The sequence below is a fragment of the Leuciscus leuciscus genome (assembly GCF_965113295.1).
Source record: "Leuciscus leuciscus genome assembly, chromosome: 2".
Taxonomy (NCBI): Eukaryota; Metazoa; Chordata; class Actinopteri; order Cypriniformes; family Leuciscidae; genus Leuciscus; species Leuciscus leuciscus.
The window spans coordinates 25,823,568-26,111,925 of NC_138726.1; the positions used below are offsets into that span (position 1 = coordinate 25,823,568).

The 288,358-nt window shown below is 37.8% G+C and overlaps 11 protein-coding genes and 3 long non-coding RNA genes across 37 annotated transcripts; 7 read left to right on the plus strand and 7 right to left on the minus strand.

Annotated features, from left to right (window-relative positions):
• The first annotated feature begins 730 nt into the window (after positions 1 to 730).
• Positions 731 to 19,014, plus strand: znf280d (zinc finger protein 280D). Of its 2 annotated transcripts, none has more exons than XM_082160812.1 (18): positions 731 to 882; positions 1,497 to 1,659; positions 1,745 to 1,971; positions 3,005 to 3,107; positions 7,445 to 7,675; positions 8,086 to 8,133; positions 8,233 to 8,318; positions 9,421 to 9,647; positions 11,666 to 11,823; positions 12,440 to 12,540; positions 12,616 to 12,762; positions 13,332 to 13,466; positions 13,613 to 13,824; positions 14,215 to 14,355; positions 14,442 to 14,504; positions 14,616 to 14,734; positions 14,825 to 14,852; positions 17,794 to 19,014. In XM_082160812.1, exons 2-18 carry the CDS (start codon positions 1,497 to 1,499, stop codon positions 18,230 to 18,232), a joined length of 2,628 nt encoding a protein of 875 aa, XP_082016938.1. In that variant the 5' UTR covers positions 731 to 882; the 3' UTR covers positions 18,233 to 19,014. The 2 variants fall into 2 exon arrangements, with proteins under 2 accessions (XP_082016938.1, XP_082016939.1); XM_082160813.1 differs by having other exon boundaries at positions 7,448 to 7,675.
• Positions 4,959 to 7,437, minus strand: LOC309491358. Its single transcript, XR_014203053.1, has 2 exons — positions 7,122 to 7,437; positions 4,959 to 6,452 (listed from the first exon to the last, which is right to left on the minus strand). It is a non-coding gene; the product is annotated as an uncharacterized lncRNA (long non-coding RNA).
• A 1,905-nt stretch (positions 19,015 to 20,919) lies between the features above and the next one.
• On the plus strand, positions 20,920 to 30,845 carry mtfmt (mitochondrial methionyl-tRNA formyltransferase). The gene is made up of 9 exons (XM_082161907.1): positions 20,920 to 21,398; positions 21,488 to 21,688; positions 21,850 to 21,972; positions 22,100 to 22,202; positions 23,351 to 23,426; positions 23,567 to 23,658; positions 23,755 to 23,833; positions 24,506 to 24,582; positions 30,478 to 30,845. Exons 1-9 carry the CDS (start codon positions 21,199 to 21,201, stop codon positions 30,673 to 30,675), a joined length of 1,149 nt encoding a protein of 382 aa, XP_082018033.1. The 5' UTR covers positions 20,920 to 21,198; the 3' UTR covers positions 30,676 to 30,845.
• On the minus strand, positions 24,510 to 30,471 carry LOC309492883. Its single transcript, XR_014203742.1, has 3 exons — positions 27,578 to 30,471; positions 24,646 to 26,676; positions 24,510 to 24,609 (listed from the first exon to the last, which is right to left on the minus strand). It is a non-coding gene; the product is annotated as an uncharacterized lncRNA (long non-coding RNA).
• Positions 30,846 to 31,221: 376 nt separating the features above from the next.
• Positions 31,222 to 70,166, plus strand: ppip5k1a (diphosphoinositol pentakisphosphate kinase 1a). 14 transcript variants are annotated; one of them, XM_082161834.1, is made up of 32 exons: positions 31,223 to 31,374; positions 36,598 to 37,081; positions 37,849 to 38,044; positions 39,085 to 39,175; positions 39,292 to 39,377; positions 39,881 to 40,035; positions 41,896 to 41,997; positions 42,155 to 42,316; positions 42,447 to 42,568; positions 42,688 to 42,789; positions 42,974 to 43,060; positions 43,154 to 43,229; positions 47,835 to 47,944; positions 48,495 to 48,580; positions 48,668 to 48,793; positions 51,261 to 51,382; positions 51,475 to 51,657; positions 51,768 to 51,909; positions 52,024 to 52,247; positions 56,650 to 56,777; positions 56,873 to 56,987; positions 57,911 to 58,018; positions 58,182 to 58,295; positions 58,429 to 58,569; positions 58,729 to 58,822; positions 59,674 to 59,799; positions 60,144 to 60,173; positions 61,173 to 61,235; positions 64,641 to 64,820; positions 66,685 to 66,822; positions 66,944 to 67,057; positions 67,743 to 70,166. In XM_082161834.1, exons 2-32 carry the CDS (start codon positions 36,932 to 36,934, stop codon positions 68,330 to 68,332), a joined length of 4,263 nt encoding a protein of 1,420 aa, XP_082017960.1. In that variant the 5' UTR covers positions 31,223 to 31,374; positions 36,598 to 36,931; the 3' UTR covers positions 68,333 to 70,166. The 14 variants fall into 14 exon arrangements, 13 of the variants coding, with proteins under 13 accessions (XP_082017960.1, XP_082017953.1, XP_082017962.1 ...); XM_082161827.1 differs by having other exon boundaries at positions 48,495 to 48,793; XM_082161836.1 differs by lacking the exon at positions 60,144 to 60,173.
• Positions 70,167 to 71,706: 1,540 nt separating this feature from the next.
• map1aa (microtubule-associated protein 1Aa) lies at positions 71,707 to 101,886 on the minus strand. 3 transcript variants are annotated; one of them, XM_082161810.1, is made up of 8 exons: positions 101,285 to 101,886; positions 99,859 to 99,960; positions 84,960 to 85,042; positions 82,945 to 83,085; positions 75,825 to 82,821; positions 75,487 to 75,719; positions 75,109 to 75,282; positions 71,707 to 72,406 (listed from the first exon to the last, which is right to left on the minus strand). In XM_082161810.1, the coding sequence occupies exons 1-7, from the start codon at positions 101,466 to 101,468 to the stop codon at positions 75,127 to 75,129; spliced, it is 7,896 nt and encodes a 2,631-aa protein (XP_082017936.1). In that variant the 5' UTR covers positions 101,469 to 101,886; the 3' UTR covers positions 71,707 to 72,406; positions 75,109 to 75,126. The 3 variants fall into 3 exon arrangements, with proteins under 3 accessions (XP_082017936.1, XP_082017935.1, XP_082017937.1); XM_082161809.1 differs by having other exon boundaries at positions 75,086 to 75,282; XM_082161811.1 differs by lacking the exons at positions 71,707 to 72,406; positions 99,859 to 99,960; positions 101,285 to 101,886 and adding an exon at positions 90,545 to 90,595 and having other exon boundaries at positions 73,435 to 75,282.
• A 3,979-nt stretch (positions 101,887 to 105,865) lies between these two features.
• tp53bp1 (tumor protein p53 binding protein, 1) lies at positions 105,866 to 132,310 on the plus strand. Of its 4 annotated transcripts, none has more exons than XM_082161812.1 (29): positions 105,866 to 106,022; positions 107,390 to 107,595; positions 107,685 to 107,763; positions 107,839 to 107,926; positions 108,040 to 108,101; positions 108,548 to 108,661; positions 108,751 to 108,805; positions 109,120 to 109,280; positions 109,384 to 109,510; positions 109,719 to 109,807; positions 109,887 to 110,086; positions 110,459 to 111,746; positions 111,851 to 111,967; positions 112,116 to 112,316; positions 114,646 to 114,712; positions 114,958 to 115,041; positions 118,347 to 118,638; positions 118,740 to 118,799; positions 118,973 to 119,122; positions 120,936 to 121,156; positions 121,427 to 121,573; positions 121,863 to 122,251; positions 123,979 to 124,170; positions 124,670 to 124,852; positions 125,396 to 125,584; positions 127,522 to 127,616; positions 127,699 to 127,895; positions 129,060 to 129,196; positions 132,023 to 132,310. In XM_082161812.1, exons 2-29 carry the CDS (start codon positions 107,416 to 107,418, stop codon positions 132,202 to 132,204), a joined length of 5,346 nt encoding a protein of 1,781 aa, XP_082017938.1. In that variant the 5' UTR covers positions 105,866 to 106,022; positions 107,390 to 107,415; the 3' UTR covers positions 132,205 to 132,310. The 4 variants fall into 4 exon arrangements, with proteins under 4 accessions (XP_082017938.1, XP_082017939.1, XP_082017940.1 ...); XM_082161813.1 differs by having other exon boundaries at positions 107,845 to 107,926; XM_082161814.1 differs by lacking the exon at positions 121,427 to 121,573.
• tubgcp4 (tubulin gamma complex component 4) lies at positions 132,306 to 142,766 on the minus strand. Its single transcript, XM_082161878.1, has 18 exons — positions 142,561 to 142,766; positions 142,057 to 142,185; positions 141,843 to 141,965; positions 141,694 to 141,747; positions 140,506 to 140,562; positions 140,327 to 140,406; positions 140,029 to 140,230; positions 137,353 to 137,518; positions 137,142 to 137,266; positions 135,357 to 135,407; positions 135,171 to 135,276; positions 134,968 to 135,075; positions 134,742 to 134,886; positions 134,472 to 134,649; positions 133,422 to 133,556; positions 133,223 to 133,339; positions 132,670 to 132,809; positions 132,306 to 132,592 (listed from the first exon to the last, which is right to left on the minus strand). Exons 1-18 carry the CDS (start codon positions 142,636 to 142,638, stop codon positions 132,580 to 132,582), a joined length of 2,007 nt encoding a protein of 668 aa, XP_082018004.1. The 5' UTR covers positions 142,639 to 142,766; the 3' UTR covers positions 132,306 to 132,579.
• A 492-nt stretch (positions 142,767 to 143,258) lies between these two features.
• cdkn2aip (CDKN2A interacting protein) lies at positions 143,259 to 147,780 on the plus strand. Its single transcript, XM_082161910.1, has 3 exons — positions 143,259 to 143,641; positions 144,615 to 144,736; positions 146,613 to 147,780. Exons 1-3 carry the CDS (start codon positions 143,385 to 143,387, stop codon positions 147,170 to 147,172), a joined length of 939 nt encoding a protein of 312 aa, XP_082018036.1. The 5' UTR covers positions 143,259 to 143,384; the 3' UTR covers positions 147,173 to 147,780.
• Positions 147,781 to 150,387: 2,607 nt separating this feature from the next.
• cart3 (cocaine- and amphetamine-regulated transcript 3) lies at positions 150,388 to 151,288 on the minus strand. The gene is made up of 3 exons (XM_082160613.1): positions 151,042 to 151,288; positions 150,853 to 150,936; positions 150,388 to 150,684 (listed from the first exon to the last, which is right to left on the minus strand). Exons 1-3 carry the CDS (start codon positions 151,201 to 151,203, stop codon positions 150,577 to 150,579), a joined length of 354 nt encoding a protein of 117 aa, XP_082016739.1. The 5' UTR covers positions 151,204 to 151,288; the 3' UTR covers positions 150,388 to 150,576.
• Positions 151,289 to 168,052: 16,764 nt separating this feature from the next.
• cartl (cocaine- and amphetamine-regulated transcript-like) lies at positions 168,053 to 169,283 on the minus strand. Its single transcript, XM_082162681.1, has 3 exons — positions 168,870 to 169,283; positions 168,524 to 168,598; positions 168,053 to 168,390 (listed from the first exon to the last, which is right to left on the minus strand). Exons 1-3 carry the CDS (start codon positions 168,999 to 169,001, stop codon positions 168,283 to 168,285), a joined length of 315 nt encoding a protein of 104 aa, XP_082018807.1. The 5' UTR covers positions 169,002 to 169,283; the 3' UTR covers positions 168,053 to 168,282.
• A 1,328-nt stretch (positions 169,284 to 170,611) lies between these two features.
• Positions 170,612 to 221,700, plus strand: iqgap1 (IQ motif containing GTPase activating protein 1). Its single transcript, XM_082161816.1, has 37 exons — positions 170,612 to 170,825; positions 173,945 to 174,047; positions 194,900 to 195,056; positions 195,150 to 195,227; positions 195,399 to 195,475; positions 197,238 to 197,305; positions 197,723 to 197,836; positions 198,010 to 198,188; positions 199,422 to 199,509; positions 199,601 to 199,764; positions 201,512 to 201,596; positions 201,793 to 201,956; positions 203,140 to 203,300; positions 204,615 to 204,739; positions 204,829 to 204,992; positions 208,902 to 208,992; positions 209,094 to 209,261; positions 209,445 to 209,587; positions 209,737 to 209,907; positions 210,038 to 210,121; positions 210,344 to 210,415; positions 210,529 to 210,598; positions 211,220 to 211,584; positions 211,670 to 211,833; positions 211,983 to 212,207; positions 213,581 to 213,721; positions 214,474 to 214,558; positions 215,165 to 215,397; positions 215,485 to 215,617; positions 215,815 to 215,917; positions 216,000 to 216,135; positions 217,705 to 217,792; positions 217,876 to 218,085; positions 218,214 to 218,380; positions 218,496 to 218,618; positions 218,742 to 218,850; positions 220,111 to 221,700. Exons 1-37 carry the CDS (start codon positions 170,780 to 170,782, stop codon positions 220,222 to 220,224), a joined length of 4,968 nt encoding a protein of 1,655 aa, XP_082017942.1. The 5' UTR covers positions 170,612 to 170,779; the 3' UTR covers positions 220,225 to 221,700.
• Positions 221,701 to 223,937: 2,237 nt separating this feature from the next.
• On the plus strand, positions 223,938 to 272,894 carry crtc3 (CREB regulated transcription coactivator 3). 5 transcript variants are annotated; one of them, XM_082160276.1, is made up of 17 exons: positions 223,938 to 224,392; positions 225,277 to 225,505; positions 236,048 to 236,158; positions 236,809 to 236,937; positions 244,257 to 244,318; positions 251,064 to 251,126; positions 251,718 to 251,821; positions 259,710 to 259,748; positions 260,340 to 260,425; positions 262,868 to 262,917; positions 263,012 to 263,229; positions 263,951 to 264,216; positions 265,337 to 265,450; positions 266,031 to 266,270; positions 267,603 to 267,686; positions 267,787 to 267,982; positions 269,007 to 272,894. In XM_082160276.1, the coding sequence occupies exons 2-17, from the start codon at positions 225,374 to 225,376 to the stop codon at positions 269,210 to 269,212; spliced, it is 2,100 nt and encodes a 699-aa protein (XP_082016402.1). In that variant the 5' UTR covers positions 223,938 to 224,392; positions 225,277 to 225,373; the 3' UTR covers positions 269,213 to 272,894. The 5 variants fall into 5 exon arrangements, with proteins under 5 accessions (XP_082016402.1, XP_082016401.1, XP_082016403.1 ...); XM_082160275.1 differs by having other exon boundaries at positions 223,939 to 225,505; XM_082160277.1 differs by having other exon boundaries at positions 223,940 to 225,505; positions 265,349 to 265,450.
• Positions 239,337 to 244,250, minus strand: LOC309490974. Its single transcript, XR_014202900.1, has 2 exons — positions 239,789 to 244,250; positions 239,337 to 239,755 (listed from the first exon to the last, which is right to left on the minus strand). It is a non-coding gene; the product is annotated as an uncharacterized lncRNA (long non-coding RNA).
• Positions 272,895 to 288,358: the final 15,464 nt, after the last annotated feature.

The window sequence follows — 288,358 nt, forward strand, 5'->3', positions numbered from 1 at the left end:
TCAAGAAACTACAAAAAGAATGTCAGACCAATTGCCTATCCAGAACAAAAGGTGCACAGAGTTTGTCACTAAGCCGAAACAGCTTACAGTTGAGCTGTTTTTTTTTTGTTTTTTTTGATAAGCCATCCAAAAAACAAAAACAAAAACTCAATTTCTTCTTAACTTTCTGAATGAAAGAACGAGATGTAGCCTATCATCTGCTGGTGATGATGACATTCATTGTTTATAAAGGGCATGCGTCCTCCTAGCCCATCACAATACTCATAGTGCCACCTGTTGGTCAAAACAAACAGAAGCGAGACAAGACTATTTAACAACTATAAAAGTTGCTATAGTCAAATTGAACTCTTACATAATTATATTATCTTTATGATTCTGTTAAATCACCATTTATTTGCTTCAAACTAATGTGCACGACACTTTTCTGACGTTATTCTAACATTAGTTGTTTTTAATGTAACATCCATTCGTTTCCTTGAAATATTTCGAAACTTGATTGTTAATTTTAGCATAACGTATCACGTTGCAAGTCTTAAAATCTAAAACGTAACGTCACTCAAAGAACATGTTCATGTAGCCTAATAGCCTATACGTAGACGGCGTTTGTCTTTGTTTTGGCCTAGTTTATATTGTCTGACTCATTCATGTAGTTATTATAGGTTAATTTCTTCTCAGCACACAATAACTTAATGTTCTGTATTTTTAATCTAAGACATTTCGAAGAGTTGAAAAAAGTCTAGGTTCTGTGGGAGACGTGAGCCTCTCGGTTTCTCAACAATAGCCCCTCTGATTTCCCATGAGTCTCTGCGCTTCATGCCGCGGCGAGCGTGTCTGTCTGAATCAACACTGATGTTGTTAGTAAATATTTCGAGATTTTAAAAGGTAAGTTTGAGTTTCGTTTTCTTAATCTGCAATGTTTGCCTCTGTGTTATCATAAACCCAGTGAACATTGCCTGTGTGGCTTGCTGTTTCTCTATGCAGCCGCTTGCTATTTTTTCTTGCTTTTAGCCTGTTAGCATCCAGACAGCCGACTTGCTTGCTAACAGATTTCTGAATAATGTGCTAAGTTGAAAGTCTATGTGTGAACGTCTCTGATTTCTTAGCATTTGTGCACTTATTTCTTAACTGCATTTTGATTTTTAGTAATATCTGGGAGTGAAATTTTGGGAATCTGAATTAGCATTTTAGCCGGTCTGTGTCCGCAGGAACAGTCGATAACAATATCGTGCCTGCTAGAGGTGGATCACAGGTTTTGCACCACTATAATTGGGCGTCTAAACTTTAAATTAAATAAGTTTAGATAACTAACGTTATAGTATGTGTCCTGTGTGCAGCAAAGATAAATTGGTTTCAACTCATAGCATCTTAGTATTACTAGATTCTCAAGCATTAGCTGAGGTGTAATTGTGCTAGTATGTTATAATGTATTTTGTCGGGAGTTGATGTGATTACGTTAACCACATAACATTGCCCTGATAATCTTTGTTTCTTCTCAGATGTCTGAGCTGTTTATGGAATGTGAAGAGGAGGAGTTGGAGCCGTGGCAGAAGGCAGTACCCGAAACCAATCTAATAGATCTGGTTGATGACGAGGATGATGATGAACCAATATTTGTCGGTGAAATCTGTAGCTCCAAGCCTGCGGCCAGTACAAGACCAGGTACAGCTCCATTTTTGGCATACGGACACCTCTGATCTGGTCTTGTACTTGAGATGTTTATCATTGTGTTCCTTGTGATCTTCAGGTGCCGTAAACCAACAGAACCAGCGAAATGTCCCGGTTCAGAACCCCTCGATGGTGGCAGCATCACAAAAGACTCCCCAAACCCTGCCGAACCCTGCAATGGTGGCTACAGGTCATACACTCATGGTCAGAGGCTCAGCCCCATCAGGTGGCAACCCCATCCTCATCCCTATCAACACAACTCTAGGACCTCAAACAGCCCCTCAACCCATCATCATTAACAATCAGGTAACTCTTTGCTGATTTTTCTCAGGTAAAATCTATAATCTAAATCGATGATTTGTGCTGGACAAATGCTAAGCACAATTATAGAGTTGCTTTTATTCCATAGTAGACATAGGCTTCCGCTCACTGAAGTTAATTTTTAGCAAATATTAAAGGGATAGTTCACCCAAAAATGAAAATTCTGTCAGTAATTACTCACCCTCATGTTGTTCCAACCCCGTAAGACCTTCGTTCATCTTCGGAACACAAATTAAGATATTTTTGATGAAATCTGAGAGCTGATCACTCCTCCATAGGCTGCTAGGTGGCCCAAACTTGCTGGCCCAGAAAAGTTATTAAAGAGATCGTTAATATAGTCCAAGTGACTACAGTGGCTCAATCTTAAGTATATCAAGCGACGAGAATACTTTTTGTGTGCAAAAACAAACAAAAATAACGACTTTATTCCACTATTCATTGCCTTCTCTCTGGACCTCTAGTTGGTTCGCGTAGTGTTTTTGCGCAGCGCGTCTGTGTTACACGTCACCACGTAGGCTCACTATTGGCCGACGCTGGTCATGTGTGTGATGCGTGATGACGTATAACACAGACGCGCAGCGCAAAAGCACTACGAGGCCCAGAGAGAAGGAAATGAATGTTTTTGCACACAAAAAGTATTCTCGTCGCTTGATATACTTAAGATTGAACCACTGTAGTCACTTGGACTATATTAACGATCTCTTTAATAACTTTTCTGGGCCAGCAAGTTTGGGCCACCTAGCAGCCTATGGAGGAGTGATCAGCTCTCAGATTTCATCAAAAATATTTTTATTTGTGTCCCGAAGATGAACGAAGGTCTTACGCGGTTGGAACAACATGAGGGTGAGTAATTACTGACAGAATTTTCATTTTTGGGTGAACTAACCCTTTAATAATCATTCATGACTTAGAATTTATTGATGTGTTTTCATAGGTTGGGCTGTTTGATCAGGATACAGAATTTTTCTTTATTCATTTAAATAATTTCATTTTCATATGATCATTATCACTTTACCAGGGTTACATTGTGGCGTCACCACAGAATCTCAACAGCAACACCTCGTTCATCAGTTCTTTGGGGTCACAGTATCCACCAGGAACCACTTTCACTGTTGTGCCAGGTATAAATGTGTTTTAGTTGTTTCTTCCACACTACTAAGGTCGGGGTGGGGGGGACTTTTTTTATTTTTTATATTGAAATTGGTGATCCTATTTATAAAAATCTATTATACAATATCACAAAAAACGAATACTAGCCTAATTAACATAAAATGAGAAGAAAGAATCTAATTACAAGCATTGGGACAATTAAACTATAATAGAACAAAGACACAAATGAAATAGACCTACCTGAAAAAACTTAAAGCCCTAGATGGGCCTATATAAACCATACATAAATTATCAAATGTACAAAAAACAGTGCATAATCTTCACTGTTTAAAGTAAATGTAAATTTATTCTTAATAAAGTTAAAAAAGTGATTCAGGCAAGAGCAATGAGAGATTGTTTGATTAACATTAATGACACAGACAGCAGCAGCCTAATATTCCTGCTGCTGTCTGTCATTAATGTAATATACTGAAAAGCATGCATTTTCTTTCTCAACTGTTCACTTTGAGAAAGACTTACTCGCAAAGATGGGCATTTTGACATGTAAGTGACATGTAAGTGACATGTAAGTGACATGTAAGTGACATGTAAGTGACATGTAAGTGACATGTAAGTGACATGTAAGTGTGTGTATTTGACCTTTCAAGCCCAATAAGGTGCCAAAAAGATGGGTTAGTTCACCCAAAAGTGAAAATACTGTCATTACTCATCCTCATGTCGTTCCAAACCTGTAAGACTTTCATTTGTTTTTCGGAACACAAATTAAGATCTTTTTGATGAAAACTTAGAGATTTATGTCCCTTCATTGACAGCTACGCAGTACGGTCACTATGCAGCAACTACCACTTGGATGCTTCAAAAAGTTCATGAGGAGCAGGGCTCGAAATTAACTTTTTTTTAGTTGGTAGCACTGGTTGGTTGCACTCCCAACTTCAAAAAGTTAGGAGCACCCACTGAAAATGAAGGAGCACCACAACTAAAATGTATATTTATTAAAAGATTTATTTTATTTAAAGCTACACTGTGTAATTTTTTAAGTTGATTCTTAGCAAAAAAAACCTTTCTTTCAAAATGATATGTGCTCATTAATGTGTAATTACTTCTACCAACTAATCAATTATTCTCGCAAGCGTAGAATCTGCCATTCAGAATACATGCGAGCGAGCCGCTCGAATGGCGGCAGCCATGTTGTGCCTCCATCTTGAAAATACATTAGCCAAAGAGGGACATACCTGGAAATTCAAGCTTTGCCTTTCGCGCTTTTACACTCAGTAGCCCCGTGACGAATGCGAGGGGGAGATTACTCGCGACTGCCGGCAGATTTGAAATAATACGGCCACCGTAGGAGTTAAAACGCCCTCGGAATGGGAGGGGCTAGAAAGTAATATTCAGTTGGTAGTCATAAACAATTTCACCGCTAGATGGGCGAAAATCCTACACAGTGTAGCTTTAAAAATAACACCGCGTTTTGTAGAGAAATGAAAACGTTAGTGATGCACCAATCATGATTTTTCATGGCAGATTCAGATTTTTTTTTTACAAGCAAATTGTTCTGATATGGGTCTGATGTTATGGGTCTGATATCACATCTGATATAACATCTGTAGCCATTTGAAATTAGAGGCAACCGCTGCATTTTAATCGCGATCCAAACAAAGATGCTGCATATGTAGCATGAGCAGTTGTTTTTTATTTAAAGGTGCAATGCGCAACATTTCATGTTAAAAATACCCGTTTTTCTAACCCATACATGCTTAAACAATTGCCTGATGGGCTGAATGAGCCCTTCTCTGATCACTGCGATTGCCTCTATAATCCTGTACAGTAAAATAAATAAGAGGGATTCGGGACGGAATTTGAGACTGGGCGTGACGTCATGCGCGTTCACGCTCACCTGGCTATGTCTGGTTGCAGTTTCGCTTGTCGCCAGAGGGGGCATAGTTCTGCAAAAACTCAGAGACTTGCGCATTGCACCTTTAAATTAGATTGCATAATTGTAAGACTTAGAGCAAATGCAGAATGGTCTGACTTTACCCTTGTGAAATTGTTACATAAGACATACCTGCACAAAACAAAAACAGACGGACTAAATGAAAATGAAAATTCACTCTCTGACAGCAGGTGGCGCTATGGAAAAGAAGCGCTACAGCGTTTCTTTGGGTACTGCTGTAAACAAAGCATCTGTGCTCAAGCACTACTTTATATGTAGATAAAGAAAGTGCCATCAAAACTATTCTGAAGACAGTCAGTTCCCTTCAGAGATCTATTCATATAAACCCCCACCCCAATTTAATATTATTATTTTTCTTCCTATATTTCAAGCATTACAAACAGCGATCTTGCTGTGCCTGGTATTTTCTCTGTTGCGCGTGCGTCTGTGCTCTCTTTGTGTCCGTCTTCAGCGTGTCCCATCTCTGGCCTCAGTTAACGTCCTGTTAATAGACTTTGTAATATTTTCACACCATTTACATTTTGAGAAATGATTGCAATGCAGTTTGTGTGCAAGTCCAGAATAGAGATCAGACAAATTTTAACTAAAAACCGTCAGTATATCTCAAGAAAAAAGGTTGCACCACAACAATTATATAAATGCCCCCACATAAATTGAGGTCACACAATTCAATTTCGAGAGCATATGCAACCGAAATGGTCGCAATTTTGAGCCTTGAAGAGATTGTAAAACTAATTGATATGAATTAAGTGGTTTAGTCCAAAATTTTCTGAAGAAACTCGATCATTTTATATGATGAATAGATTTAATTTAGGCTATTTGGGTAAACTGTCACCCAAGTACTCAAGTGTATGAGCGGCAGCATAATACAAAATTAGTTCTTTTTCAGTGTTTTGTTGCGCTTGAACGGTTTAAAAACCTTGTTTTTAAATCGCAAGGCTTAAAAATGCATTCAAATGATCAGCTTTCGGCACACTACGGCAAAGTCACAGCAATTTCAATCCTTGAGCTTCTGTTTACCACAACTGATGTGTGAGTTGATGAATGTTTACATGTGAATAAAAGCCTAAATTCAATCTGTTCATCATATAAAGCGATCATGTCTCTTCAGAAATTTTGGACTAAACCGCTCAATTTATGTGATTTAGTTTTACGATCTCTTTCTGAACGTTTTGAAACGTCAAAGTGGTAGTTGCGTAGCTGTCTATGGAGGAACAGAAAGCTCATTAAAATATCTTCATTTGTATTCTGAAGATGAACAAATGTCTTACGGGTAAATTATGACATCATTTAAATTTTTGGGTGAACTAACCCTTTAATGATTTTGAAAAGGGTCTCTGACCTTAAATGTGATATTGGCCACATTTAAAAACATAATGTGAACAGCCTCACAAAGATATCAGATCTGAGCATTAAAGGGATAGTTCACTTTGAAATAAAATTTTGGAATGTTTTAGCTTACCTCAAGGGCATCCAAGATGTAGGTGTCTTTTTTTCCGCGGTAGTTTCAATTTTGATATTTTTAGGTCAAACCGTTCTTGTCCTTTCAGTCATATAATGCAGGTCTATGGTCACTATCTCAAAGAGCATGCACAGAGTCCAAATTAAACAATTCCCCATCGTAAGTACACATTGATGGCCTAAGACACGAAACGAGCGGTTTGTGTGAGAAAACGAACAGTATTTATATCGTTTTTACCTCTTGAACACAGCCACGTCCAAGTGATCTGAGGGCGCGCGCGCATCCTGCTGTGTGACGTGTGTGCAGACTGGTGCATAGATATATACACTAGATGTCGCCTTGGCTACTGCAGTTCATTGGAAAGAAACCGTAGCCAAGGCGACATCTAATGTATATATCTATGCATATATCTTAATTTGAACGATGGGGAATTGTTTTAATTTGTACTCTGTGCATGCTCTTTGAGATAGTGACCATCGACTTGCATTATATGACTGAAAGGACAAGAACGGTTTGACCTAAAAATATCAAAATTTAAACTACTGCGGAAAAAAAAGACACCTACATCTTGGATGCCCTTGAGGTAAGCTAAAATTTAATTTCAAAGTGAACTATCCCTTTAAATCAGAATTGAGCACTGAGGCTTGCTGTGTGAATGTAGCCTTATGCTCACCAAGATACGAAATACAGTAAAAACTGTAATATTGTGAAATTTGATTACAATTTAAAATCTGTTTTCTATTTGAATATATTTTGTGATGGTAATGCAGAATTTTCAGCATCATTACTCCAGTCTTCAGTGAAACATTTCTTATTCTCAATGTTGAAAACAGTTGTGCTGCTTAATATTTTTTGTGTGGAAACTGTGATACATTCAGAATGCTAATGAGGTGAATTGGTATGTGATTCTTTATTTTGTGTGTTTGTTTCCCAAGCAGCAGGTCAGCAGATAGTTTCACAGGTCAGTGCTGCACCAAAGCCAGGGGTAATTCACAGGCCTCAAGTGCAGCTCATCCAGGACAATGTGGTGACCTTGTCCAACGTACAAGCCCCAGCTAACCTTTCTTCTCAATCCCACACTACTTCAGTCTCTCAAAACACAACAGCCATCACCCCAATACTAGTTAAACAAAAAACGTTATCCCTGCAACCTATGAACAGCAGAGGTAAGTCTGTGTGTGTGTGTCTGTCTGTCTATCTGTCTGTCTGTCTGTCTGTCTGTCTGTTTGGAATACCGCTGTAAAAAGTTTTTCTAATGTCCTCTATCAGTGTTTCTAGCTTAGTGTTTTATTTACCAAAGTGAAAGGTTGTAACCAAGGTTTAGATGACCATCCACCCACCATAACTTTTGGATGATTGAGCCACTGCAATTAAAAGTAACAACAAAATGGGATTTATTTGTTATCCATGCGCTTAGCTACAATTCAATAAAAAAATTCATTAAAAATACACCCAAAACAAAGCAAATTCAGAGGCCTTTTAGTTTTTAAAGAGGAAGGTTGTGTGTAGGATGTTTTTTTTTTTTTTTGAGGATCGAAGCTTGACAGGATAGACATTTGTTTTTTATGACCCACAGATAATGGAACAAGGATAAATGACACAAACAACAGTGTGTCCAAAGGAGGTAAGCTTGACATAGATGGGTTTTTAGCCATTATGTATTACAGGTTTTCCAGAAGCAACAATCTTTTCATCTTTTAATCTTTTTTTCCTCCTTTGACAGCGGGAGAAAATGATTTTTCCTTCAGAAAGAAATGTCCCAGGTGTCAAAATATGTTTGGCTTTCAGCTTTTAAAAAGTCACATGAAGGTTGGTTTACCATCATCTTTTGTTTCCTGTATTAACAACAGCTTTGAGTTAAATCAGGCTGAGCTACATCTAAATATTAACAACCGATTATGACACAGTTCACCCCAAAATGAAAATTGTCATCACCCTCATGTCTTTCCAAATCCATAAGACGTTTGTTCATCTTTGGAACACAAATTAAGATATTTTTAATATTCTCTAAATGATTTTTTCATCCATTAAAATGCCATTTAATCAACAATTTCAATCTTCAAAAAGTTTATCATAAAAAGTAATCCATATGAATGGAGGAGTTTAATCCAAGTGTTCTGAAGAGACTTTATATAATGAAGAGATTTAATTTAGGCTTTTATTCACATATAAACATTTGATCAATGCACATAGCGCTCATCAAATATGATAAACAGAAGCTTAACCGTAGTTGCTTGACGTACAAGAACGAATAAAGCATGCATGTTTGAGCCTCTGATGACTGATTACATAGGAAAATTAAAAATGGCACCATATATCAAATGTAGAGACAGATATACTTTATTGATCCTTCAGAGGAAATGCAGTCGGTGTTGGGTAAGGTACTCTAAAAAAGTTATTAATTACTACCTTCTTTTTACGTCTTCAATTATGTAATTAGATTAATTTACTGAATACTCTCTAAAAAGTATGCATTACTTTACTAATTACTTTCTAAATCCCATATCATCCTCGACCAGTTGAACAATACAAGGATAGACATAAAACTGTTCTTAATTCTATCAAATAAATAATATAAATTGCATAGATTAGTATTGAACTCACCAAAGTTTTTCAAGGGAGGTTACTTTAAAAACATACATTTTAACATTAGACGTTAAATTTTGATGTTAAATCCATTATTATTTTACAGATAACTGTTCTATAGTCTATACAGTATTTAATGTTATTACATTTGAAGTAACTGTAAAATTACAAAAATAAGAGTAATCCCTTACTTTATTGCAAGGGAAAATGAATTAAATCACAGTAATTCATTAAAAAACGTAGTAATTGATTACAACCAACACTATATGCAGTATTGAGATGTTATGACACTCTCCTTCCCCCCCCCCCCCCCCCTTTTCTTCAGCTGTGCTGCCCTGAATTGTTGGATTCTGTGTTCCCCTCAACATCGAAGCCTGACAAACAAGCCAACTCACCGAAAGTCATTGAGACTGACAAAGGCAAAATGATCATGCTGGTTTCAGACTTCTACTATGGGAAATGTGAAGGGGATTCATCTCTGATTTCCAAGTTCAAGTCCAACACCACATTCAAGTGCAACAGCTGTTTGAAAATGCTCAAGAACAATATCAGGTATTTGTTTGAATGTTAAAATAAAATAAAAACACCCATTATAACACCATTACATGTTATTGAAGAACCGTCTGTAATCAGTCAGTGGCCAAGTCTGGTGCTGAGATGGTTGAACCTCTATAGACCTTAGTCCTGGTAGATGATATTTAATTTGTCACACATGAAAACGTTTCAAGAAATCCTACGTTTTTTTCAATCTGATTCCTTTGTATAATTGTTTTGGTCTGTGAGGGAACAATGTGACGCATACGGCTTAGAGGGAACATTGCTCATGAGAGTCATTAGCTACAGGAGCCCAGAGATGGAGCGAGCAATAGTTGGAGAGATGGGGGGAATCAGCCATTCTCAGACCCCATCACTGGATTCCCACTCAGATGGATGACATTATCAGACCCCCGTTCCCTCTAGGGGCCCCAGATGAATAATGGAAGGTAGTTTGGCTGCTATAAGAACTGTTCTTGTGATTAAATAACTTTACTCAGCCACGGCGTGAGAAAAGCCTCAGTAAGCTCCTTTTAATGGGGAGACGCGTTTGCAGCGCACCCCAAGTTCTGGCGGCGGGGGTCACAGTTCAGCCGTATAAAAATCCCTATTAGGGGAGCTGAGGTTGCAGAACGCGCTGACTGAAAAATTGGCTGCTCAACGTCAGGGCGCCAATGGCAGAGTGGATCGAGGCAGCCTGAACAACACATCATTAAATAAAGAAGCAGAGCAGTATAATTGCTAGTATTATAATGGCTATTATGCACAGTTAGAACGTGAACTTTAAGTAGAATATTTGCTCATTTGTCTCTCGAAAACCCTTGGGAGCTCAAATGCTTCTTGAGTACACACGCACAGGCCTCGCACTGTTCAAAGGTGACTTTTAATAGCGTATGTTTGTAATTTGGCTAATTATATTTAACTGTGCATGAGTTTTATTTTGTATTCCCAATGGCGCTGAACATTAGCTACTTTAACTTTGGCATTTTCCCTTCCCTTCAGACGTATTTGATGAATTACAGTTTATGATGAGTGGATAGTTCATGTACTGTTCATTTGTATCATTTAAATCCAGTGTAATCTGTAGACAAAGCTGGAATATGACCTGTTTCAAAAATAGGATGAGAACTTCGGTTGCAACATCTGAAACGGCATCTTTCTCGGAGGATGTAATGGGTCTATTTTTAGATGCTTTTTAAAAAAGCAAAAGGAAACTCCACTCCTGAGAGAGCAAACACTTTGTGGTGGTTTACCTGTTTGAATGTTGTACATCTGTTTGACATTCACTTCCTTGCACATCAAAGGCTTTCCTGTTTAGTCGTCACACCTTTGTCAACGGCGGTCCCGCTTGTCAGACTGAGTTCTCCTCAGACAGCAGCTGTTTGTGGAGCAGGGCATTTACCTTAAAGAGTGTCATTAATGTCACAGGTTGCAGGTGTACCCAATGCCTTCTCACTCTTACTGTCTCTTGAGGCATCCTGCAAGCCAATTGTGGTTGCGAGTGTCACGCCTACTGACTTGTTTTGTGTTTTTTTGGAAATCTCTGCACACACACTTAGAATAAGAATGGAAGAGAGGTGACATACTTAATTGAAACTTGAAAGAAACAAACAGTGTTGGACCGTAATAGACTGAATTGGGTTTCGTTGTTTGACTTTACTCTGTGAATGTGATTGTATATCTACAAGCTGTAGCTTCAGTTATTTTATTAGTCATTTAATGAGAGAACCATTAAACAACCACCATCCATAAACTGCATTTGCGGTATATTGCTTTGTGTTCGCTGAGCAAAACGCCAGTGTCATTGCCACTGTCAGTGATAATTTTCAATGTGTAAGAAGTTGCAGGGTCGACAGGGCCAATAATTTAGCTGGGAGTTGGTCACCCGCTGAGAGATGTGGCCCTCTGATTCTTCAACGGCTATGTAAATCAAGGCCACAGCTGAACATCAGCTAGTAGGATTCTTTTATCTGGACCTCTCTCTTTGTAATGCCATCCTTTGCTCCTTGTCATCTGTTCTTTTCCCTCTCACTCAGGTTCATGAACCACATGAAACATCACCTGGAGTTGGAGAAGCAGAACAGTGAGAGCTGGGAGAGTCACACTACATGTCAGCACTGTTACCGGCAGTATTCAACTCCCTTTCAACTACAGTGCCACATAGAGAGCGCCCACAGTCCCTTTGAGTCCACCAGTAAGTCACAACACTTTTAAGTGTTTTCCTTGTTAAGTTAGTGGTTCTTGGCCAGAATAAAGGCCAGTTCACATCATATCACCGATAAAGATAACAATAACGATAAGTATATTAGTGTCCACACACCAACGCAAAGTGATTTCAATGAGAGCAATCCTCTGTGACGTTATAGTTGTGGTGTGGATTTTCCTATTCTCATGGAATTAAGATGAATATTGAAATTTGGGAACCGGCCTTAAACCACAAAGTGTAGAGAAGTACTAGCAATATGAGAGAAGGAAGTACTAGTCCTTTAGCTAACACTTGTACTACAAAATGACTTTTCTTCATCATTCTCTGTAGCTGAATGAGAATGATAAAAACATAAAACATAAATTCCACACCAAATGTAGTCTTTTGCACTAACAAAAGAAAATATTTTTCTTTCAAAAATCACTTGAACACACATCACGTCACAATTACGATTTTAAAACTTGAGTAGGAACTTTCCTGGAGGACTTGAGGTTAGGTTAAAATAGTCATTTAATGGTGTAATTGAAATGAGAATTTCACCAGAGGGGAATACTTTGATGGTTTTGATATATTTTAAGTTTAGTGATATCTTTTCTTTCCCCAGCCAACTGTAAAATATGTGAATTGGCTTTTGAGACGGAGCAAGTGCTTCTAGAGCACATGAGGGACAATCACAAACCTGGAGAGATGCCCTATGCCTGTCAGGTAAAGCTTCTTCATTGCTCTATGCAATTTGTATTTCGAATACTTAGTTCTCACTTTGTTTTTGCTCTCTTGAAGGTTTGTAACTACAGGTCCTCCTTCTTCTCTGATGTGGATAACCATTTCCGCACAGTTCATGAAAACACTAAAGACCTGCTTTGTCCCTTTTGCCTGAAAGTCCTTCGCAGTGGTCATATGTATATGCAACACTACATGAGACATCAAGTGAGTGTATAACCTCATATGTATGCTTCTATTTGCGTTTTGTATGGATATGGAAATGGATTTATTGCCTCCTTGTTTTAAAATTTAAAGCAAAGAGTGTGTATATGAGTCTATTTGACATCATCTGTCTCTGTGTATTTGGAGCTTGAGACAATGTGCAACTCATTTGTGTGCTGCCCCATTGGCTCTCACTCTAAGGTTGGATTGATTTGGTTGTCTGCCGAACAACTTGGTGCAATATATAACAGGCTGACAGTAGCGGCCTACTCTATTCACCTTCCCTGTTTTTTTCCTTATGGGCTTCTCCCAGGCAACAGCAATCCAGATTAACCACGAGTCTTATCGGCCAAGAGCAAGATTTGTAACCAAAACAATAGTACACCAAAAAAAAGTGCAATATTTTTACATAGTGCATAACCTTCAGAAAAATCTGATATTAATTTTTTTTCAACAATTTTTTTTTTTTTTTGCAATAAATCACATCAAAATTAAATTGACAATTTAATTATTGAATGTAACTTAACACTTAACTTTTTTTATGTCCTGTGTTCTTTTATTGTATTTTCTAGAAAAAGGGGATTCAAAGATGTGGGAAGTGCAGATTAAATTTCCTCACCTACAAGGAAAAAGTGGAACACAAAACACACTTCCATAGAACCTATAGGAAGCCAAGAAACCTTGAAGGATTGCCTCCAGGAACCAAGGTCTGCTTGAAACCAAATCTTTTAAAATTGAAAGTTAAATAACTATAATATAGAATGTGTAACATAAACAACATGGGCTAATCACAAATGATCTGGGATTATACTTTTGATTTGTCCTTCTCATTAGCATTATTTTATCTTTTTAGGTGACAATTCGGGCCTCAGTTTCTGGTGCACCAATGTGTTCTGATGTTTCAAGCAAATCCTACATCATACCCACAAGTCCTGAAACGGCCAAACAACCTGTCAGAACACCAGCAAACACAACCAAACCAAACTTAAATGGAGGAAGGGCAAAGACCACAAGCCAATTCAGCTTTAACCGAACCGTCCACAATAATGAGCTTAAACGTTTGAAGTGAGGATTCTTTAGCACAAAGTATACTTCAGTTTCGACACAAGCTCTCGTCAATGCAGACAACTACAATATTGTTCAGTCTCTTCCATTTCTTATTTGAATGTGAAACAATGGTTGCCATCTTGTGGACCAACTATTTAGTGCAAAATAAAATGAAGGCACATGCAATATTGTGTGAATCGAAAAATCATGTTCATACATGCATATACTATGCTGATAATGAAATTTACGGCATGTGCACATACGCATACCCTAGCGTACTCGTAGCAACAGAAGTATACAAAGTATAATAAATGTGTTATACAAAAATAGTCACAGCCTATATGTATGTTATGTATATGTTATGTTATATGTATGTAAAGTATGTTAATGAGTATTTATTCTTCACAGACTTCCAAGAGGAGGAAATAAGTGTGTCGAGTGTCTCTCAGAGGTAATGGACCCTTACGTTCATTATCCTTTATCGCTGAGGTGCACTATATGCAAGTTTAGATCAAGTTGCCAGAAGGCCTTCAGACAGCATATGGTCAGGTAAGGGGAAAACATGGTTGGATGAATGAACAATTCCAAATGAATGTGATCAGATCTTTATCAGGTCTTTACCTTCTCAACTGCAGGTTTCACAGCATTTCTTCAAAAGTACGGTTTGGCAAAGCGAGGAAGGCTCCACGTGGGTTGCGGTAAGTTTTGATCTATTTATATCACAGTTTACTGTGATTGAGGGGTTTATTTGCATTATGAACTTGCTGAAAGTGAAAGTGTTATTTATTTATTTTTTCCTTTTGTTCAAGGAGTCTAACACTGGTGTGTCTCAAGTGTGACTTTCTGGCAGATGCCTCTGGCGCTGACCAGATGACCGAACATTTGCTCAGCAGGCCAAACCACTCCTGCCAGGTCATCATGGAGCCAGGTATGACGCTCGACCCTCAACTCGCTGCGGAAATATTCTCTTTGTGATGTCAGATTGTCTTACTTGCATACTATTTTCATTTCTTTATAGTTGCCAATGGAGGATCAGAAATAAACAGGTGAGAAAGTTGTTTGTATTATCAGCTGTTTATTGTTAAAGCTTGTCCATTCAACCTCTACAGTGCGGGTAAATCACTCGCATATGCGACCAAATCGACAAAAAAATGTCTTTGATTAGCCATTGGCTAGTAAATTGTATCATTACAGTAGCCTGTAATTGAATTAGAGGCAAAAAATAAGTTTAGTGCAAATATAATAAATATAATTTTGTCTACTGAGCTTTACGCACCGTCGCTTGGCTGAGAGTGCCCTGTCGCTTTCCCTCACACACGCGTGCTCACCATGAGAGAAAGAGAGCATATGCAGGGCTTGTTGACTGAACTGTCACTGTCCCGATCGGACCAGTGCTGCGTCATGAAAGTTTTATCATTTGCACACGTTTTTAAGCGCGCTGTGAGAATGTTTGTGTGCACAAACTGCACATCCGAAGTGTGCGCCCAGAAAGGTGCATCTTGACCGCACGTGAATACTGAATTCAGCTCTCTTTAAGGTCTCGTGCTTGAAAGGACAACTTCACACAAAATTATGTCAAAATGTCCGTATTAGTGAGTATCCTAGTAAACATAGTCGTTTATTACTTAAGTGAACGTAAACCGTCGAGAAAGTGAACGGACGAGTACAGTATCAGTTTATTGGATCTGTGCATTGTCTTCGTGACAGCAGCCTAATATTCCTGCTGCTGTCTGTTTTAATGTTAACCAAACTACAGACTCACTGCAAAAAATCACTCAATGCTCTTGACTGAATAACTTTTGTAACTTTAAGGATTCATCTATATTTAAAGGAACACTCCACTGTTTTTTGAAATAGGGCTTATTCACCTTCTTTCCTACATTTAGATAGGTGGGCAAATGCATTTTTGTCTCAGTGCATGCATTGTTTTAGTTTTACAGGGTCGGCGCTAGCTTAGCTTAGCATAATGAATGGAATCCTTTGTTGCCAGCTAGCATGTCCTAAGTAAAAGTGATAAAAAAAATTTAAAAACCCCACCTAATTACTTCTTGTGGCCTGCGTATTCACAATGAGTATAAATAGCGATGCAGATTAACACTAGGCGATTTAGCCAGCTACTATTCACGCCGGTATGTTGACGGAAGTCGTGGGATTTCATGTGTTGCGTGATATCTCTGCACCCAAGTAGCAGTGCTTCGCCTGTGCTTCCACCTAATATAGTCCCAAGTCAATATCTGCCTAGGAAATCACCTAGTTTTAATCTGCATCCCTATTTGTACTCGTTGTGAATACGCAGGCCACAAGAAGTAATTAGGTGTTTTTTTGTTTTTTTTATCACTTTTACTCAGGACATGCTAGCTGGCAACAAAGGATTCCATTCATTATGCTAAGCTAAGCTAGCGCCGACCCTGTCAAACTAAAACAATGCATGCACTGAGACAAAAATGCATTTGCCCACCTATCTAAATGTAGGAAAGAAGGTGAATAAGCCCTATTTCAAAAAACAGTGGAGTGTTCCTTTAATTTAGACAGTGAAGACTATGCAGTGTTATTTTACATTTGAATACTAACCTGAAAAGCACTGCTTTTCTAATTAGCATCTTTGTTCTATTGTTTATTTATGCTCATTAGGTCATTTGGTCTTATTTGATTACAGACTGTTTACTTGACTTTAATAGTGTTTGAAATTTCTATTTTATACTTCTATATATATTATGTAAAATTTTTACTTTCTTCTTGCATTCCATGTAAAAAGTCTGGCAACTAAAATAAAAAATATACTAGCCAATGACGACTCGAGCTTCAGTGCGTCCGTAGAGGGTTGCCGTTTTAAAAAGTTAGTGGTGTTTTTCTCAACGTTCTGATATGCTCTAATTGTTATACACATGATGTATTGGTGTACAATGACACCATATGCTTATTTGTATTTTTGTTAAATGTAGAGGTTAGAGCTGTGAAAAGAGGAGAGTAAAAATAGACTGGGAAGTGTAGCTTGCCTGATTGAGACAAATTACCTTTTCTGATGAAACGGGGGGTATGAATACAGACCCCCCTGACCTATGAATTGTTTGGAAATATCATTTATTATAAAAAACTATCTCTATTTTTTTCATTAGTGTAATTGGGATGCCTATTAAGTGGTATCTGGGTGACCTTACTTAAATTTAAATAGGAGTTTTGCTGTTAATTAAAGCTGAAGAACACATTGTTATATTCACACAGATCAATTCTTATAAGTGGCTGTGAAAGGGAAGTGGGAGAATATTTGTATTAAAAAAAATTCTGTCTCTTTCTAATGGAAAATAATCAATTTCAAAACGGAAGAATCACTTACTCATTACTTAGACATTATCCATTGGGAAAAAAAGAAATAAGTCTTTAAAACCCAGTGTAGTTTGCTAGGACTTGTGTCGGTCAGTTTAGTGTTTGACTTAATTTAATGATTTCTGTCATTAACATTTTTCCTCCCAAAATATATATATAAAAAAAGAATTTGCTTGGCCCATTTCTCATTACTGTAATGCCAAAGAAAAAAAAATTCAGTACTGTAATGCAAAGGGGAAAATAATATTTTCATGTATATTCTAGAATATTAGTGTTAAAAAATAAATATTTTTTTATTGCACTGACAGTCTAATGAGAATCACCATTGAGAATTATGGGAATTACAAATAACCTTAAAACATAAAACCCTCAAATGAATTGCAGTAATAAAAATGTAGGGGATAACTGTCATGAAAATTTCACAAAAGCTAAAAATCTTACAAATGATCCTAAAATAATTTATTGTATTAATACAAAATATATTTCTGAATTTTGTGGTGAATTATGAACTTTTTGTGGCCCTCTTTATTGTAACTAAAAAACTGATAATAATATTTTGTATCAGTGAGTCTGGTGATATTACAGCTCATAATTCTTAAGGGAGCATTGTCACTCTGTTCATGTTCCTGTGCTTTTCTGTTTTTCTTGCACCTCATAATTCAGGCCACTGGTAACCCACGATGACTCCAAACAACTCCTTCCCATTAAATCAGATACTGAGGCTATAGATGAGACCGAACCCATTGAGATCAGTGATGTACAAGCTATACCAAACGAGGACAACGTAATGGAGGATGGGTCAGAGGTTCTTGGAGCTGACAAAAGTGACCCAGATAAGGTGAAGGATGACAAAAAAGGGGCCACGCTCGATGTGTCAGAGGAGGAATCACCCAAGAGCCTTTCCCCTCACTCACCCTCTAAGGCTCCCGTCAGCCCCATTTCTGCCCTCCCAGGTGAAGGTGGCATAACTCCCACTGATTTTCTTTGTAAAACGGATGGAATTGATTCTGTTAACACAGACTCGCAACTGGAACCTCTCACTCCTTCCAAGGTCCTTGAGGACGATGCCACCGAGAACCCGCAAGTGGAAATGGATGGTTAACTGCAACAAACAAGACTGAGAATCCCCTGAAACATCGCAAGACTCTAGACGCAGCAGAGTTTCTCGCTGACTCACTCTCCATCTCCCCCTTTTTTTATATAAAATATGCATTAATAGGAACTTTTTTTTTCCTGGACCCAAAATAAGGTGAAATCAATACTGTGCTAAACCATGACTTTGAAATCATATACTGTACGAGTATAATATTTCTGTACTTGTGTAAGGATTGTAAAGAAGCGTTCTCTAGATTGAAACTGAGTTGTGAAGGCAGCAATGTGAATGTTCTTCTCTACATATGATTTTTTTTAGTCCTCCTGTCCGCAGTTGTGGTGGCCATTTGGACTCTACAGATGATCACGCAAAACGGACACATAAAACTAATGAACTTGGAGCTGATTCCCACATCTGCCTTTCCAAAGGACAAACAAGTTCAGCAATTTATCAGTATACTGTATTTAGGAATTATAAAAATGCGTCCTGATATTTTTTTCTAGATTGTGTTTAATGTATTGTTATATGTACTTGATCTGGATAGGACTCTGCATTGGGAACCATTTCTCCTATTGATTGAGACTGAAAACATTGTAGAAATTAATTTGTCTTAATCAGTATTAAACTTTTATAACATATTCACTAGAGTTCTGCTATGATTCACAGTATTATCTCAGCCTTTCTACTGGAGACAATTTCTTGTTTTCTCGTAAGGGCTTGATTTGGTGAAGAGCACCCTCTTGTGGATTCATGCTATGTAATTCAATAAACAATAGTGATGAGAAGACTCATTTATGCGAATCGGTTCTTTTGAAGTTCTTTCCAAAGAACCGGTCAAAAATAGATTCAGTGATTCTTTTATCTCGTGCGCTCTCTTCGAGTCATATCTCATATTACAGATTTTTTGTTGTTGTTGTTTGTTTTTTGTTGTTGTTTTTTACCGTCCTTGATCCTCGCTATTATTGTATATTTTCGGATATCTCTTTTTATTTAAAACTGAGAAGTAGAATGTCTGAGCTGGACGGTGTGCAGTGCTGGAGAGGCTCTCCAGAAACAGTTTGAAAACCCCTATGCATTTTGTTTCCAGAGTACGTTTTAGTAATAAGAGTGTTTATTGTTATTCCATGATTCAGCTCAATTTTTTATAAAACCTAAATATAATTTGCAGTATTGTTTAAACACATAAGCGGTTTAAGTCCCCACTGAAGTTTTGTTCCTTATATTATGATAGCTATTATTATTATGTTATCCTTTTCTATAAGTTAGTGTGCTCCAAAACAATAAATTACTAAACTCACGTTTAGAAGATACATGCATTCAATATTTACATCCTTTCACTACCACCAATACGGATAAACAATTTTGATGACATAATTCAGCGGCTCATTCTCACCCAAACTTCTTGTATCAATCAGAAATACGAGTCATGGCACAGCTTTTCGGTTGTGGCTGTGGGTGTCCCTGCGTTCAGTTCGGTTCAATTCAGTTCGATCGTTCAGACTCATCAAAAAGATCCGATATAAAAACAAAACGCATTTTCACCTCACCGTTGTTAAAAAAAAACAAGAAAAACACTCACCATTGTTGTTTTTTGGAACAAATAGAATATTGTTTACATAAATATTTTTTTTAAAGATGGTATTTAAATAACATCTATATTGTTAATCAGCTGATGTATGGATGATGGATCAGCTGAGTTTTATTCCTTTTCAGATTTTTCCAGAAAATTGTATTTTGGAGCTTTGTTAAATGAATATAATATTGTATTAATTCAATGGTACAAAAACTCTTGAAATGAGTGTAAACCTATAGTCCTATTTCTTTGTAACACTTCTATTTCAATTGAAGGTATTTTAATTACTGATGACAAATTATTCAATAACCACTTTGTTTGCAAAATTGTTAACAGAAAATCTATTCCAGCTCATCTTTCAAATGGATGGTGTCATACAAAGTTAACTGGAGTCTGAAACAAATATCTATTAACAAACAATATAAAATAAGTCACATTTAAAATATTACATAAATGCTACCCTAGTTATACTACTCATTTTAAAACATTGAAAATAAATGCACTCTGTGATGTAGAAGAGACAATTGTACATCTTTTTTTTTATGTTTGTGTTAAAGCTTTTTTTAAATCATTTGTGGCTATAGGGGAAAAAGTCATAACATGTATTAACCTTTAATATTGTTTTTCTTTATTACAACTCCAATTCTCATATTCAGTTGTTAATCTGATCATGATACTTGGCAAATTTTTTTATTAATAGTTTTTTGGGTAAGATTCAATTAGAAGTCAATTCTTGTGGTAGACTTGTGGTATTTCTATGTTTTTTCTTTAATGGGCATAAAAAACTTGAAAAATCTTTGAAAAAATCTTTTTATTTTATTTTTTTAACTTTTTTTTTCTCCTCTCGCTCTTAGTTATTTTATTATTATTGTTTTTGTGATATATGTTTTGTTTTTATTTCCTGTTATGTATTTGTTTCATTTTAATTTTTTGGGCATTAATAAAAAAAAACGCGCATCGCCAAAGAACAATAACAACTTTATAAACACAGTCTGTTTGTTTTTTTTCTTTTGAAGTACAAAAAAAAATCGTTAGTTACGCAAATGTTGTAATTAAAATAGCTTTCATAAACGCACAATATATATCTTTTTATGTGGAAAACCGTAGCGGAAATGACGTTAACGTCAACATGGCGACGCACACATACGCCTGTGTGTACATGTACCGCTTTACAGTAACCTTGTAACTGTCATCTACTGGTTTGCGAAAACGTATTAGTATTGTAAACATAATTGGGACACGTTATTGTGGGAAATGTCAAGACTTTCTCGACTGAAGTTGGCATTAAATGTTAGAATGACTCATATGACTACTGCGTGCTTATCCGTAGAGGAGTGATGGTTTCGTATTTTGCTAGCTGTTAAAGATATGCTTTGTCATTTATGAAAACTTATATCAGAGTATGTGGAGCCTAAGCTATTTAAAATTCATTGATCGGGGACGTTTGCTGTCTCAAGGACTTTGTAGCAACTGCATCACACGTCTTAGAAACGAATCTTTTGTAACTCAAATACAATCTGCTTCAAAACCACCCTGGAGAGTATTGTTTTTTGGAAGTGATGATTTTGCACTGGAATCATTGAAACGGCTTCATGTGTCTCGGTAATTTTTTAGTTTTTTTATTGCATTGCTATTTTTACTAATAACCCTATTGCATTATTTATCTTATGAGTTTACTCTTCTTTTTATAGAGATGACTCAAAAGCTGAAATCATAGATTCACTTGAGGTGGTGACGCTGTCCAGAGATACTCCTGTCAGAAAGTACGCAGAGCAGAACAGACTTCCACTTCACCAATGGCCAGATGTGGACTTCAGCGCCCAGTTTGATGTTGGTGTGGTGGTGTCATTTGGCTGTCTAATCAAGGAGAACGTCATCAACAAAATGCCACAGTAAGTAATGAGGATTCAGGGAAAGCGCATTACTTAATCGAATGGTTGGATTGTCTGTAGTCATTGTGTGCTGTTTTAAATATTTTAACAGCATGATCTAAGCTCATAATACACCATAATTTGTGTTTGTTTGTTTGTTGTTGTTGTTGTTTTCTCCTCAGTGGGATCCTGAATGTACATCCTAGTCTGTTGCCACGCTGGCGGGGACCTGCTCCAGTCTTTCATACGATTTTACATGGCGACACTGTCACAGGAGTGACTATCATGCAAATACGACCTAAGAGGTAAATGCCATGTGCAGTAATTGTTCATGGCAGGACAAATATGAAAGTTACATAAGAGGTGTATATTTCTGTATATTTCTTTTCCAAGTATCCAGTCTTTTATTTTATGGCTTTTATTTCATATCAGATTTGATGTAGGCCCAATTCTTCAGCAAGAGCTGTATGAGATTCCAAAGAACTGCACTGCGGATGAGCTTGGCGCTACTTTGGCGGTTGTGGGCTCCAGAATGGTAATTTCCACCGCTTAACGTATTTTAGTTTCTGTAATTAAAAATGTCTTGTGTTTGTAGTATACATTATAGTATATAGTAGAAGTATAATTTGTGTTCATTAAGATTAAAAATATCTTTATTCAGCAAAGTCCCAATAAATTGATCAAAAGTGACAGTAAATACAGTTATAATGCTACAAAATATTTCTTCAAAATGCTGTTCTTTTGAACTTTCTATTCATTAAACAATCCTGAAAAGAGCAAATCAGCATATTACAATGATTTTTGAAGGATCATGTCATGTGACTCTGAAGACTGGAGTAATGGCTATTAATAATGTTGCTCTGCCATCACAAAATTACATTTTACAATATATTCAAATTGCAAACATATGTGAGTGACCCTGGACCACAAAAACCAGTCACATGGGTCAATTTTCTGAAATTGAGATTTATACATCATCTGAAAGCTGAACAAATAAGCTTTCCATTGATGTATGGTCTGTTAGGATAGGACAATATTTGGCCGAGATCCAACTATTGAAAATCTGGAATCTGAGTGTGCAAAAAAAATCGAAACATTGAGAAAATCGCCTTTAAAGTTGTACATTTATGTTTGCAATTGTGATGCATTCACTCACAAAAATACATGTTTTATATATTTACGGTAGGAAATTTACAAAATATCTTCATGGAACATGATCTTTACTTAATATCCTAATGATTTTGGCATAAAAGAGAAATCAATCATTTTAACCCATACAATGTATTGTTGGCTATTGCCACAAATATACCCGTGTGACGTGACTGGTTTTTTGATCCAGGGTCACTTATTTTAAATTGTAATAATATTTCACTATATGGTCTGTTGATTACTGTATTTATGATTAATTATATTCAGCCTTGGTGAGCATACGTGACTTATTTCAGACCCAAAACTTACGTACAAGAACGGTAGTGTACATTGCATTCATATATCAGTTTTTGCATTTCCGTGGAAACAACTCTGCTAGCTTTGTGCTCTACTGTTTGAGCGGCAGGAATGATTAAATTATTTATAATTTGTCATGAGATTTGGTTATTCACTCTGCTTTTGCAACAATAACACTGTTTGGCATTGATTCACATAAATAGTTTTGAAACTTCTGTCTCATATTTAAATCAACAGTTGATGGACACTCTAAAACATCTTCCAGAAAGGATAGCAAACAGAAAGGAGCAACCTAAGGAGGGGGCATCGTTTGGTAAGTGTGTTTAAAAGGCAATGTCCAAAACAGAGCGTCAGCAAATTCTAAAGCAGTAAAGCACTTATAAGATCACTGTGTGAGAGTAATGTTAAAACAAATGAAATACATGAAACAACCATCTATATTACTGTCCTTAGCCCCCAAAATCAGCTCCAGAATGGCCTGGATAATATGGGAAGAGCACAGCTGTGACTACATTGATCGGCTGTTTCGAGCTATTGGATATCGGGTAGGATTAAAGAGGTCCTAAGAAACATATACATTACATCAGTTGCTTTAATAAACGTTAAACACAGTGTTTTTTTTTTTTTTTTTTCTCTATCAGATTCCTTTGAAAACAATGTGGATGGGCAATCCCATCAAACTTCTGGACTTTGTTGGCAAATGCAACGTGTTGTTTACAGGTAACCAGAGTTGCTTATTTGATGATTTTGTGATCTTGCCCATGACTGTGCGTTTTCACACCTGGCTCGTTTAGAGGTTTTGTTTTGGAAATATGGCACGTTTTCTCCCTTATTTCGGTTCGTTTAGGTATATGCTGTATGGACACGACAGTTGCATTCAGATACGCACTAAAATAATTTGTCCAGGATTGTCTGAATGAGTTGGTCTTGGCCAGATTGAAAACTCTGGAGTGGTTCTCTTGTGGTGAGAAAGCAATCTAACCCATCAGACCAACAAACCAAGTTGTATAATAATTACTTTTTGCAAACCAAGAACCTCTTCGTCTTAAAATGTCATTGTTCTCCTCCAAAACGGCTGTACTGTTTTTTATTTAATTTAATTTATATGTATCTTGATGGATGAACGCTATGAGCATAATTCCAGAACATGAACAAGTGCACTTGCACCAATGAGAGGTTTTACGCACATGTGACTTGCACGAACACATTTTGGGTACGCTGTTGCCTTCCAAAATCGAAATGAAACCAAGGAGATAATGAGACTGTAGCAATTTAAGTCCCTGTTTCGGAACAAAGCAAACAATCTACAGGTCTGAAAACACCATAACTAACTGTTTGTCTACTGGAAAGAGTAATGTAAGGGATCACACTTTCTTTCACCTTTCTTTGCAGCTTCTCCATGTTTATCTGCAGTACCAGGGTCTGTCCATTATCAGAAAGAATCCGATATCCTACTCGTTCGCTGCAAGGTATGCACATGGAGTTTGGAAATGTTACTACACACACACACACACACACACACACACACACACACACACACACACACACACACACACACACACACACACACACAGGTGTCCACAGGCACAGAAGAAATACACTTAAAGTGCCCCTATTATGGTTTTTTGAATATTTTTGAATGTTTGTGAATGTAAACGTTCTGCAAAGTTTTAAAGTTGAAAGTGCACAATAAATAAAGTTATTGTCTCCCAAAAGAAAGAATCGACTCTGAACTGCCAACACAAGTCGTTTTTCATTCGAATCCTACTGCTTTACGGTTCTACGTCACTAGAAGATTAATTTGCATAATGCCCTCCTATGTTGTACATTGTCCACCTGCGAACAACTTGACCAGCCCTCAAATGTCATTTTAGTTAACACACGCGGGATTCGCAAAATGTTTGCTCTAGAAAGATGGGTCAGTACCCAGTTTATTTGGACCAGCTTGCTCCTCAGAATCACAACCAAAGTTTTTTTTTAAATCTAATATATGTATTATTTCAACCCATTTCCAATTACATTGGTTTTAGCTTTAGTTAACAATAAAAACACAGAATGTACCAAATTACGTTACACTGTATTTCACTATTATATGGAAATAAAATAATGCCAAATGTTTTTGACACAAAAAAGCCAGTTGAATTGCACTACTTGAAAAAAAGGCATTTCATTAACCATGCTTGCATATTAATGCATTGTATTTTTAAGGCTTGCATTTTTATGGGCTGAAATTCATCATGGTTGAATATTTAAGCTGTGAATATTTCAATTCAAAATATTTCAAACACATTTTCATTATTGAAAATTCAATAATCCATATTCGCCTTTCATATTTCACTTCCAAAATAATCAAACTGTTTAAAAATACAACCTATAATATTCAACAGGCAATTTTCGGTCCATTTTATTTTGCTTTGCAAATTCGCTTCCACAAATTCAGTGGTTCAAATTCGACAGAAAATTCAACATTGACATCCAGGAACTGCAGGAAAAGTAGTAGATTGCCGAGCATACTCTCCATCTGCTGTTAGTCGATCTCACCAGCAGGGGGTGCAAAAGCACGTGTTGTTGACGAAGACCACCAACAGTTAGAGCAAGCCATTCATTCATAAAAACGCATTTACAGCAATTTGAGCATGCATTACGTTTTTTTGATGATTATTCTGGGTCAGTATATATGCGGAAAAGATGATAAAGACACAAAAGCTGTGTTTATGTTTCATTCAATAACTTCATTGTTCCTTTCCCTGTGTAGCCTACATGTTATCAGCTTTCTCTACCATGAACGGGATTATAATCGGTTTCCCCTTAATACCTCATCATACTCAAGGATTCCCCTTCCTTCGGGACAAAACGCTTAATGTAGCTTAATAGACTAATACTGTGATATAAAAGACCAAACTCGCACCTTATTAGAGATGTAAGGCTGTAGGCCTACTATATAGGCTACAGGTAAGCAGATGGACTCAGAATATGAACCTAACGCGCAAAGTTTCATGCTGAGCGTTTCCCAGTGATATACTGGCATAAAAAAAAAACACTTCATCAATTAATACTAACACTTTCTTTTCTCTTCTCTTATATATATATATATAGATATATATACACATGTACTGCATTAGATTAAACTGGGAAGGGTCATAGCACTTGCATATTGTAGTCCTATTGTTAGTTTAACTGTAAGTCGCTTTGGATAAAAGCGTCTGCTAAATGACTAAATGTTAGCCTGACTACGTCAGACTTCGTACTTCCGCTAGTTCGCTTCTGTACTCAGTCTGAGATAGCGACCTATCTCCCAGTTTTCCTCCGGCCTCAAAACAGCCGGCCAATCAACGAACAGAGGGCGGGCTGAGAGCCGTGACGTAGACGCTGATTGTACCGTGGATGCGTAGATTTACTTCACATAATCTGCAAAAGTCGTTCACAGCCATGTTCACTCCGGTATTTCGCTCGATGGTTTTGTTTTCGCATCATACATGTGTTTACAGTGGAAGTTCGACGAATAACACAAGTCATAACCAAACGCCATGTGATTGGCTTACAGGTAACCAATGGATTTTAAACTTCAGAAGAGCCCCCCCCCCCACGAGAAAGAAAACGCTTTTCAATTATTATGCCCTTCCAGACTCTGTCTATGAAGCAAAGCGAAGTAGCAGAGTTTGGTATTACCAGGCTAACTAAATGTTTGGTATTACCAGGCTAACTAAATGTAGCCTAAATGTAAAATTGGCTTGACATTCACACATTTAGGGACCATCTCTAAAGTTGCATACAACTTTGGCATACACATTTCTAACTTCAATAGCAAATTTCAATTTATTTGAATAATTATTAAAAATCTAAAGGGTGCGCATTATGCCTGACACTACATGAACAATTTACAGTTGGTTTTATGACTAAGTCGTTCTATTCAAATGCCATTGAAGTTAGAAACGTATATACCAATGTCGTACATAACTTTAGAGACGTCCCTAAATGTGCGAATGTCCAACGTCAAGCCAACTTTGTGCCAGTATATCACTGGGAAACGCTCAGCATTAAACTTTGCGCGTTACGTTCATATTCTGAGTCCATCTGCTTGCCTGCGAGTTTGGTCTTTTATATCACTGTATTAGTCCATTAAGCTACGTTAAGCGTTTTATATGTCCAGCAGGGGAATCCTGAAGTATTGAGGAATATTGAGTATCGCCGCAATATAAAGTTAAAGGGATACTTCAGGATTTAGCATTAAGCTTTGTATTAGTAGAAAACCTGTAGTATTTTCGAATTACCGGGCTTTCCACCCTCATATCCCCCTGAGATGAGAGATTTGATGCATTATTTGTCTGGAAAAAATCCTCCGATGACGCAAAAATCGTCATTTTGCGTCATCGGAGGATTTTCTGGCCAGAGGCTAAAGACTACAGCCAGTAAGAGAGGCTGTCCCGCATGTTTTCAGCCCACCCATAGGAGGTGGGATCTCACTCACAGAATGTACACAGTAGGTGTTTCTCAATGTCAAGGATACTTCCTTGGCAGGACTGGTCCTTCCAAGTCACTTCCTTCAGAGGCTAGGCGAGGCTCCTCTTTAGCATTCGGAGAGAACACGTTTTTCAACGGCTCTGGAACAGTCTAGCAAGTGCACGTCATTGCGTCATTACGTCAGTGAAAATGAAAAACAGAGCGTTGCTATGGACGCAGTTCTGTTCACTCAGGCAATATAATCGTTTTTAAATCAATAAACTCCTTTTTAATCATATTGATTCTTTGACTGTCAAGTGTGTTTAAACAGTGCGGATCAATTTGACCCATAACATAATGGATGCATTTTTTTTTTAAACAAATGTTTGGTAACGTAAATATACTTACATTTGAAAGCATATTGCGCCGTTAACGCTCCGACTCCGTTAACGTCCGACATTACGAATTTTTTTGAAAAAGATATCAAAGCTGCGCGCATAGGATTGTGGGTGATTTGAGAGCGCGAAGAGCGCGAAGGCTACACATATGCATCCTTTCCTGTATATGGGTATTTTTCGAACGAATGACTCAGTCCTTGGTTGAAATTCCGAGGATCCTCGACATTGGAACAGTCCTTCGACGGATGTCGATGACGTAGCATCCTCGAAATTCTGGCTTCCGAGGATCCTTCCTTGACATTGAGAAACGGCTAGTATCAGCCGTCTTTCTCAGGGGGGCAGGGTTTCATATTATTTTGAAGTAGCCCCGGGCGCCGCCATTGGCTAGCGGACCATCACCTGCTGTTAGCATCCCATTGACTCCCATTCATTTTGGCGTCACTTTGACAGCGAATAACTTTACATCTGAGGCGTTTAAAGACTCCATTTGTCCATTATTTATTTCTAAAGAAACACGAAAATGTATAAAAGGCTCCATTACCTTGTATCTTACGTTATGGCCCCGTAGAAGCAGATTTTGTAAAAATAGGCTAACGATTGCGTCATAACCACACGACTCTCTGTCGCACAGTAGAGAGATTACCGTATGGACAGGAGGAGAAGCTCATGCGCAATCGGGGGGACGTGGAGGCAAAATGACAAAGTAATTAATCAGAATACTTGGCAAAAGTTTCTCCTGCTCCTAGCTCATGGACACCTCCTACTCACACTCTCCGTCTCTGCAAGTTTCGTAAGGGAATGATTCAGATTTCTCTCGGCACAGCTACTAGTAGATAGACGGGTTGCTCACGTCACATCTATGCCGTCAAGCTCAGTTTGAGTCTGCGCAGTACGCTCGACCATCAGGAAGTTAGTGCTTCTATTTGACTTCACTTGAATCTCCGTTGAATCCAATGGGGTCGCTGTGTCCAGTTTATATACTGTCTATGGTCTTTCTTTGGAAGCTAAGCTAGCAGGCTCTTGTTCTGTGGAGAAAGCTGAGTAGTAGGAGAAAGCTGAGTAGTAGGAGAAAGCTGAGTAGTAGGGGTTACCATCCTCTTTTTCCCAGACATGTCTGGCCGTCGCTATCGTCCAAAATGTCCGGGATTCGGCTTTTGCTTTCTGCAGTCGCCATTCATTGTTTACATGCACACCTTTTGTTTCAATCTAACTGAATTCATTCCGATTGGTGAATCTGAATGTAGTGTTTACATGAACGCTAAACAAGTGATCGGTTGATGTGCGTTTTAACATTGCTAAGAAAATTCACGCTCCTCCGTGAGAGATAGGAGACCGGCGCGTCTCACTAATGATGCCACCGGCCTCGCGCCGTTCTCCCGCACCCCTCAGCCTCGTCCTGCTCGCCACAGTAAACATGATGAATGGCGACTGTAGAACGCAAAAGTCGAATCCCGGACATTTTGGGCGATCTCAATATCCCGGGCAAACTCGTCACGGAGACTCACAAGTAGCCTAACCTTGTTGTTTTCAACTGCGCTCTCTAACCGGGAGGCGTGGCCTCGTAGAGCAGCGAAGCAAGTGCATTCTGGGAGTTGTTGTCTTTCATCCACATAAGCCAAAAATACATTTTCTGGCTTTTCTCAGTCTAGAAAACTCTAAATAAAAAAAATTCTTCACATTTCTTCTACATAAATGACCTATTTTAAATACACATTCATCTTTCCAGAGGTGAAGTATCCCTTTAAGGCAACTAAACAACCAAGAGGAATATATGTCAGCCTCAAATGTAACATTTGATCTACAGTACATCCGCATCGGGGGAATAACATTATAATCTCGTTCACGGTAGAGAAAGATGTTTGTAGGCTACACAGGAAAAGTAACTGTGAAGACACTGAATTTAACAAAAAAGCTGTCATAATAATCACTGACATGAGTTTTTATGAATGACTTGCTCTAACTGTTGCTGGTCTTCGTCTACAACACGTGATTTTGCACCATCTGCTGGTGAGGTAGAGTAACAGCAGATGAAGAGTATGATCGGTAATCTACTGCTTGGAATTTTCTGTCGAATTTGAACCACTGAATTTGTGGAAGTGAATTTGCTAAGCGAAATAAAATGGAACGAATATTTTGGAAGTGAAATACCGTATGAAAGGTGAATATGGATTATTTAATTTTTAATAATGAAAATGTGTTTGAAATGTTTTGAATTGAAATATTCACAGCTTAAAAATTCAACCATGCTGAATTTCAGCCCATAAAAATGCAAGCATGGTTAATGAAATGCATTTTTTTTTTTCAAGTAGTGCAATTCAACTGGCTTTTTTTGTTTCAAGAACATTTGGCATTATTTTACTTCCTTACTATTATATTCAGTTCTAAATTGTACAATCAATCGTTATATCAAAAGAACAGTGTTCTTTTCAACCAGGCATAGGTTTGCCCACATTTACTGTAAGGTTGACATTATTTAACAATTGGCACAATGTTGTCTGTCTGTCTTTTTCTCCACATCATTTTTAGGATGGCTGGGTTGGATTCAAAGCTGTAAAGTTCAAGAAAAGGTTGTCAGCATCAGATTTTTTTAATGGATACCTACATCAGAGCGTGCTGAGGAAATCTCCCTCCTCAAACACCTGTCTGTTCCAGAGTTATAAAGACATTCGTTTGCCAGGAGGACAGGACAATAATATGCTTCTGCAGAATAACACTTCACTTTGAAGCTTGGCTTGATTGCAATCATGGAATGAATAATCGCATATAAACAACACTGTAATGTCATTGAAAACATTTTTGTCTGTTTTAAGACAATGTTGTATTTAATAATTGGCTGTATGTTTGCAGGTCGTGAACGAATGTGAATACAATAAAACTATTTTTGAGATGTTAAATTGAATGTTTGTTCTAATTGATTCATATTCACTGACCAGCTACACAAGATTTTTTTTATGATAGTTTCTTTTATCTAAAATACTAGATAGAAGATATTTTGAATAATTATCGTCACTATTGACTTCCATATAGTAGGGGAAAAAAATACTATGGAAGTCAATGGCTACCGTCAACCTTCTGGTTACCGACATTCTTCAAAATAACTTATTTTGTGTTCAACAAATGAAAGAAACTCATAGAGGTTTGGAACAACTTGAGGGTGAGTAAATGATGACAGAATGTAAAAAAACACATTGGGTGAACTATCCCTATTTAAGGCGCAGTAAAGTCCCGCTGCTGCCACGTAAGTCCCGCCCTTTTATCGCCTCACACACGTAAAGCACATAGGTCTGTTTGCAAATCCTGCTCTCTCATTGGCTGCAAAGCGTTTGTTTATTTTTGCGTCCGAAGTAAAGTTCGGTTTCATTTACAACCTGTCAAATCCGAGGACAGCTGTGAAACCATCAACACCGCCTTGCATTTCACGTAGTAAGTCATCACTGGAAAATGCCGTTTATGTCCGCATTATTGCATGAAACTAAAGAGTTTTAATGTAGCCGAAAATTAGCTTCCATTGTCATTCAATTTTCACAATAGCTGAAGAAAAGTGTCTTGTTTACGTTGAGCTAACGAATAGCCGTGTTGCTAGCTAGCGAGCCCACACATAACCTACTTAACGTTAACGTACGTCTTACATATTTATAAATGGAAACCTGTAAGCAATTATATAAAGTGTATTTTCGCCCCGTTGTTCTGTTTGGGGTCCCATTACGCTGTAATTCTGTTATGTTATGTTTGTTCGCTCATGTAATTTTAATGGGAAATTCAGTGCAATGTTCATTGGTAACCTTATAACGTTACAGCTTTGAAACCGTTATCTAGTACCTGATACGTAGACGGTGCTGTGACCGTTATACATGTGTACGTTAATACTATGTTTTCAGATATTAGCCAAACACGCTTTATGTGTAATGTGAAATTCCATAGACTTTGACCTTCCCCATAAACCGATAAACATACGTGTAACGTTAACCTTTAGTAATCAATAGTTGTAGATAGCATATAGGATGTGTTCTGTAGAAAAACAGCTTATGCAGGGCCTATGGCCAAGTTGTGTTAGAATTCCTCGAGCATTTGAACAGGTGTAACGTTAGGGGTTTTGAGCGTCTAATACGTTGCGCAGCTGATGGATAATCGTGTTAAGTATGGAACCAGCTTTACCCAAAATAAAATGTATGGCAAGAATGGATTCAAACTGGACAATCGATTCATTTGTATTTTTTTTTTTTTTTTTTTATATTCCCAAGTATCTTGATGCATGCCTTTGGAAAATTGGAAGCTTTTTCAAACTATTCTGAATCTTGTAGTCTTGAAGTGTGTTGTTATGAGGTTTCCTGCACATTTATTGTACTTATTAGATCTAGCTATGTTACAGGATTATTCAACTGTTCAGAATTGTTCAGGCTTGCTACCACCTTCATCATGTTACCTAGTTGATTCAGTTAAAAAATGTATGACTTGAAAGCATTTTAGTCAAATGAGATTGAGGTGTGGGGGTGTCTCTTTAAATAAATTTAAAGATTATTTTATATTATTCAGTGTAGATGTTTGTCAATCAGCTGATGTGAAGGGTTGATTTTGCAGTGTGGTTGGTTACAGTGGCACAAATGTATTTAAAATATCTGAGAACAGAGCTCTGTGGTTAGTCTGGACTGAAGAATCTGCTGACGTGAGGGCAGGAGCTGTAACATGATAATTAAGCAATATGACACAGGCAGAAGTGCTGTTGTTTTGAATATTTAAAAAATCCAGTTCATATATGAGTCAAAACCTGCTAATGGGTAAATGTAACCAATCAGAGAGGCGGTATTAATATTAAGTGGCGTGTCATCTTATGCACAAAAGCCATTTGCACATATGATTATACATATTGGCCGCTATGATTAGTGGCACATCCGGTTGTCATTGTCACGTGCCACTAAAACTTATGACAAGTGCCGATGGATTGCGTCATCATGTGCCACTGACATTGTTACATTGTGACATCATGTTGCAGTATGTTGTAGCACCTCCAATAACCTATAGTGACACATGTCGCTGTCTGCTGGAGCATTATGTAAATGGTGTAGCTTATGCACTTAACGGCAGAATGACATTTACTTGTTTTTGCTACGTCACATAAAGTGATCATGTCTCTACGGAAGACTTGGATTAAACCGCTATCAGGGCTGTGCAGTGCAGTGCAACATATGTCGCACATGCTACTAAACAATTGTTTTGGGCGATGAATACATTTACCACAGTTGCATGCCTGCGACACAGTTGTGTAAGACAGAGCTGCTTGTTTGTGTATGAGGTTTATCTAGGGCTGCACGATTAACCGAAATTAAACCATAAGGCAGTAATTGTTTAAATAAAGAAATATATGCACAGCGTGTTTCATGGTGAAGTGCAGCACTAGGATCAGAGCGGATCGATAAATATGCTTTATTCTTATGAAAATACCCAAAATGTCTAGAAGAACACAGATAAACCATATGTTGCCGCAATTGTATGTTTACTGTGTTCATGTATCATCTGTTAAAACGTCTCTATCTGCGTTTTATTCATCTGCTGCTGCAGCAATAGCTGGATGCCTTTGTCCATAAAAAGGATTTCCTGGAATGTCATAAGTTTTATGAGTTTATGGTCTGTGGCCGGTTGCATAAACTGCTTAGACTAGTCATAAATTAGTCATCGAATTTTTTTCTTCGAAACCCAGGTCTTAAAGGAGCCATATGTAAGATTGTGGCCAAAACTGGTACTGCAATCACTTTCAAATTACTGTAGAGCGGTGTATCCCCTCCCCCTCCCCCTCCCCCTGACTCGAGGTTGCCAGATAGGCTGCAGGATCCAGCAGGAACGTTTGTAGCTGCAGCTGTGGTAACTAGAGCAGAGCTGGCAAACCCCGATGCCGAAACACTACTGACTTCGTGATTGGTAGATAGCCGGAGGGTGGAGCTTCAGGCCAAAACACAAGATGACAGTCAACATCAACATCAGTTGAGGGCTGCAACTTCACTTTTTAAATGACAATATCCTGGCCGGACTACTGTTGTGTCAGTGATATAAGTATTTGAAATGAACATGATTTCTTAATGTCTAGTGACATATCAAGGCCATTTTATGATTAATTGAAATACATTTCTTACATACAGCTCCTTTAACTTTTTTAATTCAGTTACATAAAAAGGTAGATTGGTCTAATTTGAATCTGAAAAGTTAGACTGATTAGCCCTAATTAACTGCTTGTTCCACTCCAGCAGGGGTTCAATCTTCAGCTGGCTGGCAGGAGCTGACACTGGCATGTCACGTGACCAGCTGCCAGTCTTATTCTGGCACATCACGTGACCTGTCAGTGGCTGGCTAGTTGTCTGGCAGTCTGCCTTTGGCAAGTTTCAGAAACCATTGATTTTTAGCAGTTTTTGTGTTTTGTGTTCCTCCCTCTCTAGCTCATTTATTATGCATCTGTTGATATGATTATGTTCTTTTGCATGACTGGCGTTTTAGAGAATTTTATCCCAATTAAACCAGTCAAATGGCCGTGATCAGACTGGCAGCTTACTGACGCTTTGCTGGACGCTCAATCTAGTCACCCGCGCCTGAACTGCGAGTATAACGCGTTGTCTGTCACTCTTGCTGTAAGGAAATACATTGTTTTCTTTTTATGAATGTAATCTCATGCATTTATTCTTTTGTATGATTGATGTTTTAGAGAATTTTATCTAAATTAAACCAGTCAAATGGCCGTGATCAGACTGGCAGTTTACTGACCCTTTGCTGGACGCTCAATCCAGTCAGCGTGGCTGAACTGCGAGTATAACGCGTTGTCTGTCACTCTTGCTGTAAGAAAATGCTCAAAACAATGACAAAGATTCATGTTATTGGGATTATTCACGTTTTAATAGGCTACTCTGCATCTACATTATTACACAACTTTTTACACAACGATTAAAATCGTCACAACTCGCGGCAGTGTCAATACAAATTAGATTAATTTCCTTAGAATGAGAGGCAGGCAACAGTAACGACAGTAAGCAACCAGTCGTGATCAGGGCCATTTGACTGCTTTAATTGGGATAAAATTATCTAAAACATCAATCATACAAAATAATAGATTCGTGAGATTACATTCATAAAAAGAAAACAATGTATTTCCTTACAGCGAAAGTGACAGACAACGCGTTCTACTCGCAGTTCAGCCACGCTGACTGGATTGAGCGTCCAGCAAAGCGTCAGTAAGCTGTCAGTCTGATCACGGCCATTTGACTGGTTTAATTTGGGATAACTGACCCAAAAACATCAATAATACTAAAGAATAAATGCATGAGATTACATTCATAAAAAGAAAACTCTCTAAAACGCCAATCATGCAAAAGAACATAATCATATCAACGGATGCATAATAAATGAGCTAGAGAGGGAGGAACACAAAACACAAAAACTGCCAAAAATCAATGGTTTCTGAAAATTGCCAAAGGCAGACTGCCAGACAACTAGCCAGCCACTGACACGTCATGTGATATGCCAGAATCAGACTGGCAGCTGCCAGCCAGCCACTGACAGGTCACGTGACATGCCAGTGGCGGCTCCTGCCAGCTAGCTGAAGATTGAACCCCCCCTCGCTTGTTGGTCAGACTAGTTCTTAAGACAGTCTTAAGTGAGTGTTTATGTTTATTTATGCAACTGGCCCTGGGTTGGTTTCACAGACAGGGTTTAGATTAAACCAGGATTAGGCCTTAGTTCAAATTAGGACATCTAAGTAGCTTTTTTAAACATGCCTTTGAAAAAGAACATTAATGGTGTGCATCTTGAGACAAAACAATGGCACTGACATATTTTAAGATACATCAATGAAAGTTGATTTCAGTTCAGCCAGTTCAAACATGCATTTTAGTCTAGGACCAGCTTAAGCCTTGTCTGTGAAACCAGGCATGTGAGTCTCATTTGTGGACTTTCTGTGCGAGGGTGCCCTCCGGCTACGAGTATGAATGAAACAGGCATTACATTACTGTGTACTCACTAATTATAACAACACCTTATTTTGGGTAAAAAAAAATAGCAAAGAAAGAAATGATGTGCGAATCCATACGTTTTCTCAAATGTAGAGAAGTGTACATTGTAGTTTTTCTCTCTCGGTGGATGCATTCGATTTCCTGACAAAAATGTAGAAATGACCGTCACAGATTTTTATCATTACAGTAATTTAATATTTATAATAAAACCTTAGACCTTTCTTATAATTTATAGTTATAGGCCCCTACGTGTTAACAGGTCACTCTGTAGTTTTCTGTAAAATAAAGGTTTTCTGTGAAATATAATGATGATAATCATTATTATTATTATTATATTATATTGATTCTTAAATACTCTTTTATTTTGTAGTATTTTATCGAAATTTTTATTTTATTTTATTTTTTACTTGTGGTTGTTTTCAGAGATGGTAACAGACGTTTTATACTTGTTCTACAATTGTGCAAATTTTTTTTTTATATCAGAATAAAATTTTTCGGGTGAACTATCCCTGTAATTGAACAAGGACTACATTCAGTGACCATCATACGATCGACTTTGAGCTAATACAAACATCAGCCCTCTCACAGAGATTTTATGTGTGCACCAAATGACTGGATCACTTATTGATCAAGCCTGTTTGTTTGTTTATTTTTGTAGGAAAGAAGATGCTGTATTTCATAAGCATGGAGACACATAGAGAAAGATCCCTTCTCAAAGATCTCTGAAAAACATCAACATCAGGAAGAATGAATTTGTGTTATCAGTCCATCACTTCACATCCTTCCCTATAACTATTTACGTGCACTTTGGCAGGCCTCATTCAGCCTCCCCTCCACCTCACTAACTCACACTCACACACTCTGCCGGTGACACCACCACTGCTTCTGCAGGCTGGGTACGGAGCTGGTCTGGCCGCGCACCCCTCCAGCTCTGCGTGTTGGCGTGAGATGGCGCGGCAGGAAGCAGAGGGTCGCTGCCGCTGTGGACTGTAATGTCAGAGCCCAACAGCCCCGGCGAGAGCCAGCGCAGCGCTCCCAGATTCTTCGTGGGCTGCGCGGAGGATGAGAGCGAGGGCCTGGACGACTACGCCAGCATGAGGACAGACATGGATCTGTACGAAGACGACCTGGAGGATGATTCGGTACGGATGGTTTTCAACTGAGTGTCTGGTCTAATGGAGAGGTTTTTGCCTTCATTTACCTGGGGATTTAATAGTTTGAGAACAAAAGCATATTTTCTATGTAACATTAAAGACTTCTTTAAAGACTCCTAGCCATAGAAGCAGGAATTATGGTAGCAACACATCGGACATCAAATATTTGATCTCTGGTTCCCCATTACCAACTGAAATACAATGTAGATTAGAGTTTACTGAAAGTATCCCTTTTTTAAGATGTTACCACATGTACATTTCTGAGGACATTTTTCAGATTTTTGCCCAAAAACTTGGGTTATCTTTTTGTGTGAAGAACAATGAAAGTGTTTTTTTGTTTGTTGTTTTTTTTCCATTTCTATTCATTTCTGAAATGGAAATTAAGTTAATGCATCTTTTAGATCAAGTTAATGCTTCCTTGCTGAATAATGTTTTAATTTCTTTAAAACATTTTTTACTCCTTACTATTTTTACTGTTTAAAAAGAACAGCTTTCTTTTACCACATTAAGTATATTGCTTTAGAAGCCTAATTTCTTTCTTTTTTTATAATTGTAAACATTTTATGTTTTAGTATTTTAAATTTTTTTTATATTTCAGAGTTTTTTTGTTTTTCAGTATGTTTCAAGTAATTCCTGTAATTATTTATGAACTTTTGAAAACAATTTAGTTTTTTTCTAACGTCAGTACATATAACAAAGTATGTTTAGGTAGATGTATATCTCATTAAAATCCTTTTCTCTTTTTCTTTTTTTAGCCTCCAGAGCGTCAGATCGTGGTGGGGATTTGCTGCATGATGAAGAAATCTAAGTCCAAACCCATGACTCAGATCTTGGAACGTCTTTGCAAGTTTGAGTACATCACAGTGGTCATCTTTCCAGAGGACGTCATACTCAATGAGCCGGTGGAAAAGTGGCCACTCTGTGACTGCCTGATCTCATTTCACTCTAAAGGTATGTTTTGTGTCCGTGCCCTTTTGAGCTGGTTGTAGATAAGGTTTCTCCACTGAAGTATTAAAGGGATGGTTCGGAGTAATTTCAACCTCTAGGGTCCTTTGCACCATGACCTCGAGCCAAACACCCCCCTCCAGAAGCTTTTTTTCCCTTGGTCGAACATTATTAAAGTCAGAGCTTATTTAGAGACATCAGCAGAATGGCTTAGTGCAGGCGCTAATGGATCCAAGGTTGTATCTCGTAAATTACCCCACTAATAATGCCCGGAATGGTACCAAACTTCTACAGTAGTACAAATAGGTTCTGTACTCATAAAACAAGGAATTGCAAAGTTTGTAAGTACATCAGGAGTTCATTTAAATAACACTTGCCTGATGGCTTATGCTACCGCTACCGGGGTAATTCACGAGATACATCCTTGGATCCGTTAGCGCCTGCTCTAAGCCATTCGGCTGATATCTCTAAATAAGCTCTAACTTTAATAATGTTCGACCAAGGGAAAAAAAGCTTCTGGGGGGGTTTTTGGCTCGAGGTCATGGTGCAAAAGGACCCTAGGTTGAAATTACTCCGAACCATCCCTTTAACCACTCAATGAAGCAACTTTTTTGAAGGGGTCTCCTGTTCAGTTACCTAACGTTATTGCATCATTAGCTAATCTAATGAGGCAAAAAATGTGCGGTCACATTAGTGAATTTTTGCATACAAAAAGGTCTGTTGTCAATACAAAATATGTGCGGTCACATTAGTGAATTTTTGCTTACATAAAGGTCCGTTGTCAATAGTGTAGCAATGTGCCGTATGAAGCACAGGTCACAAAGTCAAATCTTCCGCCCTCATAAGAAATTGCATTTTTGATTCCTATTAAATTGACTGGAGTCCACCCACAAAAATCCGCAAAACATCAGAAATTCTTGTTCTTTGGTATATAAATATACCTGATAAACAGTCTACACATTTGTTTACCTGTGTTGTGTCTTTGACAAGTCATTTTTATATTAGCATGCCCATAATACCAACAGTAATATTTTCTCTTGAATTAGGCTTCCCCCTGGATAAGGCAGTGAGTTACGCAAAGCTCCGTAACCCGCTGCTCATCAATGATCTTAATATGCAGTATTACATACAGGATAGGTATAACCATATTTTTCATTAACCACAGTTTTGCATATCTCATATTTGCATACATTTCAGCATCCTGTATGATACCCGAATAAGGCTTTTTCTGTCCTTTGTTAATAATATTTTAGGAGGGAGGTGTATCGTATCCTGCAGGAGGAGGGGATAGATCTGCCACGCTATGCCGTTTTAAACCGCGACCCTGACAAACCTGATGGTCAGTCAAAGCTTTTTTCCCCCAGTATTTTTGAGGATCTAAAGTTTTGTTTTCCTGATATCTTTTTAAAGAGTTATCTTTTGTTATTTGCTTGCTTATTTCTTCATGATCCAACAGTGAAGTAGAAATATTAGCAAAGTGTCCTGCTTTGTCTCTGCACTGATTTATTTTAGTCTCCAAGTAAATATAGCCCCTCATGTAGAGCAATTTTAAGTGTTTCACAGGCCAAGGATACAAATATTGCTCTGAAGTCCATGATGTGACCATCTGGCATCCACTGAGCCGTTATGTTCTTGGCAGCTATGACAGTTCCCTGAGGACCTGAATAAATTTATTCTGCTCTAAAACAAATGATACTCAAAGTGCTATATTTACCCAGCTATAAATCCACATTACAGTCCTGTCTCAGATGATGACTGTGTTATCTGTCTATCTGCTCAGATATTGTTTCTATTCACTGGAACTCTGTTTTGACTGGCCTTTTCTTTACTGTTTTGACACAGAGTGTAACCTGGTTGAGGCAGAAGACCAAGTTGAAGTTAATGGCGAAGTCTTTCTAAAACCATTCGTAGAGAAGCCCGTTTCTGCCGAGGACCATAATGTGTACATCTACTACCCAACTTCAGCTGGGGGAGGCAGCCAACGCCTCTTCAGGAAGGTCTTTTTGCAGTGGCTGCCTATTATCTATTCCATAGAGCTTGAGCTGCATCCGCTCAGTCATACAAGCACAGCAAACGGAGAAGAGCATGCTGACATTTGTTTTAGCCTTCCCCGTCAGCTGTGTTAAAAAAAGACATAATTGCAGAGTTTATCCTACAGTCTATGTTGGGGAGCAACTAGTAATACCACTCAGTTTGTTTTAGCAGCTCATTCATTCATTCATTTAAAACAACTGATTTACCAAGCAGAGTTATAGCGTGCTACAGGAAAGTCCTAAAACCTGGAAACGAGTCAGCATTTTTTTACTTCCAGTTCCATTGTCCTGAAGTCAATGGGTTTTTGGTTAAATACCTGAATTAAAGTTTGTGGTGAACACAAGCTTGGATATTTTCACGTTTTATTTTATAACATAATATATCAGTATACAATATATATCAACTTTTGTGATTTTGTTTTTAAGCTTTTACGTATCTTGAAAAAGGCAGTTGCTAACAAGTGGCTAAATGGAATTACACATGTTGTCTGGGACATTAAATATTATCATGCTGAACAGGAAAACCCATCCACTGATTAGTCAGCTTTTACAGCCTCGTTGTGGTTATATTTGCGATCTTGCTAAATATTCTACTATAACTACTATAGCTCAAACTTTTCAACTTGTAAATTTGAAATAAATGAATAGTGATGGCTTTGAAGTTGTGTAACTGTGGTGTTATATAATTATAGCCTACCTGTAGCTTTTTACTTTTGGCAATTATATTTAGGTGTCAAAATTCATAAAAGTAATTTGTAAATAGTATCTTGATTAACAAAGCGTGTAAGAATCATAAACTTTTGTTGGTAACAGAGCTTTTTTTCTGTACTGATACTAAAGCCAATAGAACAACCCTTTTTGCTTTTTGCTTAGGGAACTGAATAATGCTAATTTATGAGTTGGCCAACAAAATTACATCATCCCTGGAGCACTCTTGCCCTGTAGTTGTCCCTGGATTTTACATATTCTTTTTTTGTTGCAAAATAAATGGTTAAAGCTTAAGTGTTTAACTACTTAACCATCCCAGTTAAATACGCTGGGATATTTATAAGCAAGCCATCTGTATGTTAACTCCCTGAAAAGTTTTACAGTGGGGCTCTATCAAAACCTCACTCTGTTTTTTGAGCATCTCGACCAGCCTGACACAGTAACACTGGCCCAGCTAATGCCGTGAGTTTGGGACAGAACAATCTGTTTTTTCAACCAATACCAGATGGGGGAATGTTCATGAAACTTATTGAAAAGCAACTACTACATTTGGTATCACTAGTGTCACAAAAATTGCACTTTACTTCAGCTTTAAATTCAGATGTTTATTTGGTTGGTAAATTAAAACAAAAACGCCCCTCAAAATAGCTTAAAGGTGCAATGCCGGGTCTCTGAGTTTTTGCAGAACTATGCCCCCTCTGGCGACAAGCGAAACTGCAACCAGAGGTGTGCACGCTCATTCCGTCCCGAATCCCTCTTATTTATTTTACTGTACAGGATTATAGAGGCAATCGCAGTGATCAGAGAAGGGCTCATTCAGCCCATCAGGCAATTTTTTAAGCATGTATGGGTTAGAAAAACAGGTAAATGTTGCGCATTGCACCTTTAAATACTAGTTATTGTTTTGTAACTTGTAGTGTATAGTTTTGTAACTTTTCTAGAGTTTATTTACTTAGAATTATGAGCAACTTTGTTAGTTATGTTCAAAGTAGCTTTCCTAGAACTGCCTACATTGATATGAACTATAGTTTAATAGAAAAACTGTGTACAAAACTGTTAATATGTTGCATGATGGCAAAATCGTAACATTTGTGTGTGAATGTGTCTCTGTTTCAGATTGGGAGCAGAAGTAGTGTTTACTCTCCAGAGAGCAGTGTGAGGAAAACTGGCTCCTATATCTATGAAGAGTTCATGCCAACCGATGGAACAGATGTGAAGGTACTAAATAATTTACCTTATTTTCTACTCTGTGATTGCATTACCCTGTTGCTCTTGATCTATATAGAGCAAAGTTCTGCTTTCTTACGTGTTTGTTTCATTTGTAAATTTTTAGAGAAGCAGCAACATTCTTTTGTGCGTGTTTGTTTTGTTACAGGTGTACACAGTTGGGCCAGATTACGCTCACGCAGAAGCTCGTAAGTCCCCTGCACTTGACGGGAAAGTTGAGCGAGACAGTGAAGGCAAAGAAATCCGCTACCCAGTCATGCTCACTGCCATGGAGAAGCTTGTGGCTCGTAAAGTGTGTTTGGCATTCAAGGTCAGCTGCTCGTTTCTTGGTTTTAAGAATGAAATTATGAATGTACAAGAAAGAATTTGCAGACTGAAAATGTTTCAAGGGTTTAACCTGTTCATGCTGATTTTGTTCTCAAATACTTTTTACACTGTAGCAAACAGTGTGTGGATTCGACCTCCTCCGAGCCAACGGCCACTCGTTTGTGTGTGATGTCAACGGATTTAGCTTTGTGAAGAATTCCATGAAATACTATGACGACTGTGCTAAGATCCTGGGGTAAAGCCTAATGATCATCAGAAAATCTTTGTATTTCAAACATATTAACATTTTGCAAATTGCAACATAAGTTGCAAAATTGCACATCAGGATGAGTTTGGCTTGTTCTTTCTTTTCAGAAATATTGTGATGAGGGAGCTGGCTCCTCAGTTCCAGATCCCGTGGTCCATACCTACAGAGGCAGAGGACATTCCTATTGTACCCACTACATCAGGCACCATGTACGTATCACATGCTACACTTATATCTTGCCATTTGACTTGATAGTAAAATTCATCTTTCCACTTGATTTAAAAAATAAAAATGTATTGTCTAATGCAACAACATTCATATATTTTTAAGGTGTCCGCTCTTAAGTGACCTATTATGATATTGCATCAGAATTACTTTTTTTTTCTTCGCTAGGATGGAGCTGCGCTGTGTAATAGCTGTGATCCGTCATGGAGATCGTACACCAAAGCAGAAGATGAAGATGGAAGTGCGGAATCCCATGTGTGTTCTTGCCACCTGCTTAATAGACTTAATCACTTAAAGCATTACTGATATCCAAATAGCAAAAATATGGTGCTTTTTCCTTTCTTCTAGGTTTTTTGAGCTTTTTGAAAAATATGGTGGATATAAAACGGGCAAGCTGAAGCTAAAGAAACCCAAACAACTCCAGGTAACAATTTTCATTTATTCATTAAAAAAAAACAAAAAAACATTTATTAAACATGTTCCAACTTAAATCTGGCCCAATCTGTAAATCATGTAACATGTAGTTCTGTAGTATCATGTAAATCTGGCCCAACTGCCTGAGGCAGCTGACAGGTACCGGCAGGCCAAGCGAACTGCAGCCCGGGTGGTTGTGGAGGCAAAAACTCGGGCCTGGGAGGAGTTCGGTGAGGCCATGGAGAAGGACTATCGGCTGGCCTCGAAGAGATTCTGGCAAACCGTCCGGCGCCTCAGGAGAGGGAAGAAGTGCCCTACCAACGCTGTCTACAGTAGAGGTGGGGAGCTGTTGACCTCAACTGGGGATGTCGTTGGACGGTGGAAGGAATACTTCGAGGATCTCCTCAATCCCGTCGTCACGTCTTCCATTGAGGATGCAGAGGCTGAGAGCTCAGAGGTGGACTCGTCCATCACCCAAGCTGAAGTCACAGAGGTAGTCAAGAAACTCCTCGGTGGCAAGGCACCGGGGGTGGATGAGATCCGCCCTGAGTACCTCAAGTCTCTGGATGCTGTGGGGCTGTCTTGGCTGACACGCCTCTGCAGCATCGCGTGGCGGTCGGGGACAGTGCCTCTGGGATGGCAGACCGGGGTGGTGGTCCCTCTTTTTAAGAAGGGGGACCGGAGGGTGTGTTCCAACTACAGGGGGATCACACTTCTCAGCCTCCCAGGGAAAGTATATGCCAGGGTACTGGAGAGGAGAATACGGCCGATAGTAGAACCTCGGATTCAGGAGGAACAGTGTGGTTTTCGTCCAGGCCGTGGAACACTGGACCAGCTCTATACCCTCTACAGGGTGCTGGAGGGTTCATGGGAGTTTACCCAACCAATCCACATGTGCTTTGTGGATTTGGAGAAGGCATTCGACTGTGTCCCTCGCGGCGGCCTGTGGAGGGTGCTCCGGGAGTATGGGGTCCGAGGTCCTTTAAGGGCTGTCCGGTCCCTGTACGACCGAAGCAGGAGCTTGGTTCGCATTGCCGGCAGTAAGTCAGACTTGTTCCCGCTGCATGTTGGACTCCGGCAGGGCTGCCCTTTGTCGCCGGTTCTGTTCATAATTTTTATGGACAGAATTTCTAGGCGCAGCCAGGGGCCGGAGGGTGTCAGGTTTGGTGACAACACGATTTCGTCTCTGCTCTTTGCGGATGATGTTGTCGTGTTGGCCTCATCAAACCAGGACCTTCAGCATGCACTGGGACGGTTTACAGCCGATTGTGAAGCGGCTGGGATGAGAATCAGCACCTCCAAATCCGAGGCCATGGTCCTCAGTCGGAAAAGGGTGGCTTGCCCACTTCAGGTTGGTGGAGAGTTCCTGCCTCAAATGGAGGAGTTTAAGTATCTTGGGGTTTTGTTCACGAGTGAGGGAAGGATGGAACGGGAGATTGACAGACGGATCGGTGCAGCTTCTGCAGTAATGCGGTCGATGCACCGGTCTGTCGTGGTGAAGAAAGAGCTGAGCCGCAAGGCGAAGCTCTCGATTTACCGGTCAATCTATGTTCCTACTCTCACCTATGGTCATGAGCTTTGGGTCATGACCGAAAGGACAAGATCCCAGATACAGGCGGCCGAAATGAGCTTTCTCCGCAGGGTGGCTGGGCGATCCCTTAGAGATAGGGTGAGAAGCTCGGTCACTCGGGAGGAGCTCAGAGTAGAGCCGCTGCTCCTCCACATCGAGAGGGGTCAGCTGAGGTGGCTCGGGCATCTGTTCCGGATGCTTCCTGGACGCCTTCCCGGGAAGGTGTTCCGGGCGCGTCCCACTGGGAGGAGACCCCGGGGAAGACCTAGGACACGCTGGAGAGACTATATCTCCCGGCTGGCCTGGGAACGCCTCGGTGTCCCCCCGGAAGAGCTGGAGGAAGTGTCTAGGGAGAGGGAAGTCTGGGCATCTCTGCTTAGACTGCTGCCCCCGCGACCCGGCCCCGGATAAGCGGAAGAAGATGGATGGATGGATGGATGGATGGATGTTCCAACTTTAAAACAGAAACACACACAAAAAAAATCAATCACAATAAAAAAATTAAAAAAACAGTCTGCTGAAGTAATAATGAGCACATTTATCCTAGGTCACTAAAAGAGTAAAAAATTAATAAATAAGATAATGAAGTAAAAATAAATAAACACACTAAATACATAACTGCAGTGCAATACAAGTTTAAAACCATTATGTACTCACTTGGGGCACATTAATGGGAAAACCCTTCTGCAGAATAGTTGACACTATAAAACTGGACTGGCTGACCATTAACTAGACAAATTGAATATTCCAGCGGAATTAATTCCATCAACATCTTGTGCCATCCCGATACAGTCAGAGTCTTGTCACTTATCCAAATATGTTTTTCCTAGCTGCAAAAGATTTTATAGTCTTTTTTTTATTTTGATAAAATCAAAGCTTTATTAGGCAAACCAAGAATCAAAAATAGAGGCTCCAATACCAACTCCTCAAATATATTACTCATTTCAGAAACTATCTTGGCCCAATATATCCCAGGTAACAATTTTGTAAATTCTTTTATTATAGATTTAATTTTTTATATTTTGGTTGAATTTAAACCATTGGTTCGCAACCTTATTGACCCCCTAGAAATTATTAATTTATGGGCACTAGAATTTATCGTAATTTATGGGCACTGCTGTTTTCTGTAAATTAAAAAAATAAACTAAAATAATCATAATTAAAAAATAAAATAATTGCATTGTCAAAATTCTAAGAATTCATAATTTTACTCTCATTCCTAAACTTAAGAATAAGTGTGATTCATAAAGGTTCCTAAGTGTCAAGAGGTCTCAGCTCCTAAATTATTTAAGAGTGCTGGAGAGGTATCCTAACCTAATTAGGAGTAACAAGATGGCAGCAGAGAGGAGGAGGCCACGTACTTTTCAACAAAAATATGATGTATTGGAGTTAAATGATGAGAGTTGATCATCAAGATATTCTTTTTTGTAACTTACCTTTAAGAAATTTTATAGCAATGAAATTAAATTAAATGAAAGTAATAATTACATTTTTGGCGACTGGAAAAATGCAGCAGAGCAGATGACTCTGAGCTCATCATTCCACAGTAAGCAGGGTCTGAAATAGCACTATTGTGAAACTGACCACACCAAACATACAGTAGTGGCCAAAAGTGATGTGCTTTTACAATACAGATCGTTTTAAATCAGATTTACATTGATTACAAGAAAAGTTAGTTTTGGCTGTACAGCAGCTCTAGAAGAAAATAGTGTCATTGTCCAGCTTAAGTGTTGATTCATTTCCATTGTAAAAATCATCAGTTATCTATTTTATTTATTTATTTCTATTCATTCGCTCTGGAGAAAACAGTCATGTCATCGTCCAGCTCAGTTCAGTTCTCAGACAATGGTGTCAGTGCAGGCAGATCAATAATATAGTTGAATATTAAGTGACAAAAAAGGGCAAACTACTGCCACAGGTTTTAGGTTTTTAACTAAAAAGCTCATAGTCAGTTATTAATATTTCATTGTCCTCTCTTGTTTTTTCATGTGTTCATAATTTCTTTGTATGATAGCCTGGCTAAAACATATTTCTACAGTTTGGCATGTTTCATTGTGTTATCAAAAATAAACAATTGACTCCAAGCACAACTACACAATACGCTTACAAAATCTTTAACACATTTTTAATACTATTTGAATAAAGGGTGAATCTGTCAATTTTCCTTTGCCTCACTTTTGGCCACTACTGTTTGGCAGTTCATTGACTTTCCAACTGATCTTCAAATCTTGCAGCAAAATCAAGCCACTTTTATGAGGATTGCAAGCTTCCCTGAGTTGTTGGATCCACTGAGGGAACTCATGTTTGCATCATTGCTCCAACTGTAAATGAGGAGACATCTATCAATAGAAAAGGATTCCACAGCATCAATACTAATTTGTGATAATTTTGCACAATGCAAATTGCAAAGCAATTTAAAAAAAAATTAATTAAAATATTAAAGTTTCAGTATCTTAATTAAATTATTTTATTATAATTACATTAAATGATTGGTGTCATGCTGCGGTGACCTCACCCTTGCAGGCTCACTATTGGCTTATTCAGTGGTTGAGGGCAGCCATTTTGGGTTGACATCATTGTAGTCCTTAGTTCACAGCACTTAAGTGCCGCTTCAGTCAGCACTTCGAGAAGTCCTACTTTTTACTAAGAATTTTTTGACACTTAAGTCAAAGCTTAAGACTATTCTTAAGAGCATTTCTTAGAAGTTTTATACATAAGGGCCCAGATCTACAATCAAACTTGTAAAGTTAGGCTTCCTCGTATATTGAGGTTTTCCAAGACTCTGGGAATCCTGGTGCTTCAAAGGGGAAAAAAAAAGGTTGTTGAGGGGATATATTAAAATAAACACCTTGATTTTGGTTAATTTGAAACTTATTTCAATTCCTGTTGTGTCTTATTTTACATAATTTTAAGTCATCTTGAGGCCCCCTTGGAAGTTTGCTGAGCCCTCATAGTGGGCCCCTGGCCCACTGTTTGAGAAAACCTCATTTAAACCTTGAATTTATTGTTAAAATCTGCTGTGCTACTCCATATCTGTTTCCACAGGAAGTTCTGGACATTACCAGGACACTCTTGGCAGATATTGGACAGCATACTGACTGTGAAGTTGAGGAGAAGAAGTCCAAGCTTGAACAACTGAAGACCGTTCTAGAAATGTACGTTAATGTAAGATGTTAACTGGGCCATGCTAACTGGCACACTTGCAGTCTTCCTTGGTGGCTTCCTTTTAAGTCTTTTGACACGACATATTTTCCAGACACAAGCTTTACTAGCTCGGGTGTTATATAAAACAATACGTTAATTTCCGTCATATTCTTAACAGATGCTTTCTTTCAGAAAAATACATTAATGTTTCTAGTGTATCTAAGGAGATATATGTAACATGTCTTAAAGGAGATTCAGTTGAAGGATGTTGTAAATGAACACTATGTTCAGTGATATTCCCAACATGCAGTATTTTTAGAATCTCAGTATTAAGTTTTGTCCTATGACACAATGAAATCGCAGTGTCCCCTTTCACAACTCTTGACAAGCATCACTCATAGATGCACTGGATGGATTTCTGAGCAGCTGTTCTGGCAGGTGCTTCTGGCTATGTTAATATAGATGTCAGTCAAGAACAGGGAAGTGGAAAGTAAACTTCTTTGAGGCCTGTAGATACCCTAATTACATTATTGTCCCTATTCTGTTCTATTCTTTTTTCAGGTATGGTCATTTCTCTGGAATCAATAGGAAAGTGCAGCTAACCTACCTTCCTCATGGACAGCCCAAAACATCCAGTGAGGAGGAAGGTACGAGGATTGTTGATCAAGAAACTCAGTCGTGTTTGGCTTTAATCATGTCATGCATTATGGTGCTGCTGTTTGTGTTTTGTGCAGATACCAGTAAGGAAGGAGCCTCTATACTGCTGGTGCTGAAGTGGGGGGGGGAGCTGACTCCAGCGGGCAGAGTTCAGGCTGAAGAACTCGGCAGGGCTTTCCGCTGCATGTATCCTGGAGGTCAAGGTAAAAAAAAAAAAAAAAAAAAAAAAAAACTCCAGTTTGTCTGTCACTAAGGGGCAATTTTATTCAGATAAAGTACCTCGTACCTGCATACAGATCTGCATTTTGAGGTAATCATTCCTCATAGTAACACAGCTTGTTATATTAAGGTAGGAGTTATATATACTATTAAAGTGTAAGAATTAAACTGCGCAAGTCAATAAAAGCATGCAGCGCGACCACTACGCATCACGTACACACAAGTTGCAGCTTGTTCCGTTGTACATAGTCAATGCTATACATTCAGTATAGATATTCAGTATTGAGTCCTTATTAAATATTCCACACACATCGAAATGAATGTGTTGCATTGTGGTAACACCGTTCATGTGTACCTGGTCACTTCATGTGTTTTTTCTGATTGGATAGCTCCCATTAATTAAAAGACCGAAAGAGAGAATTTTTTTTCGTATTCCAGATGAAACTGGACAAACTGCATCTGGTTGTTGAAGCTACAAATGTAAATTTTACTCATCCTAAAATGGCAAAAACTAAACATGCGAGAGCGTTTTATAACGGCTCCCGGTATCCAGATATGACAGCACTGCAGCAGCATCGCCGCAGAGAAGTAGCTGAGCATCTTTTCAGCAAGCCGACGCGCAAACTGCCACAAATGAAACAAAGTTTAAATGACAATTGTTTTTACTTTAGACCAGGTTTCAGTTGCCTCAAAATAGCAACGTACCAACAATGCGCCTGAACACACCTCGTTTTCAGACCAGCACACAAATGGGCGCAAATGCATTTGCTATTTAAACAACGTGGTGCAGGACATGAAAATTATAACTGCGTCGGCTGAAACTAGCAAAAGACACAACGCCTGGCACTGCGTTGGTGTGTTTGATTAGGGTTGGAGTAAAACTGTTGACCGAGGACCAGAGTTGAGTGTTATTTTTCTAGAGTCCACAAATCTCATGCTTTCAGCACCTTATTACACCTTTCTAATCCAACATTGTACCTAAATCTAACTGATTAACATTCATATTAATGACGGTGACTCAATATCGGATGACATTTTAATAATGTTCATTATTCAGTCATCTACAAACATTATATAATGCTTAATAAATCAGTAATTGGTGAACTTTCAAATATGAATATATTAACCATAGTTAAATAACTGACTTACAGTTGAGTAATGACTAATTAAACAAAAATGTAATGCACATAGAGTGCTGCAAAGTCCTAAAACCAGGAAATGAGCATTTATTCACTTTAGGAACTTTAGGAACTTTCATTGTCCAGAAGTCAATGGACTTTTTTCAATGAGGTTTTGGTTAAATGCCTGTGGTTAACACAAGCTCAGGATTTGTTTCACGTTTTATTCTATGACATAAAAATACTACATCAGTTATACCCCACTCGTGAATTCTTCTAGCTTTTACGTATCTTGAAAAAGGGCATTTGGTGACGTTGATGTCATGCAACTGTGGTTGCAACTAAAAGTTCTTTATAGCTTAACTTCAGCTGCTGCAGATTGTATTTAAGCTTCAATATTCATAAACATGTTCATTTGTGAAGATTATCTTGATTAACAAAATGTGTAAGAATTATAAACTTTTGTCACAGAGCTTATTTTCTGCAATAATCCAAAAGCTAATGGATGTTGAGGAAACCAGAGTGATGCAAACCTCTGGGTTGGCCTACAAAAATATACCATCCCTGCAGCACTCTATTAACCAAAGATCTGTGAAGCATTATAAGAACCTTGAAGTTTATAAAATATAAGGTATTATTAAGTGTTACCCAATTTTGGGATAAAACCCAGTGCCTCATCAGCAGTCTTCGTATTATATGCTTCCCATTTTCCTGTTTGTTCTTAGCTATAATTTCTGCTTTTTATTCTGTGCAGCAGTATTTTTTATTTTCTTTCACACCATAGAAGTGTCACAAAACCATATTGTTCATATGACTATATTGTGCGCTGTAAGTCTTCTGATACTTTTGTTTGAGGAACAGACTTACATTTTAACCATTGTTCACTGATAATCTTTCATTCTTCCTTATCTTGCAAATTAGATTTGCATTTACGTTTTGCTTACTGATTGGTTGTGTATATGGAACAACCAATGGTGTTTACTTTCAGTGACATCAAACTTGGTTCAATGTGTCTGAGGTTGCCAAATTTGAGTGAATGAGATTTTACAGCAAAATAACCTTTTGGACATGTTAACTTTGACATGTTAACCTTCAGACTTAATAATAGTAGTGTTTAACCCTGTTCTTAGAGACCCACTATCCTGCAGTTTCATTCCAGCCTTCTCCAACACCCATGCCTCTTAATTGTCAGTTAAGACCTTGATTATGGTTGGAGATAAACCCCGGAAAGACAGTGGGTTTTCAGGAACAGGGTTTATTACCCTTGTCCTATATGTCTATTTAGTCTCACCAAGTTTTTCTCTGTGAATGTTATGTTCTTGACTACTTATAGGGGATTACGCTGGCTTTCCAGGCTGTGGCCTGCTCAGGCTACACAGCACCTACCGGCATGACCTCAAGATCTATGCCTCGGATGAGGGCAGGGTGCAAATGACTGCTGCTGCGTTTGCAAAGGTCCTCAGCCACAACAAATACAGGTCTTCTAAGGTTTAGAGATATAAAGTTATCAGAGGATGTTAACCTGGAGTTGGTTGTTTGCCTCGCAGGGTCTCTTGGCACTGGAAGGGGAACTGACACCCATCCTGGTCCAGATGGTAAAGAGTGCAAATATGAACGGCCTGCTGGATAACGATATTGACTCCCTCAGCGGCTGTCAGCAGAGGGTTAAGGCCAGACTTCATGAGATCATGCAGAAAGATCAAATCTTCACAGAAGAAGACTTTGACAGGGTAAATCAGAGCGTCAAACATCTTTTGAACTATGGGGTGTATTTCAGTCCCTCCGCTGACTTGATATGAAAAGCACATCTGTGTCCACTTCATCTCTTTTGTTTCTCCAGCTGGCTCCAACATGCAGCAGCTCTTTGGTGAACTCTATGAAGGCTGTGGAGAATCCAGTGAGTATGTGTGATCAAGTCTACACCCTTGTCCAGAGCCTCACCTCACAGATCCGCAAAAGACTTGAAGACCCCAAATCAGCAGGTGAATGCTCTGTGCTCACATAAAAAAAAGACTGAAAAGAAAAGCGCACTTTAAAAGGCTGTACAGATAAACTTGATACAACCTGAGTAAATGAGTTTGAGTTGCCTCTCTCAGATTTACAGCTGTACCACAGCGAGACACTGGAGATGATGCTGCAGCGCTGGTCTAAGTTGGAACGGGACTTCCGCATGAAGAGCGGCCGCTACGACATCAGCAAGATTCCTGACATTTATGACTGTGTTAAGTATGACGTGCAGCACAACAGCTCCCTGGGCCTGGAGGACACAGGGGAACTCTTCAAGCTCTCTCGAGCTCTAGCCGACATTGTCATACCTCAGGTGTGTGAGGAAATCTGTATGTCTTGCCCTTAGCTAAAGTTTATTTTTCTTCAGTTGCTTATGTGAATAGGGCTTTTCAGAATACAAGTATTTCACTAGATATTTTCACTAGCATTAGCTATTACTTGCTTCAAGTAAAAAAAAAGTAAAAAAAAAAATTTTATTCACATATCACCCAGCCCTCGATACCACAACAAAAAGTTAACAAAAAGTAAAACTAAATCTAAAAAATTATTGTTAAACCCTTATAAGTACTTCTTGACAATTTTTGACTAACAGCCAGTGCAATTTTAGTATCATTGTTTTTTAAATATTTTGAATTAGAATTTAGATTTGTAATTTCTATTTTCATTTGAATTTTCGTTAAAGTTTTAGTTTAAATACGTTATTGTATTTTTAAATAGGTCTATATAGGTTTTATTTAGTTTTAGTTTTAGTTATTTTAGTACTTTAACGTAAATGTATATGGAAGTAGAATAATGTCAAATGTTTTTGAAATAAAAAGCCTGTTGAATTGCACTACTTGAAAAAAAATAGGCATTGCATTAACCATGCTTGCATTTTAATGCATTGTATTTTTAGTGCTTACATTTTTATGGGCTGAAATTCAACATGGTTGAATATTTAAGCTGTGAATATTTCAATTAAAAACATTTCAAACACCTTTTCATTATTAAAAATTCAATAATCCATATTCACCTTTCATATTTCACTTCCAAAATATTCAAACTGTTTAAAAATACAACCAATAATATTCAACAGGCAATTTTCGGTCCATTTTATTTCGCTTTGCAAATTCGCTTCCACAAATTCAGTGGTTCAAATTCGACAGTAAATTCAACGTTGACGTCCAGGAACTGCAGGAAAAGCAGTAGATTGCCGAGCATACTCTCCATCTGCTGTTAGTCGACCTCACCAGCAGATGGTGCAAAAGCGCGTGTTGAAGACCAGCAAGTTAGAACAAGTCATTCATTCATAAAACTCATTTACAGCAATGTAAGTGTATTTGTGATTATTATGACGGCTGTTTTATGTTAAATTCAGTGTCTTCACGGTTACTTTTCCTGTGTAGCCTACATGCATCTTTCTCTACCGTGAACGAGATTATAATGTTATTCCCCGATGCGGATATACAGATCCAAGGTTAAATTTTTGAGGTTGACATATATTTCTCTTGGTTGTTTAGTTGCCTTAACTTTATATTGTGGCGATGTGCTGCATGCAGGCTATTAGGGTTTCCCTCAATACTTAAGGATTCCCCTGCTGGACACAAGGCTTAACGTAGCTTAATGGACTACAGTGATGTAAAAGACCAAAATCGCAGGCAAGCAGATGGACTCAGAATAACGCGCAAAGCTTAATGCTGAGCGTTTCCCAGTGATAGACTGGCATACAGATGGCTTGATGTTGGACATTCGCACATTTAGGGACCGTCTCTAAAGTGTATACGACTTTGGTATACACGTTTCTAACTCCGATAGCATTTGAATAGAACGACTTACAGTCATAAAACCAACTGTAAAGTGTTCATTTAGTGTCAGGCATACTGCGCACCCTTTGGATTTTTAATATTTATTCAAATAAATTTAAGTTTGCTATTGAAGTTAGAAACGTGTATGCCAATGTTGTATGCAACTTTAGAGACGGTCCCTAAATGTGCTAATGTCCAATGTCAAGCCAATTTTTACATTGTCATTTAGCAGACGCTTTTATCCAAAGCGATTTACAGTTAAACTAACAATAGGAGGACAATATGCAAGTGCTGTGACAGTTTAAGCTAATGCAATATACGTATGCATACTATATGTATGTATGTGTTGATTTTATGCCAGTATATCACGAAACGCTCAGCATGAAACTTTGCGCGTTAAGTTCATATTCTGAGTCCATCTTCTTGCCTGTAGCCTATATAATAGCCTACAGCCTACTTCCCTAATAAGGTGCAAGATTGGTCTTTCATATCACTGTATCAACGGAAGGAGAATCCTTGAGTATGAGGTATTGAGGGAAACCGATTATAATCCTGTTCATGGTAGAGAAAGCTGATGACATGTAGAATACACAGGGAAAGTAACAATGAAGTTATTGAATGAAACATAAACACAGCTTTTGTGTGTTTATCATATTTTCCGCATATACTGACACAGATAATCATTTTCATTTTATGAATGAATGTCTTCGTCAGCAACAAGCGCTTTTGCACCATCTGATGGTGATGTCGACTAACAGCAGATGGAGAGTATGCTCGGCAATCTACTGCTTTTCCTGCAGTTCCTGGACGTCAATGTTGAATTTACTGTCGAATTTGAACCACTGAATTTGTGGAAGCGAATTTGCAAAGCGAAATAAAATGGACCGAAAATTGCCTGTTGAATATTATTGGTTGTATTTTTAAACAGTTTGAATATTTTGGAAGTGAAATATGAAAGGTGAATATGGATTATTGAATTTTTAATAATGAAAAGGTGTTTGAAATGTTTTTAATTGAAATATTCACAGCTTAAATATTCAACCATGTTGAATTTCAGCCCATAAAAATGTAAGCACTAAAAATACAATGCATTAAAATGCAAGCATGGTTAATGCAATGCCTATTTTTTTTTCAAGTAGTGCAATTCAACAGGCTTTTTATTTCAAAAACATTTGACATTATTCTACTTCCATAAATGTAAATGTAAATAAGAAATGTTGCCTTAAAATTAAGTTAGTTCTGAAGGCAAAAGTGGGTCCAACCCCTGAAATACGTTTATTTAATTTTTTTATTTTATTGTATTTCAGTTTTAATATTTTTTAATTTTTCTTCAAGAAATGTAAATGTTTATTTTTGTTTTGTTTTTTAAGTTTTAGTTAACAATATAAACCTTGCCAATAGCAGTAGAATTGAGCTACTTATGTTGTTGAATGGGAGTCGTATCGACTTGCTACAAAATAGTGAAACTCTTGTGTACTGTAATCTAGTCTTCTAGGTAATAAAATATTGTTTATTTTTAGTTATAATGTGGTCTCTCTGAATACTCAAATTTGATTGGCTGGAAGGTGTGCAAAAAAAACTTTTAATGCACAGGTATTTTATTAAGTAAGTTTAATCACCATTCTATATTAATGCGCGGTTTTCATCGAAGAGCACACACACAAACGTCACTCTCACACAGAGAGCAAAGATCGTGCTGCGCACACAGAAACATTCAGGAGCACAGAAACTTATCAACACTGCCCTGTACTTTTAGTAATAAAATAGCTTCGCTACTGAATCGCCACATTATATTTCTCAGCAAAGAGGGGGTTACATCGCTATTCTAAAGTAATTAAACAGCTTCGTTGTTAATAGAGAGAGACACTGAACAGACGCAGGTACGAATCTCTCTCTCTCTCTCTCTCTCTCTCTCTCTCTCTCTCTCTCTCTCTCTCTCTCTCTCGATAATTCAAATAAATGCTATAATTCATTCATTCAAAATCAAATAAATGTAATATTACGCACTACTTTATCACTGTGTCTTATTCAAAGCGGCTGAATGCTAAATCTATTGAACCGTAACTGCCGAAAATAACCATCAATTTTACCCTTTCGGTTAAATTTTGTGATGCAAACATCAATAACAGGGTTATTAATAAAAGGGTTAGTTCACCCAAAAATGAAAAATTTGTCATAATTACTCACCCTCATGTTGTTCCAACCCCGTAAGACTTTCGTTCATCTCTGGAACACAAATTAAGGTATTTTTCATTAAATCTGAGAGCTGTCTCACTCCTCCATAGGTTTCTCTGTAATTGAAACTTGCTGGCCCAGAAAGTTAGTAAAGACAATGTTTAAAATAGTCCAAGTGACTACAGTGGCTCAACCACAAGTTTATCAAGCGACGAGAATACTTTTTGTGCGCAAAAACCCCCCAAAAATAACGAATTTATTTAACTACGTGAACTCTGAGTGAGTTCACGTAGTGTAGCAGCATAGTGCTTCTGGGTTGTACGTCAGAACGTTGGCTCACTATTGAAGGAGTGAGCCAGCTCTCAGATTTAATAAAAAATATCTTAATTTGTGTTCCAAAGATGAACGAAAGTCTTACGAGGTTGGAACAACATGAGGGTGAGTAATTACTGTCAAAATTCTCTGACATTTTTGGGTGAACTAACCCTTTATGTTGTTAGTGCTAGCAAATGACCATATGGTATAAGCAGGATAATCCACGGTTAGTTGTGCATTAAACGATTTTAATGCACTTTGTAGAGGCATCGGGCGGTTCTTTGCCTCCACGTCATGCATTAAAATTGTTTAATTTACAGCTAGCTGTAGATTATCCCTTACTTGTTTTTTTCCCCCAAAAACGCCTCTACCCAGTATTCCACACAAAACCAGGATCTGCTATTGTGCATCTGATTGTAAACTACTTTCTTTTTTTTTTAGGAGTATGGCATTAATAACGTGGAAAAGCTGGATATTGCATATGCCTACTGTCTGCCTTTAGTAAAGAAAATTCTCCTGGACCTTCAGAGGACACACGAGGACGAGTCTGTAAACAAGCTGCATCCTCTGTGAGTGCCCTGTTTTTTACTCTCATCTCTCCTTTTTCTTTTATTTGGTCTCTCTTATTGACCATAAGAGATTTGTCCATATCTTTGTATCCCAGATACTCACGTGGTGTGCTGTCACCAGGCAGACATGTCCGAACTCGGCTGTATTTCACGAGTGAGAGTCACGTCCACTCCCTGCTCAGCGTCTTCCGTTATGGCGGCCTATTGGATGTAAGTATTATTTATATTATAAAGAGAAATGACGAGAAAAATAGAGAAACGAAGTGACACACACATAAGTCCTGTTTACTGTCTTTCATGACTATGCTTAACACATGTAAAAAGTGCACTTTGTAATATTGCCAATTGCGTTTTACTTTAAAGGACATTTTTAATTAGTATGCTTTAATAATCTTTTGTGCTTTTAAAGAAGTAAAATTATTTTGATATGTTGATGTATTAAAGCACATACAAAGTACTTGATTATAATTTGTAAACTGTATTGTGTTATTCAATATTTAATTTAAAGTTAACATATTTTTAATTTACTGAATTGCAACTTCATTATTAGACATAATATTCAGCTAGAGATGCACTGGTCGACCGGCCATAAATTGGCTTTGGCAGAAAACGGATACAAAGAGGAGAACACAGATGTGCCAACAGAGCAAATTTATTTGAAATCATTTATTATTTTATAATGCGCTATATAAACAAAGCTGACTTTACCTTAAATGATTGTTTAAGAGCAGGATACTTTAACCATGTTTCAAAGACAATAGAATTATGAAATTATCTATAAAGATGTATTGAAGTCCTAAAGTTCTTAGTGTGTCAAAAAAAAAAAGCATTTAATATAAATTTAAACTATTATGCATTTTCTCTTAATTGTAGTCAACATCCACTTAAGCATCTGAAAACATTACATTCAGTTTGCACTTAAAAATATTATTTTAAAGTATATTATTCCTGTAGTAAATACTCTTTAAAAAAAAAAAAATATGCTACTTATTTCACAAAGGTAAAGTAGTACAAAAGCTACAGCAAAAGTACAAATGCAGAAAAATAAGAGAGAACAGGAACACTTTTTTTTTTTACAAGAACCTTTGATTGTGGTTTCAGTTAAATGTTAAAGGATACATATGATGTTTCAGGAGGAGAAGGACCAGCAGTGGAAGAGAGCCATGGATTATCTAAGTGCAGTGTCTGAGCTCAACTATATGACCCAGATCGTCATTATGCTCTACGAAGACAACAACAAGGTACATCCTGCTCTCACTGTCTGTTCTACTCAACTGAGGTACAGAATAAACATAAGTGAACTGTCATAACTGAGCTGTCCAATGTTTTATTTGAGTAAGGACTGTGTAGTCTCAAAAGAGTTCTTCAAAGAAATGTGACAGTTGTGATGTTGTGTTAACTCAGGACCCATCCTCTGAAGAGCGCTTCCATGTGGAACTGCATTTCAGCCCTGGGGTCAAAGTATCTGAGGAGGAGAGCGCTCCGATGGGATTTGGTTTCCGTCCAGCCTCTGCTGAAGTATACAGACTTTCATTTGTTACATTTTCTCATCATGTATTGGATTAGGTTGTTGTTCAGCTAATAAATTGTTATTAAATAAAAAATTGTTCAGCAGAATTGTCCATGTCTGTGTTTGTGTGTGTTGACATAGAATGACCAAAAGCAAACAGACCCTGGTAGTTTGGAAAATCTTGCACGAGATGAACCCGACCGCGCCTTGCCCCTTTCGGAGGCCATCAGCACCCAGAGGAAATCCCCTCTGATCCGGAATCGCAAGACTGGCTCCATGGAGGTATCACAGCCGCCATCACACTCAATAAACCTACTATGCCAACCATTGTATAGTGTGCTTTGTAAAATACTTGTATAAATCTCTGTGGTGTCAAATTGACTGAATCAGGCTGGGTTTTATGTACCATAATTCAACAGTTCTATTTGTGTCTGTGCACAGGTCCTATCGGAAAGCTCATCCTCTAAAGGGGGCAGCTATCGCCTCTTCCCCTCCTGCTCACGTCAGTCTCCAGAGATGAAGCAGAGCGGATTAGGTTGGTATCATGTGTCTGTCTCAGTCAGCCTCAACAACTGCTGTTTATCTCTTCTCCCTGACAGGAACACACCCTCTCAATCCAAGGCAACACTATATTGCATGTTATTTCGGGTGTAAAAGCCATTAGCTGACCACTTGCATAGACGTTACCTAGGAAATTGGTGGATACACACTTCAGATCCAGACAGAGACGGAGTTTGTTGCATGATGGTGGGATGTTGCTGTTAATTTTTAGACATTTTGGATTAACACAACATTCTGTGTTTTGCTGTAGCCTATTTAAACTGTGTTTTAAATAAATTAGTGCTTTATTTAGTGCTGTAATCTGTGATGACCGTTTAGTTGGCTTTTTATATGCCTATGAAAGAAATTGCCTTGAATTTGCTGCAATTTTAAAATGTAAAATTTTGCATGGTAAAAAAAACATTTGACAAGGGTGAAAATTAGCAAAATAATCCTGCATGCAGTCCGACATATTTCATACCTAACTATCTGTTGATTTGAAGTTAATTTGTGTAATCTACTATCAATGACATGTGAACGCTAATGTTCACTAATATCATACTGATCTGCTGTTTTGTTAATGTTCAAAATTGCTCCTAATAGATATATAATGTATATACTTCCATGAAAATTTCCATGACCAGAACATTGCTTCTGTCTTTTGTTCATTAGATTTCGCTCTACTAGCCTGTCATTGATGTTCGCCAAACCGTAATGGTTTTGGCATGAGTCATATATTATGATTTTATAGTCCTCTCACTCCATCTGCAGTAACTGCTGTGTTTTGATTAATAAGTGCATGTGGTTGGTGTGCACACTAATTCCGTGATCTAACCCCCTCTGCAGGCTCTCAGTGCGCTGGTCTCTTCAGCACCACCGTCCTGGGGGGCTCCTCTAGTGCCCCCAACCTTCAGGACTACGCACGCACACACCGCAAAAAATTCTCCTCAGGCAGTTTGACCTATAAAGACGGTATGTGCTCAGTCCAGCTCCTTCTCTCACAGAGATAATAAAAGAGTTTACAATACAGGAAATCTAGGTAAAGGGCACTTCCTGTAAAGTTTAGGATTAAGAACTCTCGTTACATCAGGTCCTGATGGTGTATCACACATCTCGCTGTCATACTCACCATTTCACATCTGGTTCATGTTCATGGTCTTGAATGTGTGGTGTTTAAAAGCTCATGGAGTCTGCTGTGTCATTTATTGTCTTTCTGAAATTGTCTTTTGTTTCTTGTCATTTATCATTTTTTGTGAGCAGTGTTTTATTCTTGACATCATTTAAATGGAAGCACATATTTTTATGTACCGTTGCAGGAATCCAAAAAAGTTTGAAGCAAAAACATGGTAAGAATGTAGATTTAGTGAACGGCAAACTATTACCCATTAAATTGGTGTTGAAATTATTACTAAATTTGATAAATGATTCAGTGCTCTCTGGAGTGCTCTTACATACCGATTCCTTCCAGAATGTTCAGTTTTTACGCTCCTGGTGAAACACTTTGTCCACAAGGTGTCAGTGTCACATTGTTTGGCATTCTCCCCCTTTCAGTTCCCATTTCCTGTGTCCTGTTTTCTTTACTGCCGTTTTGCAGTTCTAACTTTACTTTCTCATTTGTTACTATCGTATACATGAGCCTGTTCATTTATCCTTATTAGCTTCATTTTAAACCTCTGGCTGGTCTCTAGGACTGGCTGGTCATTCCCTAGTTTCTTTGTCTTCACTGTTGTGTGTGGTTGTGTCCTGTGAAGGCATTGCTGTTACGCTACAGGCTCTCAGAGCTGCTTAAATTACATAGGTAAGGGGTTGATCTGACCGTCTCAAGCTTTTCATGCTTCTGTCCACCATTTTGTTTGTTCTGAGAGATGATGTCTGATAAGATGGCATCTGTATTTATAGTAGAGAAGTGCCCATAAAGTGACAAGCCCAAAATATTACTGTAGCTAATGCGTTATAAATAGATCCACTCATTCACTGTGGCGACTCTGTGAAGACAGTTAAGTCTGTCTTCTTATTGTCATTTTCTTTTTTCTTTTTTTACTTAAATAGGAATAGCCTCAGTTGAACCTATCTGTGAGATTAACATCTTCCTCGTAATATGAAACATTCTCACTCTTTAGCTAAAAGTCTAAATCACATTGAGACACTAAACGCTGCTCTTCCTGCTTCCTGTCCCAGTGTTTCTGAGTCTGTATCCTGCTGTAGTCACAGTAGAAACCCAGCCCTACTACACTCCTCACCCTACTATCCTTGACAGTCTCACACCTTCAGCTCTGTAACACCATCCCCATCCTATACAGGTGTACTGTAAAAATGGTAACTAGTGACCTTTTTTATTTCCTCAGAGTTGTTGTCTATGCCGGCAGTAAAGCGATTTTCTGTGTCGTTTGCAAAGCATCCGACTAATGGTACGTCTGCTTCTCTTCAAGTATATTTCCACTTTTTCTTTTTCTCCACCTCCCTTTGTTTTGCATGCCAATGGAAACCTCTTTTCATTTCGGAAATTTCTGTTGGTTTTGTTTTCTTTCACGTGATTTCTGACATCTTTTAAAACATTCAACCAGCCTCTTACCCTTTCCACATACACCACTATCGCTATCTGAAACCTCCTGCGGACAACTCTCACTCGCACCCAGTGACTCTGTTAATCAGTTTATGATTGACTGTTTGTGTGGATGAGTTTAAGCACGTGTTTGTGTTTCCTGTGCTTGTATGTGCACAAGTCTGTGGGGCGGTGAGTGTAGTACGCTGCAAAAAAATATCATGTTCTTATATCAGTATTTTTGTCTTGTTTTACATTTGGGAAGCAAAATTACATATAAGATTCATTATGTTTGAACAGCAGCGTATGACAGAGAGAATGTATTGAATTAAGTTATTAAAAAAACAATTCGCAAATTCACTTAGAAAAATAAAGTGAGAATTTATATTCTCTGAAATCAAGTTGTAATATTTTGTACGATGTTGTAAAGTAATTGAATTTAGATTGTGATCATTTCTATGAAAACAATAACAAAAATACTGAGATACTAAGATGATGATTTTATTTTATTTTTTTCAAGTGTACAATTATGAATAGATATTCAAGAAAATGAATCTGAGCCACTACTGGACAGTACACTGGTGATAAAACCTTTCCCCTGTTAGCTCTCGTATTAATGAACAGTGTTTTTCACTGTTTTGACAGGTTTTAATAGCAGACAGGGATTGTTCACTGGGAAGTGGTTCACCTGACACTCTTTTACCCCATTAATCTTCTCTCTTTTTTTATTTAAATTCAATGTGGTTGTGCACTGTAATTATGTTACATGTTGTGAATGTTGAGTTATGAAGCCAAGGAGTATTTTACCCTGTTTCCCTTTGATTCTTCATGGGAGGCAGCTTAAAATCTCAGCGCTGTCTACAGAAAAAGAGGCCATTATATTTGGAAATGCTAAAAACGACTAGCATTTCTTTCAAATTGAAATCTTCAGTTAATGAGAGTAAAATAACCTACCACACTTGCAGAAACAGATGAACTCCTAGCCAGTGTCTTTTGTGGTTCTCAACACTTAATAGACACATGCGCTGTGCATAATCTGCATCTTTATGTTATGTTGGTTAAGATGATATCAGTGTATTTCTCTCTGGAAAATAATCGTCTTCCATATGTTGTGATCAAAAGGATGTCCGGAGATGTTGTCTAGCATAAACAAACCTGAATGGAGGTGATAACAAAGGTCAAGAACAATGCAAAAGAGCTGCTTGTAAACTGATGTGAATTACTGCAGTGTGTTATGTAGGTGTATTTGGACACAGTCCTGTATGTGTTCAGTACATCTCATGCAAAGCTTAAGATGGTCCCTGATCCACCTACACAATCCCATTCCCTGCCAGATCCCACACTCTCTACCCACCACACATTCCCAGCCATCCAGCTCTCGAAGCCTTTCACGTAGGAGCCTTTCGTCCAACCTAATTATGTCTCTGTAGTTAATAAGAAATACTCGTTTGCCTTCATGTCTCTGAAATGAGTGCACTCTCTTTCGTTTAAACAAATTAAATTCATTCAGCCTTATTATTATACTTTTGTGTTTTCCCGGTAAGTGTGTAAATGTGGGTCAGGTGGGTATCAAATGTCACCACAAGGATAGTTAAACCTGCAATCTTCTACATTGTGGGCCCTTCCCAATGGTGCACATGATGAAACGGCTCATAAAGAGATTGTATAATGTTTTAATTAAAATCTAAAAAGGCCGAAAGGTTTCTGTAACGAGTAGTGTTGGGTGTAGCAAATATAATTTACTGATTTACTATAAAAACAACTGAAGTAATTAGAAAATGCACACTATGAACAAATGTGTGTTTGTGTTGGAACAATTGGTTATGATCTAATGACAAAGACTATGAACCTAATGAAACTCAAGTATGCATTCAGGCCGCTGAGCCTGATTTTCCATTGCCTCGGCTGTAAAAAGATTCTTTATAAACTGCATTCGTTAGCAACATGTACAACAAAACTACAAACAAAATCATTTTTGTAATATTTTTTAATTATTTAAATAAGTAGCCATTACAATTTTTAAATAATCAAATATTCAAATAGAATAGAAGAGTCATTTGTCTAACTATGTTAGTATCAATCAGGAACATTACCAACAATCTATGTTAAAAGTGTCTAAAAATGACCTTTAAACAAAAAAATTTGGGGTCAGTAAGAGATTTTTAAATGTTTTAAATGTCTCTTATGCTCATCAAGGCTGCATTTATTTGATAAAAAATACAGTAAAAACAGTAATATTATTACAATATAAAATAACTATTTTCTATTGTAATGTATTATAAAATGTAATTTTCTAGTAATAATCACTAGTAATAATCTAGTGTTGAAAACAGTTGTGCTGCTTACTATTTTTGTCGAAGGTTATATATTTCTCAGGATTGAAAGATGAATAGAAAGTTCAAAAGAAACAACTCTTTTGTAATATTATAAATGTCTTTACTGTCACTTTTGGTCAATTGAATGCATCCTTGCTGAATAAAAGTATTATTTTCTTAAAAAAAAAAAAAAAAAAAAAAAAATCTTACTGACCACTAAGTTTTTGTGTATATTTTTTGTAATGATGTGACCTTCTCATGGTGTAGTAGTCTAGTCGGACTGTGATGTTTGTCTCCACTGAGCACTGTATTCACTTCAGGCACACAGGATGACACTTCTGCTGTGACGGTTTACCCACCTCTATGGTGGTCTGGCTCAGGTAATGATAGATCTTTAGCTTGCGGCTTTAATCCAGTCAGGACGATTGATTTAATCGACTGGGCCTAACTACACAGTGTCCGTGTGCACGCTGAAGAACTCACAGTGTGAGGAAAAGTAGATCTGTCTAGAAGTTCTAGATGTCATTGTGGGAATGTAGACCATGTCTGTGTATAGCTTAGTGAGTTGTTCCTTGAATCCCTTGTGGTCTTGTGCCTTAAGCGATGAATGTTGACTCCAGGAGATGGTACTGTTTCCTTTGCACTCTCTGTGCATTGAACTGTACATCATTTTTTTGTGGATGAAGGCGGTGGACTACAACGGACTTAAGTGCTGCTGTGTGTTTGCTTGGGATTACCTGCTGGTGACCAGTTGCTCAGGCCCTTGTTTAAGTGTGTTAAATGTGGAGAAGTGTCTATTAAACGCTGTCAGACCTATTGTGGGGAGTTGTTCTGATAGCATGCTAAGTAATGAAACGGTAATCTCTGTACCCATGAGGACCCCATGCCCTCACCCATCTGCTTTCCAACCCCTACTCCCCATTCTTCTCTTCCCTGCTTTGCCTCTTCTTCCTCAGAACCCCTGGAAGAGCAACAGGTAGCCCAGCTGCTGAGGCGCTTTTCCAACGACCCCAATATTGGCCACCCGTTCTGTTTGGACAGTGCTTTTGCCCACCACCTCCATCAATGCTCCTACCATCTCCGCCTCTTCCGCAACTGGTTAATCTCTGGCCAGGACCCACTAGAGTACCTCTACGGTCAGCCCTGCGGAGGTCGTTCCGTGCCCTGCTGTGCCGTGACTGCAGTAATGGCCTCAGCTTTGCTCTAGCGCCTCTGCTGTTTGAAGCATGCTTGTGTTATTGGGGAAAGCAGCTTGCAGTGACACAGCTCTTGTTTTTTTTCTTTAACTTAATGAAGTTTATGTAGATAGAATATTTGTTTAGGGCTGTCAGGAAAAGAACATTTAAATAAATTGCGTTTAATCTTGTGCTTAATGTAAAATTGTTTAATTTGCTACGCTGTTTTCTTGCTAAAAATACACTACCGTTCAAAAGTTTGGGGTCAGTAATATATATATATTTTTTTTTAAAGTAATTACATTTATTCAGCAAGGACACATTAAATTAAAGTGACAGTAAAGACTTTTACATTGTAAAAGGTTTGCACAAACATTTTAAGCAAAATTAAGGATGTGACACTGAAGACTGAGTAATGGCTGCTGAAAATTCAGCTTTGCCATCACAAAAATAAATGACATTTTAAAATATATCCAGAAAACTGGTATTTTAAATGGTGATAATAAGTCACAATATTACTGTTTTTATTTATTTTTGATAAAATAAATGGAGCCATGGTGAACATAAGAGATGTCTTTCAGATACATTAAAAAATCTTACCGACCCCAAACTTTTAAATGGTAGTGTAATGAAAATGAACTAATGAAAGGGAACTAAATAACATGCAAGACATTCTTTTCCACCAATGCGTAGGTGATATTTCAGATTTTTTTAAAAACAATTCTTATTAATTCCACCATACAAAAGATTGTAATTGACTTTTGTTAACGCTCCCAGATGGATTGACTGAATAAATTAGCCCTTAAGAAGGTCACCTGTGCTGGTACTCTTGCAAGCTATTCAGACCAGTGTTTAGAAAGAGGACAGAACAGATTGAAACATGTTTTGATGTTGAATTTAGCGCTGTTCAGAGAAGAGGATGGAGAAGCATTAGGAGTGATCTCTCGCTCTCGCTGCTGTTTGCTGGGGTGTGTTGTGTGGCAGACGCATGCCAGTGGCATCTGATTGCAACTGTGTCAGCTTACAGTCGCATCGACTCTCTGACGTCATCAAAGTAACAGTTACAGTGACTGACTTGCATGATAGTGGCATATGATTTGAAAGAAAAGGGAATATTGTACATTTCTGTTCCAGATGTGAGTTATTAATTTCCAAATTATTAATGTATTAAACTCTCAATAATTGTTTAAATCGCTATTACTTCATACATAATCATACTCTTGCTTGTTTTTTATTTATATTCTCCATTTTCATAAGTAATAGTCAGAAGTGATGTTTTGTCATGAAATACATGTCTCCGTTTCTAAAATTCATGCACCGATTACATGATGATCTGCAGGTGCAGTTCTCACATCCATTCCTGTTTTTATTCCCGTCTCTGCCAGCTCCCTCCTAATTTACGCGTGTTGCTTTCATCTACATTAAGAGTTTGGTTTTTCCAACTAAAAGAAGTGCATAGAGACTAACAATTCATTAACAATGGAACTTTTTTGTTTTACTTGAAGTTTTTGTGTGTGTGTGTGTGTGTGTGTGTGTGTGTGTGTGTGTGTGTGTAGCTACATTTCTACCAGATTATGTATTAGTCTTCATTTTTGAATGTAGATTTAGATTCTTGAATGAATGGTAAGAGGATGAGGTGGGTTTGTTTGTGTGCATGTATGTCTGAATGTTTCCCGCCTGTGGTTCTGTCACTAACAAGGGTTTGGCAGTAGGTGGAATGACTATTGTCATTGGTTCAGTGGTTATAAACTGTTGAGTTTTTCTTGGGTGTACACTGATGTCTGAATAGAGGACTGTTTTCTCTCATCACTTCTCTCATCTGTAGGTTTTGAAGGCTGCTCCATGGTGCCCTCCATCTACCCCCTCGAGACCCTTCACAATTCGCTTTCACTAAAACAAGTCAACGAGTTCCTGACGGCCGTGTGTGAGAATGCAGGAGATTCCCACACCAGGACAACCAGAGGTGATGCCCATAACACCACTCTACATGGATTTAAATAACCCAGAAAATGACTAATAACATGGCATATGTTTAGGTCACTCACTTGTGTCCTAACTGTGTGCGCTTGTCTCCGCTTCTATAGCTTTCTCAGCCATGTTTGACTCCCAGAATCAGCCCACAGGGGAATCTTACATGCCTCACAGAGTGCTGTCCTCCTCTGTTTCAATGCGCCAGCGCTCTGATCGGCCGCCCTGGTGTAAGTACTGCTACCCTAAGCTAATTCACATGGAGAATACTCTCAGCACTCGGCATGGGACAATGATATTTATGAACATTTAAACATCATTTAAACATTGGTCCATCCAACATATGTAACACATTGCAAGCTAAATTCATACATTTTCATGTATGTTGGGATATAATTATGTAAGGTAACAGGGTTGGCAGTACACGACAGCCTCGTGCTCATGATTTTGCTTCTTAAAATAAGGATTTACTGTTGATTTCTACAAATATACACTTTTCAATGATCAGTTCTTTACTATACAAAGTCACGGTAACAGTGCTGATTCTTTTTAATAATACAGTATGTCCACAAAAAAATATATAAATAGAAAGAATAAAGATAAATGCTAGCTTTTAATTTTCATATATCTTTAAATCAAACTGTGTATATTTTGCTAATACATCAAGGAATAGTGAAACCGGGATGAGCAGGCAAAAAAAGGCATCCTCATGATGATAGAATTAGTAACCCGTCAAAGTAGAAACAAAGTAGTTACTGGATTTTTCTTGATGCATTTAAAAAAAACATCTATTTAATTAGCACATAGTAAATATACTATCATCTGAAGTCATTTTTTACACAAAAAGCACCTGTTTTGCAGAATAGACCAAATAATGGTGTGTGTGTGTGTGTGTGTGTGTGTTTCTCCATGCAGACAGCAGTGGTCCCTCAAGTACAGTGTCGAGCGCCGGCCCCTCGTCTCCCACCACGGCTGACACATCTCCTCGCTTCAGCTTCAGTGAGAAGATCACCCTCACGCCGCAGAGCAGCGAGGAGATCCACCCGACCCCTCACAACAACAGCCACTGTGTGTCTTCCATGTCTGAAACCAGCCTCCCCTCTGAAGACCCCCTCCCCTCCATACCATCTCCCATCCCGGAGAAACCCAGTGAAATAGAAGCGGACGGCACAGACTCTGCTGGCCAGTGTCTGACAGAGAGCCCCTGCCGTGATGAAGTGTCATGTCCGACCCCTGCGGAGCCCACTCCTCCCTGCTCTCTCTTGGCGGACAGTCCGCTGACGGAGTCCTTTTGCGGGATGCCCGGCTCCCTGCCTGTGCTTCTGGAGCTCAGAGAGAGCAGCTCGGAGGCCGGCTCCAGCGCCCAAACCCCGCTCACGCCCGACGAGCCGGATGAGTTCTTTGATACACAGGAAACGGTTGATATGTGGGGGGGGAGCCCGGGGACCCTGCCACACCCTGGGACGCCACTGGAGGTGGGAGCTCCACATGTGCCTGAGCCGTGAAGGAAACGCAGACCGGGCAGCTCCCACATATACGTGCGCCCTTCGTCCCATCCCAGCATGCTCTCGCTGTAGTGCCTCAGACCTTTATAAAGTCCCAGACAAGTCAAAGTGGGATTCGCCTACGTAATTTAAGGGAATACATGGAGGCCCTCGCTGCGATTGTCACCTTTTGAACTTGAAGCTCGAATGCTCCCGTTAAAAATCGTAATAAACTCTCCATGTGTTTAATTCTGTAGTGTTATTCAGAGATGCTTCCCGTGTAAAGCATCACTCTAGTCCTACGGCCAGTGAGCAAACATAAGCTGTTAGACGCACTGAAACATTTTTACGTGCACATATTCTCTTCCTTGTCTCCAAACGACTGCATTTTTTTCTTCATTAGCTGGTCTGGAAGATATTTTTCAAAGGGACGTGATATTTGATACTAGTTTGTGTTTGCTAAAGTACTTAGTCAAGCTCTTGAATAATGAACTCACACAGCTAAATGCATATTAAAGGGATAGTTCACCAAAAAATGAAGATTCTGAAAAAAACTCACTCTCATGTCGTTCTAAACCCATAAGACTGGCCCTTGACTCCAAGTTTCTGGCTCTCCACTGGAAACTTTGATGCTTTAAAAAGGTCATAAAGACGTTGTAAAAGTAATCCATGTGTATGAATCGAGCGAAACAAGTCTTCTGAAGAAACGCAATCACTTTAAATGATGAACAGATTTAATTTAGGCATTTATTCACACATAAACATTGATCAACACACATACATCGAGCACATCAAATATGGTAAACGGAAGCTCAAGCTGTATTTTCGTGAAATTTCATTGGTTCAAGCACGTTTGAGCTTCCATTTTCCATATTTGATGTGCTCTATGTTTGTGTATTAATCAATGTTTTTAAGTAAACAAAAGCCTAAATTAAAACTGTTCATCATATAAAGAAATCATGTGTTTTCAGAATACTTGCCAATATTTCTTACTTTCAATGGAGGGACATCTCTCAAGTTTAATAAAAAATACCTTTATTTGTGTTCTGAAGATGAACAAAAGTCCTATGGGTTTGGAACATGAGAGTGAGCAAATGATGACAGAATGTAATTATTTTTAGTGAACTATTCCTTTAAATTAACGCTACCATTTTATTACTGTTTGCCAAAGCTTGCTATACCACTGTCATAATTTATTAAATCATTATAAAATACATATATATTTAGTCTATATATATATATATTTATTGACTAATATGCAGCTTACTTTTAACAATGAGACTGCAGATGAGTAAGTCTCGTTTTTTTATATTTTAGTTTTTATTTTTGTAAAACATACAGTGCTCTCGTGGTTTTAAATGAAATAGTGGTCTTCATTTCAACTACATTTCTCTCGCTTCACCTTTTTGACAAATGAAATACTTTTTTGTACCGTGACCCTCCTGTTTGAAATCAAATGAAGAGTGTCGTTTACCGAGATTACCATGACACACACACACACACATTTTTTTTTTTTTGTCTGCTTACTGTTAAAAAAAAGAGAGAAAGATGCTGCTTTTCAGAAGCATATACTGTACTGTTTTTCTTTTGATCTGAACCTGTTCAGGATAAAACCATTAAGTAAACCTTGGATAGTGGACGTTGTTTACTGAGCATGCAGAATGTGTGTGTAAAAGTAACTGACTCTCACTGACGTAGGACCACTGAGCTTGCAAGACCTCTAGAATCTAGAGACGAGCATTTCAGCGTCTGAAATATTCCACTCTGCCCAGAGTACAGCGAAGCACACTGAACCCACTGACAACTGTTTCCATAATCACTGACATATTAAAGCACCTGCCTCTGATAGATTCAACTCAAACGTGTCGTACTGTTGGTGCTGTATGCCGTCTGTGCTGTAGTATTAAATGCCACTTTGATTTACAGTGTTTCAAATAAAAATGGCATTGTCTACAGAAAACAATTGTCTTTTTATAACTTATGTGTGAACTGCACGGATTAGATATAAAAAAAAATCAAGCACCAGGTTTCTCTGTATTTAACAAGTGGACCTTATTTCACTTGAACCCACAACAAATGTAAATTTTCCTCGCTAAGGTCTGGCATTTCCATATTTTCAATGCTTAATTTACTGTCTCAATTGGTGTACACTTGCGTAAGCATCATTATCTCTAACTGTTATTCATCCTCGTACTCGTTGGCATGACAGCGAGGTTCTTATCCTTCACCACCTGGAGGGTTTTACTTCTGTTTACCGCAACCAAAACACATCTTCAACCAGGCATAGTGAACAATCTTCATGGTATCACACATTAATAATACATCTGAATTCAAGTCCCACCAGCAAACAGAATCCAAAATGTATTTATTTCCATATGATTAGGATCACTGAACAGTAGGGCATTGTTGGCATTTCCCGCTGCTGTGCCAAGCTCTGCTTTCTGTTTTCTTTAACACTGCTGTTGTTCATTTCACTGCCTTTCTCTCAGAAACAGACAGGGAGGGGAAGAAGAGATAATAGGCATGTGACCCAGACAGTGATGTCATCGTCATGTGAATTCAGCTCGCTTTTCAGTGGCGAGGCTGCTATTCTTTCAAACCCTTGAATCATGTTAATGTGTTAAAAAATTCTAGAACATTCTTTGCTTTAATATTATTCAAGCTGTTTACTGCAGTAAATGAATCAAAACGAGTCTTATCAGGCTTGAAGTCGAAATAAAGTAGGCCTATTCAATTTAATCAATATTCAGTGTTTTATATCAAACTCTATTGCATATATGTAAAACCATAAAATAATTAATTGAATAAACATTAACTGAAATAAAGAAAATATAGCCTATAAAAAAAACGTAAAATTGTTTATTTCAACTAGCTGCCAAGGAAACATTAGTTTAACTGCAATAACAACTAGATTTTTTCTTTTTTTTAAAGTAATAAAAATGGCAAAAACATGACTGAAGCTTACTCAAATTAAAACTAATTCAAAATATTGATAAAAACTATAATAGTATCGTACTAACTCTGTATAAAATTGCATAATGTTTGGCATATGTACTTTTAATTTATTTTACTCAAAGTAAATCCACAATAAAAGTGTGGTTACACTTTATTTTGATGATCCAAACATTCTACTAACTGTAATTAACTTTGCAACTACTGTACATGTCAACTAACTCTTATTAGAGTATTAGTAGACTAAGTTATAGGGTTAGTAGAATAAGTTGACATGTAGTTGCAAAGTTACTTATAGTAAGTAGAATGTCTAAAGTGGACTATTGAAATAAAATTTCAATGAAAATAAAGTGTTACCAAAGTGTATACTCGCATTCGATTTCTGTGGGAGACATTCCATGATTCTGACAGCTGACTCAAGGAAAGGCAAAAACTTGTTGATATATTTTCCCATTAACATATTTTATTAGTGATTATCAGGTTTACCTTTCTACAACATATTTGTAGACACTCATTTAGAGAGCTTAAAGAAAGATACAGAGTATTGCACATAAAGAGAGAGAAAAATAAAAGCAAACGTAATGAAAACATGAAGAAATGAAAAATAAATCCAAGTCTACATTGTCTTAACAACACTGCACGCTGGAAATGATAGCGCGGCCTGGTTATATGTGCCTTTCAGTACAATTATCATTTAAATATGTTTAAAATAGTACTTTATTTAATATAACTATGAACTATTACATACAAGTTCGAAATTAAGATCACATGCATTAAACAGCTAGGCTCAATGGAATGCTATATTTCAGTTTTGATTCTACTGAGATGGCGAACTCAACATTGCAACTAAGGGATGTTTTGCACAGCACATCACGGCTATTTTATTTTTCAAACTTTTTCGAAACATATAGTCGTCATCTTCAAAAAATAAATAAATAAATAAATCACACAAGACACTTACAAATCTTGAATATAAAATGTGATCAGTGATCTAGTCACTTGATCTGGCAGTCTGCAGTCTGGTACTTGTATGCGTTTGTTTTGTTTTCTGTGGTACTGCGAAGTCACGTCTGGGTTTCACCATGTCACGCAGAACATCTCTGCAGCACAGCCAAATAACCAGTAGCTCAAAAGTTACAGCACCTTAAAAACATTAGAGGCAAGCATTAACCGTGTATCCTCATACATTGTTCCTCAGAGAAATATAAAGGAGTGTGCTGAACCATACAGTATTCTCTCATTTTGTCTATATGGATGAAGGTCAACAATCAAATCTTATAGACCAATAACAGAGACTATGTAAATCAGAATTGTAAAAACTAAAATCTTGTGAACAGTATGAATATTAAAGATTCAATTTTGACCCATATGGAACTAAAAAAAAAAAGTTTTCACTTACAACCTTCCTTCTTTAATATAGGACTGAATTGAGCCAAGCACCTAAAAGCATAGCAGTACTTAAATGCATGTTCAGGCTGTAACCTCATGGTAATATACATGCAGTGCATACAGTACTTTTACAGAGTTTTCTCTACAAGATCATTATTCCTTTCATCTTTGATCCTGCTCTGTGACAAGAGCCGTAGTGTCATGTGATCAGATATTTTAAAACCTTACAAATTTAAAAATGCACAAAGAAAAACGTTTGCAATCCCGGGCGTATTATGACAGCATGTTTTCTATCCATCACTACTAATTCTGAACAGAGAGACAAAAAAATAAATAGTAAAAAGTGATCAGTTGACTTAAAGGGATACTCCACCGAAAAATGAAAATTCTGTCATCATATACTCACTCTCATGTTGTTTCAAAACTGTATGAATTTCTTTCTTCTGCTGAACAGAAAGGAATATATTTAGAACAATGTCAGTAACCAGACAGTTTTAGATACCATTGACTTCCATAGTATATTTTTTTCCTACTATGGAAGTCAATGGTATCTAAAACTGTCTGGTTACTGACATTCTTCTAAATATCTTCCTTTTTCATTTTCATTTTTCGCTGGAGTATCCCTTTAACTTAAAAAAAAAGAGGGAACCTGTTGCATTCAAATTAATTAAGTAAATCAACTTAAAGCGTAATTGAAAAAATTAAGTTATGTGGAATTGTCAAGTTCACATAACTTAATTTTTTTCAATTATGCATTAAGTTGATTTACTTAATTAATTTGAATGCAACAGGTTCCCTCTTTTTTTTTAAGTTAAGTGAACTGATCACTTTTTACAGTGTAGTGAACTTGCCAGTCCTTGAATCAAGAAATTACTTTTATATTTCAAAATGTCACCTATATCCTCATCGTTTATTGATTGGAAAACAACAGCTCTTGCACTACCGGTTAAGATAAAGGTTTATGTCTCATACAAAAGCCACAATTTGCTTTGAATAACTTTAAACACACAATAACATTTTTGGAATAGGTTTAAGTGCAGTATCTGTAGCTCACTTCTGTCGTATAACCCTATGCAAAAACATGGAAAAAACTTTCATACATAAATGTATTCATTGAATACCATGCATTTCCATTGCCGGCAACTTTGGCTTGCATTTTCTCAGTCATCCTTTCTTACCATTCCTTTACATTAAGCAATTTTATCTTATATACATTTTATAACCAATAGAAATCAAAGAGAAATCATTACAAGGTGATAAAGAATTTTCTTCAAAATCGGACGAAATAAGGAATAAAACATACTTCTTAATGTCATAAACACTAAAAATAATCATAAACTCTGTGAACATACACTTTATACATCATTTAATGAGAAAATAAGATTTGGCTCCAATACTTCCACTCTGTTATTTAGTGTTGACAATAAATCTACCATCTAAACATTTTTCTTTATTCAATTGTTTTTCAGTATTCATTTACAAACAGAATTTTGTCCCGATCTAGAAGCAATCTTTAATTACTATTATTAATTTAATGTTGCTGATGCTGTCATTCTACTATACAAATTCAAAGCAAGGTCAGGAATGTAAAGTCATTTTTGTGCAAAGCACATAAGTTGCAGCACAACTACATGTCCAGCATATGCATTTTTATTTCTTTCTTTGTAAATCTCATCTTTTTTGTTAACTAAATTCCTATTTGTGAAATACTAGCACCCAGGTAATTGTTAAACTCTCTGCTGAGTTATATAGCCCAATTGCCATTTGCAAAGTAGGTATCTGAATGTGGGAAAACTTGATTAATAGAAGATTATTTTACACGTAGAGTGTGTGTTTGTGCTATGTAAGAGGATGAAGCTATGATATATAAATCAGGTCCTCAAAGCAACAGTTTCATTGAAATAAGAAAGTGTACATGAACTAATCAGATGAAAGCAGGGGTATCTAATTCCGGTTGAGAAGCAGTATTTGGTGACTTTCTGGTGCTTTTGTTCAAAAATAAGTAAAGAGGTATACTTGTGCTTCAGTTAAATATCATTGTAAACAAGGCTATACAGTATATATCAACTTTATTATTGTATTTAGCACACTCGTTTGGTAACCTTGTTCAGTATAAAACTATGACTGGTAATGTGACCATGAAAACTAGTTTAAACAAGTTTGGCCCAAAATCTAAGGGTTAAGAATTTTCAGCAAGAGATCTATTACCTTATGTATGTATGTTTGTATGTATGTGTTGTGCAACGTAAAGGGAGAAGCCACCCTGAAAAGTGAAGGCACGTCTTCCTTTTGTTCTCTTGCATTCTAGTAACTTTCATCACAGGAAATGATAATTTAGGTTTGGGGTTTTACGGCAATAGACAACATGTGCTGTTTTAAACCATGGGAAGTTAAAAATAAATTGAGTAAACTACAATTAAGGCTGTAATGGACCATTTGAGAGTAAAGATGTGAACCTGGGAGCCATGTTGAATTTAGAACTCTATTTTGCAGGCAGGGAACGACTCGTCCTGCATCACAACTGTGCTGCTGCTGGCCAGGACCATGATTTTCAGCTCCTGTTGCTTCTCATGGGTCTGCTGATACCACTCACGGGTCACTTCTGTGTCATGAGTAGGTATCAATGTTACCTACAAATTGTACAGAGTAAGAGTAAGATAAATAGTATAGCAAAGTATTAGTAATAGCACAGTGAGCTTCATTCATTGACCCTCCATTTACAGTATATGCATAGCATCCATAGAATATCCAGCAAATTAATCAGCAAATTACAAACTTCCAATGTTGACATCTATAGAGAGACAAACAGAGAGACCAATTAACAAATATTATACCTGTAGATTGGATCCCCACTGTGCCTTTCCCTCTAGCAAGGCGTCTAGTACACTACGGCTCGGTTCTCCACTGCTGGAGTCGTTTCCACTCACTACATAATATGCAGAGCGAACACGTTTGAAAAACTCCTGGTCCACATTTTTAGCACTGCAGTGGTTGGGAATGTAGGCCAGATCCACATAGATAGGAGGACCAGGGGGCACAGCTGCACTGAATTTTGCAGAATTTGAACCTTTTAAGAAACAATTAAAATTCACAAAAAATAGCTGTCAGTGTAATGTTGGCAAACAAAACAACAGCTCATCTTTATCTGCATATAGAAGATGGTTGTTCATACCTGCACTGTTCTTAAGGCCATTGACAAGGCCTTTGCCTGTGTTGTGGCTTGACCTTGACAGATCATCATCCATGTCCTTCTTCCTAAGAGAGGTGGTGTGAGTGGAGGGTTCCTTGGATGGGGACTTCTTCCGCCTGGCATCAGTCTTCCGAGCAGGAGATGAGGACTTTGTTTTACTTAATTTACGTAAACCCTTTGTTTTGGTATCTTTCTTGACTGGTTTGTCTGTTATGCTTGACAGAGCCTCGGGATCAACCATACATACATCAGGGTGAGGGGAATAAGGAGCAGGGTCCCTCATTGGTGACGGGAGGGGATCATGATTTTTATTAGGTGACATAGATGAGTAGTGCTTCCCCCCATAAGCTCCAGATGATTTATCTACAGGCAGGTAATCTGCATCCTCATCAGAGTCATTATTTCTTTCTGCTGTGTTCGATGGATACTCTTCCGTACCTGGTGGAACATCAGAATCTGACTGGGAATGCAACGGCTCACTGACAGAAGTTGGAGGGGTGTCCTCCCCACTGGCACTAATCCCGGCAGCCAAGGCTCCAGAGAAGTGTTGCAATTCACTGTCCTCGCCATGATGACTGTGAGAGTGGTGGCGAGGTTGTTTGTGGGATCTTGTCTTCCCAGAAGGCTGCTGTTGATCAGATGCTTGGCTTCTCTGTTCCTCATTTTCTTCGTCACTTGAAAGTTGGCATAAGCTTGGGTTGATAAATGATGGAGATGTGTCTCCTCTCCTCTGCTTGTACTCACAGGAAGAATAGCCTGGGGAAGCTGTGGATGAATGTGGACGGATACCAACATCTGTAGGATAGTCAGAGTCATCATCGTGTCTGCTTGGATCGTCTGCATAATAAGAGGGTTGGAAAGGTTGGTCTGTGGAGAGGGAAAGAGGACGGGCTGGGTGCTCTGGCTCAGTCTCTTCTTCTTCTTCATACTCATCTTCATGTCGATAGTGAGGTGGGGATGCCCCTGGGTGGATGTCTCTTTTCTGCTGCATTTCCCATTCACCTGGACTCCTAAATTCTTGGCATTTTGTCTCCGTTTTTGGCAAGCCTATCCCCAACTTGCTGGTGCCACCAAAAGCCTCTGGTGCACTCACACTAACTTCTGCAGGCCCATTTGTTGTGTCTGGTTTTCTGGACTCAGGGAAAGAGGAAGGATATGAGGTAAATGCATCTGGGATAGTGGCTCCCAAACCAGAAGATATGTCCTTTGTTATTGTCTCACCCAAGGAAAAGGTGGCATCTTTCTTGTCTGCTTGAGCTGTAAGTGCAGATCTTTGGTACTGAAGTTTATGTTGTTCAGTTTCATACATATAATCATCCTCCTCTTCACTACTCTCTGTGTCTTCATAGTACTGTTTTTCAGGGCACTCAAATGTCAGTGTTGATGAAGCACCATACAGATCTTCAGGCATTGTGTCTTTCTGTGTGGTCGGAGGGATTGAGGAATAAGGTCCAGTTGCACCAAATTCAGCTTGTAATCTTGAGTCCTCGTCCCACTCCGGCTTGTAAAAGCACTGAGTTTGTGGGCCTTGATCTGAGATATTGCTTGAAGAATAAGCAGGATCTTTCTTATCACTTATACAAGTACTTGCATGTGGAGGGAAAGGTTTGATCTCCTCAAAGGGTGATAATGGTGAGAATCTTGCAAGACTAGGGGTGGATTCGGCAGTAGTGGTTGCAGGAGTCAGTTTCTCAGACACTTCTAAATATTCATCCTTAGCCTGCCCTCCAGAACTGGAAAAGGGTGAATCAACAACTGGTGAATGTTCATCTTTGAAAGATGAGTACTCTATTCCAGTACAGGCTGGAGTCTCTAACTCATCCCCAAACTGGTGGCTAGTGGACAGAGATGCTGAAGCTGATGAAGAATGACTGTAAGAAGAGGAAGAAGAGTATGCTGTGGCTGACATAGTTGTGTAACCAATGCCCAATGAAACAGGGTCTGCTGTTTTTTTCTCTGCTGCATCTGGTGTCTTTTGCTTGTCAAACTCAATATCTTTGCCATCATAGTGAGTAGAGTATTTATCTTCAGCAGACTTTGTTGAGAGGGGCAAATATGACTTGACAAATTTCTCATCATTTTCTACAAACTTATTTTTCTGCTCACTTGAAGAATGTTCAAATCCAGAGGAGATTGTCATTTGACTTTCATTGGGAAAAGATGAGGCATCACCTTTAGCAGTTTGAAATGAGTCCTTGGGACCCTCATGGCTTAGAGTGGATTCAAACGTTGATGAACCTAGAGATTTCCCATAGGTTTCAGAGCCAAAGCTGTAGTCATTAGTAATGGTGTCTTTCTTTTCATCCTGGAATTGAGTAGGTACAGTGCTGATAGCACTAGTCAGTGGGCACTGGGCATCTTTCTCTTGTCTGTCTTTGGCACCTTTTTCAGTATCACTATCACTTACATCCTCCTCCTCCTCATCATCATCATCATCTTCATCGTCCTCTTCATCCTCATCCTCTCCATCAGCGAACATCTTCATGTTTCCAGCTATTACTTCTTTTGTGCTAAATGTAGATTGGCCTAACATAGAACTCGTACTTTTAGCACTGTAATCAGAGATGAAGCTGTCAGCTACATAATGAGCTGATTGTGATGCACCAACTTCTGCCATCCCACTGAAATCTGGCTTTTCAAATTTAACTGAAAAGGGGTCTCTCTCTGCTGAAGCAAGTGAGGTTTTCTCAATTGTCTTTTCTTCAACTTTATTGATTTTCTCAGAGAATGTTCCTTCAGGTTTATCTCTAAACTGTGGTGATCCGTAGACACTTTGTGTTTCACTATATGAAGCTAATGATGTTTCCTTTGCATCTGATGCTTTAAAGTCAGAAATTTTGTCAGTGGAAGATTCTAGGGAATCCTCCTTTTCTGTTTTCTTTAGAGTAACATCAGTATCATCAAAAGTGTGCTCAGCTGGCAGATTTGGAGAGTAGGAATCCACTGAACTTGATTTACTGTCATACACATCAGAATATGTAAAACTTTTCCCGACATAGGGTGTATCTTGCCTAACCACCCTCTCAAATTCCCCTTTGAGGCCTTTCTCACACTCTGGGAAGGAATATAAGTTGAAGTGGACACTTTTATCGCTGTCTTTAGAGATCACGTTTGGGTCATCTATCTCTGAAAATGACGCATCTTTTTTGCCTTGGTTTGCTGACATGGAATCTAACTTGTCCTGTGGTCCTTTTACACTTGAGTAAGTACCATCCTCAGTTTCACTTTCATCTTCCTCTCCTGAGCTGAGCATCTGGGATTTATGCTCATGGCCCAAGTAGGTCACATTTTGTGGTTTATCTTCCTTATCCACAGATTCTTTCTCATTTTCAACCAGCTTCTCCTCTTTTAGGAGTGTTGCCTCATTGGAATATTCTTCATCAAGAAAAGTGCACTCCCTCTCCTCTATGTATTTAGCTTTACCACACACTTTAGAGCTTCCCTTTCCATAATAATCATCTTTCTCTTTATCTTCATCTTCGTCCTCTTCAGAGTCACATATTGCAGTTTTAGTGCTAGAGAACCCCTTTCCAAAAGGGTCCACTTCATCATCAAGTATTTTCACACTTTTCACACTTTCAGACGTTTTGTCAGCAGGAGCATCTTGGGGCATATACCTCTGAGAGTCAAAAGTCTCCTTGTCTAGTTTTTCATCTTTGTCCATAATCAGTGGCTTTTGTGACCTTTCCTCAGTGGGAGAGTAGCTACTGCTGGTCGGTCCTGATTGTGTAGGTGAGGCAAACCTCACAGTGCTGTCATCTGGGCTGAGGCATCTTTCTTCACTCTCTGAGATAATACTCGTCTCTGAGGTGCAAGGCAAATTTGGTGAGAAGGACAAACTTTTATCAGAGGCGCCCAATTTAGATTCATCCTTAGAGAGTGAGAGTCCCTTTTCATCTTTTTCTTGTGTGCCAAAATACATCAGAGGAGGAGAAATAGGCGCAGCCGATGAGGGAAAGGTATCAGAAGCTTTTTCAATGTCTTGGAGCATGGCAGCAGATGCGTAACCCTCATGGATCTTTCCAAGTGGCATATCAACATTTGGTGTCTGATCCTCATCCTCTTCCTCATCCTCTTCATCCTCATAATTTGTGGGAACTGGAGCCTTCACTGTAAGTTCTGTTTCTGGCACAATGGGTAGATATTCCTCTGAAGGAGGTGATTTAAAACATTTGTCCTCCTCTAAGGAAGAAGTTGGAGATATAGTTCCAGCAGAGTGGAGGTACTCCTTTCCGTGAGTGGCATCTGTCTGTACGGACGATGGTATACTATTTATAGTATCTAAGAGTAAAGAGCTTTTTCCTGCATCTTCAGTAGGTGGTGCTGTCACAGATGCTATAGACTGATCTTCAGTAACAGATGTTGCAATGGATGATAATTTGTCATATTCGGTGATGGAGGTGGCTGATGATATATGCTCTTCTTCAGCCAATGGAGCCCCAATTATATTGGATGCATAAGCTGACAGAACTGGCTCCTGGTCTATTGCAAAACCCTTTGATGATAACTCAGAAGCAACAGATATGGTTGGTGGTTTCATGCCATGGATGGTGTCAAAAGTCCCTGGTTCATCAGGAACTGAGATGTCATAAGAGCCGACATCATATTGAAGATGTGAGATTCTCTCCTCTGTCTCCTCATTAATTTCCTCATCAGAGATGGTCTGCTCTGTCTCAGAGTAGCCTGGAATGGTCTCATCTTGGATGAAAGAAACATGCTCTGCAGCACCCAGCGGTTTGGCAGATTTAATGTCACTTTGTTTTGTCTCCCAGTCCTTTCCAAGTTTTTCTTTCCTAGCCTCATCTGACTTGTACTTGAGCTCTGTCTCGTGAACTATATCCTCTGCTTCCTCTAGCTCTGCTTTCTCAATCACATCCTCATCTTCTTCACTTTCACTCTTTTTGGGTTTCGTTTCAAACTCTTTATCTTCTTTTGCATTTTCTTGCCATTTTTTAACTTCACCCATCTCCACAAAGTCAGATGTTTTAGCACTCTTCAGTTTTGTGGTATAGTCATCCTCTATGTCATCTTCTGTAGTAGCACATTCATCCTCAAATCTATCAGTGGCTTTAGAGGGGTGTTTATTTGTGTTTACTCCATATGGTACCCTTTCCTCCTGAGGGGACTCTGTCTCAACATCAGTTGTAGTTATTCCTTCATCAGGAGATTCAATGTGAGGGACAACAGTGTCCACTGCAGACAGCAGATTTGGGAGTATTTTGCTCTCTTTGGGCTTGGAAAGCTCCTCTTCCAGTCGCAAGGCTTCAAAATCCTTGGTAAGATCCTCTGGGGAGGAGACTAAGGACCTATCACTCTCCCGTTTCACCACTGAAGCTTGTTTAGCAGCTGGCCTGTTTTCTTGCTCCTTTGCAGCTTTAGTTTTTTCTGTTTTAGGCTTCACTTGAACCTTTGCTTTGTTCAGAGTCTTCCTCACCTCAGGGGTGAAAGGCTTTAAGTCAGGTTTTGTGATTTTTCTCAACTCTGGCTTAATTTTTTCTTTTTTCTTCTCCTCTTTACTTTTGAGTTCTTTTTTAACTATGCCCTCTTTTTTTACATCTGTTTTTTCTTTCTTTGTGTCTATCTTTTCCTGATCTTTCTTTTCCTCCATCTTAGATGCCCTCTCCTTGATATGTTTTTTAGGAGATTTTTCTCTCTGTGGTTTCTTTTTCTCTTGCTTAAGTGAATCGGGTGACGCCGTCTTAGGTTTCAGTGGTTTTGGAGTTTTAACAGTCTCTTTCATTTTCTTCTCTTTCTTTTCAACTTTCATGTTCTCCTTTACAGATTCACTCTTTGACTCAATATCTTCATTTGCCTCTTTCTTGCTCGCTTTTGTAGTGGAAGACATTTTAGTGGATGATTTTAGACTTTCTTTGCTATCAGTTCTCAGCTTCATTTTAGTTTGTTTAATCAGTGGAGGTGGAGCTCCAGATGACATGTCCTTTTGAGTGGCAACTGGATATCGCAAGAAATCGAGATGCCTCAGCTTTTCAAGCCCCTCAAATATTTTGTTTTGTGGGGCATTTCCAGGAAACAGTACTCTCACAATCTTTTCAGTTGGACTGGCAGGTACCCACACAACCAGAGCTGTCACTGATGTGAGGTAAGGAACAGAAATCTCAGCCTCTTTGCCATTGGACAGGACAATGCCAGTTTTAGCTTTACTATTACCAGCCCACTTCTGCATGAAGAATTGCATTTCCTTACTGTCCTTGAGAGGATTCAGAATATACATGTCTAGTTTACCAACACCCAACTTGTGAAAGAGTGTTAAAGGCTCAATTGTGTTGCTTACAACTCTATATAGAGGCTCAGGTTTGATGCCTAGTTTGTGAAGGTACTGCAATGTAAGAGAGGCCTCCTCAATGCTCCTCTTTGCTTTCAGCGTGGATTCAGGCATCTTCAGCTTTTCTGGAACATTAAAAAACACAACACCAAGCTCTGGTGAGATCAGGTTTTTCATCCAGTCTCCATAGGTATTTGAACCACGGCTCTTCTCTTGCTCCTGCTCTGCAATTTTTCTCTGTAACAGTTCATTTATGCCAGGGAGATTATCTGCCCCTATATGGGTAAGGAGAACAGAATCAATCCTATCCAAATGTCTGACCAGCTTCCAGAAGCAAGACTTTCTGTCTGATCCACCATCAATCAAAATATTAAAGCCATTGACAGCAAACAAAGCAGAGTCGCCCCGTCCTCCAGGAAAGATATAGCAGCATGGCTTGGACAACTTGAGGAACCCTCCTGAGGTTGGTGGTTCCAGAAGCTCAAAAGGAGAGGGAACATCCACTGTCTCAGAGACATATTCTGTGAACTCGCTCACACCTTCCATCTCAGGCAACACAGGCACAGGGTTCAGTCTGTACTTCAGTAAGCTCTGGTCCTGTACGTACCCTAGGGAGCTCCAGCCCCCCTCTCCTTTACAGGACACAGTCAAACAGGCTTGCTGACCTGTGGATGGCTGGTTTAAGAGATCTTTAATCTACAAAGAAAGAAAGAAAAGTGTTTCTTAAAAGTTCAATAAAAAATAAAAAAATACAAAAAGGAAATGCTTAAGTGCTGTGTGAAGTATTATGGGATTGGTAATGGTGCAATAGCTACTTACCCTACGACTTGAGAGAATGTCAGAGAAATTTTTCCAACCAAACACTCCACTTTGCAGGATAATGTCACCAGTCTGTTCAGTACTTTGCCCACTTAGGACCAATAACTTATGTCCTGCTGAGTCACAGAGCAGTGTTCTGAACTAGAAAAGAAAGATAATGCATTTACTGTTATATTTAAAGGCACATTATGTCAGTTTCACTGCTAGAGGTTGCTTATTCAAAACAATAACAAAAGTGTAGCTTGATGACGCCATTAACAAGCGTGGAATCATGTGAGTTGTCGTCTTCACCTCCACAACCAGCAGATGGAAAGCAATCTGACGGGACTCAAGGCAGAAATCATGTTCATGGATGAGCTAATGTATTTAAGGCCCTGTTTACACCTAGTATTAAGATGCGGTTTAGTCGATCAGATCACAAGTGGTCGACACTATATACAGGTCTAAAATGAGTCTAAAATGTTTTGAGCTTGACCTCTTTCAACCACTTCTAGAGGTCCTTAAAGGAGAACTCCGGTCAATTTTAACATTGAGCTCATTTTTTTGTAAATTTGGAGTGCTGTCAGTACAGAGAACAACGACAAAAATCGGTGTTGCCTACACCGTGTTATCCTCTTTTTAAAATTTGCACCCTGTTGACTTAAATGGGGCAAGTTTTAAACCTGCTTTTAGCCTCTTAACATCCTTGATGTGTCATTACAAGTGCCCAGCCATTGTGAGTGATTCCTTCAGAGTGATGTTAATTCAGCCAGCGCACATACCTGTATTTTCTTCCTGTTTTCGGTCGAAGTCCACAGTAGTCGATTGTCGAGTTCACGCGCGTGATCAAAGATACTAAACCTATGCGCGTGAACTCGACAATCGACTACTGTGGACTTCGACCGAAAACAGGAAGAAAATACAGGTATGTGCGCTGGCTGAATTAACATCATTTTTATTCATATCTTTCATATCTACTGCAGTCAGATTCACCGCGTTCACTCTGAAGGAATCACTCACAATGGCTGGGCACTTGTAATGACACATCAAGGATGTTAAGAGGCTAAAAGCAGGTTTAAAACTTGCCCCATTTAAGTCAACAGGGTGCAAATTTTAAAAAGAGGATAACACGGTGTAGGCAACACCAATTTTTGTTGTTGTTCTCTGTATTGACAGCACTCCAAATTTACAAAAAAATTAGCTCAATGTTAAAATTGACCGGAGTTCTCCTTTAACACGTAAACATTACGGGAAGCGTTATTTATTTAATGAATTAAAATTGTGGGGTCACAACTATCATACTAAAAATACATTTGAGTATGTTGAAAGTTATGTTATATTGTTACTCTGTGCGTTCGCTCGTTGGCTTGTATGAGACACTTGTTGCACATTGAAGTAAACTAGATCGATATTAGAGTATCATATTGATCAAACCTGGAGGACTTGTGTTGCTAAACGGCATCCAATTAATTTTAAAGTATATTGTATGATAGAGAAAATGTATTAAAATTTCTACAAATACAGCTCTTTCTTATTGTTGTCTTCGATGCATTGTACAAACATTTTACTTGTGGGAAATCAAGAAAACAAGAGATTCAAACAATAAGACTAACCGTGTTGAGCTATATAACAATGATTCGTTTTCTGTCGATGAAGGTATCCAAACAGTTGCTCACTTGTCAAATAAAACACAATATATTTTAAAGCATCTGTGGTGTTTCCATGGCTTCTACGGAAGTAAAATCGAGGGTAAAATGAATATGACGTCATTGACAGGTGGAGCAATGAGAAGGGACGTTACACTGGTTAAAATATCTGATTTCTCTTGATTTAAACATTGTTGGTAACATTTAGGATAATGTAAGTACACAAGTCAACAAAATATATAACACTGTGCTAATGGTTTTTGGATATTTTAATGCAAACATCTTACATATTGTGCCTATAATTGATATCTTAGATGAGTATGTGGTTGCATGCAAATAAAATGTTGAAAGAACTTGGAGAGAGAAAAAAAAATGCTTTTTTACTATTACCTCTATAGCAATATTCTCCTCAGAAGGATTCACCAACACAACAGTCTCCAGGACATCACTCTTGTATTGCAAAAGTCTCTGTCCTAAAAGAAAATTAAAAAAACTAGTTGAAACAACGAATGTTTAAAAAAAATGTTTGTGACAATACAATTTATTTAGAAGAATTTTGCATCTGATATTGAGAAACATAAGAGATAAAGGTTGCACCCTACTGGAATGATGCAATTACTGCCTCCATGCATTTAATTACTGTTTTCCATTCATTGTTTCTTCCCGCTCCTGTGCAAGAATACACTAATCCTGTGAAAGCAGTCTTCTAAATTCCATTTAATCAAAACAATATTGCAAAGCTCCAGCAAGCAAATCTATTGGCTGTTGCCATGGGGATGGTGAGCTGGCTATTGCCGCCAGCTGCGTTACACTGACCCAGTCTTGATGCTGCACGACGCATTGCAGCATTTCTGAAAAGGGTGAAAAAATCCTCTCTCTAGATGAAAATGTAAATCCAGCATCGCACAGTTGAAACACACACACACAAAATATGTGACCCTGTGCATTATTAGTCTATAATAAGCACGTAGCTCTCGTTGGCTGTTTAAAACGTCACTGCTTTAGATCTTTCTATAGGGTTTCTATAGGGTCATTTTCCCAGCAGTGAGATAAGAGCAAGGGCGTGTGGACTTAAATAGCACACAGAGGATTTGACTGGGCTCCGAGTCCTCACATACTCTCACTTCAAAACGTTCATAAAGAGATCGTAAAACTAATCCATATGCGTTTTAGTCCAAATTTTCTAAAGAGACTCAATTGATTTATATGATGAACAGATTGAATTTCGGCTTTTATTCACATATAAACATTCATCAACTCATACATCAGTTGTGGTAAACGGAAGCACAAGCATGTTCGCTTGACGTGCGAGAACAAATGAGGTTCATTCTCGTGTTACGCATGTTTAGGCTTCCACAAGAACCAATGAGGTTCTTTCTCATGTTACGCGTTATGTTTGAGCTTCAGCAAGAACCAATGAGGTTCATTCTTGTGTGTTACGCATGTTTGAACTTCTACAAGAAGCAATGAGGTTCATTCTCATGTGTTACGTAGCACATTTGAGCTTCCTCAAGAACCAATGAGGTTCATTCTTGTTACGCAGCACGTTTGAGCTTCTGCAAGAACCAATGAGGTTCATTCTCGTGTGTTACGCATGTTTGAACTTCCACAAGAACCAATGAGGTTCATTCTTGTGTTACGCAGCACGTTTGAGCTTCAGCAAGAGGTTTGTCATCACATGTCAAGCAGGTTCGGTTGATCTTCTGTTTGTTCGCTGATCAATGTTTATATATGAATAAAAGCCTAAATTCAATCTGTTCATCATAAATTGATTGCGTCTCTTTAAACAATTTGAACTTTCATTCATATGGATTAGTTTTACAATGTCTTTATGAACTTTTTGAAGCGTCAAAGTGGTAGTTGTGTAGCTGTCAATGGAGGGACAGAAAGCTCTTAGATTTCATCAAAAAGATCTTCATTTGTGTTCCGAAGATGAATGAAAGTCTTACGGGTTTGGAATGACATGAGGTTGAGTAATTAATGACCGAATAAAAAAATTAAAATAAAGGCTATGATAAATGTACATTTTAAAGCATGTCTGAACAAACTCCCACACAATAAAAAAGAAATTTTGTCTGATCGAAAAATTAATGTAAGAGTGTGGATCAGATTTTCTGGCAGATCACACAATGGACTCTGGATGGTAGCAGTGGACTAAAAATAGTGCTAACCCAGTTTAACCTTCAGACTCTAACAGCATCATTTCATTTTCAATATTTATCTGAAAATGGAAACCTTTTAAGGAATTGTAGCTTGTTATATTAAACTCCAAATAATTCTGGTCCTTTATTTGCTAGGTTGAAATTTGACTTTCAAGACATTTTGACATCATTATGACATCCTTTCCTTCAGAACCAATAAGATGCTTTGGGACAGCTGTCAACATGACCTTCAGATGTGCTTTCGCTTTGAGATGGAGAACAGATAACATTATGAGCAGCTAAATCAGGCTGCATGGTCTCCTGTGACATTGAGCATACACACAACTTCACCTTACTACCATTCTGAAGAAATGCATTTGTAAATTCTACTCTAATTCATGTCAGGATGTAGAAGTGTTTTGTGCTTTTACAGTATAAGAACATTATTCCAAAGATAGATCTTTATTTAGGAATCTGTTTATTTCATTTACATTGAAATGATCTAATTTGTAAGTTAATAATAAATGGAACAAATTTGTTGTGAAGTAAACAATTCAATTAAGCTCTTTCCACAAACAGTTAGCCAGCATGGGTTATTCTGTGAGTTATCGGCTTGCACTAATAAGGTTAAGAATAGTCAAATAATCAGGCACTGGACATATGCTCTGTTTATTATGATCTGGATGATATGAAATTCTGTTATTTCAGTACCAGACAATAAATAAATTGCCCGTGGTTAATATATACATATATAAAATATTATTTTAGAACAACTTATTTTCATAAGTGATTTATATTCACTTGAATCTTGTACACAGTTACAGTAATATTTAGCAGCTCAGCAGATGGTTTCTAAAATTAGCTAATTCAGTGTCACTCAACTGAGAATGTAAAACACAGACAAATGGGGTCAGATGTATTTTACACTTGCTAAGACTAATTTGGTAAAAGTCAAATGCAGATTTGACAACAATCCAGAGAAGATCTTTACTCTGTGCCTTTTAAGCTTCACAAGCAATTTTGGCTTTTAGGATTAAATGATAAGCGCAAGTTATCCAGGCGACTGACACGCTTTCACCAGCAAGAAATGAGTGGAACTGACTGATTGCCTCACAGGCTTAAAGAGTTTTAAAGTCACCCTTAATATCTGCCTTTGATGCCTCCAAAATCTTTATTCCTAAATCACAAATGAGCTCATTTTGGAACAGTGACACATGCTTTTGTGTAAAAAGATCATCATTTCAAAGTAGATATGGCAATATGAGCGACATTCTGAGGTCTAATTTAGCTTTTCCACCAGATAGAAGTTGCTCCTGACTATATTTGCAACTATACTTGCAAGACTGGCTCTTCACTCATCGGGGAAAATGAGGTGTAAATGTGATCGCCTCGTGGCTGAATGTTTCAACACTTCATTATCATTTAAGTGAATCAAAAGTTTTTACATTTTAAAAATGTTCAGCTGTTGTTGGATCATGACTATTTTAATCATGTCAAGTCCTTGAACACAACAGAGATAACAGTTAAACTTCTGTATGAGAGAAGTATTACATTTGTTGAGCCAATGTTATCTCATTGCCCTGTCCTTGATCGCTGTTCAGCTGTCTCTGAAGCACACTGTGTGTGATACGAAGAGACAAGAAGAGAGAGAGAGAGAGAGAGGAGGTGTGTAACACTTTTTAAACCTTTATCTAGGGGTAGTGATTCAATAAGCAGCTGCAATCTTATTAAAGCCACTTAATCTTATAGCAGTGAAATTCTGAGCACTACATTGGAACTGGCCTTTGAAACCACTGCAACAAGTTTATCTCGATCAAATACTTGTTAGCAAGCAAGGGAGACAGAGTCCCCTTATAGAAAAGCAAGACAAGTGTTGAGCTCTCATTCATATGTGCTCTTGCAGTGTAATGGACCCCATTATTCTGTAAACAGTTGGAGCGAATGAATGCGGAATATGAGTTGACTTAATACAAATGGCTCATTTAAATGCAATAAATGACTAAAAGGGATAAATTGTACAAAGCACAGAGGGGCACTGGCCTTAAAGTGGCCATTCTGGAAAAGATTTGTTACATGCAAATAAACTGAAAGCTTCAAGGCCCCATTTAAAATGATACAAAAATAATTTGCATCCATAATCGCTTTCGAGGATTAATGACCAGGGACAAAAAACAGTGCTTGTGCTTTTGGTCATGCCATGCTCTTTGAACAATAATGATAACACAGGTGTAAAGGACTGGTAAACAAACACACACACACACACACACACACACACACACACACACACACACACACACACACACACACACACACACACGTTGTGTTTACATGTTTAATGGGGACTTTCCATAGACATAATGATTTTTATATTGTAACTGTATATTCTATCCCCTTACACTAATCCTGCCCCTAAACCTACCCATCACACAAAACTTTCTGCATTTTTACATTTTTCACAAAAAAACATCACTGTTTTCCTCATGGGGACCAAAAAATGTCCCCGCAAGGACAAGGATTTTGTCCCCATAATGTAGGGTTTATCAGGCCACACACACACAAACAGTCATTTGAAACGGGGCCAGAATGGTGCTGAGGTAAAATCCTTCTCTCCTTCCATCAATACATCTGATACCTCACCGAAGCAAATGGCTGATAGCTTTTTTAAACAATCCACATCAGAGATCACCACAAGTTGCAAATATGTTTCAATCACTGCCGTTCTAAACACAAGAAGCACTTATCTGTATCAGCTCAACTGACATGAGCATATCAAACAAGATGAATACTTAAGACAATATTTTTATAACCATTTCACATAACAAATAGGTGTGTCCATATGAAATGACTAGGCCTATTCTGTCATCATTTACTCATCCTGGTCCAAACCTCTATGACTTTCTTCTATAAAAAAAATAAAATAAAAAGATGCTAATGTTTTCCCAGAGATGATCTTTGTTTCCGTATGTGTTCCACAGTAATCCGCTCTTGAAACACTATAGCAGTCTAAGCAAGAGTAAATGATGACTGGTTTTTCAAGGTGAATTATTCCTTTAAGATGAAATTGTTTACAACGAGCAAATATCTCAGTCCATCACTCTGGTTCTGCTTCACAGAGATTCCTAATTAACTAATCTATGAGATTTATGTCTGGCCTGTGGAATCGGCGCACTTTTTTTTTTATCTCACGCGGTGACGCGTACTCGAGCGCGCGCGCGCTACAGTAACAGATTCCTCAGATGCCCTGCTGCATCCCATAATAATCAGAATCACAATTAAGATCTAGGTCACGGTGAAATAATAATGTGTTTCCACAAAATAGCATTTTTTTGTGGCGATTTCTGACAAAATCCGGATTCGTTAATGTTAGCAAAATGTAAATTCCGCAACTGTAGCGGCTTGAGAAAACGGGCTAAAATAGAAAACAAATCTAGCAAAAGTAAGGAAACAAATAATAAATAAAATGTAATTTTCTCCCACATATTCTAGCTCAAATATTTCCCAAATGCAGTCGAAGATTTTTGCTTATCACCTTAGCATCTTAGATTCCTCGTACAGTGCGATCCTGTACTACTTCCATGCACTATCACTGATGGCATAATCGTACGTTACACGCTTTACAACAGCTTGGGTTTCTGCGACCTTTAGATAAATCCGTGAACAAGCCAAAAGCGATACAGACCTAGACAGTCAGTGTAAGCGGTTGACACGATAGCCTACTAGATCAGCAATACTGCACATTTCATGAATGAATAACATCGGTCAGAGATCAAGATATTTGAACCATATAAGCCAATAATCAAACATCTGCAGAATTATATGACAGATTAGACCTACCGTTGCTGATGCTGAGCTGTGCGTATCGTACGTCGAGAGCGCGCACACAGACACGCGAGTGCGCGAGAGAGTGTGGGTGTGGCCTATGAGCCAGTATGCACTTGATGACACTTGAAGAATAAGAAATGTGATCACATTTACGTGATACTTTTTTATGCCGCTTTAATTCGACCTTGTATATATGTGGGTGATTCTATAATTGCAGATACATTTTTTCTGCTTTTTCAAATAGTTATATTTTTAATTACTTTATTTACTCATTGTCATGGATCACAAGATGTTACAGGCCATAACAATATCAAATCATGATATCTTGTTATCCGAATTAGTCAGTGTATTTTTATCCATCATGTATCATTGTGTAATAAAAATATTTAATTTTACTTTAGGTAATATTTCATTTATTTTATTTATAAAAGCCCTATATAGTAATTTTCCTAATTCTTCAACATTAAATTGTTTAAAAATAACTTTTATCTTAAATGTGTGGCCATAAATCGTGGGTCAATTCTGTTACCGTACCATACTTTGCCTTTAAATTAGTGGAATTATCTCCCACAACTATGTAAGATTCAGGAAATTGCCACTTTCCCTCTCTGATAAGATCTGAAGCCATGAAAGGTATGTGTGCTCTCTCTCTCTCTCTCTGAGAAAATATTTTAATCTAAAAAGGTTAAACCTTACACCAAGAGTTATTTTGTAAAACCTTAAAATTGTTACCACAATTTCAAAAGGAAAACAGAATGTATCACTGATCACACAGTGGGTTGTTTAAACGTCTTTTAATCATGATTTCATTAGTGCTATGTGCTCTTAGCATTTATGCTAACAAGTGGAGTTTTTGGCTAAAAAGTTCAATTCTGTTATCGTCAAACCCTGTTACCAAGGTAGAGTAACAATGTTGACAGTAGTCTGGAAGTAACTTGTGTTTGGCAAGCACTAACCAAATTATTAAAATTGAATGTTTTACTGGAGATACTGGAAATAATTTCTGTTAGCGAACAGTTTTTGGTTTTCTTACCTTTTTGAAATGCAAAATGTATCTCCAATTATAGAATCACTTATATGACATTTATACATTTACAGTGAACTGAGGTAAAAGGAGCCCAATTTGCTAATAACAGGTAAAAAAAAATGGGTTCTGAGTTTAAGAAAGCACTTCAAGGCGTTCCACTTTACCTGTATTCACCCTTTACGTCCAATAAATATTTAGCATCATGAAATACCTTTACCATGACCCATCCCAAGACTGGTCAGTTAAGTAACAACAATTTAAGCATCTCTGAGTACCCTGAAAAGCTCTCTATAATAAAATGTATTATTATTACAAAGATTCACCACTCTTAATTCAATTTACTGCCGTTATTCTAGTGTTGGCTTATTACATTTTGCTACCTGTTCAATACAGTAATAATAATAATAATAATAAACAAAAAACTGGAGTCTTGGTCATCTTGAAGATCAAAACACAATCCGAAATCTCTCTCGAGACTATAGGAGTTTACACGTTAAAATCTGACATTTTTTCCTCCCGTCTTATAAATCACTTTCAAGATTTTAGCTCTATAGCTTTGCATACCATGTGATTTTTTTTTTGTTGATATATTCTATAACAATATTTTTCAGCCTATAATTGTCAAGAATGACAAGGATGGGCCATTTAGCAGTTTATGTACAGCTGATCCCAGACCGACAGCTGCAGGGCAAGACTGCCAAAACCTGTCCCGTTAACTGCACTCCATCAGCATTCTCTCGCAGACAGTCTGCCTGACTCTGACCACCTCTCTGACAGTGAGCCAGCGCAGAATTGTGTTTACAGTAGGAGTGTGAGGACACTGTCCAACCTGGAGATTATAGTAATATTCATACTGTGCTAAAAACAAAAACAAAATATAAATGAGGAAAAAATCATGATTTAGCTAATTCCATTTGAAAGATGGTTTTAATAGAGGGATTGAGTTTTTAATAGCCGGAGGTGATGAACGCGTCTAGCTGCTACAAAAAGGGTTTGCATTTGTTAAATCAAATTTAAATTGATGCTATTACAAGATTATAAATAGACACTTCCAGACATATCCTAAGCAACTGTTCAAAGCAGCAGCCTGGCTGCCGCACCCTTGCTGCTAGACAGCCTGTGTCCATCTCTTGAATTATCTCAGTTATTTCATCCATTCAATACAGTCCCAAGATAAAAGCTTGCTCTTGCAAAACTGGTGATGCATTAGCACATTACCACAGAGTTAAAGCCTCTTCTGTAGAATTTTGCTGCAGAAAAATGTAGATGGAAAGCTTGATTTATCCTGCTTCTGTAAGCACGTCAAATGTCTTCCTATTGTCAAGATTCTTTACAGACTCTATTTTAATGCTGTACTACACCCTTGCAGTGGGGAATCATGGTTTTGCTTACTACAACAATAACCCCCCCAGTTTTGCTAAGACCTGGGCGTGGGCTCAGGTTTCACTGTGGTGTGTGTGGTGCAAGATCCAGCCCTGCAATCAATGTCACCACCGAGCAGACTGAAGTCGCCTGAGCACGAGAAGCATGCTGACGTTCAGTGTTCATGTGCAGACTGCAGGGGTATAAAAGAGCAGAATCAATAGCCCATCCTGAATTATTAATCAACACACCAGACCAATGTAAAAGCCCTCTCTGCTTCGGCTTCATAAGTGGAGAGATTTATACTTTTACACTTCTGTCTAAGACAAGATTTGCATTTCCCGTGCTAACGTTGAGGTGAGATAATCACAAATCAACACTTCACTTAACAGTTCAAGTTTCAGGGCTGTTTGTGAAAAACCAGCTCCATGCTCAATGGTGTATAGTCTCCCAAGATTAGATTTAGCACTTTTTAGCATTTTATCTCGAAATTAAATCCTCTACATATACAGTAGATAAAGAGAAATTATGGTATAAATAGCTTCAGAAATAACATTTAAACTCTCATTAGATATAATATAATAAGATGACATTTTCATAAACAAATGTAAAAGCTATTGAATTAGGTTTGAGAATGGCGTCTCCTCGTCTTCTATCAGAGTGAGTTGCAGTTGCTCCTCTGATGACAGACTCATCACTCATTTTCTCCACCCTGTCAATTTCCTCTGTTTATTGATTTAATTATGCTCTGAGCATCACATAGAAACTCATGCAATTAAGTCCCAACTGCACATTTGGAGGCTTTTACAACCAAACGTGCTAAACATAAGGGCTATTACAGCAGCGAGCTGTGGTCGGAGTCATTAACGTGCGGCGTATTGCTGAAAAATCTAAATGAATTGAACAATGCCCGAGACAGCTGGGGCCATGGTGACCATTCCAGCCTCCTCCCTGCTGCCTCTGGGGAGGTAAAGGGATCTCTAATGATTGTTCAAGGACCCATCCATCTGTGTCGGTTGTAAAATCCCTGGCTGAAGTTTCAGGTGGCAACAGCACATATGGGAATAGCAACACATATGGGAATTCTAGATTGCACTTTCATCATAATATTTATTTCAAAGTCAATGCAGTAATTTTATCATTTATATATATATAAATATATATTATATATACATATATTATATACATGATAAGTATATATAAGTACATAAGTATTTATATGTATAATACAAATGTGAGCCTGGACCACAAAACCATGGCCAATTTTTTTGAAATTGAGATATATGCATCATCTGAATAAATAAGCTTTCCATTGATGTATGGTTTGTTAAGATAGGATACTATTTGGCTGAGATACAACTATTTGAAAATCTGGAATCTGAGAAAATCGCCTTTAAAATTGTCCATTTATGTTCTCGATTGTGCTGCATTCACTCACAAAAATAAATGTCTTATATATTTACGGTAGGAAATGTACAAAATATCTTCATGTAACATGATCTTTACTTAATATCCTAATGATTTTTGGCATAAAAGAAAAATCAATAATTTTGACCCATACAATGTATTGTTGGCTATTGCCACAAATATACCTGTGCTACTTGTGACTGGTTTTGTGATCCAGGGTCACATATAAATATATATGTATATATACATATAAATATAGGTGAATTCAAGTGATTGGAAGACTTTTTGCAATTGAGATTCACCCCTATCTTTTGTCTAATAACCATCTGAATTAGTCTAAAAATACCTCATCCATCCATCCATCCATCCATCCATCCATCCATCCATCCATCCATCCATCCATCCATCCATCCATCCATCCATCCATCCATCCATCTATCTATCTATCTATCTATCTATGGCATATTTTTATTCATGCATCTATTAGGATGCATTTTCTTCCCATATAAATAAAAGAACAGTCAGAACTGCTCTTATTCATGTGCTTAACACCTTGCATTAACTAAAAGTCATTTGGTTTTGTGCTCTGACATTTCCAAGCAGTCAGCCATGATGACACTGCACTCACATCCTGATCAGTATTCCAAGCACAGCTGCAGGAGTGGCAGCCCATCCGAACCGAGCATGCTCAGTCCTCATCCATCATCTTCCACTGCTGGCTAAAACAAAGCAAGCCATTTTTGTACAGAACAGAGCAGGAGAGTGACTGGCACATGTCAGAGCACAAGGTGAAGTGGAGGGAGCGCTTCTGTGTGGAGTGAGAAGAGGAGCTGCTCCCCTGATCTCATTACTGAAAGAGTTTATTCACACGTCTCCCTTTCAGTTTCTGTCTCAAATGCACCGCAAACAAAACCAGCAAGTCTGTCTGCACATATGGTGGCGGGACATGGACTGATACATCTCCCCACTGACACATACTACAATGAAAAACATTTTCATATTTTTTTAGATATATTATGATAAGCATCTATGGAATAATGGAATGTATGGGAGAAATTAAACCCTTGAAACGTCGTGTGGGTGGTGAAACACTAAATGAAGTGCTTTTGGGTGCAACAGTTTTTTCATTTTTTCAGTAGTATTTTTGTAAAGCAACTGTGGGATGGGCACACTTTTTATGGTTTGTGAGATAACTGGATGTAATATCCACCTTGTAACCCAGTTATCGATATGGGAATTCATTATTGTTAGAAGTTAGTTTCGCTGTGTGCACTAGCAGAAAAATCTACAGCTTACAAAGACAATGACTTGTCACTGTCAAAAAAGGCAGACCCGCATGTAAAAACAAAGAACATCTTGTTTTCAAGACTCTCTAATGAAAAAGCTGCAGCTTTTGCCTGTGACCAATTAGAGGTAATAGTAGTAGACAGGAGTAGTTCACAGGGTCAGTCCACTTCTGGACCAGATCAAACTCTGTTACTGAATGGAGGCAGGGGTTCTGTCATAGAAATTCACTGAATCACATATGAATGAGCCAGATTTACAATCTAAACTACCTTCCGTTTACCATCAATGTAGCCTACAGAATACCTAGCTGAAAGCTTTCAAAAGAAGACAGTCCTCTTTTGTACTTCAGTGTGGTTTTCTGTCAAAAGTTATCATGTACGGCATCAAATACGCTTTGTTTGATGTTTAGTTCAGGTTCTTCAGGAAGGAAAATAAATGACCCAGTCAACAATGTGAAAAAAATGACCTGATTTGTTCAGCCTGTCGGAAATCACAGATGAGATAGCCTAAACATCATCGTTTATGCTCCATTTCCCAGTGTTGTTTTTGCTGAAATAAACCTCAAATAGAACAAAATAAAAATATTAGACGAAAAACCTAAACCTAAAAATCCCAAACAAAAAAAGTAAAAAATGTTGGAAGTTTGAAATAAGTTTAAATTAAAGTACTAAAATGATGACAAACAAAACTGAAATAAAACTAAGTTAAAGCTAAATAGAAAAATATGTAGGCTATATAAAAAAAACAGAAACACAATGACCCAAAAAATGAATATAAAAATGAATATAAAAATAAAAGCTAATTCAAAATATTAATAAATATTATAAAACGGTTAGCTCCAATCCTTGATTCTGATTGGTCAATAGCTGTGTTTTACAGCATCACCCAATGGATCTATGTATCACACAACACCCTAGCAACCACTCTTAGCAACTTACACATGTTTGATCTCATTCAATTATTTAATGAAAATGGACGTAATTTGAAATCTGAGACTTTGTTTCATATCAAAGCACAAAAATTACTGCTATTTATTGGATGGGATGCGCTCTACAATGTTCCATTCATTCATCGACTGAAAACAGGATGACTAGCCTATTTAAGAATTTGAGAATCGGTTAAAATCGAGAAATCAATGTTTTTTTACCCAGCCCTAATAAATAATACAAAAATGACAGTGCTGATCCCTGTACCCCACATGTGGGAGAGCTTTCTCAGTGTGCTTAGTTCATTCAGACTTGTAGCAACACTGATTCATTCACCTCTGCTCTAACGCCCAAGTTCAAACAGTATTTGGCCCCACTAAGTTTCCTTGGTCCCAAATACTGTTTGAACTGGTCTTTTGAAGTTGACGGACCAAAGAGATCAGTGGATTGGCACTTTGCTGGCTCTCTACAAAGTCTGCCCTTGAGAGTGAGAAAAAGCCTTTCTGGCTTCAGAGCATTTTTGTCCCTCAGTAGTGGTGGAGCATTATATCACTTTATGTCCTGCCCTTATTCAGACTGCTAATTGCATCTTTCACTTGAGTGCACACAGCAGAATAGCTTTCCCCCCTCACAGGGCTTGGGGAAATCATTAAAACAAAGGTTGTCTTAACAATAACTTAATAGGCCACTGTTAGTAACATTTATTTTATCAGCAGTGTTATTTTAGCATCATTGAGATGCAACATTTGAAACTGCTCTTTTATTTTTGTATTTCGCATGTTAATTTTAATTAAAGTTTTAGTAATTTAATTTTGCCATTTTTATTAATTTAAAAAATGTCTATATAGTTTTTTTATTTATTTTTTATTTTATTTTATCAAGGCCCAGTTTCACAGACAGGGTTTAGATTAAGCCAGGATTAGGCATTAGTTCAATTAGGGAATTTAAGTAGCTTTTATAAACATTACTGGTGTGCATCTTGAGAGAAAACAATGGCACTGACATATTTTAAGATATCTCAGTGCAAGTTGCTTTCAGTTAAAGCAGCTCAAACATGCATTTTAGTGTGAGACTGGCTTAAGCCTTGTCTGTGAAACTAGGGACAAGCATAACATTTGTTGTATGGTTTTAGTAACTTTAACAGCACTCTTTGAGTACAGCAGCATTAGCCCTTGAACAATATCAAGCATGTTATGGTTCTGTGGGAATATCATTTTAAAAGACACTAACAATTAACCATTTGTGTCTTCTCTTCTAACCAAGTTCTCTCTACTTTGATGGGAGTCAACTATAAGTGATATTGATTTCATCTTAGTTCTTGTAACCAGATGGTGCTCAAATCCTTTAATAATGTTGTGAAACCCGTTGAACCTGTTGTTTGAATTCTTTGAGATATCTGCATGAGTTTCACGACCAGGGGTAATTTTCTGTATTTGTCTTCAGATGTTTTTGTTTTAGTGGTCACTTCTAAGGTTGGGTGTATCCTTCTCTTTTATTCCTTTGATCTAAAGATGTCATCTCTGAATAGTATTAGCTCATAGCCAGGGGTAAGTTTCTGTATTGTCTTTAGATGCTTTTGTTTTAGTGGAAGGCTGTGTGTAAGGACCACACCTTTAAGGACTGCCCACCAAAAGCCTATAAAATACAATGTACAGACTTGATGACTGCAGCTTCCAACATGGAGCTCGTTCTCAATAAAGAATCCTGCTGAAGATACAACCGAGTCTCCTGGTCTTCGATTCTGAGTTTCCTACAGTTCTTAAACTCTTTTCTTTTTTCCCCACCTTATTTGATGCAGGTGGATAAAAGACAGCTCACAATACCCAGATTCTCTTGCATTTAAACCTCAGCATGGTCCTGAAATGGTTAAATCATCCCACGTGCAAGCACTCTGATCTACACCCATAAGCCCATTATAGACTTCACTATACACTGATAGGGACTCGCAAGGACTGCTTCTCTAGTGAACAGAAAGAGGAGGAAATCATTTGGAAGATATATTATTTAAGATATCATCATCAATACATAAAGAAGGAGGGACTGATGATTAATTCATGCAGCGATAGATAGCGAGTCAGCAGTCTCATTTGAGGAACCATATGGTTGGAGGCCGGTTAACAGAGAATTTAGATTGCAGCCATGACATACATCATCTCAGAATGGAGAGATTAAGAAAGACAAGGAAAATATTAGGTGACAAAACAAGGAGTGATAAGAGTGACCATGCAATCATGTGCTTGCAAGTATGCGTGTGGGTGCTGGGATGCCACGTCGCAGAGGAAGTAAATTTAGATTTAATGCTTTATCCTCTTTAGCTTCATATCTGCTGATGGTTGCAGTGTGCAGCATAGCATGATGTTATCAGCTGTGCTGCTCAGAAATGCCAACACTTTAGATACAGACAGACAGAAAATAACAAACGTTATGTGTTTTATAATAGATACATAATGTTTATGTTTTTTTTTAAATATATATTTTTATAACTCAAGTCCAAATATTATCAGCCTATCATTTATTATTCTTCGTACTTAGAGCTTGTAATAAAATATACAAGTTGAGCATATATTTAAAGTGAAACTGTCAAGTTCAGTCCTGGGACTGGGAGTGTCGCTATAATGTGTCTCTGCAAAGCTTGATGCTTTCGATTCTAGTGGAACAATATTCATTGGCGGAGAAGAGATATACAAACTAACTGCTGACATGCGGATCTCAGTCTTGCTTAATTATGAATTATGAATATCCTTGAAGCACAAGAACAGATACCATGGGCAAAAAACATCCACCACACACTCCAAAATGCATGTACTCTGCTGAACTATTCACACCATACAAATGTCGATCCTGCAAACAGAGCCACACTGACTTGAAAGTAGAATATTTATGAGGGAATTAAACGAGGTGCAATAAACAAACGCACTCCAACAATGCGCATTAACAGAATGCAGCCATTTCATTGGCTGAGAGAGCTCCGGTGGGTTTGGCAGGGCCTTACATCAATGCAATCTAATCTTTCTCATGTGATTTCACATAACTGTTGTTTCACACTCACCTTCTCATAATCTATGCTCTGTCAAATGTCAGGAAGCTTCCTGCTTTAACAAATACTGTGATTCTGGCAGAGCAAACAGAATCTGAATCTCACAACATCAAAGGCTTCTTAAAAATATTCGGTTTTGTATGATTTAAAAAAAAAGCTTAAAAAAAATAACATGGCTATCAGACATTACACACTGTTTGTTAAATAATAAAATTCATTTTTAGAACCCCCCCCCAAAAAATATATCATACATCATCTTTCTGAAACTTTAATAACTGACCTTTCACCTCTGACGAGAACTGGGCAGAGTGTCTTGCTTCAAAGAGCTTCAGTTCCTTGTTCAAGTCACAGATGGTCAAATCAATATCCCACGACAGAATCCCTGTTAGATGCACATTTATTAAATCAACAGAACACTGATAAAATATCTACAATCCTTAATATCCAATATTATACAGAGATTTCAAATTTATCATTGATATAACTTCTAAAAAATACATAATGATATCATCTGATATGCATACATGCACATTGTAAAACAAATCTGTGAAATTTACTGTAAAAAAACAGCAGCTGTGGTTGCCAGAAATGTATCGTAAAAATATGGTAGCAAGATTTGTACATTTATTGTAAAGAATAAGGTTGTACAGATCTGACCTAAATTTAAGGTATGTCATTAACTGATATAATGTTCCTTTTTTAAGTACTAATGTCTGTTTTGTACGTTTGTAATACACTGAAACCACCAAAAACAGGTGGTGATGATAAAAATGTCACATGATGAATCAATGTTAATCACAAGCACCTTTTCCATAAGATGAGGAAGTGCTAATAGTGTCACAGTGAACAGCATCATAGTAGCACAACACACCAAAATAATGCAATAAACATCAGTTTAACAACATTAGATGTAACATTAAACCATATTGTACAATACTGATAAGATAAAAAAAAACTTTGAAGAAATACCTTTTATTTATAGGCGCCTTTCAAAGCACTCAAGGACACCATACAACATAAAAGTAAATCAGTAAAATACAAAGCTATGCAAAAAGACAGACAAACAGATCAAACATACAAATCACTAAAAGCTATTCTAAACGGATACGTTTTAATCTGAGTTTTAAAAAGGGAAATTGAATCCAACTGGCGAATGTGCAATGGTAAAAAATTCCATAATTTTGGCGCTGCACAACTGAAAGCCCTGCCACCAAATGTAAAATTTGGAACAGCCAATAATTCTGCTGAGGATGATCTTAACGAAAGTGAAGGAGTACAAAAATGAAGAAGATCTGAGAGCTAGATAGGAGCCAAATTATGAAGAGCTTTGTCAATGTGTCAGGGAATGTCAATTTACAAATTATACATTTTTGCAAATTATACAACAAACTGCTAATTTAACAGTATTTTACTGTAAAATGACATTAAATGTAAGTTAGATCTATTCACTGTATATAGTGGATATAAGGATATGGTGGATATAAGGAAACTTACTGTTAACCAGTTAACAGCTTTTTACCATAGAATTTTTACATTCTTTAACCGTTAATAATCTCAATTTATTTAGTTTTTACAGTGGATGCTCAGTTATTACCAGCTGTTCATGCGGTTCTGCATTAAATAAAGTGTGCAATGGTCTATGCGTGACTACTGAACTCTTCATGCTGACCCATAGGTAGTAGAAAACCTAAAAGTTGTCGACTCACCCCGTTTAATGTGTTCTTTCACTGACTCTAGCTGGTGATCTGTTGAAATTTCTCCGACCACAATGAGAATGTAGTGTCGCGTCTGGCTGAAAGGAGGACCGACACAGCGCTGCTGTCCAGGGTGCTGAATAATATCCCGCTTCTCCTGAGGACCTATCGCAGCATCTCCGAGCGGCATTTCCATGGTAACCGGATCTGGAGCTGAGGGAGTTCTTGCATTTCCATGACAACTGCAGCCTCCAGCCCACTCAGGGGGCGGGATAAGAGGAGGAGCGGGGAGAGTGGCTCGGAAAACACGGCCTGCTATTGGATAACGGCTGCCAACAAATGCCTACATTTCATCATGACAACTTTGCTATCCTATCAATACTGTATTCTGAGACACCTGGGAGAAAGAGTTGTTTACGCTTCTCTGAAAATGACTGCAAAAGAAAACCGGATTTAATCCAGAGTAAATTGATGTTATTGAGTCAAGGTTTGTTCATTTGATTTGTGTCAGGAGGCAATCAAATGCCACACAATCCTTACAGAGCATCATATGCTTTATCGTGATGACAACTTGTAACACAACGAGACGAGTGTTATGCTCGTCAGTGTTTTTTGAGTAATTGAAATATATCCTGGTCTTTAGTCCAGCAGCTGTTTAGTATTAGAAAAACAAAACAAAGGAACAAATATGCCAATTCTCGCTACTGTAACTTTAATGTCATTATTAATCTTAAGATTTAAGTTTTGTAATTCACACACGATATATGATCCAAAGATTATTTTCCATAAATGAATGACTGACACATGCAAATGACTGTGTGAAATGCTTATCCACTGCAGATGAAATTCAATCTTCTCACGGGGTTTAGTGGTTTGTATTAGTATGGCTTTTTACTGGCTGATATCTGATGTATAACATTTATAGTCATGAGTCAGCATTCTTTAAGAGATTTACTGCAAAGTCCTTATTGCAGGCACTGGAACATAAGGACAAGGATTGTATACTGCCCTCTGCTGTTTATTTCAACGCACAAACATTACATAGCGTTCACTTGTTAGGACCCATTTTATGCAAAAAAATTAAATAAAAATAATAATAATAAAAAACCCACAGACACGAAACCAATACTTTCTTAAGATAACATAATAAATGTTCCAGAAAGCTTGAGAGTGAACCATCAAAAAATGTAAATATGTTATCAAATGAGATCAGATACTTTGTCCAAAATCATCCAAAATCAATATCAATATGTAAGTAATCTAACAAATATAGGCTACACAGATGTGTACGTTCACACACACACACACACACACACACACACACACACACACACACACACACACACACACACACACACACACACACACACACACACACACACACACACACACACACACACACACACACACACACACACACACACACACACACACACACACACACACACACACACACACACACACACACACACACACACACACACACACGTTGTGTTTTCATGTTTTATGGGGACTCCATAGACATAATGGTTTTTATACTGTACAAACTGTAGGCCTATTCTGTCCCCCCACACTAACCCTATTCTCCTAAACCGGACATCACATGATTTACAAGCTGTTTTCCTCATGGGGACCAAAAATGTCCCCACAAAGACAAGGATTTTGGATATTGCCAACTTTGTGTTACACATAATGTACATAATGTAGAGCACATAATGTAGAGTTTACCAGGACACACACACTTTAAATTTGTATTGATATTGTACATTTCAAGTGGCAGCTTCCCTTAATTTAATTTAATGTAATTCTCCCCCCCCCCCCCCCCCCCCCCTGTTTGTTTTTAACCAGTGTTTGTATTATTTCCAAAAGTTCAAAAATCTCTTCAGCTACAATAATCTTGATATTTTGGACAAAGTAAATTTCTGATCTCATTTGTTATTTCCATTTTTTGATGGTTCACTGTCAAACTGGAAATCTTCTTGAGTTATTTTAGAAATGTTTATTTTATTTATTTTCTTATCACACTCATATAGTACTGATCAGCTTTCTGGAGTGCTCTTGATATCATTTACTATCGATTAAGTCATAGCTCCTTCAGTGTTGTATTTGGTTCCAGTTTTGAAGCACTTCTTGTCTTAGCAGTGCTTCTTTGGTTGTTGGAATATAGATATAGTTAAGTAACACGTTTCTATATTATTTTAGTGTTTTGTATAATACTTAGTAGTCATAATGTCAGCTGCCACCAATGACCTGTACATCCCACCCTGGCCACTTCTGCGAAAAAAAAAAAATTCTTGAAGATTTATGCATAGAGACCCGATTGATAGGCTTGTTCATCTTTGCTCCTCATTAATGGTCCTAATGTGTGTCCACTTACACATATCTGTTCACAGACTTCACCCCATACCGGTTTGCTTTGACTATTTATGGACCCTTACTGTCATCTTTTGTAGATGATCATTACATTTGGCTAATCTGAACATTGTGTATTCTCATCTACATGGTAATTACCAGTAATGCGACCTGTGTGTCATAATGTTGTTTGGTGTCTGCTAAAAAATCACTGTCTTACACACACACACAAAAAACTTTAACCATTAAATGTAATGTTAGTGTTTCATTTTGGATTTTTCATAAAAATATAACAGACACGTTAACATAAGTAAGTCACTAAAATAACAATATCGTTTGGCTCTATTGTATCCCTATGCGTTTAGAAATATCTTAGTTCCTATTAATTACCATGCGCGCGCATATCAAAAGATGCCAAGGCACCGTCAAGTGACACCCATGTGTCCCACACACACCCCATCATCTTCATAGAGATAATCGACTCGCACAACCTTTCCTTTTCTTCCTGCTTTCTTCCAGAAACAGACAAGCCTGCGGGTTTGCACAGGATCAGTTTCTCAGGTAATGGACTCGTTTTTGTAAGCTGTCGCCATCGCTGTGACTTGCATTTTGTGTTTCAAGCGCGATGCTTTCTGACCGGTGGACGAAGTGATTTAATAAGCTGTTATAAAGGCGTTGTTAGTCTAATATAACAAAGGTTCCCAGTCAGACAGTGTGAGCACATCATGTCGACAGGATAAACGCGTCGTTTGTTGTTTGCATTACCAGATGCCTTCGAGCGAGAGACGACAGGGAATGATAGCTGTCATGTGCTTGTTAAGAAATGTGGTGTTTGGGGGATACGTAGCTAAAAATATTATTTGGAAATTGTCACTAAGCCTGTAGTAAGCAGCCATCAATCATTGGTATCGACATTATGTCATCTCGTGTGTTTGCAGCCGCTAAACCAATGAAATGCATGATGCGATGCAACATGATGATCAACACAGAGCTGAAGAAGGTTTATGGGTCATTATGTGAACTGATGGCAATTTAAACACTGTCAGACAAACACTTTGCTTATTATGCCATTACAAACTAAAACAATACATTTTAAGATATCCTGGAATGTAGTTATGACAGGGTTGACATTTTTTACAGTTTATAAATTGCTCAATTTATCAGAAGGTGCTTCTTAGTTTGAATAAATTGATATTTCTACATATTTTCAATGATCAGTTGTTTACTATCATGGTTACAAAATCATGGTAACAGGGTTCAACATGAAAAAAAACAGAAAGATGATCACTAGCATTGGAAAAACACTGTATAATCATATAGCTAATTAGCAAGACTTACTGTATATGAAAATAGTATATGCAGTTTTTATATCCTACATTATTTTGATTAAAAGCAAAACAAACAAATTAAATAAAACACTGGCTAATAAAGCAAGAAGAAATTGAGGAAAAAACAACAAAAAACAAAAACAAAAAACAATTGAGAACAGGCCAGAAAAGGCATCTTCATGACGGAAAAAAAGGATTTTGTTGATGTATTTACAAAGACATCTAGATAGGCCTAGTAAAAGATAATCAATTCACTGAGAAAGTTATTTTTGAAACATGTGCAACGATCCTTGAAAATAAATTAGATGGTTTTCACAGACCTAAAGATAAAGAACTAGCTCCCATGTTATTTACCTGAGTTTGTTTCATTTATTAATATACATATTATTATTATTATTGGCAATGTAATAATATCAGCTTAAGCTGATGTCTCAGATCAAACTTGACGCAATTCATCAACTTGTGAATTAAATCAAACCACTCAAGATACTAGCTTTTTATTGTTACAATTATGTTTAACTAAATATTATAGCCACTGATTAAGTTCTAGGTCATAATGATATTTGTGTCTTATTGGGACTCTGCTTTTAGTGGGCGTGTTTTGATGTATTGTCTTGCGATGTAGCAATGGCGGTCGGATAAATGACTGGTGTAAGTTGTAGCAAGCTCCTTAAGTTAAGAAACCCCTTAATAATACTCTTACAATTATAAGCAAGTTTTTCTTAGCTTAAGGACTTTGCAGCTGGAGATTGGTAAATAAAACACGGCGAGAACACGTGAGGCCTTTAAACATCTGCGCAATTCCAGTTTCTTCTTATCTGTAGTCAGACTACAAAACCCCGCCTCAAGCTTCTCTCTCAGCCAATCAAAACAGGTATTCTAGCCGTTCGGTTGAGACAAGAACTTTTGTAACCAATCAACGGCGAGTATTCCTGCAGGGGTTTTGCCGCGAAGTAAAAGCTTTCGCTAAGGTTAGGCTGCTAAAAGTATGCCGAAGAACTGTATATGCATGCCCTGTAAAATGTTACGCGTTCGCTGAGATGGATTAACACCTACCAGGGATCCAGCCAGTAAGATCACAATTTTCTTCCGCTGTGTTTTACAGGAAGGGCTGATTTCTTTTCAGGCTATAGCTGCAATGCCTGCTAGGTTCATGCTGCATGCTTCTCCATGGAAAAGGCTGTGGAGAGGCTTTTTATGGGAAAATGCGCTGTGTAATTAATCCACATATGTGTCGATTTGAGTTTTAGTAAATCGCTTGTGCATTTCCTGGCGTTCCTTTAGTAAATAATAACGTTAGTAGTTTTGCATTGATTGTACTCTTGAAATTGTTTGCATCGACTTTACTTTGGGGGTTTTACTCTCGACGTTTCGTGCCGCCAGCAGGCAGGAAATCTCGCGATTAAAGATCTTAATTTCTATAAATTAAATTGTTTTCTTTTTGTAAAATACATTGGTAAGTGTCTAAGACACACGAAAGTACTCCACATTAAACACTCAGAACACCTAAATGTGCAGACTAATCATGTTTTTGGTATTTGCTAATAATGTTTTACAGATAGAAATAAACAATACTTTGGAAATTTCATCAAAATACCGTACACTCTCATGGGGTGACTCCATGCACACATGCTCTAAAGAAAAGCTGTTTTATTCTACGTGGAGCGACTCGCCCCCTTATGGGCGCCGCCATGTTTACATCACGTGACCAGGCACAATTACAAAAAAACAGTAAGATTTTAAATGAAACCAATATATGACCAAAACAAAGGAAGTCAGGACAATACTAAATTACTCAATATTTTGACACAGAGGAGAATATCTTTTTGTCTTTCTGCTTTGTTTTTTAAAGTATTTGAAACTTTCAAAATCATTTAACAAAAATCATTAAAGGTTTATTAGTTCAATCAAAAATGAAAATTCTGTCATCATTTACTCCTCCTCATGTTGTTTCAACCTGTATTAATTTATTTTTCTGTTGAACACAAAATAAGATATTTTGAAGAATGATGGTAACCTGACAGTTAGCTATGGACTTCCATAGTAGGAAAAAAATACTACAGAAGTCAATGGCTACTGTCTGGTTACCATCATTCTTCAAAATATCTTCTTTTTTGTGTTCAACAGAAAAAAGAAACTGATTTGGAAACAGATTTAGAACAACTTGAGGGTGAGTAAATTATAACAAAATATACATTTTTGGGTGAACTTATCCATTTAAGAAACACATTACCAACTTTTTCTCTTGCTAAAAGTTGAGTTGCTTCTATTAATAACAATAATAGTCATTTATGAAGTTAATATACAAACAGACACCCCTGCCAAACACATGACCCTATCTAGTTAAAATTAGGAAGTCATATTTAATTATTTCAGTCAGTTTAATTTGAAGTCATCTCTATGTACTAACCCTCCTCTTTAATCTCTGTGTATGTAGACATCTGCTAACCCTGTCCCATCCTTATGGATCCTGGTGAGAGTGATCTTGATTCAAGTTTTCCTCAGACAGAAAACCCCTGCCTCATAGTAGAGGACTCCCAGCCGGACAGTGTGGCCTTGGAGGACGATCCTGACACCAGCTACTGTGCCCTGCTCGCCCGTCGCCTCTCTAACCTGCAGCCCACTTCACAAAGCCCAGTGCTGGTGAGGCATCACAGGCAGTAGTGTGATCTAAGTTTATTATTTTTCATAAAAACTCTGAAAGTTTATGGTGAGTCACCATGTCTTTGCAGGAGCTGATTTCTTCCCCTAGTAAAAGTCATTTACAAACTGACAGTCCGATTGATAAGAGTGACAATACAGCCCACTCAGGTAAGTTTATTACTTCATGGACCAAAACGTTCAATTATTATTTGTTTACAATACATACTGATAATTTTTTATTAGTTTCAGACAATTTGCAGTCTAGCCTGGGTCCTGCAGCTACAGAGCATAGTCAAGGTTTTGAAGTTTGCCCTCTTCCTGTTTCAAAAAGGTACTAAAAATATGAAGCTTTTACATTTTCCAAGCAGAGAGAAATATTCTGTTCAACTAAAAATCTTTAATGTTTGTTTTATCTGCTATCTCCGTTTGTAATTGTTCATGCAGAAGTGTTACAGAGCACATGCAGTCTGAGGCGAACTCCACCACACACTGTACAGAGGCGCATGGTAAGATGCATACACAATGTATGCATGTCAGTGTTATTTTAGTATTATTTGTATACTATTATATTTATTTATAGTATTTATTAGTTTATTTTTATATACTCAGTTTTCACTTTAATTATAGTTTAAGTTTTAGTATTTTTTTCTATGTGCTTTTGTCATTTTTCTTAGTTTTTTAAATATTTCTATTTAGCTTTAATTTATTTTTATTTTTTGTAATTTTTGTACTTTAACTTATTACAGTTTGTTACCAGGGCACCATTTCTAATTTTCATTTTTAAAAGTTATGTTTTTTTATCTAATATTTATGATTTATTTCAATGACTTTATTTTAATGGTTTTAGTTTTAGCATGCTTCAGGTTAGTGTCACCATGGCTATTAACGTCAGAGTAAGCTGCCTTATGCTTGGCAGAATAAATGAATGATTGTGTTGTTGATCTGATCACAGAGATGTCTCAGTTCGGTCTTTTGGAGCTGTCGGAGAGCCAGGGTGTCTATGAGGAAGATGAGCGGGATGGAGCTTCTGCATGTCAAAAAGACGTTCAGAAGCCAGTCAGCCAATGTATGTTTAAGTTTTGCTGCAATCACTTGATCTGCTGCCCATTAGTCAAGTTTTTTTTTTTAATGGGTTCTTTTAATTTTCTTTGTCAGGTGGATTGAAGAGTTCAGAAAGGACATCATCCAATCAGGATGGAAATTCTGCAGGGCAAGAGTTTATTTTCAAGAGCAGTACTGCTGCACAATTAATCGAAAACAAGCAAGATTATGATTATGGCTTCCGTGATTAACTAATTGTGAAAAGTATCAACACTTGTTTGTTGTGCGCATTAATGCATTGCTGAATCAGAGGCTTTAAATTAGTCTTCAGTAAGTCTGGGAAAGTTGTAAGCAGTCTGGGGAAATATCAAGGGATCCCCTCCCCCCCCCCCCCATGATTGTGCAGTTCTAACTAATGATAACTTGCCTGTTTTTTTTTTTTCTTCAGTTTGACATTTTCTAATTTTCCTGATGATATTGTAGGTCAGAGGTCAGTTCAAGCTGTCCTTCGAAGCCTCGGGACGGGGAAAGCAGAAAGCTCAGTATTCAGGCTATATTACACTCTCAATTACCTGACAGTCAAGAAGATGAAGAAGATGTGCTTGTTTCCTCTCAGGATGACATGTTTGAAAAGGAGAGAAATGGTGTGTAGACTCGAATTATTCCATTTTCTGTTTTCATTATGTGTTCTTGTGCTTAATTATGGTTTTTGATTTGTTTATTGTTGAATCGTGTTCACTATAACAGGCACCAAGGCAGACAGCAGCGTTTCAGTGACCTTCAAAGAACACTTTCCAACATCCACACCTGCACATAGTCTTCGCTTGCTTCATCTGTCTGGACAGGGCACACTTGTACAGGAGAGTCTTTCACAGTAAGTGGTTAATCTTAGCATGTTTTATTGATAATTTTTTGGGGTTTAAGGGTAAAATTAAGAATCTGTGCTATTTAAAGAGTATTGATTAATGACATGATATTCTAATGTCTGATCTAGCATATATGCTACATAATCTCACTTTTCTCTATGTACAGTGAAAAAAAGTGAATTATGGTCTTCAGTAATTGCCCATTTTCCTTAACAGGCAATCTGTTGACTTTGTGGCTGCCACGCAGGACCATTTAAGCCAAACGCCTTACATCATCCCAAATTCACCCACAGAAAAAGAGCAAAGTAAGTGTTTTTCACATACAGATAAGGCTTATGTGATGCAAATGTTTTTTTAAATGCATTCCTAAATTATTCTGTTTAGATGATAATGAAGCTGCTGAATCCCCAATGGACACATCAGCCCCCCCTGATGACCAGCCAAAAGGCAGAGAGGAGGAGCCGATGGACATGGACCCTTGCCCCAAACCACAACCCACTGCCTCCACTCCAGTGTCCCAGAATACCCCTGGATTTGTTCTGGAGAAAAGCCTCTCTGTCCCCAGCCAGCCTGAATTCTCACATGTAAGCATAAATTATTCAGACTAAAGGTGTTTGACCGTTGTTTGGCTAATTTTGCGGTGAAATCCAGCCGTTTCAATAGGAATCCACACATTTGGGAATTTCACAGTGAAAGTTTCCCCCACACAGGTTTCACAACGGGTTCAAGCTGGTCATGTGGATTTGCCAGGTTGACCAACAGAAAGCTAGATGATTTGAAAGTTTCTTTTGTGTGATCTGTGCTTTACACATCTATGCTTTTGACAGTAGACACTGGACCTATTTTGCAGAAATTTCATTAATATGACCGCACCTTAACTTTGTGTAAAGTTTCAATTAAATATCTCTTGCACATTCTTTAGTTTACAATATACTTTCCATGTTTTCTCAATGTAGGACGTGTTTATTTCCACTCCAAGTCTTGAGCCTGGAAACAATAGTCAAGGGACTGAGAGCTCAAAGAGGAAATTGTCTCAACAAAACAGCCCATCAGCAACTGAGTCAGCGTCGCCCAAGCAGAGCGGCCCAGCGGAGCAGCTAAAAAAGTCTTCAAGCAGCTTTGCACAACCCTCTGAAGGTACCGGGTGCTTTCAGTTGGAACTCAACAGTGAAAACAGCAGTTTTACTCAGAAGACACAGTTGTTCGTTGTGGAGGAGGATAGCCAAGCCACTCAGATTGAGGGGGAGGAAGGAACAGCTGATGCTGACAAGAGTAACTCGGGCCCTAAACACCATTCCCAAACTGCAAGCAAGAATGGTATGGATGCTGATCCCGGTAAAACCTCAAATTCTCAAAGTCTTTCCAAGGTGCCTGACTCAAAAAGTACAAGTGCTTTACCTGAAAAAACAGAAGACTGTAACCCCTCTCAAAAGCTCTCGCAGGCTGTTAATGTGGGGAACCAGAATATAAGTGCTACTCCAGGTGCGACTCCGTCCCAGCTTTCTGTCGGTGCAGACTGTGTTTCAGACACCCCTAATTCACCGCAGACAAGTAAAACCACAGCCGCTGGCTGTTTAGAAGTCTCACCATCAGCTGATAGACCTGCAACCCCTGTTCCTGTCCCCCAACAGTCTCAGTCAGTCTTGACTGTGTCGTCCCAAAAGAACACAGAGAATGAAAAAGAACATGCTAGTCAAAGCAAGAGACTCAGTCAACCCATGACACACAGCCACAGTGTTACTACAGACAGTGTTAGAAATGCTGAAGTGGTGGAGCGGATGGATGAAGGTGAGATCCAGAAGACTGTGAAGGGTGATGACACTGGAATCAACCTGGCTTTGTCTCAGAGTGAGGTGCCTTCTCCAGAACCCATGGAGGAGGAGAATGGGGAGAAGGAGAAGGAGACGTCCCAGTGTGTACTCAGCAGAGATCAGCACTCCTCCAGCAAAGAGGAGTCCTTCAGCGTCATGGTGCTTGAAGAGAGCCAGAGGGTCTCTCAGGAGAAAGTAAAGGTTGGGAGGTCACAGCCGTTCATAAGCTCCTCGCAACCTGTGAGAGGTTCCGTGCAGGACAAACGTGAGGCCGCGGCAAAGATCTCGGGGTCTCAGCCATTGGGATCTACTGAGGTTTCACCTTTACTGCTTGAGAGAACCAAGTCCCAGAGCACAAAGCCCAGTGATTCAGGACAGCACAAAGTGAACTCTGATAATGCCTCCAACAAAAGTCTGAGCGACAGCTCGGGAGGTGGGATTAATCTGCAAACAAATGATCTATTCTCCCTGTTTATTATGTAACCTGCCTTCAGTAAATCCAACTAGCTGTTTTCTTTTCCTTTCTTTCCTGTCCAGAGCTTCCGTTTCACTTTACATTGCCCAAAGAGGGTGAGCTGATCCGCCCGGCAGTGAGTGCAACTCCTCCACAGATTAGTCAGCTGAAAAAGACACCGAGGCACAGCACTCCTATTGGTGGGTGTCCCCTTCTTTTCGTTGCATAACATTTGGATAGATGTGTTTAAACATCAGTATGCTGAGCTGATGCTGCACACCCCTCCCTCTTAACTTGCGTGTTCTTGTTGTGTTTTCGTTTTCTTCATGCCCTTTTGATGTTTTGCAGAGATGACCTCGTTCTCAGAGCCGTCAGAGGCAGACGTTACCAGGGAGACGACAATGGCAGCCAGTGAGATTTCGGTAGAGGAGAGCAGAGAGGGTGAAGAGCCAGCTGCAGTGGAGCAAGATGGGAAACTGAGTCTCAGGATGAAACTGGTGACCCCGGTGGAGGAGGGCAGCTCGGGCTCAGAACATTTCAGCCTGCAAAGTAAAAGCCATTTTTTGTTGTTCTTATATTTTATTTCCTGACACATTGACGTTTTCACTAGGGCTGGGGGATATGGCAAAAAAATGTAATCTTGATTTTTATTTTTTTAGAACGGTTAACCGATTCGCAATTTCAATTCTTTTAATGTTTAACAAATCGACTTAAAAACTTAACTACAATAAGATTCAAGTAACATTCTCTTTATTAACGATCTGGTTACATTTTCTATTCCAAGTGCACCACACCTGAAGTGATCAACATGGTGTAAATGTAAAACAAATGACTTATTTGTTAAATAACTTTGCAGAAAATATGTATGAAGGCAAATATTGAACAAACTTATTTTAAACATATCCTATATACTCAGAAATAATATAAAATAAAAAATGCTGAATATTTCTTAGCCAAAGAGGAATAGCAATAAATAACACCAGTATTAGGCTATTACAGCAAATGTTTTGTAAAAACAGAAAATAACAGCACCTTTCAGCCTGTCACCATCATGCAAACATGAGTTATCAAACATACAGTAGTAGTACTTTACAGGTTTATGCATTCCATTGCCCCGTCTTTATGTTTGGCGGATGTGTTTGGCTGTTGCACTCGTGTCTTTTAATATAGTTAATATTACACAAAGAGTGCAAGTTTTTTTTCTCTGAATATCCGCATGATTACAAATGTTATATTGATTTTATACAACAGTTCAATAAACAATAGGTCAACATTCAGTGAGTCACAGTTTAGACACAATATTGCCCGTTTTTGCTCTATTTCGCCACCGAAAATAGTTCCAAACAAAGCCACAGGACTGTTTTGCGTCTCTAAGCAACACAAGGCAGCAATAATTTGTGGTTGAAAAGACTGTTTGTGAAGCTCCTTCATACTGTACATTTACATGGCAAGTGCTCTCTGTAGATCAGCGGCAGCGTGAACTCAGATTTGAATGTTGCAGTGTGATAATTGTGCTTTCAAAGGTTAACCAAAGTCCCTAAAGTCTTTGGTTTAAAGCCTGTTTCACAATCACAACAATAAACCCCATACGCTTAGCTACCAGCGGAGCTAACTGGTAGATTATACTCTTACCGTATCCGGTCGGCAAAACAGCAAAAACGTCAGTATCAGATAACCCGATGTGATTGGTGCAGCTCAGATCGAGGGGCATATTTAATGAGCATCATTACTCGACACCAGAGTAACTCGCTGAGCAAATTCAACTTGTGCTCTCGCGAGAACTCTGGATTACCAGGGTATCTAAATGCCATTTCAGATGCAGCTTCTGTATTTCCTCTGCATTGCAAAGATGAATTTTGTTGATATGGTAACAACAGCCCTATTGTGTATTATTATTATTAGTAGTAGTAGGACTCTTTTTATTGATTAAATGTAAGAATTTGACACAAAAGATGATGCTTACATTTAATTGGGTTTAAAAAAGCCCATAAAAGGTAAAAATCAATTTAAAACTTTGGATATAGTAGATTGGAAAAGATCATTTCTGTCACTGCTGCGAACTAACCATCACAAACTTTGCAAACCGCAGCAGTCCTAAACCTGCCAAGGTACTGACACAATAAACTCACTCAGCAAAATATTGTCTAATTATCATTATCGATAAAATCCCCGAAAATATCAAGATATAATTTTTTGTCAATATTTCACACCTCTACTTCTCTAACCAAAAGCACATTATTATCATTAATTATAATTATGAATTTTAATTATATTGTTTTATATTTGTATTATATTTATTTATGTATGATATTTTAATGGCTTATTTTATAACATAACAATATAAAATATAATAAGACAAAAAATATATTATAATAAAATATCATTTGTGTATGTATTTAATGATATATTTTGGTTTCTGTTATTTAAAACAGAATTAATTCACTACATCTGAATATTATATAACGGTTTTAAATAATTAAAACAAATATAAAAATATATAATTAATAATATATAAACTATTATTTTAATAAAATATAAAAAAATATTTTATTTGAATAATATAGAAATTATTTTATTATAAATATATAATATATATATATATATATATATATATAATCTTTATTTATATCATTTCATTTATTTGTATATTATATTTTTAATTATATATACAATATATTACATGAAAAGATCATTTTTTTATCTTTTTTTTTTTTATTATGCTTTTGTTTTTATTATTTAAATCATGGTTATATACTGTTCAGATGTAATGAATTAATTATACGGTATTTTTGATGTAGTATAAAGTCAGTAAATACTGGTTCTGTTTTTAAGTGGTCTACAGCTTAACCCATCAAGCTTGATTTTAATGCTTCCCCAGAACCACCATTAACAGATGAGGAAGGATCTGTCTCCAAGGCTACCACTGTTGCCATGGCTGTAACCAGGTAACCTGCAGTGATTGCTATGCAGAAGCTTATCTGTGGGATGTATTCATTTTTCGGCTGTCACTCACAGCTCCTGATTCACTGACGTACTCTTTTTAACACATTTGCAGTGCAGATCCTTAATAATGCCTCGACACTAGGCTTCATTTTATTAAAATACTGGACAAAACTGCAGATTTTAGTGTTCATTGTTGTTAATGATGTGGGATATTTCCCTGTTTTTTTTTTCTCTTTCTGTCGTTTAGTTCTTCTGTGTTTAGTCGTGTTCGGGAGGCCCACAGGCAGGTCCAGGTAGAGGATCATGCAGAGTCCAGTGATCCTCCCCTCAGGTACTGCACTACTCTGAAATGAGAATAATGTCACTTTTAAATCACCTCTTGATGTTCATTAGAGATAAAAGTTGTTTATGCAGTACAAAGTAGTGTCATGCTGGTTTGCCAGGTATTTTGAATTATATGCTCTCACAATGAGCATTTGGGACTGAAAATTATGGTGTGCGAATGCAAAAAATGATTTTGATGCACTGTGCGAGTGACATCTGACCACTGATCAAAACATGTTATACCATCAGAATATTGTTGTTGTTATTAATCCATAATGGATGTTGCGTGCAGTGTAGAAAGCCCTGTTAATTATAACGTTGTGATACTCAGTGTGATTTTAAGGCATAGTGCATCAATACATATTGTAAAATAGATCATTTTAAATTGAGAGTGGGGGTCTGCGAGGAGTCACAGGGAACGAAATGAGAACCACGCCTTTTGTGTTGTCAAAAATATAATGGGTGAAGTGCCGCGCTGGGCTCTTTTACACACAAGCAGCTCATGAGCTTGTGTTTTCAGGTTGCAGATAATGCTTGCAAGGCAATGAAATCGTTTATAAATCTGTTGTCAACAGTAGAGAAGCTATAATGTCTATCTGAGGTTCTCCTCCAAAGTTCAAGGCCTGTGGTTTAATGGTTAAATATAAGAAGAAGAAAAAACAAGACAGCCTTGAATATTTGTATTTTAATTTTACTGTTCCTCTGTAAAATAATAATTATGTATATAAATATTAAACAGTACATTTATTTTACAGTAGGATTATTATAGTAATATATTTTATTAATTTGTTTAATGTTTATAACCTATTCAAATAAAACAGTATAATAATAATCAATCATTAGTATAGTAATATTGAGCTATATAATGTAGAGTCCTTGTGGACAGTAAAATGGGCAGTAAATCATAATTTAAGGCTTATATTTAAAAAAAGTTTTTTTCTCTACATATTTGTCACTCCTGATGAGTTTACATCACTGTTTCAGCCAAAAAATACCAAGTATTATATGTTAGGCAATAGGCATTATATAATGTTTGTTTCTTACTAATGAAAATGATCAATAGTGAAAGTGTAATCAATATATATTTGTTGATCAGATGTTCATAAGGAGATCAGTGCTGCTGTTAGAGGGGTATTTGTGCTCCTAAACAGTGTAAGCATAAAGCCCTTTCTCAAGTCTCTAGAGTAGACTCTGCATAGGAATAGTCTTTGGCACAACTGACCTTGATTTCTTTTTTGTTGAGGTTATAAATAGATTTCCCCTGGTGTTGGATATCTTTAGGAACTTAAAGTAGGTTTGATAGTGGCACTCCTGCCTGGTCAGGGCTGTAAAGAGCCGTACAACAGAGCATGACCCATTTCCAATGCTCAAGGTTGGGATGCTTTTTGTTTTGTCCTTTGTCTTTGGCCTTGAGGTGTTCATCTGGTGATCTTAGATTCTTGTTAAGAAACCATCAGTTGATTTGAACATTATCATTACGTTACGTGTAAGCCTGCACCATTAATTGAAATAAAACTGAAATCATGATATTGCCTTTTAATTGCAAAGGTGGTGATTTAATTAAGTAAGGGATAATCCATGGCTAGCTGTGCATTGAACGATTTTAATGTACGATGTGGAGGCAAAGAACCGCCTGACATGTAGCGGAGCTTATACCATAAGGTCATTTGCCAGCATTGACAACTTAAAGCTGTTATTGATGTTTGCAGTGCATTATTTGACCGGAAGGGTAATAATGACTGTTATTTTCATCAGAATCAGACACAGAGATAAAGTAGTGCATACGATTACATTTATTTGAATGAATGAATTATAGCATTGATGTGAATGAATTAGGGGTGGGCGGTATGACCAAAATTCTGTTTCACGGTATGACTAATTTTATTTCACAGTAACTATATATTTCACGATATAGTTATTTATTTCTGTAGTTATTCTCGAAAAATCGTCAAAAAGGGCTTTGTATAATAAATAAACCCAAATACTTTAGAAATATAAAGTACTTCCCCTTGTTTGATTTTTCTTTTTCTTTTATTTGGTAAATTATTTCTTTGGTAAACTATTTTGATAGCTAAATATAGTAACAAAACACAGTCATCAACTTTTAGATGAACTCCCCCCAACTAATTGATATTAAATACAACTCAAAGGTGCAATTAAACTTTAAATAAAGTGTTGCTGAATAATTTTTCAATCTCATGTTATTGCTTTACTTCTTCAATCAGTTTATAATATCTGAATATTTTATATTGATATTCTATTCATAATAAATGAGTTACTTCCTTTTAATTTTGTAGGATGTTAGTAATACTAGTTATGTTTAAATGTGTTCCCCGGTACATTTTTGCCATGTCTGCTTATTATACTGCGTTTTTAAGGGACTTGTTCAGTTATTTTTGTGATATCTGGCAACCCGTCACCTGGAGCTTTAATCAAGAGAGGTTCAGAAGTGTCAAGTTCATCAAGTTCAGAAGTGACTAGAAGAAGAACAGCAGTATGAAAACCAAACAGCAGCTACTGTTAATGTTGACTTAGTAGTTTAAATGATACAGACCTTGTAACTGCGTCATTATTTTACCATAGCCTGGTGAACACTGACACACCGCGCTCCCTCTCAGTGCGTGTGCACGCGCGAGTCTTTTGCATCAGTAAAATGCAGAGGTGGACAAAGTACACGACTTCCTTACTTGAGTGAAAGTACAGATACTACTAGTCAAATATTACTCCGTTACAAGTAAAAGTTGTAACCATGACCTCGCGCCAAACAAACTCCCAGAAGCTTTTTTTCCCTTGATCGAACATTATTAAAGTTAGAGCTTATTTAGAGATGTCAGCCGAATGGCTTAGAGCAGGCGCTAATGGATCCAAGGTTGTATCTCGTAAATTACCCCACTAATAAATATCAGTATTGTAATTTTACAGTTCTGTAAAAAAAAAAAATCTTAAATTCTCAACTATATTTTACTATGAAATATTACAAAAGCAATATTTCTTATTTCATTACATTTTTATATAGTAATAATAATAATTATTATATATTATCATTATTATTATTTTATAGTCATATTGATATATATAGTCTTTTTGGTCAAATTGTGCAGCCCTACAAACAAGCACAGCAAACTGCTTTTTTATCACGAAAAATTACAATAGTTGTTTTTGGGCAGCCATATTATTGTGCAAGTCACTTATAAGTCAATATGTTGTTCTTGTCTATCGCTAAGTGAAACATTAAATTATTAAAGTCATTTGCACTGTACTAAACCAATTTACTTTGGCCTTCACTTGCTTTTCTTTCCACTTCTCCAACAGGCAACCAAGCCAACTGTTCAGTCCCACCAACACTAATGACTCAGGACTGTCTCCCAACCGCCCAAAAGAGACAGCGGGCAGCAGAACCTCCGGCCAAGTCACTGAAGCTGTATCTCTGCACCCTGGTGGTACGGGAGCCAACTCTGAACCTCTGGTCAGTGGTCTGTCCTCCCCTGTCAAGGAACAAGAGGTCCTCAGCACTTCTGACAAACCTCGAACACCTGTCCGACAGAAAGCCGTGTCACAGCAAACTAGTGTGGATATTAGCTCGACTACAAGCCCACCCAGAAAAGTAAGAAAGTGGTTGGTTATTGTAGGATACATTTAATGATAAAGCACTTTTATATGTGCCATACGTTATATTTTTCTCCTTTGTCTCTTTTGGTTTGTCAGAAAGCTGTGTCTCAGCAAACTAGTTTTGATCTGTCTGGACCACATAACCTATCTGGAAGGGTAAGAGTCTTCACTAAATGGTTATAATGTTTTTTTTGGAAACAAAAAGGGAAAAAAACACAATCCTGCACATTGTCATAGCTTCTAAGAAATCCAGTATTATTAAATATTAAATAATTAAATAAGGATGTAGCTTTTTAGATGTATCTTTAAGTTTGATCTCACTCTTATAGGGGGAACCAAGCACACCCAGCAGAACCCAGTCAGGTCCCTCATTGCGCAGACATGTTCGCACCATCCAGGAAGTTCGAACAACGGTCACTCGCACCATTACAGATGTCTACTATGAAGATGGCAGAGAAGTTGACCGCAAGGTTACCCAAGTAAGATGCATTGCCTTGGTTAAAACTGAACTGATCTAGAGAAAATAATTTTGGTTCAGGCATGATTCATTTATTCCATGAGCAAAAGTTTCTTATAATTGAGAGGTTACTGGGTAGTATTTGGCTGGTCATGTGATCTCAACATGACAGCACCCATGAGGCGACCAGGGACCAGATTCACATAAATCCTCGTAAGAGGTTTATAAGAAATGTTCCTAAGTACAATTCTTGTAAAATTTAAGAGGTTCTCAAATATTTTCTTAAGAAATCTTTTTAAGTATACACACTATTTCCAGCTTGATGGGAGTCCAAGTCCGTTATGTTTTTTAATGTGTATAATACAACTAATGCAACATACTTCAATATAATCGTAGTCGTGTTAGGATGAAATATCACTTCTTAACACGAGTATTAGGCCGTCTAGAGTAAGTGCTTTTTGCGTACGTGTGGTTTCAGTTGTTGCTATATTTTTTCATTCATTTTGAATACATTTTATTATGAAATTTTGGGTGAATCTGGCTTTTTTTCCCCTTAAAATCGTTCGTATGCACATTTCACTCACAAATATGTGTGTACACATGCTTAGTAAATGAGACCCATTGTTTGCGATCATTGGTGTCAATTCCAAGTACTCGTGCACATCCCCAAGTTGTGTCTTTAGAACAATCTTTTAAAAAAAGATTAGTTTATTATGGCTAATAGTTTATTCTTAAGAAATGTTTTTGGATTACAAAATATTCTTAACTTAATTCTTAATAGAGCTGCACAAATTCTCGATAAATTCAGAATCACAATTTTTTTGCTTTAAACAGAGATCACGATTCTCCCAAGATTCCGAACAGACAACTTAACAAAGTAACATGTAATTTACTAGAGGTTCTGAGAAATGTTAATTGCAGCTGTCTGTTTAAAATGTTGAATAAATCTGAATGACTTATTTAGAAATAAAAAACGGTTTGAATGAATGATTTAATGACTCACTCATAAATACTTCACTTGTTTCATTACTGGATGAATCAATATTTTTGATCAAATCTCTCGATTTAATGATTTAATGACTGGCTGCACCCAAAGTACTCTCTTGAGGAGGTATTTATTTTGAATAAGTAATTACTTCACAACCGCTAAAAAAGTACATTCTATATAGTATGAACATATATGAATATATAGTTCTATTCCGTAAAACAACCGAATCTGAACTGTTTATATCTGAACTATACCAAAAAATTTTTTTTTTTGTAACATAAAAATAATGATACTGTGTGGTTGAAAAGACTGTGAAGCTGTTTCATAGCTATACATGATGACTGCTTTCTCTGGGTCAGCGGCAGCACAAACACAGATTTGAATTTTCTGGTGTGATTTTTGTCAAAGGTTTAATAGACCCAGGTGAATTGTTGCCATTTAGAAATGAGATTGCTTGGGTATTTGAATCGAGATTGCGATCTTTTAATGATTAATTATTAAATTAATCAGCTCTAGTTCTTACGTTTGAAAATAAGAAGAAAATAGCAGTTAAGAAGAATGTTATTCTAGAATGTTTCGTGATTCCGGCCACAGCTGCATGTAAAATGAATCTGCTTTTAGGAAGCTACTGATATAGCTGGAGTCATGATATTAAACATATTTGAGAATTGCTTTTTATTTCTTTAGGGGGTAAACATTTTTAATGAGAAAAATATTACTGAATGCACCTTCAATGATTGGTTCTCAGTCTCAGTCCTATGAATGACTTGCATGTCGATAAAACATTGACAAAGGTGTTAAGGACAGATTAAGCTGTTAAACAAACCTCTACTCTGTTTTCTCCAAGGAGTCAGAGGAACCCGTGGTGGACCGCTGCGTCATAGATAATGACATCTCCCCATCCCGCACAGGAAGCTCAATGACATCAGGAGACCTGGCTGATGTCAGTTCACTCTCCTCAAAGGCCCCATCACACCACAGCTCCAGTGGGATAAGCAGCGGGGGCTTGGGCCCCATCAGAATGCCAGATTTCCTCATGCCCGCCAGCCGAGGGGCCAAATCTGGCCGGTAAGAAGTTGTTCTGTTTCCGTTTCCGTTACTAACACTCTGCGCTTAACACACCAGTCTCGGAAACGGTCACACTTGTAGGGCAGTAGTTGCGTAGAATGTCTTGCATGTGATTGTCAGAATGTTTCCTTCAAGCATGTTCACACCTTCTTGTTATTAGACAGACACGGTATGTTTTCAGTACCCCCTCATGGCTGCTGCTCCCATACACATTTGGTTGAGGGCGTTTCAGCTGAGCGCATCCTCTCCTTGTGTGTGTTTGAACCCCAGGTGGGGCGGGCGGCAGCAGCCGAGGACCCACACTGTGGTGGTGGGGTCAGAGGTGACGGATGCACGGGGGTCTCGGGTCACCACCCAGCTGAGCCCCCGTGGCCGTGCCCGGCGAGGAAGGCCTCCTTCCCGCGGCCCGCTGTCCAGGTGAGGTGCTCCTGGGTAGGCTGCCAGGGTCCAAGACACTGTTTGTACCAACAGTTAGCCACTAATTTATAGCCACTTCATAAAACCACTGTTTTTAATCATCTTGCATGAACTCTTGCTCTTTTCCCCCAAAATGTGTCAGATAGTAGTATTAACTTAGCTCTTCCTTTGTGGATCATGGACATGCGCTCTGTTAGTTTACATATTTAATGGATGTTGTGATGCTCATGGTGTCACAATTTTCTTATTTTTATTGCTCTCTCCATCCCTTGCTAATACTGACTCTCAGAGGTGGCAGGACAGGGCAGAGAGGCGGTGCCCATGGCCAGGGTGCATCATCCTCAGAAGAGGAGCCCTTTGCCCAAAGACATGCCCAAGCGCCGGGCAGCCCAGTTGAGCCCAGTGCTACGAGCCACTCTGATTCTCTCAACACCACCTCCCCGGACAACAGCACTGGGTCCAGCAGTTTTGTTGGGTTGCGTGTGCTGGCCAAGTGGTCATCCAACTCTTATTTCTATTCTGGGAGTATCACTCGAGACCTGGGAGAGAACCATTTCCGCCTTCTATTCGATGACAACCAGGAATGTGAAGTGCAAGGAAAGGACATCTTGCTCTGCGACCCCATTCCTCTGGAGACGGAGGTCACTGCCTTGACAGAAGAGGAGTACTTCAATATCGGTAAGCAGGACTAAAAATGATTATGAACCATTACATTTATACCATTATGTATTCATATACTATATTTTCTGGTTTTTCAGATAGGTCTAACAGTAGTTTTCTGGTACAGTATTTGAACAAAGTAATCAAATGTAAAATAACACTGCATAGTCTCCACTGTATAAATTAAATAAAGATGAATCTTTATTAAAGTCAAAAGAGTTATTTAGTCAATAGCAGAGGGTGATTTTGTTTAAAAAAAAACTAAAAAATCCTTTGTCTTGTTTAATTGACATTAAAAACGGCAGCAGGAATATTAGGCTGCTGTCACTTTAAGACCTAATGCACGGATCCAGTACACTGATACACATGCATTGTCTTTCTCGACGGTTTATGTACAGGCATGTTAATGAACCCAATTTAGTATTTGCGCGCTGTCTGAGACACGTGTTTCCGTGTGCCGAAATGTGTGGTTGAATGTTTAAATTGGTAAGGCTTAAAAACACTTGCAGTTGATAAACTTTCGTGACGATGCAGTTCTGGCCCGATGTTGTGAGGTATTGGGGAGCCAGAATGTACCCAGACAGGAGATTTATATGATGCAGGTGGTAGCTCTATCAGCGGTGTCTCCTTCGCTTGGAACTGTGATGTCAGCAATAGACTTACATACTAACAGTTGATTGGACAGCTCCTCTCACGTTGTCTACATATATCTCTGACTGTCTGTTGTTCTATCTTGTCTTTCTGCTGATGTATCTATTTTTGTCTATCTTTGGCCATCTATCTTTCTGTCTCATCTATGTCCCTCTATCTTTATGTCTGTCTGTCTGTCTCTCTATCTTTCTTTGTCTGTCATTCTATCTTTGTATCCGTCTATCTTTCTTCCTGTTGTTTTATTTATCTTTGTCTCTGGAATCTTATGTGTAACATCATATTAGATCCATACATTAGGTCTTAATATAATAAACCTGAATCTGTCTGTGTTAATAATGTTAATCAAACAAAAGAAAAGAGGGAATCACTTACTGCTCTTGATCGAATAACTGTAGCTTTAATAATAATACATTTATAATTAAAGGGATATTTCACCGCTGGAAAGATGAATGTGTATTTAATTGTGCAATTGGGTCATTTATGCAGTACAAGCCACGCCTACTGGTTACAGAGGGCAGGATCGGAAGAAATGATACAACTAGGCCACTAGTTGACTCGAAACTGAAAAGACGCCGTTTTATCGTGAGATCCCACCCCTTATGGGCGGGTTGAAAACATGCGGAACTAGCTCCTCCCACTGGCTGTAGTCTTAAGCCTCTGGCCAAAAAAGCCTCAGATGACACAAAAACACAATACAGAAATCTCTGGTCTCAGGGGGACATGAGGGAGGGAAGCACGGTCATTCGAAAATACTACCAGGTTTCTACTGATACAAAGCTTAATGCTAATCTGTGAAGTATCCCTTTAATACACAAAAGACTATGCAGTGACTATTTTTGATTTGAATATAAAAATTCTGTATTAATTCTTACTTGAATGCGTCTGTTAAATGGATATAAAATGAAAAAAATGTAAAGCACTGGTAATTACATTAGTTTATTTCTTATATTGTGTTTTTAATAACAAAATGATTCGAGAATCGCTTTAAAATCAAATCGTTGCTCTCTGATTCGTAATCGTGTGGCAAGTGAAGATTCACACCTCTACTTACTAATCTTTATTTTTCTGTGCTTTTCTGTGTCTCTGGTGATCAGGTTTGGTGAAAGGTCACAAGACTCAAGATTCTGAGTTCCTTTACTGTGTGGAGAAAGATGGTCAGAGTAAGTGGTACAGCAGAACATCTGTGATTCTCAGCATGGAGCAAGGCAGCCGCCTGAGGGAGCAGTATGGACTGGGGCCCTACGAACCATCGACACCCCAAACCATGGCATCTGATATCAGCCTTGGTGAGTCTTCAGTTGGACTGTTCTGGACACAAACATCTAAGATAATTTAATGGGTAACACTTTACAATAAGGTTCATTAGTTAACATTAGTTAACTACCTTAGTTAACATGAACTAAGAATGAATTTGACATTTATTAATCTTAGTTAATATTAATTTCAGCATTTACTAATACGTTATTAAAATCAAAGGTTGTATTTGTTAACATAAGTTAATGCACTGTGAACTAACATGAACAAACAATGAACAGCTGTATTTTTATTAACTAACATTAACAAAGATTAATAAATACTGTAACAAATGTTTTGCTCATTGTAAGTTAATACATTAACTAATGTTACTAATTAACCTTACTGTAAAGTGTTACCATATAATGAAATTCTTGCAATTTACTAACTCATCCATAGCCAAACTTTGACAAATCTCTTTGTAGCACACTCTGAAACAGCACCAGTTTTGTTACATTTGGTACATTGGTTACAGTGTCATTTTGTCCTCAGATAACCTGGTAGAAGGAAAGCGGAGACGCAGAATGAACTCAAGTGGAGCAGGGACACCTACCCGCAGCTCCAGCAACAGCCCGAGAAACCCAGGGCCTTCTGGGAAACGAAAGCTCATCAGTGGCACAGAGGACGAAAGGACTCCTGCGAAGAGAGGACGCAGGGGGGGAGGGGCCAGAGTGGGTACGATGCCCCTTGCAGACAGACTTTATTAATTCAACAATATGGAGACAAACATTTGCTCCATTTTAGCAGAATGTTTTATTATGTGCCTGATTTTATCGCCTAATTTGGTCTTTTACTGTTATGGGTTTTAGCAACATTTTAATGTCTATGAAATTATGTTTTACATAATCTGTAAATGTATTTTTAAATGAACATGAAAATGAAAACCAAATGAGTGCCTTTTTCCTCAGTGTTGTCGTTCTTGAATGTAACCGTCTGGTTTTACAATATAAAACGTCTGATAAACCACATGAAGATGTGATCAAATACTGCTTTTGATGTTTAATGGAGTGCAGATCTCCAGCTCTAAACAGCAACTGGTATGTGGCATAAGATGTATTTTTACTTTTGTGTTGGTGAGCACTCAACAGGGTAGATGGGAGTGGTGTTTGTTTTTACTTCCTCACAGTTCATTATCCTTTATGGGCTCTTTGTTAAACACCCAGTCTCAACAGTCAGGTTCAAAGTAGTGTTTTCATTGTTTCTGTTTTACTTCAACAGGGCAGCGTCTTGCTGCTTGTAACACATCTGGGAGTGGTGTAGACCTGCCCCCTGACCCCAATGACCTGGTGGCGACACATGGACCTCTGCCTGAAAACTCCTCTCTCTTCATGGGATTTGTCTTCATGCTGACAGCATCCTCTGAAAGCGACAGAGACTCCGACCACCAGACTAGAGATGAGGATGAAGGTGAGGGGTTAGAACCAATAAAGACTGCATGTGTTGAGCGTTCATTGTTTATAAGGCTCTGTTATTTTGCTGGTGATATAAAATGAAGCATCATACAGCATGAAGTAGTAGCTGTGTTTACATGAACCCTAATAATCCGATTGTAATCGGACTAAGTAGCACAGTCGGAATAACCACGTCAATCGGAATTAAATGTGCCAAATTTCATTCGGATTGGAAAGGGTTGGTTTAAACCTTTTCTAATCTGTTTGATAGGACATGTAAACACTTGATCGGATTGTATAATGACAGAAATGACGTATGACGCACAGAACAAGCTGTTGTTGTGGTTAAATATAATGTCATGTCAGTCTACAATTCTCCTTGAAGTGTGAAGTGCTGCAGAAGAATGTCGTCCCAGCATTCCTAGCTTCGGACTCTCATCTGTAGGATGCCTTGATTGGGCCACGGGAAGGGGCATTTGTACTGTTTGATGGATATAAGCATCATGGCACAGAGCTTAATGTGCTATTATTAAAATATTAATTCTGCTTTTTAAAACAGAAAAGGATGATGTGACAACAGCGTGAAACTCTGTATTCGTGCAGTGTCAAACATGTCAAAAGATTAAATCCGATTTGAATTTAAACGCGCACATCAACCTGATCATTTTATTTAGTGTCATCAATGCCTCATTTATTCATCAATGAAATCATTCTGAACAAAACGTGTTCATGTAAACGTAGCTAATTTGCTAATAATTTGAAGGCATTGCTGTTTATTATGTATTATGGAATGTGGGAAAAAATGGATTGGTTAATTTTTAACTAGAATTTGCAGTACTATTACACACTACCATTCTAAAGCTTGGGGTCAAAAATATTTTCTTTTTTGGAAAGACATTTATACTTTGATTCAGCGAGGATAATTTGATCAAAAGTGTAAATACATTCATAATGTTACATAAGATTTCTATTTCAAATAAATGTTGCTCTTTTGAACTTTCTATTCATCAAAGAATCCTGAAAATATATATATATCACGGTTTCCACAAAAATATAAAGCAGCATAACAAATGTATCTTGAGCACCAAATCAGCATATTAGAATGATTTCTGGAGGATAATATGACACGACTGCAGAAAACTTTCAAATGGTAGTGTGTGTGTATAGTGTTTTATTCACGATAAAAACACAGCTATGACCGCTTTACCCAACGGTTCTGTGTATCACTACACAACACTCTTAGCAACGTAAACATGTCTCATTGATATTGTTCATTGAAGCTTACTGTATTTTGTAGAGTAGAATATTGAGAGAGAGATCGAGTGAGCGAGTGTATTGCCTGCATTTAGATATAGCATTTTCGTTCAGGTCCAGTCCTATGTTCTTAATAAAAAATCAGTTTGAATGTCCACTGCGATATCTTGTCCTTTTAACAGTTAATGGGTTTTCCTGTGCCCTGACTGACAGCACTAGTCTAAGTATTTGTCAGTTGTGTCTTGCTCCTCTGTGTTCACTGCAAATTTCAGTCTTTTCACTATAAAAGTCTTCTCTACTGACTGACTCACTCATAAAGACAGTCTTTGCTTCCATCTAATGGCATAATAATGTAACTTCTGTTGACGTTCACGGTCAGGGACTGTTTTTTTTGTTTTTTTTAGTGAAAGAAAGGCTTTTAGTGATTTTACTTCATGAAAGTTGCATTGATACATATTTCATGGCTTTAATATTTGTATTGTGTGGTAACCGTTTTATAAAAGCTTATGTACTCGAGGCTAGTGCTGTATCACGAATAAATCACAGCTTCGCGTCGTGCCTACCAACGCCCTTCAGCCGTGACTTATTCACCATACAGCACAGCATCTCGTACCTTATTGCTTCCATGTATACTGTATATCTAGTCCAGAACCTTTCGTTTTGTATTGGACTGTGATGATGTAGTTTGTCTCTTGCTAGACTGTGTGCTGAGAGCCGCATATAACAAGCTCTATACAGTGAGACAGCTGGAGGCGGGAGGAGGAATGATCCTGCTTGATTTTAATGAAGAACAGGTGAGCTCATATATTTCAAACAGCTCCTCTCTCTCCTGCAAGAGCTGCATGTTTAATGTACGTGTGTTTTCTGCATCATCAGTGTAAAGCAGCCTATCAGAGCTTGCTGATTGCCGACCAGCACTGTCGGACCAGGAAGTACCTGCTGTGTGTGGCAGGTGGAGTTCCCTGTGTGTCTCAGATGTGGGTGAAGGACTGCTGCCAGGAGAAAAAGCTGCTCAACTACAGGAACTACCTACTTCCTGCTGGTATGGGGCCAGAGGGATGCATTGTGGAGTGGTAAGAGCTTGTCTTGTTTGGATGAAACAGTCTTTATATAGCACAATTAAAACAACACATGTTGACCAATGTGCTTTTCATAACTACCGGTATATTATACTGACAGCAATAAATCACAAAAACTGTTAGTCATTGGTTAAAAGCCATGATTTTAAACTCATAAACATTTACATTTACATTTACATTTATTCATTTAGCTGACGCTTTTATACAAAGCGACTTACAATTGCTATATATGTCAGAGGTCGCACACCTCTGGAGCAACTAGGGGTTAAGTGTCTTGCTCAGGGACACATTGGTGTCTCACAGTGGATTCGAACCCGGGTCTCTCACACCAAAGGCATGTGTCTTATCCATTGCGCCACTACCACCCCTGTAGTAAACTAAACTGTAGTAGCGGCTCTGATATAGCTACTATTCCAAAGTTTGGGAGCTATAGCAAATGCACAATCTCCTCTTTGTTTTAATCTAGACCTCAGAACTATTCTAGCCTTTAACTAGTGTATTTCAGCGTTCTTTGATACTCAGTCAGGAGATCCAGAGATAAGATGGCGTGAGACCATTCAAGGACTTGTGCACCAGTAAGAGAATAATGCCAAGACACCTAAGAGAGTAACTGATTGTAAAAGAGCACTGAAATTTCTTAAAACTGAACCAAGTCAGTACTGTATTTCACACATTCCTCCTTAATGTTTTTGAACTGCTCATGCATTTACTGTCACCATTAAACAATGTAAATAAGTTAATTCCCACACAGCTGTAGACAACACTGCCCTTTGTGTATGACTAAACTGTCATGTCTTAAATGATAGGAAAAATTTACTGGAAATCTAATCGAATTCAGACTGAAAAGCTGATTATTGAACTTGTTTATTTCTCTATTGATCTGAATATATAATTGTATGATTGTTTTGATTTTCTTTTATCTATTGTACTTTTATATGTATGTAGATGTTTTGTGACATTTTGCTTTGAGTTTGAGAAAGGCACATCAATAATTTATCACATATGGACTTGATTTGGATTGGGTTTGTAAAATCCAGATGCTTTTTTAATTTTTATCAGACTTACCTACATTTAATTTTTTAATTTAATGCCTTAAAGCCTTAGGTGCTTGAATTTTCTTTTGTGATTAAGTGTTTTCTTGTGTTCCCTTGTCCTCAGGCATCCTCGTGGGAACCCTTTTAAAGCACTGAAGGTGATGCTGATATCAGAAGATCGTGTAGATCTGTGGACCTCTTTGCTTTCCATGGGGGGTGCAGCAAAAGTTCATCACCATAAAGAAAATCAAGACATTTCTGGTTGGTAACGGTACCTTTAGTTCATTAGCAAAATGTAGATGTAGCTTTAAAGGTACACTATGTAACTTTTGGCACTCTAGTGGTTAATAAACAAAACTGCATGTGTCTTGTGGAAGAACATTGTAGCTGGAGCTACTTTTCTGTTCCTTGTATATGACGAGTCACGCAGGTACTGGGCTACTCCGCAGCATTTGTCGTCCCGCCAGGTCTAAAATAGTCCCAATAGAAACACTTAATATAGGCATATCATAGTGATTCAGGACAAGGTTATTTTCGTTAACGAAAACTGAAACTAAGACTAAATCTATTGGTTAAAAAACATTTTTGTAAACTGAAATAAAATAGCAATTTCAATAAATGAAAAACTAAACAAAACTAACAACAGTTACTGAAAAACTAACTGCAATAAAATAATAATTAGCAAAAACAAATAATTGTTTTTGTGAGTAATAAGCTCACATCCTGTATCAGAAAAGCACGTTTTTCCCCGTTTTTCCTCCGCTACTTTATTTTAAATGTTTGAGCGTTGCGCTCGAGTCTCGCCCATGTCTTTTTTCCGTTTTTCTCAGCTGAACCAGCCCTAAGCAGAAATGGCCAAATAAGTATTTCCATCATGTCTAGACCTTATGCAAATACAGCTGTACCTTAAAGGAGCTGTATGTAAGATTGTGGCCAAAACTGGTACTGCAATCACTTTCCAATTTCTGTAGAGCGGTGTTTTTAGCCTCTTAACATCCTTGATGTGTCATTACAAGTACACAGCCAATGTGAGTGATTCCTTCAGAGTGAACGCGGTGAATCTGACTGCAGTAGATGTGAAAGATATGAATAAAAATGAAGTTAATTCGGCCAGCGCTCATACCTGTATTTATTTCTTGTTTTCGGTCGAAGTCCATAGTAGTCGATTGTCGAGTTCACGCGCGTGATCATAGGTAACTAAGCAACAGTGGAGAACTCGACAATCGACTACTGTGGACTTCGACTGAAAACAGGAATAACTGCGTAGCGCGTCTGTGTTGTACGTCACACGTAGGCTCACTATTGGCAGACGCTGGTCATGTGTGTGATGCGTGTGATGCACAACACAGAAGCGCTACGCTATTACACTATGTAAAAAAACTCGAGGCCCAGAGAGAAGGATATAAATAGTGGAATAAAGTCGTTCATTTTTGTTTGTTTTTGTGCACAAAAAGTATTCTCGTCGCTTTATAAACTTAAGATTGAGCCACTGTAGTCACTTGGACTATATTAACAATCTCTTTAATGCATTTTCTGGGCCAGCAAGTTATAGTGTCTTAGAAGCCTATGGAGGAGTGATCAGATTTAAAGCTGCCGTCTGCAAATTTTTTTTGATCATATTCAGTGTAATCGACACTATAATCCGACAGAACAACATAAATAAGGTGGTTTTAGAAAAAAAAACGAGCTTCTAACTCCACCTGGAGCGTGTTATTTGTTTTGCAAAAATCCAGCGCTCCCGCTTCATCAGGTCCAATCAGCGCAGGGGGGTGTGAGATCTGACTGTCAATCACAGGTCGTGCACACGCCACAGATCCCCCCTCACTCGCGCACGTTAATATCACATGCACACGCCACGCCTGAAGTTCGCCTGGAGATTGCATGAAGCGTGATGGCGGAGAGAAAATCTACTAACAAGCTTCCAATTCCTCGGTTATTGCTATCTGTGGATAGATTAGCCAGGGCAGCCTACCTCCGAGTCCATGGTGTTGATAGATGCTGAAGAGACGGACACTTTCACAGAAAATCAGGTACACACGCACAGTGACGCACTGACGAGCACGACCTCGATGGGAGGGTGCTCGCTGGTAGTGGGGAGGGGCATGAGAGTTGTAAACATTAAAAATTTTGGCTAATCGACCCAATCTGCCAGACTTGCCGACGGCAGCTTTAATCAAAAATATCTTAATTTGTGTACCGAAGATGAACGAAGGTCTTACGGGGTTGGAACAACATGAGGGTGAGTAATTACTGACAGAATTTTCATTTTTGGGTGAACTAACCCTTTAACAAGATACCACACATATTACACAGGATACCACACTGAGCAGAAAACAGAGAAAAACAAATAGCATGTCTAGCCCACAAATAATATTTGTCAGAGTAGAAGTAAACTAAATGTCTGGTCTGAATAGAACACATGAATATATGACTAACTATGAGTAAATTATATATTAAAAGATGTAATAGACAAAAAACATAAATGGATCAATACAAGAATAATGTTTTGAAAGGATTAATCATTGAAATAGAAATAACCATAAAAGAATAATCATAATAATCATGGAAAGTGGAAGTGTTCTGTTAACTCTGCTAAACTATAGTTACTAAAACTGAAACTAAACATATAAAAACTAAAATAGAAATGTGTTCACAAAATAAAAACTAAACCATTAATGAAACGAACTAAAACTTAACTGAAATATATAGGAAATTTGAAAATATTAAAATAAATACTATAATAACCTTGATTCAGGATAAGTCAAAAACATGGTTTGAAAAATGGATTCATGATATAATCGCTCATTATATTCTTCTTCAACCTTTAACCTAGAGTCTGCTCTTCCGATCATGGCATGCCATTTTGCACGAGCGCACTGTTTGGGTGTAATTTGCTGAACAGTGCGCTCGACCATGCAAAATGGCATGCCATGATCCAAAGAGCAGACTCTGCATTTCTGATGCACTCGCTCATTAAATTTTGAACAAAAGCTACATAGTGAACCTTTTAAGTATGCACAAAAAACTGGTGGCAAAGTGATTCGAAAAGCATATGGATTAACGTGATGTCAATTTTGTCATTAACAGACATTACAAACATGAAGTTGGACCTGGCAGTGACAGCATCTGCATGTGCCTCTGAGGAACTGAAACGTGTGGCCCCGGACATGCCTGTCGTCTCTCTGGAGTGGCTGATTCAGAGCTTGATCTGTGGAAAGTGCCTCAGCTATGACAGCAATTCTGAATTCTGTCACAACCCGTCTACGTAAACCACCGTCCTCTGGTGTCGTCTCACGTGTCTTTTAAATGTCCTCTGTTTTAGTGCATGCATTTTACTGTACATAGTTTTTATGAAATAAAGAAATCGTGATTGTTTCACTTGTCGGTTTTATTTCATAACAGAGATTACAAAGCACATGGTATTTACAGATTTTAAGTGTTCATGTCAAGGAATAGTTTTACTTTTTGTAAAATGGCATAGGGTAGTTGAGAGTACGGTAAAAGCAGGACACAAGCGGTGACATTGACAAGAGCCCTATCATATATTAATTTAATGCACAAATCAACAAGTATTGTATTGGGCATGTTTTAAGATGAAATGCACCATTGTGTGAGGTTTGCCTCTGAGATCTTCAGACTCCACTTTATAGGCCAAAACTGCAGGACAATGAACAACACGTTACATTTTTGCATGAATCAGCTCATTAAAGCACTGCATCATCACTCATGCCTACCTTCCCAGCGTGCCTCCTGCCTGTGTGTAGTATTTGTTGTAGTCTAGTCGTAACAACAGCTGTGCCAAGTCAGAGTTTATCTGGTGGTTCCGAACGCTGGAAAGAATCTTAAAGAGCAGGAACGACTGACGACTAAATCCCTGGGAAGTAAAAGTACAGCAATATTTATCAAAGCCCATTTCTGCCATATTAAAAACATGTTGGTAAATCATAATTTCATGACAGTCTTGATTTGGAAGATTTTGAAATTATTACAGATGGAAGAATTTATGGAAGCCAATTTCTGCCACACAAGAAAAAACTTAAGTAAATCATAATTTAAAATTGTATTTAATTCAGACAATTTCACTTATCTCCGTTTCAACTCAACTCAATTTCAACTGGTCATAATTCTGACTGTCAATTTCAAATTCAGATTTTTATCTCAATTTCGATTTATGATTTACCAAAGCATGATTTTTTTTTCTTATGTGGCAGAAATTGACTTCCATAAATATGCATAAAATCTTGCTTTAGGAATAATTTCAAAATCAATTCACACAAGCAAAGCTACCTTCACAAGAATATCCAGCTGGGCTGTTCCTCTTTCATCCAGAGGCCCAAGATTCTGACTGACCAGGGAACAAAAGTTGTGACACAGGTCCAGAATTTCATTCAAACAGTGAAACACCTGGGAGAGAAATAAAGTGAATATTTAACCAAAAGCAGAACACAGAATCTGGGATACACAGAGATTTGTTCTGGACACTCACAGGCTTGAGCAATATGAAAGACTGTGCAAGAAGATTGCTGAGGAAATGGTCATGGGCCAATCGAATGCTCTCGAAGTCTCGTGTGGAGTTGATCTGTTGTAAGAGCTGCGAAAACTGAGACTCCAGAACGTCCACCTGAAAAACAATGCAAAATAATAATATTAAAATATATTCATTGTTCTTCAGCTTGGTCTCAGTTTGCATACTAAACAACAAACAGTATGCTAGCATTAGTATGTTAAAAATATTATTTAGTGTCCAGATGGTACACTGTCTCTGGTGAATCTGTGCGCATGTAAAAAAAATCTTAAAATATGTCAGTCCCATTGTTTATTTTTTTGTCTCAAGATGCACACCAGTAATGTTGTTTTTTTCTAAGTCACATTTATAAAATCTACTTAAATGTCCTAATTGAATGAAGCCCTAATCCTGGTTTAATCTAAACCCTGTCTGTGAAACCGGGCCATGGAAGTTTTTAAATGGATAAACCAAATATATTTTTTAATTGTTTTCATTATTTTATCATTCATCATGTTAATAGGGGGTATTTGTTATAAAGATGCAATGTTGACATCTTAATAGGTCCCGATAGTGGTACTGACCTATTAGTATGCATGTACACTTGGGGGAATCAGTAAAAAAACTAATACTTCAGCAAAGAAACATCAAATGGATCAAACTGACAGTAAAAGAACTTCATAATGTTACAAAAAATTTCTATTTAAAATAAATGCTGTTCTTTTATAAGCAGCACACCTGTTTTCATCATTGATAATAATAAGAAATGTTTCTTGAGCAGTAAATCATCATATTAGAATGATTTCTGAAGGATCATGTGACACTGAAGACTAGAGTAATGATGCTGAAAATTCAGCTTTGCCATCACAGGAATAAAATAATATAATAATATTTTTGTATATAAATTAAATGCAGCTTCAGTGAACAGACTTATAAAAAAAAAAATAAAAAAAATTGTACTAGTGACCTTTAAACAGTAGTGCATGTTTTGTCATATCATCAGCAAAATAGCCAAAGAGATGAAGTTGTAACCTGAAGGTAATACTGAAGGTTGTCCACTAGGAAGGCCATATGGTTGCGGAGTCTCCATTTAACTGCATCCGTCTGGTTTGATTTAAGATGTTTGCGCTGCATCTGCAGGGCCCAGCAGTGCTGCAGCTCGGACTGGACACGACGCACACTCAGCAGGTAACGAAACACTACGTTATACCTGAAATGAAGCGAGGGTTAACCGCTGTGGTGTTCATACAGTTGCTTAATGGAATAATAATATTAAATGGCCAATATAAAACAATGGCTTACTTCTCCAACACAGCAGGAGTGAAAAGAATATGCAGGGGCCATTGAACCTTGTAAGCCAATCCCAGCGCAGCCCAGCCAGTGGGCGGAGCCTCACGAGGAGAACTCTCCTGTGGAGGAGTGGTGCCCTCTCGATTCCCAGAACCCTCTGTGAGCATAATTATACAATTATGTAAAGTATTTAATATGCTGACACAAGGGGCTAAGAATGCTAGTCGTTAGGCAATACCTTTGCTTTCTTTCCCTTGGTAGTCTATGGTGAGATGCAGGAGAGGCAAAAGATTGTCATCATCTAGCAGCACTTTATGAGCTGCTTGCTGAAATGCCACATTGACATCTGAAACAAAAATAGCAAAATCAGAGGAATAATGAAGAGGATGGAAGATTTTGAAGAGGGTGATTTCATGCGTTATAAGAAAAATGAATCAATACCATGTTCAGTAACAGCAGATGGTGGGGTTTTCAGCATATGTTGAGCAAGGTCAATGAAGACTTGGTACAGTTCACCTCGCCCCAACAAGTAAAAGTCCTTTATGATCTAAAACAGCAACAACTCATTCGTTGTGAAAGCAAAAGTGCGCCAGCAAAAGCGTACCATCAACAAATCACTCTGTTTACCTTAAGCTGCCCCAAAAGATCAGATTCCTCTACCATCAAAGTCCATAAGTGCTACAAGAAAAGACAAACACAATTTCATCTGGACACCAACTGATATTTTGTAGAGCTATTAGTGTGTGTGAATCTCACGGAAATATGCTAATTTTTCACCTTGAAGAAAAGTTAGATTTTGAGGTTTAAAAATGTAACTTTGTCACATTGTACAAGTTTCCATGAATTTTCAAGGCGTGAAATCACAATGTTAAAATTTCCTGATATTTACATGTTTTCCATGACTGGAGGATCTCTGCCATTGATCTAATCATCTTTTAGATTCTCTTTACTAATACAATACACTATATTTTCAAAATTTTAATTTCAAACCATTTTGGTAACACTTTATAATTAGGTTCCATTTGTTAACATTAGTTAACTATTAGTTAATAGGAACAATAAAAATACTTAAAGCATTTATTAATATTTTTTATGTTAATTTCAACATTTAATAATACATTGTTAAAATTGAAAGTTTTGATTTGAATCAAGTTTCATGTTAGCTCAGATCCATTATAAATAATATTAACTAACATTAACAAAGATTAAGAAATGCTGTAACAAATGTATTGCTCATTGTTAGTTAATTCATTAATCCATTTGTTAACTAATGGGACCTAATTTTTTTTCACATTACTGAAACACTTTTTCAGCTGCATTGGTTCCGGAAGTATTTTTTCCATATATTTCTCCCATAGGGATTTAAAAAAAGTCTTTGTTAAAGAGTTATACGTCGTGAACCAAGCCAATCAGCTATGAGGTGAATCATAACATTAAAAACTTTTATTTGAAGCCAACAAAAATACAAAGGTACAAGACTAATGACTTTAGTGAGGGAAAGAACTACAATCCCATGAAGAACTGCATCAGCATAATCCAATTAAAAACTATGGAGAAATATATATACGACTTTAAAGGGATAATTCACCCAAAAATGAAAGTTCTGTCATCATTTACTCACCCTCAAGTTGTTCCAAACCTGTATGAATTTCTTTCTTCTGCTGAACACAAAAGAAGATATTTTGAACAGTTGATGGACCCCATTGACTTCCAGAAATTTTTTTCTCCAGATTATGGAAGTCAACTGTTTGGTTACCCATATTCTTCAAAATATCTTCTTTTGTATTCAGCAGAAGAAAGAAATTCATACAGGTTTGGAACAACTTGAGGGTGAGTAAATGATGACAGAACTTTAATTTTTGGGTGAATTATCCCTTTAATGTTTATTTCAAAATATGCATACAACTGTTTATGTATTTTGAAAGCATAAAGAGGCTGACTCGGTTACATCATTCACAGTGCTTCATGGGAGTGGGCTATGCTAAAGAGCTCTTTTGGCACTGGTTGCTTTTTTCAAATGTCTGATTGGTGGAATTTTCTGTACAGCATTATGGTAATGTTTTTCACCAGGAATTCCTATTAAACATGATTATTTAAAAAAATAAGTTGAAAACATGCAGGCTGATGGATTCAACAGAACAAAAAAAAACACTGTTTAACAATCTCGTGGCTCACAGTAGGTCTGTCTTTAAAGGTTTAGAAGTAATTATTCAAAATCAATTTCCCTATGGAGAGCATGAATGGAGTATTTACTTCCGGAACATTATACGATTAGGGGGTTCTTATGAAAATAATGTAAAAATGGATTAAAAAGGGCTTCACTCATCTTGTGAAATATGACCAAGAGATGCTATAGACATGTTTCACATTTTGGGATTCAGCTTTAAAAACCAATTTAATTACTGAACCAACCTCAGCAACTGTGCTCCGAATGCCATCCACAAGATTCTCAAAGTCCACCAGACTAAAGAGAGGCTGCTGTTTGAGTCTGTGGAGCTCTGCTGCAAACATGTCCTCCTGATGCTTCAGAATAGACCCTGAGCAACCACATGAGGGCAGCGTTACGAAACAAAACCACCACGAACACACCTGAACAACAGACGCAAAACGCTCATTCACTCACCAGCTCGAGATGGACTCTGGTTGTGGTTTTCAAACATTTGCACTGACTCTCCAACAAAGAGGATTTTTTCAGCTACTCGAACAGGGATGTATGAGGGAAGCATCTCCACACGCAAGGAGAACTGCTGCAGAGAAGGTGCGAGCATGTTCTCTTCCTCAATCAGTCTCTACAGCGGGACAGTAATGAACAGAAAATGTATAAATTGTTAAAATAAATCAGTCAGTAAAAAAAAGAGCAAAATTTCTATTCATGTACAAGCCGACAGAGTTTGGCTGGTTAGTAACTACACCATTCCACTGCCAATCCTTTTCTATTGATGGCTGTTTAAAGGCAGCTGTTTATTTTCATTATGTTTTTAAAAAAACAACAACAACAACAACATAAAAATAGCAAATATTTCATCACATTATAGTAGATGTTTTGCCAGGGAGCATCTATTTTATAAGTGTGAAGTGGATACATTTTATAATGCTTTGCAAAAATCAGCGTTTGTAACAAACCTTAAAGGGTTAGTTCACCCAAAAATGAAAATTCTGTCAGTAATTACTCATCCTCATGACCTTCGTTCGTCTTCGGAACACAAATTAAGATATTTTTGATGAAATCTGAGTGCTGGATCACTTCTCCATAGGCTGCTAGGTGACCGAAACTTGCTGGCCCAGAAAAGTTATTAAAGAGATCGTTAATATAGTCCAAGTGACTACAGTGGCTCAATCTTAAGTATATCAAGCGACGAGAATACTTTTTGTGCGCAAAAACAAACAAAAATAACGACTTTATTCCACAATTCATTTCCTTCTCTCTGGGCCTCTAGTTGGTTCACGTAGTGTTTTTGCGCTGCGCGTCTGTGTTATACGTCATCACGCATCACACACGACCAGCGTCGGCCAATAGTGAGCCTACGTGGTGACGTATAACACAGACGCGCTGCGCTAAAACACTACGTGAACCAACTAGAGGCCCAGAGAGAAGGAAATGAATTGCCGCCTATGGAGGAGTGATCAGCTCTCAGATTTCATAAAAAATATCTTAATTTGTGTTCCGAAGATGAACGAAGGTCTTACGCGGTTGGAACAACATGAGGGTGAGTAATTACTGACAGAATTTTCATTTTTGGGTGAACTAACCCTTTAAAGAACTGTTAATGTTAATGTTAATGTTTTGCATCCAGAAAAAGCTTATGATGTTAATTAATGCTGTTTTATTATTAATATTTATTGAATAATTGACTTTTTTTAAATAAAAAAAAAAGATGTAAAAACAAATTTGGTAATACTTTACAATAAGGTTCCATTGGTTAACGTTTGATAATGCATTCACTAACATTAACTAACAACGAGTAATACATTTGTTAGTGTTACTCTGTATGTGTTTGTTTAGGTCCGTCCTTGCGCATCTGCGCTTCTTGATTGAGTATAAAAGGACGCTGAAGCGGAGCATGGTAGGGAAGAGGAAATATTCACTGGCAAACAAGCTTTTATTTGAATTCCTTTTTCATTGGTTGCCTCCTTTAAGTTGGAACTTTCAAGTACTGTTATTTGTTTGTTCTTTGTTGTTAAACTATTTCGAATTATTTTTATGTCTTGTTTCTCCATTATACCTGTTAATTTTGTTTTCCTAAAAAATATTTAAACATCGCATTTTGGTTTCATGTGTCCTTTTTATGTTGCTTACCCCTTCTTTTGATGAATTTAAATAAATAAAAATATGAACAGATACAGCTTTTGATTTTAATTATGTAGTAGTAAATGTTGTTAGTTAACTAATGTTAGCAGATGGAACCTGGATTTTTTTTTTTTTTTTACATATATATAAAAATACATTGCTAAGATAAAAATTGATCATTATAGATGTTTTGCTAGGGGCTGTTTGGAGGAAAAAATATTTGTGTAAAGAAAACTTTTATATGACAATATTAAATATATTAAATTGAATAAAAACTGATCAAATAATAAATACAACAAAAAAATAAAAAAACGAGGCATTGCTAAGAAAAATGTGATCATTGTTTGTGGTGCAGCCATTGAAAATATTCTCAGGACAAGTTAAAAAAAAATCTTAACTATTGGGCCAGTAGAAAAAAATCCACATCCTTCCATGCGTTCATTTATTTGGAAGTTTACGTTTAGAGCCTGAGAATTCAGACACATGACCCAGCCTGAATCACACAATCTCAGGAAGTGCTGTTCAGGTATTTAGGCCGCATTTACACTGCAGGTCTTGATGCCCAATATCAGATTTTTTTTAAGACTAGCTTACATCTTCTTTTAAAAGTGACCCATATTCAATATTTGCATTTACACTGTAAACTTGCCAAAACTTGCCGAAAAAAGGTCAGCAAAATAAGGGTTGAGCTTTCGTCCTTCATTGCGTCATTAAACAAAGTCATGTGATCGAGGTCGGTGTCCACCTGTTGAAGTCATTCACCACTGTGGCATCATGTATGACTCGCATTGACAGGGGAATATCCGATCTGTCCGCTTACATGGCAGACGCAAATGCATGTTCTGATTCACTTCAGATGTATTTCCACATATGAATGAGGCCTGAAAACGATCTGAGAATATCCATGTGCTTTTTTCCTGCTTACACATTCGTGGGTCATATCCAATCTGTAAAAAAATCGGAATTGGGTAACTTGAACCATGTAGAGTAAAAGCATCCTTAGTCGCTCACCAAATCCTGCAGCTCACGGAGCTGTTTTCCACTCAGCCCTCCGATACCCAGGTCCTCCTCCTCTTCCTCCTGTGCAGCTGTGGCTCCGCCAGCACTGGGACCCTGCTTGACAAAGAACTCCTCACTCTGATCCAGCAGCAACCCATGCAGCATCCACGCAGCCAGCTGCTTATACATCACGCCATGGCACACTGCAAGAATCCTGCGAAACAGACACTACCATTAGAGCAGTAAAAATAGAATTATGTGTCTTACGTTCAAGCATTAGGGGTTTTTAGTAGGGTTTTTGAGAGCTCACTTCTCTAAGGCCGTCCTGACAGGAGGCAGTCCTCCACAGCTGTGCTTGTACACAGACTCTAGGATCTGGCAGCCATGAATCTGTTGAAACAAGAGGAAAGTTTCAGAAGGTTATTATTTCCAACCATGCACTCTTCTAATCATTTACCGCAATCAGGTGGCACCCATCTAGTTACCAACCTTCTGAGACTTGATGGTCTCCACAACAACCATCACAGATGGGAAGAGAAGCTGAAACTGAACAACAGAATAAACTGCAAGTTAGACATATACTCAATGTCCGTATTAAAAATATGGGACTTAGTTGAATTTATGTAATGAATTAAGCCACTGTATGCACTACCGTTCAAAAGTTTGGGGTCAGGTAGATTTATAAAAATCTTTTATGCTCACAAAAGCTACTTTTTTTAAATCAAAAATACCAAATATCGAGTGAAATGTTATCACTTTGTTGGCAAAGCTTAATTTTCAGCAGCCATTACTGATGATGAAAACAGTTCTGCTTAAAGGGATAGTTCACTTTGAAATTAAATTTTGGTATGTTTCAGCTTACCTCAAGGGCATCCAAGATGTAGGTGTCTTTTTTTCCGCAGTAGTTTCAATTTTGATATTTTTAGGTCAAACCGTTCTTGTCTGTCAGTCATAAAATGCAGGTCTATGGTCACGGTCTCAAAGAGCATGCACAGAGTCCAAATTAAAACAATTCCCCATCGTCCAAATTAAACAATTCCCCATCGTAAGTACACATTGATGGCCTAAGACACGAAACGAGCGGTTTGTGTGAAAAAACGAACAGTATTTATATCGTTTTTAGCTCTTGTACACAGCCATGTCCAAGTGATCTGAGAGCGCGGGCGGGTATAGATATATACATTAGATGTCGCCTTGGCTACGGTTTCCAATGAACTGCAGTAGCCAAGGCAACATCTAGTGTATATATCTATACCCGCCCGCGCTGTGTGAAGAACGGTTTGACCTAAAAATATAAAAATTGAAACTACTGCGGAAAAAAAGACACCTACATCTTGGATGCCCTTGAGGTAAGCTAAAACATACCAAAATTTAATTTCAAAGTGAACTATCCCTTTAATATTTTAGTGGAAACCATGATACATTTTTTCCAGAATTTTTTATTATAAATAACAGCATTTATTTGAAACAGATTTTTTTTATTTTTTTTTTTACTTTATAACCTAAACGTCTTTACAGTCATTTAATGCATCCTTGCTGAATAAAAGTATTAATTTCCTTAAATACAACTATAGAAAAAAATCTTACTGACCCCAAACTTTTGAACGGTAGTGTAAGATAATTCCACATATTTCAGTGGATCAGGTGTACAGGTAAAAAGTCAAGTTTTCTCTTTACCTGTTCCAGCATGTAGTTTACATGAGAAATAGAGAGGTGTGGATCACCAAGAAACTGTAAGAAAAAAAATGTAAATAGTTTAATATTATCTGCAAATATGGACCTAAAAGCACTATAAGGACTTCAAATGTAAACTCCAAATGTACAACCTCTTTTTCAAGGTCCAGTAAAGCCTGTCGATAGGGCTGCAGCATAGAGTTCAGCCCAGTGCAGAACGCACGCAGATAAATGCCATGAAGCCCAGACTGACTCGGCTGGCTGGAGTAGTGCTCCTGTGAGACATGGAGAAGAAATCACACTTCTGCCTCGATCTGATCATGTCCTTGACACACAGTGAATGCATGAAGAATATGATCTGATTACCTGTTGGTGGACATGACCCGTGTGTTGCTCTATGAATTCTGTGAAGCGCACATAGTCAGTGCCCATTTTACAGAGCCGATTGAGGACACTGGTTTCACTGGGGTGGAGGAATGGAAGGTCTTGGGACACCTGTGATTAACAACACTTATTGCAACTTAGGCCTATTTTATACAGGCATACCAACAAAGTACTGCTTTTTTGACATGGTATTTTTGAAGTACTTCAGAACACCATGATATTACCATGTCTGGGGCATGCATGCACCATTGTAATACCTTTTTATGGATTCTCTTACCGTGGTATTCTAGGTATTCAATGTAAATGCATTGCAACATTAAGGGATATTTTTTTTAATCAAATCTATTTATAAATGTGAAACAAAAACTACTGACATGTTAGTTACATTTTTTTTTCCTGTTTCCGTACAGCCATGATGCAAATTATTCATTCTGTAATAGAGATATATTATTAAATGCCTCACTGACAGAATACTGTATAAAATACCTGCAATCCATTCCGTTTATTCCAAGTGAATATGGTCCCAGGATATCCACTGAGAGCCAGAAGCAACTCATGGATCATTTTACTGACGCTGCTAGTCAAATAGCGTATTCAAATAAAACACACGATAATAAAAATACAGGTAATACGTTCTCAACATTATTTTGCAGTGCGCCGCCAAAACCCCGTCGCACGTTGATGACGCAAATCTCGAGCGCGACAGGGGAAGTGCTCAGACAGCTGCACTACAATCACATTTAACATAATAAATTTACCACATACAGCTGATGAAGACTTGTCTGCGGATAATATAAGTTAGAGGTAAACCTTGTTTATGTTCTCTTGACGATCTGTTGCATTTTTATTGTGTGTTTTGCCGTTTCATTATTTTACATACTGATTGGCCCTTGCGACTGCTTGGACTCTTATGAAATAAAATTTAAGTTGAGATTGGAGTCATTAAATCCATACAGGATGAGCAAAGTGGTCATTTAAATGCATTATTAAAATGCTTTAGAAATTGTATCGTGATAACCTGCTAAAAAAAAAGAATCTGTGCGATCTTGTATGAAAACAAGCCTTAAACTACTGTGAACTTAACACTGAGCACTCTTACCTAAAATGAATATAAGTTACATACTGATGTTTATGTATGAGCTGTTCTGTCTGTCTACAGATTTAGTATCTTGCCAACCACTGATTAACTGTTTGTTTGTCTGTCGCTGGGAAACATGCCTAGAATTCCAGCCCTCCTCAGGGCCTTTGAACCTGCTGTGTGGGACACTTGCTTTTTATGAACTTCTCAAAGTAACTTTTGATTGTTTTACATGTTTTCAGTGATGGCGGCGGGGACAGGAGCAGATATCGTCTCTGAGTTCCTCAGTCAGAATCCACACCTGGTGAACTGGGTGGAATCTTTAAGAGGATATTGTGAGACAAATAAACAATGGCATGCAAGGAGAGAGTTTGTCCTGCGCAATATGGAGGCTTTTCCTACAATCCAACCTGGGACCCCAAGTCCTATTTTAGACAGACTGCTGTCTCTGTCTATGGTTTGGGCCAACCACGTGTTTTTGGGCTGTCGGTAATTGTCATTTTATCATGGACTTTGTTCATTTGTTGTTGTTTTCATGAACGTAAAATGCATTTCGTATAACATCAGTTCTAAATGGGTCAGCGACATTTATCTCATTTTGCTAGATCTATTAATTTACACTGAAATATGCTACCCGAAAGTTTGGGTTTATTTATTTATTAATTTATTTAAATTAATACTTTTATTTAGCAACGATGCATTAAAATGTTCAAAAATTACAGTGTAAAGACCTTTATAATGGTATGAGAGATCAAATAAATTGTCTTCTTTTGAAATTTATATTCATTAAAGAATCCTGGAAAAAATGTATTCAAGCTTTTTCACAAAAATATTAAGCAGCACAACTGTTTTCAACATTGATAATAATAAGAAAGAAGTAATAGCTACTTCATTGAAATGGCTACAATTCAACTTTGCCATCACAGGAATACATTACATTTTAGAATATGTTAACTATATTATTTTAAATTGTAGTATTTCATAATATTTTTTTATTTTACTGTATTTTTGATCAAATAAATTCAGCCTTTTTTTTTCGACCCTAGACTTCTGAATGGTAGTGTACAATACATACATAAAATGGCTTTAAATAAATCTCTTCTCTGATCTCTTCTATATTAAAATTTCTTTTCATGTTTTTTGGGGAGACATTAAGTAGAAAATGTGAATGAGATAGAACTGTTCTGATATTATAATGATGGTTAAAAGAATGAAATTCTTGAAAGGAAAAAATAGTCTGGCATAATTTGTATTATCATCTAAAATAAATGATCATTGGAGCATTTTTGTTATTAGTAATATTAATATTTTAAAAACGCCTACCAAATGAAAGTCACGTCGCACTTCTAATACATTTCTAATATTGTCAGATGTGTTTTTAACTTGATTTATTTTTATTTATTTTTAAGATTCCTTTTCCTTTTTTATTGAGAGCACTCTTATGTCATTGACTTTAATGCAGATATCCACAGCCTGTAATGGACAAAATAAATGAGATGGCAGAAGGAATCACTGTGATTGAGGCTCCTGAGCGAAAGACTAGAGATGAAATCATGGGGAGAACTAAAAGACCTGCAGTTTCAGGTAAATGGACTATCTTTAATGTGTGTCATTGAAATAATACATTACTTAATGGGGAGCCAATACTATCAGTTACAAATTATGGCCCCACTTTATATTAGGAGTCTTTAACTACTGTACTGTACTAACATTTAAATTAATCATTTGATACAATGCACTTATTGTGTACATGCATGTTTTTTTACATTTTATATAAAAAAAATTTTTTTTAAATACCTGCATGTATTTACAGCTGTAATTACTTTCTGTAATTACATCTACATGTATGCTTACACTGTTGACCCTTCTCTTACACTTAACCCAACCTTAATCCCACCCGTACCACCAAACCTGTCCCGTATCCCATCTCAACAGCAGCAAAAGGTGTTTTGCAAGCACAATAAATACATTGTACCCATTTTTTTTTTAATGTAAGGATAGTAGTTAAGGACACATAATATAGTGTGACCCAAATTATAAATACCTTGGCATAGTGCTAGACCATGAGCTTAAATGGGACGTGCTGATGAGTTACATTAGTATGAAGACACAACAGAGTATTCTTAAAGAAATAGCCTTCCTTTAATGTCCACAACTGAATGTTTTATGGCTTTTATGAAAAGTGTCATGAAATTCTGTGTTGTTTGTTGGTATGGTTATGCTACCGAAGTACAAGTCAGTAAGGAAAGTTGTAATATGGCAAGTAATTTGTTAGGGAATACATCACATAGTATAGATGGTATTTATAAAAAGGGATTGTTAAACAAGGCAAACAATATTATGAGTGATAAGAGGCATCCTCTGGCCTTTTTAGTGTTTTTTTTTAATTAAAACAATTTTTGTATGCCAATTTGTGATGCCTGTGAACATTGCTGAAAACCCACTTTCCCTACGGGGACAAATAAAAACTAATGTACATACCGTTCAAAGTCTCTTATGCTCACCAAGACTTCATATACAGTAAAAACAGTAGTATTGTGAAATATTATTACAATTTAAAATAACAGTTTTCTATTGTAATGTATTTTAAAATGTAATTTAATCCTATGATGGCAAAACTGAATTTTCATTACTCATTACTCCAGTCTTCAGTGTCGCATGATCCTTCAGAAATCATTCTAATATGCTGATTTGCTGCTCAAAAACATTTCTTACTATATCAATGTTGAAAACGGATTTTTATCTTTTTTTTTTTTTTTTGATGAATAGAAAGTTAAAAAGATCAACATTTATATGAAATCTTTTGTAAGATTATAAATATCTTTGTTGGCACTTTTGATCAGTTTCATGTGTCCTTTCTGATTAAAATTGTTAGGTAAAATAATTACCGTATACAGTAATGACATATTTAGCATAATTTGCAAACTATTAGTTTATAGTTAATAGTTGATAAACTGTAGTTTCATTACATTATCCTTTCTGATGTATTTTAACAATATGATCTAATGAGTATTTGTATGCATTTCATATTGACAGCATTGTTATTTACATTTTTTTGAAGTAGTTATGTTTAGCTTTGGGGGATAGGCTTAATGTATTTGAAGGAACGCTGAATATGAATCCAATAAAGGTTAGTTCAAAGCACTTAATGACATTTTCCGATTTTCTCTGACCTATTCTAAATGGGTAATAAGTTGTTAACAAGCATTATCTAACTCTTTATGAGCTAATAAAACATTAACACGTTAATTACTGTGACAATGAATGAAGAACTCACTATTTGGATATAGTCTGTTAATGTATTAACTAGAGCTTATAAACTATTAGTTAAAATAGTTTGCGAAACTTTGTTACTGTATACTTGTTATAAAGTGTTACCAAGTATTACTTTCTTTTTTACCGACCACAAACGTTTGAACAGTAGCATAATAGCTGAGCTTTTCCCCCCTGTATTTTGCAGAACTGGATGCTGATTACCAGGGTAAGAGGGCTAAACCTAATGATCCAGATGTGAAAGCTCATGCGAAGAGTGTTGGGAGTACTCTGAAATCCGGCCCTCCACCGGGGGCTCCCGCAGAACACCAGCCCTTTTATAATCGACTCTACAAGGCCGTTGCTTGGAAGCTCGTCTCCGCTGGTGGCTTTGGTCCCAACCTGGAACACTACGAAATCTTGCGCAGTTGTGTGGAGTCATGCAAGGCCAGTCTTAGCTGTGTGTTTGTACCTCTCAAAGACATTCCTGACCTGCCTATGGGACGTACCCAAAAAGAAGGGCAGGTGTGTGAACTGCGCTGCTGCACCGTCTACATGGGTACGGGCTACGGGCGTGATGAGTGTGCCGCCAAGGCAATGGCCTCCAAGGAAGCACTCAAAGTATTTCAAGGGCAAAAAGTGACAGTGAAGGTTTGCCGCCGCAGGTTCCGAGGACGAGACGTTGACGATTTGGTTCTGCTGGATGAACAGTCCAGGAGCCATGTTTTCCCTCCAGCTCTCAGCTATCCCTTTCAGGAAGACCAGTAGAGCTCCATTCTGCTATAAGATATAAAGATTCAGTTGTGGCAGCCGTGGAGACGTCCCAAAGATTTTCATTTGGACAGTTTTCAGTTATGATCGTTCAGAATGGCACTATGGAGAAGGACCGAGTTATTTAGTTGTGTGTAAAAGGATCTTAAAAAACAAGTGCCGGTCAGTTTTGTGACTTGTAAAAGGCTTGCTCTGTTGCTTTAGAGTCTTGTTTATGGTTTATGGTTGTGAAGTTGAGATGGTTTAGATCTTCATTTCTGCAGTTGTAGTTCTATCTGACCTATGGAAAATGTTGGCGGTTTAAAAAGCGGCTATTTTAATAAGTATAAATGTCAATGACTTTTGTTTTATTTATTTCTGAAGCATTACATTGGGAATATACAGTCTGCAGTTGACAGCGATTGGATTTGTACAAATATAGTTAATAAAACAATAACAATAAAATAATAAAACAATAATAAAAATACAGTAAAAAAATGTTTATTGTTAGCTTGATTTTTTTTCTTCTTTTTTTTTTTCGCTTCACATATATTGGACAATTTTTATTTATGAAACGTTTCCACCACTGTGACAGAGAATGGTAATGTTGTTGCTGTTGTTGTGGACCTTTGGGCAGATTTTTTGAATGTCAAATAAAAACCGCCACCTGTGTCATGATGAATGTTGAAGCAGTTTTATCAATGAAGTGTAAATGTTTGGTTTAATGTAACGTTTACCTGAGGCTCATATATGTTCTGTCTATCCCTCTGTTTTTGTTTGTTTTTTGTAGCGACATTTTAAAAATAAACATTCTTAGTGCTCACTGTTTTATCAAAATAAACTTCATTAGGGCTCCAAGCACCAGAGGTTTTGTGCTAATTACACCAGATGTATTTGTACTGTTTTGCTAATTATTATAAGTTACCTAAAAGTGTCTAGACATTAAAGACCGTTAGCCGTAGAGATCTCAGACTTGATGGAGTGGTTCCAAAAAAAAAAAATATATATATATACTGTGTGTGTGTGTACATATTTATGCCAAGCTGCATCATTATGTGTATGTGTGTGTGTGTATATATATATACTGAATAGCTTATTTGTGAGTTGTCAGACATGACTGAATATATTGATGTACAATTAAATTGAGGAAACAATATCATTTTGCTCTTTTAATATAATATATAGCATAATATTTCCTTAACGAGACATTTAAAGGCATACTATATTTGTAAAGATACATCATTTGCAATACTTTGTAACTGGATTATGGCATTATGTAAAGGAAATGTGCTATTTATAATTTGGTGTCTGGGTTTGATTATCACATATGGTGCATTAAGGTTAAAGTTTAAGCAGTTAAACACAAATACAAAGTTTTCAAAGTTAAAAGGCCACATCTATTTATTATAGAAATAAATAGAAATAAAAACAGACCTTACGATATCTTCTGGATTTACAAAATTTGAGTTGCAATTAATCTTAAAGTCATCATGCACTGATCACATATCTTATGACAGTAAAATAATAATAAGTTTAACAGTAAAAGGGAGGGATTTTCTTTCATTTGTCTATTGTGAAGCCAGAATGTATTGCTGTTTCATCAAACCCTGTCAGTGACGACTCATGATGAACTTAATTGTAAAAATTACAGCAAAGACACATTATATTTGACAAAAGATTAAGATGATTACAGCTTGCAGCTATTTTTTAAAATATATTTATTTCGTAAAATACTTTTTTTTGCAGGATGTAATCTGCTTATAAAATGATTATTGTGTTTACATCACCTCAGCGGTCTTTTTTTTTTAAGCAGATCTAATTGTTACCTAAAGCAAATGACAATTGTATTAAACATCACATTCTGCTTTCGTCATATTTGCATCACATAATCAATTAGCTTCCTCTCCAGCAACCTCAATGCAATTACACAATCAAATGAATAATGAAAAATCGTTATGATATCTGATTATTAAATGGCTTAAAGGTGCACAGAGGTTTGATTGTTATATAAAATGAGGCCCATCAACATCTATTTTTATGCAGAGATGTGCTTGACCTGTTCCTCAGTGCCAGCCAGCAACAGCAGACACGTATTTCCCGTCGTTCTCCACTCTTCTTCTGCTGGCACTCTTTAAAATATTTACAAACATAAATGAACCTAACAAGAAGTGAAAGCACCCATTTGAATGCCAACTTTGATTGACATCTGGGGGAATTTGGGTGTTGTTTTTCTGCTTGGCTGGACGTTGGACTCATCCTCTCAGAGCTAATCATGGGACAGCCTGTACTAACTGTGCACTTTTCCTCATTCTCTCCTATGAGTCAGAGGCTTTTGTAATTCAGAAATGTCACATATTTTAAACCCTTGTTATAACTGTTGAAATCATGCATGCAGAGGGAATGAGATGAATTGAAGAAATGAAAAGGAACGGAAAACCGAGGTGATGTGTTTTATAAAACACTTTCCCTGATACGTCATTACTATATTATTGTTAAGTTAAGACTTTGTATGTATAGCTTCATAAAGATTATGGGTAACACTTTACAATAAGGTTCATTAGTTAACATTAGTTAATGTATTAACTGACATGATCTAACAATGACCAATACATGTGTTACAGTATTTATTTATCTTTGTTAACGTTAGTTAATAAAAATACAGCTGTTTGTTTGTTCAGTTCACAGTGCATTAACTAATGTTAACAAATACAACCTTTGATTTTAATAACGTATTAGTAAATGTTGAAATTAATATGAACTAAGATTAATAAATGCTGTAGAAGCACTGTTCATTGTTAGTTCATGTTAACTACTTAACTAATGTTAACTAATGAACCTTATTGTAAAGTGTTACCCTATTATGTATTTTCCTGCCAACAACTGCACTAATGTTTATCATAATTTAGGATGAGTTAACCAACAACATCTTCTTCTTTGCATTATTCTATTACATTTTTTTTTTTTTTATTAAGTACATTTTGAGTGTTCAATTACTTGATTTTAACTCGATTTTTCTTCATCTGTAAAAAGTACAGTGAACTTGTCAGGTATGCAGGTTGCCACTTTTGATTTTACTTAAGGGAAAAAATAAACTTTTATTATTTTAGTAAGATGATTTTTCTTACAGTGCATAATGTTTTGTCATGTGTATTGAGGAGTAAGTCAGGTGTCAATTTAATTTATATGCCACAGCAAAATATCTTTATTATACTAGAGGAAACACACAGACTGCCTTAGAAAACAAAAGTCCACACAATTTATTCAGGTTTAGTTACACATCAAGAGCAGCAAATAATTAAACAATCTTTCAAATTCATCTGTTTTTCTCATAGCGCTTCATAATCATAAAAATAGAAATCACATAATGTATAAATATCTGTAATACCATGTGTATATTTCCAACTCACAATCCATCTTTGTCTTTACAAACACTTCAGCAAAAAGTAATTGCAAAACGCTCCACGTGGACAGTCACACATTTTGCCGATTCTTGAGCCTTTTCTGATGGCGCATTGCTCTCCAACGTCGCACTGATGTGAAAGCAAATCGTCAGTGTTAGATAAGTCACTGTCAGCGTTTGGTGAATAAATGTAGATAGTAAATGTGTGATTTGAATCTAGACAAAATCCATTCTATTATTATGGAAATAAAGTGTTGTTAAATATCAAATAGTGAAAAATCTATTTTGTGCTACTCACTGTAGGAACGCGTCCAAACTTCTTTTCCCAAAGTGAGATGCGTTTACTCTGCAGTTTCTCCAGAACGTCATGCAAAGCCCCCAGCTGTGAACAGTAATTAATCAATCAAAAGTAAGTGTCATTAAATTGCTTTTTGAGAAAGGAGAAACATTAGTTTTCTATACGCACCGAGAATTACGCAATACTTACGAGCTGCTTTTCGTTGGTCAGATTCGGGTCCTTTGGGTAAAACTCTCTCAAAGCTCTCGTTTCCAAGTCAGATTCGTTGTCAAAGTCCATTTCAGCACCTTGAATGCAGGAAAGCAGCACAGCGCATACCATCGCTGTCGTCCAGAGTTTGGAGCTCTCCATGGTCACAGCCAAGATTGAACGCGTCCTCTGCACTGAGATTCAAGTGAACACTCGCTTCCCGCGGTCCAATCACCTTATATCTGCTCCAGTGACACACCACTCACTTCGGTCCTTCTTTTGCTCCACCTTACACATTGATTTTTGCCCATGCGTAAAAAGGACGCAGACGATGACTCATTGCGTAAAGCTCCGGAGTTTATGTCCAAAACAAGACAGAAATACGCCTGAAGGGGATTTAGGCTGATACATTTTTTTTGCATATTATTATTGTATATGATTCTGCTTTTTGAGTGTTTTAGCAGAAGTTTTATAGTCACATTGGCTACATTAAAATACCAGTATGAAACAGATTTTTTGAAACGGGACAAGGTGTGACTGTTTACAATAGGTTTATTTCTGAAATCCCTTTCTTTATAGCCACATATCTAAAAAAAACTTTTAAAGTATTTCCACCATCATTGCAGAGGAAGAAGATACAGTTATTTTAACATGTTGACTTTTTTAAGCATGCTTAAACCACAATGGTAAAATTATGGGTCACACTTAAGATTAGACCTATTATTAGATTAACTATTAACTATGACTTTTTCCTCAATAAACTCCTAATTACTGCTAATTAGTTTAGAAATGCTGGTTAAATATAGGAATTGGGTAGGATTAAGGGATGTAGAATATGGTCATGAAGAATAAGGCATTAATATGTGCTTTATAAGTACTAGTAAACAGCTAATATGCTAGTAATATAATAAGCAACTTGGACCCTAAACTAAAGTGTTACTAAATTATGAAATAGCTAAAAAATTAAACCATTCTTAGCTGGTTTTCTGGTCTCACATCCTGGCCAACTGAAAGTGCCCAAAGTACTTTAAAATCAAAGTTTAAGATTTAATCAGGTTACAGTTTTTTTTTATTTTTTTATTATTATTATTTGGAACAAAAACAGCAAAATGTGACATTTAAAACATGTGACTATTTACCCAACCTGGTATGAAAATACTGTTGTCCTGAGAACATATTTCAACCTTTCAGCCTAGTCTAAATCTATATGCTCCGGTGGTTTTATTGTATTAACTTATTACAAAAAATATGAATATGTAATAAGTTAAATTCGTATAACTAATAGAAACCAACATACAAAACAAGTAATCTCATAAATCCCCATGTGACAACCTGCCCCGCTCTCCCATATATGCCCTCAACCCACTGTTTTTGTAATGTGAATATAAAGTGGCCCTCTTTCAAATAATTTGTTGTTGTTTTGTTTATACATTTAAAAATATATATATATATATTCAAATTATATGTTATATAACAACATTAATGTCATCCCACACTAGTTTAGCATGACCATAATACTTATTTTTAGTAATGGAAAAATATACACAAAGATGATGAAGCTTAAGTGTTCCTCCATACCAGCTGTCCTACTTGCATTCATCTCTAGTTGGTCTGTTTTTTGTGAAGCAGCATGCACAGCCTTTATTGAACGTCCAAAAGGAACATCAATAGCTTGCCAGAAAGAAAACCTGCAAAAGACCAGGACAAAGAGAAACTGAATGGTCCTCCATTCTTAATGCTATTTTTCTTAAATGCACACAAGAAAGAAGTAAGTTATTTTCTCTGGCCAAAAAATTCATTTGGCACAGGTTACCATTGAAGATTTTTTTGTAATTTTTTGTTGATTAATCCTATTCTAGGCACAGAAAGTGTTGTTTTGTTGTTTCCTGCTGATTAATGCAAAGCCAAGCCTCACTTTGATCCGGTCTCAGTTGCCTCATGAGGATCTTTTGTCGGTTAGAGGCAGGAATCAAACCAGGTCCGTCTGACTGCTCTGTGGGCTGCATGAGTCATATCATTCCAATTACTACATGTATTATTGCCTGTCAGAAACTTGTCCTTCTGCACGGTTACCTGTTTATTAATACGACCACACTGTCGGGGTAGTTTTGCTCACCACTCATGTCAAATGAGCTCTATTTTAATTTCCTTCCGAGAAAAATTATTCAATTTTGTGCAGGCAGATAGTTGCATAAGCACGCATGTCAGTGGTTTAACACCAGCAAAATGTTTCAATTTTCACGGTCATTATTTGCATAAAATTTCTCCACACTGCTAAAATAAGGTCCTGAGGGCGTCGTTCCTGTCAAAACAGTGTAGACCATTTTTGAAGAGATGATTACCGGATAGGACAGGATTGCCATAGGGTGTCAAATCCAGACCAAGTGTGAGAATGGCTGAGAGGAACATAACTTAAAATACACACTGGCAGTTGCAGTAACTTGAGCATAAGTTTTGCTACTGTTGTCCATGCAGACTTCATACACAGTTTGACTTGACAGTTTGCAAATGGTAGTTTGCTGTAATCTTTCAATGTGGTGAAGGTTCGCCACCCTCTAATAGGGTTTGTCTCCAATTTAAGTTGAGGAAATTACATATCTTCTGCCAAACATCCTATAAACAACAAAGAAAGCCTGACATCTTTTAATAATAAACTTTCACCTTAAAGTTCCCATTAAGATTATTGGACTATAGAAAACCATTCTAAGCCACTGAAGGAGGTTGTTTATATGCAGCACATAGGAAGATGGGTTTTGTCCTTTGAAGGCAAATCTCAAAGACGATGCAGGAGTGTTGTGTGGGTGAGATTGGAATTCATTATCTTCCTGACTTATCTAAGTATTCCTCCGAATTCTGAGATCCTGGCTCATTTGTTTGGTTCAAAGATGTTTGTGATCTCCTTTGGCGGGCATGTCGATGACCTCTCACCTTTTTTTCTACCAGATGAATCCTCTTGAGAGTCGAGTTACTGGAAAGACCTTTGGAATTGATTTTGTGTGGGTGTGTGATCTCTCTTTTCCTTCAGGTGATCAAGTTAAGTGCATTACAGCCTTATTGCCTCTCAATTGTTGAAAAATTAAAAGTAAATTAACATCTGACATACTTATGTCTTATTTTCATACTATGAAGATTTTGACACCTTTTAATCTATCACAGCATTGATATAAAGCAGAACATCGGATCCTAAATTCCTTTAATTTTTCTTGATTTTCAATCAATATCCATCACTTACAGAATTTATTCTGGAGTATATCTCTCTTTTTTATTTATTGAAGATGTTCTGCCAGTCATCAGCAGTTGTTATATACAAAACAATCTAAGATGATCTGAATGCCTGAGAATAGTTTGGAAGAAGAAAAAAAAAATCATGAAAATATTATTATACACTAATAATATCAGTCTGTGCATTAATAGAGGATATTTTGCACTAAATCCCCACTATCGCTAATACCGCTTCAGAGCGATATTTGAGGCTGAGCATATGCCATTATTCATCACGTTCAGGAACACGTGCCCCGAAATTGCGAAAAATGTAATTTTTTGGTCAAGTGCAAAAACTGCAAGCGTGACCCTCTGTCCTAATACCTACAGTCATTGAATCATTGAATCAAATACACACTGATTCATTCAGGAATGAAATACCACTTTTTAACTGTGTAAATAGACAATGTATTCTGTCTAAAATTCTGTCTCTTGTTTGTTGAACTGAAGGCAATCAAAGCCGTGATGATACTCTGAACAGCGTTCTTGCTTCTGTGATATTGCTTTATCGAACATGGTTAGTAAAAGCTTTTCTGTAGCTCAAACAGGATCACAGGTTTGATTCCTAGGGACAGCAAAAACTAGGATGGCCGAGAGAGCTCAACGCGCTGCAACTGAAGAAACCACATGCAAATTATGAAAACAGCATCAGTTTGGCAACATGTGCTGCAAATACTCACAATGCAAGCAAATACAGAAACGCGCTGGGTTGGGACCACTTATTGGTCAATGTCTACTCGTCAGAGGTGTTGTCGATGACCTGAAAGATGAGTTTTTTGTTTATTTTAACATCCTGATTGTTTGTGCGTTATGAGTATATGCAGCGTGTTTCTGTATTTGGTTGCGATGTGAGTATTTGCAGTGCATTTCTATATTTAGTTGCATTATGAGTATTTGCAGTGCGTTTCTGTATTTGTTTGCATTGTGAGCATTTGCAATGCGTTTCTGTATTTGGTTGTGATGTGAGTATTTGCAGCTTGTTTCTGTATTTAGTTACGTTGTAAATATTTGCAGCTTGCTTCTATATTTAGTTACGTTGTGAGTATTTGCAGCGCGTTTCTGTATTTGGTTGCATTGTGAGTATATGCAGCTTGTTTCTATATTTAGTTGTGTTGTAAATATTTGCAGCTTGCTTCTAGATTTAGTTGCGTTGTGAGTATTTGCAGCTTGTTTCTCTATTTAGTTGCGTTGTGAGAATTTGCAGTGCGTTTCTGTATTTAGTTGCGTTGTGCGTATTTGCAGCGCATTTCTGTATTTGGTTGCAATGTGAGTATTTGCAGTGCGTTCCTGTATTTGTTTGCATTGTGAGCATTTGCAATGCGTTTCTGTATTTGGTTGCAATGTGAGTATTTGCAGCTTGTTTCTGTATTTGGTTGTGATGTGAGTATTTGCAGTGCGTTTCTGTATTTGGTTGCATTGTGAGTATTTGCAGCATGTTTCTGTATTTGGTTGCGATGTGAGTATTTGCAGCTTGTTTCTGTAGTTAGTTGCATTGTGAGTATTTGCAGCACGTTTCTGTATTTAGTTGCATTGTGAGTATTTGCAGCATGTTTCTGTATTTAGTTGCGATTTGAGTATTTGCAGCACATTTCTGTATTTGGTTGCGATGTGAGTATTTGCAGCACATTTCTGTATTTAGTTGCATTGTGAGTATTTGCAGCACGTTTCTGTATTTAGTTGCATTGTGAGTATTTGCAGCGCGTTTCTGTATTTGGTTGCGATGTGAGTATTTGCAGTGCATTTCTGTATTTAGTTGCGATGTGAGTATTTGCAGTGCATTTCTGTATTTAGTTGTGTTGTGAGTATTTGCAGCGCGTTTCTGTATTTGGTTGTGTTATGAGTATTTGCAGCGCGTTTCTGTATTTGGTTGTGTTATGAGTATTTGCAGCGCGTTTCTGTATTTGGTTGTGTTATGAGTATTTGCAGGGCGTTTCCTGTATATGGTTGTGTTGTGAGTATTTGCAGGGTGTTTCCTGTATTTGGTTGTGTTGTGAGTATTTGCAGCGCGTTTCTGTATTTAGTTGCATTGTGAGTATTTGCAGCACGTTTCTGTATTTAGTTGCATTGTGAGTATTTGCAGCACGTTTCTGTATTTAGTTGCATTGTGAGTATTTGCAGCGCATTTCTGTATTTGGTTGCGATGTGAGTATTTGCAGCGCATTTCTGTATTTAGTTGCATTGTGAGTATTTGCAGCACGTTTCTGTATTTAGTTGCATTGTGAGTATTTGCAGCGCGTTTCTGTATTTGGTTGCGATGTGAGTATTTGCAGTGCATTTCTGTATTTAGTTGCGATGTGAGTATTTGCAGGGTGTTTCCTGTATTTGGTTGTGTTGTGAGTATTTGTAGCACGTGTTGTTAAACTGATGAATATGTTTTCTTAATTCGCTGGTGTTTTTTCTATTTGCATGTGTTTTCTTCAGTTGCAGCGCATTGAGCTTTGTGCTATTGGCAGCTTGTTTCTGTATTTGGTTGCGTTGTGAGTATTTGAAGCACATGTGTTGTTAAACTGATGAAGATGTTTTCTTTATTTGCTGGTGTTTATTTCTATTTGCATGTGTTTTCTTAAGTTGCAGCGCATTGAGCTCTCTCGGCCCCTGTAAAAAACTGATAAAAATGTAAATGGGTACCTTGAATGTAATGTTGCTTTAGATAAAAGTATCTGTCAAATGCATAAATGTAAATAAAAAAGGATAACAAAGAAATCATGTAGTTTCAGGAGCTTCAGCATAGCAACAGGGGGACAGGCTAACCCAGAGAGAGGAAAAGCTGTGTCTGAACTGTCAATTACTCTGAGGGCTATAACATTTTACCAGTAGCCAGAGGTCGCTTGTTAGCGCCAGACCTTCATTTGTCAACGCACAAAACAGACTCCCCATTATGTCAGAGGGAGGGAATCAATTCCGAGACCCAAAACACAAGCCAAACATGCTTCAGACAGCCTTTAGATCCCAAAACACAAAAAATGAAGCTGATAAACGGGACCCGAGTCAGTTAATCAAGTTGCGAAGTGGCCAGTGGGCAATATTAGATGTCAGCATGGAAAGAGACAGAATCAGGTCACCTCAATGTGCAGCAAAGTTTATCTCATGTGTCAGTGACGGCCACACTCCAGTCCACTGATTGCATCAGTCATTAAGATTACAGCAGCAGATGTGCCTGTTAGTGTGCTTCCTTAACAGATGCATCCATCAACGTCCTGGGTATCCTACAAGACACGACACACTCAAGATCTGTCAAAGAAAAGCATCGCCATATACTCAAGAATCCCTAAAGCTGTTATTAATACGCAAGCTGAGCCTATTTGTACTGAGCGGACCCATCTCACCTCTATCATAAACACTGGCTGGAGAGCAGATGAGATGGTCAAGCACAAAGCAAAAGAGCAGTTAGAGTGTTTCGGGGTCTAGATGAGGTAAAGAATGATAAACAAGAGGCAAAAAGGACGAGCAGATAGGAACGAGCTTGTTTGATTGCAAAGTCTGTCTTTGACCTGTCATACCTAAGGAGAAGATTAAAGGGAAAAAAGTACACAGAGCAAAGCAAAGGGTACAATACGCTTCTTTAAATAACACTGCGCAACATTCTGTTCCTGCTGAGGGTTTCGGTAGGGGATCTTGTTCGAAGATGTAATCATCTGTCTTTTGATATTTTTTTCATGTTCCTGTTTAAGTTTATGAATAATTAAACCCTCCCATTTACATCTTTACTCCTGATGCCCTTGAAGCATGAAGAAGAATAATTTTCTTTAATGGGATTGACAGTTGTCTTGTTAAAACGTTTGTTCTTAACTGACAATGTCACATGCACACTGCATTGGTTTTATTTGTTCCACCAAATCGTCCTAAATTAAGTTCAAAGACAGAAAGTGAAAGCTTTTCTACATCCACTCCTTTCTGTTTGGGGCAAAAACATCAGTGATGTATTCACAAAATAGTTAGAAAGGCAGTCCGCACATACCAGGGTCCACGGTCTGAGATGTTGTGCGTCATTGTGAGGTAATTAGGGGTCTCTGAAAAATCTGCCTCAACTCTGCCCTGCCTACAAAGCTTTATTTATTCTGACGAGGGGTTTCTTATCTCCCTAATTGCACTGTATAGCTATCGTGATGTTAAGCTTTATAATATTGCTTAACGACTCTACTTCCATTCCACCCACTCTCTTCAAATCCATTTTTAGACAAAAGCTTCACATCTTTAAGCTTACGCCAACATAACAGAATAAAGCGGGCTGAAAAGGACAATAATAAGGCAATTAGCTCAAAGGAAGAACTTTAGGTGTCTTCTGCGGCAAATATTTAGAGAGGAATTCTTCTCTTCAAGAAAATTGCTGTGTCAGAAACCTTTTACAATCACTAACATAGAATTTTATAATAATTATTATTATAATGATTTATAAAGACCTTTTAAAATAATTACTGGCACATATAGAATTTTGGGGTAAAAATGTCAAGTTGTTTATTATTTAAATCATTATTTAAGAGTTAATGTTAATTTCTACATTTACTAATACATTTTTATATAATAACATTATCTTCATAATCAATGTTAATAAATAATGTAAAATATTTATGACAATGAATATGAATGTTTTATATATATATATATATTCTGTATGGTGAGCATTGAATATATTATACATAATATATAATTTATAGGTTTTCCTCGCATTACATGTATTAACAGATTCTCAGACGCAGCAAATTCTGTGGATGGAGAGAAGTTACATAATGTCTGTCTTAGACATCTGCGGAGTATTTTTAACCTTTTTAATAAATCAATATTTTAAGTAAAAGAGTAGTTTAATGTTTAACGTGTTCAGTCCATAAGATTTTCTCTCAGACAGAACCAGTGAGCCTCAATGGCCTCTTCTGAAAGCAAAGTTCCTGTCATTTTCACTGCAGCAGCCAAGAAGAAATACTTGTTTGGGTGGCTCGTCAGAGAAGATGACCTGCAAGATACAAAGAGGACAGAATGATGAGCGTCAGCCGAGCAGCTTTAGATAGATTGCACGTATCTCTGGAAGTGACTCAAGGTAGCTGTTCATTAACCCACCACACAAGTGTCACACAAAGCAACACATCCTTTCCAACAGTAAATTGAGTTTCCATCATCCAATGAGCATTTATTTGAAAAACAAGCGCTTCTTCATTTTACCAGCCTCCCCCACCAGCTCCACATAATTACACAGCATAAATAATTAAAGAAGTGAGCAGCTGATTATTGCAGACTTAATGACTCACTCAGTCTCTCACTAACTGCTTCCTTCCACTGAGGACTGACAAAGCCTGTGTTATCTTCCCTGCTGGAATGTCTCGCTTCTGATATTTGCAATTTCTTAATTATACGTTTTATGGAATTCTGAGACAGATATCAGATCTCAGCTGTATTTGCTTTTCCACTCATTTAATATCAAATTGGTTATTGAGAAAATTCTAAATGAAAATTTGGATGACTTTACTCAACCCAAATCTCATTAAGTTCTTAGCTTATAAAGGAGGATGTAATATCTTTGTTTTTGAAATTATTGATGAGCATTTTAGACATTATGAATCTGACCTAGTAAAAGGGACTATATGCCTACTGTATATATTCAATAAAATAAGTAATTGTAAACTCAGTGTTCATAATTAAACAAACAATGCCATCTAGTGTTCAATGAAAATAAATTATAAAAAAACAACAAAAAAAAACAATGGTTGTTTTTGATATCATTATGAGGACAAACTACTTCACTAAACATTATTTATCTTGAATTAAGTAATAAGGGAAACAATATTTTGAAAAATGTGAATAGCCTACAAAATGTTCAATTCTTCAAACACTCCCACATGCTCTTAAGGTCACCACGAAATCAAAATTGGCTATTCTTTTTTTGTGGAACATTGCAGTATTTGTTATAAATGATATCCGTGAACATCATTATTTAAAAAAATAAAAAAATTGCTGTGCCCTAGTAGTCTTTAATCAAACGAATCTCCACTACCCATTGCTTCTCTTCTCTTCTCTTCTCTTCTCTTCTCTTCTCTTCTCTTCTCTTCTCTTCTCTTCTCTTCTCTTCTCTTCTCTTCTCTTCTCTTCTCTTCTCTTCTCTTCTCTTCTCTTCTCTTCTCTTCTCTTCTCTTCTCTTCTCTTCTCTTCTCTTCTCTTCTCAAAATTGTTCACACTTGTTTCCAAGTCAGCTCAGATTGCACAGGTGACACAGCTTCACTGACTGTTGATAACAACAATAGATGGAAACAATCAGAGAGGAAGAGGAGGAAGAGTAAGAGGTGGTAGACAAGGAAGAAGAGGATGTGGAAGAACAAGGCGTGTAGTGTTGTCAAGGCTGGATCTTTTTTTTTTTTTTTTTTTGCAGTTGCACAAAACCGTAAACCGTGTACCGTAAAATGCTTTTCATTTAGAGTTTTCTTTGACCTTTTGGGCTTTTGCATTTGGGCTACATGTATTTTTACAGTATGCAAGTGCCGAATATACAGACAATCGATACTAGGCTACACAATATTCAATACAATAATATACTTGCAGTACACACTATATTCACCTTACATGCACTGTACTTGTACCTGTAATTTTATGGCTTTAAACAGAATGGTCGGACAGAATATCTCTTCACTGTCAGAGATATAAATCAGAGACGAATCCTCACCAGTGATCGCAGTAGTAGCTGTAGAGAAAAGGATACAAGGACAAAAAAAATGGCTTCAAAAGGAAGAAATGGTCAGTGAGGTTGATACAGAGAGCACACTTTCTCATACTGCCATTCATTTCATAATACAAAAGTGAAATACTTTGAAAAACTTTCATTCCACGTCATTCCACACGTCAGAAAAACTGTCTGAAAAAGATCAAATGCAGGTGTTACTGAGGGTGGACAGTCATCCCGCATCTGTCACAGCAGGACTCAAATGAGCCGGACACCCTCAGAAACCAATTACCGCTCTGATCTTCATATTCAACGGATATCTGTGCCAGAATAGTTTTAGTTATCTGTTGCAGAATGTTTTAATGTTCATTACTGTCTTGTTGAAAGTTTATTTGATTACATTTTAATGTAATTTATTATTGTATATATTTTTATTACAGTATTATTTATTTTTTCCAATTCTGGCATCTTCCCATCCCAGTTTTTACTGTGTATATTAATATTTATTCTGTGAAGAGGATTGGGTTTAAATTGTAGTTAGCTGAATAGTGAGTACCCACTCAACATTTCCTATCCAAATAATAAAAACAAAGAAAAAATGTTTAATTAGTATTAGTATTTTCTCAATAAAGAATAGAGCAGGCACTACTAGCACACCACAGCTGAAACCCTTTCACTTTGGTGAGGCAGTGTCTGTAAAGAACCCATACGCAAATGAAAACTGCTTTACTTAAGATATTCAATGAGAACTTGTGTGATTTTCATTGAACTGTTGTGGTATTAGGTCTCCCATTTCTTTTAGCTGATGCAATGTATTATAGATGTTGGCTTCTATGTGGCAACGATACACACATATTTGAGGAAACAAAGAATGCACTTTTGAGTCATTTTCACGTTGTATCAAACAGCCCGTGGTAACTTACCTAAGAAATTGTGCATTGAAATATTGATGCTGAGGTCTGGTAATTATCCCTTTCCAGCTCACAGGTAGTTTAGTAATATTACAGACATATTTTCCAACACTAAAGCTCCTGTCATAATAAAAGTGATGAAAAAAAAAAATATATATATATTTGAATTCTTCTTGAACACAAGACATGCATCTCTAAAGGCATTAACTGTATTACTCTGACCATTTAATCAGATTGCCAGAAATGTTATGAGCCATAAACATGCTGAAAACAAATAATAACCCCAGTCATTATGGGTTCATTTAAACATTGTAATTAGCATGTCAGATTACAGTTTTTCTCGATTGTTTACACACATTTTCTGGAACTTGAGACACAATGACCACAACATGTAACTCATTCACCAACCCCCTGAACCAATTCTGCTACTGTAAACTACAAGCACAATTCCTGCTTTACACTCAAATTGCAGTTCTAAAACACACTTTTTTTCAAAACACTACACACAATTCTCTGCTTTTGGCACAATTTTCATGCAGAAAATCTCTTGTTTTCACAAGGAACACACTGCCATTCAAATATGCACACTGACTCATCACATGGGCAAACACCCGTCACACAGTTTTACAATTAGCAATCAGAGCTTTAGCATAAAAGGGCAACAGGTCAGCTCTTCAATGGTGCAATGTTTGCCAACATTGGATTTTTTTTTTTTTTTTTTTTACTGTAACTGTATACAGTAAATTCTTCTGTTGTTTTGTATGTAGACCACTGTATGTACAGCTTTGTGTTGGTTTGGGATGTACACTGTGTACATTGTTTTTGTGGGAAAAATAAAATATATTTGTTACCATGTATTTGTGTGTTCTGAGTATAAAAACAATATTCTCAAATATTTTACAACACACTTATGTATGTACTGTCTGTAGTAAGTGAACACTGAACAAAAAAAGGCCTAAGTCATTATGATGAATGGAGAAGAAGTGTTTTCCATTCATCATAGTGTTTTACATTGAGCACATCAGTGTTCAACTGGTTCTTATAAATGTGTTATAAAGTGTGTCATTTGAAAACAAAATACCATTTTGAGAAGAAATAACATGTTTTGAATGTAAAGTTTCATTTTGCAGGAGAATTGAGGGGTTTTGCCCATTGTGTGTGTTTTTTGGGATTTGTGTGTAGAGTTCTGAGAATATGAGGCATGCTTTCAGAAAATGTGTGTAAACAATCGAGAAAAACTGTAATTTAGGGCACATGTTGAAAAAAGCTGGCTGTTATGTACTAAAATGTTTATCTTATTTGGAAATTGGATTTACAGTTTTTTTCAATTGTTTAAGCACAATTTTGAAAACAGGGCCCGGTTTGTCACAACACTACACACAATTAGCACATCCCTACACCAAAGTAGCACAACACTTCAGATCATTTGCAAAATGGAACACTTTTGTCAAAACTATACACAACTTCATAAAAACAATATTTTGTTACCATACGAAACACACACATTTCATATAACTTCAATCTTTTTGAACCAGTTACACACTGCTGTTGCTAACCTAAAACACTTTTAGCAAGTCTAATTCCCAGTGATTAGAGTACTGTAAATGAAGTACACAGAGAAAGTGTAACAATAGTTCACCCAACACTACACAAGACCAATGCTGCAGACTGAGGAAAATATCATTTATTTCTCTCCATATACCCAAATCAGTCAACATGTCAACATGGAGAATCACAACAAAACATGTCCCAGTTTTCATGCTACTACAGTAGTGTGCATAACACTGTAAGCTCAGCAAACAATAGACAAACGTAAAATACTGTATCCAGTACAGGTTACAATTACAGTAAATAACAACAACAACAAACATAAAAAATAATCTAAAAAAAAACCTGACAATATTGTACAGAAAATACTACAGTACTGTAAACATACTATACATTATCTCTTCGCCTAGCTGGATCTGGTCAGAGAATTTCATCAACATCACAAGCATTATCCTCATTAGCAAGACAACGCAGGAAGAACCGTCTTGAATGTCGAATCCATCCTTGCACAGCTGCGGCGTCCTCCATGGCCTGAATGAGCCTGGGCTCCAAGGCTGGAGATCGTAAACCTTCCACCGCCATGCAGAGAAAAACTCTTCGATAGGGTTTAGAAACGGAGAGTATGGTGGAAGGTATAGTACTGTAGTCAACTGTGGATGGTGTTGAAACCAGTTCTGGACCAAAGCAGAGCGGTGGAATGACACATTGTCCCAGATGACAGTGTATTGCATCTGGTGCATTTCATTACCTGCTGTGACGATGTGGTGCAATCGGTCCAAAAATGCGAGAATGTGAGGTGTGTTGTAAGGGCCCATTTTGGCATGACGGAGGAGAACCCCATGCTGTGAAATGGCAGCGCAAAAGGGTGATGTTACCCCCCACGTTGCCTTGGGACATTGATTATATTTTATATATTTTTATCACATTTTATAGTGCTTAAACCTGATTGGTGTGTCTACAATTTAGCAATCATGTGTTTGTGCACCTGATGGCTGTGTTTAACAGATTGGCTCATATGTGTGGTAATTTGACAGTCAGTGCTTTGGAATTGCAAGGAAGTGACATTATGATATACTTCTGTGTCTCATGTATACAAGTGTGTTTAGTGTTTTGCAAATCACTGTGTGTAATGTTTTGCAAATAGTGTGAAGCTGACAATGTGCTTACAGTTGTGCAAATCTAGCCTTGTGTTTTGCTCCTTGAGTGTAAGGTTTTGCTAATTGTGGGAAAAGTTTAATTTTAGTGTGTAAGCAATCGTAAAAAACTGTAAACAGCTTTCCTGAAGCTCAGTGGTAAGAGCATTGCGTTAACAACGCAAGGTTGTGGGTTCGATCCCAGGGGATTGCACATACCTATGTATAAATGTATAGGATAATGCAATGTAAGGCGCTTTGGATAAAAGCGTCTGTCAAATATGTAAATTTATTCATTTATGGCCTACATTTACAGTTTGATTGTGTAAGACATTTAACATAAACAGTAAGACTTGCTATTTGATTTACAGTTTTTCTCGATTGTTTACACACATTTTCTGAAAGCATGCCTCATATTCTCAGAACTCTACACACAAATCCAAAAAAACACACACAATGGGCAAAACCCCTCAATTCTCCTGCAAAATGAAACTTTACATTCAAAACATGTTATTTCTTCTCAAAATAGTATTTTGTTTTCAAATGACACACACAAACCATCATATGAATAGACATTTATAAGAACCAGTTGAACACTGATGTGCTCAATGTAAAACACTATGATGAATGGAAAACACTTCTTCTCCGTTCATCATAATGACTTAGGCCTTTTTTTGTTCAGTGTTACACTTGCTACAGACAGTACATACATAAGTGTGTTGTAAAATATTTGAGAATATTGTTTTTATACTCAGAACACACAAATACATGGTAACAAATATATATTTTTTTTCCCACAAAAACAATGTACACAGTGTACATCCCAAACCAACACAAAGTTGTACATACAGTGGTCTACATACAAAACAACAGAAGAATTTACTGTATACAGTTACAGTAAAAAACTAAAATCCAATGTTGGCATCCATTGCACCATTGAAGAGCTCACCTGTTGCCCTTTTATGCTAAAGCTCTGATTGCTAATTGTAAAACTGTGTGACGGGTGTTTGCCCATGTGATGAGTCAGTGTGCATATTTGAATGGCAGTGTGTTCCTTGTGAAAACAAGAGATTTTCTGCATGAAAATTGTGCCAAAAGCAGAGAATTGTGTGTAGTGTTTTGAAAAAAGTGTGTTTTAGAATTACAATTTGAGTGTAAAGCAGGAATTGTGCTTGTAGTTTAGCAGAATTGGTTCAGGGGGTTGGTGAATGAGTTACATGTTGTGGTCATTGTGTCTCAAGTACCAGAAAATGTGTGTAAACAATCGAGAAAAACTGTAATATTCATTTCTGTCATTGTTCAGTAACTTAAACGTACATTTAAATACATTAAAGGCATATATTAATGTCAAGTCCTGAAAAAAGCTCCTTCACCCGCAGGAAAACTGAGGTACAAAACAACACAGTGCAGCAAGTTGTGTATTACACCATAATATTATTCAGTGACACATTGGAACAATGAATAATTCAGTGTTTTGGCCTCATGACTAACAGGTTAAACATATTTATTTAGGGGTCAATTAAGAGCCAGAGTGCGTGTGTATAATACAGGACAGCTAAATAATGCACCACTGAATCTCAAGGGGACACTAAACTGACCGATTTCAAGAAATGGACCAGAAAGTTGCACTCTCAACCACCAATGTATCGACTGTGCTCTTTCTCAGGGGAAACATTCACACTGCAGTCTTGTTATAGAGCCTCATTTAAGTCATACAGCTAAATGCAAGAATGTAATGTGTAAATCATGACATCCAGCATTGAAGAACAGCTCATAATCTTTCATCGGGTTCAATTGAAGGCCTATCCATTTCGTAGCTCTTTTTACTTTACATCCTATTTCACAGCTGCTGTGGGTCTTTCATAATAACTGCATCTGGATGTATTCCATTCAGTGTTGAATTCCGCACTTAATTGTGACAGGCACAGAAAACATATTTTGTGTATTTCAGCAGGAATAGTATTTCAATAGGAAAGTCAGATTGTGCCTATACTGTATATCTGGCATGTGATACCAATCTAATCTTATACATTATGCTTTTTATCATCCCTCAGAGGACGCCATTCTTTCTCTAGATCAATGAGGACAGGGCATACATCACACAGACAGCTTTACAATTGAACCCCTGGGTTTTACCCTGATTGACTGTAATCAAGAGAGACTAAACCCAAACATAATGGCCAGGATGCCCTCATGAACTGAGATTCTGTGGACACTGCGTCATTTTATTGTCTTGCCAGAAAGCATTCAGGAATAACATCTCTGTTCTTCCTAAAGGCAATAAAACTGCAGGATCTTTAAATTAGTAATTTTCTAGTTCATTGACTTTAAACATCTGATGCACATAACCAATGATTACAATTTGGAATTTTGCACTTTATACTTCTCATTTTCTGTAGACTAAATTATTGCTTATATTTCTGCAAATCGATTTGTGATGGGCGTTGCATGTTCCAATCAAGTTCACAGTGAGAATATGAATTACATTGCCCATAATACATCTGACTTGCCTGTTTGTGTACTCCCACCACCATCCTATTCTGTGTCTGAAGAGAAACACCACTGATGGCTGTACATCCTTGTCTAAGCCAAGGGTATATATATATATGGCGAGCGGTGACTTTTTTAACCGGGTATGCTGGGTGACGTGTTATGTCAAAAATGCACCTGGTGCATGTTGGATGGGTTTATAAGAAGTGCATTCGCTCTAGACAGTATTCGCTGCTCAGTTGTTTACTCTCATAACACATGACAACACAGCTTAAAGTTTCCTATATTTGACCATTTATTGAAAGTAGCCATCATATACCTGCCTTGACAAGCATCCGTAAAAGCTGTTGAGTTGAGTCAGGCGCGGATATATATGGATATACAGTATATGTATCCCTGCCTATATATGTGTGTGTGTGTATCCCAAAACATTGTAACTGGCCTGAACATTTTGGTGACCAAATTTTCAGTGCTTTATAGTTATTATTATAGTATTATAGTTGTTATTGACTTTTTAATCAGGCTGCTTGTCTGGTCACTGCTGGTATTGTGATGAATTGATGTTTAAAGTTTCAGTACACTGGAAGTCACTTGACCACCAAAAAATTAAAAAATCTCGAATGTGTGTGAAGAGAAATACTCTAATCACTATATGGAGGAAAAGTACCATTCATTTTCATCCATTTGTTACTTGTGACAGATTCCCGGTTTGAATATTTGCTGAAATTTAAAAGTGTTAAGCAGTTGAAGTTTCTTTTTTAAGTTGATGACCCCCCATTGTATTGATGTACATTGCTTTTACTCATCAAAATAAGTTAAACAATTTTCAACCTTTTTTGTATAAGTAATACAAGACTCAACTCTTTTAAGTCAGTTAAATGTAATTTAAGATGACTTAAACATCCAAGTTGATTGTGCTTAAAACATTTAAGGCATCAACGTTTTTTATTTCAGAATTAAAACTAGTCTAATTTTCTTTGTTAAGGGTGTATTAAACAACAATTCATGAAGACAATAAGAAGTGCTGAAGAATAATAATGTTTATTGATAACATAAGACAACCATTAATAAATAAATAAATAAATAAATAAATAAACATAAAACCCATGCTGTTTTGTTACATTCTGCGTTTTGATAAATACTTGTTGTCATAGATCTTGTACAAGTGATTCAGAAAACAGATTTCCACCCTGCGTCTTTCAGGCATGACATTATGCATCAAGAAAGGATGATGGATTTGCTTCTTTTTAATGATTCAGATGCATTTCAGAAGAAATGAGTTACAGTTGGATCCTCTGACACATTCACACAATTTTCCAAAGCGTGGACCAAGTCTCATGGCGCAGCGGGACCCCACAGCACACTACAGAAAGACACAGAGAGAAAGAATTTCATGATCAGTGAAGACCGTTATCATGTTGTTTTACAAGACCTTTGAAGCAAAGGACTTATAATATGAAGAAAAAAAGGTGACAAAGAAATGGAGCAATATTTACCTGTGCGATGCCACGTTTTTCTGAAGTTGGTAAACTGGTCTTATATCTCCCCAAAAGTGCAGTCATAGCCTCAACCTATAAAAAAAAAAAAAAAAAAAAAACAAGCAACTAAATAGCCAATTTTTATTTATTTGAGATATAAATTAAAATAATTATACGTTTTATTCCAGTCAGATGAAAACAGGCTAAAAATAAAAACAAACCATTTTAAAACTTCACCAACCAATTAGTAGCCTATTCAGTTTTTGGTTCACGTCTAATTGGCCACATATGTCAAAAGATATCACACGCTACAAAGAAATATAAACAAAGCTATAAAAAGGCGTTTCATTTCGCGAATACTCACTAATTCGTTCTCCGTTTCATCCTGGGACAGTTGTGTGTCTTCCGAGGACAGTTCTAGTGAAGTTTGTCCAGAGCACATGACGATAAAAAGGCCGACTATGATCAGTCCGGACAGTATCTCTGAGCTCGACATGGTCCAGACTCCAGTCAACTGTCCAGGTCACAGGACACTGAGGTGAGGAGAGGCGGGTCACTTAGTAGTAAACACGGTCTGTTAGTGTTTAACAGTTCACTGGCTGCTTTATAAACTGGTTTGCCCCGCCCTGACTTATATCGTGTCAGCTATTGGGCAAAGAAAGTATATTTATTTTCCTGAAATTGAGATTGGAGCACAAACATGCGGTTTATTGAATGTTCAATAGACAATTCTCCTTCCTGCTGTCGTTTACTAGGCATATACTGCAGCTGTAGAAACACGAATAGAATAGAATAGAATAGAATAGAATAGAATAGAATAGAACAGCCTTATTATTATTTTAGAATTATTTCTGCCGTTTGTATGAGCTCATAATATTAGGCTACAGTTTTTATGAATTGCTAAAACATGAAATCCCATTCTCTGAGCATATTCCAATTTGTTGAATAAATCACTCTTTAAGTTCAGGTGTTTAAGACACCATTTGCAAATCTCAAGCACTCTTTTTTATTTGTTGCAAAACTCTAAACACATTCTGCACTGTGATGCACTAGTGTTTTTGAAACGCTAAACACAGGCAGGCAAAAGTTAAACACACCTACAACACAGTTGTCATCGTGTACACACAACGACTCAAAATTGTTCACACTTATTTCTAATTATGTGGTCAAACATACTGTACACAATAAGTCAGTTCAGAATGCCAAAATTGACTCAAAATGTCAGTGCAGGATGGAAACAAAATAAGAGGGAGAGGAGGAAGAAGAGTATGTGTAAGAGGTAGTGAACAAGGAGGAAGAGGAGGAGGACGAGAATGAGCAAGGTGTGGAGAATGCTATCAAGGCTGGATCTGGCTTTGTCTGTGATGTGGACAATGTGGACCCAACATGAAGACATGATGCTGAAGCAGAATCAATCTCTCTCACTGACCTTGATTTTGCAGTTGCACAACTCTTCTGAGTGTACTTTAACATGCTTTTCATTTAGAGTTTTTTACTGTAAGCTTTTTGGCTATTGTAGATGGGTCACTGTATTTTCACAGTATACAAGTGCTGAATATATAGACATTCAATACTAAACAATATATTTAGTAATACTATACTTGCAGTGCATATACAATTTTTCACCTTACTACTGTAAGTTGTCATTACTACACTTTTTTTTACGTAATTGCAAAATTTGTTTACCTTGTTACAATACTTTTTTGTGTAACTGCATGCTTTAGATTCTGTGTTCTCCATTTTTGATGTAATGTCTAACGAATTATCTGTAGCGTTCATAATATTGACTCGTTGTGTGCATGATCTGAAAGCATTGTTTTATTTTGAGCACAGGTAAAATGATTTTGAGGCAATTGTTTGATTTTGCCAGAAGAGTCAGAGGTTCTCTCAATGTGGTTTAAAAAATTTGGTTTTCAGAAAGTGAGTGATGGTTTCAAGAAATGTGTTGGAAGTTTGCTTAGGCCCCCTGCTGGAGAATCACTGGAATCAGACGATGACCGGTATGGCATGTAGAGGGCGCTGCAGTCACGGTTAAAAGTTTTGAAGTGATTTTCTTGAAATGGGTGTTTCCTGAAACACATACTTCAGGATTTAGGAAGGAACACGCCCATGACATCAGTGAGTTTTCAAGAAGAAGAAAAAAAGTAACTGAAACTGTGCAGCGAAGTAAGAAGGGGGCCAGAGGTGCCTTCTCAAGGTCTAAATATAAATCCTAAAGGACACAGATCTGCGTTGAGAACTCAGAAGGAAATAGGACTAACTTTTTGAGAAAACATGTCAACTTCTGAAGAGACAGACGGTCTCCGACCGAGATATGGGTGTAAGTAATAGTAATACGTTTTCTTTAGGCGTTCTGAAACATGTTGCTCAGTGTGTTACAAGAAAACTTTTCATTTTCATTTTATACCAATGCTTTAATTCAAAGAAAGTGCTGTTAAATTGCTTTTAATGCTTTTAATACCGTTGCTCGTGTTTTTAATGCTCAAGTTTGCATCGGCATGGTTAACAACTTCCGCATTATAATACTGTATGTGCTGGGGCGAACCGAGCGGGATCACATGGACAGCGTTTTTGAGCCTCCAAACATGTTGTTTTTAATGTAATTTTACACAAATCATCGACATTCAATTCTCTATGCTGAGAGAACCGCAGTACTAATCAAGAAATATAAATTGAACATGAAATATCTGCGCACGGCGTACATACTCTCTGCACACCCTTGATATAGACAAGACCGTTTAAGAGAAAAAAAAATAAGTTTTATTAAGTAGTCAGTGGTTTTGATCTAGCCCATAACTAAGTTTTCTCTCATTAATGAGTGTTGACTTTATTATTCAGAAAACCAATCAACCTAAACATAAATGCACCGATGAAGGTCGGACGTCACGTCACTACCAGTGAAAAACGCGTCTTTGTATCGCGCGCTGCTATTTATTTCCACCCCGGTCAAACCAAACAGACTAATTATGGAGTTACTTTGCTGCTGTAAAGGCGGTTAACTGTTTCTGGTTCTAATACAGTTTCACTAGCTGACAACTCTGCGAAACCACTCACTTTTCTAAGCTTGAAATATACAGTATTTCGCTTTAGTGGTGTGAATCACCTCACCTGAATCTTTTGAATCAATTAAAAGGATTCATTTAGATGCTCTCACTGGCGGTGGGTGGAGACGAGTCTTTTTGTGTGTTATGAGCGAGTCATCGAATCATTCACTCATCGATTCGTAAAAAAAAAAAACACTTGGTTGACTGAAACAAGGGTGTAAATAAACTGCACGATTTTAATCAAAGTATAACAATTAAAATTAGACTTATAGTAAATAAAGTAAATGGGAGTTTAACCCCCGGTTTCACAAACACAGCTTATAGTCGCAGACTAAAATGCATGTTTGAGCTGTTTTAACTGAAAGCAATTTGCACTGACATATCTTTAAATATGTCAGTGCCATTGTTTTGTCTCAAGAAAGTAATGTTTTTTTTTTTCTTTCTAGGGCATGTCTTCAAAAGCTACTTAAATACCCTAATTGAATTCAGGCCTAATCCTAGTTTAGCCTAAGCCCTGTCTGTGAAACCTGGCCTAAGGGATGTACTTGGTGACTTTATTTCTGCATGGTCATTGGTCATCAGTAACTTTTAAACATTCAGAATAATTCAGCCCCCTTTGCTTCTTTTCTTTCTGTGAAGGATTGACTTGCATGATAAACTGAACAAACAATATTATTTGTTAATGTAGATGTCCGAGTTCATTCTGCTTTTCCACAAACTTAGTTTCACACTCTTATGCAGTCTGAACACACTGACTCGCCCAAAGTAAGACTTCTATTCGGCAAGTAGTTTGTTTCAGCTATAAATATGTTCCCTCCTTCACAGCCTGTTCTCGAATGCTATGGGTTTGTAATATTAGTCATTAAAATCACTTAAAAAGGGAGAGACTTCAGTGCATGGAAATTAATGAGAATGATTCGTTCAGAAGAATCAGATTGGTTCACCCAAATGAAATGCCAGATTTTACATGTTTTCTTGTTGCAAGCTAGTTATTACTTACTTAAAGGTAGGGTAATAAAACAGTTAACAGGAGGTTTTAGTCTATTTATCTCTGAACAACAATTATTTTGTGGTTGAATCATGTTATTTTATTATCTTCTAGATTTTTTTTTTTTCTGTATGCAATGGAAAAATGCCATTAATAGTCTTGTTTTTGGAAAACCTTCTAGAGCAGTGCCTGAAACAGTCACTGAAGAATGTAATGAGTGACATAGTACCTTAAGATTACCCTCGTCATAGATCTGTTCACGTCTGAACATGCAAACGTCATTTTGAATTGGGTTTCTTTGCAGTTTGTTGCAGGGTAAAGGATTGTTTTGAGGTTTAATAATTTAAAATCTAAGACTGGAATGCTGTTATGGTTCACTCACTCTCTTTTAAAATTTAAAGTTGATTAAAATTCACAATTTAGGATCTACTCACTCTGACTTCTAGGGATGTGAATCCCCTCAGATGAAAGCTGTTTTCAGAGTTAGAGCCTTGCAGCCTGATTTATTCCCTTAATGTTTATTTTCCAAAAGAGGTTGGACTTACAAATGCATCAAATAGGTCCAAAGTGGATCATAACAGTTCAGACCATTTTGAATGTTCCTGTACGACTCTAGAGACCGAAATTAGAAGCTTTTCAAATCTCAGGCCATATTTAAATTTTGGCAGGAATAAAAAAATAGGGATAGAAGTACAGTGTGTTCAATAGATTGTACTGTTGTGGTTCATCTGTCTAAAGAAACACTTTCAGTCGACAAAAACTCCATGAAACGGTTTTGAAAGTTGTGTGTTTTGAAAATTACATGTTAGAAGTCTGTCCCTTACAGTGTCATTTTCATTCGCATAAAATTCAGTATGGTGTCTGTCCTGTCAAAGGTATTTTACAGACGAATGTGTATTTCCAAAGTTTCCTCCTTATTTCTTCTGTCTGAAGTATGTGCAGCCATTAATAATTCAATTTATCTTCTTTTTGAAGATTAAATGATTTAAGTATGTGGAATCATCACAGAGGTCAGGCTCATAAGACGTTATATATATTACAAAGTTTGCATAAACTGCTGAGACGGTTTGGTTAGAATGGAGCAGTTTAATTATGTTTTATTCTAACCGTTTGAGGGTGACTGTATTTAAGTGATTATGTACAGTATGTGAGAAATATCTACTACTGTTCTCTTTTTGAACAAAGGCTGTTATTTTAATATATTTTAAAATGTGAATTTTCATCATCATTACTCCAGTCTTCAGTGTCACATGATCCTTCAGAAATCATTCTAATTTGCTGATTTGCTGCTCAAGAAACATTTCTTCTTTCAAAAGAAATAAAAATCGTATTGACCTCAAACTTTTGAACAATGCACAGTAAGTGTGTTTCATTCTCATGTCTCGTATGTTTCCCCCGTCATTTCAGCTGTCCTGGATGGTGTGGAGCGGCTCACTGCTGAGGAGATGGATGAGCGGCGTCAGCAGAACATGGCCTATGAATACTTGTGCCACTTGGAGGAGGCTAAACGGTAAGAGTCCAAATCTCCATTTCAGCCCCTCAGCAGTTGTGCTACTTCATGACGGTTAACAGTTACGGTTAAAATAGCAGCTTAGCTTTCAGTTGGTGGTTATTTAATGTCTCTGGGATGAATACTTGTCACATGATTTTGGGTTTCTATCTGCATGTCTCAGCAAGACCTGACTACAGTGGATTTCTAAATAACTCAGACTCTCCATGAAAAGATAGGGCCCCCCCCCATTTGTTTTCTCACCCCCATGTCATTCATTCCAAACCTGTAAGACTTTCTTTTTTTCTGTGGAACCATTGAAAAATATCTGAGTATTTCAGCTGTTTTTGTCCACACAGTGAAAGCCATGAAGGCCCAAAACTTCATTGAACCCTAAAGATTTTCATTTTATGTACAAAATAAGTTCAAACAGGTTTGCAATGACATAAGGCAGAGAAAATAAGGACAGAATTTAAATGTTTGGGTGAATTGTCCTGTAAATTAAAACAGGTTTTCAAGGAGTGTGTGGAAAGTGAGATCTGAGTGCGTAATACGTACTGTTGAAAAGTTTGGGGTTGGATTTTTAGCATCATTACTCCAGTCTTCAGTGTCACATGACCCTTCATAAATCATTCTAATATGCTGATTTGCGGCTCAAGCAACATTTCCTGTTATTATCAATGTTGAATCGATAAACAGCAGTTGTGCTGCTGTTTATATTTATTTGTAAACCATGATAGCTTTTTTTTTTTCAGGATTTTTTTGATGAATAGAAAATTCAAAATGGCAGCATTTATTTGAATTGGAAATCTTTTGTAATATTATGAATGTCTTTACTGCCAGTTTTGATCAACTTAATGCGTCCTTGATGAAAAAAAAGTTAAAGGGGTCATGCACTGGCTTTTTTCTTTTTTTTTATATTGTTGTCTGAGGTCAACTTATGACGTTCGCTTGGTTTTTACATTCATCAAAATGAATAAGTAATAGGCTATTTTCTACCCTGGTTTTGAGCCTAGCTCGTTTTTTAAGGGCGTGCCGCATTGAAGACTTGGAAGTTAACGCCCACTGCTATGATTGGATAACAGTTTTGCATATTATGAGTTTCATCATGTAATGTGCGAATCGGTGGGCGGGGCTAAACAGGCAGTGTTGAAGTAGGCGTTGATCTTCTTCTGCGGAGGCGGTGTTTTATACCCTGTGACATCATAGATCCCCACTTTGAAAAACCTGTCGTTCGCTGTGCCTGGTGTCAATAAAAGCTTTTATTGGACTAACAAGGAAGTTTTCAGTTCTGAAACTTACAGGATATTCTTATTGTATGATGACCTCTTATATGTCAAAAGCTCAAGGAAAATTTGATTTCTCAGTTCATCACCCCTTTAATTTCTTAATAAAAAAAACCCCTACTTCTTACTGACATTAACCTTTTGAATGGTTGGGCAGATTTGTACATTTTCATAGGTAAATTTGAGTAGTGCTTGCCTCAGGCTGTTTCTGTGCGGTTGCTAATGTGTTGTAAGTCATTTTAAGTATGTTTCTGTGTGGTTAAGCATTCTAGATCATTTCTAGGTCCAGTTAGGTGGCTTGGATAAGAAATGGCTCAGCTCCATCAAACACACATGAGTTACATGCCAAAGTAGAAGTTTATTTAAGTCTCTAATCAGCTGTATCTATATTTTTGGGATCTTTTGGAGATTAAGGCCTGTCAGTGCATTCATTACATACACAAAGACACATTAGTGGTGCAAGAGGAAGTGAGTCAGTCCCTGTTGATTTCAGTATCTCACTTTGTAACTGTGGCAACATGAGGTTGTCATAGAGACTGGTTCCGGTGTCTGCGTGTTTGAGGGAATGAGTGCGTGACATAGTGGGAGAGAAAGAAACTCCACTGTATAAGTGGGCAGATAAGGTCAAAAGAGTCAAAGTCATTCTGCTGTTTATACCCTCTCCAGGTGTCCTCATTTGGCCTGCTGTGGCATCCGAAATTTACAGTGCGGCTGCACTTTAATAAATCAACTAAAACTCCAAATTGTTGCTATTCTTGACGTCATCCATCAGGCTTTTGCCTGGAGGACGAGAGAAAGTTTCTTTCTCAGACCTTGTTGAGCTGACAGTATTTGCCCTTGGGCTTGATCTCTGGAATTTTTGGAGTTTAAAGCGAGTGTGACGTACGGCGATCTGCGGTATGATGGGAATTTTGCAGGTTTATATGCAGTGTCTGAAAGCAAAAGCTTGTGAATTTGTGTTAGTTGTTAGAATACCGCTGTGCTGATATTTCCAAACGAGCTTTTATCTTTGGTTTATTTCCATACCACAGTTTACTTTAAAGCATGAAAGCCTGCTCTGTATGACGGTTTGCTCAAGTGAATTGCGTTTGTCTCTGAACTCTGTAATGCAAATTCTGCACTTACTTTATCCATTCTTATTTCCATCTGTGACTATCTAGGAACCACTGTGCCATTTCTTATTTTGCACTCTTGAACACTCATTTGGTTCTAAATGGTTCTAGAATAGGTTCTTTGGAACAATAGCATAACCCTTTTTGGTGTTAAATAGAACCCTTTTTAAAAGTTTCCATTAAGAACCATGCTTTGAAAGTGCTATAGAACCCTAATGATTTTATAAAGAACCTGTATTAGTTTCATTGCTCTGTTGAACACAAAAGAAGATATTTTGAAGAATGTAGGTAACCAGACAGTTGATACTGACTTCCATAGTATTATTGCTCACTTTTTTTTAAGTGCGGGTATAAAGAACCCTAAACTGTTACACAAAGAACCATTTCAGCATTAAAGGATTCTTCAAGACAATGTGGTTCTAAGAGTGAATGATGTCTTCTGGAAATTTAAAGGTGAACTATGCAGGTTTTTTACCTTAACTGAACAGCTTCGGAGTCATTGGAATGGTTATATTACTTTTTTCGGGTTGAATGGTGGTCGTCTCGCACCCCCCAAGCGCCTGTGAGTCGAGAAACCACCCTTGCAACTTTGGGCCGGCGGGCTGAGTTTTTCGAGCTGTAGGGGGAGCTCTATAGAGAAACCGGCGAGCAAAAAGCGAGAATACAGCGAAGAAATTCCCGAAACTGCATAGCCCTGCTTTAAACAGTATGAGCTCAACAGAAGGAGACCTGCTGTAAAAATTGGTGTCAGCAAGGTCAAGAAGATGCATGAAGGTCAGGGCACAAGGTCACAGTTTTGCATGTAGAGTTGCATGCATTACCTTGTGGGGGGAGTCAGCCATTTTTGATTACCTAGCAGTTCAGATGCTTTTTTTCCCGCTTTTGTTTTTTTAAGTAAAATTTTCTTGAAATGTTTTTCAAAACAATATGAAGGAGTACATTTATAAGAATTGACACTCTTATTCGTCATTGACCTTACAACATTACTCATCTGAATTGCAAAGCATCTTGGGAAAACAGCTGTGTCATGATGAGGTCTACTGGCAGCTTGCCGTCTTTTTTGGAGTGTTATACAAACCTCCCATTTTGCCTGCTGTTAATTGTAGGTTTTTGTACTGTAAATGTTGAGAAGAGATTGATCCTGAGGATGCAGGGAAAGAGAAGTGTGAGTGAGGATTGAGAGAATGTAACCTGTGGTTTGTATCTCTCTACATAGTTGTATGGTTCACCGCTGCTATTACTGGCATTCACACTGGGATGTGTGAATATTTGGTTCAGCCCTTCAAAACTGGTCCTTTCTAAACTACACCCGCCCCTCTCATAACTTTGTGAAGGTGTAGCCTATGCCAGATTCCTCTGTTATGTTGCATAGTAGTATGCATGTTATGCTAGTATCATGTCAGTAAAAAGTAGTTTGTTACATGCTTTCCTTTTTTTCCTTGAAAAATACTTAGTTCTCTTTTATGGCTATTAAAGCATCTTGCATGCTTAAATCAGTTCAGTGCCAGGTCAGTTCAGACCTTAAAGGGATACTCCACTTTAAAATGAAAATTCTGTCATCATATACTCACCCTCATGTTGTTTCAAACCTGTATGAATTTCTTTCTTCTGCTGAACACAAAGGAAGATATTTAGAAGAATATCAGTAACCAGACAGTTTCTGGTCTCATTGACTTCCATATATTTTTTTCCTACTATGGAAGTCAATGAGACCAGAAACGGTCTGGTTACTGATATTCTTCTAAATATCTTCCTTTGTGTTATAGTAGATTTTAGTTATAGTAACGCCTTTTGGGGCGGACTAAATAAGCTCTTAAGAGTAGAGTCTAACCCAGCACAATAGGAACTACTATTGATGTAAGTGTGTGTTGATTGGCTGAACGCATGCCATTGTGTTCTTGTGTTCTTTTCTCAGCCTTGATGATATGTAGCACTGCAAGTTGTCGTGGAAAGTTTAATCTCTTAGCCCTCCTTTTTGCTCTTTTAATCAAATAACTTATTCGTATACATTCCATCTGTTATCATGAACTCCACGACACACAACACAGCTCCGATAACGGCATCCGGCGTCCTCCATCCTCCAGTTGTGGATGTTAATGTCGATTAATTGACATTACTGTCGGCCAGCTTACATCACTTCAGAGTTCTTAATGGTGGTGTCAATGCAACCAAGACAATGGCCCTTGGGGAACATTTAGTTATCGGGGGACCGCAGTAGTGGCTATTTCCAAAACTGAGTTCCTATAACTACTCTGTGAGAGAGCCACTATTGTTTTTTTTTTTGTGTGTTTTTTTTATCGGTTTTTGGTTAAATGCTTGAAATAAGGTCTGTGGTGAACACAAGCCCAAGATATTTTCAATAATCAATCAATAATACCCTCTTGTGATTTTATTTAAAAAAAATTTAAAGCCTTTAGGCTACTTGTCTTGTAAAAGGCAATTGCTAGCAAGTGCCTAAATGGGACTGTAGGACATTAAATGTCATCAACCGAACTGGTAAACTCATCTACTCAATAGTGCACTTTCATAGCCTTGTTGTGTTTATAATCGGTTCTTGCAAACTATTATAACTCAAACTTTCTGAGAAAATGTTTTTAAACAAAGACTGAAAGAGTTGTTGGATGCTTAGTGAAAAGTGAATAATCCAAAAGCCAGTGGAAATATCCTATTGGGTTTTTGTAGAGGGAACCAGGCAGTGTTGGGAAAGTTCACTTTCTACATGAACTAGTTCAAAGTTCAGTTCACAAATTTTAAAATGAACTAGTTCAGTTCATAGTTCAAACAAATGTTGAACTAAAGTTCACAGTTCCAAAAAATGAACTAGTTCAGTTCTTTTTTTCCATATGTTGCTGCGAGCTATTATTTTTCAAAATTATTGCCACAGCCCATATAAAACCACAGACAACAATTATGTTATCAGTTTAACACTGAAACTATGCGTCAGATTTCATCTTCATATCCAATTTTAAAATCCTTATCCAACCAGGGTTTACATAGCATTGGTAGGGTTGCCAACTAAACAAATGCGGGACAATCGTGCATGGTTCTTTACAGGAAAATGAGGGACACTCAAAATATTTGTAGGCTATAGGCTAGGCCAACATAACACATAGGCCTATATGTCATTTCAGGTTTAAAAGGTTTTCAGACAACACATTTGTTTTGATTAAAGTCATATTACACACAAACCATAGTTCAAAATAATAGCATTTATCTGAAATAGAAAGCTTTTGTAATTATATACTTTTAAAGAAATTAAAGAAATGAATAGCCTACTTTTATTCAGCAAGTACATTTATAATGTTAAGTTTTTTTTATTTCGGATAAATTTACTTTGAACCTTTTATTCATCAAAGAATCCAGATTTTTTTTGTCTTTCTTTTTTTTTTTTTACATTAATAATAATCAAATGTTTCTTGGTCAGCAAATCACATCAGTATATTATTCGACTCAGGACGATTTCATGCTTTCTTGCGTGGCTGGATGTATGTTGGACTCACAATAATCACATTGTTTGAATTCGTTAAAACTGATTTGCCGAAATCAAAACCCAGTCGGACAGTGAAAGGGACTTTCCGTTAGCGCGAGTCCGGATCGAAGCGACCAGACAGCGGAGGATTCTGTGCGCAAATCAAACAATGATTTGTCCCAAAATAATAATTAATTCTCAATTTAGAGTTTGTTATTCGTATGGTCTGATGCTCGTGAGTGTAGACTGTGATTGGATGATGACAGGTGTCGTGATCAAGTGCCGTGTTGCTGTTGTATCAGATTCAGTCATACATCAGTGGTTAGATCAGCGTCAATAAACGGGACAACGGAGGTTCCGAACGGGACAAATACATTTCTATAGAAATCTTGCACCCTTTTGAACGAAGTTAAACTGAGAGAGCGTGCCGTTCACAGACACCAGAATGAACGAGTTCACAGTAACGTTCATCAGGCAGTAATGGAGTACGTTCAGTTCACGTTCGCCCAAAATATGAACGAGTTCATGAACTATCGTTCAATGAACGCGTTCAGGCACAACACTGGAACCAGGGTGATACTAACTTCCAGGTTTGCCTACAAAAATACGTCATTATAGAGTTGTGCAGGGATGACATCAAATCCCGGAAGACTAATTCGCCACTGGTTCCCTCAAGATTGTCCTATGGGTTTTTATAGTATGGTTTTTCATTTAACAGTAAAATAAGGTCTGTGGTAAAAATAGTATCGCCAAGACATGATTACCATAGACCTTATTTCACTCATAAATTGAAAGACCCATCAAAACTCATGGAAAAATCTTAAGAGAACAAATGGTGAATTAGGCCCTGTCCCAAATAGCACACTTCATATGAACTTACGGTCTTGTGGACTTAAAATGGCCGCCATGTACGCATGATTGTGATGTCCAGGAGTCCGTAGGGTGTACCATTTGTCATTTTAGGTTTCCGATATGCACCCTCGATGCGCACTTTTGCAGAGCCCTCACTGAAGGCTTCTTCCCGGCAGTCAAAGCAGCGTTACATCGCGAAAGTGTGGACTTGTAGGAAGACCGTGAGAGTTTAGGGTGCTATTTGGGACTGGGCCATTTTCTTCCGGGTTTTGATATTATCCCTGCAGTACTCTATACTCTATTCAAACCAGTCACATCATTCTGCACTCGCATGCTCAAGTTGAAGGTGGCAATCCGAAAGAGTGAATCTAATCACCATATATTTTCACTTCAAGAATGACACCACAGCTGATCTTATCACTAGCACTCCTTGCAGACATGTGAGTTATGCAGACATAATCAACAAGTTGTCTTATCGGCAAGGCATATTTATATAATCTTTTCATATCAGACCAATACGTTACATTTTAAGCCTTTATCGGCTGATTCCGATGACATTTCAATAATATTGTGAATCTCTAAAGTTAAACTTTTGTCAACTCTGTCGCATTGCTGGACATGCCCACATCACGCCACAGGTGCTGTTGCTTTCCTTGAAAAGAAGGGATTTCAGAATTCACTTTTGCTGCAGATCATTGCCAGTGTGAATGGCATTTAGGCTGCTCTCTGTGCTTAAACTACCACCACAAAATACTGAGAATTGAATAGGTTGGAAAATAGCTATTTTCCACAATTTGTTTTCCACAAATGGTAAAATTAAAGCAGACTGAGAAAGGTCAGGTTTAATGATACTTTGCTTTTCTGTCCAAATTTTTATTAAATTCACTTATAAAAACAGTGACCTGTTCCTCTTATTACACACACACACACACACACACACACACACACACACACACACACACACACACACACACACACACACACACACACACACACACACACACACACACACACACACACACACACACACACACACAAAAAAACACTTTCATGCAATTTCCTGTTGAGCTACAGGCAGTTTTAAATATGCTCTCAGAGTGAGGTAGAGAAACCTTGGCTGTCTTTAGGGAATAGAGCTGTAATAATTGTTACAATACAGAGGATGTGGGGAACTGTGCATGTGCAATACGCTGCCCATTGTTTACATCTTTTAAAAAATATTTAAACACAATGTAACTTAGTTGACATGAAATGAAAATGTAATCTATTTTTTTAAATGCATCTAGATCTTATTGTGAACTTTTCATCCATGCATGCATATGTTTTATTTTTTGACCCTTATATTGGAAATCAACATATAACCAGGGATGGGCAGTATTTCAGATACATGTATTTAAAATACGTATTTGAATTACAAAATACTATTTTGTATTGTATTTTAAAGCCTTTGGGAAAAATCAAATGTAATTTGTATTTAAAATACATTTAAGATGAGTATTTTTGTATTTTCAAAATAAATACATAAAATACTTTTTGCCAGTCAACCTCTTTATCAGGGTACTGATTTTGTGCATCAACTAGTTCAGACATTCAGTAGCTAAGCATTGGATCAGCGATTTTATTTTTACTTTTTTTATAAGGTGAGTATGTCATGATCATTTCTACTTGTTGATTAAAGTTAAAATAGTGCATTATTCACTTCAGTTAACATGAAAGAATAAAAGAAAGAATTGATTTTGATCAACTAGCTTGTCAAATGTGTTTAAAGCATTACTGCATGTTAGGGCTGGGTGATATGACACTACATATCATAGCGATGATATAAAGTGTGAATTGATGGAACTTTTTCTAAATCGTTTACATAGATGGGCCTATTTGTGGGGTAAGCAAATTTATCCATGCAGCTTTTAGTGGGCAGGAATTATTGGAACGTTGGAGTGGAAAAAGAAGCACTGATGAATGATACTCCACAAAAATCTTCAGCTTTTAGTTTTATTGTATATAAAAAATAATAATCAAAAAGGGGTAAATAGTGTCAAAGGAATCTAAATTAATTATAATAAATTTGACACTTTTACACTACAATTTTACACTTTCTAATTTAATAAACTTATAGAAACAAATAAACTTTACATAAACTAAACAAAATTACTTAAAAAGCATTGGACTTCCTGCAACAACAACAACAAAAAAAACTCAAAAGAATTTGAAATTCAGTTTATTCTATTGAATCAAAACTGATATTGAGAATTGTGAAACCATGGTATTGTTACTGTGAAGTAAAATTGAGATTTTGGTCATATCGCCCATCCATATTCTTTGCTAGATAGCAGAAAAGGTTCCCACAGTTTTAAAGTATGAATTTTTTAATAGTGTTCACCACAAGTAATAGACTACATTGTAACCAGAAATAAGTATATAAATGGCTGCTATTATGCATAAGTTTATTTGTAATTGCCAGAAAGAAAGAAAGAAAGAAAGAAAGAAAGAAAGAAAGAAAGAGAAAGAAAGAAAGAAAGAAAGAGAGAAAGAAAGAGAAAGAAAGAGAGGGCAGAGATGAGGTTAGGAATGAAAAGTCAGTAGGCCTGTGTAGTTTCTTCATTCATTGTGACCTATACCTGCACTGGATGGCCAATTTCACATGTATTTTGTGTATTTCAAAATACAAAATACTGTATTTGTATTTAAATAAAAAAAATTCACACAGTATTTTGTATTTGTATTTTAAATACATTTCCATGTATTTATGCCCATCTCTGGATCCTAGATCCAGTGAAAATGACAGACTTCTCTTTATGCTCAATCATTTAGTTAGCTGAAACCCCACTCAGGGTGTACGTATTTGTTGATACTTCCATTTCATTGTGACGTTGAACTCTATGGACAGCATCTGTGGACTAGATCTAGAATTTGTTTTATTTGCAGTAGGGGTGGGAATCTTTAGGTATGATTTAGTTTTAATTCAGGAGTCCTGATCCAAAATGATTCCTAGTGCATTTCTGCTTTTCTGTAGAAATGTAGGGTCAAGCTTCGATGTTTTAGCTGCTGGTAATTACCTGTAAATCACCAGGCAATGGTGGTGAGAAAATGAATGTTTTTGGTGTCAGGGAGGGGGAACCAATGACACTTCACTCTCTAACTTCTGCTACGTTATAGAATTATAATTATACAGAAGCATGAGGTCATTGTTCATTATGTGATTTGCTTTAGTACGGCTCTCATTCACTCACACATTAGACAGCCTCTCCCTTGTTTGGACAGGAAAAAGCCCACACCCCTGTGTTTGTCTGCTCCACCCTTCATTACCCACTGCTTTTTTTCCCTCAAGCCTTTCACAGGTGCTCTTCCCAGGAAAATGGCAGCGTCCACTTGGCTCTGGCTTCAATAAATGAGCCTTAATCCGTGTTTTTATGATGACTGTATGACCTGACAAGTTACTTTAGTTTATTTATTTGATACATATTTGGTTTTAGACTTATAAGAGTTGCTTCATCCAACATTTTCTGTGAGAATATGTGGGGGTGAGATTATTTGTCCTCCGTGAATGACTTTTTCTCTTGAAACAGAAATACTGTACAGGGTCTCTTGACCCCTGGGTCACAGCTGTGATACCAATGGAAGAAGCACACACTAAGTCCATTGTCACACACTAAAGTGAGGAAGCGGAGACTGTTCGTTTTAAAACCACAGACCCATTTTGATGCCTAAGCTTGTCTGTAATGTTTGGGAAATTGGAGATGTTGGCTGCAAGGTCCATTTCCTCTACTCCAAATGCTTATAGTGGCCCTAAAAGTGGGATATGAGGACACTTACGCACTTAAAACAATTAAATGTCATTGCATTAGATAACTAAAATAAGTGATACTTGAATTGATATTTAGGGAAATATAGTACAATCACTTTCCATGCAAAATATTTAACAAACAGAAGTTTGATTGGATTTTACAAATAATGTTAAAAATGAAGACAAAACTTTGACAAGAATGAATGAACAGAGACAGACGCATATCGTTGCCACTATACTGTTATTATTACGGCATTACTACCTGCAGCACCAACTATAATCGAGGTTAGTTCAAATTCGCCAAATGAACGTCCTCGTTGTGCGAACATTTTATCGTCGCCGGCATGAAAGGAGGAGAAGACTGCAAGCAATCCTGCGAGAACCACCGGAACTTCCTGTTAATGGTCTGAAAGTCCGAACCATACAGAGAATTGTTTCACACAAAACGAACCAAACCTTTGTTCAGTTTGATCCGGACCGAGACTACCTCTTTTCATCTGACCAAATTTCATCTGTTTGGTCCGGACCGTGGTGTTTCACACCAGGACCGCATTTATTTGTAGTCATTTGATCCAAATACCTCTTGGGACCAGTGTTCGCCCCCCTTTTCAGCTGTGTTGGATCCAGAAGTATTTTTTCCATTAATTTCTCCCATAGAGATTTTTAAAAAAAGTCTTGGTTAAAGAGTTATAAGTCGTGAAACAAGCCAATCAGCTATGAGGTGAATTGCACCACTACAAACTTTGATTTGAAGACAAATTTTTTTTGAAAATCCAACAAAAATCCAAAGGTAGAAGACTGTACTTAACAGCTTCAGTGAGGGAAAGAACTACAATCCCATGAAGTACTGTGAACCGCATAATCATAATGAAGCATAATGGAGAAATATAAAACTACATTTTACAAATGTTGATTGATTTAAAAAAAATATATAAATATATGTATATATGTACATACATACATGCATGACATGCATGCGCGCACACACACAAACAAACAAACAAACAAACAAACAAACACTCTCAAAAACTGCCCGACGGCCGGCCGTCGGCTTGGTGTGTCCCGGGCTTAACATTACCTTCCTGCAAACCCTGATCAAACACAACTGAAGCAACTAATTAAGATCTTCAGGGGCACTAGATAATTAGGTGTGTTGGATCAGGGTTGGATCTGAACTCTTCAGGTAGGTAGATCTCCTGGAATGTTGTAAATATGTCACGTAATGTTACATTAACCTCAAAGCCATTCAATGACCATAAACTTGTTAGGCAGCTAGAAAAATAAACTCTAGAGAGGAGCATTTTGCTAAATATATGCGCTGTATTGCATATTCATTGTATTTTTACTTAACATGTTCTTCAATATTTAATGTATGTTTGAATAAATCCATTTTATTATGACAGACACTATTTAAATGCTTATTTCAAAAAATGAATTGAAACATTATTATGCCAATAAAAAGTTATAATCAGGGCTTGACATTAACACTCCAAACGCGGCTGGATTTCAGCAGTGGCGTGTTACGCAGTCACTCCTACTAGCCACTTTGATGGGTTGAATTTTCTTTATATAATATATACATTTTCAATTGTAGTCTTTTAAAGCTATCTGAAATAATAAACTAAGTGCCAAGGTAGTGTTGTGAAAAATAGATTTTTTTCGATAGCCTACATATCGATACTGAAATATCTGAAATGCTATCAATACTCATTTTCTGCAGAATAGATGCACGAAACCAGTTGCGCTTTCTCGCTCTCCGACAGCGAGTCACACACAAACCCGCCTCCCCTCACTCATTCGTTTCTTTTTCTCCGGATGAATATTGTTGATGTTACAGGGCTTGAATTACGGCAACATTGTGCATAATTTTATTTATTCCTGCAAATTTTGTGCTCACACCCAAAGTGTGTGCACACAAAGCTGCCTAAGTATTAAATTGAGTATAGTTGTATAGTTGAGTATAGCCTATAAACCCTGTATAGTTTACAGAATTAGTTTTTTTCACAGAATAAATTTTTTCCCCTTACATTTGCCATGTACTGTACCTTATATATATATATATATATATATATAAGTATAAGTAATCAATAGCGAATGGAATTTAAACGAAATCGTAAATTAATTGAATCGCATGCTTGAATCTAAATCAAATTGTGAAATTTGTCAGTACCCAGCTCTACAAGCAGAGTGTTTTCATGGTAAAAAGTTTAGTGATTGTTTGATTGTCGAACACGACTGACTGAATAAATTCTTTACCGTAAGCGAGTCTCTTTTGAACTTCACTAAACGAATGTGCGTGTGCCACTCAAACCAGCAACAGATAAAGGAGCAAACAATCATATAATTCAGACTGTACTTTGTGGTTTGATAATGTAAATGCTGTTTGGTGATCATGCAACGTCAAAGTCATGTGTCAGAGGTGAATATATGCAGGTTATAAAGTTTTTGTAGGTTTCTTCTCATTATGCAAACTACATGTTATAATTTCAAGAAAACAATGAAAAACAGAAAATACAAATATTTACAGATTACTGTGCTATTTGCCGAAAATATTGCTGTGCGAACCATTTATGTTAAATTTGGTCTGAAAAATCATTTGGGAGGAGTCTGGAAAAGTATGGAATTTTTAAATGGAAAATGTGTACGAAGTAGGAACCCTGAGTTGAAGATTTGGCAAACAAGAAGCAGTTCATAGGGGTGTTTCAGGGTGAGTGAGTTTCAGACAGTGGCTTCCTGTAGAGAGGTGATTCAGCTCGGTCTGTTGCTGTGTCTAATTTGGTAGGCTGCATCCTCCTTAGGTCGCATTTGTCGGCTGCGTACATCATTGAGGCTGATTCATTTCAGTAAACTGACCCCACATTCCAAAGTCATTATGAAGTTACAGCAATTTATGCTTCACTAGGAATAAGTCAATTTTATAATGGTAACTGTTCTGAAATAAGACCACCTTTATGATGTATGCTGCTGACAAATGCGAGGTCGCAGCTTTCGAAATGAGACGCAGCTTTTGCGTGTCTGTGGCACCTGATCATGGAGGTCGTCCTGCACTGAATTCCTCCTCTGCAGCTGAGCATGTAATGGAGCACTTTGGCTACTCCACGCTGTGAAATGCTCTCCTTCTCGTGCCAGGGCTTTTCCTGTCATTATCTTTCTGCCATAATCCAAACTTTTTTGATGCATTTTTAATGCTTGTATGAGACGAAGTGTAGTTCTTTTAGTTTTTGCTGTCACAATGAAATGCTGCTGGGTAGAAGGTGTGTCTCTGCCTTTCTCGGATATTAGTCAGATATTTCAATATGGTCAGATAAGCTCCACCACTGATTTGCCTGTTCTCTGCCCATCTGAACTGGTCCAGACAAAGGTGTACTGCTGGTTGTTTCATGGCACACTCTGTTTATAGTGAGAAAAATATGTTGTGGTCACAGTTTGTGGTCTTCTGTAACAAGCAAACAATGCTAAGGCCAATTGTTGTCCAATTATGTGCGAATATTTTGGACAAAGTTGTGCTAGTCACATTTTCTTGGTTTACCTTTGTCTAGGTATGTTTTCAGATTAACTAAAGTGTTTACATGACATTTTAGAAGACATGTAATTGCTTAATCTAACTGCTGTCAAAGTCCAAGTAAGCCTACATTTGCTCAGAGGAAACGCATGACAAAAAATTAAATTGTCATGATTTACTCACCCTAATGTCGTTCCAGATACATAAGATTTTGGTTAATCTTTGAAATACAACACAAGTTGATTTTAAAGATTTATTTTTGCTGTTTTTGCCTTTATTTCGATAGGATAGTATCGAGAACTGACAGGTAACGAAGTGGGAGAGATATAGCCCTTCATTGAATGTCCAGGGAAACAAAACTTAAAAGATCCCAAAAAGTGATAAAGATGTCATTATCATTATTACAGACAAGGAAGAAGTTTAATCTAAGTCTTTTGAAGAGATTTATTCACTTTTATATAATGAACAGATTCAGTTTAAACAATGATTGACACGCATACATGCACGTATGGCACTCATGTATACTCATTGTTTTTTTGTTTTGTTTTTGTGCATCACAAGAACCAATGAGGTTTATTCTAGCGCATTACATGCACAAGTTTCTGTTTTTACTGTACAATATGTAATGTGCTGTCTGTATGCATGTATGCATGCATGTATGTATGTTTACATGTGAATAAAAGCTTCTAACCCTTAATAGCTTCTAACCCTTTATAACCTTTTTGAAATTAAGTTTTGGTTAGCTGGACTTTCAATGGAGAGGACAAAAACCTCTCAGGAATAAGTCTTATGGGTTTGGAAATAAATGAGTAAATGATGAGAGAATTTTCATTTTGGTTAAATATGCCTTTAATATCTAAGGGAACTTCTAGTTCTAACCCTTTAAAGGATCATTTGTGTAAGTGATTTTATATATTTTTATATATATATATATATATATATATATATATATATATATATATATATATATATATGCATATATATATATATGCATATATATATATATATATATATATATATGCATATATATATATATGCATATATATGCATGCATGCATGCATGCATGCATACATACATACATACATACATACATACATACATACATACATACATACATACATACATACATACATACAATACATACATACATACATTGTAATTTTTATTTTTTTTTATCCAGATTTTGCAGGGGAAACTTATGAGCAGAATTGTAACTGCCTGTAAACTCGAATGCTGGAGCAGTGGTGTTAAGGACTCCCTCTAAAGGCTCCTCCCACTTGTTCAGTGCTGTGCTTTGATTGGTGGAGTAACTGTCTAGGACTTTGCCTTTGAAGTTTTTTTTTTTATGTGTGAGGAAGTGACTGTTTGTGGTCTGCAGCTGTGAGGCGGCTCGAGAACCAAAGGAGTAAAAAAAAGTGCAGTTAATGCATTAAGAATCGTTGAGTCACATTCAAAATGATGTTTACTGATAACACATTTACTGATAAGTGATTCACAGTTATTAATATGTTTATTATCCTGTGATTTTTATCTCCCCCACCCCATTTATGTTCAGTTTTTTTTCTCTAAAATAGTTACTTTACTGTTTCTGACCATTCCTCTCTCTTGGATGTAACTTTTTATTTTATTTTTTTTGCTGTGCCTTTAAGACTCTATATAATGCCCTCTTCTCATATGACATGTGGAACAAGGCTTACTGATGGGTTACAGATGTGTTGTCTTATCCAATATTCAGTTGTTTTTAACTACCCCATCCTTTAAAAACAGTCTCTTTGCAAAGTAGGGGTGTAATGCTTTAAATTTCTCATGGTTTGGCTTGTATCATGGTTTTAGGGTCACAGTTTCGGTACGGTTCAGTGTTAGGTTCAGGGAAAAAAGGACTACTGTAATTTAAAAAAAATAAAAATAAGAACGAATCATCAAACTGCAAGAAATAGCACAAATAAGAGCAAAGATACAAATAAAATAAACAGTGCTTTTCATGTTTTTCAGGTAGGTCTAACAGTAGTTTTCAGGTACAGATTTTAATACAGAAATTAATAATCAATGTCATTGTCATGAAAATGTAGAAGGATTTCTGACTTCATAGATCTAAATATGTTCTTTTTGGACTGGAGAGGACGATTTCCCATTCTTAGTCACAGTAATGTTTCATAGTAGCTACTTCTAGGGCTGGGTAATATAGGTAAAAATGTATATCTGAATATTTTTCCAACTTTTGATGATAATGGATATGTATAGATATTTTTGCATTTGCTCTTGAAAAATGTAAAAAGGTGATATTCCCCCTCCTAAGTGAAAAATATAGAACAGTTAATGTTACAAAGTTGTTTATTGCAAAATCAAGAGTTCAAAAAAATGATAATTTAGACATAGTGACCACTTACTGCTGTTTACTAAGTGAACACACAAGGAAAAATCATATTTACAAATACGAGAGCGTTTGAAGCAGATGCATATCAGCTAGTCGTGAGATGGAAAAAGGGAAGAGAATTTGGCTTACTCGCTTTATGAATTAACTTTTAACATCACAATATTCCCTAATCATATATAGTCAGGAAAATCATCACAGTAATATCACTAATATTCATCATCTAGTCCAGGATCCTGGAGGGCCACTGTCCTGCAGAGTTTAGCTCCAACTAGCCTCAACATGCCTGCCTGAAAGATTCTAGTATGCCTAGTTAGACCTCTATTAACTGGTTCAGTTGTGTTTAATTGGGAGCTGAACTGTCGGGGGACTAGACACCCCTGATCTATCCATAGTTGAAACTTTAATTTCAAAAGATCAAGGAAAATATGAGGACAAGTTGATTCAATGTTCTCACGGTATGACCTCTTCAATATTTTTCTTGGAGTTACATAACCGGAGGGGGAAGCCTCTGTGTGTCTTCCTTGGGAGCTCACTCTCATCTCTTCTCTTCCTATTGGAATGACCTGTGAACTGTGTGCAGCTTTTGTCTTCCTGTGTCACTGAAAGGAAGTCTGTTGTTGTAGATACTGTTACACTTTCTCAGCTACAGTCTCAGTTTTTATTGGATTAAATTTGAAATGTCTCCATATTGTATGGTACAACTCATGAATAGTTTCATTTCTTTTTTTTTTTGTGGTTTTATTATCTGGCCCCATTAAAAGCATCGACTTTGGTGTGTGTGTGTGTGTGTGTGTGTGTCTCCCTCATGAAGAACCATTGCAGTTTTTCAGATGAGAGAGGGAATGAAAGGAGGGTTGTTGTGCTGCTGCTATGAATGTGTGTCCTGTGTGGATGTTCACAGATTAGTTAGAGAGCCTTTCTGTTGCTGCAGAAAGTTCATGCTGTGCAATAATGATACCCGTTTTCACTTTCAAGGAATAGATCACACCGAAATAGGCTACTTTTTTGACATACTATAAAAGTAAATATATATTCCAAATCAAATCAGCTTTGATTTGATTGGCCATCTCAACTATTTTGACATTGACGAGCGCTTATACTGCTGAGGCAGACCAGCAGTTTGGCCATTTCTAATTATTGGGGAGACTTGTCCCCCTAAGTAGCCGCCTTTCCACTGTCGGGCCAATGTGAGCCAGGGCTTTCAATGGGCCGTGCTGGGATAATAATGAATTTATGTCAATATTGTACAATAGTCACACAGAAATAAAGTGGTATTTACTGTTATTTCTCAAAAGAAAGATGACACATCAGTCGCATCTGTTTCTGTTTTTTTTTTTTTTTTTACAGGACAGTGTTTACATCACATTTAGAAAGAATGATCATTTCTTCAAATTTTCCACTAAAAATACGACCTGATGAGCTTTAGCACTCTCGCAGTGACAGTCCCACAGTTATATATTTTAAGTCAGAGAAACGGAGGAAGGTCCCGAAAAACCGGAGTTGCTATATTTTAATGCGGAGCTAAATATGGATATCAGACAGTCCGAAAAGAGATGATGAGACACACTGAGAGAGAAAATAAATACACGATTGTGATAGCCTAACGTTATATGATTTGTCTTGATTTCTTCAAGGGGCCGTATTTACCATGTTTATTACTATGGTAACTTAATGGTTAGCGCCTATATTCTTTTGCATCGCATGTAAATATTTCTGCCTTATGCGGTGATCAGAATCCACATCGGATCACAAACAGAAGTTATTTCAAACACTCGCTGCTGTCTGAAAGTGAGTTTTGAGCTAAAATGGTTTTAAAAGTCTTTAATGCTGATGTTAGCTGAAAGCTATATGAAATCATCCTGCGCTGCCGTCTCCAGACTCAGGTAAACTCCGCCTCTGTTCGTAACCACTCCTCAAGCCTGAGTTGGCCTGCTTTGGACCGAGGTTGTCGGCAGGCCAAAAAACCCTGGCCATTGGCCCAGAGGAAGTCCCGACGAGGCCCGATCAAATCCTGGAAGTGACAGTGGAAACGCAACTAGCTCTGGCACGCACTAGCATGACCGCTTTGGTCCCGACAGTGGAAACGCGCCTAGTGTCTATGGTGGGCCTACAGCCCAGCCACAAAGACACTTCCACTACATTTAAAATGCCACTAGACTGCTGAAGCTGACCAGCCTAAAAACGTTTTGTCATCCTAACAACAAACAGAGCAGTCACAGTGTGTAATGGAGGGCGGCAGAGCAGCATTGATAATATTGGGGGGTACAGTTTGGTCATTTCGAATTATTGGGGGGAACTTGTCTTTGGTAACATCCATGTTGTTCTCATGGCCACTTAAATTACATCAAATAATTTAATATAGCTTATCCAAATTGTTTAGATTTTTATAATGCACATTTGTTTTTTTCCCCCCATGTCAAGTCAAGTCATCTTCATTTATATAGCGCTTTTAACAATGTAGATTGTTTCAAAGCAGCTTTACAGAGATAAACGTATAATTTATGGTAACAGAGATTGTTTTGGCTTTATAGCGGTTCTTTAGTAAAGTTATTTTCCAGCTAAGGTTAGTTATGATTGATTCGCTTCCGTCGCAACAATCATTTGTTATTAAATTAGGGGCCGCTAAGACGACACCATTCTCTCTACATAGACTTTAAACGCGAACCTGTGAGAAACGCTGATGGCGTTCACATGCGCATTAAGAATTGGTTCTATAGTTATGTGCGTTTGAATATATGTACGCAGGTTTGTAATTCCCTACAAACCAAGCCTAAACAAAGTACTGGTGTTTCCTTATAATTTTTGATACAGAATTTAATTTTATTTTGTCACTTCGGGGTAGATACGCGAATTGAGTTTCCCGACAACGCTTTATCTGTAGAGTGGTAAAGGGATCTTCCATAGGGAGAGACTAGTTGGCACTTCAGCACTGCGTTGACATCGGGTCCAGGCGAAGGTCCTTCGTCAGATCTGGATACGGCCTGGATCCGGCAGGCTGCGGGAAAACCTCGGGATAAACAAAGACACTAAAATTAGCGTAGATGCCATTCTTCTTATGATGTAACGAGTACATCAGGATTTATGGGAAGTGTTCCCGGTTCCGGCTGACCTGATCTATGCAGCCTAACATTGAATTATAGAAGTCTATAATGTATTATGTGAAAGCTAGGTCAAAGAATGACCATCAACCCGGTTACCCCTGTACACAAAGCAGTGCTGCGCAACATTCTGTTTCTGATGCCCACAAGTTAATGAAAGGAAGTCAAACAGTATTTGGATGTTTTCAAATAGCCATTTAGATTTGTGTATTCACTGTGGTGTATATCAGACATCACCATGTGCTTAAATGCTTTATATTTATTTTCAGACTAATGCATTTTCACATTTTAATCTGGACTAAAACATTCTAGCTTGGAAAATAGATCTTGATACTGGTTGAAAATGTTCTGAATCTGATACTTTACTATTGTTCTTTATAGATGTGTTCTCTTTGTGCTAAAGAACATTACTATAAAAAGTGCAAAAGTAAATTCCTTATACAAAGATATTGGATGGCTTTATTTGGATGGCACAGTTGTAAGGATTACTTTAATATTTTTTGGTCCTTTTTGAAGCTAAACTGTCACATTCTGCTTTCTTCTGAAGAACACAAAAGGAAGAACATCTGAAGTGATTCAGTTTTGGAGCATCATGACATTTGAGTTAATGAGTTAATCTATGGGAAACTATGCCTTTAAGAAACGGACATAGCGAGTCTGCTGCTTTTCTAGAACAAACAGAATTAGCCTTTGCAAAGCAGACAACTAGCATTATGTAAATTTACATGTAAATCGCATGGGAACTTTGCATCATCATCTATTGTTACGTCATCTATCTGACCTGCAAGTAGATGACAACCATAGTAGAGCAAGATATATTTTTTTATCTCCTTTTCAGAACCTGGTTTTTGTTTTTAACATATGTTCCAGATTTTCAGTATTTGATGTATGTTGTCAGGTTGTGTGGTTTCTGTTTGAAAACATTTCTTGGCCGCCTTGGAATGTGTTTTGTTTATTTCAGCAGGTTGAAATGTACAGGAGAATGTTGTCAATGTGATGCACATGATATAACCAGTTGGTATGTGGTATTTTGTTGGTCTTTGGACAAAACCCTGTTGTAATAAAGCCTCATAACATGAAAAAGAGAACAGGGTGTGCTAATGTGCTTATTTTCATAACATGAGTGCCACCTTTTGTACCGGTTCTTTTATATTTGACTTTGTATTTGAGTACATCCCCCAGAGGTTTAAACTATATAAAGGTATTCAAATGTGTTTGAAAACTCTGCCAAGCCGTACAAATGCAATATAATGAGCAAGCCTAACACGATGACTCTATAACAATTCTCTTTTATAATAGCATACTTTTGCATTGCTTAGGTAGTTGTAACTTGCATCGTGTACAAAAGTGTGCATTACCTTGCTGAATATAATGCCGTGTGTCTTTGTGTTTCAGATGGATTGAAGCGTGTTTAAATGAGGATCTTCCGCCCACCACCGAGCTGGAGGAGGGCCTGAGGAATGGCGTGTATCTGGCCAAGCTGGGAAACTTCTTCGCTCCCAATGTGGTCTCTATCAAAAGGATCTATGACCGCGAACAAACACGTTACAAGGTATGACTTAAGTTAAAAACCATTTTCAAAAGCACTGATGTGGAAAAAGCAGAAGGTATGGATTCACTTGTTGCTTCTTTGTCCCATTAATAGGCCACTGGGCTCCATTTCAGACACACAGACAATATCATCCAATGGCTGAATGCAATGACAGATAAAGGCCTTCCTAAGGTGAGGAGTGTAGGTGGTGAACACGAGTCTGCATGGTTCTGTCATTTGCAGCATTTCTACGGCTTTGAGTCACTAACATGACAGAGCTTGCCTCTGATCTCCTTTCCCATGTTTGGAAACAATGCTGTATTCAATCTCATCAAAGTACATATACTTTTCTCTCCCTGTCAGATTTTCTATCCTGAGACAACAGACATCTATGACAGGAAGAACATGCCCCGCTGCATCTATTGCATACATGCTCTCAGGTACCTAGTGTGTCTCTGTGCTCATTCACAAATATGGGAAACAAATATTAAAAATAAATAGTTTTATTTTTATTTTGTGTTGCGGTAGTTCTGCTGTGTTCATAATTGTAGAGCTTATCCAGTAACAAAATACTAGTGCACACATGCAGCACTACATTTAAACATTCTCCTAAATAATTCTCTCATATATGTAGCTCTGGTAAGTTTACATACACCACCGTTCAAAAGTTTGGTGTCAGTTTTTTCTTTTATTCAGAAATGACGCATTAACTTGACAGTAAAGACATTTATAATGTTACTAAACATTTCTTTTGAACTTCAAAGAATTCTGAATTCATCAAAAAAATTTATCATGGTTTCCACAAAATATTAAGCCACAAAACTGTTCTCAACATTCATAATAATACATGTCTTGAGCAGCAAATCAGCATATTAGAATGATTTCTGAAGGATTGTGACTGAAGACTGGAGTAATGATGCTGAAAATTAAGTTTTGTTTATAATTAAAATTATTTTAATTAAAATAATTAGCATTTTTTAAATGTATTACAATAGAAAAGTTATTTTAAATTGTAATATTTTACAATATTACTGTTTTTACAGATTTTTTTGGTAAATTTTTAAATCAAATAAAAGCAGCCTTGTTGAGCATAAGGCCGTCTGTCCAACAAAGCGTTTTTAAAACGTCATGAGCGTAACGAGGTGCTGAGCGTTCGACGTTTTTTACAGGTCGCCGAGAGTTGAAGAATGTTCAACTTTGGGTAAAACGCAGCGCTCATCACTGTCACTTTTTACCCAACCGTCCAATCACAGTGGAGGAGGGGCGGGACTAATACCACACCGACCAACCGCCACATTCTGCTTGTACAACGTCAACAGATGACAACAAGCAGCATAATAATGGAACAAAATCATTTAAAACAAGAGCAAGAGAAAATACATTACATTTTAATATAGAATCAACACAGAAACAAAATATGTGTGAAATGAGATACTAGTAACACTTTCTCAGATATTCTGTATCATAAGCAAAGTGTCTCAACTGAAAAAAATACTGCGCTGCCAAAACGCTCAAGCGCTCACAGCTAGGTGTTTTCAGCTGGCTAAAAACGCTTTGGTGGACACACGGCCTAAGAGACTTTGTACCACCCAAACTTTTGAACAGCAGCAAATTAATACTTCTGTTAGTGAATCATTTAGTTAGTCTGTTCATTCTCACACTTAAAATTCATTTTAGTGAACTAGTACATTCAGGGTTTCATGTAAATTAACCACTTCACTAAATTATGTTAATCATGCCTAGAAGTGCAAGGGAATGACCCTGTGTAGATTTGATCTGCATCTACACTTCCTCATCTTGGATTTAATGAGTCAGAATTAATGAGGAAACCTGTTCTCATTTCTGTTGAGGCGCTTAACACGAGGCTAGAGAATCCTGCCATTTGTAACTCTCACATTCCTGCTCAATGCAGAATTGACACTGGGCCCGAAGGCCATAAATCTGGCCTTCAGAAACAGGAAATAACAGCATTTAGGGGGCGAGAATTTGGCAGAGGCCTGGCGTTGGGTGAGGGGTACTGAATCCAGTTGTGGGTCTCTGTAGCAAATGTTGATGAAGGGATGTGGGTTAAACTTGAAAGTCATGCAGATAACATCTGACTCTCTTTTCAGTAGTGCCTTTTCCCGCACACACACCTGTGGAATAGGATCGCTCTCCTCTGGGAAATTAGTTTCTCATGATCTCTTTCTGTTTTCTCTACAGCCTCTACCTGTTTAAACTTGGCCTTGCACCCCAGATTACAGACCTGTATGGCAAGGTCGCCTTCACAGGTGAGTCAGCTCGCTGTGGTGTCAAACAAAAGCTTGAGTTTATACAATAACAGCTGGAAAAGCCCCTGTTCCTGGGAGCTGCGGTCAATGTGAAAATCATTATCAATTGTATGAGTGTTTCCTGCCATTTTAGCTTGCCCGAACTGCCTGCCAAGTCCATGAATGGAAAACATTATTTACCAGACCTATTTAGAACAATGTCCAGCCAATCACATTAAAGCGAGGAAAAACACACAGCCAAGATTACCTTTCAAAAGGTTACCATGCTTATTACAGCATGACATTCCAGTATTTATCCTGAGTCTATCCAGATACTTATTGTATAAAAAACATGAAAACAAACAGAATACTTTCCACTGAGACAAATAATCCCATTTTTTGTGACTTGTGTGCTGAGTTTGTTTTTTGTCTTTTCAGAGGAGGAGATTAACAACATGAAGATTGAATTAGAGAAATACAACATTCAAATGCCATCATTCAGCAAAATTGGGGGGATTTTAGCTAACGAACTGTCAGTGGATGAAGCAGCCTGTGAGTATTGTTTCTGCTTTTAAAGTTGAATTCCTCTTTGCTCTTTGGCGTAACTCCTTCCCTTGTAAACATAAACAACTAGACTTAACTTGCACAGCCAAGAGTTTAACAGCACAGTAATTACGATCTGTTTTACATTGAGAACAGCATTATTTTCTGTTGCAATGATTCAGTGCACGCTGCTGTTATCGCCATCAATGACGCCATTGACCATGGAGTCCCTGAGGGTACTCTAGCTGCCATGAGAAACCCAAACGCCATGTTACTGCAGATGGATGAAAGCGCTGCCCAGCACTACCAGGACACCTTGTTCCAGGCCAAGACTGAGAAAGTGGCCAACTCCCGAAAGAGAGTACGAACTGCACTCTACTGTTCTTATTAAAAGATTTGTAATAGTTGGGTAACTAAGGTTGTATATCTCTGTCAGTAAACCTAGCGGCCTGGCTAGCTAGACAGCATTTTAAGGCATCAGATGTAGGGATGTTCATTTATTTATTTTTTTCTAACCGACAACCGAAACTCGTTAACTGATCATTTAAACGTTAACTGACAAGATTGTCAAATTAGAATGGATAAGTGTCTATGACCCATTAAAAATAAGAAAAAAAAATTGATTTCAAGAGGTTTTGTTTTACATCACGCACCTGCAGCTCTTCTGTGAACGGAGAAAAACTAAATAAGAATATATGTATAAAAGGACTAAATACGCAAAATATATATCAGTGAAATAATTCACAGATTGACAAAATGAAAGAAAAAAATGTGCAACAAGTAGTTTCCTATATGCGGAGTTTCGGTTCATTTTTGGGACGCGCTCCAAAAACAAGGAGACTGAGATGGAAGAAAGAGCATCCAGTTTTTTTTGTTTTTTTTACAAAAGCACAATGTTTTGTTTTTTATTGTGAGTGTACTGTACACAAATAAAAGTAAACCCTTTACCGTTAAATTTAAAGTATTTATTGTGGAGAGAGCTGTGTTTTTAATGTTTATAAACATTTCACTTTATTTAGGCCTTGCTGGTATTGACATGAATGTAATAAAATGCGACTTAAGCATGCGACTTAAGCATGCACCCCTCTTTTTCTTTTTTTTTTTTAGCTTATTAACAATATGTCAGATAATATATTGGAATTAACTAAATGTAGAGCGCTATTTGTGTGATGCAATCAGCTAAAAAAATATTGACAATCAGTGTAATTTTATTATTATTTATATACCATTATAGTATAAATTAGCTTTTTATTTTTTCAGTTTTTATTTTAATTTAAGTTTTAGTAATTTGATGTGCTTATTTATTTTTATTTTTTAATATTTCCAATTAGCTTTAATTTATTTTTATATCAGTTTTAATAGTACTTCAAACTCAGCTTATTTTATATCAGTTGCCAAGGCAACATTTCTAATATTTGTTAAAACGTAAGTTTATTTTTTTCATTTTTATTTTTTTCATTTTCTAATTTTTTTTCAGTTAATGAAAACTATACTTTTAGTTTTAGTTTACAATAACAACATTGTTGATAATCTATCCATTGTGTCATAGTATGAAGATAAAGATTTGAATGAAATGTGTATTTCTGTGGTATAGATTGGCGAGAATGCTGAGGCTGAAAGGGATGCTTACGATGAGCTGCTTACACAGGCTGAAATCCAGGGAAACATCAACAAAGTCAATCGTATGTTCCTCACCCATGTCTACATCCATCTCTCTGTGCTCTTCTGAAGTGAATGATGTTATCTGAGTTCTGTGCTTGTGCTTATTCTCAGTGTCCAAAGCCTTGAATTCGGCAGAACAGGCCCTGCTGGGCGAGGATGAGGACAAGCTGTATGACGCTCTCCGCACCCCTGCGTTAGGCCTGCAGTCAGTGCAGGCTCAGAACAAGGGATGGTACCTCAAACAGCTGCTGGCCGATCGAGAGCAGAAGGAACAGGTAACAGGTTCTGCTCCTCGCAATGGTTTGCCACTTATAGTTTGGTCAACTTTTGTCTTTTGTCAACGAGGTTCGATTTTGTTTAATGATGCCTTTTAGAATTCTGAATATTGAATGCACATGCATTATGTGCTGTCCCTTTTCAAGAGTTCAGGGACAGTTAGTCAGACTCAGAGCCCAGAGCTCAACCGAAATATATGCTGGTCAAGATAACCATTAGCCTGACAAGCCAGACCCACATCAAGATGTTGGGTCTGGGAAAACACCATTGGTAGGGCTCAATCCAATGGGCGGGATAAACGGTTGTCTTCCCTCTGCACTCAATAGGATAGCGCTACAACCAACCAGAGAGTTTTCCCACCAGCGGAGCTAGTTGATAGATTAAACTTTTGCCGTATCCGTTCGGCAAAACTCCGAACACATCTTCCTTTTTTTAAGAATGACTTCAGTGCCGTTCTTTTCTCAAAGAAAAGCTTAACTCCAAGTCTTCCAGAGGCGCGGCCAAAGCCAAAGCTGGCTGTTCGCCAGCAGCAGCAGCAGCCATCTTCTTTGTTTTCAAGTAGCAGGGAATTCACACATAACGGGCCCTGTCCCAAATGGAACCCTAAGCACTCGCGGTCTTCCTCTGAGTCCGCACTTTCGTGACGTAATGCCGCTTTGTCTGTCGGGAAGAAGTCTGCTGCGGAGCCCGCATCAGCGCGGGCTCTGCAAAAGTGCGCATCAAGGGTGCAAATCGACCACTTGGGGGCGCTCGCGAGCACCCTTCTGAGATCTAAAAATGACAAATGGGACACACTGCGGTCTCACAGACTTAACGGACACACGCGTGCACGCGGCAGCCATTGTAAGTCCACAAGACCGAAAGTGCACATGAAGTGTGCCATTTGGGACAGGGCCAAAGTCACAACTCTGCCGTCATTATGTTAAGCCCGCCCACCGACTCTATACACAATTTGATTGGCCTGACTAGAGTTTGTAGATATCACAAAATTAAAAATTTTGTCTGCAAGAGTTTTTTTTCTTTTTTTCTGCAATATACAGAACCGTTAACAAATGTGGTGTCCGTAAGAAGTCTACAGAGAAGAACAATTATATTTTGAAATATTTTTAGTTTAAAATAAATTAATATATTGTATTTATATTTTTACTTCAGTATCCTTCAGAAATCAATCTGATATGCTGATTTGCTGCTCAAGAAACATTTCTTATTATAATTATTAATGTTGAAAACCGTTGTGCTGGTTAATATTTTTGTGGAAACTGTGAAACATTTTCTCAGGATTCTTTTATGAATAGAAAGTTCAAAAGAACAGCATTTATTTGAAACGGAAATCTTTTGTAACATTGTAAAAGTCTTTAGTGTCACTTTTAATCATTTAATGCATCCTTGATGAATAAAAGTTATAATTTCTTTTTCTTAAAAATCTTACTGACTCATGTACGGCTTAATGCGTATGGCTTAATGTTTTTAAAAGTGAGTGAAAAAGATACAAATAAAATAAAAACAGCAGTAAATATTAATATCACTATCAGATTTACATTGGCCTCGGTTTACGATGTTAAAATTTTGGTAATCTGTATTGGTCTCAGATTTCCTAATCATTGCACACTCCTATTAATGAAGTAACAATTCTTTACTGTACCACAACTGATTCGTGATACAAACCAAACTGTGAAAATTATGAACGGTCTCTTCTAAATTAAAAGTATCTCATCATTTTGGCTTGTCATTCTTCCTTATGCCTAGAATGCCCCAGGAGAGCCGCTGGTGAAGGAGGAGATACAGAGTGGAGTAGAGGCAGCCAATTCGCATGCAGCGGACTATCAAAGATGTGTGTACTCTTTTATGTATCACTGCATTATTTTTAAACTCATGAAATATTTTGTGTGTTCAGAGAACCGTACATCAGAGACGCCAGTGTTTTCTTTGTCTCTCTTTTATGTGTTCATTTATGCTGTCCTACAGCTGTCACTCTGTGAAAAGAACAATGAGATGTGTGTGTGTGTGTGTGTGTGTGTATATCTCAGTGCTGCGGGCAGTGGAGAGGATTAATGGTGCCATCAGAAAAGGTGTAGCAGAGGAAACAGTGAATGAACTGATGAACCCAGATGCCCAGCTGCCGCAGGTTTATCCTAGTGCTGCAGATCTGTACCAGAGAGAACTCGCCAGCCTGCAACAGCAGAGCGCAGAGGTTAAAACACACAATCTCTGCTCACTCTTGCACATTATTTTCTAATCAGACAATAACTGTCTCCAGAACCAAGAGAGCTTCCTATGGCCTACACAGACAGCTGTGTACATTACCTTACATTGCAGAATCCTAACGGTCATGGCCCCTATTAAGTGCTCAATGTGGATCAAAACAAGGTTGTTGCAATACAACAGAATTTATGATAATTGTGACATTTAAAAATGTATTATTATTATTATTATTATTATCATCATGTTAATACTACACATCCAATAATATCGTAAACAATCCTGCACCTCTCTGGTTGATCCTCTAACACTGACACAGTGTATGACTACTTCGGTCAGACAAAATCATGTTTGTGCAGATGAAAATGAAAGTGAGACACTCTACCTGCACCTGTAAAAATGAGCTTGCCAGTTTTTTAAATTCCGTAAAAAACAACAAAAAAAAAACAAGGAGCTAGACACTAGGGTGCAGGAAGTGCCGATCATCAGTTTTTGGTGTGCGCTTGCCAAGCTAATGCCACAGTACTGTAATAAGACTCTCTCTCCGCCACTCTGCACAGTTGTATTTTGAGTGTGATTCATTGGCCAAAGATTAAAGATGAATTTGATAGCATTGACTGATAGAAAAAAAAATTGTGAATTGTGTTATTGTGAATTACTTGGTAGTGAAAATCTGATACTGGGACAGCCCTGCTCTTGACATATCTCTCACGATGTCCGGGATCTTTTTTCACTTGTCAAAATGAATTCTGGGATTGCCTTCTTCGAGAAGGATACATGTAATTCTGGCATCTTAAGAGACAGCATATTTAAAGGACAATTCACACAGCACAGACAAATGCCTATAAACAGATTTGTTGGGTTTTGTCGGATCATTGTGTTTGTCAGGGTTTGTTTTCACCCGACTGAATATGTTCAATCAGCGTTTGTTGTGTCTTTTGGGGCAGAGTGGGACAGTTATATTTCATCAAATTCTAAATCCAACGGCCAACTTGTTTTTTGGTGTTTGTCTGTGCGGTGTGAATTGGCCTCAAGTTGTGCACCTATGATGCCTTTGTAAGCAGCTCACTTGGTTTTAGAGCAGAGCAATTTTTTACATGCAGTTTACATAAGTTGATGAACTGTAACCTTTTAGTTTAGTGTGAGTGATTTTGGTGCTTTGCTTGACTGCACAGGGCTCATTGTCTCACCCCGAGCTGTTGGTTGCTGTGGAGATGCTGTCCTCGGTGGTGCTGATAAACGGTGCGCTGGATGTCGGGGACCGGGCAGCAGTGTGGAAACAGCTCAGCAGTAACGTCACCGGCCTCAGCAATGTAGAGGACGAGTACGCCCAGAGGTGAGAATGAGGCTTGTGGTTAAAGTCAACGTGCAATTGAAACTGGTCCCATTTACTTCAATACACATTATTGTGCACAATTTTTTTTTAGTGGTCTTAATCTTGGCCTTTCATCAAAATACAGCAACTTATGTCACGGTTGCCACTCATACACTTCATGGCTTTCAAAGGCCATATTTACACTTGTAACTTAATAAAGTGCTCACCACTTTTAATGCAAAAGACCACAAATTTTGAATTTCATTTGTGGCAGTGTTGCCCGTCTGCTTGCTGAAGAAATATGCTCAGCTGTTCCTCTCTGGCCGGCCATAATGTACAAGCTCTCACATATATATATTTTTAACCATTTTTGGAGGAGTGAAGTTTACACATGTGCCTTCAACAACTTGATGCATTTACATTTGTCCAGTTTCATCTGGAACGTGTCTCAAACCACCTCTTTAAATCCGTCTCAAAAGCATTTCGGAAGGCATTTGCACCTTGTTTTTTTTCTGATCGGATAGCTTTGTGGGGCAGGCATTGTCCAGAGGTGTGGCAACGTTGGAATTAAAGTCCTCGTAAGAAAAATAAAATAAAAAAATCGGAACAAAATGCAAGTTTTGAGCACTTGTGATCCATAAACAGCACCTGTGCAGTATTTTAATGACTAAAAACCGCTATCTTGATTGTGAAAAGACCAGAAGTAGTCAGGTGTAAAAGGGCCCAGAGTTGACAGATTACTGTTATTTTTACACCACATCGCCGATGACAGTTCCAGTCAAAACACATTTCACACTACAGTACTCGCAGACCAGTCTAGATATATGTAACTTGATAAAAATCTCTTGGTCATCAACGGTTCATTGGCTTTCACAGCGTCTTTGATCATTTAAACAGCGATTTGTCATTCGCGTGAACGAGCACCGAATTTCCAATTTTGGGCTTTTGTCTGCGATTTCCATTACTTGTCGGTGAGCTGAAAACCAGGGCTAAAATCATTAAGTGTGTGTATGATATTATTACTTGGCCTCTGGAATGTCTTTCCTTTCAGCTGAAAGTCACAGGCTGCATGGGCCATTACATTGTCAACCATTAGCCAAATAGCTATTTAGGCATTATTTTAGCTAACTTGCAGGCTCTATTCTTGTATGGAACGCCCACTTTTCACGATCAAATTAGTTTCCGATTGATAAAATTAGGTCCCAGCCTTCTTTGTTTTGCTCAGAAATATGCCAAACCACGAAAGTAAAATGTGTTGTGAATGAGTTTCATGTTGACTACAGAAGATGCCAGATTGTTTCCTGGTTTTAGCCACTGCTTGTTGATTCCCTGCAGGTATATAGATGAGCTGATGCGTCTGAAGGCAATTGCCCGTGAGGAGGGCAGTGACTATCTCACCTGGAATGACATCCAGGCCTGTGTGGACCAGGTCAACGGTACTGTTCAAGAAGAGCATGAAAGTAAGCATGGCATTCATCCTCATTATGAGCGGAGCAAATTCAGATTGTTCTCAATTATGAACAGTGTACGTGTCCTCTTGCATTTTCAGGGATTGCTGCTATTGGTCTGATCAATGAGGCTCTGGATGAGGGTGATCTACAGAAGACAATGGCTGCTTTACAGAACCCAGCCGCCAAGCTAACAGATATAGATCCATCTTTGGCCCAGCATTACTATGATATACTGCAGGAGGCAAGGAGAGAGAAGGCCCACGTACGTACTCTTATACAAACCCATAACTATAACAATAATAGTTTTTAATATCTATTTTGAACCGTTCAGCATGTTGGTTCACTCCCACTGCTTTCATCCACTCATATCCGGTTCCATTTTTTTGTTTTTGTTTCCTCCTCTGTCCAAACCCTAATGGGAGTTTGTCATACTTTCTGAACACACAATAGCATTTTATCCCATTCTTTATAACCTGAGGTAGGTTTACAGCTCTAACTTTACTGATAACTGTCCATGAAGTGTGCGTTATGTCATACATATGTCAGTGACGTCAAAGGCAGCTAGTTGTGGTTGTATTCAGTGAACACATATAAACATAATTAATTTTCAAAATTCAGTTTTAAATCTGAAAATGTAAGGCATTTTTAAAAATATTATTTAGCTCTTCAGACGTATTCTGCTGATGTGTGAAGATAGCCGTAGTTAAAGTGATCTGGTGAGGAGGGTCTGCATTCTTTTAGTCATTTAATGAGTTCGGCTTATTTGGAGAACAGCTGATTGAATCCCTTCATCAAGAGAAGTCTAAGGTCTGAAAATAGGGCTGCATGTTTTGGGTAAAAAAAATCGAATTGCTATTTGTTGTTTGTTTATTTATTAAGCTCTAGGTTTGCTGTGCAATTTGACCAAACATTTTTATGATCTTACTATATGTAAAAAAAAAAAAGGTTTCGAAAAATATAATAATAACTTTATTTTACAGTTTGACTTTTATTTTGGCTGAAACCCACAGAAAGCCCATAAAGCTCTTTTGTTGTTAACAGCGGTTTATAAGTGCTTCTCATTACAAGGTTTGGAAGATTCCCAAATGTATGTTATAAGCGACTCAATGCTTACAGAGATATGGAGTTCATGTGGAGCAGAAGTTTCGGCACATATTTATTTGATTAAATCACACGATTTTATTCTATTTTATTTCGATTAACCGTGTAACCCTGTCTGAAAGTCTGTGTCTCTCTCTCTCTAAACTTGCATCATGTGGGTTTTCAGTCTGAGCTTCTCATGACTCAAGTCTAATGACATCATTTGCGCTCATACAGTCTCATTCCTCACCCATTTTGTCTGGCTATTATTGGCCAGCTCTCCTCTTTTTTTTTTTTTTTTTTTTTTTTTTTTTTTTCAGTAGAAACCCCCTTACATTTTCAAATGACTGTAATATGTAAAAATTACTTTATTCAGATTCATCTCACCTTATCTTTTGAGGAAAGTCATCTGTCCTTCGGATGAGTTGGTAAACCGAGGTCCTGACTCTCTGTGGTCATTAAGAAAAACCATGGCACTTCTCATAAAGAGTTGGGTATGTAACCCCAGTGTCCTGGCCAAATTCCCTCCATTGGCCTTTATCAATCTTGGCCTCATAATAATCCTCTCCATTTTTTGGTGTGTGGTGAGCGCCCTGGCGCTGTTGTTCTGTGGCTGCCGTCAGATCATCCAAGTGGATGCTGCACACACTGGTGGTGGTTGAGGGGAGACCCCCTGATAGGATTGTGAAGCGCTTCGGGTGTAAAGTATTACATAGTAAAGTGCTGTACAAGTCCCTCTTTCAAAAGGTTTCTGTCTGTAGGATAATAGAACATTTTGGTTCTAATCTGAGGTTAATGTCTAGCGTATTTCAGTTTTGTGTTTTAAGCCACGCCCCACATGCTTCCTGTGGACGTGAACTGAAACCTCAGAGATGCAGGTGAATGGGCACAAAGAAGGCCATGGTTTACCACAGCAGTGTACCACTGTGGTTCAGAGCTGAACTGAAGATTCTGAGGCAAAGAGCAATCTTTTAGCTCTAGAGAAAGTATCCGGAATACCCGTTCACAGGCGTTATGGACACCAAATCCCAAATTTTGGGGATTTTCTTACTAGTTTAAATAATGATATTTACCCTTTAACTACTCTTTTAATAGAGGGTCGCATGATAAAACATTTCTTGGGACTCGTAATTGCTGCCAAAGTCAGTTATGAACCCATGCGCCCCCTCCCAAAAAAAGAAAAACATGGCTGGAAAAACAAAGTATTTCCTATCAAAAAGATTTGCACAAGCATCGGAAATAACAAGGCTGATGGCTTTTTCTCTGCCTTAAAAGGGCAAAATTGTGGTCCCGTTAGCTGGTGTAGCCCAGTAAAGGGTTTTTAGCGCTGACATCACTCCTCCAGGCTTACGCTAGCTTTAGGTCACTACGAAGTGTGAAGCACAGATAATACCAGATCTGCTCAACTGACAGGAAGTGGTTTGAAAGGAAGTTTGTTCATTTGTTTTTTTAACTTCTGCAATTTTAAATGATCTCCAATAAGCAAGGATCTCAAAAGATGGAGAGATAGGTGACCTGACAGAGAATAACAATTCAAGGCATTTCTGTTTGACTTCAGTAATCACAGCAACTATTCATATGAATTTTAGTAGTATAGTTGTATTACATCCTGTGTTAAAGAAGTAGTTCCTCTTCTGTCATTCAGGGTTGTAAACAAGCCCAGAAAAGATGGTAATGTAATCTTGGACATTACACTCCACACCCTTTTTCACTTCCTTAGTTACAGTTGGCAGACTTTATTCAGATATTCAGATCCTGATCATTTCTACTCCACCCCACTGGGACACATTAAGTCTTATTTGCACTCTAATTCAGCAGGCATTCGTTTTATACAGCCGACGAACTGTAACACAGTGAAGCGGAGCCTTATCAACCCTGAAGGAACAACGTTTTCCTCTGTTGCACAATTTGCCACACCCTCAGGTTTGGTGTGCTGCGCTGTGCTGCTGTACGTTTGCAAAAAAGGCGGGCGGACTGCATAGAGGGACCTTTGCATTCAGCAAATCAGAGAGCCGCAAATCGTGCTCCGGAAACTGAGCTCAGCATGCGGTTAGGAGGACTACTATGATAGGGCAACTGCGCCACCTGGTGGTAGTAGTAATGAACCCCTCCATTAGTATGTGTTTATCCTACAACTCCCTGCAAATGATAATAGAAGCAGATGTGATTCATCTAGTGGTGAAAATTATACAGGTATCCCCACGTATTTAGATTATTACAGCCAAAGAACATGATCTGATTAAGTCAGTCATCTCAGTGTTGTTTATAGTTCTCCTCAGCACTTTTGGAAGGACAGTGTGCTATTTTCCTTAAAGGCAGTGTAATCGTTTATATAATTTTGGAAGTTGTATTGTTGAATAATTAAATACTATTTCTCTCTACCAGTTCTTACAGCATTTGTTGTGACTTAAATGACCTTGATGTGTTTTACATTCATTATTCTGTTCCTGTTGACAGTCAAAACATTTTTGTTAATGGTATTAAAGTGACAGTTCACCCCAAAATGAAAATACTGTCATCATTGACTCCAAACCAAACCTGATTCCAAACCTGGATTTTGAAAAATGTATGTAATGACATTATTTTAATCTTTTTGGGTTGACTATTTGTTTAATGTCTAATCATCTCATTACAAAAGGTTTAACTGACACTTAGTGCCCATATGAGTGTTATTCCTAACCAACAACAAAAATCGAAATCTAGTTGGAATTGCTTAATCCTTATTGAAAACAAGAATATTTTTTTGCAATTCTGTTTGGTTGCACAGAACTTGCTTCGCCTTGGAACAGAGTTCCCATAATCCTGAAAAACCTGCAATTTCAAAAGTGTAATTTCCAGTCCTAGATAATCCATGGAAAAATCTATAGCCAATATAAATGTTTATAGTTATGCTTTAGTTCTCAGTACATTTTTTGCTAGAAATTACTTATAAATTATAAATCCTTTTTCAGTCATCAAAATTACAGCACAAGTCAAATAATATATTTTTTTTCCCCCACAGTTTCATTAGAGTGACCAGAACACATCTTAATTCTTTGAAATGGTCGTTCATTGGTAATTGATTTCTTGTTTTGTTTTCTTGTCTTTCCAGGAATGCGGAGATCCTTCTGCAGTGCTTTGGCTGGATGAGATCCAGGATGCGATCATGAGAGCCAACAAGGACTCAGAAGAAGCTCTGCAGTGTAATAATACTCATTTCAATCTTAGCTTTATTATGAACGATGATTCTTTTCTTTGAATAATCTCAGTTTTTCTAAAGAATGATCTTCTTGTCCACCTTCAGTCTCTCAGGCGATCCAGGCCATTAATGAGGCTGTGGATAACAAGGACTCTTCTCAAACACTGGCAGCCCTGCGTTCACCTTCTTCTGGTCTGTATGGAGTCACATCTGAGTGTGCGCAACCCTACCAGGATGACCTGTTTCGAATTAAAGAGGAGAAGAATAAGGAAGGTGAGATGGGTTCTTGTGCTGATTCTGTGGTATTTGGTACAAAAATATATGGTAATCTCTAAAATCTACTTATGTTCTCAGTTAAAAGAATTTATTTGAAACTCTTTGGTGATAAATATTCTATCACAACATGTCATAAATATACACCTTGTGACTGAGAGAGTAATAGCATTTTTTTGGTAGGTGATAATGGCAGTGAATGGATGAAACATTGGGTGAAGGGAGGACACAACTACTACTATAACCTCAAGACTGGACAAGGCACCTGGGATACGCCTGCAGAGTTCATTCCGAACAACACTCAGCTCAACAAGGAGGAAATACAGGTAAATCTTATACTTCTCTGATACTTATATTTAATTATATATCATTTAAAAAAATCATAATATATTTAATTAATATTTTTGTTGTTATAATTATATTATTATTTTATTATTTTCCTGATTTACGTACTGTACTGTCTGTGTCTTTGTAGTCTGTTGTGTCAGGAGTAACCACAGCATATAACCGAGAGCAACTGTGGTTGGCCAACGAGAGTCTGATCGCCAAACTGCAGGCCCGGTGCCGTGGGTTTCTGGTGCGACGTGGAATGAAAGACCGTCTTGGGTTCTTGACGACTCAGGAGCCGTCTGTTACATGCATACAGGTCATTCTCCTCTTTCTTCCTTCAGTTAGTCCTAAACAAGACTTCAGGACATTAATGCAAAAAATATTTCATAACATCTATGGGTCTGTACCAAGTCAATCATGACCATCTGGTTCTGTTTGCTTTATAGGCCCACTGGAGAGGCTTTAAGGAAAGAAAGAAGTACAATAACAGGAAGCAGTACCTGAAGGATCACTCTGAAGATGCTGTCAAGGTAAGATGATGAGAATCAGCATGAGAAATTCTGATGGAATATAAGAGCCATGCTTCTTGCATCATAAAATGTCAGGATTATACTCGCTAGGCTATACACTACACAGCTGAAAATATGTGGTCATCCCCTAATTATCGGGTTTGGCTCTTTTATTTGAGTTAAGATCAATCTTAATATGGTGAAATTTGAGTGTGGGTAAATATATGATTTTTTTTCCTGTAGATTCAATCAATGGTCAGGATGCACCAAGCTCGCAAAAAATACAGAGATCGTCTTCAGTACTTCAAAGACCATGTGAGTTTTAAGTCAAACCAAAGGACTTGTGTATTTTTATATTTAATATAATCTGATCTTTGACCACACAGTGGACGGCCTTTAATGTTCTACCTCCAATTTTCTCATTTCAGATAAATGATGTGGTGAAAATTCAGGCTTTCATTCGAGCCAACAAAGCAAGAGATGACTACAAAACTCTCAGTAAGCATTTCATGTACTTCCTTTAAATTTCGTTTCACATCCTCTCACTTAGAACATACTTCAAAAATCTATGGAGATTTATGACAAGCATTTGTTGTTTCAGTATACTGTTGCAATTTTGAAGAGACCACGAAATGGCTTATTGACCGGAGTTCTTTTCCCGTGTTAGCCTTTTTGTTTTAAGGCTTTTTTTTTATGTCACAGCTAAAGAACATTGATTTTCTGTTTGCTGGTCAGTTGCAGAAGGTACCCAAAAATGAAAATTCTTTTATTTACCCACCCTCATGTCATTCCAAACCTGTATGACATTATTTATCCTACAGAACATAAAAGAAGGTATTTTTGATTAAGGTATCATACAATGAAAGTCAAATATTTAAATGACAGAATTTTCTTTTTTGAGTGAACTATCCCTTTAAGGGGAGGGACATTCAAGAGAACAGTTGATTGGACAAAAATTAGAGTGCAGGATGAGTCATCAATATTTTTGTTCTGTTGTCCCAGAAGAGAAAGACTACATTTTAATTGTGTATACCTGCAAATTGTTTCCACCAGCTAGTATAGAAGTCCATTAGCATAGACACACACACAAAAAACCCCTCCAAATTCTGTTTTTAACAGTCAACGCAGATGATCCTCCAATGGCAGTTGTGCGTAAGTTTGTCCACCTGCTGGACCACAGCGACCAGGACTTCCAGGAAGAGCTGGAACTGATGCGGCTAAGAGAGGAGGTGATCACCAACATCCGCTCCAACCAGCAGCTGGAGAACGACCTTAATCTGATGGACATTAAGATTGGCCTGCTGGTAAAAAACAAGATCACCCTTCAGGAGGTGGTCTCTCACAGCAAGAAGCTCACCAAGAAGAACAAGGGTGAGCTGTCCAACCTCATGATGATGAACAAGCAGAAAGGAGGCCTGAAGGCTCTCAGTAAAGAGAAGAGAGACAAGCTGGAGGCATATCAGTTCCTCTTCTACCTGTTACAGGTAAACCTCATCAAATCTAGTCCAACAATTGTTTGAAAATCAGTGTCTCAGCAGGCCTGTTCATTTTCCTCTCTGTTTTCCTCAGACAAATCCAACCTATCTGGCCAAGCTGATCTTTCAGATGCCCCAGAACAAATCGACCAAGTTCATGGATTCTGTGATTTTCACATTGTACAACTACGCTTCCAATCAGCGTGAGGAGTACCTCTTGCTCAATCTCTTCAAAACAGCCCTGCAAGAGGAAATCAAGTAGGAACTGAATGATGTTCCATAAATGATATACTCTTTCCATATTTATCCAGATGCATTTGCACTCTTTTACGATCTCTCTCTCTCTCTCTCTCTCTCTGTCTCTCTGTCTCTCTGTCTCTGTCTGTCTGTCTGTCTTGTAAATGCAGATCAAAAGTGGACCAGATCCAGGAGATCGTCACAGGAAACCCCACAGTCATTAAGATGGTGGTGAGCTTTAACAGAGGAGCCCGAGGTCAGAACGCCCTTCGGCAGATCCTGGCTCCGGTCGTGAAGGAAATCATGGATGACAAGACTCTCAACATTAAAACTGACCCAGTTGACATATACAAGAGCTGGGTGAACCAGATGGAGAGTCAAACAGGAGAGGCCAGGTGTGTTCCTCAACCTTTTTGACTTGAAGGCTTCTCGTCATGGAACACAATATTTTTAGGCCCCCCTAATATATTCCTGCTTTTACATTTTTTATTTATTGATATATTAAATAAATTAAAGTGGTTAATTTTTTTTAAATATATTAAATTATGTAACTATAATTAATTTTGTGATTCTGTCTTCCAGAACTGTGAGTTCTTCAGTAAAAACAGTAGTTATTGAGGGAAAATATAAAGAAATATGATTTGTTTACATCCTGATTGGGTGTTGTTGTTTTTTCTCGCATTTTAATTTAGAGTTAGATTATTTTTATATTCTAATAACAGGGTTCCCACGGGTCATGGAATTTCTGGAATGTCATGGAATTTTAAAAGGTCTATTCCAGACATTGAAAGTCAGGGAATTTTATATATTTTTTGTCCAAGTCATGGAATATCAGGGTATTTAGTTTGTTGCTTTAAATTTTAGTTTCCATTTATCAAAATGTAATTTTTCTATACCGATTTTTTTTATCGCGCTGTTTCACACATCTTTTTACGGAGACCCTGAGGGGACCTTTGCAAAAAAATAATAATACGGACTTTCACGTGCGCACGCGACTATTGTGTGCGCACGAGAAACTTTTGCGTGCGCACGAGAAAGTTTCGCGTGTGCACGCGTTACAATTTACGGTTTGGTTATAGTGTCATTACTACAAATGTGGGAAAAGGGATGAGATGAGAGTGTGCTTGGAGCATGCCTCCAGAGATTTGTCTTATTATTGGGAGGTTGTTTGTGGACTGTGCTTTACTGTAAGAAAAAAAGCATGAATATCACATAAATGAATATCAGGTCCCACATCATGGATTACATAATCATGGATTACATAATCAGAGAGTAGCCTATTTCTTTTCGTTTTGAATTGTTTCGTTTAAAGACATTCCAAGCTATCTTCAGATGTATTTCTCATGTATGTGAGGCATACACCGAGTTTCGGTTAATTTATGATGAGATGCGCTCCATTTCACGTGCAATGCAAGTGACCGCGCCGGCGCCTCATTGATTATATTGTCTGCTATATATTTGCTTCTCATTTATTAAATACAGGCAATTGGTTGATGAAAAATTTATTAAAATTAAGATACAATTTATACAAAATGAAATTCACTTTAAAGAAAGGCTTTCTACAAAACAAAACAGCTCGATGCTCCGCAAAACAGCAGCCTGTTTTGCCGTTCATTATAGGTCATGGAAATTCATTTTTTAGTCAGTGAAAGTCAGGGAAAAGTCAGGGAATTTGACATTTGGTTTAGAGTGGGAACCCTGTAATAATAATAATTTATTAATTTAAATTATTTTAAGTATGCTGAGGCCCCCTTATTCTGTTTTGCAGTAAATTGCCATATGATGTGACTCCAGAGCAGGCAATGAGTCACGAGGAGGTTCGTACCCGCCTGGAAGCCTCCATCAAGAACATGAGGACGGTCACAGACAAATTTCTCTCTGCCATAATTGTTTCTGTGGATAAAATCCCGTGAGTTTACACATCTGCCACTGCTGGATAAAATTGTTTGTGTGTGTGTACATGTGTGTACCTAATATCCACTTCCTGAATTTCCCCCTGGGAACAACAAATTCCATGTCTTGCATCTATATTTAGAAGCACCTACCATAAATCATTCTTGAATATATGAAAATGACTTTTAGCAAGCCCTGATTTGAATATTCAAATACATCTGTTACATGAGCTGTTTCTTTGTTCATGCTTTTGTACAAGTTAATGTTACACCGCTGTTACATTTTTTTGCTGTGCCGCAGCTGAATCATATTTTTCTGAGCTTGCAGTTTGAAATAAACCTTATGAGTTAAAAAGGCAGAGTACCACACACACAAAAAAAGTTTTTATATGGCCTTTACTTCACCGATTGGTACAGCAAATGACTCTTTATGAATCGGTTCTTTTAATGACTCATTAAAAACTAATGAACTCACATGTTATCACTTTTGATATTATTCTAATAAATAATTCACTGAATCCATCAGAGCACAATTATGAATTAATTATGATGCAATTATTAATTCACCGATTCATTGAACACTAACTCATCATAACATACATTTTTGAGCGAAAGTAATCCAGGTACCGTTGAACCATGTTAAGAGTACTATTTTTAGAATAAGTGGTATTTAAACTAAAGCAACATTCAAATATATATCAAAAGCAGAATTCTATAGGAAACACTGGTGTAAGTCTCTGCACATTTGATTGATTTTGTTCCCCTGTAGATATGGCATGCGATTCATTGCCAAGACGCTGAAGGACACACTTAATGAAAGGTTCCCTGATGCCACAGAGGATGAGCTTTTGAAGGTTTGTTACATCACAGCTGCTAGAAATCGCACCAACGTTTGTCTGATGTAATTGCACACTTTAGTCTCCAAACTAAGACAGGCTTTATTCAGATGTCTTAAACACTCTGATTACCTCTTTGCTAAACTGGCACCCGCTGCTGTCCCACTTTGGAACATTGTCCTAAATCCTGAGCATGTCTCTGCTCTCGTGCGTCTATTCTGTTGTGATAATACTGGCTCCTCGCTCTGAATACTAAATGTGGTTTCCATCTCTTTCCTTTTTTCCTGGAAAGAGATTCCTCCTCCTTTCTTTTTTTCTATCTATCTCTCCCACACTTGCTCTGTCTCTCTCTTTCTCTATGCCCTGGCTCAAGCTCTCCTCTTGGCCCTTGCTTATACCCTTTTAAAGAGGTTTTTGATGAGCACCCAGCCCAGGTGAGCCACATCTTTCTTATTCTTGCCTTGCTGCTTCTCTTTTTCTCAGTAATTTTGTTTACCCCCTTGTAGAAGCAGAATATCTTTAATTGCACAAATATAGAAACATATATAATAGGTTTTAAAAATTCCAAATATATTGTACTTGCTTGAGAAGTTACCAACATACTCATCCTTATTATCTTTTAAGATTGTGGGCAACCTGCTGTACTACCGCTACATGAACCCCGCCATTGTGGCTCCCGATGCCTTTGACATCATAGATTTATCTGCTGGAGGTCAGCTTACCACAGAACAAAGGAGAAACCTGGGATCAATTGCCAAAATGCTGCAGCATGCCGCCTCCAACAAGATGTTTCTTGGAGACAATGCTCATCTGAACCCCATCAATGAATACCTCTCCACCTCCTACCAGAAATTTAGGTACAAGTGACATAATTTCTTTCTTCATTTTTAGCAGTTTAATTCATAATATACCCATGCTGATGCAAGAACGTTTCTGTCTCCCAGACGTTTCTTTTTGTCCGCCTGTGACGCCCCTTCTTTGGAAGACAAGTTCAATGTGGATCAGTACTCTGACCTGGTCACCCTGACCAAGCCTGTGATCTACATTTCCATTGGGGAGATCATCAACACTCACACGGTAAAATCTGAGACTAAAGGTCCAGTCACATCAAGAGGAATCCTTTGAGCAGTGCTTTAAGCATTGCCACACTATTGATAATAGACAATGGATCCTTTTTCCTTTGAATTTTGCTAAAGTGACCACACCTTTATGGAAGAGATCACATCCAGTATAGTTGGTTTTCAGGATTTAATATTTTGTGTGATCTTTTTTAGCTCTTGCTGGATCACCAAGATGCAATCGCACCAGACCACAATGATCCCATCCATGAGTTGCTAGATGACCTAGGAGAGGTGCCCACCATTGAGTCTTTAATAGGTGAGCCTCTGAGAAATGCTTTAATGTGTCAGGACGCTGATGTCCTGCCGAGTCAGAATAATGGATTGTTGCTCTCTCATAGGTGAGAGCCCACTTCCCGCTGATGATCCCAATAAGGAAATGATGGGTAAGACAGAAGTCTCTCTCACCCTCACCAACAAATTTGATGTTCCTGATGAGGCCAATGCTGAAATGGATGCCAAGACTCTCCTTCTCAAGTAAGGACAAAGCCTTACTCAATTGTTCTGTTCCAAAACCTAGTGAGATATCTTGATAGGCAGTTCCAAAAGGTATGATCACTGATCTATATAGAATGACTGGATAGCCCATGACGTTCTAAACTGCCATCAGGCAGTGAAGCCACCGGAAGTGTTCGAGCGGCCATCTTACGATTCCCTACCAGCAGAGGGCTCATACGGCCGTTATACAGAGATTGGTAGCTCCGACGGCACTTTTAAGATGACCCGCTGTGCAGCATACAAGTGTAAAACAACGTTCACAAAAGGATGTAGAAAAACTGGCCACAGGTTTTAATTCAAGCCCTATAATTAGTCATTTATATGCACAATTGTCGCGTGTTGTTTTCTCCGAGGCAAGAGTAATGCTGCTGCTTCTTCAAAAAACAACGATAAAACACTCAACAGTAGCCAATAAGAAACCCCAGAGCAGCAATAATCAGTTAAGTGTCCAATAGCGACACCATTTGACAGCTTCAAAAGAGCTTCGTGCATAGTCCGTTTACCGTTACAAACCATACAATTTGTATTATGCATTTCCTGAACATGTACTTGCTAACTAATCAAACACTTTATTTGAACAAACTACTGATCTATAAAACACAATCGGTCTTCCGACCTTTAACTATCGTGTCAATTGATTTTGATAAGTGCGAGGGAAAGAGAGCATACAACGCTTGTGTTGTCTGAAGACGGTGAGAGTGCGCGCGCGCAGCCGAGGTTCTCTCTCTCTCTGCTCGTTCTTATATGCGCCCTGTTCACTGATCTAAATAATTAGTTGTTACGACGACTTATTTGTTCCCTCGTTTTAATAAATCGTGGACTCGTTGAACTAATTCCCTCCCTCACTTTGATTTAAAGAATTACAACGTGGCCACAATATAGTAAAACGAGGGAACAAATTAGTAAAACGTGCTGAGGTATTATTAATTCGTGGCCACGAAACAATATTCACCTGAATATTCACCAATTCACAAAAATATAGGTCTTTAGCATTCACTATTTAATTAATAGTATCAAACTGTTTATCTTACCTGTGAAGATAGCTCTTCAGTGAAGGCCAACTAGTGTTCTCGTACAGCTTTTTATTTCTTTTGCAAAGAAATTGCCGTTTTTTAATAAGCAAGAAAAAATTCCGACTTTAAACAAATACCCATTTAAATGCTTAGGATGTTTGCGTTGTAAGAATGTACAGGGAGACTTTAGATTTAAAAACGGTGTCTTGTTAGGCAATGTTTTGTCAGTCAAATCATAAAATTTCCTATTGATTCAATAGAACGCGTGAGCTCACTAGGGAATTACCAATATGGCGGCGCGGTGGCTTCACTATTTATGACGTCATGAGCTATCCAGTCATTCTATATAGATCAGTGGGTATGATGCCTCCTAAGATACTTCATTTTACCAAATCCTTCCCAGAGAAGACAATTTGATAATGCAATGTGGCAGGCTCACTATGTTCTGGAACTAATGTTTTTACTTGTTAATGCGGTTTTGCTTCTTTTCTAAGTATTTATCATGAATCTTTGTCCATTCATCTTGTTCATTTAGCACCAAGAGGCTCATAGTAGATGTGATCAGGTTTCAGCCAGGAGAAACACTTACCGAGATCCTGGAGACTGTAGCTGCACCAGAGCAGGTAATATAATGGGTATTTCAGAATGAAAAAGAAACTCCATCAAAGCAGTGTTTTGTTCATGTTGGTGTTTTTATTTGAAACAGGAAGCAGAGTACCAGCGTGCCATGCAGCGACGAGCCATTCGTGATGCTAAGACCCCGGAGAAGATGAAGCAAGCCAAACCAGTTGTGGATGACAGCCTTACCTTACAAGGCAAGAAGGACAAGATCAAGAGCAACTTGCAAAGACTAGGAGAGTTGGGTAAAGTTCACCCTGAGAAGAAATACCAGGATCTTATCAATGACATTGCCAAGGTACCGATCCTATGTCCTCTGACCTCTGCGTTCTGGGATTTTCAGACTGTACTTGAATGCGAAATTTCTATTTCGCCCTTTAATTTTATACTAAAGCGTCTTGATTTATTTGTTGATGATTTTTGTAGGACATCCGGAACCAGAGGCGATATCGTCAGAGGCGAAAGGCAGAATTGGTCAAGCTTCAGCAGACCAATGCTGGTCTGAACTCCAAGACCACTTTCTACAATGTGCAGATTGACTACTACAATCAATACATCAAGACCTGCATGGACAATTTAGCCAGCAAGGGCAAGTGAGTGTTTGGAGTATTTACTGTCCATTTTAGTTCATGTCATTATCTCTGATTGGATAATTGCTGTTGAGCTCTTGTCTTACGCTCATGGAAAATGCCATTGCTTCACACACAGAGTTTCTAAGAAACCTGGAGACAGTAAGGCAAAGAAGAGCAAGCAGGTATCACAGAAGTACACTGCAGCCCGTCTGCATGAAAAGGGAGTGCTCATTGACATTGAGGATCTGCAGACAAATCAGTGAGTTTCAACAACTTGTGTATTTGGATTCATCTACTGTATTCATATCTTATCGTACTATGCGTTTGTATATCTGCATTTCCTCTTGTTGTCCTTGATAATAATATGCTTTATCTTTTACAGGTATAAGAATGTCATTTTCGAGATCTCACCATCTGAGATTGTGGGAGTGTTTGAGGTGAAAGCTAAGCTTATGGGAGTCCATTTGGAGACATTAATGTTAGAATACCAGGTGAAAGTTCTTCCCTTAATTTTTTTTGGTTTATTTATTTATTTATTTTTTTGTGTGTTTGTATCTAATATAGTCGGAAGGAATGTTTGATTTTTGTAAGGATTAATGGTCCATTCACACCAAAAGATAACTATCTATAAAGTATACCTAGTAAAGTATACTAACAACTATAACGATACCAACACAGAAGAACGATATTGTTGAAATGACTTTCAGAGTGATTTTTTTTTTCAGCTGACATTGACAGCCAATCATAGTTCAACAGACTTTAAAGGGATACTCCACTTTTTTTGGAAATAGGCTCATTTTACAACTCCCCCAGAATTAAACAGTTGAGTTTTACCGTTTTTCGAATCCATTCAGCCGATCTCCAGGTCTGGGGGTCCCACTTTTAGCATAGCTTAGCATAATGAATTGAACCGGACAAGACCATTAGCATCTCTCTCAAAAAAATGAACAAAGAGTTTCAATATTTTTCCTATTTAAAACTTGACTCTTCTGTAGTTGCATCGTGTACTAAGGCCGACGGAAAATGTAAAGTTGCGATTTTCTAGGCTGATATGGCTAGGAACTATACTCTCATTCCTGCGTAATAATCAAGAAACTTTGCTGCAGTACCATGGGTGAAGCAGGCGTAATGATATGACGCAGCGCATGCCACCTGATAATAGGCTACTGAGCTGGGGACTATTTTCAGGCGCTGCGTCATATCATTACGCCTGCTGGACTCATGGTACGGCAGCAAAGTTTCTTGATTATTACGCAGGAATGAGTGTATAGTTCCTAGCCATATCAGCCTAGAAAATCGCAACTTTACATTTTCCGTCGGCCTTAGTACACGATGCAACTACAGAAGAGTCAAGTTTTAAATAGGAAAACATTGAAACTCTTTGTTAATTTTTTTGAGAGAGATGCTAATGGTCTTGTCCGGTTCAATTCATTATGCTAAGCTATGCTAAAAGTGGGACCCCCAGACCCGGAGATCGGCTGAATGGATTTCAAAATGATAAAACTCAACTGTTTAACTCTGGGGGAGTTGTAAAATGAGCCTATTTCCAAAAAAAGTGGAGTATCCCTTTAAAGAGCTTGAGCATTTAAAGCAGCAGATGACATGACTGCAGTGCACACTTATAATGAACAGAACGTTTTCGCTCATGTGGTTTTATATATATATATAGATGCCTTTTTAGACTTATCATTCTTGGAGTGAATGGGCGGGCCTTAACTGTATATGTCTTTTTTTGTCCTCTTTAATATCAGGACCTGCTCCAGTTGCAGTACGAAGGGGTGGCAGTGATGAAGCTGTTCGATCGAGCTACTGTAAATGTTAACCTCCTCATTTTCCTGCTCAACAAGAAGTTCTATGGCAAATAGAGACTCAGAGGGACTTGACAGACTGTTGCACACAAAGTGAAGCCCAGACCACATACATCTTTACAGTTTAAATATGTCTGTGTACCTTTTGTGCCTTTCTCGAAGGATAGATTCCTTGAATGTACATTATTATACTTGTCATAGACCACCAACCTGTATCTTCCAGATATGTAATGGTTGACTGTTTTCTGTTTTTATTGAGATTATCAGTGTCCAAAAGAGTATCAGTAGTAGTTTGCTTTGATCTTTTTGCAAACTGTCCTTGCATGAGCTTTGAATACTGTACATGTTATATGTAAAATGAACATTTTTATTACCTAATCTATTCTTTAGGAGAAACTAAACAGTTTTTTCGTATCCCTATCGTATAGGAAAGTGATGAGTGTTATAGCCACATTCCTCAAAGTTACCAAAATATATTTATCAGAGCAATTGTTTTTGTTGTTTATTTGTAAAAAAAAAAAAAAACCTAGCTATGAATAGGTTCATTGGCTGGTCAAAAATGAGGACTTAATGGAATTGTTTTTTTGTTTTTTTTGAAGCACTTGGAAACTGCATGCTGGATGAGTTTAAGTTTACGTCCCTCTAATTTTTGCAGCCTTGTGTCCATTTTTTTTTTTTTTTTTTTTTAAAGGTGCCTTAACTTGAATAAACTGCTGGGAAAATGTGTGGAGAAGCCTTATCCTATCAACACATTGTGCTTATAATGTCAGTCCATCTCATTGTCTGCTGTTGCAGTTAATGTCTCTTTTTATATATATATATATAAAGAGAAAGTTGAATGATGATTACATATTTTGACCGATTAGTAATGCTAGTTTATACACTTATTATGTTCAGAAAATTCAGCAATGACATAATAAACGGAGCAATTATTACATTTAAAAGGTGTACAGACACATTTTCTTTGAATTTTATTCAAAAACCATTGCAAATATCAAGTTGGATTTGAATTCAGTCCATTAAACAAAATTATTCAGGTTTTAGAGCAGAACATCAAACTTATGTAACTGGTCTTATGTCTGACTGGGATGTTCTCAATTGCTGTACTTCTGAAACAAAATGCCACACTTTTTTCTATACAAAGGTTTTATAAAGCAGGATGAAGGTGTGTATTTTTTTCACATGTGCATCCGATATGGAATGGTTAAAATGTTTTAATGTAACAGTAATGCAAACAGTCATTTTGCTAATGTTACCAGTAACACTTTAAATGTAGTTTACATAGATGCTGCATGAATGATGACATGGGGTGATAAATTTCACTGACCAGTGTTTCATACGGCAGAAAGTAATCAAACCTGATCTTCTTTGACCTCAGTGTATGGTTCAAAACACAAAGTGCTTGCTTGAATATCTACTCAATGTAATGTGTTTTTTTTCTCCTCTTCATGAATTGCAGATAGCTCAAGCAGTCAGTTGTTAAAGTAGCTGTTTCACTGAAAAACTATTAATAAACTGTATAAATGAAAACCACAGGGATGGACAGAATGTTGTATACAGAATTTGTTTTGTTTTTGTTCAGAACCCCAAACACATTCAGATGATCATTCTATTGTTTTATATTTGAAAGGTGCAATTAATTAGGCTTAGGTATTAATTTGTATTATGCTGTATACAATGTAGGGATGCTGTGATATGTAAAGATAAAAATCTGGTTTAATATTTGGGCATTTCAATTGTTAGATGTGTGTGTGTATATATATATAATATAGCCTTTGCTGCAACAGTACTATAGGGATCTGGAAACTGAGCATAAAATAATAAATGAGATTTTTGAAAAAGCATGTAATGTAAATGGTACATATTGCATTTCCAATACTGAAGCCCTATTAACAGATTTAATCACTAGGCATTTCTATTTATAAAAGTTGAAAGTATAAAGGCCTCTGAATAGTTTTAACCTCTTAGTTTTAGATTTGAATTCATGAGAAGAGGTTGTAGGTGTGTGTGTGTGTGTGTGTGTGTTTTACTGTACTTTCCAGTGTTATTATTGCTAACTGATAGTAAGTTATTTTGTTAACTGAAACCTAAATATTTGATAAAAAATTTAAACTTAAAAAAATACGACAAATAGTAATATTACTTGTGCAACTAACTTATAAAATAAGTTGAAGAATTAAAATAAAAACAAAAGAAATAAATACAAATGAAAGCTAATTTTTTTTAAATGCACATAAAATGACTAAAACTTTAACTAAAATTGAAATGAAAACTGCAAATATAAAAAAGCTATTCAAATGAACAATAAATACAATAATATATAAATAATACAACAGAAAAACTGGTATGTTGAACTAGTTAATGATAAATAGATAATAAAAGTGTACAGTTAGGTTCTAAATATTTACGCAAATATTCTAATTCTGCTTTTCACAGAATCAACTGGAAGCAAGGACAGTATAGCCACAAGTTTTATGATCTCAAACTCGGGTCACCTGAAGCCTCGCAATGTGTCGGGGCGCGGGCCGATGATACCGAATAGTTGACATTTTTACAATAAATGCAAAAAAAAAATGTTTTGCAAACTAGATGTCACTTAATTAAACGTCTTACATAAAGGGGACCTAATCAGGACATTGACTGCAAAGTTAATAATGGAGTTATATTTACAGCACAGGGAGTAGAGAAGAGTGCTACAGTATATAAACATTCTTGACAGGCAATAGTATTCAGAGGCTGAGTTGAGGATGTTAGGATGATTCAGTGGTGCTTCAAACCCCAAGCCTTGGAGTTCATGATGAATATCGAAGTCACTTTGATATTGAATGCCGAGTTATATTTTTAATATGATCATTCTCACATGCTCCTCTCATCTGAGCGTGACAAGACACTATGGACTGCAGTGGCCATATTATCCTCCTTTTATCTCTTTAGCCCATAGTGATGGGTTTCTTAGAATGGGCACAATGGAAGTCTTCTTTAAGTATAAAGGAACTATAGACTAAATGAATGTCGCAGGGTTTATTTTTTTTCTTTGTATACGAAAAGAAAAATGGCAGCTGATCTGCACATGCCTTCGCAAAAAAACTGAGGATGAAGTTACAGCCAGGAGGCCCTGAGTAAATATGATCAATGGTGGAAGATTTCTGGGTAAGTGGCACGGACGGTCCTGAAAAAAAGAACGAATAGTGTTAGGAAACTGATATTGCAGTCATGGTAGTCACTCTTATTTTACTGATATCATGTGGATTTAAATATCAATTCATGTGTTTGGGCATCTTAGAGTCTGTTTTACTATTTACCTGTTTTCTATTTTTATATATATTTCAAATGTAATATACATAACTGCAAAGCTGATTTTTCAGCATCATTACTCCAGTGTTCAGTGTCTGATTTGCTGCTCAAGAATCATTTCTTATTATTATCAATGTTTAAAACAGTTGTGCTGCTCAGTGTTATTTTAGATTTTATTTCACTTGTATTAATATTTTGAATTAGCTTTAATTTTTAGTTTTCATGTTAATTTTAGTTTAATTTGTATTCATTTCATTATGTGCTTTTGTCAGTGTAGTATATTTTTATTTCGAATTTTGCTATTTAGGTTTAATTTATTTTTTATTTTACTTTTCATGTTAGCTAGATTTATTTTTTTATTTAGTTCCAGTTATTAATTTTAGTGCTTCATAAACTTATTTCAGTTTATTGTCAAGACAACAACAGTATTATATAACAGTATTATAATGCACACACATACATTTTTGCATCTATTTAGTAATTCATGACCACATATTTGTAGGATTTGTAGAGTAGAAGTTTTCAATTTCTATTTTTGCACGTTCTATATGACACCTTTAACACGAATAATAGGGCTGTGTATCCCTTTAAGGGAACTCCACTGCCTCCTTGTGGACACAACTTTAAAAAAATTGATATACAGTTTTGGGGCAGGCTAGTGTATTTTTTCCTCGGCTTGTTTTCACTCGGAGTGAGGGATCGAAGTTGACAAAACAAATGTGTGCCGTGGAGTCACGAGTCGGTGTATCACAGCTCAGGTGGATCTAGATGATGGACACGGAGAAGAGAGTCCAAGGGAGTACACGCGGACTAACTTACACGATCAGATTTCACCGCTGCATTTCACGAATCAGTAACATCTAAACATTTTCTCTGACTCGAATGACAACAGCGCTCGATCACTGGCCGCTGGTTGTCCTGCCGCAGGACAGTGAGTGTCTGGTGCAGAGTTTCATTTGCTACCTTGCTGCAAAGTTGCTGTCGCGCTTACCTGTTTGCTATATGAGTTTTGAATGCGTAATGAGGTTTACATCGGCGAGACCACTTGTTGAAATCTCACGAAACTAAGTTCAGTGTTGTGAGCAATAAGATTGATTGAATTGACCACATAAGTGGGTCGCTTGCTGTCATTTACAGTTCGTTTGTGGCATTTCGTTAGTGATATTTTGATTGTGTCATATCGCTCATTAGCTGGTTAGCTGTTACGGATGACTTTACCCTGTACCTGACCGAGCAATATCTGTCAATTACACACATTTAGACAGTTATATTACCAACTGTCTACCTTAATTCATAAATAATGGTAGGCACTTAAATATTTATGCGTAAATCGTTAAAAAAAAAAACACAATTAAAATGCTTCTCGTCAGAATCTAAAGTATTTAGCTCGCTAGCTAAAGTGGTTACTCAACTTGTTTCGTAGAGCCAAGTGATTATTTAAGCTTTTTTTTGTTTCGCATTGCACAGTATTCCACATCTCATCCTCTTTTTACTCACGATACAAGACAAGAACTTGTTTTAGTGATGCCAAACAAAACTGTCATAACGCTTGAATATATAGCGATGTCCAGTTTCCTGACAAACTTTTAGCAAATTCGGCTCATCGCCTGTATACAAAAAATAGCGTTATACGTATAAGGAATTCCTATATATCATCGTTACTATGTACTTAAGCTGATTTAAGTCCATTAAGTTGTTATTTATACGGTTTCGTTGCGTTTTCCAGCTCATTAATGGTGGCAACGCTCTTGTCATTAAAGCGACCTCGTCAAACCTCTCTAAAGCATCAGGACTGCACTCTTACACGCTTTTCAGAAATGGAGGGACAACTTAAACACATTTGACTGACATATCGACAACATTCAACAGTCAGTTCCCCGCGAAGTTGATCTCGAAACTCTGCGGCCCAGCCATGTCTGGATCCCCGGGCTCGAGTGGCTCCAACCCGCGGAAGTTCAGCGAGAAGATCGCGCTGCACAACCAGAAACAGGCGGAGGAGACGCGGGCCTTCGAGCAGCTCATGACAGACCTCACCGTCTCAAGGGTAAGCACAGCCAAATTAGGAAATTACCTCACTCCCTCGATTTCATACATCAAATGTAGATGCCTAAGTGTGTCCTATGCGCAACTGAATCACTGTGAATGTAAAATGCCCGACAGATCGAGCTCATGAGGAGGGATGAGAATGTCAGCGGCTCTCTGACTGCTGTTATTCACACTGCACGCATTCGATTCACACGGGCATAATTAAAGCGATCATACTTTTAATTGATCTCATCATATTTTCTAGTCGTCACTTCATGATTTGTTCATTATGTTTAGTCTCAGCCGTGAGTAGCAACAATCGTGTTTTTTCTTTAAGTACAGATGTTTTTGATAGTCATGACCCTAGACAGTCAAGTTACTATGGCAACCATAGTTTTCAGCCAAGATACCATAGTTACCACAGCTATTGTTACTACAATAAAACTGTGAATAACATGACAGAATGAACACAGAAACAGAGGCGATGTTTCTGATGTATGTGGATATGTGGGGTGGGGGTAGCTCAAGTCTATGAGAAGTTGAAATAAAATGTTGTCTTAAAATATTGTTTGAAATAATTTTGTATGTGAATTCAAACAGAATCACAATGTGAAGTAGTTCACTTGAACACACTTTTATCATTACACTTTTTGAGTGTGATGAATCTGATGTAAAGTTTTTTTAATTTGCACCTCTTTTTGGATATGTGGAGGGAGTTTATTTGCTTGCGTTTTGTAATGGATAATGTACAGTCGGTCAATTGTTATTGGAAGATAAACACGTCACGGTTATCGTGTGGAACGGTGTGTCCCTGCCTTTAAGGGATGGTTCGGAGTAAAATCAACCTAGGGTCCTTTGCACCATGACCTCGAGCCAAACAACCCCGCTAATGGATCCTATGATGTATCTTGTAAATTACCCCACTAATAAAGCCCAGAATGGTACCAAACCAGGTCTATACAGTGTTGCCCTTGACATCAATCATTGTTCAGAAATACTTGACTGCATGATGTAGCGACTGAACCAGAATCAAGTCTTCCAATGAGTGAAAAATCAGCAGAATAGAACGTAAAAGTTCTAAAAAAAAGTCCCCCCCACACACACACACACACACACATTTATTTTTTTCTCAGTGAAGAACATTTTAATAATCTGAAGAAACTTTTCTCCCTCATATCAAGAACCTTTTGTGCAGCGGAAAGGTTCCATGGATGTTAAAGGATCTTCATGGAATCATCAATGCCAATAAAGAACCTTTGTTTTTTAAAGAGTGCTAAAACTTGACTGATTTTCTATTGTGTGGTCACTGACCACCCTTACTCATGCCCCCGAGAAGATTCACTTAATAGGCTAATTTATGATTTTAAACAAGAACTAGTAGGCTAACTGGTGTTTTGTCAGAAGCTGTGGTAAAAATGTGTTGGGGTCATGTTGTCAAAGGCTTTTATTGTGCTGAGCTGCTTTGCATTTTCAGTTTCATTTACATGGACTGCATGTAAACATTTAGAGTAACATTTGTAATGGTGAACATCATCCCCTAGCTTTGGACTGACCAGTAAAATAACACGTTCAGGCTGCTTTACTGTTAGTTGTGGGAGAATGCTTGTGTGTATCTTGAGTTTGTTTTTGTTGATGTCTGCAATGTTTTTTTTAGTTTTTTTTTAGCATTTGAAGTATGGCTTAGAGAAAGGTTAAGAAATGTCGGTCAGGTGTAGTGGTTCAACTAGGGGTTTCACCAGTGGGGTTTCACCAGTGGGAAGTGTTTTACCAGAAAGCAGCTCTGCGTCAGACAGCACTCTGTCTCTGTGTGGAGTCTGTAGGCGGGAATGAATGAACACGATCTGCCAGTTCATGATTTGGCTGCCTCCTCTTCTAGGGCACAAGAACATGGTTGTGTTTGTGTTATAGTACGTTGTCAGAGTTTAAAGTCATAACTCTTTACACACAATCTTTCTTGACAATGGAATGAGCCTTAGAGGAAAATGCTTGCATTTCAGAGAGGTAAAAAAAAGAGGCAAGTCCTCTCAAGCATTTCTTGAATTTTACACATTTTGTTAATTTTTAAACATTGTGATCTTTAACAAAGCTGCTCAATACTACATCAATAATTGCAAATGTTTCTGTGTGGAGAGCTGACAGACCAAAAAAAAAAGAAAAAAAAAAAGATTGTTGTAGTAATTGCACTTTTCAGAAACATTTACATTGTATTGTAGCTTTCCAAACCTTGTTAGCAATGATCCACCAATGAAATGAGTGTATACTGTATGGCAATAATCCCAAAGTAAGCAGCGAAGTGTGTCAATTACAATGAAATGACTAACGATGCTTCTGGCATGTCAAAGTGACCACTTTTCTTTGTGTTTGGTTTCTCAACATTTCTCGAGAAGCTAAAATAAACAGCATTGCCACGGTGTTTACTCTGTAAACTTTGAGGAAGTGAATCTACAAAATGCTTCATTATAATTATGGTGTCTGTCTGCACATTAAACTGGTATCAACAGAGGGATCATTTGACAACTTTTGGCAAACAGTTGTCTTGTCTTCTTTCGAAACAAGAACACGGTTCAGAATTGGATATGCTTTGAATGTCTGCTTGTAGAAACAGATTTGATACCTTCACGTTTTTTGTGGATCTGAGAAATTTGTCGGAAAGCAAAGACCAGGGCCTCATTTATAACCGTTGCGTACGCACAAAACAGGCCACGTACGCCACTTCCGACGCATAAGTTGTGATTTATCACAAGTTGCTATATCAAGTTGTGGATTGTCCCACGCACAACAAAGGCCACATGTTAGATCTTGTGATTCAAAATGATACACTTGTGTCTATGTTGTCTGTATCTGACTTTGGGCTATCTGATCACTTAGCTATACTATTCAATTTGGAGCTACCTGTTATACTTGCTGCCACTTCCCGTACTATTCATTACCGTAAGTGGAGATCTATCGGCCTAGAATTGATTATTGTAATGCCTTGTTGGCGGGAGCATCGAAATCTATTCTTCACAGACTTCAGTGGGTACATACACTGACTTCTCTGACTTTATATACTCTGCTACTAGCTGTATCTTACCATCTGATGCATTGGAAGACAAAGTAAATATGCTGCACACAATTCTTTCATCCGGCCTGGACACCTTTGCTCCTCTGAAGTCACGTGCTGTATCTTTTAAACGATCTGCTCAGTGGTATAATGACGATCTGTGTGCAATGAAAACTCAGTGTCGCAAAATGGAGCGCAGATGGCGCTCTACTGGTCTAACTGTGTATCATCAGGCTTGGAAAGAAAGCTTGGGTGAATATAGGACTGAAATGGTATCAATAAGGTCTGCTCACTTTTGTCAGATTATTGCAAGTAATCAAGATAACCCTAAACGGTTGTTTAATTCAATCAACAATCTTTTAAACAGAAATAATAATTCCAATGTCTCTTCTTCTGTTCAATTGTGCAACAAGTTTCTTGTGTTTTTTGGTAATAAGATCGAGGGAATAAGAGATCAGATTACTGCTACAAAAACAACTGTTATCCCAAAATTAAATAGCATAGAATTTTCTTGTGTTTATCTTTCAGAATTCCTCCTGTTAGATTCTCAATCCTTGAGTAATGTGGTTTTAAAGATGAAAGCTACCACCTCACATGTTGACCCCATACCAGCTAGGTTGTTTCACTCATGTTTTTCCTCGTTGTGCCTGCCCCTTATGAGTATTATAAATGACTCTCTGTCTTCTGGTGTTGTGCCCATCTGCACTTAAAATTGCCGCTGTAACCCCGGTTCCAAAAACAAATAGCTGTGACTTTGAGAATCTAGGAAATTTTCGTCCCATCTCTAATCTCCCTTTTATTGCTAAAATCGTAGAACGTATTGTTGCAACAAAATTGCTATCTCATCTAGGCTATCTGTTAATGAACTCTTTGAGCCTCTTCAATCTGGCTTCCGTAAAATGCATAGCACTGAGACAGCATTAGTTAAAGTCACAAATGATTTACTGTTGGCTTCTGAGTCTGGATGTTTATCAATACTGATCCTGCTTGATCTCAGCTCCGCTTTTGACAATATTGATCACTGTATTTTACTTTCCCGCCTGGAGTCTGTCTTTGGTGTATCTGACTCTGAGCTGGTTTAAGTCTTATCTCTCAGATCGCAAACAATTTGTTGTGCTGGGTGGCTGTAGATCGGAGGTTGGTATGGTAAAATATGGTGTACCTCAGGGTTCAATTTTAGGTCCTTTACTTTTTAGTCTATATATTTTTCCACTTGGCCAACTCTTGAGGTCTCTTGATCTCGATTTTCATTTATATGCTGATGACATCCAGATATACATTCACTCAAAGCCTGATGTAAATGTAGCTGTTACTCACCTTTCTAACTGTATTGCAGAAATCAAAAATTGGATGTCTGTTAATTTTTTATGTCTAAATAGCGATAAAACTGAAGTGATGCTGATTGGTTCGTCTCACCAGTTACGTAGTGTGAAATCTGTAGCTATAAATGTGGACGGCTCTGATATACAGTTCCAATCTAAATAAAAAAACTTGGGAGTCATTTTCGATTCTAATTTAACTTTTGACCTGCATGTACGTAATACTGTTAAAGTTTCATTTTTTCATCTTAGAAATATATCCAAATTACGGTCCATGCTGCCTTTTTCTGTAGCAGAAAAATGTATTAATACTCTGTTTTTTTCTAGAATTGATTATTGTAATGCCTTGTTGGCGGGAGCATCGAAATCTATTCTGCACAGACTTCAGTGGGTACAAAATTCTGCTGCACGTATTCTGACCAGGACCAGACAAAGAGATCATATAAAACCAGTTTTAGAGAATTCACTGCCCTCACAAATTAGAAGTGCTCCATCTTTGAAATTGTTTAAGTCATCCCTTAAAACTTACTATTTTAAAGAAGCATTTGGGTGAAACGTGATTGTTGTGGTTCTCCATGTGATATATTTTATGGTTTTGCTATAACCTATGTTTTGTTTATTGATTTTAAATTGTTTTTAGATTTATAATATTGTTTGTATGCATGCTTTGTAATAGTTTGTATTTCATGCTTATTTGATCTACCTTAATTTGACAATGTAAAGCGCTCTGAGAATTGACTTTTCAAAAGCGCTATACAAAATAAAGTTATTATTATTATTATTATTATTTATAAAAACAAACTTGACGGGAAAATGTGCGCACCTGCACGCCAACTCTGACCCATGCGTACGAACGTTTTGGAGATGGAGCAGTTTGGCGACACCGATGGTGAACTGTCTTTTTGGTCACTTTTAGACAGAAAATCTAAAGAAAATTAAACGTATACAGAAAGATAATACAAATATAATTTCACTCACCATGCCTATTGCTTGAAGCAAATATCCATCCCTTCTTAAATGTCCGCGCCAGCGAGCACGTTGGGCCGTTTAGTGAAACTGACGCAAATAACAGTTTAAATAAATAAAATAAAGATTTAAACTATGTTTTACTTCTGATATAAACATTTAGATTAAATATGCCATTCAAATAAACATTTAGATTAAATATGCCATTCAAATTAATGAAGTTAAACACTTAAACATGAAATCATTACTGAGAAGTTACAAACATTTTTTTTTTTATATATTCAATCAATATAAATATTTGTTGTGGATGCGATGTTTTTGAACCAAGGCCTATATCTGTTTGCATTAAAAATACAAATCAATTAAAAATACAATTCGGCCAGTGGAAAAGATTGAGAAAAACTTTCTCTGAAATGTATTTTACACTATTTGATTTATGTATTCAAAAACAAGGCAAGGATAGGCAACTACATGATTTTTATTAATGTAATGTGTCTTGTACCGTTAAACGTTATCACGTGGATGAATAATCATATGCAAATGATATTCAGATGAGGATCTGCATAGTAAAACCAGGCGTTGTAAGCTCCATATATGGTTATTTCGGGGTGGAGACGCATGTGCGCACAATCTTCCGCTGACTGGGATTTCTAAAGTGAATTCTGCGCAGGTTCTGGCGTACGAACGGTTTTATAAGTCTGAATATTTTTTTGCGTACGCCATTTTTGGCTTTCGTGCGCACGTACACGTTTAGTAAGGTTCCTACGCACAGTTTTATAAATGAGACCCCAGGTGTTTTGCAGAGCTGTAGTGATTCTTGCCATTTTGAGTAGGATGTGATGAACAGAAATGTAAACCGAACTTGTCTGTGTGCTGTTACAACACTTGTTGTCCATAAGCCCACTACATGTTTGCAAGTCATCCAGCTGCAGGCGTGCTGACTGTCCTTTGGCATGTGCAGCCTATGCAAGTAGTGGATCAAGGTGTCTCTGTTAGGCCACGGTCACTAGACTTTGAACGTAATCTACTGCACTTTACTTCTTTTAATTCAGCTAAGAGTGTCGCATCAAACTTCTATTGGTCAGACCTCTTCAATTGATACAAATTGTTCAAACTTGAACTTTGGAACGCTGCAAAAACTTCTTAGCATGAGCTTGTGTTTCTTGTCTCCAGCATTCACCTGCATATGAATGAAAGTCAAGTGAAAAAAAAAAGTGTTGTGTCCGCCACTTTATTTTTAGATACCAGTACCATTTTTCATCTTAAGTGTTTCTTAGTAAAAGTTAACAATATTAAAAAACAAAAACTGAGAATTGAATGCACCACTGCAATTGAATATAATCATATAGAACAAGCAAGCAATATTCAGTTTTTTAAAATTGAGATTGAAACAAATTAGATTTATTGAGAAATATATAAACCTGTTTGCTGAATATTTCAAATATAAAATCTGATTATTAGTACCATTACAGAAATCTTACCTGTCTTAACTCTTTTTCTTAAATAATTTTTGTATGTATGCCAAATGTGCTTCACATTAAAATGATGTGTTTTAGCACGTTGTTATGGGCATCCACAACGGAGTTACACCTTCATGACAGGACTGTCGAGTTTGCTTGTGCATTCACAGCCTTTTGTTTTGTGCAAAATGATGTAAGTTGTAGTAACATTGTTTATTTTGTGTGTATGCATTCAGAGCATGTAGCTCAAACAGCAATGCACAACATTAACAACTATGATTGGGGGACTGTCATATTACATAACATTATGAGAACACTATTGTAATATTGAATTCTTTGGGGTTTAGTCACCGTGTTTCAACGCGTTTTTGTTATGGGAAGAGCGGATCCACAGCAGGAGTTAAATATTCTGATATGCATGTAACTTAGTTCAAGTTCACTTGTGGATTTGCATAATTTTATGCAGATTTAAGTTGTAGCCTAATATGTTTATGTTGTATAAATATGTCATTAATCTCAAATAGGATGCGTTTCGTTGATTTAATTTACTCGCTAACAGAAAGCTTCAGTTTACGGCGTTCATTCAGCTTCAGCGCACGCAGCTCAAACAACAATGCTGTTATTTGAAACAGTAATATTAATTTCAGATGAATGTTTTTCAAAGATATTGATGCATTATTATTATTATTATTATGGAATAGGCTATTCCATTGCATTTATCCATGGCACATGCATTTTGATTCTTTATACGCAAGTAATGTTGTCCAACGACTTGTTGGCATTATTTAGGCATTATTTAGTACATTTGTAAGGCAATAGATTTTTTTTTTTATTAAGGTAAGTTGGCCATAGGAGTGTAAAATTCATTTTAAAAGTAAAGGAATCAGTGGTTCAAACTAGGCTACTAGGCTAACATTCTTTTAATGTTAAATCTTTTATTTTTGAAATCAGGCTCTCAGAAATTAAATACAAATTTAGATTTATCAGCCAAAATATCGGTGATCGGCTTTCAAATACGAAGAATTATTGGCTATCAGTATCGGCCAAATTTTTCATATTAGTCCCACCCCATGTAGTAACCATCCTCTGCAATGTTGTGATGTCGACAGAGGAGAGGAAGAGCATAAGCTTAAGCACGCTCCCCCTGGGAAATCCTCGGCTTCACTAAGCAGCTTGGTCCTACTCCACAGCTGGGGTGTCATTGTTTTGATAACGCTGTACATTGAAAGGCTGGATGTTAAACTCCATGGCGTTTCTGAGCTGTCTGCCTGGAACAGTGTCAACACTGGATTTGAAGCAGCATCTTGCTTACGCTTTGAAACGGTGTGTGTGATGAGTGAGAGAATATCTTGTGTTTTGTTGTTTAAAAACACAATAATCTAGAGTGAGGTTATGTTGGTAGATGCCACTGTGGACAAAGCCATGATATATGAATTTCTGACATCTAATTACGGCAGCACAGTTAATTGGTAAAGTTTGCTTTTTAAAATTATTTTAGGGAAAACGGGCCAAAAAAGATTAACACATCATGCACTGACTGAACAGATTTTTTTTTTTCAATCAAATGCACTCTAGAATGAAAGTGTCCCTCCCTCTAATACAACCTGTCATAGCAGATAGCAAATTTTGGTTCAATGCAAGTAAATCTTGTTTGGTGTCTTTTTACAAAGGGGCAAGAGATGTCAAAAGGAAATGTCACAAGAAAGCAAGCTGTTTTGACCCAAATCTTTTTTCACTTTACTTTATTTTATTGTTTTATATCTTTATTATAACTTGGAACAAGTATGCCAAGACGACTGTGTTTATGTGAACATTGTGTGTTTTTGACATAACCTTGTGAGCAATTGACAGTATAAGCGCAATAAAGCGCAAAAGTTCTTTAGTTCAGTACACGCGTAAAGTGACAGCTTTCTGTGCACACGATTTGAGTATGTGTGCTCAGAAAATTATTTGTCAGTAAAATCGGTTGAAAGTTTTGCCATGATAGAGATGATAATCAATAGCGCTGCCCCCTAAGAGTCGTCTAAACGTTAGTTGTCTAGAAGAGGCTTTGTCGACCAAAATTTTATTAGTGGAAAAAAAAAAAATCTGTATCACGCAGCCTTTGAGGATCAAATTGTTAACAGCGGTTCTTTGTGGTAGTGACAGTATGTTGGGCAGGAAATCCAAACGTTCACCTATCATCCATCAATCTCAAATGTGGCTTATCATTTGAAACATGTAAGTAGCAACTTCACATGGCAGCTCGCTCTAACGTTAACCTAGATGTGCGCTATTATTAGGCACATATCCAAGTGTTTGTGCAGAGTGCGGGGAAGCTAAAGTATAGCGTGTTTACTGCATGACATGGAGGCGCCAGCGCGATCACAACAGCGGAAACGCTAAAAATACTCATCATTCAAAACTGTAAAGGGTCTACTTTTATTTGTGTAAACTCACAATAACATGAAAATATGCATTTGTAAGATAAAGAAATCAAACAGGATGTGCTTTCTGCTGTCTTGGTCTCCATGAAATGGAGCGCTTCACAAAAATGAACCAAAACTCAGCTTATAGGCTACTTGCCTCACTGACATGAGAAATATATCTTTAGAAAGATTGAAATGTCCACTTTTATTAAACCAATTCAAAATGAAAAGAAATTCTCTCTGCTTATGTAATCCGTATGAAATGTGCATTTCTCTATATTAGCACATTGACTATGTTGCGGAGATGGCGAGTCATATCTTATTAATAAATAATTTAAATGTCTCCTTGCTATTTTTCCCGACACATTCATAATCATTACTTTTGCCGGTGCTTGAGCACGAAATAAGCTATATTACGCCTATATATATTAAACGCTCATTATGGTTTAGTATTCTCCTCAGTATATATTTAAGTAATTAAATGAATATAAACATGCAATTAGTCCCCGTCGACTAATGGCTTAAATGAAGAACTACTAGTCGACTAAAACAAATCTTTAGTCGGGGGCAGCCCTAATAATACAAAAAAAAACAGTCATAGAATGTGCACTGTAGCACGATACTAACAGTCTCTCTGTAAAGGCAGATCCTGGAGATCATCACACACACCCATCCCATAGACTGCTGTACAGTAAAATAGAAAAACTTCCCACTGGTGACGTATGCCATACATCAACCACCAAAAGATATAAATCTCCCCTACATTTTCTTTTTTCTTTTTCGACAATCTGTTTCACTCATATGTATGAAGGAGAAGATCTGTCGCTACTTCTGCTTTATCACAATTTTAAAGAGCAGCTCTATTTATTGGCAAGAAATGGGTTTCAGTTTGTGTTTCAATGGAATTCTTGTATTTCATTTATCTTAGCAGCGATGTGTTTCAGATTATGCTATATATATATATACAGGACGTAGCTCAGGTTTTATGCTCTGGCTTAATGTCAGTGTGTTGGATTAAAAAGAGGACTTGAGCTTATGTGTAGTAACCCATTGATATCATTAAATGAGGTCAGTCTTTGAGATTCAAATTTTGTCCTTTGGTTAGTGGGAGGAAGGAACGCCTCCTGATTTGCTTGTGCCTGATCAGAATTGATAATTTTCATTGTTTACTTTTGCCGAACAACAAAATTCACACTGTCCTCCAGCTTGGGTTCAGAAGTACACTTAAAACCAAACTCACTTCCAAGAATTTCCACCTTAGTTAAATACAAAAATGTTATAGCAACACCTTATAATATGCCTGGGTAGACTCTCACACTCCTTTCTTTTTCAAATGCATTCACTGTGTCTTCCTCTTGATTAAAGGTGCAGTACCAGAAGATCCAGCAGCTCCGTCTGTCTCAGAACCGGGCACAGTACTACGGTGGCTCGCTGCCCAACGTCAACCAGATAGGCAATGCCAGCACTGATTTCCAGGTACCCGGGTTGTCCTCCATCCGCTTCTCAAAGTCTACTAAATCTGTCCAGCTAGTCATGTTCATTTAGGAGAAGATAATCTCCAGCCATATACTCCGCTTTTCTACCCTCAGATAAACGATGTCAAGAGACGGTAATTGCAAACCTTCTCCTTATAAAACAAAGAGTGTGTTTGTCCTCACCTCTTAGTTTGCCCTCACTTCGCCTACTCCTTCAGTACACGGCTATCCCCACAAGTACACTTGATACAGCGGTGCGATCCAAGAGCTGAAGAACTGTATCTGTGTCTATCCCCTATGGAGAACAGTGTTGTATACCTTCAGGTGAAAGTGCTCTTGTTGCTCTGAATAAAGCTTCTTTGAGACACCGAGCAGTGATCCCTACTTTTTGTTCGCCATGAGAAACCAAACCTAGAGAGGTAAAAGCACTTTGGAGTAGACTGAATTCACCTGGGGACGCAAGCTAATGGTGGCACTTTGAATACTTTACTTGTGTGTGTGTGTGTGTGTGTGTTCTGCATGCTTTATCAGTCCTGAATTATGAACACTGTATTTTCATTGACAATTTTTAGGCTGTTACTGTTAAAGGCGTTTAAAACAGATTCATGCATTTGTGTGCAGAATGTTAACCAACATTTTATTTCTCCACAGGGGGTGTTTCCCTCCGGTCTGGACTCTGTGCGAGGGACTAGACACCATGGTCTGGTGGAGAGGGTCCATCGAGACCGCAATCGGATCAACTCACCGCACCGCAGGCCCATTGACAAGCACGGACGGCAGATATCCTTTAAGTTCACTGCTGTAAAGGCCTTTGTAGAGGGAAATAGTGATTTATAACCTGTGAGGGTCTTTATTTACGCTAGTAGAGGCATCATTATTATGAGCTCAGAATGTTGTATGTGTGTGTGTCATACATGTTGACCTTTGCTCATGTGGGAAGCTTTTTTTAGGCTTCAGGCTGTTGATGATCCTCTATGTATTGATATTCCCTCTCTTGCAATGTGGGTGTGAATGAGTGGGTAACTGCAATAACCTGCTGTTTTCTCCCCACTCATGAGAACCATTTAGAGATTTAAAAATCAGTACTCTGGTGTCCTCATTAGTGCGTGATTAATAAACCTTGCCGCAGATCGTCTTGAGTGTTCTGCCGCTAGTTCTGCATTCATTCATCACGCAGGTTGATGAAGTCACTGACTATGCCACGCCGGCCCGGCCGGTCTTTTATCTTCCTCGCTTGTGTAGTTGATGGATTTCTTTCATTAATTTTTCAGTGGTTGTCTGTAAGCTTAATCGTCTGTGGGCTCAAAAAATAATTTCGGTCTGCAGATTTAGCTTAGCGCTAAAGATTAAATAAAAAAATAAAAAGGCCCTAATGCTTTCTGAGTTACCATTCTGTTTTGAAGATGTTTAGGGCATGAAGAGTCTTCTGCTGATTTAGTTTTGATTTCATCTTCGGTCTTTTAAAGCCAGAGAGAACTTTTGGGGTTTGAAAAATCTATAAACAGTAAGAAGCTACTCCGTAGTCATTAAAATTGGAATAGTTTGGGAATGGTCGACTTGCTCAAATGCCATGTCATACGAAAAGACAACAAAGACAGTCTGAGGGAGACAGAAGAAAAAAAGTGTGGCAGAGTTGAGTTGCGTAAGAACTTTGAATGATGGGTTCAAAGTAATTCCACACTGTGCGCCACGGCCGCCCTTCTTCTTTGAGCGGGAAAAGGGCATTTGTGATGGTGACCGCAGTCATGCTAAAAACTGCAGGACCTGTTTGTCAGAACTCTGCTCTGTGAACTGAGCCACTCCCTCCCCTAGAGCTGAAGATATTCTTGCGTATTCTCACGGGTTTCTTCAGAGTCTCAGATGATTTAGTTTTCTTCACCTCGTTGTCTGTTTGTATTGTATTGTTTTGCTTTTGATTGTTTGCCTTAATTGCTGACTCTTGTTTCTAGTTGTCTCTGAAACAAAGAAAATAATTTTAATGAGTTTAATGAGTAAATGGTTAGCTGGGTTGTTACCGTCTTCAAAGCTTTTTGCTCTAGGCCCAGAACTTTCTGGTTTTTGTTGTTGTTGTTGTTGTTGCTTTTAGTTTGAGAGTTCAGCATATGAATAAGACGGCTTACGAACACATATTAATCTGATGCAGTAAAGAGTCCAGACAGATTCAATTCTGACTTGTTAGTGGTGCATCACTGTTACTATTTCTCATACTTAAAGTTAGGACTTTCCTCTATGTTTGTGACTGATTTTACATTTACATTTAGCTTTTTTCCAAAGCAACTTAAATTGCTTCATGAAGCTATACATTTTGTCAGTTCATGCATTCCCTAGCAATCAAACTCATGACCTTGGCGTTGGTGGCGCCATGCTCTACCCTTTGAGCTCTCTATCAAAAACAGTTTCAAGGGGAATCAAATTTTTCAGAAACGCAAGTAAATGCCCACTGCTGTGATTTGCAAACTAAATTGCACCATTTTTATTCTCAAGATGGCCAGTGCTATAATAGAGCCATATATAGAGTCAGATCCCAAGGCAGAAGAAAATGAACCAACATGATTACAACAGTCAGCGTGGTAATTGCTAAAATCTATTATCTGATTCTGTATATAGTTCTAAAACTATTATTAACTTGTTGTTGGACTGCTTTAATTAATTAATATTTAGAAAAACAGGCAGCATGTTGAGAATAGTTAAGAAAAGAGTTTGTAGTGAAATGAGATGAACAAACAAAAATGAAAAGCATAGTTAAAAAGGAACTTCAGTCATGCATTTCTAGTAGTTTGATCTTTTGGATGCAGTTTTGGTATGCAGTACAGTTTGTCTACATCCAGGTACAGAACAACATCAGACGGTCGTACTCAACATCTCACTCTCACAGCAGCAACGCTCTTGTGATTGATGGAGAGACACGAGTAGTTAGGAACACATGTTAAGGGTGTGCAGTGAAAAATCATGACATCAGGAATGGGGCGATTTTAAATCCTGGTGTTTTAGATTTATTATGTGTGTCAATAACAAGGACAACCATCATTCTATTGCTTTTTGTTTAAGCTTTTGCTTTAAACCGTGCGTTTTTTTTTTTTTTTTTGCAGTGTTGACATGTCCGCTTATTATAAGCATCCTTCAGATCTTTGAGATTTTTTTAATAAATATGGGCAGTTGTGAGAGATATTTTTAGCATGGGGCTTGTTTTGTTTAACCCAGTTGTTGCTTTTTCTAGAATGATCTGGCAACAATGTCTCTATGGACTTTCTAATGTATGTGGTGCCCTTAGACCACAGGCCCTGTGAAAGCAACTATGCTGCAGAGAGAAGGAAGAATGTGGGTATGAGACAAGATAAATTTCCCTATTTGTTTGCAGTGCTGATAGAAATGAGAGACATGCATGTTCAAATACGTCATTAACGTCTAGTCGTTCAATTTGATGTAATGTTAATTCAGTTGTCACTACCTTAGTGCCTGTGTACAGCTGGTCACTTCATTCGTTTTCTCTGATCAGATCGTCTCAAACCACTTCAAGAGGTGGTCTGAAACGCATTCCAAACAAAAATAGACAAGTATAAATGTATCTGATTGTTGAAACCACATGTCATTTTTGCTCCTCCAAATTTTTTTTAAAATAAATGTGTGAGACTGTTATAGGCTATATGACATGTTATAGCCAGAAATGACAGCGTTACTGCAACACGCATCGCCTCAGATGAGTAGCTGAGTATCTCTTCATCAAGTCAACGCACAAACTGCCGCAAATGAAACACAAAACACAATCACCTTTATTAAGTAGTGAGACTAAATGATCTTTCAAGTGCTGATGCCGCTCTTTCTCCTATTTTGGTGTTAGTATTGTGGTCATTATAATAAATTATAATGGTATTCATAATGTTTGTTATAATGAATCATATCTTTTCTTAGAGCTGCAGTCTGTAGCTTTTCCTCTTTGTCTTCATCTCTGTTCGAAATCTGCAATTGCAGTTATTCGTGGAATTATCAACTTTACGTGGGTTGTGCCTCGGCACGCCACAGCGCGGATGAATTCAGTGTTTTGAGGAGAATGTGCGGCTGTCAGTCCCTGCGCCGGTGTAGATACTGTCATTCGGAATCACAGATTCTACTTTTTGGAAGTATGACCCAACGTAAGAATTTTCACTGGAAAATGTCGTCTGAATAAGTAACATCCACTTTTGTTTTGACTAACTAAGAGAAAAAAAGCATTGCAGTTAATCGCGCAGATTAAATCTAACGATCGCTTATATCACGTCAAACCGTGCAAATTATACTTTGTTCTCAAATTGTTAATGTTAACAGCATCAGCATTGCGTGACTACATTTAATGCCCTTCCGATATTATTCTTGTTTTCGCATGGGCCCGGTTGCTGTCTCTTTTTTTCTGTAGCCACTCCGAAGTCCGAACAAAGTCTTTTGCGTTTTACAACGAGTGAATCTCCAGTTGTCACTGGTGATTGTCGTTTGAACCTTTCTGGATCCGATGATAAGTTTAATTATATCAAGTGCTGTGAGAAAAGGCTATAAATATCCACCTCCAACATCCTCACACGCAATATAGCCGACTAGCCGGGACTCCTTCTTTATGTGCACAAATGTGATGTAATGACGCAAAGACATGCTCGAATTTCCCGCGGAAATCCACCAGTACCACTGGAATTAAAATCATTATTACAAGCTTACCGTTTTGAATCGAGCTAAGACAAGCAGATAGTTCTGAACACTGGCTGGTTATGTACTTGCTCAAATTTATTTTGGATAATTTTTTAACTCAAAGGTACTGCAGCTTTAAATAATTGTAAATTTAAAATGCATTGTAATATTTGAAAATTCCTTTTTTATACTTTATACTTTTAAGCATTATACTTTCTAAAGGTGTGTTCAATGAATATTGGAGATAAGTATTATACCTGTGGCTTCAATTATTCACAAGACTGTATAATGCATCATAAGGTGAGTTATAAAGCATAAATAATGCATTAAATACTTTTTGCATTTTAAATAAAGGCTTTAAGTAAAATGTTACCAAAATCGTTTTCAGTAATTGAAATAAAGCTTAAATGAAATCAAATATAATTCTTAGATTAACAACTTATTTTATTTCAGTTAGTTGCCAAGGCAGCATTTCTATTTTCCTTTTAAGTTGAATTACTAATTTGCTAAATCTAGAACTGAAACAAAAAAAAAAAAATTATGGAAAGCTAAATAGAAATGTTTTAAAGAAAATAGGTACTTATAAAATGTATTTTTTTTACTTAAACTTAAATTAAAATGCAAAGTGAAAATATAAAAATAAAACCTAATTCAAAATATTAATAATTACTATAGTAGCATATAATAAATAATACTAAAATAACACTGATGGTCCTGGAAACCACTTACAACCCCCTGTCATTATGATGTCATGTTTTTCACGGCCATACGCCACTCACATTTTCTTTAAAAAACATTTTTTTTTAAAATCTTCTTAAACTTAAAACCTCACTGCATCTAATCGAAATAAACAGAGACTCTCTTAACAAACATTCACCCACAAGGCTTTTCTCTTAATGTCTAAAGCATTTCATTTTCATGCCACTCTAATTCTGCTGAGTGAGAGAAAATGAGGGAGGATTCAAAGGCCAAATTTGCTTTCACTTTGATTTTTTTCCCTTTATTGCCAGATGTCCCTCACAGTGTTGGCTTGTTTTGCTCCCATCGATTCAACCGCGTCTGCCAAGATTACACTCTCTCACAGGCTCGCCAGCCAACCTAACGCTGTCCAACTTCCTCCTAACCCATGTAGTTGCCTTCAAGCCGCATATATCATGCCAGATGCCTTGATTTGGCTTTGTCTGTATTTCTGGAATCATGTCCTATTGGAGGGCGAGCGGTGTGGGTCGAGTGTGAAATGTCAGAGAGAAAGGTTAGCTCACCCACGCCATCCTGGAGCTTCTGAGATGAAGGTGCTGTCACTGCCACCCTGTCTCTCCACACCGCTTCAGCAGCCATGGGCTAATTAGATCTTAGCAAGGATCCCTCGTAATCCAAGCCGCCTGGCTTATGTCATCATCTCTCTCCCCAGGCCTTGCATCGACAACAGTATTTACACAGTCACGCCAGGGATTTCATACAAATGATATGGGGTATAACATACAGTCTCAACTATGAAGTGGTCTAAAATGGTTTTACTGTGGCTTGGCTTTGCCTGCTCATTGGTTGGTTGTGCTGTGTTGTGTCATGGTTCGGGTCACGGGGCGGGCTGGTGGTTGAAGAGTTGGCATGAAGAGCTCAGTCTCTCATTACTGCAACAGAACTGATGGCTGTGTTTTCCAGGCCAGTGCAGATGTTGAACAGAAAAAGACTCTGTCCTGCTTTCTGTCTTGTAAATCCACCCCTCCCCCATTTTGGATGTGAGAGTTTTGGCACAGATGGACATGACGAGGCAGCATTGTCAACATTGGTCTGAGTCGAAGTAACAGTGTTTACTCAAGGAGTTCTTCAGCTGGGCTATATTCTCTCCCATAATTCCTGTAACTTTTTGTTTTAGTCTTGAGTGGGTTAGGACAGCAAATGTACGTTTTAAAGGGGTCATATCATGAGAAATCAAATGAGAAAAGTTGATTGTAAATGAAAATGTTATGTAAGGGGCCGTTCACACAGAATGTGTTTTTCCATTCCACTGTGCTACTTTTCTATTGTTTTTCAATGCAAAGCAACGCGCTAGATGGACGTCTTTAACCATTTTGCTCGCGTCTTTTGCAGCGTCTCGCACATAGCACTGCATTCTAAAAACGCGGCACTCAAGTTAAAATAAGTTCAACCTTTAAAAACGCGTTTCTAGACCTTTTTTTCTTTTTTCTTTTTTCCGCTGACCTGCCGTCTCGCGTTTTTAACAGCAAAAACGCATTCTGTGTGAACCGACCCAAACTTTTAGAACTCAACACTTCTTCAGTCTGCAGAGCATCCATTGAATCAAAGCTGCAAAGAGCAGCTTGAAATCAAATGTGCATACCTGGTTTTCAGAGACATTGCCCATCTGGTCACAGTGAGGTAACAAGGAGAAAGTATGATAGATTCTATATAAAAAAAAAAAATCGCTATTTCGATATGTATCGATACTGAAATATCTGAAACAGTTCCGATACTCCTCTTCTGCGGTATTGATACACCGATACTAGCTGCGTGGTCTCGCTCCCTCTTCTCTCCGACGGCGAATTGACACCCATCATCTCTTTCACTTGTCTCATTCGCTCCAGTTGAATAGTGTTGAGTGTTAGGTCCTGAATTTCGGCATGGGGTTGCAGGTATTGCGAATAATTTTACCTTATTCCTGCAGGTTTCTCGCTCACACCAATAGCGTCGCAGCACTGATCTACTGTATATCAGTGTCGCGTAGCCGCGCACATAAAGCCGCCTCTCAAACAACTCACTTTCACATGACTTTCACTGACTTTCACAGAAACATGACTTTTTTTTCTGCAAAACACAAAAGAATATATTGTGAAGAATCTTTCAATTGTTTTGGTTTGGATGAGAACTGAATTTTAATTTTGGGATGAACTATCCTTTCAAATCTTTGGCAAACTTTGTAGTATTCATTGCTGTGTGTAGTGTATGAGAGGTTTTTTGTAAGCCAGTTGACATGTCACTGAAAATCGTACACATTTGTTGATCTTGAACAGCCATTTTGGTGCCTTGCAAACTTGTCGAAAAACAATGTTAAGTTCTGTGAAGTATTCCTCTGATTTGTTAAAATATGCTGTTGCTGAGATGCTGTTAGACTTCGAGATTGTTTTCTTACAATGAATTTGAGTTACATTTATAAGTGTGTAATCTATAGCTTGTTGCACATTTTCATTTTGTGAAGAAACAACACTGTAAGAAAAAAAAAGTTTCAAAAGTAAACATCTTTAATTGGGAGAAAAAAATTATATTTCTTTTCAAATATAAAAATACAGTACATTCCTAAAAATGATGTACAAATTTAAACTAGACAGAGAGTGGAAAATAGTCATGAAAAATTTGATTTATGCCTTTTTATATAAACAAGGTTTGAAGCACATGTGATTTTGACATTTGCCTGTGAAAACTTTGGAGTCTTTCCTTGACTGAACTACGCTGAGAGTTCTCCATATGGAACGATGTACCTTTCTCCTCCCCCTGACAACAGCTGGAGAAGGTGAGTCCTCATTTATTTACATTACATTTATGCATATATGGCAGATGTTTTTACCCAAAGCGACTTACATTGCATTCAAGGAACATTTAAAAAAAAAATATATATATATCAGTTCTTGCTTTCCCTGGGAATCGAACCCTGGACTTTGCCGTTTCTAGCTACAGGAGCTATGACGGTTGAACAACAGGAAAAATACCTCCCCATCAAACTATAAGGACCGATATAGTCCTACACACACCCATCCATGCCAACAAATATGTGCTCGGTCATGCGTGACGTACACTGTTACATTATACGTCATGTAGAATTGTATCATATCTTCTGTTAGTTGCAGGGCAGAGTGCAAAGATGATGTTATCTTGAAATGATGCCATTTTAGTGACATCAAGCGGTGTTGCAAGAGAGATCATGTCACATATGAGGGAGAGTTAATGCATGTTTTGCATTTGCATAGGCTATACCTACAGATGCCTGAAAAGAAAACAGTAACGATGGCATGTTTTTTCAGCATGTGGAAAATCCCATATCCGCAGCAATGACAGATAACACCAGTAAAAGGTTAGATAAAAACAAAACAATGGTGTTCAAAGAGAACTACGCACATCACTGTGTCGTTCTCAACTCTCTGGGTGATTAGAAATCCGTTTTCTGAGAACAAATGCTCACGTTTGCTCTGCACAAATGTCACTCTTCTGGGTTCAGCCCCAGTGAGGTGTAACCATCGGACGGTTCTCCTCATTTGTTTACCGAGGAGTGAATTGCAGCCAGTAATAAAAGGCTTAAGGAAGCTTCTCCTCATCATAGTCGTGTTTTGAATGCAGGCTTGGCCGACGGCCAGCGTACCTTCTTACCAGCAAGCTGCCTCGTCCTCCATGTTGACTCTGCGACTTGTAAAACTTTCAGAGTCCACGCCCTGTGGCATTGTTTACACCTGAAAACTGGTTGGCCTGATCAGCTTTAGCGCGGCCTTCTGTTCCCACTGTGACGAAACACTGCTGTGACAGCCATATGCCGTTGAGTGGCTCACATTCAATACTAAATACAGGGCTTTATATTATTGCTTTTAGTTTGAAATGTGAAATTATAAGACAGTTCAAACACTGACCGAATTGCATCATATATGTTGTTGTTGTGCAAAGCAGCACAGATGGGGGTAGCAGAAGATGAACCCTCATGCAGAGTTTAGCTGAATATATGATCTTAGGCAAACTTCAGAGCTTCATTATAAATGCATAAACCGTGAGCGGTTCACTCCACTTCAAGGGATGTCTCAGAGGCATCCCATGAATTATGAAACATAGGATTCAGAGGATCAAGCACAGTTAGATCTTCTGATTCTACAATGTATATTTCAGAAATGTGTACATTGCCTTTTTGTTTTAATTATATCCAGTTTTCTTCTCGTCTTCAGGAGTGTTGTCTTTGTGTCCTCGTGAAGGCTGAATACTAACCGCAGCATTTCTCTCTGATTCTAACAGTCTTCTTTTTTTTTTTCTTCCTCAAGGATGAATGTTCAGCTATTCTTTAAATCTTTTCTCAGTGTAAACAGCACTAACTAAACCTGCCAGATCTTTTGCTAGCTACCCCTCAGAGCCGCCCTCCCCCAGAACAGATCGTGAGCTCAGCGTGTTTGTACGCCCCCCTCCCTTTTTACTCTGGACCAGATTAGCATTTGCTAAAAACCGTAGTACATGTTTTGGTTTGGTTTTTGTTTTATTCCGCTTTGCCCGTTTGACCTTGCACAGATATATGTATATTGAATAGTGAGTGTTCTGCTGTCTCTTTTTATTTTCTGTTGGGATCTTGCGCTGTGATATCTCCTCACGTGATTAAAAGGACCGAACAGATGTTTTCTGTCTGCGCGGACATTAGAGGTTAAGCTAGGTTTAGGACGAGTCAGAGAGCGATTGCAAATGGTTTTTGGCATTTTTAACAACACATGTTGTTTGTGATGTCTGCAGTTTTTTTCTTTTTTTTTGGTCTTGACAGTGTGACACGTCAAACAAAATCTGCAGATTTACTAGTGTTTGGTTTGTGTAGTTGTAAAAGGGATGTTTGTGGTGCTTTAACTCATGTAAAGAGAAGGGAAGGGAGGAGTTCTGCTTAAGGGAGGAATCAAGGCCAGTTGGCAACAAATCAGTGATTATGGTTATAGAGAAATGTTCGTGAAAGTTCAGTGGGAATTTCCATGTGATGGGTACAAAATAGGGCCTGAAATGATTGATCTCCCCCCTCCCTGTAAGGCGACGTGTTTAACCTTCAGAAAATATCCTCAGGAGGTCAAACAAATTATACGAGCATTATTTTCTGAGGTTTGCAAAATGTCAACTTTTTAATCAAACAGACAAAATGTAAAAGATAAATTGACAAAAAGACTGGGTAATGGTTGCTAATTTTATCTAAATTAAACTGTCACTCAGTAGCAGAAAGCAAATTTGGGATCAAATGTTTATTTTATTTTTCTCAAAGGGATAGCTCACCCAAAAAATGACATTTCTATCATTATTTACTCACCCCCAAGTCATTTCAAACCCATAAAACTTAAGCTAATCTTTGAAACTCAAATGAAGATATTTCTTAAAGGTCCCATGACATGCTACTTTTTGTAGGCTTTAATATAGGCCTTAGTGGTCCCTAGTACTGTATCTGAAATCTCTTTCCAAAAATTCAGCCTCGGTGCAGAATTATAGCCACTACAAGCCAGTCCCAGAATGAGCTTCCTTCAGACAGGCCGTTTCGGTGTCTGTAGCTTTAAATACTAATGAGGAGGAGAAAGGCGGCGCGAGGTGGAGGGTGGGTGTGGCCTTGACCATCTTGCGCAACGGGAACGTGGCGTGCATGTTTACGTTGGATATAGCAATGGCAAGAAGACACGCAGTCTTTCAAGCATTTCAGTTTGACCCAGAATCTGATCCAGATGGAGAAGCAACGGATGAAGAAGTTGCAACTCAGCGGCTCCAGCAGGACGTTTCCGAATGGTCAGTTTAAAATATTATGTCTGGATACGGTACTTTATTCGGATGGTTTACAGTTATTATCATGTAGCTAACGCGAACCTACTGTTGCCTTTTCATGAGAGATCTGTAACGTCTGTATTTATCTTATTACAATATCATCAAGCTCTGCGATCTTGAAATGCGGATATCGCGCGCGCCATATAACCAACAGGAAAACGGTTATCCAAATAACAAAGACGTGTACAACACTCGCGTTACAGTGTGTGTATTCACACACATAAACTGCATAGCTAATGTTACAGCCATATTCTACGTGTAAAATCTAGGTAACGTTAACCATAAACAGTAAAGCAACACACTTATATATCATTAGTTGACTTACTTGTCCGAGGTGTGTAGCTGAGCCAAAGAGAGTGATCCAGACTTTAGTTTCAGACGTTCAGCAAGCCCAGCTCTGTATTGACCCTTCGGTGTTCATTTGTACATCCAATTATTGAGCAATTGTTATGCTTCGCTCGCTCAAAAGCCATGATATCTCTCGTGGACAAACTAAAATCGCGCGCGCGTTCCTACTTCCTAGCTCATTTTCTCATGGGCGGAAAATCTCTGGGCGGGCAAAGCAGAGACAGGAGAGGTAACATTTCCTCCTTATGACGTCATAAGGAGGAGATTCAAGATCAGCGCGTATGAACCTCCATTTTCTCAAAGGCAGAGAAAGATAGCAAAAGCTCGATTTACACCGATTGAAATTTTTAGAAACTTGGGGACCATATACAGGCTAGGGGAACTCATATTAATGTTAAAAAACCTCAGAAAGTGAAAATTTCATGTCATGGGACCTTTAAGAAACCTGAGAGGTTTCAGTCCCTCCATTGAAATCCTAACTAAAAATGAGTTAAAGGCGTCGTAAAACAATTCCATATTTTTAAAATGCCAATAGTTTCTCAATTTTCTTTATTTACTTTCTGCTTAATGCTTGTTTTGTCTTATTTTAGATCATTTTAAGTTATCTTGAGGCCCCCTAGTGGGCCCCAGCCCCCTGGTTACATTTAATACTCAGTAAAATGAGCATTGGGTGCTGGTATGAGTAGTCTGTAGGGGATTGGTCATGGTTCTCTATTGGTTTAGGAGTGCAGTGGGCAGGTGTTTGGCCAGCAGAGGATGATGGTCCTGATTTACTGGGAGGCCCATCCTAACGTATGCCCTCGAGTAACTGTTTACAGCTCTCTCAACACATCTGTGATGCATTACCTACTGTAGCACACACTGGTTAAGGGTTAATGAGCTGAAAAAGGCGTCACCCTCAGCTCATTAACCCTTCCTTTCCCTTCACCACACAACTTGGTCCAACCAGTGCAGATTTCTGTAGCTTATTCACACAATAACCTGATGTATGGGTGGCGGATGTGTTTTGTGGTCAGTTCACAGGCCTACTCAGTTCTATCACCAGAAAAGGAAATGTAAGAGGACTGAGGTAGTATGTTGCCAATAAAAAGATGTTGTTGGCATTGAAATGGTCTAGAGAAAGAGAGCCCAATACTGTAACATTAATATAAAGTGTTTTTGAGATTTTTATCGTCCATTCGTAACACATTTTTCTTTGGTTATTTTTTGGCACAACACATTCTCAGGTCAAGATAAACATTGTGTGACCCTTCCTGAACTAACGTTAATGTTGTGTACAGTCTGAATCTGTGTTTTAGTGTGCCCCAGAGCTCAGTTGCATCCGTAGGGACGACATCGCTACTATGATACTTTCAGGCTCAGTTCTCCCTGGGCTACAGCTGTCCCTCTGGTGTCTGGGTAAACGCGGGCTGGTTCTGAATCCTAGGCAACATCCATATGTTTCCCTGTGGAGTTCAGCTGGACTGGGTCAGGAACTCAGGTCAGCGTTGTTCTCTTAGTCCCACGCTCTCCCATCCTGGATCTGAGCCTCTGCTCTTCCCAGACAAGACTTCCTCTGGGAGGTTTTCTAGAAAGGCATTCGACTTAAGTGTGATCCAACAGCAATTGGCTTTCATTGAAAAAAATCTCTCCGGTTTTGGTGGTCTGCCTGATGCCAGTTTGAAAACATCTGCTTTTCACGTTGTTTGTGATCAAGGGTCAGATTTAAATAACAAGCTGTTTACAAAGCCGTTTTCTAGTAACTTCCTGATGCATTTCTATTTATGCCATATACTGCTGCCTTTAAACTCTTCTATTTTAAGTCTCCAGCATGGGTGGTCGATAAGCACTGACTTTAGAGCTTCATATGGCATGTGCAGCTAAGCCTTAATGCACTTCAAAGCAAGGGGAACAGACCAGCTTTAAAGAATCATTAGAAAGAAGGACACTTTCAGTTGTCACAAGGAGTATCTTTTTCTCCCTTGAGCATTACATCACCCTAGTGTGGTCTGGCATACTGTAGCATCTCCTTAGCAGCAGAGTGAGCTGCAGGAAATCTGTTTATTATTTCTCTTTATTGTCTTAGTGATAGGAATATGTTAACCCTGTTAGTGGGAACCACAGGCTACATCTGCTGGGCTTCTTACGCATCTACACGGGCGAACGTGGATCATTATACATTCATGTCTTGCACTCGCCGTGAGTAATGGCACCGCTGGGTTATGATATCAATGGCTGCTTTGATAGGCAGTTACAGATATAAAGAAAGAAATATTTTGTTTTAGATACACTACCATTCAAATGTTCACCAAACCTGCATTTGTTTGACCAAAAATACAGAAGAAAGAGTAATATTGTGAAATAGTATTAAATATGAATTAAAAAATAATTGTTTTCTTTTTGAATATAATTAAAAAATGTAATTTATTCCTGTGATGGCAAAGCTGAATTTTCAGCATCATTTCTCCAGTCTTCAGTGTCACATAATCCTTCAGAAATCATTCTAATATGCTGATTTGCTGCTCAAGAAAAAACATTTTTGATTTTGATGTTGATAACAGTTGTTCTTGCTTAATATTTTTGTGGAAACAGTTATACTTTTTTTACGGTTCTTTTGATTAATATAAAGTTCTAAAGAAGAACATTTATTTGAAATTTAATTGTGTGTTTTTTTACATTGTTGTCATTTTTGATCAGTTTAAAATCTGAATAAACGCATTATTTATATTTTTAATAAAAGCAATCTTACAGACCCCAAACGTTCGAACGGTAGTTCATTTTTACAGTGTATGTATGTTCCCTGGAAACCGAACCCATGACCTTGCCGTTGCTAGCACCATGCTCTACCATTTGAGCTACAGGACTAGACTAGAGTCTATTTGGATTTAGGCCTGAAAGAAACCCTTTCTCTCTCCTCGTCACAAACCACAATCTTTAAGGTCACAGAGCCTTTGCTTTTTGTCCCTGAATTACATGGCTGTCACAAAGATTAAGGTTTTTGTGTTGATTGCGTTTGTGGCCAGTAAGATGTATTTGTTTATTTGGTTTAGTCTGTATCCTGATTTCCCAGTGTGGTTACTCTGCTGCAGCGTTGCCTTCGTGTTTCTTTCATTAACCATTAAAGATATTATAGCACTTCTGTTTGCTCTCAGATGTAGCAGATCCAATCTAATTGAAGCAGTAAATCAGTGCTGCACACAGTATTAGACTAACCTGGGGGAATAGGCTCTGATTTCTACGACTCTCTTTACGTTTTCCTGAAGGTGTCACAGAGAAATGTTCACCCTGTTCGCTCTCTTCTTCTCTTTGTCTCTTGCTTGCTCATCCTGCTGTACTAACCCCTGAGCCAGGGCTACAGGTTCAGTACAGTAGTGAGTAACACGTGACTGTTTCCATTTCTAAAGGGAGCAACTGCCATGGACTGAAGAGAAACGACCTGGATTTAGATTAATATCACAGCTTAACAGGTGACCTTTGACCTTTAAATTCCTCTCACAGATCTCCTCTGGACCTGTCTTATTTGTTTTTTTTCCCTCATTATCACCTCCTGCAGATCTCCTTCTCTCGGCTCATTCTCCTTCTTGTGTTTTAGATCTTATTAAATCTGTTTCTTTATCAAGTCTTCATACAAACAGAATGATTTCAAGCAAATCACAGATGCCGTTTCTCTACTTGGCCGACTATTCTCTGTACACTAATATTTCACTGTTCCAAACTAATCCGAACCAGGGATCATTATTTCTACTAATCTGTTTTGTTTTCTTTCCCCATCACCACACTCATTATTGTGACATTAAAACAGGTGTTTTCTTTTTCAATGTCACCTGAGAATGGTTTAATGATCAGACCTGATAAAGGATGTAAAGCAGAGAGAGGCTCTGGAGGACAGTGAAGTGCTCTTGAGAGTGCCGTCATGTATATTTGCTTAATAAAGGCAGTGAGCGAGGGCAAAGGGTCATGTGGCCATGGGTCATGTGGCCATGGCTCAGCTCAGCAATTTTTTTAATGATGGCTCACTGACCGAGCTGTTTTTCCTCCATCCTTCCCTTCTCCCACAGAACAAACTCTGACTCAGCTCTGCACACCAGCGCCATGAGCCCAAACCCACAGGATCCTTTTGGCATGAACCAGCAGATGGGCAGAGGACCTCCTCAGCGGAACGGTGAGCTCGGCTTCCTCCCTCTAGGCCTGTTTACATACTAATTTTGAGCCAATTTAATACCTACACAACCATATTCTAATCATTTTTATTGTGTGGCATAACAGTGTGGTTGAAACAAAATTGCACAGGGGTCAAATGGATTGCACAATGTCAGGCATGGATGATAAATCAATGATTTTATAGCAGACCCAAATCAAACCATTGCACCCGTGGTGCAGCATGTTTGCATGACACAGCTGGAGCTCACTGTCATGATGTTTATCCAGTTGTCTTGGTTACAAACGCAGACATTTCAGATGGTATGCTGAAAATGGTTGACAATTAGCTCGGCCCAGTATGCTTTTAAAGGATGTTCCCTCTACCATTATTTTTCTGTGATTTCTAGAGCTCTCGTAAACAAATTGATGTACATCCCCATGAGCTTTACAGATAGTCTGGCTCATCCTCCCCTAAAAAGACAGATAGCCAGAGTTCACATACACGTTCTGCAGTGAAGATGTTTGTAAGACTATAGGATTATGTCATAGGGCGGGATAATCTTCCTCCTTTCTGCATTAGCAGTGAAAGTGTTTCATCATTGTATTAGTTGAAGTCTGGCAAAGAAATTTGTGGCTGTGCCAATACAATAATACGATAAATCTTTTTTTTCATGATATTGCATCAGCATTTCACTTTTATTGAATCATGGATTCATTGAATCAAAAGTACAGTAAACATTTATAATGTAATAAAAAATCCTATTTCAAATACTTTCTATCCATCAAATAATCCTGAAATTTTTTTAGTCACATTTTCCACGAAAATATTACTTGGCAAAACCGTTTAAAACTGATAATAACAAGAAATATTTCTTGAGCAGCAAATCTGCACATTATAAAGATTTCTGAAGGATCATGTGACACTGAAGTAATGGCTGCTGAAAATTCACATTTTAAAATATATTAAAATAGAAAACGGTTGTTTTGCATTGTAATAGTATTTCACAATATGACTGTTTTGATACATTTATTATCAAATGGTGAGCATAAGAGACTTCTTTCAAAGACATTAAATTATCCTTTCTTTTATCTCCATACGAAAATGTCAGTTGACCAGACAGTGATTCATCTTTTCTGTTAAATCATTGGTGTCCGGGGCAGCGTGAGCCCAGAGACTGTAATGTACACCCTGAGTTTATAAATGCTTAGCTTAAAGGTGTGCTTTAAATGAATAGTGCTCATAAATAGCAGTTGAGAATAGTATTCTCACTTGAAATGAAGTAGAGGCTTGAACCATGAAACAGTATTTGATACTTCGCGACTAGGTTTGAGTACCATTTTAATTTTAGCAAATCCGATTCATTTTGATTCCAAAATGGTTAAAAAATAAATGTTCTAATATTTCGTTTATTTAGATATCAAACATATGTATGTCTTTTTGCAAAACATTCTGTTGCAACTGAAAAAAACAAAAATCAGAAGCCTATAGAAAACAGGGCGCAAGTGCTAAATTGATAAAAATGAACCTCATTGGTTCTTGCTTAAGCTCAAACGTGTGTAATATGAGAATGAACCTCATTGGTTCTTGCTTAAGCTCAAACGTGTGTAATATGAGGATGAACCTCATTGGTTCTTGCTGTAGCTCCAACGAGCGTAACGCACTAGAATGAACCTCACTGGTTCTTGCAGAAGCTCAAACGTGCGTAATATGAGTCCCGTAAGTGATTTGCCTTGGCTAATGTATTTACATTTTCTTTGCAAATTTGCTTTAAAAAACCTAGATAAAACTGAGTCTATTATTTGCTGTGGTAATCAGCATTATGTCCCAAAAAAATTAACATTGAATCTGTAACATTCCTGCTCTGTCTTAAGGGCCGTACACACCGGGACGAATATCGGCGCGCGTTATTCGCCAGCGTTTTTCAACGCGTTTTTTGTGTTCACACCCAATAGATTTTCGCTGACGATGAGCCGAGTGAACATGCAAATTCATTCCCTGACATTAGATGGCGCTTAATGTAAAACAGAAATACAATACCACTCCATAACAGTATATACTCTGCAATACCACTCCATAACAGTTCTCTTTTATCAAGATTTTTGTAGTCGCTGTCGCGTTTGTCATATAGTTCTTTATGTTCCGACACCAACGAGACCAGCAGCTCTACATTCATCTTGCCTTGCATCTTCCTCGTCTTATTTCTTCCCGGCAGTGTCTGTCTATGGGCAGTGTAGACGCTACTTGGTACTTGGCGTATATCTTCTTCGCTGTTACGTATGTGTGCTCGGCAAGACCGTTTTGTGTTTGAGCGCCCCCAAGTTGTGTTTTACTGTAACTTCAGAAGCTCCAGACACGTGAGCAAAAGCGGCAATCTCATTGGTCGGATAGTTTTTGACGCGGCGCGTCAAACCAAAAAAATGAACCCGAGGCGTTTAAAAAAAAAAATTACGCTTTTACGCGTGCCGTTTTTCGCGTCGGTGTGCACACTCACATTGGCGCCCTTTGTTTAGTCACGAGGCGTTAAATATCGCCTGCGAAATTCTTTACGGGCGCGGGCCTTTACTCTCTATTGCGCTCTTTCTGTTTATCACTTGCTCTTTTATGAATTGATTTGCACGCATATAGGCTTGAGTTTGCAGCACATCTGCACTGCGTATCCAAGATAAAAGCATCTTTGTGTATCAGACTTGTTTAGTCAATAGGTTTAAAAAAGATAATGAGTGAAGATGTGGAGCAAACTGCGATATGGAGCACTATAACTCAGAAGACTGTCTCTGGCCCAAGGCAGTTGTTTTCACAGAGACACTTCAGTTCAATTTGATAAGAAACTGCTTCATTTAAGGACAATGCAGAAATCATTTATTTAATATCTGTCTGGGAGCTCATCTGAGCTATGTAGACAGTTGACAGTGTGTGGAGGTGTGCAGTGAGGCTCGCGTAATATGAACCTGTACAAACCAGCCTCTCACATGGGACAAAAATTTGTCTCGCTTCCGCTATCACAGTAGTCTCATTCCAAACCTGCCAGCCAACTTGACTGTGTGATGCAACTGTGCTATTCATGTCTAGAGCTCCCAAAAGCATCAAGACCACGTGCCACATTCAACCGCTTGAGTCTTACCCTACTGGGATTTATGATTTGACACCAGCTATAATAAGAACTACTGTTTTTAATGCTCGATTTTTGCTTTTGGATAATTCTTGATAAACGCAATTGTAAATAATGTACTTCACATTAACTTGAACTATGCGTTTTTTTAGGTACTTTTACACTTCAAGATAAAAGTGATGAAACTCAGGACTCAAGCCAGTGTTTTTCTGTTCTGGTCGTCTCTTTCTGTCAGTTATGGCATTGAATGAGACTCTCAGTGAGGGGGAAACGAGGTGTTGACATACTTTTTGTTTGATTCATTGTGCGTCGCAGTTGGGCGTCTGAGACCGGCAGCTTTGCTGAAGTGCCGGAGCTGGTTGATCTGGCTTCGGGCCCACACTGCATCTGTGCTGGGCCAGCATCAGCAGAGGAAGTAGAAAGGAGGTTTGTTTTCCACAGGATCTCTGTGGTGTATGGAAAACAATGCCTCTCCATTGATTCACTTTGCACTTGTGGTCACAGATTTCTCCCGATATACATTTTTTTTGTCTCCTCTTTCTCTTTCCCTTTCCCTTTCATGGGGGGTTCCTTAAAGAGACAGTGCACTCTAAGAAGCTGTTTTCAACTTTCCCTTCTGGAGTTTGTGCCCCGAATTTTCAATGGGTGGAGTGAGTGTGCACTGAGTGAGTCATTTCAATTAATCAAATGTTTGTTCGCTAGATCGATTTAGCAGACTGATCTGAACTGTGCAGCCTATACACTACCATTCAAAGGTTTGTGGTCAGTAAGATAAAAAATAATAATTAATACTTCATTAATTTGATCAAAAGTGAAGATATTTATAATGATAAATATCATTATAATATTAGAAATTTCAAATAAATGCTGATCTTTTGAACTTTGAGTCCTGGAAAAAAAATTATCGCTGTTTTAACAAAAAAATATTAAGCAACTGTACAACTGTTTTCAACATTAGCCCTATTCGCACGGGATAAGGATTACCTGGTGACCTCCTAGTAATTTGTAATAATTGCGGAGGTTGTCCGTGATCTTAATCCTGTGCGAATCGGCCATGTCTGTAATTTGTAAAGTAAAAATTCCCCCGCAAATGACCTACCATATTTCGCCGAGGTCCTGTGATAATATTAGTCCTGTGCGAATCGGCATCTCTGTGATTTGGCAGGGTCGTTTATAATTTTTTTCAAGGTTTTTGTTTCCTGTGCGCTTTTTTATCCATTTTTCGCGAAGAATGGCCATTGGCTGCGTTGGAGTGTTTTGATAGTATTTTGGGTGCTGCATCGCTATACACCATGATACGATACAACTATACAATTTGCAGAAAGGGAAAGCTGAAAACCATCAGAAGAGCAAAAACAAAAATTATGATTAGATGGAGATGGATGACATGTGTAGCATGTGGTAAGGAACATTCTTCTGTTTATGATATATCATACAGCTAGACCTATAATAACGACAAGACATTTCCAAGCAATAGCCATATCCGGGAGATAAGTCAGTAATTTCAAGTAAAATCACAGGCTTTGTTTATCCCGTGCGAATGCGCCACATGAAATTCAGATGTGGGTGGGAAATTTCTAAATCACACGAGGTCCCCAGATAATACTAATCTAGTGCGAATAGGGCTATTGATAATAAATGTGACAAGCAGCAAATCAGCATATTCGAATGATTTCTGAAGGATCATGTGACACTGAAGACTGGATTTATGATGCTGAAAATTCAGCTTTGTATCACAGGAATAAATGACACTAAAATATATTAAAACAGTTGTAATAATATTATTATAAAATTATATTTTTTTATCAAATACAGTAAATGCAGCCTTGATGAACATAAGAGACTATGTTCTAAAACATTAAAGAGGTGGTTGATTATGACTTCACTTTTCTAACTTTAGTTAGTGTGTAATGTTGCTGTTTGAGCAAAGTTCAAAGCAAAGGGAGATATTTTATTTTACAGAAATCGCTTTTTAAAGGTCCCATGACATGAAATTTCCACTTTCTGAGGTTTTTTAACATTAATATGAGTTCCCCTAGCCTGTATATGGTCCCCAAGTTTCTAAAAAAATGTATCGGTGTAAATCGAGCTTTTGCTATTTTTCTCTGCCTTTGAGAAAATGGAAGCTCGACCGGGCTGATCTTGAATCTCCTCCTTATGACGTCATAAGGAGAAATGTTACCTCCCCTTTCTCTGCTTTGCCCGCCCAGAGAATATTTCTCGCCCATGAGAAAATGAGCTAGGAAGTAGAACGCGCGCGCGCGATTTTAGTTTGTCCACGAGAGATATCATGGCTTTTGAGCGAGCGAAGCATAATAATTGCTCAATAATTGGATGTCCAAATGAACATCGAATGGTCAATACAGAGCTGGGCTTGCTGAACGTCGGACAAGTAAGTCAACAAATTATATATAAGTGTGTTGCTTTACTGTTTATGGTTACCTAGCTTCTTACACGTAGAATGTGGCTGTCATGTTAGCTATGCAGCTATGCAGTTACTTGCGCTGATGTAAAGGTAGACAGCATCAAGTTACACACACTGTAACGCGAGTGTTGTACACGTCTTTGTTATTTGGATAACCGTTTTCCTGTTGGTTATATGGCGCGCGCGATATCCGCATTTCAAGATCGCAGAGCTTGATGTAATTGTAATAAGATAAATTACAGACGTTACAGATCTCTCATGAAAAGGCAACAGTAGGTTCGCGTTAGCTACATGATAACTGTAAACCATCCGAATAAAGTACCGTATCCAGACATAATATTTTAAACTAACCATTCGGAAACGTCCTTCTGGAGCCGCTGAGTTGCAACTTCTTCATCCGTTGCTTCTCCATCTGGATCAGATTCTGGGTCAAACTGAAATGCTTGAACGACTGCGTGTCTTCGTGCCATTGCAATATATCCAACATAAACAAACATGCATGATATCGTTGCGCAAGATGGTCAAGGCCACACCCACCCTCCACCTTGCGCTGCCTTTCTCCTCCTCATTAGTATTTAAAGCTACAGACACCGAAACGGCCCGTCTGAAGGAAGCTCATTCTGGGACTGGCTTGTAGTGGCTATAATTCTGCACTAAAGCTGAATTTTTGGAAAGAGATTTCAGATACAGTACTAAGGACCACTAAGGACTATATTAAAGCCTACAAAAAGTAGCATGTCATGGGACCTTTAAGGACTACAACAAACGGCTGGTAGGGACTACAATGAGCTTCTTCATGGGTTAGTTACATCACTAACCCTAAAATTTACATAAACCCCGCCCCGGGAATGCGATTTATAGATTATCATGACAGAATATGCTAATCAATTACTAGAAGAAAGTTAACTCCACATCACATACATAAATTCATCAACTAACCATTCAGAAATGTCCTGTTGCACTCTACGTTGTCACTTTTTCTCGAGTCTCTCCATCTTTGTCCGACTCCGGTTTGAACATAAAACTTTTGAAATTTTCAGTGCGTGTGTGTGAGGTAATCGGAGCTGCTGACACACAAGCTCTTGAAGCTCCGCCATCTGTGCTGGAAGCAGCAGCTCATTTGCATTTAAAGTGACACACACAAAACGGCACGTTTTGCTCACCCTCAAAAAGTGACAATTTTAACATGCTATAAAAATATCTGTGGGGTATTTTGAGTTTAAAGGGCATTATAGGATCCCTTTTAAAACATTTGACCGACTCCAGACTTAGTGTATGTAATGCTGTTTCTTCTACACTCTAGGCAGCAGAGAAGAGTGAAGGTTCTGTGTGCAATAATTAATTACTTTGAATTCTCAAGGCGTGATTCATTTGAGACTTGGAGTTTGGACTCCTGATTCATTTCATCTGGTTTACATAAAAGCTTTCGGTCAAAGTGTTAATCATTTATGTCATTAGTGATGCTTGCTAATATATTCTTACGTCACCAGTGATTAAGTTAGTTATATTAATCATTTTTAGCATAATCCAAACATAAAACAGAGAAACAAAATAAGACGCATTGGAAGAAAGAGGGAAAACACAGAACATCCATCATCTTTGTGTTCATTTATTTTGCACAAATCTGCTTAAACAAACTTGTGCCTTGACTTTTCTCATTTCAAATGTGATAAGACTTTACAGTTTTATTTATGTCACCATCTTTTATATTATTTTAGTCAGTGTCACTATGTTTACAGTTTATATATCCCGTTATATAATCAAGATGCTTTTGTAAGCTGCTGTGTGTACAGGATATTTCGACACTCAAATTCAGATTCTTCCTAAATTATTCTCAAAACTGGCCTTGGTTAAAAAAAACTAATAAAAACTCAACTAAAGTCTATCAACAGTGATGTTCTCCAAACATTGGAAGTACTTTTCAGCTAGAAAAACGAGAATTTTTCCAAATATATAAAATTTGAATTTATTCATACATGAGCACAAATGGAAATGTCTATGTATTGTTTAATGGCCTAGTGACATTTGCATTCTGTGAAGGGGGGCTGACTGCAATGCTGCAGTGTATTGAATGAATATATATATACACTCACCTAAAGGATTATTAGGAATTAATTTCAGGATCTGTTTGATGTAAAAAGCTTGTGTTAATGCATGTCACAAGTGATTTGTGTTAATATATTGTCTGTTACATCAGCAGTGGTTCAATTAGCTACATTAATGCTAAATTGCTGAAAGAAATGTCTCCCTCCAAATATTTTATTTCATTCTCTACTGTCCTAGCTGTGGAAACAGACATTTGTGAATGCAAAATTATTGACTGCTCTTTGATCTAATTGTTCTTTCTCTCTGTATGTGTGTTTGTGGTCGTGCAGCCAGCATGAATGAAGCAGAGGTGGACAATGCTGGAGATGGTAAGTAGTGATGCATGATCATGATTTTCGAGGGCCGATTCCGATTATTTTACAAGCTAATTAGCCGATTCCGATACCGGTTGCCGACCTCCATATTTTTTTATGGCAGGTCGACCTATAAGTGAAGTAAGTGGTAAATGTGTGTTGTCATGCTTGTTGACTCTCCATCAAGTGTTCAGACCTCCAAAAGAAAATTCACCCCTTTAATGATTGCATCAGCTCTCACAATATGACTACTCTCTTGTACTCTCCTGTGATTTGCTGTGGTGGGCTGATGGATGCTGTTGTAGAATAGTTGGTGTCCCCTGTTTGCAGTCCCACTCAGCCTCTCATATAGTTTACCTTAAGATACCTTAATAAATCTCCCTCATTTTTTCTTTTTTTCTGGTGAGTTGTAGGAGGCAGATGGAGTATTTACTTTTACTTTTTTGGTTTTAGTATTTGTAATTAAGCTGTTGAAAATAGAAAATGATATTTTAGTGACTTGAGCAACACCACTGGTGCAATGTGAATATGCATACAGAAAAGGATAGTTACAGGGATTATTTTTGTTATTTATTGTGGGTCTGTTTTTTTTTTCTCTCTCTTCAGTGTTCTCATTTCCCGCTGTCCCTAATGAGGACAATCTACTCGGTGTGAATAAGCCACTGCCCAAACAGTTATGGGAGGCCAAAAAGGTGAGTACATGTCATGAGGACTGTTAATGGATGTTAAATGCAAAATTTAAAAAGTCTTTCTACATCCTGTAATACTGAGTAACGACTCATTTGGGGCCCAAAAAAAATATGATTTGGATTTTGGATCAAAATAGAAGATCTGTGCTTAGACTTATTAGACATTTCACTGACCACTATTACCAACAAAATAAAGAGCTGTGTTCAGTGTAGTTATTTATTCATTTTGTTTAGAAAAAAGGTATCAAGTATTGATTTAAATGAATTGTGTACTCTGTAGGGCTGCTTTTTTTATTTGACATTTCTGTTATCATGTGTTGGTAACAAACTCCCACTAGCTTTCATGCTTGGGGTTGCCAGATGTCAAGAGTTTAAATCCCCCCAAACAGAGCTTTTCTCTCAAAAAGATTTTCTGCCCAGTGTTTTACTTAATCTTCCCAACCTGGCAATTGACCTTTCGCCGAGCCCCGCCCCCCTTAGTTACTGTTGCTACGTCCGACAAACAAATGGTCAAACACGACCAGCGCGACAGATTGCCATGACGGAAAAAGGTATACCCGTGCGTGTCAGTGACCTTTTTTGGAGCAATACCTCCGCGATATCTTCCAGATTGAGGCAAAAAGGGTTACAGTATGCAGTGGAGGCCAGGGATATATTATATAATATAAAAATACGCAATGAAGGAGACACGACTACTATCTACGTCTCTATCGAGGCTAATGCTTACCGGTGTTCATACACATCATTTGTGATTATGACAAAGAACAAGGAAACAAGTGTTTAAAAGCATTGTAAGACACTTTACACTGTTGTGTTTTTGTGTGAAAGAAAAAACTGTCTCTGAAAATAAAAGTGCTGTCAGCAATAATTTCTTATACATGTGTGTTTTTTCGCATAACACGACTAAAATTTTAAATGCTGCAAAACACATGGGAGTTATATTCCCGATGCTGTAGTTTATTTGATCAGTCACAGTATATCATTAATCAAGCTTAATTTGACTTTTCAACTACAATTAGGCAGGTGAACTGAAAGCTTTTACAATCTTTTAGCTAACGTTATAACTTAGGCCTATATCATTGACAAAAGTATGTGGTGCATTTTCTTCCAAAAATGATTTTCTTTCTCAAATTCATGCTTCCAAGTTGACAAAGCACAATAAACGAAATCACACAATAACTGTTTAACCAGACATAGCCTTAATTTGCATCTAACGTTAAATAACTTTCATTGATTGTCTTTCATAATTCACTTACCATAATATTTATTAGGGGGACAACAGATCACAAAAATCGCGGTTGAGACCATAATATTTATTAGTGGGGCAACGGATCATAAAACTCGCGGTTCAGACAATATTATGTTTTTTGAGTTACAGATAGGATCGTTTTTCAGATCAGAAAAACAAAACAAAAAAACCTTTAAGTAGCCATCGATACCACAGCCAGCAGACGTATTTATGCTTCGTAATGTTCGACACATTTAACTGGGAGTGGGGCCGTCCACACTGTTTTATCCATTGTAGGCACCGCTCACGTTGTGTTTTCGGCTTTGGGAATGGAAAGAACACAACTCCTCCAGACAATCTCTCGGGGTATGTAGTGTCCGATTTACAAACGCCATGGGCGCACGCTTCACAATCTTGCTAATGTTTGTCGGACCTGCTCACATAGTAACGGTTGCTATGATGTGTGATTGGACAATGGCCGTTTTGGGGGAGGGGCCGGCGAAAGGTCAATTATTTGCTCAAGTTCTTTCTGAGCTGCAAAAAAGCTTTAATTGACCTCTATATTTTGATTATATTGTTTTGTCTGTTCAATGTTTTGTGCTTTTAAGAAGTATTTCAGAGAAGTAGTAATCAAGTATTTCAAGTTTGCATGAAACAGAAATTGTGATCATCTTTTCTCTCTTATAGTGACGTTTATCCAAGTATTCTTGAATTAGAGAAAAATGTTGAGCATGAGTGCGTGATCCATCAGGAATTATTGGATCATTGGATTGTTAAAATTTGCTACGATTATTTAATGTGACTGACAGGTTACTTGAGGGCCTGAAACTTGGATACCTTATTACTTAGCCCTCACTTCAGTATACACACTATCAGAGCAGAGATGTTGTTATAGGTTCATATTTTAACGGCACAATGTGTTTTTGTCTTTGTTTGGTTTTTAAATGAATCATAAGCATGCATAAATAATTTATAATAAACACTGCAACATTCCGTAAACAAATAGAAATTGTCAGTTTGTCATGTCAAATGTCATGATGACTTTTAACAAATTCTTTGTGCTGTTGATTGCAGAAAATGTAGTATTGATTTGAGAATGATGCCATTTTGTCTTACTAGGTTTAGTGGTACTAATTGATTCTTTGTAGATGGTAGGTTGTTAAATGTATCATCTTCGGTTAGTGTGAACGTTTAATTCACATGTTGCCTGGTTGCAGGTGCAGTCTCTGTCCTCCCGGCCAAAGTCCTGTGAAGTGCCTGGAATCAAGTAAGTCAAGGGAAATTTGTGTGTGTGTGTGTGTTTATTGATATTTGCTGTACATTTAAACATCCTGAAATTGTCTGTCTCTTTTTCTCTGCAGTATATTCCCATCTCCAGAGCAGAATGCTGGTCTGTCTCACTACCAGGGCACGTTAAACACTGGCGGGTCTTTGCCTGACCTCAGTAACCTGCACTTCCCCTCTCCGTTGCCTACTCCGCTGGACCCCGATGAGGCTGGATATCCCAACCTGAGCGGAGGCAGCAGCACCGGCAACCTGCCTGCAGCCATGATGCATCTGGGCATTGGAAACTCACAAGGTCAGTGAGGTTCACTATATCCGGCATAAACAGCCACATTAATACATGTCCTGGTTTTCACACATGCGTAATCTCATTCACGCACAGTCTAAAGATAAAAAGAGCTTTTGTTTGTGACCAAATCGTTATTCAAGGAGTCTCATTTGCTGTTAAAGCATCTCCTGGCTTCAGAAGAGCCTGGCTGAACACTTTAGTCTTTGTTTAATGGCACACTGTAGGCTTACACTGTAGGCGCTTTCTGGGGAATGAATGCCATGTGTTTTCTAAAGGGCCACATCCATGCAGAAGACTACAGCTCTCCTCCTCTCTCGTCCCCCCTTTTTAAATCCATCCGCCATCTGATCGCTCTCTTTGACTTCCATTCTCTTGAGCTTTATTCTTTCCATTCGCTCTCGTGTCTGGGAACAGGGTGTGCTGGGATGTTTCTGCTGCCCGTTTCAGCTGTGCTGCTCGCTCATTGGCTGATCCCCAGAGACACAGGTGACCTTTAACCCCTGAATTGGCTGCTCATAAACGGCTCTTTTCTCTCTCGCTCTCACTGGTCCAGTAACCTGCAGACAATTGCTCAGTGTCTTCTCTGAGGAGTGGACATCAGGACAAGAGCCGGCCTGCACGCAGTGACTCATAAAGCCATTATTGGTTTATCTCGGTTTCATTAAGGCAGTTCAAGAAGAACTTTTGACCTCCGAAGCTGATTATGTCTTGTTTGTTGTCCTCTCAGGGCTGTCATCCTCTCTAAGCAACCCTTCCATCCAGGCGTCCCTCAACAACTCTCAGCTGCACTCATCTCTCAGCAATCCATCGCTCCACACGTCCCTACGTCTCTCCTCGCTGTCCAACCCTCCTCCAACGGGCATGGCGAGTTCACCCAGGAGGCGGCCGGCACCCATTAGTCCTCTGACGCTCTCTCCAGGGGGTGATCAGAGACGAAGCCTGAGTAAGCAGCTCTCCCCGACAATGTCGCCCTCACTCTCTCCGATCACACAGGTGAGAAGGTGCTCATTAAACGCCTCACATAACATCTCACATTCTGCAGTGTTATCTTTTCTCAATATTCATCCAAAAGATCACAGACTTCTTGTATTAAATTGTACAGGGCTCCAGACTGCATCTTGTTAGACTTCACTGGTGTGACTACACATTAAAAAAAAATCTTTCATTTTGCACTACCATTTTCTGCTGTGTGCAACGAATGCTGAAGGGCAAATACTTAGATGTGTGGTGATACAGCACTAACAAATGAACCATGCAGCACAGAACCAATTATCTGCACGGCATGAGTGGATAGCAAAGGTTTGTTTATTGTGAATCTTTGAATAGCGCCCTACTGATCAGTTTTGACCCCGCAAGGCATTGTAACAGATTTCTGTGTTGAATTCAAATGGATGCACTGTGCAACACTCAAATTGATCTGGACCATGTGGTGCAGCCACATGAATTCAACACCAGATTCTCTGCTACAAACTGTGGTAATTCCAAATGGCTTAGAGCTTATATTTATGATTCAAATTCATTATATACTCGTCTGCATGTCGTTCCAAACCCTACTGCTGTTTTTTCTGTTGTACTTTGGGCTGTCTAAAAACAAATTTTTTTTTTTTATTAATTTTTTTTTAACAGTAATTGCAATTTTCAGTTGTAGAGGCTCCATGTTGATTCCTAAAATCCCAAGATTAATCTTATGCTCTGTGCCACTGTTTTCTTTCAGTGTTGACTCTTTTAAACTGGTTATTTTTATGAAATCATTTAACTAGACTTTTTATACTCTTTCATGGGAGTTTATAACTGAAGTTTATAATTTATAATAATTGTACATTGTAGGGCCTGTTTACACCTGGTCACTTCATGTGCTTTCTTTGATCGAATAGCTATCCGATTTGTTAAAACATTGCCATTTACACTTGGCCATATAAATGTGTCTTAGTGGAGTTCACGTCAGCGAAAGCAACATATATGAGCATGATTCTATTTATCATCAGTTAATTTCAAGGTCAAAGACTACAATAAGAGAGAGAGCTGCATCGGGACTTGAAAGATCATTTAGTCCTACTACTTTTTATGAAGATGATTGTGTGTTGAGCTTCAGGATGTGACGCCAAACTTTTAGTTTCATTTGCAGCAGTATGCGCTTGAAGAGATACTCGGCTACTCATCTGCAGAGGGCCATATCTGTGGCAATGTGTGTTGCAGTAGCGATGTCATATCTGGCTACCAGGAGCCGGTAATAACATGCTCTTACACATTTTTTTTGTACCATCTTGGGAGGAGTAAAATTTACATATGTGATTTCAACAACCAAATGCATTTACACTTGTCCAGTTTTATTTGAAATGCGTCTCAAACCACACAAGTGGTTGAGTGATCATTTTTAAATCCATCTCGAAAGTGTTTTGGAGGGTATTTACACCTGGTCTTTTCACAATTGGATAGCTATCAGATCAGAGAAAACACATAAAGTGACCAGGTGTAGTCAGGTGTTTTGTTATAAAAAAGGGTGAAAAGCATCATAAAAATGGTCAATATGACCTGTGTACTTTCAAAGTCTTCTGAAGTCATACAACTTTTTGTGTTTGTGTGATTTTGTGTGTGTGCAGAACAGACTATGAAACCAGGTGTCATCTGTATAACTCAATGCCATCGCTCTCACATTTAAAAAATAAATACAAATCTTTACTTTATTTTGTGGAGCGCTGTGTTTAGAAATATTGCAGCTGGTTTATTGTTCGTTTTGAGAGTAGAGTGTTTCTGGTGCATACCGTAGCCCAGTCAAATGATTTTTATAACTTTCCTGTTCTCTTTAGGGGGTTGCCTTGGACACCAGTAACTTGCCAATGGAACCGCCCCCTCCCTACCCCCATTACCAGCAAACCCAGCAGCAGCAGCAACAGCCTCCCCAGTCCCATCAGTCTATTCAGCAGAGCTCCCAGCATCCAGGGGTGCAGCAGCGACAAACAGGTGGCCAACAGCAGCAACAACAGCACCAACAGCACCAGCCTGTGTCCCCGCTGCAGAACGTCCCACTCGACTTTAATTCCAGCGCTGTGAGTTCCAATTGAAATCAGCTGTTAATAGAGACAGGGCTCTGAGGGGAGAGGCTAATGTTCAGCTGTTTCACAGGCTGGTTATTTTTGGCAGAACAGGAAAACACTGAAACATATTAGGATCAGCCAAGACTGTAGAAACACGTGGCACTATTTCCGGCGCAATACAATGTAAATAATGTCATTCCAATATGAGATTTACAGTCCTGGGGGCCTATACCATGAAGCCGGTTTAGGTGGATAGCCAGGTATGTTTCAGTTTAGTTTGCACCAATCCTGGGTTTTAGGCACCATGAAAGTGGCTCAGATTTTAGCTTTGTTCATCACCACCATAGTAACTTGTCTGGCTTTTAGCAATGATTATTAATTAAAGTTATTTTATATGATTTATATTTTATTTATATTATTATTATACCCCTAATTCATTATTATTATTGTTAAACATGTAGTTTAAATGAACAGGTTTAAATATACAGATATTATGTAATATAAATAAGCATGTCCGAGTCTCTGTATATCTATATATATAATCAACTACATTAACTAACTTCATAACTTTCACTTGCGCTAAATGCATTTATGTTGAATTGCACAGATGGTGAATTGCTGAGATTAGTTGAGTCTTGAGTCAGAAAACCTAAACAATATAAATAAAAATAAATAAAAACTACACAACCACATGTTGTTTGGGAGTTTTCAAGAAAAATTCTCCTCGCTCATCCAAAAACAAACTCCAGCATATTCAGTTGTCAGACACGACTGGAACTTCAAAAGGGACGAGATTATATGGTCAGATGAAACTAAACGAAAAGAGCTGTCTTGCAGCAAACCCAATAGATGGTTTTGGTGCAAACAGGGATACAAAGTGTCCCATGCATGCCCACGGTTAAATATACAGCTGGATCTTTAATGTTGTGGGCCAAATTTTTTGCTGAAAGTCCTGGACATCTTGTTCAGATACATGGTATCATGGATTCTAGCAAATACCAACAGATAAAAAATCTAAACCTGACGCCTTCTGCTAGAAATCTTATAATGGGCAATGGTTGGATCTTCCATCAGGACAACGGATAGAATAAAAGCCATTTAATTGTGTAGCGTGTTTTGGAGAAAAACATTTCTTTTATAAAGAGAACCCCCCCCCAATAATATTATTTTACTTCAATGAAAGGTTCAATTTTTGTGAATTAAAAAGATTAAAAGGATTAACCATGCAGATTTATTTTCACAGGCTTCTTTGTTCATATTTTCCAAGGATGCCAATAATTCTGACCATGGCTTTATATAGTGTGAACATGTTTATAACTTCCTCTTGTTTCTTTTTGCATGCAGCACAACAGCATGGCAGCATTCTTTAACGATCCCTTTATGGAGCTGCAATTCTCCGGACGTCAGTCCAAGTGTTCGTCCTATCAGGTAAACGTATAAGATCCTGCAGTGCACTCTGGTTCCTAAGTTGCTCATCTTTTGTCTTATAAACACTGTAACAAATAAGATGCATGTGTTTAAACCGCAGGATCAGTATAACATGTTGGAGAATGTCATGAGCTCAGTGGCCGGAGGATTCGACCCTTCCTCTAACCTCTACTGCTCCCAGGCTGCCCTCATGGGCTTGGGTGGTAGCCATGGCAACCTGCAAGACCACCATCAGATGAGGCACAACATGCTTTACTCTAATTGTGGAGGAGGAGTGCCCAACATCATCCTTACAGGTACAAGCTCTGATTAAAAAAAATGAGTCTCTTTCATCTCATTCATGGACCATTGTTTTTATGTAACTGGCAATAAAAGGGAAATGGGAATAGCAAGGAAATGTCACTTTCAAAAGATATCCTAGTTGATTATCACTTAGTCGTCCAACAGCTGTTTAGTTTATGTAGTAAAAAAAACAAACAAAAAAAAAACCTTTCTTAGGTATACACCATTCAAAAGTTTGGGGTATGTTTTTTTAACTTTTTTTTTTGTTGAAAAAAGTCTTATCCTCACCAAGGCTGCCATTATTTGATTAAAAATACAGTAAAATAAGTATTACTGTGAAATAATATTATTACAATTAAATGTTTTATTTGAATATATTTTAAAATGTGATTTATTACTGTGATCAGCATCATTACTCCAGTCTTCAGTGTCACATGATCCTTCAGAAATCATTCTAATATGCTGATTTGATATTCAAGACATGTTTTTTATTCACATATCATTTTGAAAACGGTTGTGCTGTTTAATATTTTTGTGGAAACTGATTTATTTTAATTTTTGGGGGGATTCTGAATAGAAAGTTCAACAGAACAGCATTTATTTTAAATATAATTTTTTTTGTAACAATATACATTTCTTTGTTGTCCTTGCTGAATAAAAGTATCAATGTCTTTAACAACAAAATCTGGTAGTGTACATGTGAAAAAAATTGGTGTCTCACTGCATTTGTTTTGAGTATTCCGACACAACCGTTTGAGTCTTAATGGTATGTGGAGTTAAAAATAGTGTCTTGAGACCTCAATATTTTGTTTCAACATAAGAATGTGTCTTATGTAAATGCCCCAGAAGAAACACGTCTGATTGGGGCCACGCCAACCCAAAATCAGTTAGATTACACAGAGATTCCAGAAGACTGATTAGTGGACTAGCCTTTCAGGTGACCAGCTAAAAAAAAAAAAAAAAATTATAAAAAAAACAGTTTTGCACATCTGTTCTTTCACATCTCCTGTATTCACTCACGATTCTGCTCTCTCTCAGACGACTCCAATCCCAACCTGTCTAAGGACATCAGCAGTGTGCTGTCTGCAGTGCCAGAGTGTTTGGACTCAGAGGGAGTTTTTCCACTGGAGGATGAACTTCGTATTGAGCCGCTCAGTTTGGATGGACTGAGCATGCTCAGTGACCCTGATATGGTCCTCCCTGACCCCTCAGTAGAGGACAGCTTTCGAAGTGACAGACTTTAAAGAGCCACATCATGCATGTATACATACATACAAGTCCATGGACATGACGACTTAAGCACAGAACCTATAGCACTCAGATTTCTACAAACATATACAAAATATCTTTTTTACGTTTTCTTAAACACAAGGCGCATGCATAAACACTTCATGTTGATATAAAACGAATCATCAAGTTCGCATGATCCACAGAGTCGCCGTCTCTCAGTGGCCGCCATCGCTCAGCATGCTCCATCTGCCTCCCGAGACAACGCTCATCACTCAACAGATGTGTGAAACCAATCTGGACGCTTCACAGTTGCTTTGACCTGTAAAGACGATGAAACAAACAAACATGCTTAAACGAATGAACCTGCCGTGCATCTACTCCTAGTGCCGAGTGACAATCAGAACACCGAAGCCATAGCAATGCCAAAACCGATGGCTGGTTCGGGCCGTTGCATTGCTGGTCTTATTCAAAGCCATGCAACCAAAACAAAATGAATGTGCTTGTTTTACACAGTGCTTTTTAATGTTATCGTGTCACACCAGCTTTCAATGACATTTCGATAGCAGCAAACGGATGGGACGGTCTTGAACGTGAAGACGACAATGTGACGTGTTATGGAACAGAAGGAGTCGACAGCCGGCCTAATACCAGCCCATATTGATGCACCAAATGCTGTGATACGAGACACCAGCAGGATGGGTTGAGCCTCCCCCCTCAAACGCCACCCAACCTTTGTTTCAGTACCAGGACTAGAACGCGCTTGGTGTCAGCCGCTCTAGTGAATCGTCTGGCTCGGGCTACTGAGCAGACGCATCTAAACTAACCGACAGTCTCTGGTGTCACTGCCTGAAGTTTAGAGCATACGCTAAGCTAACCGCTTGATTTTGCTGTGCGTTAGGTTCGCTGACCAATCAGCATTCACCTTGCTGGTCTGTGAGCCAAAGCAACTTGTACACGCTTCAGTCCTTCATAATGTGGCCAGTCCCCATCATTCAAATGATAGAAGACCGGAATTCATGAGATCTCCTCCTTCACAGTCACATGCTAGAAAAAGAGGACGGAAGAGTCTAGACGATGTGTATAGAGCATTATTTTGCATATTTTTTGTATAAAAAGAAAAAACTATGAAAGAGAGCTTTGCCACATATATATGCCTCACAATTTTCTGACTAGAATGTATTTTTGAAACAGAAAAAAGGGCAAACTGTTTACAAAGATAAAGTTTAAGAACTACGAATTGTGAGTAGGCGCTGAAATTTGTATGATTTTGGTATAAATCGAAAAGAAAAAACCTTTGTATCTCGCTGACATTGATCCAGTCCATAGTTAGCTAGAAGCTTTGGCTATGCAGAACTTTAGCACAGGACTGTCTCAGACGGCTGGAACAATCTAGACCACAAAAAGGAACTATTTTATGTGTATATTTACTATATCTTTGTGCTTATTTCAGATTTTATACAGACTTGTAATGCGGCTTCTAATATGTCAGTTGTATTTGTACTTGTTTATGTTCTCTCCCTTTGAACTTTTGTTGTGGATGTCTTCTTCAGTGATGGTATTCTTCACCGTTGTTCAGCATGGGCCCTCTCTCTGCAGCTCTGATCCTTGTGAGGGGTTTTTTTTTACGGGAAAAAAGACACTTTGGAATTTTACAACGTCTTTAAAAGGTGTGATTTGTGGACGTGGGACACATGTATCGTTGTTATTGCTCGTGTTTAAGTTTGCACTGATCTGAACAAAATTGATCTTTTGGTTTTTAAGAAGCAAATTCTGGTGTTTTTTTATTTTTTGCCGAAGATGTTATTTCCAATGACGTGAAGATATCTGCTTGATGTTACGCTGTTAAGAGGGCATGTTGTGCATTTGAGGACTTTGAAATGAATGCAGTATATTTTGTGAACGGCTAGATTCAAATGACCAAATATTTTGAAATGAAGAAAGATGTCTAAATATAGCTCAGGAATGCATTTTTTTCACCAATATCGTGAGTGGTCTCCTGCCTCTTGACTGCCAGATCCGGGCAAAATATTCCCAGATTCCCAGAGAAACTTTTATAGCAAAGATCCGACAAGTTGAAACGCACTCTTCTATCTGTTTTGTTATATGTGTAGCTTTCTATTCCAGTTACAGAGTTGGTAATAGAAAGCAATAGCAACGTTATCTGTGTGCCATGTCCACAATTGTTTGTTTTTTGTTTTTGCTTTTGGTGTGTGTTTTTTTTTTGTTGTTTTTTTGTTTTGTTTTTGCATTCATGAAGGTCATTGTAGAGTTTTGGTCAAAACCATCTTGTTGGTCAAATCAAACCAGGTAGTCTTGACTAAAATTATTCCTCTTTTTGTTGTGCATTGTTCATTGTTGTCCAAGTAGGCAAAAAGAGAGGACGATTGACACAAGCAGAGATTTGAGGTGCGGTGACTTTGCTTAATTTGGCGGGCAAAAAGGTCCATTGTCTATTATCAATAGTGTTGAGATGTATGAAGCACACCTAACACTTTCAACCCATGCAGCTTTCTCAACGCGGTGAATCCGCGTGACTAACTTGAACCCGTTGCAAGATCTGCACAGTCTTTCGCCCTCTCGTGAAATTCCAAATCGCTTAAATTCCTATTGAAATGACTGGATTTTGACAGCAAAAAAATGACGAACAACATAAATGTGACCGCACCTTAACGAACGCCTTTATTTAGTATCGATAAATCTGGTCCCCCATGTACAAAAGGCAAAACAAGATTTGGCTTTCACCCCCTGCAGCTGCAGTTTCTTTTTATTTTGTAATGAATATTGTTCTTTTAGATGTATTATAAGCATCTATTATAAGAAGAACATGATTATGGGTGATGCAGACACACTCTGGGCCGTTGAGCATGTTACTGCATCCTGTTTCTGCAAAAAAAAAAAAAAAAAGTATCTTTATATAACTAACATCTTTTAATCGTCTCTCTCATTCTGTCATCTTCCCAGTTAACTTAATTTTTCCATAAATGTTAACAGTGGCATCAGATCATAAGAGATGGGAGTGAAACGTTCTTCAGTGGTTTTCATTGGGTCTGATGGTTTGTTTCAGCCCCATCTCTCTCTCTCTCTCTCTCTCTCTCTCTCTCTCTCTCTCTCTCTCTCTCTCGTCTTCTCCTGCCTTATTCTTGCTCTTGACCACTTGCTGTCCCTCTGAGTGTACTGTGATACTTTCTTTTTTTTTTTTCATTTCCAGGCCCTGTGCTCTAATGGCAAAAAAAGGTGTTTATTGGCTTTTTTTTTTTTTTAAATATAGTCTTCATAACAGTCTTCTGTTTATAGAAGTTTTTTTTTTTTTGGTCACCTTTTTAAAAATGTACAGTTATATTATTTAAAAAAAGATTTTCTTGTCCACTAGTGTTACTTCCTTTTTTTGTAATATGCCATATTGAAATCTTTCTTTTTCTGACATTACAGATTTGTTAGACCAGTGGTTTCCGGTCCTGGTCCTGGGGACCCAGAGCACTGCACATTTTGTGTCTTCCTTTTTTAACACGCCTGATTCAGATCATCAGCTCATTATCAGAGCTCCATGAGAGACGAACAAAATGTGCAGTGCTGTGGGTCCCCAGGGGCCGGATTGAAAACCACTGTACTACACCACAAGGCGTTTGGTTTGTGAAGTATGTTATAGTGCTTTCCTTTGATTTAATATAAACAAATAAAACTCTTTACTGTCTCAGACACCTGCTGTGAATTTTAATTTCTGTGACAAACTTTCTGGTTTCAGCCATTTTCTCTTCACTTGATGTCTTTTTATCACCACTAGATGGAGTCAGTAAGACATTTGTGACAACTGTAAGACATACAGTACTGAAGGATATGGATGCAGAGAAATGGCTGGAAAGACTGTTTTTTTGCACATAATGATAATAAATATATATATACATACATACATAAATACATACACACACACATATATATATATATATATATATATATATATATATATGTATGTGTGTATGCATATATTTACATTTATTCATTTATTCATATATACAGTACAGGCAAAAAGTTTGGAAACATTGCTATTTTTAATGTTTTTGAAATAAGTTTCTTCTGCTCATCAAGCCTGCATTTATTTGATCAAAAATACAGATTTTTTAAAAAAATATTGTGATATATTATTACAATTTAAAATAATTGGTTTTCAATTTATTATACTTTAAATTATCATTTATTTCTGTGATGCAAAGCTGAATTTTCAGGATCATTACTCCAGTCTATCACATGATCCTTTAGAAATCATTCTAATATTCTGATTCATTATCAAAGTTGGAAACAGTTCTGCTGCTTAATATTTTTTCATAACCTGTGATACTTTTTTAGGATACTTTGATGAATAAAAAGTTAAAAAATAAAAAATAAATCTTTTGTAACAACAATATACACTACTGGTCAGTAATTTGGGGTTAGTAATTTTTTTCTTTCTTTTTTTGAAATAAATCAATACTTTTATTCAGCAAGGATGTTAAATTGATAAAAAGCGATAGTAAAGATTTATATTATTATAAAATATTTTTTTTATTTTACACTCATAACACTCATAATAAATCAGAATATTAGAATGATTTCTAAAGGATCATGTGATAGACTGGAGTAATGATCCTGAAAATTCAGCTTTGCATCACAGAAATAAATGATAATTTAAACTATAATAAATTGAAAACCAATTTTTTTAAATTGTAATAATATATCACAATATTACATTTTTTTTCTGTATTTTTGATCAAGTAAATGCAGGCTTGCTGAGCAGAAGAAACTTCTTTCAAAAACATTAAAAATAGTAATGTTTCCAAACTTTTGGCCTGTACTATATATATATATATATATATACATATACATATACATACACACACACATATACTAACATATACAGTACTGTGCAAAAGTCTTAGGCATGTTAATACCCCCATAATAAATGTGTGTGTGTGTAAAAATTACTTTTCTAATATCAGCATTAAGCAATCAGAATCCTGACCTCTTAATTGATTAATGCTTCCTTTAAAGGCATAGTTCACTCAAAGGTGAAAATTCTGTAATTATTTGCACTCCCTCACGCTGTTCAAACCCAAATGAAGAAGATGTTTTAAAGAATGTTATAACCAAACAGATCTGGGGACCATTGACTTTGTATGGACAAAAAAAAAAAAAAAAACACGAGACATTCTCAAAATATGATGTCAATTGTATTCTATAGAAGAAAAAAGTTATTAAGGTTAGGAACGATATGAGGGTGAGGAAATGGTGACAGAATTTACATTTACAAATTTTGCTTTTTCGGGAGATTGCAGTATGAAGATCATAAGAAACAAGGGTGAATGAAGGGTTGAATTCCTGTGCATGGAGAAGAAATCTCATCTGCTTTGATGTTGTTGATCTACTAGCCTCTGGTATCTGGTAATCCAAGGCATGACACCATTTGATATTGTACAGTGCTCATACAAACTGATGTGGGCTGGTCCTGTAAATGTTTTTATAAGGTGTGAACAATCTGTCTGGTTCAAATGCAGCAAAGCGTGTAACATGCCTCAAATATGTGGAGAGATGCCCTGGCAAGCCTTTCATTACTGTGATACAGTACTCACGATAATGGATTTTAAAACACAGGTAGCCTAGTAATAACATGTTGGACAAGCAGTGAGAGGAAGAACATGATAAGAGCATGCTAATCTCTTTCACCGCTGGAATTCACATAAACTGGAAAAAGACCACCTCTGTTTACTGAAGCAAAGCTGAACTTTTTCATTTTTGTGTCTTCTTTAAAAGAAACAAACTGAGTCAAGATACTGTGGTCAGAACAAACAGTACCGTGGGCTTTTAATGGTTTGTTTATAAGACTGTTTGCTGTGTGATAGATCTTGTTTCAGAATTATTCCCTGAGCTTTTTGGCTCAGAATTTATGCTAATTTGAATTATATACAAGTTGTTCTCAACCAGGGGGCTGGGGCCCATTAGGGGGCCTTGGCAAACTTCCAGTGGGGCCCCAGTAAAATGTAGCTATATTGAGAATCTTAATTAAATGTCTACAAAATAAAGATGTACAACATTAAACTGACATTGTTTTTGAGTTTATTTGCTTTATTATGTTATTTGTAAGGTACAGATCAGCTTATAAATCAACAGCACTGATTTATAATGTTTAAAAAAAAAAAAGGGAGATGATTTACTTATAGATTGCAGTCGTGTTCTGATTTAATTGACAAAATCCAGGTGATAAACTGCAATACCCATAATCCTGAAGAGAAAAATCCACCAATCAGAGAGTCATCACAAACAAATGGCCCAATCAGTGGCTGAATTCAGAAAAGCATTCACGCATAATGCTATTAATATTCAAACATCAAAGAGTTCAAGATCTATGGAAAAACTTAGTTACAGGTAGATAAAATACCAATCTAATCTCAAATATTGAGAAAATATTTATTTACATTGCTAAGTGATGTGATTAATCAAGTCACCTTAGAATGGGTGGTTTTAAATGGGCCAGTGTTTTTTTTTCTTCTTTTTTTCTTTTTTTTCAGAATGGTGGAGACCATACCCTTGCATGTACGTTAAATCATCTTTTCTGTACAACCTCATGAAGGAGAAGTGAGCTTGTGTTTGTTTAGATGTCAACTGGTAATTCATTGACAGATGACATGATAGACTATAAATGGTCTTCTTAGTTTAATGAATGGTTCAATAGGGTGTTAATTTTTTTATGGCGGATGCCAGATACTACTCCTTCATTAAAAAGTTACCAAACTATTTTATTTCTTACTATATTTTGTGTTCGCAGATAAGCGCTCACATGGGCTTGTTAAATGTTCAAACCCCTGGGATGTGTGCTGTAGGAATTTAGCTGAGCTCTTCTGGGAGCTTTTCTTACTTTAGACTCACTAATTGCTTTCCCTCATTCTGCCTGTTGCGTTCAGCTGTCTGCTTATTTGATTCTATCTGAAACATTTCAAACTTTAAGACTGATTGTGTTCTCCGCTTAACTTCTCGCTTTTTCCTCAAACGGCCCGGGCCCTCCATCCTCTCAAGAGCCTTTCTTTTGTACAGTCATCTCTGTTAATTCTTGATAAAATTGTGCTGCCACAACTCTGACCTTTTTTTATTTAGTTTAACGTCAAGTGAATATTGCTTAAATTTATTTTTCTAAACTCTTCTTGTTTTATGTACTTTCTGGAATCTCTACCATCATTAATGGCTGTGTATCAGTCCGCTCATCCAGGTAACTGAAACTGGCGCTACTTTCATCTCTCTCGTTTCCTACAGATGCAACTTGCACCATCTTGCATCTTGTTATCTACTGTTCTGAAAATAACCTCAAGTATTTTTTCTAACTTACAGTTATAAAATGATTTAAACTCAAAATCAGAGTTTAATTTCCTCATGTTTATTTATTTAGTGAGTAGCCATGTAATACGCAGAATAATGTGCAGTCAGCTGGTCATTATTGCAGAAGAGCAAATATTTTATAAATTGTTTATTTCAACCTAACTTCTGAGTGAATCAGTGTTTCATTCCTCAGCTTCAAAGTGACTTCATTGCATCACTGACTTTTGTGAAGGTTTGATCACGGCTAATTATTCAGTCTGGCAGGACTAATTTTATTCTTGTTTCAGGGCCCCTGAAATTTGTGTTTTTTCCTGACGAATGTCTTGTCCTCATTAGAAGTCTGGGAGGTAAGTAAGCAAGACCTGATTTATGTCTACTTCCCGGACACACCACAGGTTTCGTCACTCATTTGCCACCCAGTATTATAAACAAAGGGGTGAGAGCCTTTTCCACAGGTCATTCAGAAACTGTGTGTCTGGACACGGCTGCTCTTTTTCAGACTTCCGTTTCACTCTGACTGGTATCTAAATCTTTTTCTCGTACTCATTGCTGTGTTTGTGACTGTTGTCTCAACATAAACATGTAAGAACAGCAAGTCCATCAATAACTTTCTCCAGAGATTTATTTCAAACAGCTACACTCACTTGCATAAATTTAGCATGCAGTCGTCCAGCTTCTTCTGGGTTCTTGGATTACAATATATTGGCTTAGTGGTAACAAAAATAGCCAACACTGATGTAGGATCAACTCACAACCACAAAGAAATAATAGCCTAGAAGTGTTTGCACACGTATATCAATTTTTGACGATAAATACTTCATTTAGGAACTGACATGTTTGGGAAATAAATTAAATAGAAAAATTTTACTTCCCTAAGATAATGTTAGTAACCAGTTACCATTGACTTTGATTGTAGTTTTGTCCATATAATAAAAGTCAGTGGGAACCAAAACTATTTTGTTACTAACATTCTTCAAAATATCTTCTTTTATGTTTCATAGAAGAAAGAAAGTCATAAAAGTTTGGAATGATGAATGAGGATGGGTAAATTAAGACTTTTTTCATATTAGGGTGAACTATCCCTCTAATCTTGCTTAAATTCTTGTCCATTTTCATTAGATTGTTTGGAGGATGTCATGGTCGTGGACTTCGTTCCATCTAAGGCTAACATTCCTACCGAGGTCTTATGTTATGACAAAACAAGCAGATTTAACCCATTAGTGTGATTAAGATACAGCCAACTACTCTGACTGACATGCCAACAGAGAAACATCTCACACAAATGTGTCTACAGACACAAACATACTGACACTGTGAAATGGTAATTGTGGACATAATCTTGTGTTGAGTCAGAGAACAGCTGTGTTTTATAGAAATACTCTGAAGTGGTTTATTCACCCCAATCTCCTCAGGTCCCCTTCCCTTCCTGTATGTCAAACTACTGTGCTCCTCAAGGACTCCACAAAATAAAATGTGGTGGAATGACTGATCTTGTATTTATTTGTCCTAGAGTGCTATCAGTAAATCTCTGCACAAAAGGGGCCTGATATAGTGATAGAATCAGGGAGGGGAACTCTATAGTTTATCATGACAACTCTTGGGATAGTTTGCACAGCTATGCTGCTGTGAGCATGTAGCCATGCAAATAGCATACATGAAATTACCCGTAGCAGATCTAGACAGGTGGAGCTGGGGGAGGTGGAGGGTTTCAGAGGAACTGCACTGAAAGGACCAGCGCTGCAGGGCCAGCTTACAGCGAACAATGAATCAAAAATGTTGAGCAAGCAATCTCATTGGCTGCTGATGCAACAGAGACTAATCAGCTTGTGCCATATAGTAAATGATAGCAGCTAACAGATTATATTAATGACCTCTCAGCCTGCACCATCTAGAGTTTCATGACAGAACTAGATATTTACAAATAAAACATGAATTAAAGTCATTGTTTGCATGGATGCCAACCAATAGTCTCTTACTTTGAAGGACACTTTGAGAAGAGACACTATGTTTGTATGACCACAAGGGAAATTCCCTCTCTAAGTTCCATCCATCTCTTCTGCTTATCCGGGGCCGGGTAGCGGGGGCAGCAGTCTAAGCAGCGATGCCCAGACATCCCTCTCCCTAGACACGTCCTCCAGCTCTTCCGGGGGGACACCGAGGCGTTCCCAGGCCAGCCGGGAGACATAATCCCTCCAGCATGTCCTAGGTCTTCCGCTGGGTCTCCTCCCGGTGGGACGCGCCCGGAACACCTCCCCAGGAAGGCGTCCAGGAGGCATCCGGAACAGATGCCCGAGCCACCTCAGTTGGCTGTTCTCGATGTGGAGGAGCAGCGGCTCTACTCTGAGTTCCTCCCGAGTGACCGAGCTCCTCATCCTATCTCTAAGGGCCCAGCCACTCTGCGGAGAAAGCTCATTTTGGCCGCCTGTATCCGGGATCTTGTCCTTTCGGTCATGACCCACAGCTCATGACCATAGGTAAGAGTAGGAAAGTAGATTGACCGGTAAATCGAGATCTTCGCCTTGCAGCTCAGCTCCTTCTTCACCACGACAGACCGGTACATCGACTGCATTACTGCAGAAGCTGCACCGATCCATCGGGCAATCTCCCGTTCCATCCTTTCCTCACTCGTGAACAAGACCCCAAGATACTTGAACTCCTCCACTTGAGGCAGGATCTCTCCACCAACCTGAAGTGGGCAAGCCACCTTTTTCCGATTGCAAACCATGGCTTCGGATTTGGAGGTGCTGATTCTCATCCCAGCCGCTTCACACTCGGCTGCAAATCGTCCCAGTGCATGCTGAAGGTCCTGGTCTGATGGGGCCAATACGACAACATCGTCCGCAAAAAGCAGAGACGAAAATTATGACCAGAACCGGTGGCAAAGGGCAGCTCTGCCGGAGTCCAACATGCACCGGGAACATGTCTGACTTACTGCAGTCAATGCGAACCAAGCTCCTGCTCTGGTCGTTCAGGGACCGGATATCCCTCAGCAAAGGGCCCCGGACCCCATACTCCCAGAGCACCCTCCACAGGACGCCGTTGAATGCCTTCTTCAAATCCACAAAGCACATGTGGACTGGAGAGGGTATAGAGCTGGTCCAGTGTTCCACGACCGGGACGAAAGCCGCACTGTTCCTTCTGAATCCGAGGTTCTACTATCGGCCGAATTCTCCTCTCCAGTACCCTGGCATAGACTTTCCAGGGAAGGCTGAGAAGTGTGATCCCCCTGTAGTTGGAACACACCCTCTGGTCTCCCTTCTTAAAAAGAGGGACCACCACCCCGGTCTGCCAGCCCAAAGGTACTGTCCCCGACCTCCACGCGATGTTGCTTAGGTGTGTCAGCCAAGACAGCCCCACAACATCCAGAGACTTGAGATTCTCAGGGCGGATCTCATCCACCCCCGGTGCCTTGCCACCTCAGAGCTTCTTGACTACCTCGGTGACTTCAGCTTGGGTGATGGACGAGTCCACCTCCGAGCCCTCGGCCTCTGCTTCCTCAATGGAAGACGTGTCGGTGGGATTGAGGAGATCCTCAAAGTATTCCTTCCACTGTCTGACAATATCCCCAGCTGAGGTCAACAGCTACCCACCTCCACTGTAAACAGTGTTGGTAGGGCACTGCTTCCCTCTCCTGAGGCGCCAGACAGTTTGCCAGAATCTCTTCGAGGCCAACCAGTAGTCTACTCCTCCCAGGCCCGATTTTTTGCCTCCACAACCAGCCGGGCTGCAGTCTGCTTGGCCTGCCGGTACCCGTCAGCTGCCTCAGGAGTTCCACAAGCCAGCCAGGCCTGATAGGACTCCTCCTTCAGCTTGATGGTATCCCTTACTTCCGGTGTCCACCACCGGGTTTGGGGATTGCCGCCTCGACAGGCACCGGAGACCTTACGGCCACAGCTCTGAGCAGCCGCATCGACAATGGAGGTGGAGAGCATGGTCCACTCGGACTCAATATCTCCAGACTCCCTCGGGATCCGGTCGAAGCTCCGCCGGAGGTGGGAGTTGAAGATCTCTCTGACAGGTGACTCGGCCAAACGTTCCCAACAGACCCTCACAATACGTTTGGGTCTGCCGAGTCTGTCCAGCTTCCTCCCCCGCCATCGGATCCAACTCACCACCAGGTAGTGATCAGTTGACAGCTCCACCCCTCTCTTCACCCGAGTGTCCAAGACATACGGCCTGAGGTCGGATGAAAGAACCACAAAGTCGATCATCAACCTCCAGCCTAGGGTGTCCTGGTGCCACGTGCACTGATGAACAGCCTTATGCTTGAACATGGTGTTCGTTATGGACAAGCTGTAACTAGCACAGAATTCCAATAACAGAACACTGCTCGGGTTCAGATCGGGGGGCCGTTCCTCCCAATCACGCTCCTCCAGGTGTCACTGTCACTGCCCACTTGGGCGTCCAGTCGGAGCACTTTCCTGCACCCCTCCCAGAGACTCCAAAAGGGCCGGGTACTCTGCACTGCCGTTTGGCCCGTAGGCACACATGACAGTGAGAGACCAATCACTGACTCAAAGGCGCAGGGAAGCAACCCTCTCATTCACCGGGGTGAACTCCAACACATGGCGGCTGAGCTGGGGGGTTACAAGCAAACCCACACCAGCCTTTCACCATAGGCAACTCCAGAGTGGTAGTCCATCCTCTCTCAAGGAGTGTGGTTCCAGAGCTCAAGCCGTGCGTGGAGGTGATCCCGACTATCTCCAGTTGGTACCTCTCAACCTCACGCACAATCTCAGGCTCCTTCCCCGCCAGCGAGGTGACGTTCCATGTCCCTAAAGCTAGTTTCCATGTCCAGGGATCAGGCAGTCGGGGCCCTATGCACCGGCCCCTTACGGTCCCTGCTGCAGGTGGTGAGCCCACGGGAGGGCGGCCCCACGTCGCTCCTTCGGGGTGAGCCCGGCCGGGCCCCATGGGGGGAGGCCCGGCCACCAGGCGCTTGCATGCGAGCCCCAACCCCGGGCCTGGCTCCAGGGTGGGGCCCCGGCTGCGCCATGCCGGACAACGTCACGGTCCTTGTTTTTGTTTAACATAACTTCTTCACACTAAGTTCTTTAGTAATTGTTAGTACATTTGATAGTGTTTTGTAAATCTTATTTTATTCTTTCCTCCTCTTTTTTTGTCATGGTGTTTGTGCACATTTCTTGCTGAGACGTTGAAAAAACTCTCACACATCTGCTGCCCTCTGGGCTTTCACACTGTGAGATTATTCCAGCTACTAAGCAGCTGTTCTATATTTTAACCTTTAGCTGATGATCCTCTGAGATTTCATTCCAAATCACTCAGCTATTTACATCTTGACAAGCAGAGCATGGTATGAAATACCTCACGGGTCAAAATAGTTGACGTGCTTGTTAATTTTCCTATTAAACTCAATTTAAGTCAGAATAGTGTTTGGGGTAAGTAGTCTCTGAGCTAAAAGATGTCATGTAAAGATCTGTCAACACACAATTAGTGGTTTTCTTTTCCTCTCTAGTAGGAATGAAGCCTTTCTTCTTGTTGTTTCTTGTTTGTAAAGCTTAAATATTGTACATTTTAAAAAGGTATGGTAGAGAGAACACCTGTCTATATGTAATATTAGTAGCTGTTACCTGTCAAACATCTGCAACATCTGACATAAACCATTTAGTGCCATCATAAGTGAAGTGTGCAGAAGAGACTCACTCCTCCAGAGACCTGTTATAATCTCTGAAACTCTCAAACATTTGTGCTATCTGGCTCACAAGGCCTATCCCAAAACAGCCCTCACCATGAAGTCATTCCACTCTCACATACCTAGTAACTGCACAAAGGGAATGGATTCATTTGCACTGTGGGATACATCACAACTGCCACTAATAAACAGCATGTGAGTTGAAGGCTAGTCAGGTTGCCTGGGCAACTATTAAATTTTGCTCTTCCTGAATGCAGAAGAGTTGTGTACTGATATCTTTATCAAGAAAGAATGTATAAGCTAGCTGTTGTTTGTGTATAATGCACAGCAATCATGTATCTGTTTGCATGTGATGCTTGTATAATATGGAGTGATTAATGTGTTTAGATGCCTCTTCATTGGACTTTTACACTCAGTAACCCCCAAGTTCTGAGAGTGAGCTCTAGGTTGAGTGGCTGTAGGGTTGTATTAGGTGGAGAGTTAGGCCTATTCATTTTTTTATAAACTATATTGAAGCAATATAACACAAGCAGATAATCACACTTCTGCTGATATTCAGACCAACAGCACTACTGCAAGTGTGACAGTTTTTATACCACTGTTCAGTAAAGAATGTTATAAGACAAAATCTTGCTTATTTCTTTGGTCTATTTTTTCTCCACCAATAAAAAAATAGTTCCAAATGAAGCTGATTTAACTGTTGCACCTCTCTGAGCAACACAGAGGTATTTTCAGTGTTTTAACAATCGGTTGAATGATTGAAGCTGCGTCCAAAGTCCGTTAAAAAAGTATATGCTATTTAGTATGTGTTTATAGTATGAATGAAATCTGGACTTATTACATCCCCATATTGTCATGTGAATTACGTGTGTCCGAAATCGCATACTGAGTAGGTGGTAGGTACCAATTTGGCTTGAAACCTACTTTGTGACCAATAAAAAGTACATTCTATAGTGTAGTATGAATGAAATTCGGACGTACTATATCCGCCATGTTGTCATTGTCATGTTGTCATTGTCATGTGATCTACAGCGTCAGTTGCGTCGCTTTACTGCCATTCACAACTTCTCTCACGTGGAGTGATGGGAGAGTCCATCGAATGCACACTTCAGAATCTCGGCATAAGTAGAAGGTCATCCAGGTAGGCTACTTTTTGCCTATACTGTTTGTCGAATGCTATGTATATTCGAACATACTATGTGCGTGTTGTTTTTGAAAAAGTAATTACTAAGCGACCCTTAAAAAAGTGTGTTTTATTATGAATGTAGCATTAATATAATTCGGAATTACTTACATTCGTTATGTTGTCATTGTCATGTGACCTACCAGCAATAGTTGTGACAACCACTAGAAGGCAAGCCTACAACCTTTAGCCAAAAAAGCACAACGGCTAATGCTAACGGTACGGCGGTAACGTTATGCAGGGAAGGAGAACAGAGGACATTTTTTATGGATTCGAAGAGGCATCACTACACCGAATAAACCGCATTTGTGAGGAAATAGCTTATCATTTAATGAAACGACTGACTGTCCACTAATCTTCAACATATTTTACGCTTAACAGTTATTTTGTTGGGAACGATATGTAGATTTTAGTATGATAAAAAGGTTATTTTATAAGCTGTGTGCCTATATGATGATATAATGCTTTTTAATGAATGATACATATAAATACGTATAATTTTAATTTAATAAATATGTATTCAAGTACAATTAAGTTTTTAGTGTAATCTTAAATGTAGTTTTACTTTGCATCTAAAAGAGATATTCACACTTTTTTATGCAGTAAAACACATTCCACAAACAATGCAGTCCTACTGTACCTTTACTAGCGATATAACATCAAATGTAGAACATTTATACACAAGACCAACGCGCTAATAATCCACAAGAAACTGATAACATAAGCTGGAACTGACTGTCATAAAACTTTGAACTGCAGGCACTGACGTCACCATTACACCATAAGGTGAGGTGCCTCACCTCACGTGATCCAAGTTAGCATATTACACTTTCTCTATTGGTAAATTATACAGACCCTCTCTCCCTATAATAAGACAATCTCTGTCTCAAGTCGGACAACATTTTGAACCAGCACGCACTGCTTCAAGTCAGGAGCCGATCGGTCTGCGCAGCACTGCATAAAGTCGAACAAGCCTAACCTCTGGTTGTGACGCTTTATTGCCATATTCACAAATTCTCTCACGTGATCTCATGTCCATTGGACACGTCATCAAGGCTGCTTTATGCCTACAGTTTATGAATACTGTGAATTAGGTTATACTCACATACTATTATTCACTTACTATACAGTAGGGAAGTATACATATTTAGATGCAGCCATAGTCACTTGTTTTGTTTCTGAATAAATTAGTGTTTTGAACAAATCTGTTCAATAAACGATTCAATTACTCAGTCGTAAAAACCTACTGGCGTAATGATGTAACCTGCAAAAGTAATAAATGAACCCACTCATGCAATTTTATGCACTTGAGAAAGAGATGACATGAGAAAGAGATGTTGGTGCACTGTATTGAGGATTCTGTTCTGTTGGCAAAATCACAAGTTGAGTCCAGCTGTCAGTGTCAGGGATTATAGTCATAGACATGTCGATTATCTGCCTGTTAGTCACACAGGCATGGAACTCTGGAACATTGCCATTCCCAGTTTTTTTTTTTATTCAGCTGTATTATGGTTGCTAAATATTGTTTTGGTCATTCTGATTGACCAATCAGTTGGTTGTTGGTGGGGTTATAAATGTTTAACCTGTAGGAATAAACAATGAAATAAAAACGAACATGAAATGCGAGATGTGTTGTGGTTTGTTCCAGGGCCATCGCTAGTGGGGCGAAAGGTGGCAAAAGGTTCCCCACAGAATGCAATTTCAACTGAGGAGGACACCTAACCCCCAAAACCTAACCCTAACCTACACCGGGGCCCCAGATACCCCAGCTACAGCCCTGGTTTCTTCACTGCAGCACCTGTTACATTAAAGACACAACTGGGACTGTTAGCAGCTTGCTACACATTCAGTTTTCAAGAAACATATGTTGTTAAGCAACCACACAAACTTCCATCATATCAGTGAATGACTATGTTTGACTGTTTAAATCTGTGATTGAATACAATGTACGGTTTATCCATTTAAAAAGCTGACTGGGAATCTCCTTACCTGTATAGAGATTAAGTGGTTGTGAATCAGAGGTTGGCTATGTTTATTGAGGAGCATAACGATGTGGTACATGCTAAAGAAATTTCTCTGCAAGCTGAAACTTGTCATTTGAGGCTCTGGGGCACTTTAACAATCATCGTGCTGGTGCTTAGTAGAGTTGGCATTGCTTTCTTTTTTTTTTAAATAAAAGGGCCCAGAGACAAGAGATATAATAATGCCTGGTCTGTGGTTTGTATGTGATAATCCATTGCAGTTGATAGGAGTTATTTTAGGGAGTGTTTCCATGGTCATGGTTGGAGTCTGAGCTCAATATAACTAGCTACTTGTTGAGCTGTGGCCTGTTATTGTTGTGATATTTCTACACATCTTCAGTGACTATAAAATACAGTTACAAATCAATGAGTAGGGGTGAGCGGGGCACAACCTAACGCGGGGCTAGTTGTAACACACTTGTTATAAATACTTCCACACATGCTAGCATGACAAAACTTAGTTAGTTGCCATATCATCTCTGTTTTTGTGTTTGTTTAAAATTAGACAAATCTGATATTATTTTAATCTTATATCTGTTTTTTAACAATTGTGAAAGTTCTTTAATGCTTCGCTTACCAGCAGAAGAGAGTAGCCGGGTTTAAAGGACAAGTTCGGTATTTTACACTTAAAGCCCTGTTTTGGTATTCCAGAGTGATGACACTCAAATATATATTTCATCATGGCCGGATGAAAACGCAAAATTTTCCAAATTGACAGATTGTGTTAAAGATATAAAAGAATGGATGACACGCAATTTTCTTTTATTAAATCCAGACAAGACAGAGGTAATACTTATCGGTTAAAAAAACCGCCCACAAAACCTCGCACAATACAACTTTAACATCATAGGATGTCCTGTTACTTTATCCTCTACAGTAAAAGACCTGGGTGTTATACTCGATTGCAACCTGTCTTTTGAAAATCATATTTCATATGTTACAAAAACAGCCTTTTTCCACCTTAGAAACATTGCTAAGCTACGTAATATGCTATCAGTTTCTGATGCAGAAAAGTTAGTTCATGCATTCATGACCTCGAGACTGGATTACTGTAATGCTTTATTAGCTGGTTGTCCTGCATCCTCAATAAACAAGCTACAGTTAGTCCAAAATGCCTCCGCTAGAGTACTTACTAGATCAAGAAAATATGATCATATAACACCGATTTTATCATCACTGCATTGGTTACCTATAAAGTTTCGTATTAATTACAAGGTATTGCTACTGACTTATAAAGCCCTATACGGCTTAGTTCCAGGCTATTTAACGGATCTTCTATTGCCCTATAATCCATCGCGCTCTTTAAGATCACTAAATTCAAGGCTTTTGGTCATACCTAGGATATCCAGAACCACCAAAGGAGGGAGAGCATTTTCACATTTGGCTCCAAAACTCTGGAATAGTCTTCCTGATACTGTTTGTTGCTCAGACTCGCTCTCCCAGTTTAAAACTAGATTAAAGTCGCATCTCTTCAGCCAGGCATTCATATAATATTTTCTAATCTTACAGTTCAAACTACAATCCGGCCTCTAGCTCATAAATGCCAGAGGAGAACTGGCCCCCGACTGAGCCTGGGTTCTCCCAAGGTTTTTTTTTCTCCATTAGGTCACCTGATGGAGTTTTTCGGTTCCTTGCCACTGTTGCCTTTGGCTTGCTCAGTTGGGGATATTTTGGGGATATTTAATTTAATTTTATCAATCAATAAATTCCACTTGAAACAAACCTTGTTGTATTATTTTAATTTAATACTGTGAAGCTGCTTTGATACAATCTGTATTGTGAAAAGCGCTATACAAATATACTTGACTTGACTTGACTTGACTGTTTTCAGATCGTTTCTGATGAAATAGAACGGTTAAGATTGAAATTTGGACACATGCTGCTGGCCTGAGAATTTTCGGTTTCTGTGGTATAACCCCCCCCCCCCACCCCCACAATGGCTGCATAGGTGCACTGGAACAATCCTTCCTAACGCATTAAACTTTCGTTTACAAAGACGTGAAACTCACCGAGTGGTCAGGGGTGTTCACTGATATGCTCACACAAAAATCGCTGCAAAAGATGCTTTCCAACAGGTTTTATCGTAGTTTTTGTCCAACTCCATTGACTTGTATTGGATGTGCTGTGAGATACGGTATTACTCCGCCGCCGGAAACGGAAATGGGGTTGTTTGTGGGCTGGAGTGTCTATTATTCAAGCTCTCAACGGAAGAATGTACGGGTGTGAGGTGTTTGGAAAAATAGGTCCACTGTTTTACAACGAATGGTAAAACACCTGTTGGAAAGCATCTTTTGCAGCGATTTTTTGGTGAGCATATCAGTGAACACCCCTGACCACTCGGTGAGTTTCACGTCTTTGTAAACGAAAGTTTAATGCGTTTTAGGAAGGATTGTTCCAGTGCACCTATGCAGCCATTGTGGAGGTGGGGGGGTGCTACCACAGAAACCGAAAATTCTCGGGCCAGCAGCATGTGTCCAAATTTCAATCTTAACCATTGTATTTCATCAGAAACGATCTGAAAACAGGGCTTTAAGTGTAAAATACCGAACTTTAAATCCCAGTTGCGCAGGTAGGGCATGTTGTAACTGCGTTACAATGTGCCCCATTTAGAACTATGTTTTTCTATACTATACTATACTTTTATCAATTCTATTGAGAAACTATGAGAAAAAGGTGAATAAAGACTGAGAGTCAATGTTCAGAAATTATTAATTATTATTATGTTTTGAACTATGCTGTATAGCTGTGTTTTGCGGTGTGTTTGTTGTCAAACTCAAAAATTTGTAGAAAATATTTTAGTTTGTCTTGTATATTTTTTGATTAGATCATATTTATGGTCATCTATCATATGGTACAATGTGCTCCTCACATGTTACAATGTAACCCACCTATGGGGCATGTTGTCACATTTCACTTCGAGAAAATATTTGTTTTCTAGATTGTACTAGACGTGTGAAATTAATGC

Excerpts from the sequence above, each read along its gene's own strand:
- znf280d (XM_082160812.1), top strand. The coding sequence starts at position 1,497 with ATGTCTGAGCTGTTTATGGAATGTGAAGAGGAGGAGTTGGAGCCGTGG. Across the intron at positions 8,319-9,420 it reads TTTTAAAAAGTCACATGAAG|CTGTGCTGCCCTGAATTGTT; the intron begins GTTGGTTTACCA and ends CCTTTTCTTCAG. Across the intron at positions 13,467-13,612 it reads GATTGCCTCCAGGAACCAAG|GTGACAATTCGGGCCTCAGT; the intron begins GTCTGCTTGAAA and ends TTATCTTTTTAG.
- cart3 (XM_082160613.1), bottom strand. The coding sequence starts at position 151,203 with ATGGAGAGCTCCAAACTCTGGACGACAGCGATGGTATGCGCTGTGCTG. Across the intron at positions 150,937-151,041 it reads TGACCAACGAAAAGCAGCTC|CTGGGGGCTTTGCATGACGT; the intron begins GTAAGTATTGCG and ends TACTGTTCACAG. Across the intron at positions 150,685-150,852 it reads AGTTTGGACGCGTTCCTACA|TGCGACGTTGGAGAGCAATG; the intron begins GTGAGTAGCACA and ends CTTTCACATCAG.
- cdkn2aip (XM_082161910.1), top strand. The coding sequence starts at position 143,385 with ATGTTTTCAGTGATGGCGGCGGGGACAGGAGCAGATATCGTCTCTGAG. Across the intron at positions 143,642-144,614 it reads CACGTGTTTTTGGGCTGTCG|ATATCCACAGCCTGTAATGG; the intron begins GTAATTGTCATT and ends ACTTTAATGCAG. Across the intron at positions 144,737-146,612 it reads TAAAAGACCTGCAGTTTCAG|AACTGGATGCTGATTACCAG; the intron begins GTAAATGGACTA and ends TGTATTTTGCAG.
- map1aa (XM_082161810.1), bottom strand. The coding sequence starts at position 101,468 with ATGGAAATGCCGCTCGGAGATGCTGCGATAGGTCCTCAGGAGAAGCGG. Across the intron at positions 85,043-99,858 it reads GTTCTCGTCAGAGGTGAAAG|GACAGAGACTTTTGCAATAC; the intron begins GTCAGTTATTAA and ends ATTTTCTTTTAG. Across the intron at positions 75,720-75,824 it reads TGGCCTTAAGAACAGTGCAG|GTTCAAATTCTGCAAAATTC; the intron begins GTATGAACAACC and ends GTTTCTTAAAAG.
- iqgap1 (XM_082161816.1), top strand. The coding sequence starts at position 170,780 with ATGTCAACTTCTGAAGAGACAGACGGTCTCCGACCGAGATATGGGT. Across the intron at positions 209,588-209,736 it reads TCAACAAGGAGGAAATACAG|TCTGTTGTGTCAGGAGTAAC; the intron begins GTAAATCTTATA and ends GTGTCTTTGTAG. Across the intron at positions 210,122-210,343 it reads ACTCTGAAGATGCTGTCAAG|ATTCAATCAATGGTCAGGAT; the intron begins GTAAGATGATGA and ends TTTTTCCTGTAG.
- tubgcp4 (XM_082161878.1), bottom strand. The coding sequence starts at position 142,638 with ATGATCCATGAGTTGCTTCTGGCTCTCAGTGGATATCCTGGGACCATA. Across the intron at positions 135,076-135,170 it reads ATCTGCTGTTACTGAACATG|ATGTCAATGTGGCATTTCAG; the intron begins GTATTGATTCAT and ends TTTTTGTTTCAG. Across the intron at positions 133,557-134,471 it reads ACCTTCAGTATTACCTTCAG|GTGGACGTTCTGGAGTCTCA; the intron begins GTTACAACTTCA and ends ATTGTTTTTCAG.
- crtc3 (XM_082160276.1), top strand. The coding sequence starts at position 225,374 with ATGTCTGGATCCCCGGGCTCGAGTGGCTCCAACCCGCGGAAGTTCAGC. Across the intron at positions 236,938-244,256 it reads TTGACAAGCACGGACGGCAG|GCTGAGAGTTCTCCATATGG; the intron begins ATATCCTTTAAG and ends TGACTGAACTAC. Across the intron at positions 244,319-251,063 it reads CCTGACAACAGCTGGAGAAG|GGAGCAACTGCCATGGACTG; the intron begins GTGAGTCCTCAT and ends CCATTTCTAAAG.
- mtfmt (XM_082161907.1), top strand. The coding sequence starts at position 21,199 with ATGTGGAGCCTAAGCTATTTAAAATTCATTGATCGGGGACGTTTGCTG. Across the intron at positions 21,399-21,487 it reads AAACGGCTTCATGTGTCTCG|AGATGACTCAAAAGCTGAAA; the intron begins GTAATTTTTTAG and ends TTCTTTTTATAG. Across the intron at positions 23,427-23,566 it reads TAAGGAGGGGGCATCGTTTG|CCCCCAAAATCAGCTCCAGA; the intron begins GTAAGTGTGTTT and ends TACTGTCCTTAG.
- ppip5k1a (XM_082161827.1), top strand. The coding sequence starts at position 36,932 with ATGTCAGAGCCCAACAGCCCCGGCGAGAGCCAGCGCAGCGCTCCCAGA. Across the intron at positions 38,045-39,084 it reads GATCTCATTTCACTCTAAAG|GCTTCCCCCTGGATAAGGCA; the intron begins GTATGTTTTGTG and ends CTCTTGAATTAG. Across the intron at positions 51,910-52,023 it reads TGAAGACCCCAAATCAGCAG|ATTTACAGCTGTACCACAGC; the intron begins GTGAATGCTCTG and ends TGCCTCTCTCAG.
- cartl (XM_082162681.1), bottom strand. The coding sequence starts at position 169,001 with ATGTCGAGCTCAGAGATACTGTCCGGACTGATCATAGTCGGCCTTTTT. Across the intron at positions 168,599-168,869 it reads ATGAAACGGAGAACGAATTA|GTTGAGGCTATGACTGCACT; the intron begins GTGAGTATTCGC and ends TTTTTTTTATAG. Across the intron at positions 168,391-168,523 it reads AAAAACGTGGCATCGCACAG|TGTGCTGTGGGGTCCCGCTG; the intron begins GTAAATATTGCT and ends GTCTTTCTGTAG.
- tp53bp1 (XM_082161812.1), top strand. The coding sequence starts at position 107,416 with ATGGATCCTGGTGAGAGTGATCTTGATTCAAGTTTTCCTCAGACAGAA. Across the intron at positions 121,157-121,426 it reads CGAGGGGCCAAATCTGGCCG|GTGGGGCGGGCGGCAGCAGC; the intron begins GTAAGAAGTTGT and ends TTTGAACCCCAG. Across the intron at positions 129,197-132,022 it reads AGAAAATCAAGACATTTCTG|ACATTACAAACATGAAGTTG; the intron begins GTTGGTAACGGT and ends TGTCATTAACAG.